At 41.6% G+C, this 288,358-nt stretch overlaps 1 protein-coding gene across 5 annotated transcripts; it reads left to right on the top strand.

Moving 5' to 3' along the window:
- The first annotated feature begins 82,805 nt into the window (after positions 1-82,805).
- On the top strand, positions 82,806-288,119 carry FOXN3 (forkhead box N3). Of its 5 annotated transcripts, none has more exons than XM_058026268.1 (8): positions 82,806-82,857; positions 157,819-158,375; positions 186,529-186,665; positions 214,642-214,706; positions 261,298-261,360; positions 270,667-270,775; positions 278,149-278,172; positions 280,728-288,119. In XM_058026268.1, exons 2-8 carry the CDS (start codon positions 157,833-157,835, stop codon positions 281,275-281,277), a joined length of 1,491 nt encoding a protein of 496 aa, XP_057882251.1. In that variant the 5' UTR covers positions 82,806-82,857; positions 157,819-157,832; the 3' UTR covers positions 281,278-288,119. The 5 variants fall into 5 exon arrangements, with proteins under 5 accessions (XP_057882251.1, XP_057882249.1, XP_057882252.1 ...); XM_058026266.1 differs by having other exon boundaries at positions 261,298-261,363; XM_058026267.1 differs by lacking the exon at positions 82,806-82,857 and adding an exon at positions 120,659-120,728 and having other exon boundaries at positions 261,298-261,363.
- Positions 288,120-288,358: the final 239 nt, after the last annotated feature.

Raw genomic sequence — 288,358 nt, 5'->3', positions numbered from 1 at the left:
GTAGCAGAAGGCAAGTAAATTGTTCATTTTGCTTTTAGAAACACTTGTCATTGGTCAGATTACCATATTAATCTCTGTGGTAACCCTCAGACAGCCTATATAGCTGTGTGTCATGGTGTACCCAGCTACCAAGCACATCCATAGGCATGGCTCACCATTCCCAGAGAATGTCTTCAGGATACTCCTCAGGCCCTTGTTGGCTCACAGGATGATGTAGACATGTAGCCAAGACCTCTCCTAGCAGCAGCACTGTAAGTGATCCTAGTGAGACAGTTCAGTGAGATGCAAATGTCTCATTTCCAGATCTGGGTCAAAACCAACCATCTGCTTTAAATTCAAGGTCACATATCAGCAATGAAGCATAAGTGCCCTTGAGGGTTCCCATCTCATGTACCTTGGACAAAAGGAATGACATTTAATTATAGTTTTAATAATGCTTTTTGGTTAACAAGTTTCTGAAGTGTCTGATATTCATCTTTGGCTCAAAACTGAGCTTTCTGGACCATTATAAGGTACCACTAGTATTTTTTATAAGTTACAGGAAAGACCATGCTTTTTACTGCTACCATTCAGAGGTAGTATGAACTATGACAGTGTATCCAGGTTCTTTACATTGTTATAGTCTCAAATGGAATTATACCAGAGCTGAGGGAAATGAGAAGGAAAATAAATATGGGGTTTAATTCTCATTTGACAGATCAAAACCTGAGTCAAAGAAATGAGACATACAGAAGATAACACATAAAATTTGTAGGTGAAACGTAAGCTGAACACAGAATTTATGAGAGTTGACAGATATAGGGACCCCAAAGTCATTCTCTTTTCCTTGGACAGGTCTTTTTCCCCCTGTTTAACCAACCATTACAACATCCATTTTCAAAGACATTCAGCATCATAGTTCTGTTACTCAGTGTGCATGGGTCCATGTCCTTTAGCAAAAGGAAACAAATTCAGAACTACTGCATGGTTCCTGCCATCTTTTTGAAATAATTACATGGGGGTTTGTGTTTTGCCTCAGGTTCTGTGTGTGCCTCACCTTCATTAACTCTACTGAGAAAGCAAAGTAAAGTACAAAGTGAGATTACTGCACCATAGCTGCTGAAATGAGTCAGTTGCAGCTTTGTCATTGAAGACCTGGTACTAACCTGAAGTTAGTCTTGCTTCACAGTTACATAAAGATGGGCACTGAAAAAACCTAGAAACACTGAAGACCAGCAGAAAAGGAAATAATTACCTGTTTTTTATCCTAACATTGAAGAAGTAGAGATAAAGCCAGCTACCTTCTCCTTCCATCTTCTTCTCTCTACAGCAATTAGTAATAAAACACAGTTTTCTCCAGAGAGTCCTGAGTCTTAAAACATGTGTTGGCAGGGTTATAGGTGATATGGTAATTATTTAAAGATGAATCAATTATGGACACTGAAGCTGTAGGCAACATGTTACTTTGACTCATATTTCAGAATTTCCCCAATTTTCATTATAACAATTGGTCATATAATGCCCATGATATGAATAGATTCCAGAGTTTTTTAACAAGAAGTAAAACTGTGATAACTTGATCTTTGAGCTCTGGAGGTCAAAAATGTAACCTTTTTGTAGAGCTCATTAAAATGAACATGATAGATATGTGCAACCATATAGAAAAGTTCAGAAGACTGTCAGTAAAAAGACTTTCTTTAACTAGAATCCCCTACCTGCCCTATGTGTGTATTTTTTCATGATTTCCTGACAATACTAATTATCCTACCCACATCTTCTCTTTCATAAAGATATGTAATCAGTAACAGGAGTTCTGCAAGATACTTAAGAAAAATATTGAGCCTGAACCAGTTTCTTTTACATGTACTGGGTATGGCTGAGGATCTTAAGTTTAATATGTTAAATTTTTTGTCCACATAAACCCATTAATATATTGTATTTATGCTTTTTTCTTTAAAATAAGTAGTGGGAATGTTAAGAAGCATTACAATTCTTTAAGTGGTAAAACTGTAGAACTTTTGTGGACTCTGCTGATCCTGGAAATAGCTTAAAATTCTGTGCTCCAGTTTTGAAAATTAAAAACAAAATGTTATTAAAGGTCAGAAAAAGGTGTTTCAAAACCATGTTCCTGGTATACATTCCTTGGACACTAGCAATATTTTATTGTAACAATCACAGAATTATTCAGACTGGAAGGGGCCTCTGGAGATCTAATCCAACCAAGCCACTGTCACCTAGAGCAGGATCTCACCCAAGTGGGCTCTGAATGTCTCCAGAGAGGAAGACTCCATGGCCTCCTGGGCAGCTGTTCCAGTGCTCTGCCACCCTCAATGGAAGCAAGTTTTCCCTTGTCTTGAGGTGGAACTTCTTGTGTTTTAGTTTGTGGCCATTGCTCCTTGTCCTGCCACTGGGCACCACTGAAGACAGTCTGGCACCAACCTCTTGGCTCCTGCCTTTGAGATATTTGCATATATTAATCTTTTTGGCCCCTGCTGGAGCCTCTCCAGCAGCTCCTTGACTTTGCTGTACTGAGGAGCTCAGAATGGACACAGCACTGCAGATTTGGCCTCACCAGGGCTGAGAAGGAGGGGAGGATCATCTCCCTTCACCTGCTGGCCATGCTCTTCTCAATGCACCCCTGGATATCATTGGCTATCCTGGCTGCAAGGGCCCTGCTGGCTCATGGCCAGCTTATGTCATACAAATCAAGGAAAAATAAATCACAGCTCTTGTTTCTTTGTAATCAAATTAAATATTCAAAAGTAATTCCATAATCTAAAATTATCCAAGTTGGGGCATCTCTGTCTCTTAGATACTCAAGATTTTGCATGAGCATACAGAGATGCCATAAAATATATGGCCATACAGATAGACCATATCTAAAATTAGATGAAATTATGTTTTATTTAGCTGGATTATTTACTATAGGTATAGTTCCACTGTGTTCTGTTCTACACTGCCCATTGTGCTTCAGGCCTAGGCTAGTGGAGCCCATTGTAACAATAAGTAAAGAATTCCTTTTTGTGCTGATTTTATCACTTGATTTCTGTGTTTTCCTGGCTTTTACCCACAAGTTTCTTTGCTGAGACTGCACATGGAGCTATTGCAAGTGGTAGGTTTTTGACAGAGGCGTTAACTTGTAAAAAACTAGATTAACACTGTAATTGGGTAATAATTGGTTTAATGGTTTTAAGAATTTTAAAGAACATAGATAAGATCTGGTAAATTGAAGGTGGAGTCCTGTGTCCAATTACAAATCTCTTTGAACAGAGCCCAATTCCTCCAAATATACAGTTGTTCAAAGTACTTTCAAGTATGAAGAGTAAGAAAAGATGGCAGAAATTCCATACTTTGTTGGATTTTTTAGGTTTCTTTGATCAAAATTGTGTTATGCACAGCAGTGTCAGAATTTTTTGCTTTTGGAGCAGATTCTATTTTAATATGAACACATAAAAATTGTTACATGGGAAGAAACATGGCTGATTCTATCACAGTTATTAATTCCTATTGTATTTGTGGGACAGGATTTCATCCAAAGACATGGAATGGAATCACTTCTGTTCTCAAGTAACCTCTCTTTAGATAAGCTTGGGAAGCTCTTTCCAATTTGTTTTTGTTTTAATTTCTATGACAGTTTCTAGTGCTTTCAAGGTCAGCTGACAAGAAGACCTGTCATGTTGGAAATCATGATTAATGGAGGCAAAATGAGCATGTTCTCGACAGGACCTCTCAGGTTCTTAGGGTTTTTTTTACTTCATTTTACTAGAAATTAAAATCATGTTCCATAAGGTACTTCCTTTTGGTGCAAGTTCCATTTAGATATTTCATCATGTAAGTCTAGATTCATAAAAGAATCCTACATATTCTACTATGTAGTTGCAATTATTTGGTCTAGTCAATGCAACCTTTTACTCTCTTCTGTTCTTCTATTTATTTACTCACTCCCATAGATTTTGAGATTTGACAGGATTTTTTCCTTAAAATTTAATCCCAGCTGCTCTTGTATCTTCTTAGTGAGTGTTCTGTTGAAAGCTCCAAACAGCTAAGAATATATGCCTTCAAAAGTAGATTTGCTTGTCCTCCTGTTCACAGGCAAGAGGCTCCTCACCCCACTCACCATACCCCATTTGTAAAAATGCATCCACACAACAGGCCCTTTCAGCTATTGCTGCATTCTGTTTCTTCCTTGATTGGACATTTCTCTAAGCACCTGAATTTGTAAAAGATAAGATTTATGTACTGTAATGCCCAGAATAGCCTATTTAAATGCTTTTCCCAAAAAACTGTCTCAGCAATGGTTACAAAGAGGAAGCATGCAGTTCCCCAGCATTCCTAAAATCCATATTGAAAGTATTGCTTTTCTAAAATTGTTGTTTACTATAAAATCTCTGGACTCATGTTTCTGGTGAAGCACAGTTATTTAAATTTAGGAAGACTGGTTCATGATTTATATAGGTATTCTACAGTTTGATTATCTTCCTGAAGAAGCTGTCAGTATTAATATCCTCAGAATTTACATAAACAGATACAGGAGTTCTGACTCTTATCCCTACATATGTAATCTTGATTATATTTTCTGTTATTTCAGATATATATGCCAAAGTAGTATTGAAGTGTTCATTTTATTTGTACAGATGTAACTCTGGACAGCAAAGCTGGAATTCAGTTTTTGGTACCTTAGTAACTTGGAATTGTGTATGTTTACAAATCTTATGAAGATTGGAACATGTAATTCATTGTCAGTAGCTCACTGCTTTTCTTCTTATTGAAACTAATTTTTTACATATTCTGTTACACACATGAAATATATTTTTCAGAATGTGTGGTTCTTGCAACATGCTGTTTTCCATGCCTTCCTCAGATTTACATGAAAAGTTTTCCCTGACTTGGGTGTATCAGCCATTTATGACTAGGTTGGGGGATTTTTTTCACTTAGTTGAAAACGCAAGCAACCTGTTTCCCCTGGAAAACATATTTAGTGAAATTACAGTCTTGTTTGCCATATGGTGCATCATACAGATGGATGATTATTATGCAAATCTTTTGATTAGTGAGTTTCTGCCATTCTAGGAATCATTTGCTTTATGTGTGTTGGCTTTGTACACAATTAAGTTCCATTCTTAGGATGATCTGGGACTGTGCCAAATCTTTGATACAGTTTTTTATAACTTTATACTTTTTTCTTATATTTATGGTTTGTTCCATTTTCTTTGTTCATCAGGCAGAAGAAGTAACTTTTACTTCAATTTACCATATGAGAGATATAATGCAAGAAACATCATGCCATGCTGAATGAAATCAGTAGCAAAATTTGCATCTTTCCCTCATAGACTCTGCCTCTGTGGTTATAGACTGATGAGGGGAGTAGTCAAATAAAATATTTCATTCTGTTTGCAACCAGAATCTAATCTGATGATTCCTACTAGCTTTTCTCCAATAAGCAAGTTTTTGAGCTCTGGACAGTTCATATATAGTGCTAAGAGTCTGGGTGGTTTTTTTCATATCTACATGGTTGACAAAGACTCTGGGTAGGAATTGTATCTTCAGTTCTTCATCTATGACCATGGAATTGTATGTGAAAAGAAAATGTTACTTTTTGTAGCTAGGCCAGCAGCTAACCCTACTGTTAAATTTAGATTTCTTAGTTACAAGGGGCTAAGGTCTGTGAGGGATGGAATACATTCAGTATATGTTTAAGTAATGCCCTTACTAACTTAATCTGCTCTGTAGATTGCAATTTGTTAAAGCTCACAGAAAAAAATCAGAGTTTTTTCTGCTGTCTCAAGCAGGTATAATATTAATAAAAATTAAAAAGCATTCCTATATAATGTTTCTGTCAATGGACAGGAGTATCTGATTTCTTATTTCTTATGAGAGGTAAAAATTAGCCCTTAGTACAGCTGAGACCCAGGGAGGTATCAGTGGTCATCTGGGCCCTCCCACAGAGTGGTAAACTACTCATCACAGGATGTGTTCCAGGAGTGGATTTTTATAAATTAGACTGATCCTTTATTTTTGTCACTAAACTTTCTTATGAGTGAGTGTCCTAAACTGAAATTTAGGTTTTTAAATGTTTTACTATTTGCAATATATTGACATTGTGGAAATATCTCAGCCATAAACAATATAAAATTATACTGTTGTAACGTAACAGTATAAAATGTAGAGTGATATTCCTTAACTATATAATTCAAGGTTATAGTGAAGGAGATGGTTTCCAAGAGTAAAACAGTATTTTATGATCAAAGCCATTGCCTTTCATTCATTTATCTAAATCAGCTCATTAAAACATTTAATGAATATATAGATACCTATCCCATGGAAAACAGCTCTTATTTCTTCAAAGCTTGATGAAAATAAAACAGTTTTATCTAAGATAAAAACCAAGATTGACTAGCTGTAAAGCCAAACTGAGTAATTTACTTCATCAGAGGCATTATTGGTTGGAAATTTCGGGGCCTATATGGTTAGAGTAAGCCATTTTTGTTTTAATCTCATTCATCTATTAATAATCTCTCTTTAACCAGTTTGAATTTTAGATTTTTTTAGTCCACTGCAAGATAAAAGGCTAATTCTACTATTGTCAGACAAGGAATCGTTTGAAACACAATGTTTCTGCATTTTGAAAAAATGAGTGTAGGCCATTATATTTGTGTGAAATAATACTCTTAATTCAGTTCTGAAAATGTGTTTAAATACCTGGTAATATAAATAACGGAAGTGTTCTGGAAGTAGGTCCTATTTTGAGAGAAAATAAAACCTTCTTTGGACCTTCTTTTTCAGTCTTATTTTTTGCATCAAGAATTTTGTCACTTAAATCTGAATATTTATCACTTTTCTCTCTCTCTTGAATTTTTCACAGCCTCAAAAGGATGTATCTGCTTTAATAAGGACCTTCTAAATATCCTAGCCAAAATAAGCATATAGAGCAACAGCTGATAAACAAAAAAACCAAATCTCTTGCTAAAAGATTCAATACCAAATCACTAGAATTCAGAGAATTTCTTCAGTAGGAAAGTGTACAGGCTGGATGACTTTCTCTCTCAGCTGATGAGTGTCTCAGTTTCTTCTCAGAAGCTTTTAGATCATGATTCCTTATCCTTCCTGGCTGCAAATCTCAGTTCTGCTGTCGCTTTCCCTTGGATCCTCTTGACAGTTCTATCAGTGAGTGCTGTGACCCTCAGCTGTGGCACGACACGTGTCCTACACTCCCATGTTATAGCACTAATCTGTAGCTCCTGACAAGGCTTACCTAGAAAACTGTGTAGTGACTGTTCATGTGTAGTCAGGATTGCAAGGAATTCCATTAGTAACTGAGAAATTCCCTGGCATTAGGATCCTCAAAATAATATCTTTCATCCTCAGAATGGGGAAGGAAAGAGGGAGGGAGGGAGGGAGGGAGGGAAGGAAGGAAGGAAGTGGCGGAAGGAAGGAAGTGTCGGAAGGAAGTGGCGGAAGGAAGTGTCGGAAGGAAGGAAGGAAGTGTCGGAAGGAAGTGTTGGAAGGAAGTGTCGGAAGGAAGTGTCGGAAGGAAGGAAGGAAGGAAGGAAGGAAGGAAGGAAGGAAGGAAGGAAGGAAGGAAGGAAGGAAGGAAGGAAGGAAGGAAGGAAGGAAGTGTCGGAAGGAAGTGTCGGAAGGAAGTGTCGGAAGGAAGGAAGGAAGGAAGGAAGGAAGGAAGGAAGGAAGGAAGGAAGGAAGGAAGGAAGGAAGGAAGGAAGGAAGGAAGGAAGGAAGGAAGGAATTTAAGAGCATTGAAGATTTAAGCAATAGTCTGGAAATATGAATAATAATTTAGAGGAAGAAAGAAAATCAAGAATGGTAATGGGAATTGGGCTGCAAATGCCACTTAATGGATGGAAGTGAACCAGGTAGTGTGTATCTTCAAAGTATGATGAAACTTTAAACAGATTTCTTTTTTTATTAGTTTGCATATTAGTTTTATTTTATTAGTTTGCTTCGTGGACCATTCATACATGAGAAAGATTGTTTATCTTTCTCTAAAATAATTAATTTTAAAAATTATTATTTAAACAATGTTATCTGCACAGAAGTGCTTAATAAGTACTGGAAGTATTGGAAAATCTGGTGAACTTAGGACCTGTGAACAATCTACTAATCAGTAAGGTCAAAGTTAAGGACTAACAGTATTTTTTTTAATATCTTAATGTGTATGTGAATTTAGTTTTGCTGTTCTTTTTCATAATTATCAGGTTAAATGTGTATTGTGATGCTGTTATCACTAAAGCTTCAACAGACAGCACTTTTCCTTTGATACAAACAAATTTATTGCTTCATTGGTTTGCATAATAAAAATGTGAGGATCTACAAACTAAAAGCATGATTCGCCTCTATAAAAAAGTCATTGGGTGGAATGAAGGTAAATACCATTTACTACAAATATATAATGTTTATCTTGCATAATTACCCACCTGAATTCATAGACAGCTATATGCTTTTCAGCACTTCAATGTTTTGTTCTATTGGACTGATGATCTTTGAAGGTGTAATTTCTAAAACACTAATTGCACAATGTTCTGTAGAAATGGATAAAGCTGGTCAGAAGCAATGAACAAAATTACTTTTGTAGAATGAAGGTAAGCAAACATTTTTCCTTCAAACATTCCACCACTATTGTCATATACTAACAAAATAAAAATTCAAATGTAATTTCTTCATAAAAATTGAGAATTGGTATCTTTATTAGCTCTAGTAAGAGTTTAATAAGTCAAATATAGCTGATCTTTTAACATTTAGACCATTATTTCTCATTGTTCCTCACAACAGCTGAGCATTTTATGCACCATGGCTGTGTAGATGTGACACTTAAAGGAAGTTTCAGTAGTGGCCTCCAAATGTGCTAAAATCTAGCATGTGCTACTTTCATTTTTAAAATTCGTTTATTTTTTTTAAACTCCTTTTTATATTACTTCTACTTAAATTATTATCTTTAATTTATGGTTTTGTGTGTATGTGTGTGTGTGTGTGTGTATAAAACTGAGTTTATTTAAATAAAAGAAACAGCATCAACAACAGTTTCTTTAAATAAACGAAACAAGATTTGGAGAACTTGGATACCTGAAATCTGGCCTCATTTATCCAGTTGTCTGATGAAAGATATTATCTTTTCCCATAAAGTTTTCAGGCTTTGGACTCTCTCACTTGGGACAATATTACACTGATTTTGTCATAACTGATATCCTGAAGCTAAGAAGTTCTTTGTCTTATAGCAACTGAATGTTGGAGTTCCAAATTAAAAAACTGTATACTCATTTAGAAATGCAGGGGAAACTATTTTTCTAGAAACATGAAATTCCCTTCATAATGTGTGTAACTTTCCAGGGAGAGTTAGGCAGCCTAACCATTCTATATTTACATAGACTGCCTTTCAAGCAGCTGATCAACAATGAAGAAAAAATCAGAGTGCTCAAAAGCTGCATTAATTTTCTATAAATATCTTCTCTGTTGTCATTAAAAACTATGAGCAGTTTCTTCTGTGAGCACAAGAAATCTACCTATGGAATTCAGGAATTTAGTTTTCTTACATTTTTAATGCTAAGTTTAGGGTAATTCAGGCTATTGAATTATGAATTACCTTAGTGTTGAGTGTCATTAATTTCTCAGGAAGTTTTATGTCCTAGGCTCTGATCTGATACCTTCCAGCCACTCCTAATGTGTATAGTGAGAAGGGTTTGGAGATGGAAGGATTGTTGTCTCTCTGTGTTGTGAACAAGAAGGTTGAAACAGAAAATAGATGAAATGTCTTGGCCAGTGTCACACATGGAACAAATAGAGCACCAGTAACTGAGGACAGATCTCCAGTTCTAGACTAGACTCTCTGTTTGCCTGCGTATTTCTTCTTTATGATTCTGTCTATGATCAGTTATTAAATTCATATATCAGTTTTTTTAAATGGAATGACACAATCCACTGTTCATGCAGTGTCTTTCCAATTCTATGATTTCCTTTGAGAAACAGAAATTTAATTTATTTACAGAGCAACTACAAACCTTCATGGGAAAGAATATAGTATTTATATCTAAATAGTATAATGGACATTAATTACCACTCTGCTTTCATTTGACTTTGTCTTTTGCTTGTAGGGCTGTTGACAATTGTTAGCAGTATTTCAGCATAAAATATACAGTTGCATCTGATCAAAGAGACTTTTTGTCATTGAGAACACCAAATTCTAATAAGCAAATATAATTATAAATAAATTTACATATAAACTAATCATACAATATAGTAGAAGATTTTTAAAAATTTCTAAAACGTTGATCATTTGTTTGATCCCACCCTTAAGGGGATAGGAACACCTAAGATTCATAGATGCTCATGGTTGAAAGGAATTATAAAAGTCAGAGGGCCCACAAAAACTCACAAAGTCTTTATTAGTAAATTACACACTTAGCATAGAATTATAGTCTCTGACCTCATGTATTAGCACATGGCAGTGGGTTTTGGATAAAGGGGTAAGGAAAAAGAGAGAGAAAGAGAGAGAGAGAGAGAGAGAGAAAGAGGAAGAGGGGAGAGGAATAAGACAGGGAGAAAGAAAGAAAGAAAGAAAGAAAGAAAGAAAGAAAGAAAGAAAGAAAGAAAGAAAGAAAGAAAGAAAGAAAGAAAGAAAGAAAGAAAGAAAGAAAGAAAGAAAGAAAGAAAGAAAGAAAGAAAGAAAGAAAGAAAGAAAGAAAGAAAGAAAGAAAGAAAGAAAGAAAGAAAGAAAGAAAGAAAGAAAGAAAGAAAGAAAGAAAGAAAGAAAGAAAGAAAGAAAGAGTGGAAGAAGAAAGGGAGGAGGAGAGGAGATCACCAGTCCTGGCTCCAGTGTTAATCCAGCTGATGGGATTAACAGGGTCTGGGGTCTGGGGGCACCACCCGGGGTCTGGGGGCACCACCCAGTCTTGGTGGGAATGCCTTTTTAGAGACATCTTTTCCCTGCCCTGGAGAAAGGTTTCTTGTTTTCTCTGCAAGCTGTTATCATGTGCAGTCTGCTCTTTTAGACCTGTCTGGAAATGGGTCTGAGGGCTTCAGGGCTCTTGTGTGGTCCTTGATCCCCCCCACAGTCTGTGCCCACTTCTCAGCCTCATTCCTGTGCTTGCTTTGGACTGTGTTGTGCTGATCTCCAGGAACAAGAACAAGGATATTTGTCCTGGAGAAATGCTGCCTCCCTTCTCCAGCCACATCTTGTTCTTTCCCACAACAATCCTTGGTTATTATCAGCAATCCTTGGTTGTTATTACCAACAGTCCATGGTTGGCTTCATATCCAAATAGCTATTGGAATTTGGGACATGCACATCAGCCTCCTATCTTCTGGGCTTCTACACCATTGCAGATTGTCTGCCTCTTTTTTCACATGATCTTTTTACAGCCACACTGTTAAATAATGGGATCTCATTACTTTCCTTGGGACTTTTAGGCATGGGGAAGATAGTGTACCTTTCTTCTTTTATGTATTTAATTTAAATTGGTTTTTACCTGGCCTTGGTAGATGTAGAAGGAGAAGAAGTGCACTTACATTCAAAAAGGGGCTTGAGGGTGGAAAAAATTTGTCTTTCCAGAAAGAGGCTAGAGATCCTCTGTGGTCATTTTATTTTTTGCTCCATACGAGCTTCCATGTTGATAAGAGCTTTGGGCACCCTCAGGATTAGGACTATGTCTATGTCTGGAAAACAGAAGTGTACACACATGAGACTTGAATTGGAGGATGGCATCTTATTAAATCCTGCATTTTTAATATAAATGTATTAACTGAATGGGGGAGAATAACAAAGTTACTGCTCAGTAAAGAATGTCAGGTCATATATGCTGGTTGAGACTGTGTGAGTCTATCAAGATATCCAGTGGAAACTTCAGTGCAAAGGAAATTGTTAGCCCAGGGTGAAATGAACACTGTTGCCTACAGAATTAGGGTTTATATTTAGCCAAGGAAAAGGTTTGCAGTAGTCGTGTGCATTCTCAATTCTAAATTAATTCAGCAACTCCCAAGGAAATTACCTCCATACTATCATAGATGTTTCATTTAATATTTCTGCTTGTTTTCAGCAATATCAGGAACATATGGAGATGTTGGGAAGTAAAATGAGCAAGAAAAAAAAATGTTTGAATATTTGTAGTACAGTGTTATAAATTGTTGTTATTCCTTTCCTTTGGTTGCTCCATGGGGAAAACTGATGGTCTCATCTCTCATCTTCATTTAAGAATTATTTATGGGAAATGATTTGTCCCACCTATTGTCGATGCCTGGTGCAGAATGGGATCATTCCCTCTCGGAAAGTTCCTCTCCCTCTCTTCAGTGGCTAGATAAAAGTGAGATAACTGATTTCAGCTATATAGAGCTTTTTTGATGACAAGTTAGGCCACACAAATCCTGGCTTGGAAGGGATTTGTTTTTAATGGAACAATTACAGAAATAGACAAAAATTATTATAACTGAGGGCAAATTTGCATGTGAGAAGAACTTGGAAAGATTGGGATCAGTCATCTTAAATAAGAGATGAATTAGAGCAAGCATGGTTAAACTAAACAAAAGAGAGGATGTTAAAAGAGTCAAGGAACTCCAAAGTAGAACTTATCTTCTGTTATAATAAAACTACAAACACCTTGTGAAAAAAAATGCAATGAGGCTTGCACAAACACAAAATATGTTATATAAATTCTAAATTCAGTAGTAGTTGGAAAGGGCTCAGGTATTTTATTCCTATGATTACAAGAAGTTATATTAAGTAGATTTTTACTTAGGTGAGAAAATAGGAACACTTAGAGTATAAGGGAGCCACATACCAATGAGCATTGGGAGGAACAGTTGTCTCTAAATGCCTGTGTCCATTCTTAGAACTATTGACATGCACTAGTATATTTTCTTGAAGTAACTGCCATTGGTAACTGTCAAAGGCTGGGTACAAGCTAAACCAGTGATTTGGTGTGGCAATTTTTGTGTTTACAGTCTTTGTTTCAAATGTGAATACATAAGGTTAAAGGGAAAGCTAGTTCATTTCAGATGCCGTGCAAATGGTTAGGTTTGGCATTAAATCCTCTTATGGTGTTAGAGGGTGCAGCTGTACCCGAACATCTATCCATAAAATTTGAAGTAGCTTTCTATGGATTGCAGTAGGAATGCATGAATCTTGCAAAACTCTGAAGTGCCAGTGAAAACTTACACTGAGTCTAATCAGATTCTGGTTTTGAAAACATCATCCTGTTGTTTTTACTCTTTCCTACTACCTTTCTTATCTATTAAAATCATGGTTATTAAAATCCAAATGCATAACAAATTACAAAATCTCATATGAATGCCAATGTCTTAAAAAGAGGTCGTGTTGATATTTTACTTTTCTAATTTTGCATGTAAGAAAATGATCACATTCTTCCATTTTATATAAAGCAAAAGTTCTGTGTCTAAAACTCAAAACTGAATCTTTAAAATAGTATTACACTTAATGCATAGTTTAAGAAATTGGCTATGTAAATCTGAAGGTAGAGAATGCAGTGTGATAGGTTTACCAAGTGAAGTACTAATAGAAATCTATTATAGCTGTGTCTCTGTGCTTCAGCTAAGAGCTACATACTAATTCCAGCTGCTGTTAACACATGGCAGCATTAAGAACCTGAGCTCTGTGATGTTTCCTTAATGTAGCACAGTAACTGATATTCGTTTCTATTTTTTCCATTGGTTTTATTTTGTTATTTAAGGAAATTGTGTTATGGTTTGAAAAGTATAGCATGTGTTGAATGCTGTCCTCCCTAGATCACATACACTATTATAAAAAAGAAGTTGTATTAGTTATAAATATTTGGTAACCTGTAGCCAAAGCAGATCTTAGAAGTCAGGCTTAATCAATTCTTGCTGTGCTAGTTGCTTTAGTGGCATTTTTACAAGTTTTCTTCTTCAAACTGTTCTTTTAGACTGCAGGCAAATCTGATTAAATTGCAATGTTGGTTCTGTGTTTATTCAACCACTAAGGAGCATCTGGTTAAAACATTTTATAACAATTCACAGTAGTAGACAAGTTTCTCCAAAGTATTTCAAAATTGAAATTGAAAATGTAAAAATGATCTCAGTAAAAACTACTTGATAAGAAGTTACACAGTAATTTTCATGGTCTTTTAAACTGTAAGAAAAGGAATTCCCTGTAGTGAGTTATTTCTGAAGTGTGTTCTGCTGCTCAGCACGGAGGAAGTGGTGTTAATGCTCCATGGAGCAACGCTTACAGTTCCTGCAGACCTCAGGCCATGCCACACCTGCCTTTTCTCTTGGGCTCCCTCCCAGTCTGTGAGCAGCAGGAACTCCAGTAATAGGACAGGAAGGTTGTGCTTAGCCCAGCATCCTCAGTGGGTCCTTGAAACTTCCTCTTGAGCCTTTTCCTGCAGTCCAAGTCAGAGCTGTGTGTGTATTCCTGTGTCACCTGCTGCACCTTCAGTGTAGGAGCCACAGCTAGGATTTAATTTGAACACATCAGTGATGTGCAGTCAGTACCACTCCCATGTGTATATATCCTCAGCATCCAGGATTGGCAAATAGGTTTTAATCTCTGTGACATGAGATCAGAAGCTACAAATCCTTCCCACATCTGATGCTATGAACCTGTCACTGCCAAGGACTGCATTGACACACTCATCTAAGACTCTGTGAGTCATTAAGACTCTGGGATCTGTTCAAGTGGTCCCTTTTCCTGTGTTGCTTCTTTTGTAGGTCTTCATATGAAAGACCTGCTGCTGGAAGTGTGATTTTCCTCATCATTACACTTCTTTTCTAGCTGAATTGTAGCATTCTGGAATACTGTTGTGGACAAAGTGAAAAGCTCTTCAGAATAGCTGTTCTTAAGGGATTAAATGATTATCATCTCTGTCGCGTTTCTTTCATCTTATAATCAACCTCAAGATGGTACTGGATAACTCAGTTTGAAGTGATTACATATTTGAATTAGAAAGTATTTGATCTCCTTTTTAACTGTGTTTAAACAGGTGTATTTCTTTCCATTAATGTTAATACACTTCTAGTTCCTTATAACTATCATATTCCCTTACTCGAATATTTGAGTGACATTTAGAGCATAAATCTGTCTAACCGGAACTGATATGCTAGGGAAAAAAATATCACACTCTCTTATTTACATTGAGACTAATAAATACAAATAAGAAATTACAAAATGTTTCTGTACCTTAGTTTATAGAGAATGAAAACTTAATGTTTCAGAGAAGGTGTAATGGGAGACAGGACCTTTCAATTAAATAATCACTAGTTTTCAAAAGCTTTTATTACATTGTGGTTATTTAATTGCTACTGTTTCTAACATGAATTGATCACAGAACAGTTTTTATTGATAAAACCAATATTTTAGTTAATATTGTACAACTTCCATTTTGGTAATTTGTACAGTGTTGCTAAGATCCATATGTCCCTGAAGAAATTTTAATTTATATTCATTCTTTGCTGAACATGGTGTTTCTGGATTTTCAGCCCTTTTAAAAATTTAATCTTTGCACATGAGATGTGGCATAAGAAATTCAGTTTTTTATATAATCTTAAATATATTACTGTCTAATAAAAATTAAATGGTATTATTAAAAATGCCTAACACATGCATTACTTTCTTGGTCTGTTAGGCATTTACAATTCTGTCTCACTGAAAATAAATTACACTTTGGTTCTCAAGCCTTTTAAGTGTTTTCAGAATTTTTACTATACTTCCTAATATTTTGAGTTTTTTCCTGAGGGTTTCTAAAATACATTGCTCTGATTTGTAGGATTTTTTTTTACAATTGGATTAATCATCACTGACCTGGAATATCCAGATTCATGTAAGACAGGCAGTGCCACTACATTTGGAAGAAACAGTGAATTCTCTTATATTTGGATATTTTTATGTACTTTATTATTTTTGTAGCTGAGTCATTTCCAGAACAAATAGGGGTAACACTTAAGTGTGATTCTATTGTCCTTCAGTGGCTCCTATTACAGCAAGCAAAAACTTGCTGTATTTTTGTGAATTTGTTTCAAACTGCTGTGTTGCTATTATTACTACAAAAGAGCTAGTTACTAAGATCCAAAAAAAGTGCATCTAGTACTCAATAGCAAGAGGTCATGCTTTGGATGTTAGGCACATATTCAACATTCAACTGTTTAAACTATTCTCTCTCAAGTCTCTATCTACAGCAGAAAATAAGTTTTGTCTTTAATGGAGCTGCAGGTTCTCTGTTGATCCTTAGGTATTCTGCTCCTGGGTTATTGGACAGACAGAGACATCAAACTTGGCCCAGTATTTCATAGGAGCCAGTGCAGAAGGTGAAAGCAGATTTGAGCTGCAGAGGAAATGTGCTGCTGTGTTCTGTACTCTTTTGAGTTTCTCTAGGGCTAATGGCTCCATGCCCAAGATATTCAGCTGTAGTCCAGCTGAATGGTGACAAAAGTATGTGCTACAGAGGCCAAATCATCAACAGTAAAGATGGGATAAATTCTTGTACCTGTTTCATTGTCAGAGATGTCCAGGATCAGTTCTAAGTTGCAGACTGACTTGTCTAACTGGGGTTGTGTAATATCATCCAGTTGGTACTGTGCCAGAAGCTCTTTGAAGTGTTTCTTCCAGCTAACAAGTGTAACTTGTCTTTTCCTCAGTTTCTGCTTCCACTTTCTGCTTTTTATGCCTGAGTTCAAGTACTGAGCAGTCTACATAGTGTTTTCAGTGGAGTTCATGACATCTTTCTAGTTCTTTCAGTATTTGTGTATTTTAAATAAATTTGAAGAAAAAGGGAACCACGAGGAACGTTTTCCTACTGCTCCTCTCTGCTTATGACTCTCTTGAAATAAACTGTTTCAAAGCAGTCATCCTCTTTTACATGCTGTTCATAGTTCATTGGCTGTGTCAAATGTTATAGAGAGGCTGAACAAAAAGGAGTGGGGAGACTCCAGTGCTCTTAATGTGGATTGTCTAACAGTGACAGTAATGCCCTTTCTAGCCCATGTCCTGAAATAAATTCAGATCATGACAGGTGCTGGGTAGTACCCAGTTGAAAGTGGAGGCAACAAGAATATAATAATTGAGATCTAGCAAGAATATATTTTGAATGTGATGTTGGGTTCAGATGTGTGCTTATAGTGCTGTCTTAACTTGTGAAGCTCAAAGCATAAACTCTGCTGCAACATGGCAGCTGCACAGCAATGAGCAGATGTGCATTTGAAAGCATGAGAACCAAGCAGGCTGTTCACAAAAGATAAGCATTTAAGACAGTGAGAAAATTAGTGTTCATGAAAGAGGACATTTGCCACTTCTTTCAAGGTTTGCACCATGGGTTTGTAGCCTTGGACAAATAGGAGAACTCAACTGACCTACTCTCAGCCTATTCATGTGCCCATGACCTTCAATACTCAACTTTTGATCTTTTTATAAAAACAGGATCCTCTGTCACAGAGTATCTACTTTGTCCATTTTAGAGCATTGTCTCAAAAATGACTTAGAGGAATGAGTATTGTACCACTAGCAGGACTCTGTTCTTCTACAGAGCACACATTTTATTTGAATCTTTTCATATCTGATTCTACCTAGCTTGCAAGATCTGAGAGTGCAGCTTTAAATAGTAAGGCTAAACATGAAATATATATGTGTGTGTGGTTTTTTTTTTCCTAGAGTCTGCAAGTCAGCTAGAGAATAGTATTTTTTTTCAGTACTAGAATAAAATATATTAAGATGTAAAGGAGGCAAAAATTATACACCATCCAGCTACACTGAATTTAGTTGCTTGGTGATGTTTAACTATTTGCATTTCTCCAGGGAGCATGGGGAGATTGCAGGTGATCATCTGCTCAAACTGGAGCTTTAGGTGGGTACATGCCCTCCTCTGAATCTTCCAAAGCTGGGTGAGCAAGGTAAACAGCTGTCATACAGTGGGCCCTGGGCTCAGCAAAGTGATGTCTAATGAGCAGACTTAAAGATCTGGCAGCATGGAAAAGCAAGGTGACCATTTGCCTCTTTGAGTTTAAGGAAGTTTTAAACTAAGTTCCAATTTAGACAGCATTTCAATGTACTAATCTACACATCTATTTTTGATTAGATTTTTTCATGTCTTTTCTTATAGGTGTGTGCTCATTTCTTTCCCAAGTTTTGTCTGTTGTATTTTAATAGTTCCTTGTTAAATGTAACCTCAAGCTTGACTGGAACTTTAAGGCAACAGCAGTAGATGAATACTAATGATAAAAATAGTTAACTATGTAAACCGTGAAGTAAAACATTTCATGTTTTCAAATAAATCTATTCAGAAGAGATAAAAGGATAAAAAATATTAATAACTTTATATATATCTAAGATTTGCTTTTTAAATTCCTTTTTTTTCCCCTCATCAGGCAAGTTAGTACCACGGAACAAATAGTCAGTCTCTGAATCAGCCTCAGGGCTTTTACTGCGTAATTAAAAGCTCTGAAGTTAGTTAGGCATCTAGTTCTCAGCAAGTATGATGGTGTTAAAGCAGTTACACTTCATGAAATGGGAAGAGCTGAGGAATTATATGTTCTTTTGACCTAAGTATAGTGATTAGGATTTATTTAAAGATATTAGCTTGAATATTTGTACATTATAGGCTATATTGCTTAACTCATTTTTTCCTAAACATTTTTGGTTTATTCTTAATTTTATCTCTTCTTAACCTTTGTTTCTGGTTCTTGTTCAATAGCTCTTTGATATTAAGTAATAACTCTGTGGACCTACACTATGGTCATGTCAGAAGGGCCTGATGGGAGCAGGAATTTCTATTTACACATCATTTTTTGGCAGGTAAGGTTTCTGCATCACCTAATATTTTAAGTACTCTTTTTAAAGAACAGATACCAGGATTGAAGGCAGTATTCCAGTGTTGGTGTTACACAGGGCATTTTGCATCTGCAGCATAAATAACACTTCTCCCTTATTTGTGAAACTTAAAATGTGTTTACTCTTTATGTTAACATAAGATTCTTAAAAGCTCATTCCAGTATTTTTCCCGGTAAGATTCCAGAGCTCTGTATGGTCACCTTTCTATGATAAACCTCACATTTGGGACAGATTTCTTTTTCCCAGCCTTCTAGTTTTCACTCTACAAGAAGTATTTTGTTTGAACAGGCAAGTTTAATGCACAATTCAGCCTATTGTATCCAAGTACCATGCCTTCCATGTTACATGCTATTGCATCATTCTCTGACTAATCCATAACAAATATTTTTGTATAATATGATATACAAATGATATATGATACAACATTTTATCATTAAACAGTTATTATATTCTATATTACACATTAAATATTGCCTAGTAAGAATTATAGACTGTATTATAGATTATGTGGTACATAAAATTATATTATTAGATATTATTATACTCCATATATTATTAGTTCTACTGAATTCCAAATCAGGGATTGAAATATTTATTAATGATATTTTTCCAACAATTGCTCCTAAATAAATCCACCAGAAGCACACATTTGGTGCTGGTTCCCAATGGCAATTCTTTCTTGAGCTCTGCAACGCATTTCTTGTTTTGCCTATAAAACCTGGAGGTCCTTGTGGATTTCAGTAGATCTGATCTAAGGGTCAGAAGAGTAAGAACAAGTAGCAAACAAGGCTCACATTAGCAAGGGTCATTTATAAGGAATTCAGAAAATAGAACCAGTTACGAAAGAATTAAAATTTAATTCTTAAACTTAAAATTTGGCAGGTCTAGGATGTCCAAGGCTATTTCCATTGTTCAGAGAGAAGAAAATCAGGAAAGTACACCTCAATGGATATGGTATATTGCAAGTAGAAAATAGGACATCAAGAACAAAGTGTATTGCAGTTACTGAAAGCAGTAGACATAAAAGCACACACATAAAAAAGAAGGACAGTATTTATTACAGAGAAGAAATACCTGAAGGTAGTATATATTGTTGGTGGAGTTCTCCCCTCTGTTAGTAATTCATTTGTTGTCCACTTTTCAAAATAATTGCAAAAAATCTGAACAGCATTGAAGGTAACGGGAAGTGCATTTCTATTTTAAAAGTAATATAATTCTGTGACAATTTAAATGCTTCCTGATGCTCTCCTACCTAGCTGAAACTTCTGACTGCCATTACTCTGATAGCAGGTGCTGTTTCAGAAAGCAAAACCAAGGGGGATCTTCATAATTTTTCTGTGTTTACTAAAGATCAGAATGGATATTCTCAACATTTAGGTTTTTAAACAAGTGAAATTAATATATACATTAGTAACAAAGCAGCTGTGAAGCTCTGCAGGAATCCACCAACAGGGAAGCAAGCAGGATAAGTAGAAAGAACCAGCTGGTTAATCAGAAGAGAAAGCAGCTTGTTGAAGAAGCTGTCATATCAGAGTCTTCAGTTGGTGGGTCATTTTGTCATTGCCAGGGACTCCTTACATTAAGTGTCATTTTTGCTGTCATTGCTCAATCAGGATGACAGCTTTGGTTCTAAATGGAGTGAAAATCTTGCCCCTAATTTAAATTGTTCCCTGATAATTTATTTAGAAATATCAAATAAATGGAAAAGCAGCAAAATTTGGATGTACCAGATATAATCAATTTTTAACTCTGGATGTAAACTTTATTTTTAAACCGTCAAGATTATACATGTGGTCAATTTCTGCAGTCTCTAGCAATTGCTTTCAGGTTATTTGGTGGTGGTAGTTGTTTTCTGAATAGTTTTCATGTCATGAGTTTCTTAGAGTAATTCCAGCTGAAATACAACATTTTAGGTCTGTGTCATCCTAGTATAGTTTAATGTATATATTTAAGTGATGTTTCTGCTTACTCTCTGGAATTACATTGTAACAATATGGAATTTTTTTTTTAATCTGTTTCACAGGCTTCTGCTTTGAAAGTCTGAGAAAAGGTTCTGTTCTTTTAATTGCTGTTTCCATAAGCAGTTTGCATGTGACATTTTTTAAAATGGGGGAGGGTGACTTTTTCCAGTTAATATTATTTATTTTAATAAAAAGGCAGTAAAGCAGTAATTTCTGCCTCATGGCAGACAGACAACTTGGTATTCTACAGACCTTTTGGCATTATTCAAGTCACAAGGAATAAATTAAAAGAAGAAGCAACAGTATGGGAGCCAAATATCATATATCTGTATTACTCTGAAGCTCAGTGCATCAAGGAGAGCTGAGAGAGTGTTGTAACAAGTGGCTCTAAAATAAAATGATTATTGAAGAAAAGGATGTCAGTACAAGGGTTAAATAGAATTTTCATTGAGTAGACAAACATGATTTGGAAAATTTTATCACTGGGCCGCATACAGTGAATGATAAAGTTTTAACAGGAAAGCCGGTTCCCTTGGAAATCGAATCCAAACTTTCTGACTGAAGCACAGGAAAGATAGTGTCAGAAATTGTGGAGAAGCTGTAAAGGAAAGTTGCTGAATCAAAGGTAAGTAGCATTTCTTCAGTACTTTGACTTCCTTGAAAATACAAGTTAGACCAAAATTTAACATAATTTGAAATTAGTGAAAAAGGTAGTAGGATTCTTAGGTCCTTTCTCCCTGTGAAGTCACCATGGGTTTTCTGAGTAGGCTGCTCTCTATGACATTCAATTTAGATTGCATTGAATTATACAATGAGAAAAGGTATTTTAATTTAAAACAGGCTTTGGATTATCATGGACAGATCAGAAGAGTGAAAGGGAGACACCATTATACTTGAAATTAGGCAAAAAAGAACTATGTCCAGAATCATACAATAATAGGATAGTCAGGTTCAAAGGAACCTTGAAGATCATCTTGTTCTAACCCCTTGGACATGGACATTGACATCTTCCACTAGCCAAGACTGCTCAGTGTCCCAGCCAACCATGGCTTGAACACATCCTGAGGAGGAACATCCACAACTTCCCTGGGCAACCTGTTCCAATGTCTCACCACCCTCACTGTAAAGGATTTCTTCCATATATCTAACCCAAATTTCCCCTCTTTCAGTCTGAACACATTACTCCCTGTCCTATCACTACAGTTTGTGACACAGAGTTCACCTCTGACTTCCCTGTAGGCCCCTTCAGCCACTGGCAGGGGTTTGCTCTGGGGTCTCCACACCACTTCTCCAGGCTGAGCAACCCCAACGTTCCCAACCTGTCTTCATAGGGGAGGTGCCCCAGTCCACTTCTCCACTTCCCTGGACTTGATCCAACAGTTCCATGTCCTTCTTATTTTACAGAATCACAGAATCACAGAAATTCTAGGTTGGAAGAGACCTTTAAGATCATCGAGTCCAACCCATGTTCTAACACCTCAACTAGATCATGGCACCAAGTGCCACATCCAGTCTTTTTTTAAACTCTTCGAGGGATGGTGACTCTACCACCTCCCTGGGTAGATGATTCCAGTATTTGACCACTCTTTCTGTAAAATACTTCCTCCTTAATTCTAGCCTGTATCTCCCTTGGCGCAGCTTGAGACTGTGTCCTCTTGTTCTGTCTGTTGTTGCCCAGAGAAAGAGGCCGACCCCCAGCTCACCACAGCCACCCTTCAGGAAGCTGAAGAGAGTGATAAGGTCACCCCTGAGTCTCCTTTTCTCCAGGCTGAACAACCCCAGCTCCCTCAGTCGCTCTTCATATGGCTTGTGCTCCAAGCCCCTCACCAGCCTCGTTGCCCTCCTCTGGACACGCTCAAGCATCTCAACATCCCTCCTAAAGTGAGGGGCCCAGAACTGGATACAATACTCCAGGTGAGGCCTCACCAGTGCTGAGTACAGGGGAAGGATGACCTCCCTGGTCCTGCTGGCCACTCCATTCCTGATACTGGCCAGGATGGCATTGGCCTTCTTGGCCACCTGGGCACACTGCTGGCTCATGTTCAGCCGACGGTCAACCAGCACCCCCAGGTCCAGGACTCCAGGCCTAAATCATCCATAGCATTTGAAATGTGGAAAATATTTAGGGAGACAATAAATGTATTGTGAAAGCAACAAGGCAGTACTGCTGAATGGCTCACAGTACTCAAAAGCAGTTCAGATACAATCTAGCATGTTAATTCAGGAAACTGCACTCCTTAGTTTCCTGAAATAATTTAAAGAAAATGCACAACTTTTCTTACTGTATACACCTAAATAATGAGATAGCAGGGAACTTGATATATATAGATTTTGGAGAATTATGATAGAAATATTTATGAATGGTTAATCTCATTTGAATTGCTACAATAAATAGGGAGAAAACTCTGCTATTCATAGCATGTCCTAAAAGCAGGGAAATGTAAATTGCAGGGAAATCATGATTTGAAGACCCAGCCTGTGTGCTTGGCATGCTTCTGTCTCTAAACCAGGAGAACTAGTATATAGTATTGCTGAGCCTTTAAGTGTGGAAAAAAAATATGGACAATTAAGAAAATCACTTAGTTCATGGACTGCTGCAGGAATCATTTACTTATACATATGGTATAATATCTTGTTATACCTCCTCCGCTTAAAAATGGTTGTTAAATAGCAAAGCTTAGAAGGCCAGGTATTATGCCTTCACATGAAGGCATTTGCAAAATTGCACTGTGTGTGGAAGGTAGGGGCCTCTGTAACTTGTTGTTTCTTATAATACCTCAGTTAAACAGAAACCAAAAGTTTTTAGAAACAAGCATAGGAAATTCCTCTGATTTCAAACTCTATGAATTCTAAAGAGAAAGTAGTGTTTTTGGATTTAGTGATGGTAACTTGTAATGCTGTTTTATCCAATTTAAATGTATAATTATGGGTTTTAAGTCATACATTAGACAAGAAATTATTTGGAAAGCCAAGTAGCCATTTCTATGACTTTTAAAGCAATAGTCTTTTTGCTTGTTTGGGTTTTTTTGAGTAGTAACCAAAATGAATCATTACTCACATGGAAATGCTGTGAGAAAGAACCCTGACATTTTCATTCTCATTAGTATATCCCTTATGTTATATTTGTCTTCCTGTATGTAATTTATGTGATATATGTGACATTTTCTCCTCACAGGTCTCTATAAAAACTTCTCCCTGCATAAAAGACATTAAATGACAATTTCCTTCCCAAGGTCAGCTTCAGTTTCTTAAAAGTCAAAGTGAGGAGCATCCATCTTTAGTAGTAAAACTAATGATTGCTAAGAATGTTTGCATAGTGGTGAAATCTTAAGCTAGTTTGAAGTTACCTTCTTCACTTGTAAATATCTAGTGTATGGGCATGGCATCAGAAATCTGAGTACAGTTTAATTTATCCTGGCTCTTATTTGGCTTTAGAGATTTGTCCTACTGAGCAAAGCTGTTGAAAGCCAACTCAATGGCAGTCTCTGCTGGCTCTGCAATGCATTCACTGCTCTTCTTTTTAAGTAATAGAAAAAATTGCTTCATTCTCTGATTACCACTTAGGACAGATACTGAATTATCTAGATAAATGTAGAGTAGAATTGCAATCTCTACTGTATATTTTGGCATGTTTTACACTGATATGGATTAATGAAAATGTATTATTTATCAGATAAATACAGTATATTTCTAACTGCATGACTAAGAGATAGTGCCTATAAGAGAGTCTTTCCATACAAAAAGAAAAATATTATGGCCAAATTCTGTATTTATGCTTTTATTTCAGGAACTCGAAGATTTGACTGTATGTAAATTGTTGTGTGGTTAGCTGGAAAAAAGCTGAAGTGACTGATGAATATATGCAGCTGTTTTTAAAATAAAAGGCTAGGCTCTATTTGAATGTGCATTCCTTTCTAATAAGTACTTATTTCAGTGAACTAATAAACATAAAACTTCAAAAGGCAGCTTATATTAAGCATCAGTCTTTTAGGTTATTCATTTACTCCATTTGGATTTATGGTTAAAATATTCCTGTCAGAAATAAAGTGCCATTTATCTAATCCAGTTTCCTATGAAAATACACTTAGGTGATTTTGGAAGACTTCAATTACCTAATTGTATGAGAGAATAATTTATATCTCACAGTCAGTAACTTGAGATGCTGATTATTAATCAATTTTCAGTGTAAGATCAGACAACCTACCCGAGGCACTACATACCTTGAAATATCTCAGTATATTTTGCTAAGAGTGTCAAATGAATAGTGACCTGTGAAATAAAGATCAATATGCTGTGACATAGTATTTTCATAATCACAGGGATGAATTTATCATTTGCTTGAGCTAAATGAAAATGAAAATTTAACACTCCAAGGCCATCTCGCTTTCACATTACTTTTGGCAATATTCCAAAAATCCATGACTTTTAAATAAATGTAGCATTTCTTCAGATCACAGCAGCTAAGTACTTACCAGTTTATTTGTCATTTCCTTATCACCCAACATATTTTGCTAATCTCTCCTGAAAGGCTGTTCAGAAAGTGACTCTTAATTCAAAGAGTCAGTTAGTGGCTTTCAGGGTGTTGAACAAACACCATGTGAAGTTGAGGGCCATTTTTCAAGAGCAGTTTCCAAGCATTAAACATGTGTGTCCTGGTTTATTTATGGCTGTAGCTCAGGTATTTTGGGTGAAACCTTTGCCTTCTGAAAACGAATGGCAAAACTCCCATTAACTTCAGTTTAGCCAGGTTATTACCATTAACTTCTAGAATGCTCATGAAGTGATCTTCCAGTGCTAAATTCTGAGAATTCATTGCAATATTTATAAAACCAAACTTTGCTATGTGGTTATTATGCAATCACTCAGGTATTTAAGTCTGTAATTTTTCTTTGAATGATCTGAACTACTTGTGAATAGCATGGATTATAACAATTTTTTTGTTAAAAAGTTCTTCAGAGGTTGATCTTTAAACACAGATGCATTTTATACACTCTGACACATAGAGTCACTGAGAAGGGCACTTCAGCTATAAAGAGCATCAAATCACTTACAGGTTTAAAACAAATAAGAGGTAGTACTTAATCATAGAGCAGGTGTTCAGGCCATGGGCTTCACAACAGTTCAAAAAGCTGTTAGACAAATTAATGCAATAAATATACATCACAATGACCTACAGACATCCATGTGTGGTTTAGAGACTCCTGAATGTACCAAGGGAAGGTAAATAAAGGAATTATCACTTCCTATGCCTAAGTTACCTTAATAGCCCATCAACCTCTTTTTTAAGTTCAGAGTTTTGCTACTTTTGGCTTCAATTTGCCCCTATCTGTATGTCAGTCCTTGTAAGGATAAAAAGATATTTAGTATCCAAAATACATTTCCTAAAGAGATACTTAAAGTGTTGATTTGAATGGGTAGTCCTTCAATCTTTTCAACCTCCTTTTTACCCCCCACAGATTATTTTAACATGCTAGGCATGTTTTTTGGAAGTTGTATAGTTCCTGTTAATTTTTTTTCTCAATTCTTCTAAGTTCCTCAGTGTCCTCCTTGAAGTACAAGCATCAGAAAACAGACACAGTAATTCCTTCCTAATTTTCCTAACACTGTATTCTGAAATAAAATCACTCTTGCATTAGATTTAGATATTATCCTGCTTATATATTCAAGGATTGTATTCACAGTCTTAGGTAAAGCGTCAGAGTAGATGATCTTCATTTGATTACTTTCTATGACTCCTCAGCCTTTTCAGTTCCTGCTTCCAGGACAGCATCTCCATCTTGTAATTATGACCTGCATTCATCCTTCACTGATGAATGAACTCACATTTCTTTGTATTAGGATATATGGTATTTTAAAGGATCCTTTTCACCAAGGAACTCTCTGACTGGTCTATCTCCAGCTATCATGTTTTCTCTAAAGATTTGAATAAGGGTGGCCACATCTCAAACCTGAAAAGCAGTAGATTGTTGTCCTGTTTTAGTCTTACACCAGAGCCAACAATGAGCTGAAGGAATTTAATTTCAATATTTCTGTGATGTCAGGCTGCCATTCCATGTTCATGGCCATGTAAGGTTCATCACTGCACACTGAGGCTTGAACTTGGTCTGATCAAGTCTATTTCACAGGAGGTTAATAGTTCATTGTAGTGAAATTAAGCACTAGTACAGACTGTGTATTGCCACAATGTTAAAATTTAAAAAAAGGCGGGAAGTTGATAGTTTGGGGAATTCTGAAATAAATGAAGATTAATAATATTTACTGAAGGAGAAAATAATGAAATTTTAATCTAAGTAGGACTTCATCAGGGAAAAGGGAAGGACATAGTGGAAACTGAATTTCTGCATTTTGGGCTGTTGTGTATAGGTTATTTTCTTTAAATGTTAATAGATTTTTCTCAAGGGTGTTTTTGGGTTAAACAGAACATCCTATCCCTTTGTGTAAGGCTTTGTTGAAAACTGAATTACCAAACTACTTCATCAGTAGTTTGAATTTCTTTGAAATTTCCAGAGCATCCAAAGGATAATAGAATGTGCCTCTGCCAAAGAGCATGGGTCATTCTGGAATTTTCAGTTTTGTCTATGTAGAAGTTACATCCCATTTTGCATGCTCAAGATGGCAGGAATGCTATGATTCAATGCAAATGGTGATGGCAAAGTTTTCAGCACTGTAATTCTAGCAATGTTTGAATCATCTGTAATAGTTGACAGTAATAATAATAAATTTTGAATTAAGTTATTAATAAAACCTAATTATTAATTAAATTAATTGAATTATTATGAATTAGATTATGAATAAAGCTATGGTCTGGACATTGGTATAAACCAATGAAATATTTTTGTAAATGATGAATGAATGTTGAGATCCAACAATTAATCAGTTTTTAAAATTATTTAACTTTTCTATAAATGTATTTCTAGTAGAAAAGCTATGGAGAACTAAGACAAATACTTTACAGAATACCATTAATATCATTTTGTCAGCCTAATTTATCACTGCATCAAACAATAATGCCAGGTGTATTTAATAAAACTTAGCCCTGTGTGCTAATGTCATTAATTGAATTGCTGTCTTCTACCAGCTTCTGCCTCAGAAATAAATATTAACAGCTTTTACTCTTCAGAGACCTTTTTGACTATTGGAATATTCACTTTAGGATATAATAACATACAAATTAGCTTATTTTTCTTACAGCCACAAGGAGTAGGTCTTCTGTTAACATAATCTTTGTTTCAACATAAGCTTGCAGCATGTGGAAGGTCATGGGGCACTTGGGGAAATTTTAAATGTCAGCTTGACCTATCTTAAGGCCTAGAGGTCTTGGTTTGTTCGCTGTACTATGAAACTCTTTGGGTCTCTGCCACAGGTGATTGAATTTGGGGAATTAGGCATGAGGTGTAGGATCTAAATTAGGGCTAGAAGTGTTAAATTTGCACAGGTCATACTGTAATTAACTTTTATCTCCTGTTGAATATATGTCATGATACTTCTTTTTAAAAAACTGACTCCTCATATAGATGCGCTGCACAAAAAAACTTCTTTTACTTCATTATTTCTTTGTACAGAATTCAAATTTTAGGACTCTTGAGCTCTTCAAAAACAATATTGGTGTTGGATATCTGCAGTTAAGTATGTCTGTTTTGCATAGTCTTTTGGGTTTTAAACACCAAATCTCTTCCCTTACAGAGAAGTCGATTGGGATTCTGATGGCTGCATCAGCTTCAAAGAGTTTGACTCTGCAATGAAGTATGGACAAGATGAAGTATCACCAGTGTACTTTGCCTAAGGAATATTTTCTGGTGAAAAGACAAAGTGAAAACTTCAGATCTCAAGATATTTAAAAATCAATGAAACTTCATTTGTTTCAGCCAGCATTTTAAGAACTTTGACTGTAAGTGTAGCTCTGAAGAGCAGCCTTTGAAGATTTACTGTTGACAAGTTGGGTGTATTAATTTACATGTGTATATGTGTGTAGAATGCTTAAAATTTTTGAAATCTCAATTGATTCACAATCACACTACTTAGGAACTGGAACTCTGTACTTTTTCTTTTTGACTTAACAGACAAAAAAGGAGCAATTATATATCCAGTTACTGTGAAATTTACTTGTTCACTCTTTAGACCAAAATATCTCACATGTATAGAAACATGTAGACTGAATTTATGGTAGAAAATATCTGTTGGTTTTGGGTTTTTTAATCAGTAGTATATTTGTTCCCCCTTTACTGTTTTACATACATATATATTGTTCTTGTTTATATATTACACATTGTTTTTAATTTAACGTTTATTAGTTAATTAGCTACATTATTTAGTTCTGAAAAATGACCAAGAACTGTGCATGCTAGGAAGCAAGCATAAATATTAGCTTTTTTGTTGTTGTTGTTTTTTAATAGATTTAAAAATAATTTTTTTAAGCATGGACCTCAGTCTTGCAGGCTGAAAATTCTGTGTATTTAAACCTCCATCTGACTTTTAGGGAAGAATTTGGAGATCTATAGATGATTGGGAAATTCTGTCACTAGCAATTCCCAGTAGTTGAGGGACAGTGTAAGGTAGAAGCTTTGATTGGTTATGAAGTTGTCTTTGCCTCTCTCTCCCTCTCTCTCTCTCTCTGTCTCTCTGTCTCAGTCTCTTCTGCCCAGTAACGGGGAGATGTTCTTACCTGCTGTACCTTTATATACATCCATCCAGTCTGTGCTATAATGAGAGAAATCTTTTTTATTCTATTTACTTTATCTGTGATCACTTCCTGCTATTGTCTCGTGTTCATATTAATAGTAACAGAAAATAGAGATTTCATTATGGGCACTGTCTCTGATGATATGCCCTATGCCATGGCTTCATTTCTGTTTACCTGCCAGTTATTAAGTTGCTTATGGTAGAGATGTTTTTTTTAAACTGCCCAGAAGCAATCCTCTCCTCAAGAGAGCCCAGAGTCTGTAGCATATACTAAATACTGCTGAAAATAAACAGCAAAATAATAATAATAATGATCAGTTAGAAGAAGAGAGTACCAATTTTACCCTTAAGTCAAGAGAGTCTCCAATTTTTTTCAAATTTCAGTGAGGCATTCCAGAGTACAATTTACAGGTGAAGCATTTATACAATTATATCTATGTTTTCTGTTCCTGTTACATGTATGTTTCTCTCTAGGTACAATGAAACTGGAATCTTTCTCTTTTATAATTCCAAGGCAGGTAATATGTAAATAATGAGAGGAAGTTGGAAACACTGAGTATATCAGCAGATATACTTGATTCTGTATATAAAAACCAGGTACCTGCTAGATGAAATGAGCTGTAACTCAAACATGCTTTATGTGCTAATCAGTGGGAGCAAACTGGTGTTGCCTTTGAAAGGTGATGGTAAGACATGCTAATAGATTGGAGCTTTGCCTTAGAAATGCCATTTCCCAATAGATGAATGTTTCCATAAGAGAATCATCACCATAGATGTTAATTAGCAATATCATCACATGCTCTTCTGAGATGCAGGAGATTGAATTATTATCCCACAGGGATAGTTGCTACAGGTCTATGCACAGTCATGAGAAAATGTATGACAGTTTGCTGTGTTATTACTTAGACTGTATTTTTTTGTTCAGTAGGCCTAAGTCTTTTGGTGCCCAGACCCTGTACCCTTCCTAAACACTGAATCCATGCAGTATTATTTTATTTTGATATATTATTTTATGATTATTTATTATTTCACTTATTAAAAATAATTATTTAGTTCATAAGGAGCAGTTAAAAATGCTATGGCCTCCTGTTTATATTTCTACTATACATATGATTTGTTGTCTAAATAGCTGACAAAGTATATGGTATATTGTAATTGCATAATGTTCTGTTAAATATTTTACCAAACAGAAAGATCTTTGTATGCCTTTAATAGTGAGAAATGTATATATCTTGTATATATGGGAAGGAACTCTAGAGAGGAAAGTGCTCTTATCTCCTTTATTTCCATATGTTCTTAATCCTCATTTTCCCAAGGACTTGAAAAGTTGCTATGGACTTGTGTTGCTGAGTCAACATAAACTCCAGGAGAGGCCAATGACATTTTTTTACCATGTTGGATTTTTTTTAGAAAAGAGCAGATCTTTATGAAAGGATAAGTACTCTCATTTCTCTTCCTATGGGGACTGACAGAAAGGAACTGCTGATGACCACGGTGAAGTGGAACTGAGTAGGCCATGGTGACACTCTTCCTTTTGAAACCTAAAATGGAAATTAATTACTAGCTACTGCTTGTCTGGGTTTTGGCTAGCACACTGCAGAAACACTTCAGCCTTAGTTAAAAGCAGATAAAATTAGGAATGACATTTATTAGGTGATGGCCTATTCTTCCTAATGGTTTGGGAAAGAAACAAAAGCAATAGCTACCCAGCTGTTGGGTGAAAGAGGCTACATGCTCCTCAATTTTTGTTTTCTGTTTCTAGTTGAGAACTCAGCATCAAATGTCAACATGGAAGAATTGGCAGAGCTAAGAGCTGTGATCAACTTTAACCTACAAGCTGCAACTCTGACAACTCAGTTTAACAAGAGTGATATAAAACATGACTATTCACTCATTAGCAGGTTACATTCTTATCTGCAACATTTCCAACAGTGTCAGGACATCAATGATGAAAGTGATACGGTCTGAGATAATAATTTTTTTTTGTTTGATTGCTGCCATCTTTGCCCCTGGGAGCCATAATTGTCTGAGCCTCCAGAACTAGAAAAAAAAATGAGTTGCAGTAGCTACAGAGCCATTGCTCTCTAACAAATAGTTATTCATGTACCTTATGGAACAGGGGATGTTCAGGATTTACTTACAAGAATATTATACTGTCTTTTCAAAGTTGGGTACATTTGCTTTCTTACTACATAAACTTTTTCCTGTTTTCTGACACTTCATTTACTTAACAAACAGAATTTCCTTGTTAAAAGTATCCATTTAAAAAACATTTACTTTCCAAGTAATCATCTGTGATCATCTGTTTAAATTATTTTCAAATGTATCCTTTATATGCTTAGCCAATTGTCATCATTTTATAGCAAATAGATCATATAACCATAAAATGTTATCAAAGTATATTTGTTTTCTTCCCCTGGGGCTTCTGCAATTCCCTGTAGCTGTTGAAAGCTACTAATCTGTAATTTCCTTTCAAAGGATTTGGATGTTTAGACTTTTTACCATGGTCTGTACAGACAGCAAAAAGGGAGTCCCTTAGTTTTAAACTGAAAGAGGGTAGGTTTAGTTTGGACAAAGTATTCAGAGAAGCTGTGAACGCTCCATCAATGCCTGGAAGCATTCATGGTCAGGCTGGATGGAACTTTGAGTGACCTGATCTTGTGAAAGATGTCCCAGCTTATGGCAGGGGGATGACCTTTAAATATTCTTCCCAACCAATCCCGTTCTATGTTTCTATTATTTTATTTATTGAATGGACAATTGTAAAACTAGGGTCTTCGGGCAACATGACATTCCTGATGGCCTGGCCACTGTAATATACTGAAATCTGGGGGAGTTTTCACTGAAAAACAGTTCAGGCAATTAAGTCAAATATCAAGATTGGCCACGCTTAATTTTTATTTTTACTTTTTCCCCCTGTTAAATAATACTTCATCCATTTATTCATTAATCAGAAGAATAAAAATAAATTAATATGTGCAGTATGTCATAGAATAGGCAGTATTTCCCTATAAGGTTTCCAAAATAAACTTTGTGTAAAGATAGTACATTAAGTTTGTGGCAGTGTTACTGTGTCTTCTATCTTTAATCAGCTGTGTGGGTGGTGGCTGACTAGTCAGAGTAACTAGCTGACACACCAAATGTCACAGTTCAAAGAAAAGCTTTGGCATGACTCTCATTTACTATAATATATCAGCTTTACACTTCTCTGGCAATGAAATGCCATCTTAAAATCAGGATGAATTACAACTGCACTCTGCATTCCTGCTTTGATTCCTTAACACTATTCTTTGGCAAGGCTGCCCAAACATATAAAAAGAGTCAGGCTTGTTTGTTTAACATTTTGCATAGAGATTCCCAGTAACAATCTGAGTTGATACATTATAGTATTGTCTAAAAGAAATAGTAGTAACGATTGGGGGTTTTAATCATAGTTATTTAAGTATCCATATTTGAGCGTCTTATTTGCAAGAGGTAAATTAGTGATGACTTTTAAAAGAGCGCAGAGGTTGCACATGCATTAACATTTTATCTCAAAACAGTGCAGTTCTGAATGGAATCTCCTGATCTTTCCCACTTTCTGTGTGTTGGTTTGCAGAATCATTCTGGTCCTGCAAATCAAGATTCATTCTGGAGAATAATTAACTGGAAGACCATTCTGGGCTGACATGAAACATGCAGAAATGCCCAATGGAGACATGAGTCTGAATAATGACTACTTTGCACTACCAGGGAATTCTCCAAGCCTTCCTGCATATGTCAAGCAGTCCAGCTGACCATCAGCAACAAGGTATCCCATTCTCCATGTCTGGTTTTTCAATTGAGAGAAAAGCCAGTGTCACTGCCCTCAGTGGGTTTGTTTCCATGGCTCAAGGCCTTTCTTAGTCCTTTCAATGGAACCTTTGGATATTGAGCAAAGTCAGAGTGGGGGCAGAGTTTGCCAATCTGTTCCAGTGTCCCACCACTCTCACAGTAAAGACTTTCTTCCTAATATCTAATCTAAACCTACTTTCTTTCAATTTGAGACCATTTCCCCTTGTCTTGTCACTACATTCTCTCATAAAAAGTCCCTCTCCAGCTTTCTTGTAGGATCCCCTCAGGTTCTGGAAGGCAGCAATTAGGGCTCACAAAGCTTTTTCTTTTCCAGACTGAACAAACCTAATTCCCTCAGCCTCTCCTACTAAATTACTAGTTTTGCACTGAAGTATTTGCTAATGTAGAGTTAGTCAGGGAGTCTGCTGTTTAAACTTGCTTTGATACCCATGCTGCAGAGAACATCTTGGCCTTAGTCAAATGATGTGTCTGACTGACACCAGGGAGGAGATTTCTTTGTGTGCTCCAGTCAAGTTTGCACTTGTTTATAAAATTCTTTTAAAGGGTCATTTTAAACTACATAATTTTAATTTACCATTGGCTTTACTATATGCAGCAAGAAGTTGAATAATGTGGACAAAGATGGCTACAAACTAGCTATGAAAATTAAGACACCTACAATGGTACATCTTAGAATGAGTTGCTGTGTTAAAAGATCTGAGATATGTGTCCTGAGAAAACCCTACTAGCTGCAGAATATTCATGCTAGAAATGAGAAAACTTTTAAATACTTAGTCCTTCTTGTAGAAGAAAGCTGTGATAGATGTTAAATAATTGTGAAATATTCAGCGGCATATTGAAATGTAGCAGATGCTATGGAATCATGTTATAGTTAAACATTGTACTAATTTTGTAAGTGTCATATATTTGTTAGCATTCCTATCCTGGCTAAGGGCAACCTTGAGAGTTAGTAATATGAAATCTAGTGATAAAAGAGTACAAATAACAAGTCATTTGAAGTTCTGCTCACCCACTCTGTTGGGAAGGCAGCATACAGACATATGTTTCTGTCTCAAAAGGCCTCAGAAGTTGAATTACATGACATTCTGACTTTTGACAGTACTGTCGTGGAAGAGGAAAGCCCAATTCCAGTGCTGACATCTTGTGCCAAAAGCAAGCAGCCCTGAGGTAGGACCACAAGTGTCCTAGATTTTTCAAGTCCTCATTTGGGGGACAGGTAAGCCTGACCTGATAAACTGGCATATATATTAGGAACATGTTTTAAGATTTCTTTTTATTTTTCAGACCAAGAGAAGGTCTAGGTCTGAATCAATGCATTTAAAATGTTTTGGGAGGGAAGGTGTTATTTGGTTTTTTCATAGTTAGCTTTGTGAAATGAGCACTTTTTATTGGATATTGTAATAATACCCTGAAGTCAGACCTGCAAGGAAAATGACAGAACTGTACAAATAATGGTGCCAAAAAAACCTTTCTGAACAGAGACAAAATTTCACCACATGAAAGATCAAAAGCAGAGTCCTGAAATTTAAGATAAATGCAAGAAAATTGTAATTGTACTATGAGACAGATCTAGGATCCACCTCTTTCTAAATGCAGTCTGCTGGCAGTTGGTAGCTGTGGTGATGTAGCAATAGGGCTGTAGGAGAATGATGCCTCCCTAAAATGCCCTAAAATGTGTCCAGCAGCCAGAGGTTCACATCTCCCCTCCATCATGGACTGTACTATGGATGTGATTCTGCTCTCAATCACACTTGCTCCTCTCTATGTGGCTTTTTTCAGTCCTGCTTTTTTTTCAGTCTTTTTGAGATGATCAGAACTATGCTCACTACTGTGGCTTTATAGAGCAGCATAATATTGTTTCTCATTTTATGTTCTATAGCTTTCATATTAAGAATTTAAGATTCTTTATTGAAATGGATGTAGAGTTTATTCAGAAATGTTAGGAAGCAGTTAGATTTCTCTTTATTTTTGCCATGATCTTCATTCCTAGATGATATATAATTTTGCTACCATAAAAAATACATATATATATGATAGATATCATAAATAAGAAATAAAAATTAGAAGTCAGACTATTTATAATATTTAAGCACCTAAGCAAATATGAAGGGAGCTCTTCTAATCTGCAAAATGACTGAGGCAGCTTAGTGCTAGCTTGTACTGAAATCTAATTGTACATCACTTTGAAAAGCCTGCAGGAATCAGCCTGCAGTTTTAGGGCTATTTTAAAAATTAGACACCTCATATGAATAAATAGGAAAAGAAAGAATTTTGAAAGTGAGACCTATCATAGAAAGCCTCAGTCACAGATTCCTGAGAACACGAGGCAGATCTTCAGAGTGGTATATAACCACTGGTGGATTTATAGACTGTAGAGCAATATCATGCAGAATGCTGCCTAGAAACAAGGGTTGAGGTCTGTGCTCTGCTTGGTGACACAGCTGTGCTGCTCTGAGTGGGAGGAGTCCTCCCAGCATCTGCTGAGAACCTCTGCACTGCTGTCCTGTGCTGCACCTGCCCTGCCAGGTAAGGGGTGTTCAGATGTCTGTGCTGTGCCACAACCTGTGTGTGTTGTGATCAGACAGATTCTGATCATAGAGAGATTTGCTCTCTTCACAGAGATCCATGAGAACAGCTGCAAATTTCTAAACTTAGCAAATCACCTACAGTTACTGGGCCTTAAGAAAAGTGAGTCATACAGAAAAATCATTTAATATTGAAACTTATTAGGTGCTTTGACAAAGACTGGTCAGAAGCTATGTTAACATTGTTGCTATAATTGTAATGTTTGCTCCTAATTTTTAAAACTGTCATGATCTACAAGTTGGGATGATGTGTTTAAATTTAGATCAGGAAAAGACCAGTTTTTAGACATACAGAATGGAAAGCTGTAAGTCAGGGGTGAGAAATCATGTTGGCTCTCTACCTGAGAGCCCGTCATGGCAAAAAGAACAGTAGAATCACAAGAAAAAATGTATTTGTAACTCTCTGATTTGTACCACTTCTCCACTGCAGTGATTCATCATTGCAGTTCTTTGTTCTCTATGGCAGTTCTCTACCTATAATATGGAACAAAAAACATTTAGAGATGGTGTATACAGGGCAAGGGACATAAAGAAATTGAGGCACCTTTGTCCTTCCGAAATAATATGAACTTCAGAAATGCCCTATGGGTCAGGTCTGTGGTCCATTAAGTTCAATAGCCTGCCTCCAACAGTGCCCAGGGGAAGCACTATTTGGAAAAGGCACAGAAGCCACAGTGATGCCTGCAGTTCAGCCCCCTCCTACTCCTTCAGCATCCACAGACACCAGACTAAGAAAGATGGAGGGCACTCTGCTAGTCCTAAAGACTTATGAGGCAAAACCCCCAAACATTTACTTTTGCCAGAACTGCTAAGCACAGGCTAAGCTAAACTTGAAATGGCTGGGACCCTTCCAATCATAGTTGAAAAAGCAAAAGCTGGACTCTGTCATAACAAAATGTAAACAGTCAGAGACTTTCAAAGTATATTTATGATCTTTTATATAGATATATTGTTCAGTATTCTTTTACAGCATGCTCTTTCTCCTAGGAAGCATATAAATGAGATTATATTTTAGCTGCTAATTAATAGTGTTCCACAGCCTTCTGACAACAGAGGAGATTCTTCAGTGTCAGCTTTGCTCTCTCTTGCACCTACTTTCTTTGAAATTACTTTTGTCATGCTTTCAGCAAGACAATAGCTCTTAACAGGGGCCTTGGTATCAAAGATATAAAGATTCAAAGATGGACTTGCACACAGAAATCCTTCAGTTATATTTTACTTCAAAACTTCTATCTTTTTGGGCTAAAAATGAGAAAGTTATTTCTCTCACTGACATACCATTGTATTTCACAAAGATGTTCTCAATGCTGTTTGTTTACTGCATCAAATGTGTTCAAATGTGGTATAAATAATGAGCTGTCCACTTAATTATTTGCAGGTCTTCAGCAAATAATCTGCAAACAAACATAATAACCAAAAAGTAACATAATAATACATTTTTAAAAATATATACATCTTTTATAAAACTGGAAAAGATTCCTTATAAATTTCTAAAGGAAGGTATACTGCATTGCTTTTATATTGTAATTTCAAAATCTGATGCCACTTAGTGTGGGATCAAATCCCTCACAGAGGCTGTCATATCAGACCAAAATTCATAGTTGGACTTGGTGATCTTTTCCAAAGGTCTTTTCCAAAGTAAATGCTCCCATGATTCTATTATTAATACAGCAGACTCAAAATTCCAAGTTTGTTTAACAAGGTCTGATTTTTAAAAATGTGTTGATTGACATAAGGATAGTATACCATCCTGTGATTTCTGACTGGGTATGGTATTCTCTCTTACATTATCTGCATTTCTTATTTATATTTGGTCCTTTTTATGTCATTCTCGCACTGTAAGGGGATGTTAGAATGAGTGTTATTGTGCTTTATACTCCATCTATATTCCTAAAGTGGTATAAAATGAAAAAATAAAGAACATAAGCAAGGTTATTTTATGTAACTTTGTATGTGCTTAAAGTTGTGGGCTTCTCAGTGAGATTGTACAGAGTATCTCAGATTCCAGGAAATATTACATCTTCCCAAGTGAATGGCAATAATTGAAGTACCTATCTTCCATCTCTCACTTTAGAGGCTTTCTTCACTCCCTCTGTTACACAATCGTTATGGATGTGACATCCAGTTATTACATGAAAAAGTAGAGATTTCCAGGAGATAAAATCTCAATTAATACAAGGACCCTTTGAGCCTACATTGCTGGGAAGTCTAGCTAAAAATTCTTCTGAGGGAGAATCTGAAGCCAAGACAAATTTTCAACAGATTGCATTTCAGTGTTTTCCAGGGATAGCCTGAGTCTTCATACTCTTACATGAATGACTTCAAATTAATTGCTACTTTCTTTTCTATTTACTTTCCAATAGCATGAATTTAGTTACATTATTTTAAACAAGATTTAGACATCTGTTGGTAAAGTTATATAAAAACAGGAGGTTTAAACCTATTACTGTCTTTAACAGTCTGCTGATTGTATAGCAGAAATGCTGATAGAGACTTGCTATTCTTCTGCTTTGAAGAATAGACCTGAAAAGGACCCAGAAATAAAAGTAGACCAAGCCTGTCAGTGTCACATCAGGCAGACCAGAGCATCTCAGGACAATTGAGAGACCTTGGAATATGACACTAGAAATGTATTTCAAGTATTGAGACAGCTATACAAACAACTTAATTTGTAGGTTTCACACAAAAGAAGTTATAGTAACATAAAACTATTTTGGGTATAGACACGATTGTAACAGTAGTATGATTTGTGTCTGCTGATTTGCATTCCATTTCACCCAATGTAAATCCAACACTGACAGGATTAAATAGGCACCAGTGAAGGTAAATGTGGAATTCTTAAAAGTATGAAACTTAGAGCCATGTCTCACTGAAGTTTCATATAACACATTTCTGAAGACCTGAGGGCTTGATTGGACAAAAAGATTCACATGAACTAATTTATATCAGTGAAAAGTAGCTGAACCTAAGATGCTTTCAAATATCTGAGCTGATTAATCTCTTGCTAACTGTGAATGTCTCTGTGTTGTGATCCACAGCAGACAAATACCCCTGCAAAATTTTCAATATCCCATCCATAGGCACTGGAATCAGAGGTGTCAGAGATGTTTTTCTTTTGTCAGCATAATCTTGAATGCTGATGATATGTATGAAAACAATAATCTAGTTACATGTCAACTGTTGGAAGTTTTGTTGGAAGATTTGCAACTACACAAAACATCTTTTTACTTACAATTTATATTTCATTCAAAAACCATTTCTGCCCAATAAACAAGAAATACTGTGATGCCATTTTGTAGTCACTTTTCAGAGCATAGCAGTTAATCTAACTCTACAGTTACACTCTTACTGTATATTGGAAAATATATGTGATCTTCACTTACCTGCAATATAGGACTAGGGTTATCTGAAACTTGGCATTTTTATGCCTTTTAAAGCTGTCATGCTGTAAACTGCATGCAGTAAAAAAAAATCTGTTTTCTTTCCTTTAAATACAGTTGATCACTATTTCAGGAATATTTACCACATCAGCATCTATCCTTGCACAGGATCCTCGTAGGCAAAGTACTCTGCAACCATGCCTAAGAGGTCTCTGCCTCTCAGAATAGGGTACACAGGTTCATCTTTCCTGCTGGTGAGATAAAACACTTACTCCACTGTTTTATGACTGATTTTACTTATCTCCAGCTATGCAAATGCCACATTTTTGCATGTTTTGCAAAACCTGTTAACACCCCTTCCTGAATCAATCAACAGCAAACCTGAATATTTCACCTCTGTGAAATAGTCTCTGTTATTATCATAAAAATCACATGGGCAACAGTAGGCTGGCAATCTCTGTTTGATGTTTCTCCTCCCTGCAGCAGATAATATATGTGCATAATTGCTCAAGTGCCATCTGCTTGCAACTTAAGATGTGTTGCTCATTGATAATGAAAGCACTGATTTGGTACCCACACATAAAATGGAAGTCTGTTTAACACAAGTATGCACGATTTTGTAGGACCCTGATAAAAAAAAAGAGCAATGCCTTGTCAAAACTTTTTAAGAAATGTGTATTTAATAATAGTTTTTCTAAATAGACGGGAAAATATGGCTGAAAGAGACCTGGTTGTTTTGGAATTGAAAAGTTTAATTGTTGCTATGAGCATGGAGTGGCAGCATGAAGCTCTCAGCCCATTTAATCACACTATAGGGCTTCCCTAGCACAGAGGAAGGGAAAGAGTGAGATGAAAAGGTGGTTGTGGCTCAGGCCAGAGTGCACTGCAGTAAGTGGCAAAACTCTCTTTGACACCTGTGTGTATGCCAGTGCCCTTGTCTGCTGCAAACGTGGGGTGATGTCAGAGCAATTGGAAAACAAACTCCGGAAGTGACAACTGAGCAAAAATGTTATTCAAATGCACGAAAGACTTGCAGAAATGAGAAAAGCCCCATAATAATCCTTTTTTTCATGTCCATTGATAGTGCAAAAAGTAATGGGATTAAACTGTGGCAAGTGAGATTTACTTTAAAGCAAGGGAAACTCTTTAATGAGCAGGGAGTGAGTGGCAGGGATCTCTTGCCTGGAGCAGTTGTCAAGTGCCCATTAACAGGGAGCTCTAGAAGAGGGTGAGCACATACCTGCCAAGATAAGCTTAGCCCATTCTGCCATGGGGCAGGGAGATGAAAGAGTGACCTCTGAGATCCTTCCAACCCCTGCTGTGGTCCTCTGTGTTCTGCATGGAGACTGCTCATCTCTCAGCCTTTGTAGCAGCATTTGTGCATAACTTGTCATTTCAAGGAGCAATGCCCTTAACAGTTCTTCCCTTTGACTGGTGTTTGAGATGAGAAAAACGTGAAGCATTATGTATTTGGGTTTTTAAAATTTGCTCGTCTATTTGATAATATTCATTTTAAACACAGATTATTGCCATTTCAAATGTACACAAAAGTAATAAGGGAGGTGACTAGCAACTTATTATTAATTTGCTGCTTTTATTTTTGGGAAATTAACATTCTGGCAAGAGTTTTAATTGGACTTTTGTTAATTCTCACAGCGATGCTTTGGTTTTTCCTTTTGGGACTGGAGAGAAAAGCCAGCAGCTGGTGTTTGAGGATGCTAGGGACTTACACCATATTATGTCTAATATCTCTACTGTAAATAAACAAAATGAATAATTAAGTGAATAATGAGGTGTCCCAAATGAAGACTTCTCTGATGGTATCTGTGGAATGTTTGTACTCCTGTCATTTGTTCTCTGTTGGGCATCTTGGGCAGCACACTGCCTATATGGATATTAACAATGCAATTTTTTCAAGCAAAACCCAGAAATAATATTAACAAAGGTTTCCAGATATGCAGAGATGCTTTTGCTCTTCAGAGCTCTATCTGTCTGTATGGAAGGGGCAGACATAAGAATAGGAGAATTTGTGTCATGGCCCCAAGGACACTGACAGGCCTGACTGCCCCTGCCTGGCTTCCCCCAGGGCCACCCCCACCCTGCTTATGGCTCAGGGGCTGATCCCAGCAATGCCACAGCAGGGCTGGTCTCCAGCTGCTCACAGCCCTGCCCAGCCATGGGCCCTGACAGGCCTGGCACACCTCTGGACTCATGTTCCAGCTGGTGCCCAGCCTTATCCCCAGGGATGTGTCCCATGACCAGGGCTAGTGCAGCCCCTGGTGCCACCAGCCTGCCCTGCCATCCTGGGGCTGTCCCCAGTGTCCCCAGCCTGCCCTGCCATCCTGGGGCTGTCTCCAGTGTCCCCAGCCTGCCCTGCCATCCTGGGGCTGTCCCCAGTGTCCCCAGCCTGCCCTGCCATCCTGGGGCTGTCCCAGTGTCCCCAGCCTGCCCTGCCATCCTGGGGCTGTCCCAGTGTCCCCAGCCTGCCCTGCCATCCTGGGGCTGTCCCAGTGTCCCCCACCCTGACGTGCCATCCTGGGGCTGTCCCAGTGTCCCCAGCCTGCCCTGCCATCCTGGGGCTGTCCCAGTGTCCCCAGCCTGCCCTGCTGCCATGAGCTCCCATGGCCCATAGGGAGCCACCAGGGCCTGATGCCCCACAGCTTGTGAGGGGGTTTAAACTCAGACAAAATGCAGACAAGCTACATTAGAGGTGTTGTATAGTCTGTCCTGATTAAAAAAAAAAAAAATCTGTGAATTGTTGGGATATTTTACTGTTCTTGCTGCAGGGACAGACCTGGCATTTTGTTCACCTCCTGGATGAAGATGGTCTCACCCACTGGGTCCCCCTGTCCTGCCTGGCCACCTGAGACACCAGCAGGCCTCCTCTGGGGCTGAAAGAGGCAAGTCTCCATCTTTGTGTTTTCAGGACTCCTGAGAGAGTGCTCCATTCTCTCATCAGCTCCTCCCAAAACTCCAAGGCTTGGCAGTTTGTTGAACTTGGATGTAATACTCGATGGAACTAAGAGACCACACTCTTGTGAGCAGCAGCAGAGGGATCTGGCATTGTTCAGCCTGGAGAAAAGAAGGCTCAGTGGAGACCTTACTCCTCTCTACACCTATCTGAAAGGAGTTTATCCAGTTGGGTGTTGGTCTCTTCTCCCAGGTAACAAACAACAGGACAAGAGGAAATGGCCTCAACTTGTGCCAGGGGAGGTTAGATTGAATATTAGGAAAGCTTTCTTTATGGAGAGGGTGGTCAGGCATTGAAACAGGCTGGCCAGGGAAGCAGTGGAGTCACCATCCCTGGAAGTGTTCAAAGGGTGTGTGCATGTGCTTTAGTGGTGAAGATGGTCACATGAGGTCAAACTCAGGGATCTTAGAGGTCTTTTTCAGCCTTAATGATGCTGTGATTCATGAGTTGGATTCACTTGTTGGATGCAGATGGTATCTGCCATACATAACAATTTTGCAGTGGATGGAAATGTTCAAATCACTGGTACATCAATGGCACAAAGGACAACTCTTCTCATGGTCTGTGCAGCAGCTGAGGACAGAGCAAAGGGTAGGAGCTGCTGGCTTCAGCCACAGACCTGCTTCAGCCATTGCTGAAAATTGCTTCTTTTTTTTGTTCATTACATTTTTATAATATAAATCAGAAGTAATCTGGTTTGTTGATTTCGTTTGCTTTTACAGAAAAAAAAAAAGGTGACAACATGAATGACTACTTGATACCTCTGTAAATATGTGGTATCAGGCAAAATGAAGGTATATTTACATTTTTTCCCCTTGAATATTTTATTAACATTCCTGTGATCAGTGCTGAGCAAGGTGAGTCCTGAATTTCTGCTGAGGCAACAGAAGACACTTCCCTCAGCCAATTTCTAGTGAACTTTCTGAATACAACAATGGGCCAAGAGCCACAGAATCCCACAGGGGAACACCACCATCTCCTGACCATCCTTTAGACAAATTGCTGGGGAAGCCTGACACTGAGGCTACTGGATTCTGTGGAATTATTATTATCTCAGCTTCAGCTTTCTTGAATGTAGCTGTGTGTAAATAGAATGCAAAGTGATTTTTTTTGTATATGTGATATGATAATTAAAGTTAGCATTTTCTCCACACTTGCTATTCTGAACTGTAAAGGAAAGCTAAATGAATTGTCAAGGAGAGATAGTGGAAATTAATTATGGGGATAGAACTCAGAAGGGCTCTGGACATCTGGGCTCAGTGCTCTGCTGCACACCAGTAATTGGTTAAAATCTGTTAATATCACCTTAGGTGAATGTCCCAAGCTTTCCCTGACAACTCTGCTGGCTGCCAGCTATGCTTTTGTGCCTTCATTTCCAGCCCAGGGCCAGACATGCTCTTTTCCATCTCCTTGGGAAGAAGGCTGAGTGGAATTGGCAGATGACTTCTGCAACTGTGTCACCTCTGTGCTCTGTCCCTTGTAGCCTGTGCTCACTGCCAGTGGTCAAGTGACCTGGTCACAGGTATGTAGTCCCTCAGCTTCCTATCATCTGCTTAGGGAGGAAACTTTAACACCTGTGCTGGAAAACATGTAATATTGTAAGAAATATTGCCCCTGTCAGTGATGGAAAACTGCAGAAATCTCACTCTGAATTACAAATGTAGAAAACAAGTTAAAAGACACCAGTGCTCTCCCACAACATCACTAAGATTTGATGAAATGACAGTTCTTAAAAAAAACCAAAAAGGATTTTTATGTCTGTCTTCAATCACAATCTTGAATAACAATTCCTATTCCCAGTATCATGGCATGAAACCCTAGACATTGCAACTACACAAAGTATAGCTTGTCCAATGTTAAACCACCAGCAAGGACAAACTATTTTTAGAATTGTCATATATTATTGCACCTGAGCTTTATTGGTCTTCTGATTAAAAGAGGTTTTTCTTCAGAGAAGTTCACTTGAGTTTTACGCTCATTTACTAAGCCTTATGTTACTGTTCAATTTATTTTAAAGTAGATTCTTTGGGGAAAATTAGAAAGCTAATTTGAATTGATTCTTTGGAGATTCAGGCTTAAATGAAGTGCCATAAAATTGGCAGTCAGAGTGAAAAAATAGAATTGAATTCTATACTTCTCTACTCAATGGACACGGGCACCTTGCTCTTTGCTGCTGCTTCTGAGGGTTTTGATGCAGTATATTTTAGACAATTTAGACACACCTAAGCACGACACTTCAGTGAAATTTGTGTCACTAAGGAACCACAGAGTATTCCTTGTTCAAATGGTTTTTATCAGATAAATTTATGGCTGGCAGGTTCAAAAAATTTGGCATTCTCTCCAGGTTTTCAAAACTAATTTTGTAAATTTTTAGTGGCATTAATATTGGGTAAGCAATGGTACTTTAGCATTTAGTGGTAGACTTGTCAGGGCAATGTTCCTCACCAACTACCTCCCCTTTGTCTATTTCTAAGTGCACCAACTTACATTTGGATAAGAATGTTTTGAGTCCAGCAGTTTTAACGCCCAATTTAAAACAGGTGACAGGTTTGAGGTTTAGGTGGCAGATGTGTGTTTTCAGTTTTTTTCAAAAACAACATAACTTTTTAGATTTTACTATCCCATATTACAGGGCATCAAAAGTTGTTAAAAACATCAAAAACATTTTCAGACAATTTAGACCACCTTGGTAATTTGTTATGAAATGAGCAAACATTTTTACAGGTTTTTGATCAACAGGTCAAGCCTGTAGACAGAAACATTTTAGACATCTAGAGACATTTTTCTTTAGAAAAATGAGACCATCTGCTTAACAGAATTTATGCTTTTCTCTAACTGTTTGATGCATTTACAGCTTGGGAAATTCACAGAAATAATGGCTGAGGAGATGGTTGTTCAATTTCCAGTCACATAAATTACTGAGTAGATATTCATTACTCCATCCCAGTACTGTGCTTCCAACCTAATCAGAAGAAGTGAGGATTTAAAAAGACATGCTGGAGAAAACTCCAGTACATGCTATTATTTGCTCTGCACATATGGTTCCATATTAGAAATGACTGTTATTTGTATGAGTAAATATGTGAAGAAGTATTTAAACTGGAAATAACATATATTGCTTTTTTCATATAAACTTTATGTGAAAACGATTTTACTGCAAGAAGCCTTAATTCTCAGGATTATTTTCTGACGTGCCACACTTTCCAAACAATATTAGTCAGGAGCAGATATGTTTATTTGCTTTAGTTCCCACTGTAAGTGGACACCTGAGGTCAGACACCAAGTTGATATTTAAATGTGAAAACTAAAATCCCCCAGTCTTTCACACATTCTAAGTTTTGCTACAACCCTCAGCGATCTCAGTGGGAGCTGTGGCTGTTCAACATTTTGAAAATTTGGCAGCTTTAAGTGAGGTGCTTTGTGGAGGAGAGAGGTGTCTGTCTGCCTTGATCCAGCTCAAATGCTCCTTGGAACCAGCTGGAAATGAGGGGGGTGTGATGCTTCCCTTGTTTGTTGCACTGCTGAGCTGATGGAAACCTAGGACTGCTCTCCTCTGTGCCCCTGGCTTTCTGAAAGCAGAGCTTGCTGTTCAGAAACTTTCAGGCACATGCTAGTCAGAAACTTTCTTCTACCCCTTTTTGCTTAAGACATTAAGCAGAATTTGCCAACATGCTGGCAGCCACAAGCATGTCAAGCTCTTTGGCTCTGGGAAGTGGCATGTGGTGCATTTACTCATTGGTAGGGCAGAATTTTGACAGAGCTGATCTCTGGATCCTTGGAAATCCTTTAGCATCTGTCATACTTACATAAAGGATAACATTTGCTCAAAGCCAGAGACCTGTCCTCAGTGTATCTCAATGGCTAAGGATCTGAAATTTCCCTCTGTTGAAAATGGAATTGTTTCTGAGTGCTGCCATGCAATAATATAACAATGTGAAGGATAAAGAACAAATAAGAAAAGCCAATTTCATCCAGTTGTCTCTGCTTTGTATCTCTGTTCTTACTCCACCAGAAGCCTGAGTCTTCCCTCTCTGTGCAGAGCAGCACTTTGGGAACAAGCACTTACCCATGATGCAACCCTGAGCCAGGCATGTCTCTCTCCTTCTTCCAAGTGAGTGTGAGAAAAGACATTGGCACCATCCAGTCCTTAGATCTCTGTCTTATTTCTATATTATAATATTAAAATAAGCCAGAATAACATTTGCCATAGATAGACATAGCTTTCTGACACCAAATGAAGCACAGGGTTTGGCAACCTGCCTCTTTCCTGGTCCCATCTCCCTGCAGGGTACCTCCTTCCCTTAACCCTGGCTTTTCCACTCTGTGGTTTTCAGTGGGCTGACTAGATCCATGAAATCTTGCCATTCCTTGAAGAAATCTGCTGCTCCCTGGGTCCCCAGATCTGCTCCCTCCTGCCAGCCTCCCTGCATACCCCAAGGCCTTCCCCATGGCCCCATCCAGTGGTCCCAAGCAAAGGAGCCTCCCAGCAACTTGGATAAGGACAGCAATGATTTGTTAAGAGTCCTGGTTTGATCCTGTTGAGTTATGGGTAAACTTCAAGTTTTGTGTTTTACCTATTGATCTCATTGAGGATTTTTTTCTTGGAGAAGGAAGTTGGCTGGCAGTTTTGGTTGTTACTAACGATGTTTTGGTTGTTAATCATGATGTAAACTGTTCATTACATGATATGTGTTAATTTGCTGAAGGCTGGTAAAGGCCTTTTAAGAACCCCAGCAGATTTTTGGGGGTTATTAAATCATACGGTAAAAGGATGGATCCATACCTGATTCTAAATGGCAAGTGGATTCCAGGTAAGGTCTAGTGAAAGTATGCAAAATGAGAACAGGAAATCATTGTAAACCATTTAAATAATTTAAGCTTTTTTTTTTCTAATTAGACTTTGATAATTGCAGTTAATTATCTCTTTTTCAAAACTGTGTCTGAGTCCCTTTGCTGATCTGAGTGCTGTCCCTCAGACACGGGGTCTTGTGTCTCATTTGTATTAAGATAAAATCTCATCATTTTCTCAGGTTTATATAGAGTTTAGTTATAATGATGACTATCTTCTAATTATAGTTTTTAAAAACCCTGATTTTATTTAGGTATTTATTAGATCTTGTCACCAGAACTAGTAACATAGCAAAACCACATTTGATTATTAGCTAAACCTTTGATAATATAACTCAAACAACAGATAAGTTTTCTCTTTAGGTTAAGCAACAGAAAATGCAATTTCCATTCTTTTAGCCAGCACAATAATTTTCATTTGAAAACCTTTTGGAAATATTCTTTTACAAGATTCTGACCTTTTTTATTCTCATATCTTTTAGGGACAATGTGAAAGAAGTAAAGGAGGAAATTCAAATGCAGGAAGCAAAAAAGGAATAAAACTCAGGAGAGGGCTTTCTTTTTAGAAAAATGAAATTGGTAAAAATCTAACAAATCTTTCTATGGGAAGCTGAGTAAGTAGACATTGTTTATTTCAAAAGTACCTATAAAATAATAGTATAAATTAAAATATTTACCATCATTCCAAGCTGCCCAGAGGCAGTCTTACTGTAATTATCTTACTCCATGTCTAATGCTGAAGTGTCACACCATGGAGATAAGTGCTTTAGAGGTGCCAATAGACAGACTTTTGATATTAAATCACATAGTATTACCCCACAGTAATCCGAGTGAGAAACAGTACAATGGCAAGGGAATTACCTTTATCTGAGAGCTGGGAGCACATGCCCATAGCAGAGCTGGGGGCAAAGCAGAGCATGTGCTGCACAGTCCGTGTGTCCTTCCTGCCTGTGCTGTCCATGAGCAGAGGGCCTGGCTGGGGTGCTGCTGGCTCCCAGGGTGATACCCAGCAGCTGCAGTGCCCCACAGCTCTGTGGGTGCATCAACAGCTCCCATCCTGTGCACACAGGGCACTTCTGCTCTCTAATGCTTTCCAGGTATAATTTCAATGCGACATCAGTATCCAGTTCCAGCCACAGTTGCCTTTGCTCTGCTTTAATTACGTGATGATCATGGTAAGGCCATTAATTTCAAAATTTTTTCAAGCTATCAGAAAAGTAAAATCTAAAAGATATGTCCAAAGAACCAGAAAACGTACAACATAGACATCTTTATATTGCTGCATGTGTGAAACAGTTACAGAAAATTATCTATCACAACATTTACAAAACAAATCTTAAACCAAATAAATTAATACTGACTTTACAAGCCTCACAATAAATCTTGTTTTTCAATATTCATAGGAAACATAAAAGCATTGTCATGCCAAGTAACAAATTCCCTTTTCCTCATCACATAACAAGACCTCTGACTGGAGCTGTCCCCCAGAACAGTCTGATGTTATCTTTGGTTGTTCACATTAAATCCAGTACATAATTTTTTGACTTTTAAAATTAGGTTAATATTTTATTATTAGTGTTAGTAAGCAGAAAATATTATCAATAGAGTTTACCTTAACAGTTACTTACATTGTCCCACATGATAATGAAGACATGCATTTTTAAATATCTATGCATAAGTGTATTCCAAGAAATAGGACATTTGTAGTTCCAGAACTCTGTTCCCTTTCTTAATGAAAGATGTAGATGAACTGATCTCTAAATAAACCAAGTCACTTCAATGGTTTTACAGTATAGGTAGGTTACAGCTTCTTCTACTCTGATACATCCTCTAAAAGGCTGAGGAGATGCAAGACCTCTCACTAGACTGATGTAAGTGCTCCAAGGAATGTGAAACTCAAAAAAACTTTTCTGTGGCAAATGCTACATATTTGTATTTGCTAGATTAATAATAATTACTATTATATTGATTTTATTAGGTACACAACTATTTTTTAAAACACCATTTTTAATATGCTTCACAGAACTAAATGTAAGCTGTGCTTAGGCATGTTTCAAAACTTACCCTGTAGTTATAATATATGGAGGATGCAGGTGCCATCCCCCTTAAACTGCCTGGCCACTGCACCATGTAATTGAGGGCAGAAATGGACCAGGATCCCTCTGCTCGTGTATGTCAGCCAGGAATTATCTATAATGATTCTTTGCCCATTTATCATTTGCTAGAAGATTTTGCAATAGTTTCTTCAGCTCTCGTGCATGCCCACTCTACAGCCACATTTGCAGTGTGTTTCTGTGGCATGTGTTGAAAACAATTATTAGCACATGCTGAAGACTATCAAATGAGATGTTTGCAGCTGTCATTTCCCAGGATTATCTTTTGCCTCCCATTTGGGCTGATTATGTCTGTTGTCAACAGGCTGTTGGAGGATCATGTAGCAGGGGCCAAATGCAAAACTCCTCTCATCAGACAGCACTTAGGGGTAGGAAAGCCAAGGGAAATAAATGCAGGGGACATAAAAAGAGAAATGAGCACAGAGAAGGAATAACAGAGGTTTGTTCATAGCTGAGTGATGTTTCATAACTTCAGCATAATTTGGCTTTTTGATGAAGCTAATGCTTCATTCAATGCAATTTTATTCTTAAATTACCGACAAATTCAAAATGATCTTCTGAATACATCATCTGGTCTGACTCAGACATGGCAAATACAATACAAGAAACTTCATGTCACTAAGGCACTGGAGCCTGCAGCTGGGGAAGCCTGAGGCATTGCCTCAAATTCCCATTGAAGTTGCTAGAAGGTTTTCCCAAATAAAGAAAGTGAAGTGCCTGTGATCAGACTATGTTCCTCACAGGATGGGGATGTGCTGGGAAAAATTCCCTGTATCTAAAGGCTTGTCAAAAATACAACTCCCAGCACACTCAGCATTTCACAGCTGAGCCAGATGGATGGTGGATACCCTTCACCCAGTCCCCTTTCTCCACCTTTCCTTTTTTCATATGTTTAAGGCAGAGAGAAGGAATTAGTGATATGTGGGCTGGGAGAAGTGTAGAGTGGTTACACTCTAAGAGCTGAAATGCTCACAGGTGCTTGTTGCCTTACTGCATTGAGAGCTACTCACAAGTTGCTGCTCCCAAAGTCCAGCCATATGTGTTAGAAAAACTACTGGGAAGTTTTAATGTGCAAGTAGATAGTTAGGCAGGCACATTAATATTTCATGGAGAATTGTTAGACTCAGATAAATATGCAAGAGGCTTTTATTCAGATCCAAATTTGCCTTTACTCAGGCATTGAATTCAGTAGACAAGGAGTTCAATATTTGACACTTGAGTGTAGGTATCCATATAAATTGATACCTCTCAGTTGGACAGTGGGTGTTTTCAATCAAATAAAGGCTGAATGAAGTCACTGGCACACAGGATGTGCTGCAGGTAGGAGAGCAATAAGACAGGTATGGCTCTGCATAACATGCATTTTTTATATTGTACTCTTCAGATTGTGTCTGCAAGAGGAGTTTGATGCAATCAGTCACAGCTCTTACAAGAAAACAAGTTCATTTACACTAATTATCTGCATTAAGACAGAGCTTTGTACCACTTCTCCATCATCTCCCCCTCCTTGTCTGGCAAAATGAGAGTGAACATCAGTTCAGGTTCCTGTGGGGAGTTGTTTTGGCTGGAACCTGGCAGGCACAGATGGACAACAAGCTGCAGTCTCTGGTCTTACTTGGCTGAACAACCACGCTGGGTCATCTAATGGATACTCAGAGCCATGAGAGCACTTGTTTGCTCTGAACTGAAGCTCCCCTGGTTTCCTTGGCTTGACAACTGGCACACTGTAGTCCCTCTGTAAATTATTTCTCTTCAATGCCCAGTTTACGTCTGTGACAAGCCTTGTGGCCTACTTATTTTCTTCCTTCTCCCACACACAGAGCCATGAGAAAGCCTCTACCCTTTGTACCCAGCACTCAGGTTCAGGCACTGGTGCTCTGTACAGAACATGGTCATTAGGCTCATTCCTGGGCCTCTGGCTGATGATAGAGCCTGGCCCTGAGAAGCCCAAATTGGCAGTACAGCACATGATGTGGTCAGTGTAGGTGCCCCAGGCACTGCTGGTGCTTCCAGCCCACCAGATCTCCCTGTTAACACCTTGTTGGGTGAGGGTGGCTAGAAAGGAAAAGCCATGGGATAAGGGCAACATAGAGAAACACAGGGCTCCTGGAGAATTAGCAGGATGAGGGCAGTGTTGGCACTGGTGAGGCCTTGAGTATGGGCAGCTGAAGACAGGAAGAACAGCTGGACAGAAGGGCATCAAGGCCATTTAGAGCCTGGCACATCTGAGCCCAGGGTAGGCTCTGCTGCCCTGGCTGTATCTGCTCCTGGTGTCCTCTGCTGCTGCCCCAAGGCCACACAAGCCTGTTGGTGTCCTGCAGGCTCCAGCTGGGCCCTTTCTTACCCTCCCTCCTTGTGCTGCACCCCTGCTTTGTCCCTTCCTGTAGATAGTCCTTGAACCCTGCTAGGCCAAGCTCTTCTTCTTTTATTCATTCCTGCAATCCCACTTGTTGTATGAACTGAGACCAGTTTCCCTGCTGGCCCCCATGAAACAGCAAGGCTGCATCCATCTTTCTCTTCCTTGCAATCTCTAGTCCCCTCCAGACTGACAACATGGCTTCTGCTTATCAGAATTGCTTCTGTGTACTCTGACACCAGGGTGTTAGATGAATTTCTGAGAAGACAGGCTTCCCACTCCCAATGCCCTGAAGAAAGCTGGTCTGAGGGTACACCTTTCAAGTATGCAGTGTGGCTCCTCTAAAACCCACGATAACCATGGGTAGTCAAACCAATCACATCTAGGCAGTGGCTAGCATTGCAGATGCTTGGGCTCTTCCACAGTATTCCTTTTTTTCCTTTTTTTTTCTCCCTCTCTCTGTTTTGTACTTATCTCCCCACCATATCTGGCCCTTCAGTCTCCTTGCCCATACTAGAAAAATGAGGAATCTATTATAATAGTACAAGAGTGTCTTGTGACTATGACACAGTGGTAGATGGCTCTGACAGCACAATTATGTTGAAGCCAGTGGAACTGAGCCTTTTTTATCCCACAGCTAAGAATCTGACTCCTATTTTCAAAAGATTAATTCTTCTCAGATTTACAGAAGTCATCCAATGTCTACTTCTTGCTGCTCCTTCTTCTTGTCAAAGCACTTTACTTTTCTGTTCTCACAACAATCTATTTTTTGAAAACAATGAATGAATTTTATAAGAATAATGGTCTTGTGTGTGAAGCTCAATCAATTCAATTTTCAAGCCTTTTCGAAGTTTGCCAAGCTCTACAGCTTAAAAATCCACACTTCAGCTTCTCACAACAAGTGTGAGATGCTTCTTAAATTTCTGGGCAGTTGGAGCATTTGCTGTCCTCAGGCAACATCAATTTGTACATTACCACAATGAGCCCAAATTGCTCTCCATGGTTTGATTCAGTTCCAGAGGCAAATTATAAGATTTAGGCACAACTGGGAAAAAGCAGGTGAGAATTTCAAATGTTCCTTCCAGCACATAGAAGCTCAGCTTCCTTAAAACTGCTCGCACTTGTGCTGCAGGTCAGTCAGTATTCAACGTCTGCTCACATAACACTTTATTATAGCTCTGTTAAGGTGTGTTAGGAGAGCCCAGCAGGCACACTTCTTATTTCTGAATTGACTGCCAGCTAGTGAGCAGATGTGATTCCCTCCCTCCACCCTCCTGAAGAGCCATGTGGGTAATTTCACCTGCAGACATGCAGATTTACTCAGTGCAGGCAAACTACTTACATCTGTTGCACTGTTTCTTTTGGTTATTTTTCTGACATTGTCAGGAAGGCCTTTACATTTCTTGGCTGAAGCATCCCAAACAATAACTGTGAGTAAGCTGAGAATGGACAATGAACTCACCTGAGTGATTTGGAACCATGGCCTCAGTCAGACTAATGAGAGTGCCCATTTCTGCCATGTGGCCATTGCTCACGTATGTGTATATTCTTCAGAGGTACTCAAAACCTGGGTTTTGCAATAAAAAAACCCAAAACATTTTGGCATAAAACACATTAAAAGGAACAATTCCTTAAGGTATATGCAATGAAAATAAGAACTAAATTTAAAAAGGTACTAAAGAAAAAATAAGAGTATGTATGAAAAAAAGGATTAAAAAAAAGTTGCTACTGTTAAGCAGAGGGATGGGGTACTGAATTTTAACTTAATGAATTCTAAAATAGATATTTCTCTGTATTTCTGGGCTATGAGAAATAATCATATCAGACAACATATTTTAAAGTTCCTATTCTCTTTTTCATGTGACACTGCACCTTAGAAAACTGAGATTGGGTCTTTTACTTAATCTTTTTTTTTTTTTTTTGAGTTTTTACATTTTTGCATTTAGTAATATTGCACCTCTGTTGTATCTGTTCCTTGTCAACGTTACTTCTAGGCTTTGACATTTCAATAAAATAATGTTTTCATGTTCAATTAGAAAATGCTATCAGGGCATACTTGTGTTTAAACACATTTCAGAGGAAGGAATTATAAAAGAAAGCCCCTAAAAACATTCCTGTTCATCTCTGATTATGTGAAGCATCTTTTATCTCAATTATTTGCTAGATTTGTCTCTTTAGCCTTGCTTTTATAGGAATAGGAAAGAATACTATTCAAAACGCATTAAAGAATAGAAAAGAGCTGATATTTTCTCTTATTGTTCAAATGACATCTCAAGCATAAAACAAAATGTGAGGAGTGAGTCAATATCTTTAAAGCACAAAAACCCAGAATTAATCTTTTTATTTGAAGTGGTTCCATGTGTTGAGCTGAAGTGGGAGTCCCAGATACTTTCCACTTAGAAAAATCAGACCACAACAGTTTAACCTAAATACCCAGAAGTGGATTTGGTAGCTTGACATCTTTGAAAGCTCAGCAGTAAGGTTCAGCCACCTCCCCAGAAGGTTCCATGGAGAAGCAGCACTAATTAAGGTCTTCTTACCCCGTGCTTTTGCTTTTTCTTGTTCTCATGCATGTCTTTGCCTTAGAACAAGACTGAGATTCGGTGCATTGAGCACATTTCATCCCTTGGCCAGAAGCAGCTGGGGGTCCCTGCTCAGGGTGGGAGGAAGCAAAGCAAAGCCATGTAGAGACTGAATTGCAGGACATGCTGCATGGCCTGGGAGCCCCAGAGAAGCTCCCCTAGCACCCCAGAACTCAGGAGAGGTCTTTGTCCTTACCATGAGCTCCTCTTTCTAATCTGACTTGTAGATGTCCACTGTAGGGAAAGGTGCAGGAAAGAGGTATCCCAAGACACACCTAACACTGATGGCAGTGATGCTGAGCATGTGAGGCATGACCTGGATGCCCTGCAGAAACTTTTAGGGCTGAACAGACTGAAGCAACTGCCTTGTGATACCCAGAAGCACCAAGCTGGCTTCATCCAACTATCCACACCTTCCAAATGTGTCTTCAGAGGCACCTAGAAACACCTGCCCTGTTTGTGAGGTGTTGAGTGTTCTTGCTAATGTGCTGCCTCTTTAGCAGGGCACTCAGGATTGAGCTCCAGTTAAGGTGACTGTGAGCACCTTGTACACTTTAATTATTAATGCTCTTGCTGTTCATTTTCTTATTTCATTGCTGTTTTAGTAAATTGTTCTTATCTCATCCTGTGATCTTTGCCTTTTGTCATTCCAATTCTCCTCTCCAGCCCCAACAGGGGAGGGAGAGGGGAAGGAGGGAGTGAATGGAGTGGCACATGGATTGGAGTTTTGATGAGAACGTTAAATGGGAGAATACAGTTCCTAATCCATGATAACATAGCACTGGATTCCTCTGGGCAGAATGTAACAGGCCACTGATAAGTGCATGCTGCTGCTAATGGAGTTTGCTGTAATCAGTGTGAACACTTTGTGTCTGGCTATTGCCTACCCTGGATGGAATGGTGTGTCCCAGACTTTCAAAGGCATCTTTTGCAGTTGTGATGGGGTTCTTCTCTCCATGCTGGGTATTGCCAGGTGGAGGGTAGCTGTGTTGTCTAGGGCAATAGAGTCCTGTCTAGAGGAGACCCAGGAATGGCTTGTATGCTGAACCTTGTTCAGGAGAATTGCTCTGAGCTGACCTCTCAGTTGGGCACCTGTGTGTAACAGGTACCTGTTTGTATGGAAAGGGCCATCTGTGTAATGAGAGCCCAATATGAGCAGGATGCTTGTCAGAGGCTTTGCTGGAGATTCAGGGCATTCCACATGCTGGCTGCATGACTTCAAAGGCTCCTGCATGCAGAGACAACAGGTATGGGAGGTGGGAGCAGCCTGTCAGATTGCTGAATGCACCAGCTGCCAGGGTGTGTGGCTGCCATGGGCTTGGGCCCTGTGATCCTGAGTCTGAACTTTTATAGCCAGAAGAGATGTAACCTGTGGTGTTTCTAGGCAGAGCTATTTGCTGATTAACCTTGATGACCTTGGATTCTAATAATACAGTAATTTTAAGGCTAATGTAGCAAATTTAAGCAGTGAAGGCCTTCCAGGTGACACTTGTGTAAAGATTCCATTTTAAAAATAAAGTAGGATTACAAAGAACATATTAGCTAAAACATTTGCTGGCCATTTTGGACTTGACATCATAATTCTTGTGAATTAATGAGAATTATCTGTAATATTCCGGCAAACCTTTCCTTCTCTGTTCCGTGTTTATCAGCTCTATTATCCCTTGTCATGTTTTTAGTCTAAGCTAAGAGACTAATCAGAAGCCAGATAAAATAGCCTGAAAGATCTCTGCTGATTTCAGACATCTCTGGAGCAGACTCTAATGCTAGTAATCTCTTAGAATATGAACCCAATTTTGAAGGCATTTATACTGATAGAATAACTGCTTGCTCCAGGAAGTTACTCTGCATTTCCATCATTTTAACTCTTCTGCTTTTATTCACCTGTGCACCACCAGCCAATGCTACTGTGCTTTATAAATAACAGTGAGTAACAGACAGTGATTGTATCCTCATGCCCTCTTTCTATTAAGTTTTGAGCAGATTTGGATGGGCAAAAGCTTTATGCTTCAGATTCTCCCTTTATTTGTGCCACTTAAATTTTTCATCTGTATAAAGTTATTTTCCCTCTTCAGTCCTTCCCTGTCCTCTCCTGCCTCTGGCTGCTCCTCGGCATTTTAGTCAATAGGAGCTTCAATTGGTGCAAGCACATTAGGAATTAGCCCAAGAGCAAGTGTGTTATGAGTAAGTTTCCCATTATTTCCTAAGAAAAGATGAAAGCAAAGGAAAGAACCAAGTATGCTGAGCAAAACAAGGACAACAGGCAAGTACAGGATCAAGGAGGGATGATCTATTAAACTTGCATTCAACTCAGTGGAAAGAGAAGGGGCCAAGGCATGTAGTGTGTCTGCAATTATCATACAGAGCTTTGGGACAGTGATTACCAGTATGCTCTTTCCCATTTTGTTTAATTTTTAATTCAAATTGTGTACTAAAAATAGGGAGCATTTTAGAGCTGAAGAGATTTGAATGGCATAGGAATAAAAACCAGAAACTGCAAGAGGAATGCTGCTGTAGCTGAAACAGCCCTGCTGGGATTTTTAGCTTTGTGTCTCAGTCAGTTAGAGTTACAAAATGCAGATTTGCCTTATCTGGGTCATTTTGGCTGAGAGAACACATGGTAGTCCCTTTGTGAAATAAACAATTAGCCAGAGCAAGTGGTCATCTGTCTAATTCTCTTTCTGTAGCTACTGCTATTCCCTTCTCTTGTGTGAATTTGTTTGTACAGATGATTATTAATAGCAAGAAGCTTTCCATTTTTGCAAGTTTTATAAAGAATGCTGGAGCCTCTAGTTTTCAATTTGCATCACTGCAACATGGCTTGTTTGTCCAGAACCAGAAGGTCAAAAGACTTTTATCTAGATAAAATTATGAAACCTTATGCTTATGTATTAGCCTCCTCTCCAGAGAAGACTGGAGAATTTTTTGCCTGAAGTCCTAATTCAGCAACTGCTCTGAAGAGATCCCTTTAAAAAGCTTTTTCTAGGCTAAGAAAAAAAAAGGCTGAAAAATCAGAAAGCAGTTTCATCTAATTCTTAAGCAGCTGTGCTTTACAAGCCTCACAAGTCCTCTGCCATGACTGGATGCACATGGTGTAGGCACCACTGGGGGTGGTGCTGCCACCTCTGCCTTTGGGTGCCCATTCCATTGAGACTGGCATTGGTGACTTTTCATGAAACAGCTGATTTGGTGGGATAAAGACACAAAACAGGAAAATTTCCACAAATTCAGCTTTTGTTTTTTGTCCAGGTTACATGTTTTGTGAATTACAGTATTGGTAACATAATCTCATATCTTTGTCTAGATTTCTGTGGACTTCTGTTTGAAGGGTTAAATGCATTTGCCTAATTCATATGTTAAACCTTACACCCAGGGAGACTAAGAAAGAATAATTATCCTGAATTTCACAAAATCACATCCTTATTTCCAGAGCTTTTCTCAGGTTATCCAACCATGCCCAACTGGAAGGATTGTAACACCCTAATGAACCAGCTTCTTCTTTAGAAAATACTGATTCATCCAACTAGAGCAGAGGGCATTTTAGAAAAAAAGAATCCATATGTTTCATTTTCTGCCATTTTAAAGTCTAATAATCAATTGTGGTTTAGAGTAACCAAGGCCAGTTAAAGGGCTTTAAGTGCTTAATTCAAGGTGGGACTGGAGATTTCTGTTTGGACTTACAATGGTATTGGTAGAAATTGGCTACCAAGAGATACCACCAAATATGCCACCTGATTGATGCCTGCTTCCAGATCCTGTTTAGCTTTGTAGAATTTCCCCCTTGAATTAGGGGAATACTCGAAAACCCTCCATTGCACTGTCAGTCAAGGAATTTGCTTGCTTTTCCCAGAAAGCTTAGAAAACTGGTTTGTTTTGATTTGTTTTCCCCCTCATTTTCTTTCATCAAATGTAGCTCCCACTTTCTAATAAACTTTGGAGCTGACAGTTGTTCTAGAGTTACAACCAATGTTCAGCATACAGGGGTGAATGAGGATTAGTTTAAATTCTAAGAGGAGAATTTCAGCTCAGAAGTGAGCCAGGTCAGATTCCAAAAGCAGTGAATTGTGTCCAGCCCCAGTGGGGTGGGTGACTGGCACCTGAGCTGCAGCTTACATGTTATATAGTTAATAGTTTGTGATTATGTCTCTAGGAAAGGATACTGCAGATAGGTACCCTTATATTCTCTGAAGTTTTTTATATGTTTTTATAGATGAATTGTTTGCCAAACCTGAAAACCTCTCATTTTCTGTTGCTGTTGGAAAAAGATACTAGAGACAACTGAAAGAAAATTACTGTTGTGTGGCAAATGGCTGGACCTGAGCAGCAAACCACAAACCAACCTCATCCCCCAGAAGCTGCTTCACAGAGGTGTCTGTTTGGGCTAATACAACATGTGCTTGCTGTGAGAAAGGAAGGCAGGGCTAGATGTCCTGCGTCTGCTTTTCTTGACAACCCAGCAGTGTGATTTCTCCTGCAGTAAAGGGTGTTGGAAAGCTTAAATAAATCTTCTAGGAGCATGGCTCTTGACACAGGCTTGGGGCAGTGGGGAAATGGCCCTTGTAAGTGAGGGGAGCCTGGGGTGAGAAAGAAGGCTCTTGCATCTTTCACTGAAATAATTCCCCAAACACGTTTCAGGTTTAGAACAAGTGGGGAAAAAATAGCTTTTGTGGGATCACCTGAATGACAGTGCCTTGCAGAGCAGGATATCCTTGATTTCCTGATGACACATCAGCACAACAGTTCTTTAACACTTACAGAGTATATTTTATCTTCAAAGCTTCATTAACATTAGCTAATTAATCCTCATAAAGCCTGAAGGAGTTACATATGTATTGTTACAAGCCATGGACCAACAAAGGACTTCACAGTTATCACCGTGCCTCAAGCTGTGGCTACTGCTGGCAGCATCCAGGGCAGGAATTAAGATGATCTTACTAAAAAGCATTCCCCCTTCCCACCCCCAGCAAGTGGCAGTTCAATGAAACTGTCAACAGTGATTTAGAAGTTGTGATTCAAAATGAAGCTGGACTACTTCTATCTACCACAATGTAATGCAGCCATTCAATTCAGCTGTGAATGCTTTAACCAAGCAGGCTGTGGGGTGTAGCCTGGGCAGTGGGCATCCAGGGGTGTCCTCAGTCAAAATCCCAGCCAGCCAGTGCCAGCTCTTGCTCTGCTGGAGCTATGCTATAGCCCTGAATGTTCATCTTCACACCTCAGGGAAATGAAGAAGGAGATCCATCTCTGCATCCATGCACAGGGAAAGTGAGCAGCACTGTAACTCTGCACAAACTGTCTCTAGCTGTATAGATGGATGTGTGTGTATATACATACATGTATATGTACATTGTCCTCCTTCTCTTGCTGCTTCTTCTAATGATACCAGGGGTGAAGCAACTGTCTTGAAGCATCTTGCTGCTTGGATAAAAAACACCTGTTCCTCCTTAGCCTGGATAAGGCCATCTGTGCACAGCTGAGGTGAGATAATATTTAGGAGCCTTCCAGGGTACTAAAGTCTGCACTTTCTTTGACATCTTATGCTGTGCAAGCTCATGGCAGTGCTCCCTTTGAACTTGCTTACTTGTTATGTAGTTCTCCCCACTTGCATAAATTGAAGTAGAGTGCAATTAATGTAAATTATGTGACCCAGGGAGAGCCTATGGGACAGAATCCATGCTGGTAGGAGCCAGCTGATGTTGGACATCACAGGTCTCTGCACTATGTACCAGCATGTTTGAGATCCAGCACTCAATAAATCCCACACTGCCTGCCTTTAGAGGGTGTTACATGTGAAAAGCTGTTTACTCTGTAGTTACTAAAAAAGACCACTGGGGTTGTGGGGACCTGCATAAAAACTGCTGTGGTAGATATGCCTTACAGAACAGAGATAGATGTGGCTGCAAGGCAGCAGTTTTCTGCTTGACTGAAAGTCAGACCATGCACCCTGAAGGATGTTTGCTTTTGGCCTGTTGTTAAAGGCCCACTTTAATGGCAATTCCACTGCCATCTCAGTGAATCTCTTCTAGAAAGTCTATATCCTCTTTATATTTTCCTAATATTTAACCTAAATCTTTCAAGTTGTCACTGTTGCAATTACATTCCCATCTGTTACTTCTCCACAATTACTTCCTGTCCAGTCCATTGTGGACATGGAAATGATTTACTTTCTTTGTGTGACAGCTTGGTTGTACTTAAAGGATGCTGTTGTGTCCCAGCTGGGACTTTCCTTTGATTTAAACAACCCTGGGTCATTCAGCCTATACTTGCAGACTGTGGTTTCTAGAGAGATGATCTATTTTCATCCTTCCATCTGGTATGTCCCTGGTTGTTCCAGGTCCTCCACAGGACATACTGGGGATGTGACCTCACCAGTGCTGAACCAACAAGCAAGAATTACTTCACTTGTTTTCAACGTTACCCAGTGAGAGAGCTCTGCTTTTTGGGTGTGTCAGTGTGTACTGGGGGCCCAGGGTAGGCACAGACCCAGGTGTCACAGGGGAACAGCATTTCCCAGTGGTCTAGAAAACAGCTACATGATATATTTACCTTCCAATTTTCTCTTCTTCCCTTTTTCATTGTACCAAGAGTAGTAGTGAAGGAAACTTACCTCTGTTAAAAAATTTCTTCTCTTGTAACTTCCTCATTTAGGACTGCTAAAATGCAGCAGCACTAGTGATATCACAGCTGTACTAGAAAATTCATTCCAAAATTATACCCAAGACTCGACCAAGTGAAGCAAACTAATTGTAATGAGTGAGTCATGATAAACTGTAGAAAAAAAGTTCAGAATATTTAGCAGACATACCAAAGGTCACATGAGAAAAACACAAAGGTCAGTTTGAGAATTATTAAGTTGTAAATATCTTAAGTTTTGCTCCTTCAGAAACTAAGTCATGTAATCCCAACTGAAAGTGAAATACAACTATTCTTGTGAAGAAATACAAAAGAAGCCAACTGGAAGTACACAGAAACACATAACTTTTACCAAAATACTGAATGTGGCCTAGGGGTGTTGCACAGTAAAGTGGCTGCAACTTGACCAATGTTGATTCCCACGGGAAATGGAAGCACATTTTGACTGGAAAATGTAAAAAGAAAAATAAACATCACTGTAAGAGAGAGTGGATTGTGTTTCATCAAAAGTGAATTGGTGTTTTGGTGATCAGAAAATTTTCTACTTTGGAAACAGTAAAGGGGATGTCTTAACTGTAGGTGAATGACCTTCATGCTTCAGCTACTTCTTCCACTTCCCCAGTCTTGGCAAAGAGGCTGATGAACAGAGGCTCCTCCCTACATTTGTCACTGTGTGTTGCAGGAAAAGAATATAACAAAATTTGGTGCAGGACCCTTTGAAAAGGAAAGGTGATTTATTTTATACAATTCTATTTCCAGTTCTTCAAGTTCATTCTTGCAGATTGTTCATGTATGCACACACACACACACATTTCTCATGTGTGTTCACACTCACTCAAGAACCTTGTGCTGTCAGTGCTCAGGGAGGCAGGCACAAGAGATGCTGAGCCTTGACCCCTTACCATGTCTCAGCTTTTTCTTTTCTTTGGCTAATCCTTTCATACTCTCTAGGAACTGAGAAATTACTGTAGTGTAATAGATTGACCCCAAATCTTGCTCAGTCCTTGCTCCAAGGATGTAAAGCAGGGTTACTCCGCTTTGTATTTGTTTCTGTTCTAAGATTATAATCCTATTTCCTGTTGAGACAAAGGAGGACAGTGGCAAAAAAGCTGATGTACATCCTTGCTCCCATCTTGCTGTTACCAAAGTGCAAGATTTGTGCTGGTGAGCCATTTCCAATGGGCTTTGTTGCAGAATAGACAGCTGGTCTTTATGGGAATGCACTCCCCAGCATCTACAGCTCAATTTTTGCCATTCATATCCTTGGTAATCAGCATGGGTTATTCTTTTATACCTCACTCTCATTTCTTATAGTGCTCTGACACACAGGAATTTCCATTCATAAGTCAGCTGGGGTAATCTTAATATGTCACAAATGTCCACAGAGATGACAGTCTGCAGCCAGGACCTTGTAACTTGAGAAGTAATCTTCCAGACTCCCAGAAGCTCCTAACTCAGCAGAAGCTGCCAGATGGAGAGAGCAGGCTGATGCAGCCCAAACACACCTCTCATCCCAGTGAGGAAGGAGATTATTGCTGCCATAGTAGTCACTGTTAGCTCCTGCATAAGGTTGGATAAGAAGGGCACATGTTTATTTTATTTAGATAAAGTGAGGGCCAAAATGTAGGCTGGCAACAGTGAAAGCTTTTACTAGAGAGAGCTATAGGAGAAACCACAATTCTGTGTTATCACTGAAGACCTTCTGAAATAATTTCTTCATTCCCTGGTGCAGAAGATTTGCCCCCACAGCAGCCCACACTGCCCAAGAGCCAGAGTATCCTGGGGCTTTCTCAGGGCCACAGCTTTCCCCTCCACTGCTGAGATACCTCACCCCAGGCAGGCAGGGGAAGAGGTGTCCCTCTCTTCTCTTCCCCTCCTGTAAGTCAGGCTATTTTGTCTTTTCTCTAGACTTCCAGGCTTCTTGTGTTAAGGATACACTGGCAAAACTTTATAAATTGCAGCCCTTGAAAGAAAAGACATTTTATAATCACTTTATTAGAGTTATGCTATCCATCCTACACTGAGCCTTTCTTAAAGATCAAATATGATGTGGCTGTAGGAAAAAGCATCCATCTCTGTGTACCCATATAGTTGGTTTTAGGATGACACACTAAGGTTCATGAGGAGGAAAAGGAAAATACACTAATAAAGCTACAATTATTCTGTTAGGTCCAAAACATAAATCCATGTGCTAGTTGTTACAATCTAGCTAAAGAGGGGGTAGGAATCCATCATATTATTTTCCTGGAGTTTTATATATCTACTCATAGAGTTAAATGAAAATGTGTGTGTGTGTGTGTGTGTGTGTGTGTGTGTGTGTGTGTACTAGCTAGATTTATAGACTCTCCTTAAAATGTAAGTATTTCAGGTCCTGCAGACAGAGCACAGAAACAGAAGCCAGGATTGTTCCACCCACATAGCTGGTTTCAACTCTCATTTATTTGGATGTATTTGGCAGTAGTAGAGGGACTCATGCATACTTCACACAGCCATTTCTCAGGACACTTGTGAAAATTTGGATTTGAGCCTTGAAGCACCATGAAGCAAGAAGGAAGCTAATTCTGCAAAAAGCATTTCCTTTGGCAAGTGCCTACCCCTTCCCATGCCAGGACCCCTCAGTGAACCAGAGCCTTCAGGCCACCTCCTAGCTGCTACACAAAGCTCTGGTTAATAGCTGTGTATTTTTCATGTGTTTTCTTTCCTCTGTTAGATATTTTTTGCTAGATCTCTAGCCAGGCCAAGTTAATGTAGCTTTGCTGGTTTGGGGTACTTGAGGATGTAACCCTCAGTCAACAGAAAAGAAGTCCCTTATTCAGGTGCCAGTACATTATTCAAGCAGCAGGACAGTGTATTTCTGTAAGTATGCACAACAAGCAAAATAAATCACAAATGCACTGAACTTCATTATCTGGGGTGGCAGAGAGGGGAAGGAGAGATTTTGGCCGGTATCATGGTCCCACCAGGGTCCGCAGCAGGGCAGGTATTGCAGAAGCATTTCTGTCTCTCTGCAGGAATCCCTGGTGGGCTCTGCAGGGCTTGCAGCTCTGGCTCAGGCACCACAGCCTCTGTGCCAGGTGGCAGCTGTGCACAGGTGTGTGTGCACACCCTGTCTGGGGGCTGCCATTGTCCTGTGCACCCTCCCTGGGGGACATGAAGTCTGCTTGGGCTCAATGGGACCGGGAGCAGTGAGCCCCATCCTGAAGGGCTTTTCCTGCCTCCTTCATGCAGCCCTGCTGGCTCTGGGTGTCATTACCTCCAGCTTTCACCCATGCAGGACTGATTTACTTAAGTATAATCAGTTCTTTTAGTGCCTTCGTATTTCCTCACTGTGTTCATTCCTCCCAGCCTCGCCTTTCTCTGAGCAAAGCCATTCCTTCTCCCTGGACTCCCCGAGCAGGACAGGCAGTCCTTGGGGCCTGGCAGAAATCCCTTCCCATCTGTTCAGCTTTGAATTCCTCTGGTGTGACACCCGCTACCTGCACGGTGCAGAGCTCCACAGGGGCCCTTCTCAGTGCCTGTGATGGTATGGATGTTTCCTCGAGGATGAGTAAAATAATTTCTGAATTCATTTACCACAGTCTAGGAGTGTGTATGATCAGCTTTTAGAAGTACTCACCCTGCAGCTGAGTACCCTGTGATTTTATCTTCTTTAATTGATTTTCAGCTCTCCATCTAACTGCAACAGTTTTGTTACCAGCCTTTGCTTTTCCACATAAATTGAGCCTCTTTCTGTTTTTCAAAGTAATCTAGGTCTTCCTGCATGACATTCCAATCCTTTGCTGTGCTAGCCTACTTCCTAAATTTGTGACATCAAAACATTTATTGATGTACATATATATTTTAAAAATATGTATTGATATAACTTTCTTTTTCATTAATTGCTCTGATGAAGTTATTGTACAAGAACAGTCCATGAGCATTACTCTCAGCACTTGCCTCAGCAGAAACCTCTTTCAGCACAGTCTCTCCTTCTTCACAAGAATGTGTTATTCAGTAAGCTCAGGTGATAATTTATCTCATTTACTTTCATGTTCTCAACTTTTGTTTTATTTAGAAATTGTCCTAACAAATTGCACAGTACTGATCTCAGAAAAAAATTACATAAAATTGTCCAGATTACTTTTCATTTTCTTCCTAGAGGTGCTAGCAGTGCTGTTATCCAGGGAGACAGTGCCTCTTGACAGTGTCATTTGGTGTCATGGTTACTCAGAACTGGGGAGGGACATCACCTCCTTGTGTTCCCTCCCTCTGCACTGAACACACCTTTAGGTTTGGAACCATCCTTGAATTACCTTTAATCTTCACATCATTCCCGTTTCAGAGCAGTTCTGCTTTTTCACTGTTTTTTTTTTATTTATATAGCTGAAGATCTATCTCTTATTTCAATTTTCTTTGCAACTGCATTTCTAAACTCTGACCCTCTGTTTTCTTTGCTGATCTCTTTTTCCATTTCATCGAAGTGCTTTGATTACTTAAACTTCAGGTGATTAACTTTGCTTTATTTTAAAAGGGTCATGGGGTCTTGTGACAAGAGACATGTCCCTTGCCTTGTGTGTACTGGGGGCCCAGGGTAGGCACGTGCCTTGGGATGTGTGAGCTGGCCAGGGGCTGAAGCTGTCCCAGTCTTTCTGCTGCAGTGCTATTGTCTCTCTTGCTGCCTGGAGTGGGGAAAGTCCAGAGCTCCAGGGATTTTTTGGCAGGATACCCATAGGATGATCTCTATATTTCAGGATGGCTGTGGTAATCTGGGATGTCTGATCTCCCTATGAGAGACAGCCAGTTTGAAGTTATTATTCATCCTGTTAGATCTGAAGCATTTCATTAGAAGTTGTTTTTTTTTCCCAACTTACTACATTTCAAACTCTCTCCAAAGTCAAATCCCTAAGTTTTTTAGTCAGCTTATTTTCCACAGTTGTCTCCTGGTAGTTAGTTCAAGAAATAGTAACAGGTCTATTTTTGTCCATTATTTGATTTAATTTAACTGAGCCAGCCCATGCCCACTCACTGCAAAATTTTGTCTATGGTTAGCTCTTGTGTGATGCATTCCCCTGCTCACCACTGCATTGACTCAGTGTCTCTTTGAAGAAATCTGGGTCTCCTGATCCACAAGTACTTAGGCTGTAAAAATGATGGTGGTGTTTGTTCTGCAGTTGAGGCATGGGATGGGACATTTCTGTGAGAGCTTTATTGGGTATTAGAACCTTTCCTGATGCTGTTCCTGGGGGCTGTCAGGGATTCAGTAGAACCAATCTTTACTGTCATTCCTCAGATTTACTTTAGCCCCAGCAGATTTCCTCTCATCCATCTGCCTATTCTCTTTCCTTTATGAACTACCACATCACGTTAATCTGCCGTGATAATCTTTATTTCTGTGTTTCCTGAACAGCATGTACCTTCCAAGGACTTGTGAAATTTAAGTGATTAAATCAAGTCGTTTTTAGGATAGCTTTTCCTTAGGCTTTTCAAGTCCTTTAATCTGCACTAGTAAAGACTAAGTAGCCCTTTCACTGACTTTTCTTAGCCTTATCTTCTGCCTTAGGCTGTCAGAGAATAGAGGCACATACTTTCATCTGTGAATCATGCAGTGTTTCAGTTACACCCTTTCTTTTTCTTCTTGCACTGAAGTTTACTGGGAGATCTCAACAAAAACAACATTAATCATTCCCCCCACCCCCGCCCCTCTTTAAACTTGTTTTACAGATTAAAAAAAAATCAGTGAAGTCCTCTCTTGGAAACCTGTTTGCCTTGTGTGAGGAACAGGTATTTCTGGGTCTTTATTGAGAATATCTGAGCTGTACAAGTACGATGCTAATGATCACCACCCCTTTGGAGGAAAGGAATGTTCTTAGCACCTTTTCCACATATCATCCCTCCCTGAGGCGTGCCAGAGACACCAACCTCCTTGGTTTTTCTTTGTCCTTTATTATCTACTCTACTATCCATCTACTGTGAGTCACTCATAAACCTAACCTAATCGTGACAAACGTGGGAAGAACTAATCTTCAGTTCATAAGATGAACTGAAGTGGATTAAATAATGAAGGCATTGATGCCACTTACTTGTTTTGATTTGTATGTGTTTAGACACATTTTCAAGTCAACAGGGAAGTATACACAACTTGTTGAGTTTAAATATTTCCTGGTTATTATCTTTTCTTTTCTAATAAACAAATTCATTTCCAAGTAACCACAATCAAGCAACTCAAGAAGAAAATATTTATATCATGTTGGCAATTGAAACAGTTACTTAATTTGTGATGGGTGTCTGTTGTCAGGTAGATCCTCAACAGTGTTAGACATTTTCTGATCTACTTATTTATGTAATCTTTGTGATTTACCATGTCATAGAGAAGAATCCATTACAGCTTCTGCAAGAAAGTGAGATGCTACATTAGACAACCAAGTTCCCTGGAACTGTTAGCCATATATATTCTAAATAAATTGTTTTTCTTCTGTTGTGAAGTCAAAATAAACCTGCTAAAGCAATAGCAGTATTTGTCAATATTCTAAATTTCCTAATAAATTCTCTTTGCCTGTAGCTCCTCCAACTGGGGGGAGATTGGGTTGAATGGCTCAAGAAAGTAACATTTCTAGCACCCTAACACAAAACAGTGCAGGGCCATTTTGTGAAAACAAAGCTCGAGTGTCATGCAGAAAGTTTTATTGAATCAAGAACTTGATGTCAATTGTGCTTTTCAGTTGTGGAAGCCTGTTGTATATTGCAGCACCACATTTTGTGTAAGTTCCTTCCTGATTTACAATAATTCACATTGATAGACTTCTAGACTGACACTGCCCCCACAAACAAAAATTTACAACAGCTTCACCTCTGATCTTTCAGTGTTGGTTTTCAAGGACTAGGGCCAAAATCTGTTCACCACAAGTAAATCTGGGAGGAAGTTTACTTACTATGAATATTAATGAATGTTTACCTACTATAGGTTAATTTGTTAAGCAGAATTTTGGGGTTTTGATAACAGGTCAGTTTACATGACACCAAGTCTGCTGGCAACTGAGGGAGTACACCTGTCTCAAAGGGGCAAAAGTATAAGAAAGACATTGAGTTGCTGGAGTGAGTCCAGAGAAGGGCAACAGAGCTAGTGAAGGTTCTCCAGAACATGAGGAGTGGCTGAGGCAACTGGGGTTATTTAGCCTGGAGGAAAGGAGACTCAGGGGAGACCTTATAATTCTCTACAACTACCTGGAAAGAGGTTGTTGCCAACAACCTTGGTCTCTTTTCCCATGTAACAAGTGATAGGACAAGAGAAAATGGCCTCAAATTGTGCCAGGGGACGTTTAGATTGGACATTAGGAAGCATTTCTTTCACAGAAAGGGTGGTGAAGCATTGGAATACACTGTCCAAGGAAGTGTGGAGTCAGCACCCCTGGAAGTGTTCCAAAAAATGTGTAAATGTGGCACTTGGAGTTTTTGTGGTGAACATAGTGGCGTTCGGTTAATGGTCGTCTTTGAAAATCTTAGAGGCCTTTCCCAACCTTAAGGATTCTGTGATTCTATGACTTAATTTAGAACATTGAAAATGATGCTATATGGGTGAAATGGCAGTCATGTGCTCAATTAATTTCAGAGAAAAACTTGGTTCTTTATTAGAACCTGAAACCAAGGAAACATGGCAGAATGGAGAGTGCATAAGCCAGTGATAAGTGGTGCTTCTCTGTTGTCTCTAGTAGTGCAATAAAGAGAAGATGTTCACCTTGAAGTCCTTCTCCTGCATTGCTCTTCCTATGCAATGGAGTGAACCTCTTCAATTTGCTACTTTCTTTTTATTCAGACTAATATGGAGATACTAGTGGAAGTGATTGAGACTAAGGAGTGTAGCAGCCTCTTGTCACTGAAGAGCATTCATGGAAGCTGAGTGCATGACTCCCCAGCAGAATGAGAGAATACACAGCAGAATCATATTTTTCTTTGAGTGTAAGAAAAACAGGAATAGCCAAGGCATTACAGATTGCTGACATCTTCCAAATTATAGCATATAAACATATTCTTTAGTTTTCTGTTTTGTAAATACAAAGCCTGCACTACTCTTGCTTGTGATCCCTGAGAAATATGTGGTTTGTGAGATTGTCTCTCAAAAGCACTCACATAAATTCATGATATGAGCAACAGCACCATTGGTGGAGTGGTAGCCCCAACAAGTCTCTTTTCTGGCACCAGCTTTTCCCTCCCTGAAAGTATAACCTTAAAGGCCAGTACCCTCCTTGAAGAGAGCTGAGTGTGAGTGGGGGATGCTGCTGCCCCCTGCACCAGCTGCCTGTGCTGCCTTTGCAGCTGGGTTGCACTCCCCAGGCAGCACAGCTGCTGCTTCCCTAGCATTCATGATGGAGAGGTGTGGCAATGCTGCAGGAGAGCCTCCCTCTGTGATGTGACCCCAGGTGTGGCTGGCTCTCCCTTTCCTCAGGCTGCTCCACAGAGTCACCTCCTTGCTGGACCAGCACAAAAATTCTGTGCTCACACAATGCAAAGAGGCTTTCAGTCTAGCCCCTGTCCTCCTTCACAAGGCAGCCCCAAGGTCAGAGTCTGTACCAGACAGTTCCCAAGGCAGGCAAGTCAATAGAGCCTGTTGTGCTCAGGCCTTCTGCACCAGAGGGTGAAGAAGATGCCATCCCCAAGAGGTGAGGACTGTTGTGCTGGGATGCTTCTCTTCCCTCCAGCCCATGTGCAGGGCACAGCCCCTCCTCAGCCAGCCCTTCACAACTGTTTCTTCAAAGGACTCTTGCTTGCTGCTGCTCTCACCCAGCAGGCACAGCAGCCTAGTGAGACCTTTCCCTGCAATTTCCATGCAATGGTGTATGTTAGAAAAGCCTTAAATAGACTGCACCTACTTCGGTAAGTAGCTCAAACTGTAGCATACCACAGAAAAGAAAAGCCTTTTTCCCATTAAATTATATGTGAGGCATAATGCAAGCAGCTTTCTTCTTCATCTACACACAGATTTCATCATGGAAGTCAATTGGAGCTGCACCTTAATGATTAAGAAAATAATTTGACCCAGTTAGGTGTTACAGAACAGACTTCAGTGGATTGCACAGACTGAAGAGAGAGCAGAATGCTACCCATTGAATTTACTATCATGTTTGTTTTGGGAGCTAAATTATTCTTCCTAATTCTGCTAGCAGTGTAATATGCTGTCTCAGTAATGGAAAGCATATGAAAGCAAGCAGATGGTGAAAGCAGAAAAAAATCCCAGCATGTCCTGATAATGTAGTAAGCAAGTTCATTTTTTTGGCATTAGGCTTTCATAACCAAGGCATGGTGATAACAAGTACAGACACATTTTTAGAGCACAGTTCATCAAAAAATACAGCCAGTTTCATTGCAGGGCAATGGAAGATTACTTTTTGAGACTCCTATATAGATAAAACCTAGATGTGAATGTTGTTGAATTAGACCCATCATCTATTATTGCTAGAAGATGAGTGACAGAACAGATACTGGTCAGAGTGATTCCATCACATCTCATGTGTTCTCTCATATCATTGCAAATGTAGATCTTTTGCCCATTGATTTGCAAATATGCAGCCATCCTGCATTACAAAAATACCACAGACCCTTCAATATAGGTTGTGATCACAGAAGGCACTATTAGAAATTAAAAATACTTTGTTTTCCTTTAAAATTTCAACCTTCCTATGTCGAAATTTTGAAGTATGAGGATGTTGCTTCTTGGATATTTGTGTGTATCTGCAGTACATGAAGCTCCCAGTCTGACTCCAGCAGCCTCTTGCTTCTCCTACCCACATGTCCCATTCTTTCAGAACAGAAGGCAGAACAGCCTCAGTGGGAAAACCACCCATTTGTTTGGCAAGTCTGGGAAAATTGAGACAACCTTGACTCACTGGCTGAGCAAAAGGCCCTGAATGTGCTTTCTGGGAAGGACACTACCCAGCCTGATGACCTTCAGACTGCATTTTTAAGTCTCAGGACAAAACATGGACAGAAACAACACCAGATTCACCACTTATCATTTTAAGATTTGTCAAAGAAGGGATAAATTAATCTTTGTTATTATTTCTGTTTGAAGCAATGAGGCCACATCTTCATATAGCTGCAACCTGGACCAACCTTCAGCTTCCAGGAATTTGTTTTAAACAGAACAAGCAAGGAGGAGACATGAAAACCACTGCTGCAGTGCTGAGTTCAAATGCCAGTGTACAGATTTATCTGGGGATAAATCCAGATCTGACCTCACAGATCTCTTCTGTTGGGAAAAGGGGTGAAGAGAGACAGCCTCATTTTTGATTAAAGTATCTGGTTGGTTACGATCCTTTTTTTTCCCCACCTTGTACTAGTACAGCACATTGAGTAATGTGAAGATTTCATTTTTAAAAAATATTTCATATGCACTGGTTCATTCTTGAGTTGAAGAAAAAAAGACAAGTATGTGGTTTTGATTTTTTCATCCATCTGAGGACCCTGTGTTTTCTGCTTCCTGAGGAAAGTTTTCTCCCATTATAATTCTAGTAATGGCTTGCTGATTTAATCTCCCAGGAGGTTTCTTCCAGATTGCTTTAGTATCTTCGGGATGTGGTGGTGACAAAATTCAGATTTCTTTGATGTCCCTATGTCTCCTTCATTTCATTACTTGGGCAGGACATGGAGCAGGGAAGAAATTGAAATGACAATCTTGTCCTCAGGTCACAGCTGTTTTCCTGCTCCCTTGCCTGTGGCACCATTTTTCCTGATGTCATGTCCCCTTTCCAGGTCTTGGAGGCACGGAAGAGCAGGCAGGTGACCTTTGCTGCCAGGGTCAAGTGGCTTTGACAGCCTGAGCTGTCAAGCTGAGTGTTTCTCCTGGCAGAGCCTTGGGCAGGGACTGGCCTGGGATGGGCCCAAAGCACCCACTCAGAGCCCCATGCCAGGGCAGGGATGGGCTGGGCAGAGCCCCTGGCTGAAATGGCAGCAGGTCATGTCAGAGTATCACCTTCCTCTGCTGTGCTGCCACTCTGTAATCCTGCATCTCTTACAGGACAAGAGCCTGAGGTCCCTCCTGCAGAGAATTGAGACCTTGATCCCAAATTGCTTAGGCTGAGCTCAGCAAGCCTGTTTTCAAAGGAAAGCCTGCTCTCCGTGAGTAAATTTCCCTTTCAATTTTTCCTCAAAAATCCTGCAGCAAACGGCTTTAAATGCAGTGTCTGTGTGGAACTGCTCTTTTTGGTGCGTTTCCCGTAATGAGCCATAACATATGTGTGTGTCTTTACACACCTCGGAACAATGCTATGCAAGCATTAGGGGATTTTTCTAACAACTACTGAATGTGCTGCTTTTCACAGCTCACCCAAACACTCCTGCCTGATAAGCCTGCCTGCAGAGGGACCTTATCTGTATTTCTAGGATCAGCGGAAAAGAGAAAAAAAAAAAGTGGGAGGCATATTTGAATATTTTAAACTGCTAATTCTGATGCAAGCAAGTCACATAGAGGGCACTTCTTGGATGGGGAAGCCTGAGGAGGTTTGTTTGCAGCTGTAACAGTGTCCAGAGAAGGAAGTTCAGTGAGAAGTACAGAACCTAAATCTCTGCTGTTTCCTATCTCTGTGCATCCTTGAGTGAACTGTTCTGTTTCTCCCTCTGGCAAGCACAATGCCAGTATATCCCCCAGTGTAGCCATCCCCAGACACTGTAATGCACAGTAAGTGAATTTAAACCACAGCAGCACCAGATGTACCTTGCACATGAGTATAACAGTGCAGGAGCAGTGCTTGCCCCAGTGATGTCCTGCCTTCATTAGCACAGGGAAGTGCAGCATGTGGATGGTCAAGAGCCATCACTCACCACGGCACGAGCAGCACCTCCAGGGCTGTGCAGGCAGGGTGCTTTCCCTGAGCCTGACTTCCCTGAGCCCCTGACTCCTGAGATATCCCAGTCAGAAATGTTCTAGCCCTGGGGCTCAGAAAACATCTTTCTCAAGAGTAAGAATTTTGCTGTGTTTCTGATTTTTACCTGAAGCAACCCAGCCTGTGCTAGCTAACAGGCATTTTTCAGATAGATCTTTAGGCCAAGTCCTTCATATTTCAGTATAGAGCTGCACTGTTATTCAACACATTGCATTTTCCAGAAACAGACATTTCCAGGAAAATATAGCTGGATGTTTTTGCCCAGCGGTGGTTCTTCCATCTTTGATTACTGTCAAAAGCAAAAGATCTTGCTGTAATCCACCTTCCCGGTGAGGCTGAGCCTCTGAGACAACAGTGTTCCTGCAGGAGAAGTGAGGCAGGAAGCAACACTTGAGAACAGAGGATTGCATGGCTGGAAGGCATACTTGCTGGGCAAAATATCATGTGCATCTTTTTTTTTGAAAAATCATCTAAGTCCAATTCTAGCTTCAGCAGGCACACAGCACCAACCTCCTGTCCATGCCCAGTGCTAGCACCAACTCCACAGCCCTGCCCCACTCTCACCCAGACCATGTTACTCTCTGCAGTGTCTGCACTGAAGTCAGGAAATTCAGTTATAGTTCCCACAACAACCATAACAGATATTCTGAACAAGGACTGTAAAACAAGCAGTTAGTTGCACAAGTGTTTCTCAGTAGATGCATGAGGGATCCAGTGGTACAGCAGGCTTGGAGATGCTGTCTGCAACCCCCACACCTGCCCCTGCTCAACCTGAGCACAGCTGAAAGAGGGGCTTGGGGGTAAAACCTTTTGACAGCTGATGCCAGGCACCAGATGTTCTGGGGTAGTGGTGAAGTTTCTGGTGACTTGAGGAGATAATCCTGGTATTGGAGAAGGTGGCAACCACACTGTGTGTCAGAGCCAGTGAGCAGCAGGTGTCTGCTGAACTCCACAGCAATGCAGGCTCACCAGCATCCTCACACAACATGGTGTCTTCTGCTCTATTTACTGCCTTTGAGTGGACTTCATTTTGGTAGCTGAGGGCTTCACACTTGTTAACATTTATCTCTGCAGAGGCTCTGTGAAGTAAGGAAGAGCTGTTATCCCATTTCACTGAACCAGAGAAGACAGAACCAGCAGGAGCCATACATCCACCCCAGGGTCTCAGAGAGTCTGCAGCAGAGTCTGTGCCTCCCAAGTCTGAGGGTCATAACCTCATTTTCCATTAGTGACAGAAAAAAAACAGAACCAAAATTTCACAAGTTAATAAGTGCCAGGACCTGCTGGCTGGAGTCCACAGGATGTGGCCTCCTGTCTCCAGCAGAATTCATATTCTGCTCTGTTATTTTAAATATTTTATTGTAGCATTATCTTGTCTAGTCTAAACAACGGTCCCACTTGCTCTTGAGAGTTGTAATCTGAGAGGGAAAATGTTGAAATTTGTTATTATCCCCAGTGTTTGGACACAGACACAGAGAGGTGGATGCTCCACAGTCAGGACCCTACCATTCCTTTGATACTCCATCCTCCCCTCTGCAGTTGCACAGTGCAAGAACCACCAGCAGCCCCCCAGTCCCTCCCCACCTGTTCCAAGGCTGTGCTCCTTTCCCAAGCACAGGGACACTCATATCTCTCGAGTGACAAGGACGTGTGTGGCGTCAGTGGCATCAGTCCAGATATATATTAATGGCAGAAGACAGAAAAAACTGTGTCCCACATTCTGAGATGACCCACCATAGAGAAAGATCTGAGCTGTGATGTTCCTGCCTCTGGATATGCTGGCTCTTAAAGCAGGCAGGAGTTCAAATCTCCAACTCTGTTTCAGTCTTATTCACTAATAAAAACCTCAGGTGTTACTGGAAATACTATTGATGTCTGCTTTGGCAAGTGAAGTGTGCATCACTTGCCTCATTGCCTTAAAAACAGTAAATCTCTATTTATCTTGCTGGTTACTTAGTAATGAAAAGCAGTGGCCAAATCAGTTATCTGAAAGGGGCTAAATGACAATTTTCTCCCTATGCAAGTGAGGCAGATAGATTCAAAGCCCTTCTTGGTTCCAATGACTGGGTCTGTCCAGAGTGCTTGAAACAGGCCAGCACACAGTGCTCTGCCATCCTGGCATGTCCAAGCAATCCTGCTGCTGACCAGCCAAGGACACATGGGTATTTCTTAAGTTCCCACTGTGATGAGACACAGCATCCTGAGACAGTTTATGAACAAACAGCAATTGTATTTAGTCATGCCTTAAAATTTGGTAAATGTTCTACCCAGCTATCTCAAAGCATTTCCAAACCTGGTCCCTCTCTTGACTCAGGAATTCATTGTAGTGGGTAAGATGTCTTCATAGGAATTTGTTTGTGTTTTCCATTTTCCACCTGCAAATTGGGGAGAAGGCTATTCAGCCATTTTTGTGAAGGGATTTGGGAACTCTGCAAGGAGAGTGCTATTTAGGTATCAGATATCAGTAGCAGCCTGTCACATTGAATTCAGCAAGGGAATGGCTGGCTCTGTTTTTGCAGCACTCATGGAGGACTCAACTCCCAGATGAATTAAGACTCTCTGTGTGACTGAATCTTTTTGCATATTCCTGCCTCACCTGTAAAATGGAGACAATAATGTTTCCCTGATTGAATAAATTTTGAGAGATAGTACATTAATGCTACTGAGACCATCACCATGCAACACCATGCAACAAATAATTCTGCAATAGCCACACATCCAGCATTCACCTGCATTTGTATTTAACAGCCTATGGAAGGAACTGGACTATTAAAACCTCTAGTCTAAGGCAAAATGCTTGGAGACCACATCCAGACATCCAGGTATCTGCTGAACTTCACGGGGTTTGGTGTCCAAGTTTGAGCTTGAATATAGATTGCACAGCTAATTCCTACTTAATTTATAATAGCCTGAACCTCAGTGTGAATGCCAACCCCTGACTTATTAGGAACCTGAATCAGGTGCCCATTTTGTGCCTTGGGTCTACGTCTTGAAATTACTCTATTGTCTGCTGCAATCTACTCTAAAGCTGGAGATTTGTTTCTACAGGAGGCAGGGAAACATTATGTTGCCAAACTACTTCCAGTCTTTTCCAGGATTACAAGTCAGGGAATGGTGGATAGATCTTGTGATTTCCATCCTACAATTTAAACCAGATGGGCTAGCCTTGCAGCATAAACATTCAAGCAAGAAAAGCAAAAAATTGGCAGAAGTTGTTCTGTTTCCTGAATAACTGTGTTATTATCACTTATATTTTTTAACGAGATGCATATAAAGCTCGTTTACAAGATTGCTTGATCACTGTCTTTGATTAATCCCAATAAAATGTGGAGGTTTTGTTTTTGCTGTACAATATTCCAGCCCTACTGCTTGTAACAGGTACGGAGGCTAATACATGTCAGCTTTCCCTCTTGAGAAAAAACAAGGTGAAGACACAAAGTGCAACAGCTGTTGCATAGCCAGAGCCATTGGGATGTGAGTAGGACAGGAATTATTGCAGGCAATGAGAGAGAGGAAGGATTTAACCTGAATCAAACCTCAAGACAAAGATTATGAACCCACAAGTCCACAGTATTTTATTGTTTGTTGCCACCATGTTTACTTGCAGTTCCTTCATTTTGATACAGGTATCAATACCTGAAAAGTATTGAATGTGTGGCTGGCATACTGAACTATTAGAATAGTGGTGAAAATCTCTCTCCTGTTCATTTACCCTTTACATACATGAAAGACAAGACAGTATCAGAAGCAGAGGCAAAAAAAAAAGACCCAGATAATTAGATGCCACTCATCTCAGAACTTGAAAGCCAGCAAAATAACTTAGATGCTGTGAAAAAATATCTGTCATAATTAAAATGGCTGATTGGTGAGAGCTGCAGTGAAGGCCAGTGTATGGGGACATGCTAAAAACATTGCTGGAAGGAGCCAGATCTACATACCTGGGGAAACTCAAAGCCAGATGAAGTTACGTGGGAATTTCAAATCACAGGCTTGCAGGGTGAATGCTTAGCTTCAATGGCACACAGCAAATCAGCACAACACCAGAGCAGACTTGAAGCTCCTCCTCCACAGCCCTGGGCACCAGCAGAGCTAAAATTTACATCATTTGCCCAAGCCATGTCTTGGGAAGCTGTCAGGAACAGCCATCATGGCAGGTAAAGCCCCAGGTTTTGACAAATCCCAAAGTAATAGAGATTAAGATGTTGATGGTCAGATTTTCACTCTTTTGACTTTAATGCATGTGCTGTTCTACCCAGGGCTGAGGCACTGTGGCGACCCATAGCCTCTGAAGCAGATTTGGGGATGGAGTGGCTGAATTTGCTGAGCTCTGGGAGACCTGTCAGGACAGTTGCAGAAGCCACTTGGAGCAGCATCATAGCATTTTCTGTCTGTTCCTCAGCCACAGCAAACTGGGATGCTCTGTGTTTTTAATCCATCTCTGTGTTAGATATTTGCTTGAAGCACCTGAGGAAGCAGTCTGTGCTGAGCAGGGTTACCTTCTGCTGAAGGAGACTGGTGCTGTCACACAGGCCATGGTGGGGATTCAGCAGCGTGGCCTCAGAGGCAGAGCTACACCAGGGAGCAAAATCCTGAACCCTGCCCAAGTCAGAGGCAGGAAAGTGCAGCTGCCTGTGCTCAGCAGCACGGGGAGAGGGCAGCATGGAGGGAGCCACACTGAGAAGGGTGGCAGAACCACAGGAGGAGTGGGAGAACCACAGAGAAGGGAAAAGGCCTGGGAAGCAGATGCTGATGTGAATGAGGAGGTACAATGAGCATCCCTATGTCTCATTATACCTCCTCATTCTGGCTAGATCTAGAACAGCCAGAAACACTGACTGAATTTTTGTGGTTGCAACAAAAGTAATAACTTGTAACTGTTGAGTAAATTCCAGGATGACTGATCAAAGAATTGAAAAGAAAAAGTAATTTTACAAACGCTGGAGCCTACCATGCTTCTTATTGATTCCTTCAGAAAGACAGCTAGGATTAACTTTGGAAGTAGCATAACAACTTCATAAATGTTTTCTGGTGGTTTTATGTTATTCTAAATTCTGATTCTCAATACTTATCAGTTTGTTTTTTTTTTCCCACTAACCATAAAGCATATGCTATCTTGTATCCTGGTTACATGAGATAAACAGATAACCTTATTTTTCACAGTCAGTTTTTCAGCATTTCTGCCATTGAAGATCCTCTTCTACAGCTTCAAGCTGAAAAAATCTTTGTGGCATATTTGGCATTGCCTGTAATAATTTATGATTGTGATGTGTTGACATGTTTATTGTGTGCATACATTGAGCTACTTCAATAGCTGGATTGTCAAGATATGTACCCAGGAGAGAGAAGATGGATCCAGGCATACATTTTTGAGGAAACTCTTGGGAAACAAAGCAAGTGCTCCTCACTGTGATGTTTTGGCTGGGCCCCTGTTAGGCTCACTGGAGAGATTTCCCTGGGAGAAATGTGGGTGCCTGCAAAGGAAGACATGAAAGACCCTGGAGAATTTACAGAGGACCATTTAAACAGACATTTTTGTAAGCAAGATTCCAAAAGGGGTTGAAAGTGCTCAGATCTGTAGATGTTTAATTTAGTAGACATTGGCAAGACTACAAGAAAAAGTGCATGTGAAATGTTTTTTAACCAACATACTTTATTTCATGGGTTAAAGTGCTCTTCTGTTTTAAAAATGTTTCAGTCATGCAGGAAGGCTGAAAGTCTCTCTCCTCATGTATGTGTGTGAGCTTGGAAAATGCATGGGGTACATAGGCTGGAGCTTGTGTTTGGTATGGTACAGGGGAATCAGATTATCCCAGGCATGGAAAGATAAAAGCTCAAGGCCTGCTATAAGCAGAAGGCAAGCCAGAAAGATCACTGCCAGCTGGGGATATAGCAGTAACCATAAGAAGATCATCACCTTTCATACAAGTCCTTACATATAGTTCTACTAATGGCTTTTATTAAACATTTAAGCCTTAACATTCAAGAGACTGATATTTGTTACAGAAAAGCTGTCCTATTAACACAAAGTACAAGCTGAAACAAAGCTAATGAGCCTTAATACTTGCAGGATAATTCAAAGTTTAAAGATGGTATTAACAAAAATAAAATAAGGAAGAGTGGAAAACTCCAGTTTCATTGTCCACTAGAGAACCTGAGTTTTTTCCTTTTGGATCATAAAATTAAATCTATGGCTCAACCCTTACACTGTTACTAAAGTAGTGCAAAAACACATATATGTGCATAATTAAGTACCCCTCTGTGACCATAAAAGGTCTCACTGGCTGTTCAAGGGGAAGGTGAGTGGGATTTGATTCAGCAGCATGAAAGAGGGAATGGCATTACTGTAATCCCCCTGTATTTCTTTACTTTGCTGGGGCCAGCCTTATGTGGTAGAGTGATGGGCTGTACAGCAGTGGCAACTGTGTTCCAGTGCAGAGTCTGGGCTGTGTGCCCTGTGCATCTGAGACACAACAGCAAACTGTCCTGGAGCTGCACAGGTATTTATCCTATGGAAATCATACCTCAAATCAGACACACAAACAACCTGAGGCACTGGGTATATTAGATATACCTGAAAAGTTAGGTGAATTTTTTATTTATTTGTCTTCTGGTTTTGCAATGTCAGATATGAACGGTAAATGGGTAAGTGGAAAAAAGTCACTGAGTCCTGCCCTTGAAAACACGATCTATCTTAAAGCACTGGCACTTCAATCTTTGTGTTCAAATGAAGAGACCAAACAAGTTCAAGAAACAAACAGGGTAAAGAGCACAGCTATAAAATGACATTTTGGAAGTGACAAGTGAGCAGTTGTATAGTGACCAATCTCCTACAACATTTATGCTCAATTTCATGTGGCCCCCATTAGCTACACCACCTGTCCCAGGAGCTCCCCATACATCCCAGTCTTGGTAAAAAAATTTGGAAATATAAAAAGGGAATGGGTCTCAACATAACACAATGGAGTTGTGGGGCAGGGCACATACAAGAGCACTGTTCACATCTCAGGCAACACCTAGCTCCACTCCTTGATAAATATTCACATCTTGCTACAGCAAGACCTTGAAGAGGCTCAAGGGGTTTTTAGAGCTACTCAGTAGATGCAGTCAGGCTCCTTTTGAGCTGCCTCCCCTGTGAGACTGGAGCCTTTCCCAGGAGGGATCCCTGTGGCAAAGGGCCTCTCATCTGTTTGACCATGGAGCAAGCACCACATTGTGCTGGCAGCAGAGAGAAGGCAGCAGAGAGATTTTTTTCCTGAGGTAGGAGAAGAGTCACCTGTGCCCTGGGGCTGCTCTGGGGGCTGCAAACTCGGCCAAGAGACAGAAATAACCCAGGAGTTGTTAGCTGGAGAGCTTGGATTTACAGACTCTCCAGGAGAACAAGGCTTAATGAAAATCTCCAAGGACAATGAGATAAAATGGACTGATGTGGACATCAGAAAACTTCTACAACATAAATCATAAATTCTCCCCAGTTTGGAGAGAGGTAAGAATTTCATCTCCATTAATTTAATCCGGCAGATAGAGATAACAAAGCAGCCTCTACATGGGAGAGTTAACATGGCTTGGATTGATACAGAGAGACATGATGCACTTGCAGGCATAGGAAAAATGCATCTCTGAGAAAATTTCCACTATTAATATTTTTCCCTTGCAAATGTGGGTCTTCTAAAACACTCTTTTCTTTTGGAAGGGTCTAAATGAGGAGGAGGTGGGAAGTAGAGCTACAAAGCATGTAAGAAAGCCTCAAATACATGAGTGGGAGGAAGGAGGAAGAAATTAAAGAATAATGAATCTTGCATCACTGAGAGCAAACAACAGAAGAAGGGAAATGCACGGCACTTGTGGCTCAGTTTTGAAGGAACTTAGGCTGAGGTTAGCATAGATGCAGGCACAGAGTAATTCAGATGATCTGATCAAAGAACAAAGAAATGTTAAAACTGATTTCATTAGGAAAAATACCTGCCTTAGAGTTAATGGGTAAGCACAGGAGAAGCAGTTGTTTGTATTGTTGATATGAAGTAGTCCTAAGAGGATTATCAGCACCTGTAGTGTCCAGGTTCATTACAAGGCTTGGGCATTGCTTCAGTGGGGCCAGGATTTTACCCTTCATGGAGTCTCTGTTGACATGTGTGAGATTGCCTTATGGGATGGTGTTGCAAACAGGTATCTATATTTTTAAAAACAAGTAATATCTTGTTAGCAACATGGTGCCTGGGGTCCACAGCTCTAGCTGCATCAATAGTTGAGCCCAAATGTTCAGCTACTCTTGGAGTGTTGTCACTAAAAGAAAATCAGGCACTTCTACTTTGAGAGCCTCTCCAGTGACCATCACTCCAATGGTTATCCATCTGAACCAGGAAACAAGCCTGGAAGAGGAGCCTGGGATTGAGTTCATTCCACATCTTCCAATTTTTGTCAGTGCTTTGCTGTAAGGGCATTCAACAAGCCTAGCTGATCTATCCCAACACAATCTTTGAAAATTTTGCAGAGCTTTTGCAGAGCAGTCAGTAGAAAACTTTCAACTGAACTGAACGAGGAACCTGTGTGTCTTACACAGGAATCATGTGGGATGGGATTGTCTGTGTCACCAAAACCACCTACAAAATGAAAACTGTAACTCTTCTCAGGAAACCCCAAGGTTTTATATTCACTTCTAAATAAATTGAGCCCATCCATCCATTGAAGAGGCAAGCATCGGGGAATCAACAGGAGGTTTTGCCATCTGCACAGGTGAGCAATGCTCAGGGACATAACCAGGACCAAGATGGGGGCAGGGAGAAGTTTTATGCCAGAAAGTTTTACAAATGGAAAGGCTACGCTGCTCCTACAACCTATAGCAGCTTTTAAAATCAACTTGGAGACAGCAAGAAAAAAGGGCAGAGGAACAATTTTCTATTTCCTAGTAGAGCTGTATTTGATACAGATAGAAAACCCTATTCCTTCTCTTTTTTCAAATCTTGGCATTAAAATTCAGAGTTGATACTTTTTGTGCATTGTTGTGCAATGTGGTGGTGCAAAATCTGAGTCTCCTTGTATCATGCACACAGCAAAGCACGTTGATCTAAAGTTGGCAATCCTGTAGAGTAGCGGAGTTTGGGTAGGCAGGAAAAAGAATTGGGAGGGGATAACAGCTGTCATTTTTTCCATGTCCAAGCTTGTGTCCAAGAAAGAATGTATCCCTTAGGGGAAAAGAAAAAATCTCATCCCATCTTGAACCAGCCATTCCCACATTATGATAAAATAAATCTAAAAGGATAAGCTAGGCTTTTCCTGAAATCGCTACAGCAATCACATACACCTCCAGTTGTCCTTCTACAGGGCTGGTTAAAGAAAGCTCACTTAAAATTAATAATTAAATGTCCATTACAGGCTTGACAGTCTCCAGGTGTGTGGCAGTGCTGATGGCACCAGCTCCCTCTGAGATCCTGCCAGCCTTTGCACTTGCAGCCAGGCCTCCGTTCAGCCCAAGGCTCCCCCTCACCTGCCTTCATGGCAGCAAGGCAGGACACGCAGAAGGAGGAGGAGGAGGCTGGAGGAGGCTGCAAAGGGCCCGAGGAGCGGGCAGGAGGAGGCAGGTGCACCCTTGGCATTGCAGCCTCTTCTGGCATGGGGAGGTTTCTCTGTTTCAGCCCTAAATACGATGCAAGGAGGTGTCAGGCCTCAGTGAGGCTCCCGGCGGGTAAGACGGTAAAAAATAACAGTTTCAGTTCTGCATGTGTCGTTTACCAACGTGTAAAAGACGGCTCCGGCGGCACGAAGGCCGTTCCCAGTCGCAACGCGACGGCCCAGGAAGGCGGCCGAGCCGTGTGGGCACCCGCCGGGGGCTGTGCCGCGACGGGCAGGCCCGGCCCCGGGGGGACAGCGGGCCCGAGAGGAGTCCCCTGAAGGCAATGGGACAGAACACGTGGGACCTGCATCCTCTGCTCGAGCCTGCTGCATCCCCGCACAGCGGCAGGAAAACACCCCCGAGGGAGCAGCGCCTCTCAACCCGCCCCCGCCAGCTTCCCGCTCCCGAAGTTTTTCCTTCGGGGCAGCCCGGCGCGGGCACCAGCCACCGGCTCCGGGAGCCGGCTCGGCGGGGCGGGGCGGGGCGGGGCGGGGCGGGGCGGGCGGGCGGCGCTAGGGCCCGGCGGGGCGCGGCGCCGCCGCCGGGGGCGGGCTGGGGGCGGCAGCGGCGGCGCGGGCTGCGGCTGCCTCCGGCTGCTCCCGCCGCGGGGCGCGGAGCGGGGCGGCCGCGGGGAGCGCCCACCACCCCGCGGCGGCGCGGGAGCCAGGACGCGGACTGAGGTAACGGCGGGGGCGTTTCGCGGTGTCATCGGGAGCGGGTGCCCGCCCGCCCGGGCTCGCCGCTGTCGCCGCGCCCCGTCCCTCCCGGGCCAGGGAGCCGCGGCCAAACTTTTGGGGCCTCTGGGCCGGCGGCTGCCGCGGGCGGGCAGCGGCGCCGCCCCGGGGCGTTTGTGAGGGCTGCCCCGCGCGGCTGCCGCCGTCCCGCCGCCCCGCCGCCGAGGAGCCCCGCCGGCCACGGGCGGCGGGGAAGGAAAGGGAAAGGCGCCCTGGGACGAGCCGGTGAGGCGTGCGGGGCGGCTGCCGGGTCGGAACTCGGGCGGGCTGTGCCCCCGACAGGGCGGCCCGAGGGCTCCGGCCCCGGCTCGGCGGGCGCTGCTGGGGCAGCGGCGCAGCCGGCGGCGGGCAGCCCCCCCACCGCTCCCTTTTGTTCCTGCGTGCCGCCGGCGCTTGGATCCCCGCCCGGGAAGAAGCCGCTCGGTGCTTCCCGGGCTCCGTCTGTGCCTGCACACCCGCCTGAAGGGCATCCTCCTCCGGTAGTGTTGGCCTGTCAGAGCCGCCGGGAAAGGGATTTTCCCCTTCTCACAACAGCTGCCCGTTGCTTGTCGGTCTTCAGCGCCGGCTCTTCACTTAACTGGACTTACCGTGTGTTAATTCCTTCACAATATATGCGAGTGTCCCTGCGCCCTGGAGAAGGATTTCCTTATTGACTTGCCGACTGTGATGCGGCCAGGTATTATTCACATCATCAGAAATATGCCTGTGTAAATCTGCTCGCACGGTTACAGTGCGGCTGCTCTTAGAGCCCAGTTTGCCGAAACTTTAATTGCAGCAGGCGATGTTGTGCCGTGAATCCAATTCCGTCAGGGCGGGCCGGTACTCCGGTGGGATAACGGCCTCGCCGAGGCGATCGCGTGTCACGCAGGGACAGATCCTGCTGTTTCATGGGATGAATCAGAAACAGAAATCAGCCAACAATGACAATGAGTTTGTGTGGTTTCTAAAACAATTTGACGTGGTAACGTCTGTTAAGGGTACAGTAAATGGGGCAGCAAACCCCCAGTTTTCTCTGGCACAGCCCATGGATGAGCCGGCAAACAGCGTAAACTGTGATCACTTTGCAGCCGAAAATATAAGGCCTTGCAGCCCTGGCTGCCGGAGCGTTACGTGTCATTAAAGTGGCTCTCTTGGAGGAGAGGGACTGTCCCAGGAGCTACAAAATCTATAAACACTTTTCTGATTGGTTTAAAAATTTAGACACAGGAAGTGGATGGTATCTAATAACAGACAAGTGGAGACACTGTTGTCATGGAAACTGAGAAGACTCCCCCCGCCCCCCCCCCCCATGTATTTAAAAAAAAAAAAAATGCAGAAGAAAAAAGTCTGCATATCATCAGAAATGCCTGCAGACCGCCTTGGCTGCTGTTGCCTTTCCCACAGCATCTGTTGAAACCTGAGAACATGCCTGTCAAATCAAGGTCATTTTACAATAAAACCCTGCACCGCCGCCTCCCTCTCTCCTCCCTGGACCTTGTCCCACACTTGCCATCCAAGGAGGAGTTGAGGAGGTGCAGCCACCTGTCCCATGCCCGCTGGTGTCCTGCCCCAGCCTGGCCTGCTGCTGAGAAAAGGCTCAAAGCAGAGGGATCATGGGGCTTAAAAGGCAAAAGTAACAAGGGTTGAGTTTTTTGTAATTGGATGATCAGGCCATGTTTCTTTCCATGGGCATCTATGGACCTGGGAAATAAAGTTGGGATTGATTTCCCTCTGTTCCTTTGTATTATGAAGCTATATTAAGATATAATGATTTGGAGTTGCCTATTAAGTCTGTTTCACAGATCTGCATCACCTATTAAAAAAAAAAAAAAAAGCAGTGAATGACTTTTGGAAGCCCTTTGCAATGCTTTTAAGAAAAGAAGAAAACACATTTCTGTTACAGCATGCTATGAGGAGAAAAGCAGAGATATGAGAATAAAATATACTTCATTGCTGCTGAATGCAGCATGAGAAAATCAGACTATTATTGTCGTAAATTGAAGTTTTACTTTGCTGGACTATTGAAAGTTTATTGTGTGTGAAAGGAGAGGCTATTTTGCTTTTGAAGCAGCAGAGAGCTATTTCACAGCAAACTCACAAGAAAGGTGTTAATGTTTTTGCTTATTTTCTTGGGCAGCACCCGTTGATTTCAGATGTTTGTGATAGAGAGAGATGCCTTTGAGTATTCACTGCATTTTGTCTAAAACATTTCCTTTTGTTCCTCTCTTTAATCTTCATTTTGTAGTGACCAAGCTGAGAAATAGCACTTTAGTGCTTCACCCGCTGTATAAATCATTATCATTTTGAAACCTTAAATGACTGGTTTGCTTGCATATTACACTTTTTGTATTATTATTTCTTAAGAGAACCAGAGGCTGATGATCAAACCTTGCAGATCAGGAGGAAATCTTGCAGGGGACTGAGGTGAAGATGATCAGTAACCTCTTTACCCACACCCTTGGATCTTGCTGTCCAAAAAACCCAAGCAAGGCCTGACTTTAAAACTTGGTTGCAGGCAGAGCAGGCTGAAGGGATGGTAGGGGCAGAGGGAGCAATGCCTGCTTCTGGTTGAGGAGTCCCTGTTGGCAGCTGGGCTGGCACCAGGGTGCAAGAGGTGGTGGGCAGAGGCTTAGGGAGCCAGGCAGTTGTTTAATCCAGCTCACTTCTGGTGAGACAAATGCTGCTTTTAATTGCTGTGGAGTTGAGATGGAGAAAGTTTGGCTTGGTAGCAAAAGTGTGCTGCTGCTTCTAGAGGCGAATTTCCTGTTGTTGGGAGCAGCCTTATCGGCAGGAAGGTGCAGGGGCAGGAAACGTGTCGGTTACTTGTTTTTACACACTGAAGGAAATGAGCTGGATTAGGTATCTCCAAGGTTGACCCTTCATCACCCTCCATGTCTGTGCTACTTTATTTATCTCTAATGATTTTAGCTTGTGAAAGTTTTATGATGTCAGGCATTCCCAAGGGAAATGCAAGAAGTTAAATGCTTGTGTTGTCCTGTCATTTTTTTGCTGTTATAAGAAACCACCCCACCAGCCTCTCTGGGCTATGTTTTCAGATGTGTCCAATTTGCAATTTTTACCTTTTGAGCCTCATTGCTGATAATCAGCTGGGCTTTTCTTTTTCTTCCCCCATTAAAATGAAAGATCAAAAAATGCACCAGTTATTTTACTAATAGGAGCAGTTCTTACAGTTCTGAACTGCCTTTCATCATGGATCATAAATCACTTTACAGAAATTAATGTTCTAATATCCACAGAAGTTGTGGGAGCATAGGAAGCTGAAACTTAGCATTTCACATGGACTGCACAAAGTTGCAAGGCAAATTAGGAGCAGAGCTGGGAGTCAAATTAATTGCCCCTTAATTAGCAATTGCTAATGGATTAAAACTTAGAAAATATGTTCACGTTTCTCAAGTGTACTCATGCTAATGCACCAGTGTGGTGTGTGTGTTTGGGGTGTGGGGCTGGGGGTGAGAATAAGTAGTGGTTCCAGAAAATGCCAGTTGTTTTCTGGTCTCTGCCCAGCATGGCTGGGATGCCAGGTTGGAGGCTTGTAAGGTTAGACACGGCTTTGGATGAAGGTCCAGAGCAAAGGTGAGGGCTGCAGTTTAGCTCTGTGTGTTCTCATAAGCAGGGAGGCTCAGGGAAATAAACATTTCTCTGATGTCAGCTCACAACGGGGTTTTTATGGTGTTAAGCTTTGCAGAGGGTTTTGAGGGGGAAACATGGAAAAGTTACATAAATTTGTGAGAAGCTGCCTGGCATGCTGAGTAGATTCAAGTGGTGGGTTTTTGTTGTAGGAGATGTCTTGGTGTGAGGAGCTGTTTCTGGCAGGAGAAGCTGCCAGGGCTGTCTGGAAGCCTAGACTGGAGTGGAATGGGACTGTTGTGGTTGATGCTGGAATTTGCCATTTCATGACTTTAGATGTAACACAATGCAGTGTGACTTTGGCCACAATTTTGACATATTTGTAATGAAACTGCATTTGCCTTGTTACCTTCAGTCATGACCAAGCCAAAGTAAAATTGTAACAAAACGATGAAAAAAAAAAAAAGTAGTGCAACAGAGCAGTGTTTCAGTTAAGTATAAAATTACAGCTGTGTATTTTCAGAAGTGATCAGCTGATTCTGGGAAACCAGCCTGAAGTTCTGCAAGGCAGGGCATTTTTTGGGAAGTGATTCTGTCCTAGAGTTTGGGAAATTCTTCCCCATTTGAAATGCCTCAAGTTGAGCTGCGAAGCGTAAGAGCAACTCAAGCCCTCCCTAAACTCACTGTAAGACTTTAGATTCCTTTGACACCTGTGGGACTTACAGCTGTTCTGAGCTGAAGCTGGCTGTCTAGCCAGGAGTTTGTACCTTGGGTGTCAGTGTGGCCCAGGAAGGAGTGAGGCTCCCTGTGTTCCATTTGTTCCCCCTGGGGATGGGTGCAGGGCAGGGATAGCCCTGCTCTGGAGGTGGCTGGTGAGGGGGCCTGGGCAGTGGCTGGAACTCACCACAGCTTCAGGTGGGCTCTGTAGGGCCACCTGCACCTTAGCCCAGCCTCTGGTGGCCCCTTGCTGGCTGGGGATCAGTGTCTCCCCACTACTCTCAGGGAGGTACATAGGGGACACATTATGCTCTTACAAAATTCTCCATAAAATGCATCTATTCCATAATGTCTGGGAAAATTGGACAGGCTAAGTCTACTGGAGGCAAAGCTTCTACTTATTATGTTGGACAGTATTTTGTTGCTCTTTTATTTCTTTTGTCTGTAGTCTAAGAGTCTCTGCTGGAGATGGTTTTCTCTGTGTCCACACTGACTGCAGGACAGACAGATGGCAAGGCTGTGACCTCTGATCAGGCTTGGTAGGTGCCACTGAATGGAAAGATCTCCCTAGATGGTTAACACTGGGATTTTTTTTGCAACATTAGCAGGAATTTGTATCAATGTTAGCTGATACAATGAAATTTCCAGTGCTGAATGTTTTACATTTTACTGGAAATAGATTAAAGGGCAATAAAGACAAGTATTCCAGCAGTGGGATGCATTTGGCCTACACCAGTTTCTTCCTTTGCCTGCCTCCCATGTTCTGAGTTGTGCTGGGACCCTGCACTGAGCTGTTTGCTCAGGCAAAGTGTGGGATTCCCTGGTGGGATGCTAATGGCAAAGTGCTTACCTGCCACCAGCTTGCTGATAGAGCCTGCTCACCATGTCTGGGCACATTTACTTTTGTTGCAAGGAGAGCACTCCAGATGTCCTAACAGACGGGACTTTATGTACAAGGCAATCCAAGTTAGACCCTGGAAAGCATTTTACAGAATGGCAGCTTTGTTGGAAATTGCTTTTTAATACTACATGGCAAAGCCCTTGTTCTTTTCAGCTCAGTTCCCTGCCAGACCTTTGCCTGCCCCACTGAAAGCAGTGGCCTCGTGTCTCCTGTGGCCCTGCTCTGCTCCCAGGCTCATCAAACCTCCCCTGTCCAACCCTGGCACCCCTGCAGACCCTGCTGCAGAGCTGCTTTCTGGTTTAGCTCTTGGGCTTTGTAGTGAGGCTGAACTTTTCCCTGGACACAACTTCTGGCACAGCACACAGACATGAACTCCCCAGCCCATCCATAGAGAGCCTGCTCACTCTTACTTCCCTCAGTGAGATCTTCCTGTGGACAATTTAATTGCTGGCTGGGCTTGCTGTGGAGAGGAGCAGAGGCATTAGGAGGGGTTATGAGAGGTTATTAGAGATGGGAGGAAGCTGTAGGTCTGACCCATCTAGATTTAACTGATTTATGTCTCATTTTATCCTCAACTCCAACTTGTTTTGAACTGGGTTTTACAGTAGATCATTTGTAGAAGCTACTCAATTAATATGTTAATTTTAACACCAGATTTTGTAAAGCTTTTATGTTGGAGGTGGTGAAAGGATCCAAATGTTTTGATCCTATTTCTATCATTATCTTCACTGTGTTTTTCTTACTCTGTGCTTTGCAGAGAGGAGTGAAATTTTAATAATTCACTAATATACTTTCACTTCATTAACATTTTATCATTTTGGCATGGTGCATATGGTGAAGTCCTTAGTACTCTTGTTAAAGACCTGATCTTGCCTCCACGTTCTTGCAGCCCTCCAGGTGTGGAAAACCCTAAATGCAGATGTTATTCTAGTTTTTTGAAAAGTGCTTTTCTTTTTTTTAAAATAGATACTAATCTGAAAAAAAGCATATAAGGTGTTTTTGGTGGGGTTTTTTTCCTCTATTTTGATTTTTTTTTTAAATAAACTGGAAACATTTATACAAAGATAGCTACAGTGGCTAGGTCAGATCCACTAAGTGCCAAGTCTCCAAACATTACAAAACTTCACTGTGTGGTCCAGAGAGTGTGAAGATGCAGGGTGTTATTGTGGTATCCATTGCATCATTTTATACTGTGGCATGTTTAGCTTAAGCAGAGATTTATACTGGTGTTACAATGGTTATGGAACTTTCAGCTCACCTGGAATAGCACAGTGCTTGGTGTTAGGGGGCACAAATAGCAAGTAATGCTTCATGGAATCTTGGTGATTCAGTACATACATTTGCAGATGTGCCCACCTTGTGTTAAACATGTGCTTTTTAATTGTGCCTGAATTTGAAATTGGTGTTCAGCTTTCATGGTGGCTCTCCTTCCTTTTTTAAATTCTTTTTTTTCTCTATCTTATTGTAACATAAATCTGCAAATTAGTGAATGATTTGTTACTGTCAGTTAAATATTGTTAGCATACCAGATTATTTCAGGTATATTCAGAAGGCTTAAGGAGCCAAGCACTGGCTTAGGAGTGGTCAGTGGATGGATACACAAGGCTGGAGAGTGGAAGGGAACATACTGAGTTGGGAACAGTGGAGAGCTAAGGCATGTGTAAGAATTTCAGGAGTCATGTTTTGAAAAGAATGTGGCTGTTGGGAGTCCAGAGGGCAAGAGATCACAGTAATAAATACGGGAGATGTTGAGGGAAGTGGCTGAAGGTTTTTACTTGTCAAATAGAATATATTTGCTTTTAGAGGCACCAGGACAGAAACTCATCTCTTGTAAATTGGTGTAATGCCATTTGAGTTAGTGTAATTACACTGACTTACACCACCTGAAGGTGTGTCAGGTGGTATTACAAGAAGAGTGAGGCTGTGAAGAATGGTGGAACTGGAAGAGGTTATAGGCCTGGGCAACAGGGAGCGTGGAAGTTTGTTCAGAAGGGATAGAGAGGCTGGGCAAGCAAAGGAAGTTCACAAGGTTCATTACAGCTGTATTGGGTTTGATTTGATGGTGAGATGCCCAGCAAGAGATGTCACAAGGCAGGCTGGGACATGGGCTTGGCTGGAGAGGAGAGGCAGTGACAGAAAGTACATTTCACATTGGCACAGTAGGAACTGGTGTCACACTGAATAAGATCATGCCCAGGGTGTGGAGGGCATTCGGAATGGACCAAGACTGAGGCCACAGCAGGAGCTGGGGGAGAGGATCTGGAGGTGCAGAACCATTGCCAGACAAGGATGAAGAGGGCCAGAGGACAACATCTCACAAAGCCAAGATTGGACAAATGTCTTTCTGTCTGAAAGGAGGAATAGCAGAACCATAAAATATTACTTAGGGTTAAGAATAGAAAGGGAATGACACTGACTTCTCTAAAGACATGAGCCATGAGTAATCTGTACTAGTTAGTAAACTTTGAAAAGCGGAACCATAAACAAGCTACATCTTCACTGGTATGTCTAATTTTCTCCTCCTCACTTCTGTTCCTGCCAAGTAGTCTCCTGTGAGGGTGCAGCAGACCTGCATGTCCTGGGGGTGGTGACAGCAGCGTCCCCAATGGCGCTGCCGCAGCTGCGCTGTGCCGAGCTCTCCTGGGCTGATGTGGCCCTGTCAGCCCCACTCACCCTGGGCACCCCCAGCTGGGCACTGTGCCTGCTGCCCCTGCCATCCCAGGCAGGCTGCAGACACCTTCTCAGGAAATTCAGAGAGGTGCTGGGAAGTCACAGTGTCCTGATTAAATGCACCAGCATTGTAGCTGCAGTTGCTGCACCCCAGATATTGGACCCCAGGTCAGGGAGTGGTGCAGTGCTGAACCACCTGTGGGTGCAGGGGAGGCAGGAGATGGGTTCCTGCTGGTCTGCTGTGTCTGGCAAGAGCAGGGCTGGGTTGTGATGAGGAAGGTCTGAGAGAAACATTGCAGCTTCAGTTTGTGTTGTGGCTGAACAGGAGATCTCGCTCGGGATATAGTAGCTTTATGCAAGGAGGAAGAAAACACAGACTGGAAGAAATGAGGTAAAATGTGGGGAAAATGAGATTAAAATATAGGAAAAATGTAGAAATTAGGCATATGTATTAGTATGGTCACCCTTGTTCACGAGCCCATCTCATTACTGCAGCAACTGTAAGCCATTCATGGTCCTGGGGCCCAGTGCAACAACTGCAACCAGCCTGACTGGAAATGGGACTGACTTAATTGTACCAAAACAAGAAAAAAAGACCCAAAACAATCCAGCACGAATTGTGAAAAGTTAAGTGTTTTAAAAATCCTTTGTTTTTGCTAAGCCAGGATACCATTTCTGACAGGTGAGGAAATCCCCATTTTCTCTTGGTGACTCTGGTGATCTCCTAGACCAGCACCTCAGAAGCAGCCAGCCTGGGTGGAAAAGTCAGTGTCTTCAGAAACAGAAGTCAGTGTCTTTAGAAACAGAAAGCATTTTGGCTTTCCAAGCGGACTGGTTTGTTTCCTAGTTGTATGGAAAGCTGCCATTGCAGCAGTTTGAGAAAATAGGCTGAGCATCTTGAAGCCAAAATGGTTGAGAGTGTTTCCTGGGGAAGGCAAGGAAAGATGTGGTGGGCTTGGAGGCACAGTAACAGATGTGAAGCCTTTCACTGTGGGTCACTCTGGGTTCTCCCCAGAAAGCAGCAGTTCCCCTGTTGCAGTGCTGGGGCTGGCAATCCGAGGGCCTGCTCCTGTTGCAGTGCAGTTTGCAGGAGGCAGAGGACTGGTGTGTGCTCCTGCAGCAGCCTTGCTCCCGTTCCTAGAGGGCTGACAAGGAGGCCATGTGCCTTCAGCTGTCACCCAGGCTGATTAGAGACTGTGGCTGTGGGATCAGCTTGTCTGGTGCTTTGTGCCTGTTCCATTGAAGGAATGGAGCAGATGAGAGGGCTGGACATGAATATGTCGCCCTCGAGCCCCTTTTTAAGGGTATAATTTTACAATGCTAGTGGCAAAGACTTTTTTTTTTACCAGAAAAGCAGTGTTATCTTTCCTCAAAGAGCTGCAGGAAACAGCCTTTGCTATGCTGATGTTGGGAATAGTATTAGTGTTGCCCACTTGCCCTTTCTCCCTTTGAGGGTTGTGTCCCAAGCTCTGGTGGACTCTACCCACTCCCCATATGGTCTGCACTTGGTTTATTTGATCCAGGCTTCCTCCCATCTTGCCTTTTGTGCTCTCTCTCAGATGAGGATGCTCGATCATGGTGTGATGTGCACAGTTCAGGAAGTGCTTTGAAATCTGGAGCAGAATTTTTTGGTAGTAATTTTTATTCTGAGTTTGTGTTCAATCTTGCTTGCTGCTGTTAGCTACTGCTAGTTCTGTGGGGATAGCAGGTGGGACCACAGAGCAGCAGGGATTCCAGGCATCCCTCAAAGACACAGTATGGAAAAACAATTTTCTTTCTGACCCCAAAAACTTACAGTCTATGTGAGGTATTTGGAGCAAAAAATCTCTCCAGTACAGAAGTCTCTCTACCAATATAATTATTTGTCCTGCTTTCATGTTTCACATGCTTTATTTAAGCTCCTGTCACCCGCTAATAACTTAGGGACATTGGGGAAATTTGGAAGGTATGCACAGTACTATTGGCATTACTCAAGCAGCTGCTACTGGCCTGCTTATATTCAGTGGATTTCCTACTGTCAAAAACACTTTTAGCACATGAATGAATGGGCAGGGAACCACCTAAACATTGATTAATGTTGACAGAAACTTCCCTCCCACCTTTCACTCATTCAAAACAACGATGATGAAGGCAGCAGAATTCAGCTCTTGGGCTATTGGAAAGAGATGGGTTTATTTCAGAAATAGAGCTCTCCTTTGATGGGGTCTCTGGAGTGCTAGTGCTGGGAATCATAGAACAGTCTGAGTCAGAAGTGAGCCACAAGGATCTTTGGAGTCCAGCCCCTGACACTGCACAGAATTAGCCCCAAGAGTTACACCATGTGCTTGAGTGTGTTGTCCAAACACTTCTTGTACTCTGTCAGGCTTGGGGTTGTGACCACTGCCCTGGGGAGCCTGTTCCAATTCTCAATCACCTCTGGGTGAAGAACCTTTTTTATATCCAACCTAAACCTCCCCTGACACGACTTTGGGCCATTCCCTCAGTCCTGTCACTGTCATGACAGAGCAGAGGTCAGTGCCAGCCCCTCCTCTTGCCTGCAAGGAAGTTGTAACTGCAGTGGGGTCTCCCCTCAGTCTCCTCTTCTCCAGGCTGAACAGACCAAGTGACCTCTACTACTCCTTGTATGGCTTCCCCTCAAGGCCCTTCACCATTTTGTGCCCCTCCTTTGAAGGCTCTCTAACAGCTTGATGGCTTTTTTACATTGTCACACAGAACTTGAGGTGAGGCTGCCCCAGTGCAGAGCAGAGGGGGACAATCCCCTCCCTTGCCTGGCTGGCAGTGCTGTGTCTGGTGTCCCCCAGGACACTCCTGGCCCTCCTTGCTCCAGGACACTGCAAACTCAGGCTCAGCCTGACCCTCAAGGGACCCCCAGGTCCCTTGTCACAGCACTGCTCTCCAGCCTCTCATTCCCCAGTCTGCCCATGCATCCAGGGTAGCCCCACCCCAGGTGCAGAATCTGACATGGATTGATTGTTTCCAAATGCAAGGGGCAAGAGCTTCAGCCTAGGTGGGACATCTGTGGGTGAGGAAGTAAGCAGCATTGCACTTTGGAAAAGCTTCCATTCTGGTGCCAGTATGGGCATGAACACTGGCAAGAATTGAAGCTTGTCCCTTCTCATGCCAAAATCTATTGATTGTGGTAGTCCTAGCTGATTTCAGTGAAGATTTTGCCTCAGCAAATAGCTTGGCATTTGATCATGTAAATAGTTTGTATTTCAATTCCACCTTTGCATATTCAGGGGGAGCTCCCTAGGGATACAGTGGCAGTGGTGTTATGGATGCAGAATTTGGTGCTCCATTGCTGTCACTGATATAGTGATGGTGATAATGATTATCACTAACTTGTATCCCAGTGGTAGGTAAAGTGTTAGAATTTGGCTGATCCTCAGAAATTTTTGCTCTGTCCAAGTGCATCTTCCATTGATACCAAAGGTGATTTATGTGACTGTTCCCATTCTGGCAGTGTGAGTGATGCACATATGGCTCTTTGGAGCCAGTGAGTGAGAAGATCTTGTAATACACAGGTGTGCTGCAACCCAGATTTTTGTTGTTGTAACTGTGATATCTTTATTTTGTTCTGAACAACACAGAAACCATTGCTTGTTTGCACAAAATTCAGCATTTTACTGGCCGATGAAGGGAGGAGCACAGGGCCAGACTCGGGCCCCTGGGAGCATTGTATTTGTCTTTATTGACTTGCAGTCTCTTCAGCCCATGGACTGATCTCAGTGTCCTGTGACACTACAGGAGCCAGTGAAGATGGGCTGTCAACACACTTGTTTTGTGGTGGAGAGCTCTAATGTGCAATGACTGAACCCAGGTAGCAGCCTTTCCCCGAGTTACTGTCATCGAGTTTCTGTCTTGGCCACCATGCTGTACAGAACTGCAAGAACAGAGTTGTTGTCTTTATATTTGCTTGGCTGAACTTCTTAAGAAGGAAACAGACAGATGTGGGCAGCAGGATCACTGAAGACTTTTTTTAACAGCTAGTAAAGCTAGCTAAGCCTAGCTAGCTAGCCTAAAAATGCCTAAGTATCAGTCTACAGAACTGCTTTGTCTGCGAGCTTCAGAAGAAGGAAACATGGTTAGGCTATAGAAATGCATCTACTGAGTTTATTACAATATGTTAATTACCACTGCCTTTAGTTATCCATCATTAATAAAGTGATTTACTTCAAGATAAGAAATATGCATTTTCATGTATCTTTGTCAGTGAGAAGCACAAGAAGATATTCCTGTTCTACTTCTATCTTGTGGTATAAAATAATGCAACTCCATTGAAGTCAAAGGTGGATAGCTGGGGAGAAGGCAGCTTCCTTTTTTGCTAGAGAGCTTTAATACAACATTGTTTTATTTCTGCACATTAAAGTTAATAATACAGCCAGTGTATTTTGGAGTTTAGTCTTTCTAGGATCTCTATATGTTAAATATCTGTGAACAAACTTTATAGTTGCTCTGTAGGCCCTCACGATATATCATTTTGAGCCACCTTCTATCTATTACATTTTATCTGCCTGCAAAATCCATTTCTAATTCTGGCCATATCTCCTTTGCGATCACTTGCCAGAAATCTATTCCCAGGATTCTCCTTATTTTAGTGAAATATCTCTGCTTCAGCACCTTTCCCAAGGTGGCTGATCTAATCAGGGCACTATCAGTTATCATTTCTCATTTCCTTTGCTAGCTCTGTCAAATGCAATGCACAGTCTAACAGAGTGACATTCAAATACTCTCAGTAACCAAGGCTATTTCCCTTTCTTCTGCCCTGCAAAACTTGGTTTGTATTAGGCTTCTTAAGCATATGCCCTTTGCTCTCTGCATGTGACTTATAAAATGCACTCTGGGAAGAGTTAATGTTAAGCAGATGAAATAGCTGCCTCTTTATTCATCACAGTTAAGTTCCATTGATGGTGACCATCTGGATTTAAAATCCCATATCCACAACTTCGCCTTTTCAGGTATGGAAGAGCAGTGCTTCATTCCTGCCAGCTGTGTAAGAGAGCCCTGCTTTGCCATCAGAGAAATGAAATTTTTTACCTTCCTGTTGCAGAAATTTGTTACCTTCCTGTTTCTGCCAGCCTCTCTTGTCTTTTTCCATATTCATGTTTCTCTTTTAAATGGGAGTGTGACTGTATGCAAAGGTCAGCATACACCAAACAGGGTGTTTGTGTTTCTCAAATAAAGAGTCACCTGTGTAGCTGGATCCTCTGCTAAGGTTAAATGTGGTTTCTATAGACACAGGTCCAGCAGTAGCATCCAGTTTTGGCCTCTGTTTTTTTTTTTTTTACCTTGGGTGACAAACCTCTTAGTGTTATCTTAGATTGCTATCACAGACTAAGGCTTGTTTTAATTAGTGTGTGTCTGACTATTCCATCTGCCCTGGAAGATGGAATTATCCATGTGTGTCCTCACAGCCCTTCCTCCTTTGCACCATTTAACATTGCTGTCACAGCTCTGCTTTGCTGCAGACTCATTTCTCCAATGGTTTTTGTGAGGGCCAAAGCCTCAATCCCGCTTTTCAGGAGGAGAGCAGGCATTCACCAGACTGGCTGGGAGTGGGAAGGGAACTCTCCATGCACTTGTCCTGTCTGCAAAACACCATGCAGTGCAACACTTACATGATGCTGGGAGCTTACCATGAGCTCAGCTCTTGATTTCTTTTGAATTTCATAGAACCAGGTTTTTTGGGTCATTTTTCCCCATGCTGTATGAATGAAACAAACCCATCTTGAAGTCTGCATCAGTCCAACACATGTGTTTCTCCTGTAGCCTGTTGTGGGCTACAATTAATTTATTAATTTCAGTCAGGGAGAGGAAAAATTAGGAAAATGAGTTTTAAGCTGACAAAAAGAAACAGTGTGATTTGTTATTTATGGTTCAAGATACAACACCAACCAGGTGCTCTGTGTTCCAGCTCTTGGGCACATCTTTTGGTGAGCCTTATCCCAGATTATTGAGTTTCTGGGGTAGGGTATTTGCAGTCCCTCCAGGATGTCCCTTGGTCACTGTCCCTCAGGTTGGCTGTGGAGCTGCAGACTGGGGAGCATCTGCCCTAGCAGGGGATGGCAGAGCGAGCATCTGGATGTCCTTGAATGGTAATTTCCAGTGTGGCTAAATAACAAGGATGGTGTCTAATGGCTTAAAAAACTGCTCATAGTGGCATTTTTTTCCAGCTATTTCTTCACTGTAGGAAGGTAGAGAAATCTGCGTTAAAATAATAATTAAATGCTGACAGTACTAAATTTCTACCCAGCGTGAGTTGGCAGCAGATGCAAACCAAAACATTAGGTCATTAAAGAGAAAAGAAAAACCTGATTAAATACCTCTGAATGTTTTTCTGATTAGGTATTCTTAAACAGAACATGTGGCTGTAAGAGAGGGGGGTGTACTTGACAGCAGCAATTGCTTTTGAGGGGAAAGGTAAAACACTCAAGTTTTAATGTGTATATACGTGTATTTCAAAGGATTTCTTGCTGATCTTAGCTATGAGCCACCACAAAATCTCCCTGCCAGTAAATAGGCTTCAATGTTATGTTTCTGGAAAGAGCAGTTAACAGTGACTAATGTGTTCAGGGTTTTGTTTGGGTCTCTTTTTCCTCTTCTCTGGCTAGACAGAGTTGATTTTGCACTTGAGAGTCCAGCAGCCATGGTGTACCTTGCTGTTGCAGTGGTGGTGTTGAAGCACTGTGAGGCTGCAGTGTGCATTCTGCAGGCACAGAGAGAAGGGTTTCTGCTCCAAGGAGCTTGCTACCATGGGGGAGTGGCATGTGAAATCACGGGAGGATCCAGAGGGGAGAAAGAGTGATACTGGGTACAGAAACCCCCCTTTACTTCATGGCCACATCATGGCCAAAGGTCCACTGCTCTTAGAGGTGAGCTGAAGGCCTTTTTGTCAAAACACACTTTTTAAAGCACCTCTAGCTGAGGAAACTGAAAAGTAAAACTTGTCCAAAGGTACATTTATAGGCTGCCACTTTTTACCTCCTGTTTCTTCCTTCGATGCTGTCTATTATATATTTGCTCCCATGTACTCTGTAGAGATGTTTTAGGGGCTGATACCAACAGCACATGTCTGGTGCTCCTTCCAGGTCCTCTTTAAGGAATGTTGATGGAGATAGCAAGGAGGGGAGTAAGCAGAGTTGCTGGGGAGCTTTGTCACTGTAGCAGAATTGTGGCTGCTGGCTCTGTGGAAAGCCCTGGAGCTTGGAGGAGTGGGTGGGATGCTGCACATCCCCTCTCCAAGTGCCAGGAGCACCTCTGAAAGCTTTATGACCTCTGTGGCCAAAACACACTTCCCAGGCATGTGCTGAGTGTGGAGGATGTTCTGGCTCTTGTGGCTCCTGCTCCAATTGTATCACAGCAACTCTTTGGTGTGTGTCTTAAGGGGCCAGCCCTGTGAGACACCACAGGGTCATCCTGCCCTCTCCCTGCCTTCCCCCTTTCTCTGCATATTTATATTTGAGAAACTGAGGAATATGGGTAAGAGAGAGGATTCACAAGTTATTTCAAACTGTTCTGTTGTTCAGAGATTTAGCACAGGGTAATGCACCTTCTTCCTGTATTATTATACTCTTGCCTGCACCCAGAATATGCATATGAGCAATGATCTCACAAACATAATTTCTGCTACCTCCAGGAGGTAGGGCAAAGGTTCCTCTGAAGGAGTTTGAAGAAGGCACAGCATATTGTGCTTTAAAATTTTGCTCAGCACTTCTACTGGACTTTTCAAAGATCAGCCGGCATATTCATTTTTCCCTTGGGAGCTGTATAAATTACAGTTTTTGTTTTTCTTCACTATGCATTCCAGAAAACAATTTCTCAGGAAGAGTGGTTCTAGTTTAATCTCCAGATTATCTGTGGTTTACTTTTTACTCCTAGATAAAGGGGCTAAATAATCTAACTGTAACTAAGGCACAGCTGGGGTCTCTGTATGGGCATACGTGTGTCCAGATTTGAGAACTACCACTTTTAGTTGCAGTGTTGCAGCTGTATGGCCTCAGCACATCAGTTATTTGGAGGCGGGCAGAGGTGCTCCAGTGAGCCTGGCCTCTGCTCAGGGGTCAGCTCCTCAGCCCCCTGGAAATACCTTGGATTTGGAAAGCAGAGCAATGGGCATATTTCTGCAAATGTTAGAGCAGTGATTTTTTTTGCAGTTAAATGCAGTGACCAAGGACAGCGGAAGATTTTGGCTGTATTTCTGTTCTGTATGAAAATACGCCAAGCAAAGAACAGATGAGGTCAGGGGACTGCCTGGGGTTGTCTGGGTCTTGGGCTGCCTCCATCCCAGCCCTGGTGGCAGCAGTGACCTGCTCTCATGTCTGCTGCCTTTGCTGCCCCTTGGTTCCTGCCTCAGCCACAGCCCTGCAGAGTGGCACATGCCAGGGTATCCATCCACAGTGTGCTCTGGGGGACTTAAACCCCCTGCACGAGGACTTTTCCTCATGAGAATTGGCCACCAACAGACCTTAGTGACAGAAAGTGGCTCTGACAGCTTGGCCCTCGTATCTCCAAGTTCATGGGTCTTTGTAGTGCTAGCACTGGGTTGAGACAAGCTGTTTCTCTGCTGACATTAATGTACTTGACCCTACAGAGTGCAAGGTAGCCAGGCAGTTACAGGCCATTAATCTCCAATTGCTCTTGTCAAGTATTATATTCATTAATCTGGGCCAAACAGTGGTTTAGTTGTTGGCATGGACCATGATAAGATATTTTGTCTCCTGGTTGGTGCTGAGTTAGTATCTAGCTAGCAGCTTTTGCAACCCTTTGTACAGGTGCCCTCAAATTTCACCAGTGGCTGCACCAAAGCTAAAGCTCAGCATTGGTTCTTCTACTGAATGTGCCTTCAGACCCAGCTCCTTTTCCTGTGCTTGGAGGGCTGGCTCAGGGAAAGCTGGCTGATGCACAGGTGCCTGTGGCCAGGGGCTGCCTGCTTTTACTTCTCCAAGACAGCCAAGAGGCAGCTCCCAGATGGGCTGCTTTTTCACCCTGTGACCTCTTTAGGCCCACCTGGAAGACAGGTGGGTTGTGTTGTTTCTGTACACATTCACACACTGATTTTATTGCTTCACTTAGCAGAGGAGGAGCACTCCAGGCATCCCACAGCAGAAATTCCCCTTATTCTTGGACACTGCCCAAGGGTTACTTGTCAGAACAATAATTGCTGAAAAATAAGGATGCTGAGCAGCAAGACTTGTGAAGTGCTTTGATAAGGCAGGCTGTGATGATTGTGTGTGGAGGGGTGTCCTTTTGTTGCTTGAATGGCTCTAAAAGGATTCAATAGCCTTTCTCTGGCAAACTGCTGGCGCGTAGTCGGGAGTTTGTGTGAACAAGTTGTGCAAGTTCAGTGCCACCATACACATACTGATCTGCGCTGCTACTGAGGTGAAAACTGTTTATGTTTTAATGTATTAGGTTCTGCCTGCACCCTTCTGTATAGAAGTCTTGTTTTGAAAGTATAAGAAAAACAAGAAGGAAGAATGTGGAGATGTTTTAACATAGCTAAAAGCATTTGCTTCCTACACAGTGCCATTTCAGAGAGGGAACAGCTTCTCCTGCAGTTCTGTTTTGGTCTAGGTCTCTCTCTGCAGAGATTTAAACATATGCTTATATCAGTTCCTCAGCTGGTGTGTATCTGTTGACATAGTGTATATACTGACATAAAGCGTGGTCTGCATTTACACCACCTGATGTGTTTGCCATGCATCTTCCAACTTAGCAGAGTCCTCAGGTTTTAAACATGGTCCTTTAACAAAGCTGTAGCTGAGGGCTTTGGGTTTTTTTGTTTTTGTGAGAAGAACATTGACATTAATTTCAATAGTAAAGGAAAAAGACCGGGAAGTTACTTTTTATCTTGACATCTATAGGATTGTTTTGGGTCTCACAAAGCAATTGCCCTTTTGCAGCAGATGGGGAGTCATAATGCTCCAGGTTGAACAGGCTGTGACACACCTGGGGCAAAATCCAGATGTGCTGCTTGTTAGTGAAGAGTTGTCAGTGCAAGACTTGTCCTTCTCTCGGGAAGCTGCTTGCAGCTGGATGCAGGTCCATGCTGGTGGGGCACATAACATGCTCTGTTTTTTCAGCTAGTGCTGCTTCAGGTCTGGGTCACAGCAGGGATTTCCAGAAGTCCATGAGTAAAGCTGGAGCACAAACCCATGGAAAATCCATGTGTGTCCAGGTAAGTGGCTGTGATCACTCCAGGCCATCGCTCTACTCAGAAGAAATGGAAATCTGTGAAACTGTTGGGGCTGCTGTGCCTGGCCATGGGAGGTTTTGCTTTCAGGTTTTATTTGTCTGTGGAATTTTTTTCTAGCTGAAGTAGCATTTTAGGAGATAGGGTAACAACTTTAACCTCTGATCAGGACATCTGTAAAGAAGATAGTAATCATCAGTGACTAGGATAAAATCCCAGTCCTAATGAAGGATGTCAATGATTTTTGAAGATACTGAGATCATCTGTAGTAGGTTGACCTCATCAGCTCTGTTAGATAGTCTGTAAAAGGCTCTGTCAGGCCACAGGAATGCAGTTCTCTAATTTTTGTTCTCTTGATTGCTCTTGTTTTTGTTTCTTGTTTTCTCCCTAAATCTAAGCATTTTAATGTTTTCCTCCTATGTCCATGCATGCATTCTTTTGCTAATGAAAGAAAGGAAATTATCATCCTCAGATTTCAGTCTTTAAAAAACAAGAGCATCAGTTTGATTCTATTTTATTTTTGTTCAGGTTACAAGGGATAAAGTTGACCTTGTCTGAAGATAAAGAATACTATTATTCTTAAAGTTTACCAAGTGCAAAGTGATTTGGAAATAAGCTTGGGTTTTTTTCCAGTAAAATTTAAAGGCATCAAATAAGCTGAAGTGATTTTGAATGTGGTGCTTGGGACTTTTTTTCCCCTTCAATTCTTCAAATTTGTGCTACAGAAGAGCAGGTTTTTGAGACTGTTTAGTGGAAATAAGTAATGCCTAAACTGTGATGTTTGGGTGCAAGACTTCAAGCTAGTTCAGCTGTTAGTAGGACCACTCTTAATAAGTTCTTTAGGCTGATGTAGGTGACTTCCTGCCATAAATAACATGAAGTTTCTATTTTATGTAGTTTGATTTCATTACAAAATTTCCACTCATTCATCTGCTCTGCTATGATTTATTTGTGTATTGTGGAAGCAGTATCCATCACAGAGTTTTTGTGGGCTGCGTTACCAACTTGCTCCTCAGGACCTGCCCTCATGCCACAGTTGTTCCCAGTCACAGGATAAGGCAGTCACAGAGCATTCCCATCCATGCCAAGGATGCATCCTCTGCTCCTCCAGCCTGGAGACTGCACTCAGACAAGGTGATTTTGCCTGCCTGGCTCCATAAGAGTCAATGCATTTCGGCTGCAGCACTGAGGACTCTGTAACTGGCACTTGTGGTGATGAGGCTGAGAGTTCTGCCTAATCTGACAGGGAATTGCCTGCTTGCTTCTTGTTTGGCAATTCATTGGAAAACCACAGCTACAAGAGGATCTTCCTTTTCCTTTTTTTTTTTTTAATTCTTTTGCCTCTTCCAGGCAACCTAGGCAGAACTTGTTAGAGTGTGCTCCTGTCTGTGGCTCATATCTGTCATCATGCTGGAGACAGACATCCTCTCTTTTACCAAAGTATGGAAGATTTCCAGTTAGTTTTGTGGGAACTGGGGAGGGGGCAGTATTTTTTCCTAGAGTCTTGTTAGTCTCTCACATAAGTTGTTAATTGTTTTATGTTCACTGTTCATGCTTGAAGATTTTTAAAAGGAGGATTGATACTTTGAACCCTCAGAGAACAAAATAGGCAAAGTGGAAATGGCTTTGATTGCCAATTTGGTCTATGATGCTGTGCTCTTTTCACTGCACCACAGATGAAAGCAATGTTTATTCCTAAAAAAAAATAATCTGATGTTCACCTGAGTTCAGTTATTTACTTGGAGGAAAAAAGTTTCCTTAGACATGAGAAGGCTATTTAAAAATCTGTGTTGGACATTTTAATTGCAGCGAGTGATGAATCCTTTGAAGTTTTATTACCTATTATATACTTGATTCAAAAGTTACCTTTTGCAATAGCTTAAGGTTTTTTATTTGCCTGAGATTATTAACATTTCTGTTTCAAGCTTTCAAAGAGAAACTTTCTGAGCATGATTATGAACATTAGGTTAATGCATAATCCCCACTCAAAGGTTCTCCTAGATTTTCATGTGCTTGTTTAGAGGCCATTCAAAGGTGCTTAGCTTTAATTGCCATTATGTGAGCACACAGCAATAAGGACCCAAGAGTCTTATCAATTATTCTGTTCACAAATTCATTTTTAGATTGTCTCACAGCTGTTCTAAGTTAAATTTGCATTGAAGTTACTGGGACTTTTAAAGGTATTTATCCTATTGGGTGAAGATTCTATTGTCTCCTTATTTTAAATGCCTAGTGATTATACCTTTCTTGGTCTTCATGTAATTGCTGAGGATTTATTTTTGTGACATCGTTTTTGGAGGTATTTTATCTGCTGACATAGAAACAATACAAGCCTGTTTAGAAATGGCACAACTGTTTAAGTTTTTGTGGCTTTCAATGAGCTGCAAGATCTTAAATACTTGAGTTGGAAAGGAAAAATAAACCTTGCCTTTTAGAAACCTTCTCAAATATTACTTGGAGGACTATAAATGGCAAATTAAACTGAAAGGTAGCTGGACCTACATCTTCCACCATCCAGGAGAAGCCTTTTCTGTAGTAACAACTCCTATTTTAGTGTCTTATCTAAAGATCTGTGAAGTTCACAGGGGAATTGAGAGTGAGTTATTGTCAAGTAAAAAACTGGAAATGCATTTCTAGAATGCAGGAAAGGACTGGTGTGTGGGGAAGTCTCTTTGGGGCAGCCTGCCCAATGCCAGAAGGTCACAGTGAGGCTGAGAGGAAAAAAACCACAACCATTCATTACACTACAAAACAGAGTAGAAAAAATATTTTTATGTGCTTTTACTGTAAAATTGAGAATAGGCTTGTAGAAATCATACAGAAGTACCCTGTACTTCATACAGTGTGCTGCCCAAATTATGAACAGCTTTCCAGCACTGCACATGCTAACACCAGTGCCAGTAGCAGTTAAACACAACAGGCTGAATTCTGTCTCATGAGAAGATTTCAAGCTGCCCCTGACCTTGCTTGTCCCAACCAGGTGCATCACTGAGCATGGGGCACTCCAGAAGTTGGGCTCTGTAGGTTTGTGGTCTCTGAGCTATCCATCTTCTCACATGTATAGTGCAACCAATAACGTGGGCTGGTGAGGAGGACAGAAATGCTGGTTTGAGCCCTGTCTCAGCCAGATGTTAGGAGCACAGGAAACATCCCAGTTAATTGGAATTGGTTAGTTGAGCTCAGCACCGTGCTGGCAGGCCGGCAGTGGGAGATGCCACCCAGCAGCCTCCATCCCTGTCCCACTGGTGGTCCCAGCCTGGCTGGGGGAGTTGGTGTCCCCCCAGCACAGTCACTGCAGTGCTGCCCCTGCTGCTGCCTGGGGGGAGCCTGCACTGCAAGGGATGCTGATCTTGGAGGAGTAAATAATGCATGAGTGCAGGGGTATCTTCATCAGCTTCCTTCACTGGCCTTGCAGGTCTTAAAGCTACTGTGTTGTGCCCAGCTCTTTATTTGTACCTGCCCAAAACCTTGTATGTCACGGTGTCCTCAGCACTGCATTCACCCAATGGCATGGCCTGACACCTTAACCTCTGATTCCCATTCAGCTCATCAGCTGTTTTCCATTTTGCCTTTTCATATTTTTAAAAGAACATTTTAAAACTCATAACTTACTAAAACATTTAATGTTCTGTCTTTTTAATAGTAATAATTTTTGTTTAGTTAAAATTCTCCTCTTTCTGACCCAACACCCTATATGTGTTTGGTGAAAGAAAGTTGATCAGTTTTACAATAAAAATATTCTCCTATAATAAAGCTTCTCATTTGCAAAAAATACTGAGGTTATGATTTGTTGGATCTCAAGCCCAGTACACATTTCCAGGTTTTCATGGAAAGCAGTCTCCCCCAAATTTTCTCCGGGAAAAGCAAATGCAGTTTGTCATGAATCCCAGCTAATTTATTCCTTGTTCCATAAATGTTATCCCCTACCAGTCCAAAGGCTGTCATTACGCTGCTGTCATTAACCATCTGTTTAGCATGTAAAACTCCTCGGGGCAGGGATCACATCTTTGCTTTGTACTGTGTAAAGCTGAGCCTGTGGCTAACACTTGAGAAACAATTAATGATAATGCAGCTCAGTAGGGTACTGGGATACCAAGCTAATAAGAGTGGTATAAATGCTTGGCTGGATGGGATTAGAGGGAACTTCTGTGTCCCAGTGGTGTCTCTCCAGCAGGTGAAGGGAAATAATCTTAAAATATCATATGACAAGGAGCAGTGGAAAAATAAACAGCATTTCTGAAGGATGTAAAAGAGAAAACAATGCAAGAGAATCACAGTTTGGGTGTGTGTTATGCTTTATAATAATTATTATTATTATTTTAATGAGATTTTTACTAAATAAATACATTTTTCTCTACCATAAAATAAGGGACCACTTCAGAACATTTGGTATCATTAGTGTCTGCGTTGTCTTTTGCATGCATTGTAAGTCGATGCTTTATTGTATTTTCCTTTGTATCTTAATGAACCCTGTGTGTCGGGGAGAGAGAGAGAAGCTCGGTAGATTTTCATCTTATGTTAATCCATCAAAATCAAGTTAGCTTCAGGAGCTGGAGGAGGTGCGTGTGCGCGCAGACGTCAGCGCCCAGCCAAAAGCTTGCCGGTTGCCCAGCAACCTTCCCGGAGGAAGATGGATGTCCTGCCACGGCTCCCTTTTACAGCTACAGTGTATTCACCTATTCACCGTGCTGCACACGGAGGGGGTGGCACCGGCTCGGTGCTGGGGGATCTGGCTCTCGTGCTGGGGCCGCAGAAAATGCATTTCGTGCCATCCTCCTTCAAACGATTCATTTGGTTGGCTACATCACGTTGGTTTGGGAGCAGGTGCTGTGAGATCGTTCACGTTGATGGCATTGCTCTTCCCCTCCATCAGGGTCTTAAAGCCATGTTGCCAGCAGAATCTCTCCCTCCTTTCCAGAAAGGTCCTCATCTGTAGTAACAAATAAAACCATGGGCTGTAGGAGCTCAGCAAGTGCTCTATGTGTCACTGACCTCTCTCTCTTTGGTAATTTCTTTTGTTCCTGAATTGGGCTCAGCTGGCATGGCCAGCTATGACCTCCCCATTGGCTGTGCTTCCCTGTCCTGTGGTTGACCAGCATTAGGACACTTGGGCACACACCCAGTGCACCAGGCGCTGTTGGGTTGAAGGCTAAGAAGCCTTTGGAGGAATCAGAGGGCTCTTGTTGTTGAAGAGTGTTGTGCAAAGCCAACATTTTAATGCCAAAATCGACTTGATGATGTCTCCTTAATTTTATGGAATATTTAGTTATTATAGGATGCATTTGTTCACTATTTGGTTTCCTTTAGAAGATGTGTCGATCTTGTTCTCAAGGATGAATTTAAAATCCTTGCACATTTACAACGGTTGGACTAAATCCTGCTGAAAACCTCGCACAAAATCCTACCTGTGTAATCGCAGATATCTTTCATGGTCTGCCTCTGGTGCCTTTATTTATGTTGACAAGCTTTTTACTTAGGGTTTGATTCAGGAAAGCAGTTACGAATGTACTTGACTTTAAATCTTTTTATAGGCCTATTGAAAGTAATGAACTTCTCGGCAGTTGAAGCCTGAACGTGTGCTCTGCTGCATCTGGACGTGTGTGAGTGATGGTGAGGAAGCAGGACCTGGGAGCCTGAGGAAGGCAAAAGGGCTGTGCTGGTGTAAGTGCTGTTGTGTTCAGGCTCTTTGACCACTGCAAATTAGGGTATAGAAACATTTTACAGCCCCCTAAACTGAGAAAAATCTGCCCCAACCCAAGAAACATGGTTCTGTTTGTGGGCATGCAGCTGCTGTGAAGCTGTGTCTTGCACCTGTGTGCTGGGGTGACAGGGTCCATGTGTTTGTGACCTTAGGGGAGCAGGGAGTGCCCTGGAAATGGTGTTTGTGTGGGCAGGCAGGGAAAACTCTCAGCAGCACTGAGCTGCATGTGGGAGGGCAGCGTGGCTCTTGCTTACTCTGGGCTTGTGTGTGTGGCAGTTATGTGTCATTTCAAATGCACTTTCTGGTGGCAAGTTATTTATCAATTGGCAATTGAACTTGTTATTTCCTAAAGCATATAGTGTGTGGCTCTTGATTGAAAAGCTGCTGTTCTGTCTCTTTGTTCTTCCACCTTGCAAGGATTCTTTCTTATTCATTTTGTTAAAGTCCTTCAACTCTAGATTGATAACTTCCATCTTCTGGATGGTGGAGCTTTGTTCAGTGACAGCTGTTGGTTTTCTCTGTGCTGTATTTAAAATGGATGTGTACAGGATGGCAGAGGAAAGTACCTGGAAGTGGGACACTGGATGGCTGAAGTTCAAAAGAACGAATGTTTTCCAAACGCTGGTGTGCTAATTTCTTGGGAAATGAATAGGGAGTATGAAAAACAAATATTGTGTTTACCAGACAGGAGCCTGTGTAACAGTAAAATGCTATATATTAAGATTTAATTGAGTGATTTGTGGGTTGTTGGGGAGAAACATTTCTTGCAGTTGAAAGTGTGATCGAGGAACAAGTGGTTCATGTCCCAGTCTGAGCACAACTCTTGTCATATTCATTCCTAATTTGTGTCTTGTCATCTCTTTAGCCAAATTCAGCAGGTGTGGGTCCCACTCCTTCTGACAGAGATAACGGTTTGCTGCTTATGGGTTCCCATTTCAGGACAGGTCAAGGAAAGACTTTCCTTCTCATGGTTAAATCAACTTTCTTTTTCTGCCTTCACTGAGGAGTCAAATGGGAATGTGCTGTAAGCTGCCTACTGACAAGAACGGCAGCTGGGGTCTGGGCAGGGAAGTATGCTCACCCTTGCCAGTGCTTGTCCTAAGGAGCACATCATTAATCTGTACTCTGGAGACTCCTGGTGAACCTGATTATCACCTGTGATCCTGTCTTTACTCCATGTTCTATAAACACAAACCAGAAAGGACTGTTTCCAGTCTTAAATAGATTTATATTATAAGAAATTACCTTGTAGTAGGTGCAAGATAAACTGTTAGCTTAGAGCCTATGTTACAGATGTTGGAAGTGTTCCAGCCAGGCTGTCTGTCCTGTGCAGTGGGACTCACCTGGCTGGTGGCTCTGGGTGCACACACCCAGGCAGGCAGGGAGGCAGCACCCCTTCACAGTCCCCAGAAAGAAATGAGCACTCGGGGCTCAGACTGGCTCAGCCAAAGGAGTGCTGCTGGGGAGATGATTGTCTCTAGGAATGCTGCTCTGCCTCTCCCCTGGAGCCCAGGTGACCAGTGCAGTGATAGGCAGAGGTCAGCACTTTGCAGCTTCTTGGATTACGTGATGCAGATCACAAGTGTCACACCACAGCAGGCTCACAGTGTCATTTTACTTAGCTTGGATGTGTTCAGAGCTCAGTTCTGCTCTATGCTGGGTATTTCTACTGTCCCTTAGGATGGAAAGAAGTTGAGAGTACCCAGTACAATCCATTATGTCCTAGAGAAGTGTAAGGGAAGGGCCGAGAAGTGTAAGGGAAGGGTAGAGAAGCAAGGTAGCCAATCACAAAGAGCCACTAAAGCAGCAACAAGAATATCTTCTCTTTTTTGAGACCATTTAATCTTTTCGAATGAGTAATACAATATTTATAATATTATAGTAGCTCTAATAACTTGCTTAAAAATTAAAAATAGTTAATGGGTGAAGTGGAATAAGCGTGGTTAGTGCTTCTCACTGATGTGCTGCTGTACCTCCTGCTAGAACAGTTTTATTTAAATCTGTAATTTTCTCCCATTGTAACAACACTGACTGGAGCAAACACACTGGCTCTGTATTGCCTTGGATGGGATGGTATTTTAAAGCTCCCTCTCAGGTGTGTGTCCCAGCTGTCTGGAGCACCACATCCTTATGTCAGATGAATTATCCTTTAGCAGAGGAGGGCTTTTCAGCAAAATGCATTGATCTGTCAGGTCCTTTTTCAAGATGCAATAGTAGGATCTCCTGTGATAGGTGAGTTTTGTGTATTATTTTATGTGCCATTAGATAAGATTCCCTTAATTCCTGGAGATCAGCCCCAGACTCAGTACAGCTCTCAGGGAAGTGCTGTTTTCTGCACTGCTTCCCAACTCAATAGAAAGCTCTGCTGTGCTTGAAGACTCAAATGCTGATCCCAGTCCTCAGGTGGACACTGCTGGAGATGTTGTCGACAGCTTGGACCTGTTGTGAGTGGACTTGGTGACTTGAAGACAGAGGTCTGGATTTCATGCAGTTGGGTGGTACAAAGCTTATAGGAGAGCTGTGTCTCATGTTGCTGAAGCTGTGCACCAGGGCATTTTGTGGCAATCTCCATAGCACTGAAGGCTTCATGCCTGGTACATTGCATGGCTCTTGCTAAATGAGAAGTGATAAAACACAAAAAGTTTCAGTAAGATCACCATCTGTTAGAACAGGGTGGAGATTCCTGCCCAAAGTTGGTGGCAATATTTTCTTTCTCAGAAAGAATTCAGAAGGATTTCTGTGGGATAGTTTAGTGTTGATGTGAAATGTAAGCCTGGCTGCAGACTGGGTTGATGGACAGGGAAGGGTTGGGAGCAAGACAGAGCATCCCTTAAAATTCCTTAAAATCCTCAGTGTGAGCAGACTCCTTGGAGCACTGTCCATGTTCTACCAACTGATCTTGGGTTCTGCTCAGTCTCTGTCCATGGTCTGCCCCTGCTGTGCATGGAGAAGTCCAGGGAGAGCTACGTGTTGTGTCACAGCACCTGTAGTTCAGTCTGTGCAAAACAATGAGGTGAGGTAGTGCTTGAACATTTTCTGGTGAGTGACTATAGATATGGTCAAAAATTCTAAAAGAAGTTGATACAGAAGGTCGCTGGTCTGTTTCTGTTAACTTCTTAAGCCTCTTGGAAATTCACAAAAGAGCAAATGTGTGCAAGAGGAAGATCCCGGGTAACTGCCAGCAGCTTAGCCTGACATCAATCCCAGGCAAAAGAATAGAACTGAGAGAGGATTTAGAGAATTAAAGGTAGGGAATATAATTAATGCCATTCAACATTCTTTTTTGGAGAATATGTCTTGTCAAACAAACCTGATTTATCTGATAAGATTGCAAGTTTGGGGGATAAGATAACTGCGTAGATATAATATACTTTAACTTCTGTAAGGCGTTTGATTTTATTCCACATGACATTATTACTAAAATATTAGTACTATATACTTTTACTAAAGCATATCTTAAATGTATTAAGAACAAGGTAACTGACAGAGCTCAAAAAGTAGTTGTCAATAGGGAATCTTTACTGAATGTGAACATTTTTTTAATGTAACTCTGCAGGGATCAGTCAAAACCCTCATGCTATTCATCATTTTTGGCAGTGATACGGAAGTAAATATAAAATTATTTCTGATAAAATTTCTGGGTGACACAAAGATTGATGAAGTGGGAATGAGGGCAGTAGGATACAGTGCTCTTGGTTATTTGTCCCAGCTGAAACAAAATTCCAAAATTCCTTTCAATCTAATTAAATAAGGAAGTTTTTGTGCATCCAGAGAGGAATGTAGCCCAGAGCTGTTGCCCAGCCTGGAGAGCAGAAGGTTTATGGGAAATGTTTCCCTGTGCTGGCCTCTGGAGAAATGGGGCTTTCCTAGGGAAGAGTTTGCCTGCAGGATCCCATGGTCCGTCTGCTGATGGTGGGTCCATGGCTTGGCAGAGCTGCTGTTAGAGGAACCTCTCTGAGGAGGCTGCTGGCAGGAAATGACTCTTCATCCTCGGTGCTGTGGAAGGCCTAAGAGAAATGTGGATTGGACACTGGTTGCATTTCTGGTTTTGGTTGTGTGTCTGTGAGATCTCCAGTATGTTTTCTCATTAACCTTTGTCCATTGGGAGTTTTTGAAGGTGCCCTGCATTTGTATCACAGGAACCAGACTTGGCAGTGGAGTTTAGCCTGAATATAGAGCAGGGTCCATACTAGTGAGACTGGCTTGCAATTCTCTGTTAGCACCTCCAGACATAAAGTAGGCTGCAGCAGCAAAGGGCATACAGCACTGAAATGAGAACATAGAGGTGTTGCATACTCATATTATGGCCACATCACTTTAGAGGCTCTTCTTGACTGTACAAGCTCCTTGTACTCACATTGCTTGCTCACCATAGGTGCATATTGGTGCAATCTGTGTCATGCCAAGGCTTTTCCTGCTGGCAAGATGAGAAGTTGTGTACCCAGGTGTCATGCAGTCATTGGCAAGCCCAAGGGCATAAGGTGCCCCATTGGGAAGGCCTTACCAGTGCCAAGAGCCTTCAGCAGTGGCCAGGTGTAAGTTCACAGGAAAATACTCTGTAAACATCTTCATGTTTGTTGTGTTTTGAAGGGAGAGACTTTGAAAAGGCAGAGGAGGTAACTACTCTTTGGCTACTGTTTTTAGCTTTGACTCAGCCAGATCTGCTTGTGCATGCAGTGTCAAAACCTGACCACAGCATCACAGTGTAATCATTTACACTGGAAAGGACTGCTGGTAGTTGTCTGGTCCAAGGGCCTGCTAAAGGCCAACAAAAGCCAGCTGCTCCCAGATGGAGATTTCACAGCCTCTCTGGCTCATCTGCTCAAACACTTCGCTACTCTCATTGTAGTTTTTGTGGATTTTTTTTTGTTCATCAACCAACTGGAACTTTTTATGCTCAGCCTGTGTCTATTGTCTCTTGCCCTGTTCCTGTGGTCCTCCAAAGGAAATCTACTCAGTCTCTTACCCCCTCCCATACCCCTGTGGTTGTAAACAGCTCTCCCTGGAGCCTTGTCTTATTTTGGCTGAAGAAGCCCTGCTCTCTCAGCCTCTCCATACCTGTCCTGTCCTGCAGCTCCCTGACCATAGCAACCCACCACAGGTCTGGCTCCAGTACTTCACTGTCTCTGCTCCCAGTGCTCTGAGATTGTTCCACCAGCACTGAGCAGAGGCGAATGGCCATTTCTGTCAGCCTGCTGCCATGCTTTGAAAGGGGAGAAATGAAGGGAAAAAATTGGTTTTATTGCTGTAAAGCTTAGCTTTTCTCAGCAAGATCCCGACATGTGACTGTTTTACCACCCATACAGGGAAAGTGGGGGGCCAGTCAGACCAGGAGAAGGTGCCCTTGAGGCAACCAAACCAGCAGTGAAGTGTCTGCTGGAAACGTCCACCTCAGAGCTAGCTGTTGCTCAGCCGCCCTGTGGGATCCTCAGCTGTGTGACTGCCTGGTGCCAGAGGTGCAGGGAAGATGGAAAACCCTGTGATGAGACTGACAGCAACTTCAGGCCCAGACAGCAAAGTGCACCAGGCCGTGGTGTGTCCTTCCCTGTGCTGCTTGATGTCCAGGGCACGCACACAGCTTCTCCATCACTGCGTGCAGGACCGGGGCCATTCGCTAACAGACCAACTTTCAGCATAGCTTTCCAGCCACAAGTTTGCCTAAGCTAAAGAAAACAGTGTATCTTACTAAATAAATGATTAGACCTCAATGATTTTCTGCCTTCTAGAGCAGACTTATTTGGAAGCATGAAAGGAAATAGCTGCAGCAGTATAAAACCGCTGCCCTTTGCACTTGCATCTTTCCCACAGAGTAATCCTTCATTCATTGTTTACTTAATGAGAAAAGAAAGAGGTTAATTTATAAACCAAATAAAAAACAGACAGAGGACTTTATTTGTGGAACAAAAAACTGAATTAAATGAACAGTCTGTCCATTAATGCTGCTAATTGTGCCGTGCTCACAGTGGAAAATACACAGGTCTGCTAGGATTCTGCTCTTGCTGGTGGAGCCCAGTCTGTCTCCAGTGAGGGTTCAAGCAAGAACTCTGTGGCAAGATTTTCCTAAAAGCTTTTCTTACTTGGTGAATTAATGTCATCTCCCAGTCTGTGAAAGGCTCAGCTTCTCAGGGGTTTCTTAAATTTAGTAGATAAGTATGGGAATAATTGGCTGAGCTGATCTTGTTGGTGAATGCTGCTGTCTGAATCATTTGCAGATTCTCATGAGCATCCATAGAGAGCTGTGGCAAGGCAGAGAAAGAGGCACTGCCTAATTCATTTCCCCTGCCTCAGAGAAGTCTGTAGTACCCATGCTAGAATTTAGCAGTTTCTGGGTTATTTCTCTTGGCTGTAGGATGTTGCAGAGGTTGGAATTAAACCCAGGTAGGGGGAAGTTTTGCATTTCATCTGTGTGTTTCCTGGTAGCCATCCCTCTTTGCTAGTCAGTGCATGTCTGAAATCTCCACCATCCTGCTGGGGGTGGATGGAAGGAGCTGTGTCCTGATGTAGATGGGAGAGTGTTAGATCTGCATGGATGGGGATCTAGATGCTGAGACTGGCTGGAGGCTGAAGCTGCTCTGTCCCTCTCTTTCCTCACTCAGCCTCCAGAGGAGAGAGGGAACAGGGAGAACTGGGACAGAGTGGGTCTGTGATGGAAAGAGGGATCAGAACGTGAAGACTCCTAAGAATAACATTTGATTCTCTTTGGGAAACTGAGGATTACTGTGAAGTGTGGATGAGGAAAAGCATGTCTAGTAAAAAAAAAAAAAAAAAAAAAGTTGTTTTGCTGGAATTCCCTCTGGTGATTTAGAAGATTTTGTGTTGGAAAAGACACTTTATTCTGGGCTGTAACTGAAATGAAAGGAAATACATAAAGAAGGGTAATGTATCAACTGAACTATACCAGCTGCCCTGTGAATGTTGAGGCTTCATGGAGCTTTGCAGTCTCCACCACCACCCTGCTGAAAGAAGTTTGGGACAGCTCTTCTATAACTTCTCATCACCTTTGTCAGCCAGCTTGATCTTCAGATTGTGATAGCAAGAGTGAAATGCTATTTATGAAAACAATTAGTGAAAATTTAAACCAAACTGATACCACAGACCATGTGCAGATTTTAATGCAAAAGAAAGGCCTGGAGCAGAAGTATTTCCCATTCTTACATCAGGCAGATTAATGACTTTTAAACTTCATCTGCAGTTTGTTTTATTTCTGACATTATAGAATTCTGCTTCTTAATTTTAAGTAAGACTTGTTTCTATATCTGTGTATTTTATGTGTATATAAAATACATGTATAAAGTATATGTATTTATGAATATAAATTAATACATACTTATTGTAAGTGTATGTATATGGAAAAATATGTAGTTGTTGCTCCAACATATCTTACTGGCACACAGAATTATATGAAGTCTTTGGAAAGTGGGTTATTTGAAATGCCGCCATCTCTTTGTTGAGTATTCAAAGAACATTGTAATTATTGCTGTCAATATATTTTAACTGCTCAGTGGAAAAAGTTGCAAACATTTTTGTTAGAACATGTATTTGTTTGTAACCTGTTCAATACATCACCTATTTCTACGCCAGCTGGCTTCTTTTCAAAAATGTACTATTGAGAAGATACATATGGGTTTTTTATCATATTTTTATGCTGTTGTCGCACATTAATAGAGATTCAACCCCTCCATAATATCTTGTGGAAATATTTGGGAGACATAAGACTATCCCTGTTCTGGATATATTGGCAAAATTGCTCTTGGCTTCAGTTTGGGAATGCAAGTAATTTTTTCAGTTCAAAGTAAGTGTAGTTGTGCTTGCCAATGGTTACATCAACATGGCAGTGTTCATTTTGTCTGGAAGGTGCTAAGCTGTGATGTCTTCATGTCTGAAACTGTGGCTCTGGAACGGATCTGGCTCCTGAGGATGGGCAGATGGAGTCTGTGGCTGAGGGCAGCTCATGCAGGAGCTTTGGGTCGAGGAGGTGCCTCTGGGTGCCAGGTGCTTGCTGGCTTCTTCTTGTCTTCCAGTGGAGCAACCTGTGGTCATGGTTCTTCATCTGATGATGCTGAAGGCTGCTGGTGCCTTGCTTGAGGTTTTGAGCGTTTCAGAGTGTTATTTTCAATATTTGTGTTTCAACACAGGGCTGCAAGTTGGGAGGGAAGAGTAATTTCACAGTATAACCAATCTCTGTGTGTGAACATCACCTCAGAGGAAGTCAAAGGTTGTGTTGCTGAAGCTGAGTCTTCCTCCTGGTTGGTGTCAGCTGCAGCTCCTTTAGGCTGCCTTCTGGCTGTGCACAGCCTCTTCCTGCTGGGGCATGAGCCACCACCAGGGCTGGGTGAGTCCTTCTTCTGGTGAAGCCCCAATTGAAGTTAGGATCTGTAAGAAATCTCTTCTGGTTCCCCAGACTGTGGGTGCAAGCAATCAGTGAGTTTGTCCGCTCAGTTTTGTGGGGTTTTTTCTGCTTCCTTTCTGAGACCAAAGGTGGTACATTTTTTTATTGGAAGTGGGGGCAATCCAGCACCAGAGGTCATTTGGCTTGTAGATTTTCCCTGCTCACTTAAAAAGTGAAGCTGGCACCTCTTGGAAAGCATCTTTCCTATGCTGAAAATATTATCTGTGCTTTCGTGCTTTTGTCCTTCACAGTTCTTCAGAGCCATGTCTGAACAGGGATGAGACACCCATCTCTGTGGTGGGCTCTTTCTCTCCTAAACTCTCCATGAACTCTCTTGTGGTCTCAAGGGGGAGGCTGTGGTGTTTTATGGATGCATTAAAAAAGGTTAATTTTTGGTTAGCTGTTCTGCATAAATGTGGGAGCGAACTGTTGTAGGCTGAGATGGCTAAAACTGGCTGTCTGTAGTGAGCATGGCGAGGGCTCTGGGCTGGGTATCTCCGGCCAGGCTGCGTCATCCTAGCACAGCAAGCAGCCATGGGGAGAACAGAAACCTGAGATGCACAACGTGTAAATACTCCAGAAATACGAGGAATTTGGCAGGAAGGCCAGCAGTGGCTTCCTCTCTCCCTGAAGATACCGCCATATGCCGAGAGATGAATCCAGTTATTTCAGCAGTGCTGGCAAAAGTAGATTTTGGCTCCCCGCTGCTCCCAGGCTGGCACGAGCACTGCCCTGTCTTCTCGGGGCCCGGGGGCTGCAGCGGGAGGAGGAGACGTGGGACACCAGGGGAAAGCAGTGCCATGGGAGTAGCAGGGCCTGCAGGGTGTGAGGCAGCTGCCTTGGGCAGAGGGCCTCCCTTGGGCCGTGCATCTTCATGCATGCCATCCCCCTGACCTGGGTTTGGGGGCAGCATTGAGGCTGGCACGGCGGGGGGGAGTGCTGGAGGCAGGACACACCTCCTGCTTGTGCCCTGTGCTGTCTCCTTTGTGTTTTGAGATCTGATGGGATTGTGCCACAATATGGAATAGCTGCAGGCAGATCACTTTTATGATATATTACTGCAATAAAATTACAAATTTTATTGCAGTCAGAGATCTAGGCATGTGCCCATAATTTTTCCTTGCTGCTGTGTGTTGTCTGGTTAGTTGGCACATGAACTCAGCTGATCCCTGGAGAAAGAGATGATGCTGGGTGAGGTGCCCCTCCCTGCTCAGTGCCTTGGGACCTGGCATTCCTCCCTGGAGCCTGGCACCGCCAGGGGTGCAGGGCTGGCAGAACACAGCGGGGCCTTTTGGGTGGGTTTGGGCAGTAGGAAACAAAGTACCACAGCAGCACCTCTTCTGAGATCTCCTTTATCAGCTGTGGCAAACCTTGGGCTCCTGCTCGTCAGTGCTACCACTTTTCTGGCCTTGTTACTGCTGCAGAATGGAAGGTGCATGGTGGGTTTTGGGCTTCTTTGTGGGTTTGTTTGTTTGTTTGGGTTTTTATGTTTTTGGGGTGTTTTGGTGGGTTGTAGGGTTTGGGTTGTTTTTTTTTTTTTTCATTTGTTTGTTATCTTGGCGTTTTTGTGTTGGTTTTAAAATTTTACTATTTATTTATTTATTTATTCTTCATTTTTAATGAGGGGGGGAGATACTTTACTGTATAGAAATGCCAGGGTCAATAATTCGCATCAGGCTTCTGGTTCCACTCTTCTGTACATAGCCCTTCTCCCTCCATGCCATCTGTCAGTTGAAATTAATGCTTTAATACTCTCTGCAGGGCTGCATTGCTATTTATTTATTCCAATGTTTAAGTTTCTCTTTGACCTTTGGGATTAAGCTGGAGTGCCCAGACATCATCGTGGACTGTGAAAATCCCAAGATAGCATGTCACAGGCTCTTGAAAAGGGGGGAAATATGTGAAATGTTGGTTTTAGCTGTGTTTTCTTTGGCTTGCTTTCCTAGCTGTGGCTCCTGGGGCAGGGCAGGGGACCAAGGCCCTAGTTCCTGTGGTGTGACCCAAAGCAGAGAACATTTGGTGTGCAATGCCCCAGAATCCTGATGGATACCACCTTGCTGCTCCTCTGCTCCTGGAGCCCTTCCCTGCTGGCTGGACCCTGGAATTCAAGCAGTCTCCTCTGTACAGCCTTGGAACTGCAAGACTTCTGACTTGCATGGCTTTTTTTCCTTCAGAGGTAGCCAGAGCCTGAGACCATCCCACAACAGTATTTCTTTAATAGAAGAAAGATTAGATGTATCATAATCTAATTAGCAATCCTGCATTTCTTGTCTTTATCTGCCACCAGGAGCATCTCTCAGGGTGGGCTTAGGGTTGTTTGCATCCCTGAACCTGCAGCACATCCTGGGAACCCTGTTCCTTTCTATTGCCTTTCTTTGTTATATTCTATTTTCTGTCTGTGCTGGGGGGGTGTTGTTTGGGTTCTGTTTGACTCCAATTTAGTGTGTGACTCAGCATTGCTGTGTGTTTTGTTCTGCTGGTGGCTACAGCATTCCCCAAAACCTCCTGGTGCTTTCACCAAAGTGTCATACCCTAAATCTGTGGCTGTGATCTCCTTGCCAGCCACCACCCTCCTTTGCCTGCTGAGGTCTTCCCTTGGCCATGCCATCCTATGATGGAGACCAGGTTTACCTGGAGATAGCGTGCACATTAGCCAGTAATTGTCACATTAATTGCTTTGTGATAACTGCATGGTATCAAGCAGGGTCCTGCAGACAGATTCCCCTGCTTACCCCACTGGCCTGGCTGCCCTGGCCCTCTGTGGGTGCCCCCTCAGCTGCTGGGGAGCTCACCTCCTGCCACCAGCATCTGGAGATGGTGCTTTCTTTCCCCTGTGTCTGGATAGGATATGTCCTTTTTATTTTGCATCCTGGAGCCTTTAATTACTCCCAACAAGTCCCTTTCACACTTCAAAAATCCTGTAGCAATTTCAGTTTGAATTGCTTTCTCTGAGGCTTTGGTTTAGATGAGTGCACCTGCTCTGGGGCTCCAGTGGTAATTGGGCTGTAATAGTTATGGTCCTTTAAATGCACTTAAGGTACCGTGAGCTTTAAGAACTGATAATGGTGCAATCTGGCATCTCAGCACCAGTTTTGTCTTGAGCATTTTGGTTTAAATTGTATTGTTCTGCCATTTGTGAAGATTACAAATATTCACAGGTTTTGGAATTTGGATGAATTTAATGAAATGCTGCCCTGTGCTCATGTACCCATCCCACAGATCTGGGTCCTGGACTGCTCCTCATTTCCCACTCTGCCAAACCCCTGCTGAGCTCAGTGGGAGTTTTGCCAGAACAAGGCCCTAAAAAAGAAGTATGACTCATTTGAGCAGTTGTGCTCATTTATGCACCAGTCCAGGCTCACGTTAAAAGGATATTAAACAAAAAATACTGAAGAACCTACTTGTCTTGTCCTTGCCTAGAGCAAACATTTATCCTGGGACTGGTCTAGCAGGTTAAAGATGGCTTTTCCTCTGGTTTGTGTGTTACTTAGGATATTGTGGTGTGGATAGCATCAGGGCTTTTTACAGTTCTCTGCTGCCTTAATTCCCTTCTAAGGAGGCAGAACAGGGAGGGGGGTGAAGAAAAGAGAAATACATCTCTCTCAGGCACATACCATAGCAAGAGGTGTGCAGCCTGTAGCCTGCTGCTGAACCCAGAATATAACATTTCCAAAATTACCAGTTGTGAGTGTGATAATGAACTGAAAGTAAATATGGTTCAGTTTGCTGTGAATCATTCTTGGGGGGTTTAATTGGACTTGGATGAGCTGGCATTGTTGCAGTGCAAGAATAGAGTTGTTTCAGAATTAGACAGACATATCTGCTTAGCAGTGCAGACCTGCTGCATCCCAGTAGTACTGGGGAGACTTTGTCCCCAAAGAGGCTTCCTAGGATGGCTTGAGGAAGTTCTCTGTGTGGGGAAGGAGCCAACTGCTCCCACAAGGCCCCAGGACCTGGGAATTCACCTGCTGGTACCAAATGCCCTCAGATGAACACTTGGAGTTAAGCTAGTCACTGTGAGATGGAAGATTTTCCCTCACCAGAAAAGGCCTCTAAGCTCTCCTGGCAGGGAATAGGGGCCATGAAATTATGATAATAGTAGCTGCTATTATGAGATGTTACTGTAAACAAAAACAAGCATTTTTGTGCTTTTCCTTCCAGAAGAAATTTAAATTCCCAAAGCAGAACAACCTGTTCAGAACGGCTCAGACAATGTTGAACATCCAGGCAAGGAAAATACTTTACTTTCCTTAGGAAAGTGATTGCAGATTAGCTCCATGAGAGGTACAGGTGTGGGGTAATGCCCTAACTTGGTGTTTGACTGGAGTAGCTTGACTAACCTGTGAAATTCAGAGAACTTGAAAATGGTAACTACCCTGTCCTGTAGTGGGGAGACCCAGGAATTGCATATTGCCCTCTTTAAAGCCATGATCATGATTATGGGATGAGGCAAAGAGATTTATATAAGCCATTCTCATTAATGCCAGTGGGAATTACCCAGAGCTATACAAGTACATCACAGTAAGAAATGTGCCTTGGCAGTTCACTATTAATATTTGAAGATAGTGCAAGCAAAGTCTCCTTCTCTGAGTCAAGTGGGCAAAAATTAGAGATGTGGGGAGGCGGGGAAGGGAGGGGGAATTTTGTTATTTTGGTCTTTGGAGAGGTTACAGAAAGGTGAACCATTCATACATACAGATCCTCAGATACAAGGAGTTGCAGGTGTATGTGTCATGTTAGCTGTCCCCAAGGCTGTAACTGCAGGTATTTAGCTCCTGTTGGCTGCTTACTGATGGGCAAGAGCCCATCTCTGTTTTTAGGAGCTGCTGACCATCTTTGCTGACCCACTCAGTGCTGGTGCTCACCATAGGGCAAGAAAGGTTGTTGCCATTCTGCTTGTAGTTCCATGCTGTATTTAAGGAAGATGGGGAAACTCTAGGCAGCAGAAGTAGCACATAAGCAAAATCAGAATTTGTGATTTTAGCCTAGTGAAGTGTCTCAAAGAGCTTGAGTTGTTTGAAGCGGCCATCGAAGCGAGTAGAAGGGACTGTGTATTTATGTGAGGCACAGTGGAAGGCAGACATTGACCTCTGCTTGATGTTTCTGAGTTAGTCATTATTCCTCTGTTTGGTTTGTATCAGTAACAAGCTTTCAAGTTGGTTTCTTCATATTTTGCCTTTTTTTTTTGGCTTGAGTTGGTATGCAGTCTCAGTCATAGAATGTGAGTTCTAGTAGGAAGTGTTATTGTATTTATGGGTCCTGTCCTGCTGTTTACTCAGTACAGCCATGCCTTCAGTTTACTCAGTACAGCCAGCCTTCTCCCATTCACCCTCCTTCCATGGATGGCAGAGCTGGGGCTGCAGCTGGTGGCAGTGTGGTGCTGGGTTTGGTTTAGATGAGTGCATCTGCTTGTCCAGTCCCTGCAAGAACTGTGGCTAATTGCTGCCATGCTGTTTAAACTAATTTTCTTTATTATTCTTAGCATTATTTACATATTTTTTATGGAAACCCATTCCACTCAAACACGATAAAATAAAATTTACTATTCCTGACAGATGTTGACATCTTTGGAGCAATGCAGGACACGCTGATTGCATCTGTGCAGTGCCACTGCCTTGGAAGAAGGTTCACCAAAGCAGACGAGTCCTGCCTCTCACCCTGCGGATGATAAATGCCAGAGGTAAACCTTTATAGCTGCACCTTTCAGTGACAGTCCAGCCCAAAGCCCAGGGTTCCCTGCTGACAGCTCCTTGCTCACAAGGCTAGGCTGCACAAGTTGAAATTCATCCGTTTTCACATTCCCAACAAATGAACCGGGGAGGTAGAAGTTGGTGCTGTGGATGCTTGGTGCAAACCACCTTCAGGACTTTTAGTAAAAAGTCCAGGGTCTTGGACATCATCAGCTGCTGCACATAACACTGAGGATGGTTGTGTGTACCCTCAAGCTGAAAGCAGAGGATTTAACTAGAGGACAGCCAAGAGAAAGCACATTTCTCTCCTTCAGCTGAGCAGTGACCTAGTGTCTATACCTCTTATCACCCCTATATGGCAGGAACTCTGATAGGGTTTAGCAGCACAATGGTATGTGCTGTTTTGATACTTCAACAGAGATAACAGAATGCCTAAATAAATCCTGTTTGATGCTTAAATAAGGATTTCATCCTGCCATGTCTGTAGGCAGATTCCAAACAGAGTTTATAATTCATTATCCAAGAATTTGATCCTTTCATTCATTTTTTTTTTTTGCAGTCCAACTTGGGGTACTTTTACTAGGTAGTAATTATGGAAAGGAAAGAAAGAACTCACATAATACTCACATGGAATAAAGTTAGCAGATAATTAGATGTTGGAAACTGTGGACCTAGGAAGCTCCAGTTTCTTCCTTAATACTGATACTTAATTGGACATTAACAAGTAGAAATTCTTGAATGTTCACTTCTTTCCTGTTATTAAAAACCAGTCAGACATGTGAGGATGCATGTCTCCCGTGCCTTGCCATGTGGCAACAGTTACAGGGTAAAACTAAGTGAACACCCTGCCGCTGCTACCATATCTGGTGCTTAGCAGCTGTTAGTGTGCCCAGCCAGGAGCACCACACTTCTAAGGCCAGAGCAGCTTTCAGACTGCAGCTAAAGCTTCTGCTGCTGTTACTGTGCCTCCTCCTCGCAGTCTGAGTGACTGAAGCTGAGCCTAGCTGCAGGATGGGTAAGCCTGAAGTGTGGTTCCCTCCCGAGTGCAGGCATGGGCCAGTGGTGGGAGCTGGGGACAGCTGTGAGCACCAGGGAGAGAACCCAAGTGAGGGCAGCTTGGTGATTGCTGGAAAGGGAAAATGATATTTTTATTCCAGCAGCTAAAACCCTTTTGTATTTTGGTTTCCTTTAGCAGCTATTTATCCAAAACATTTGGGAGAAAAGCTGTCTCTTTATTAAATATTTAACACCCTTGCCTTCAGCTGTGGGCTGAGAAAGCTCCCAATCCACATGTGAGTCACCAAGAACTCCTCCGACAGAAGCAGAGGAATTCCAGACTGGAGATTGCTAGAGGAAAAAAAAGCTCGCTGCTTTGGAAAAAGTCCAAAATGGTTCACATCTCTCATATATCATAAAACGAGCACTGCAGTCAGTCTGCTGGGTGTGTGGACAAGGAGTCACAGAGTCCCAGATCTGAAGTGGAGAAGCTCTCAAAATGCTAGGGAGCATCACACCCTATATAATACAGATGAGAAGTACACCCAGTAACTGGTCTTTTATTAAATGCTGTCTGCATTTGGATCCTGACATATCAGAGATGACAAGGTGTAGATCACTGCTTCCTGTAGTAGTTTGTTCCTTTGCTGAATTAGTGCTAGTTTTAATCCATTCAGCTTTCACCTCCAGCCATCCGTTAGCAGGCATCTCTTGGCAAATCCAGGACATCCATGATTTGGAGGTGCCCTGCTCACTCAGGATGGCAGTCTGGGATTCATGTTCAGAGAGCATGAGTGCAAGCTCCTGCAAAAAGAGCATATGGTAACAAATGGTGCAATAAGAATGAATTGTGATAACAAAAAAAGTCATGGCTGTCCCTAGCACTGCTGGTGGTGAGCACTGTGCTTACATGTGCTGTGCAGGCGTGGAGCGTGTGATCAACTCTTTTTATTTCTATTCAAGTGACAGGAACTGAAGGAATAAAATAAGATGAAACTTTTTTGGCATGTTTCTCCCTTTGGCCAAATTATTTTATCAACATCCCAAAGAATTTTTCAGCTGCAGATGTTGTGTCAGTCTCTGTCCCATAGCCAATTAGAGACATCTCCAGCAGTGGTTTTTCACCTCTTTCCTCTGCGGACCACTTAATAATTTTTACTGGTGATGAGGGTTCCTTGTATAGCAAACTTATGCCTCCTGACAAGAGGTTTACTCCTCCCATTACTATTTGTGGATACTTAAATGGGGTTCACAGTATATAATAGTATTTTCACTGGTTGAAAACCATTGGTCATTGACACAGGTGGTTTCTGTGCACTCCGAGATCACTCCTACAGGGAAAATATGGCCATTAAACATTTTTTAGGCCATGTGCTCTGAGTACTTTAAAGGAACTTCTTGTAGCTAATGTGCCTGATTCTGATTTCAAAGCAATGTTTCTATATTGCCTTGTTTTGAGCTTATTCCTGATTTAAAATTATGAAAGAATTTTTTCTTCTGGCTCTTGAGCTTAGAAGTGCAAGCCTTACAGCCTCACCACCTAGCCCTACATGGTGCCTGTTGGAAGGTGAGGGGTGACACCAGTAGCATGTGTTAATAACACATCCTCTGTGGGGCAGCACTGACTGGCCAGCATATTCTGGTACAAGTCACTTGGCTCCCTTGGCCAGGACCTCTGCCTTGTGCAGGTGGGACTTGCACAGCTGCCTTTTGTATGTGCCTGCCTTTTGGGTGGAAAGCGTTAACAAAGATGACTCTTTCTGGCCTGTGCTGTGTTGCCTTATATGGGAGGAGTGAATGAGGCTGTCAAAAGTCAGTTTGAACATTAAAGACTGAGAGTGGTCAGATCTGATGGGCATTCTGCAAAAAACAGGAGACAAGATGACCAGGAGATGGTTTGTCCCAGCACTATGAAAATATTAGGATCCTTTATAAAACTCACTGACCAGATGTGCTGCATCGTGTAGCTGGATGAACGTGTGTGTAAGGACTCCTTACCAGCAGGAGCTGGTGTGGCCAGCCACCTGTGCCTGAGCTGGCCAACACAGCTGGCAACCCCATCCCCTAGCCATTGCTCAGATTGCCCAATACTGCAATCACCAGCTCTTTGATGAAAGGCAGGTTCATGTATCAGATTGTTGAGCATTAGGGATAGGGGATTAGATTTGCAGTGTAATCTTTCTGTAACATGCCTCTTGATCCAGAGACTGTGCCTTATAAAAGAGCTCTTTTCTCTCTGACATTGGGGAGGCCTCCTCAGGGACAACTGTCTTCTACCTTCATTTGGAGATAGTGAGGCTACTGCTGACCTGATGTTTGTCAAGGTCACAGCTGCACCAGGCAAAATTAGTTCTGTGCAGGACAGTTAAGTAGATTGGATTTTCTCAGTTGTAGCTGATTTGCTTTCATCTGGCTTCCTCTTGCAAAACCATTTAAAGTCCATTCCCCTTTGCCCCCCACTGCCTATTTATGGGAAAAGACTGGAAGGGGGATATTCCTGCCTGAGGTCTAATTCTGCTTCAAGCCCTAGTCTTATATCTTTCCAGGAAAGTGTCTACAGAGGCTGGGGCAGGCTGTGTAATCACTCTGGAGCCTTGGGTTGTATTTCATCCCATCATGAATGTTGTAGGGCCAGTTGGACTGGTCCTTCCCTGTGCCAGCTGACTGCAGCTTTGCACTGTCTGCTTTGGATCCAAAACCCTTCTGGGACCCTTCTGCAGATTCCTGCTAGTGTTGCTGCAATTTTAACTGAGCCCCTTTCCAGTCCAGCTTTGTTTCTGGAACCTGATGAAGCCAGTTAATCTGGGTCAAAATGCATCAAAGCCCATGTCGTCTAATCAAGGAAAAAACTTCTGATTTGAGTAGCAGCTTTGGCTGGTTATGTTCTGGCCACTAGGAAGGCTGTCAGCTCCCTGGCTGTGCTGGCAAACCGTGCCATATGGTTGTGCGTGGGAAGCCAGTTCCTTGGGAGCACGGGGCGCTGCCAGAGGGAGAGTGATTTTCACCCGGCTCCCTTTCCCTGCAATGGCTTTGCCAACGGGATATAATTATGGTGGATCTTTGCCTGCTTCCTCAGGTTGCAAAGCAACCACCAATGGAAAAGACCTCTTGTTTCTAGGCATCCTCCTGTTTTCAATCCCTTTTTATTTTAAGGTGTAGTGAAACCTGCAGTCTGCAGAAATTGTTGCCTGGTGCATTTGGGAAGAGTCGGCTGGAATTTGTGGCAGACAGCTGACAGAGTGTGGGCTCTGTGACACTGATGATAGACTGTATGATCCCTGTTCATCTCTGTGGTGTGAAGGGGGAAAATTCATAGGGAGGTTTGCTTGTGGGCCTAGCAGGGGCAATGTGGTGTGTGAAGGGGATGTTTCCTTCTTTGCATAGTCACCTTCAGCCTATCAAAAATCTTTGCTAACTGGGACTATATGGAAAAAGAGAGTATAGAGATAATTGAAGCAAAGGGGATCTATTCTATGGTATGTCCCCACCTCCCCAAAACTGTAGCTGATCAGAGTTTAAAGGAGATGAGCTTTAATTTCTCCCAGAGCTTCATGTCTCTCCTCCCTGGGTACCAGAACAGTGCTGGCAGCACTTCTAGGTCCTGAGGAGTAGGGTACAGCCAGCCTGAGGGAACCAAAAGGGCCACAGAGAACATGTTTGTACCCCAGTCCAGGTATGCCAAGCAAGTCCCCTTGACCTGGTTGCTCTGGTCAGCTGTATTAACAGAGAACCTGTGTGATTCTGGGACTATGGCATTCTGCAGGCTGGCCTGGAACTGATGCTGGAATGTCCTTGTGTAGAAACTGTTGGAAAAGAGAAGCACTAAAACAAGATTTTTATATTTCATTTTCTTTTCTAAAAGCTTTGCTTACTACCCTTGTCTGTACTGCACTGAAAACATGCAATAATTCCCATTTGTCTTTGGCATTTTCTCTTGCTTTTTATTGGTATCTCCTCTGATGTTGTGACAGTATGTCCTGTGCTGGATTACAGGTATAAATACTGCTTTGGGGTTGGGCTTTTTAGTCAGCATGCATTTGGGAAAGGTGTTAGCAGCTGTCAAGGGGACAGTGCGCAGCCTGTGAACGTGCAGTAGTGGAAACATCAGCATCCTTTGTGTCTGTATTTCAGAATAAGTCTGAGGCGTGAGGATTTTAGGTTTTCTATTCAGAGAGTATTACATTAGGAATGTGAAGTATTTGACAGTTCTCTTATATTTACTCTTTTAATGTCAAAATGTGTCACATCTGGTATTAATTGGTGGAAAATTATGGCTCTAATTTACCAATTTGATTGTCTGGGAAAACTGAAGAGAGTGTAACATAATAAATGAATGCCTATTAATCTTTAAAATTTGTCTGTTTACTGTCTGCTGAAGCACCCTGTTGTGTGGAGCTGTGAGCAGCTTTCTGGAAATACTGTTATTCCTGGAGAGGAGTCACTGCCTGGGGGGGCCATGGCCAAAGTGGTTCAAGGTCACTGAGGGGAGGCTGTGGCCTGCAGAAGTCCTGGGCCAGTGGTGGCTCAGACACTGGGTGAGGAAGGGTTTCCTGCAGGGAGGAAGGAGGCTGCCATTTGATAATAGCCCTGAGGGGGTGCAGGCACAGTGTCCCCATTCCCTTGTGCCTGGCAGCCTGTTCCACACTGTCCTGGCTGTGGGGCAGGAGGAGCAGCACGTGGACATGGCCTTTGCTCTTCTGTGTCCCTTCCCCTGCGGCTCTTACCTCCCTGTGGGTTTTTTAGTCCAGGGCACACGCTACTGCTTCATTGATGCCCAACACAATGAACATATTTGTCCACACTAATTGTTTTAATCATTATTAATGAACATTAATTTCCAACCAGAGCTCTCCAAAAGCCCAGATTTTTTCAAACTTGCCGACACGGGCGCGTAGGCAAGAGAAGTCGGGTTGTTCTTCCTGGGCTGCCAGTGGAGCAGTTTGTCTCGCTGGCAGTGTGTGGATCAAGCCCAGAGCACGGATACACTTTGGCAAGGCACTGTCACTCTGTCCTGACAAGCCCAGCTCTGAGGAAACAGGCCTCCACTGCCTCTGCAGCCGACAGGCAGGCAGAGCAGAGGAAGCTGATGGCAGCACACTGTTACTTGGGTACTGTGTGTGGATGGTGACAGGCTCAATAGCTTTTCTATCAAAAGACACCCATGTGTTTGTGAAAATACATTTTTGGAGGATCAAATACCAGGTGCTTATTTTAGTAGCAGAAAGCCCTGAAACATGCCAGCTCTGGAATAAGCTGATTCTGAAAGCTGACATATTCTGTATGATTATTCCAGTATACGCCATCTGTCACTAGCATATCCAAATATTTATGTATTTTGATTATTATAACTGTTACGAGGGTACTGAAGCTCATAAATAATTTCATTTTCAGCAATCATTTTATTACTCTTCCATGGTTTGATAATGACATTTTACATGTGCCTACTCAGACTCCGACACAAGGAAGAGTCACAGCAGGGCTATGCAAGTGACAGCCTTCTCACAAAAACCCTGTGGCCAGGGGATGCCTGAGCCCATGTCCTGCCTGGGTCTGTGCCAGTTCCCACTCCCTTCATCTCCTTGGGCTTCAGGCTGTGCTGTGCCTTCATTCAGCTCCATCTTGCCTCATCAAGTGACTGCACTTAGATTGGCAAATGATATAATATGACTAATTATGTTTAATGCAGATAATGTCTTATAATCAAAATAAAGAGTGGATTGCAAACAGATCCTTAAAGGGCACCAGGCGTAGAATTGACGCTGTATTTATTACCAATAACATCGCTGAAGTGCTAACAGCTGCTCGGCTCCAGCAAGTGCGGCCCCTTTGTGGAGTTTTCCAGAAGAAGAGCTAAGTGTATCAGAAGCACATTACTGCTGATAATAGTAATTAGTTCAGTAGAGCTCAAAATGTTTTGTAAAATATTATTATCTTGATTTTGCTACTCTGCAAACCGTGGCAGAGAAACAGCCTCCTTGGCTCAGAGGAGTCACTGCTGTCTGTGGGATGGCCCTGGCTCTAGTGCAGGGCTGCTGCCCTCTCCTTGGGCAATATTGCTGTCTCCAGCTGAGTCTAGAGATCTAAGGGATGTGCCTTCTCTGTCTCGGCCTTCATTTTCACCAGCGTTAGCAAAGAGGCTTCTCTAGATGGAGGAGTGCACTGATGTGGAAGTAGATTTGGGTGTTAGATTTTTGAAAAGCCATTGTTAAGCTGAAAAAGGAAACCACAAGCTGTAAAGGTTGACAAAGCTCCTCTGTAAGGGACTCTTATTTTGCTGTGTACATTCGTTTTCTCTTGCTTACTAAAGGGATAAAGTGCAATCTAGGTTTCAGAGAGAGATGGCTGATTAATCTGTCTGCCAGGTACATATGGAAATAAATTAGCAAATGGTGCATCTGGGATTAGACTACAGCAGAGATGATAAATTATTGCCATCTTCCATGGCTGTATTACTGAAGCTTCACTGGGTTCCCGGTACTCAGTTACTTGCTATTCACACGGTATTACCATGGCTGTGGGATGGGAAGCCTCTGTATTTGATGCAATTTTCTGTGATATGCTAGTTTGAGAACTGATCTGGTCAGACCCATAAGGATATGCTGTACACTTAGATTAAGTAAAAGCAAAGAGATTTGATTTGGTTCTTCTGCTCTGCATGAAATTCTGCTGGTTTCTGAGTACAGGAATGCTCAGGAAGGAGAAAGGCAAGGACCTGAAAGAGGTTTTTCCATTAAAAAAACCTCTGTGGTCACCCTCCACCCTTTATCCCAAATAGCAGAGTTATTTATCTATGCTAACACCAAGTTATGCTCTCTGAAGGAGAGCATTCTCTGGCCTAAACCTCTCCCACACTCCCAGCTTGACCCAGATGTAGTTCTACAACAACTTGCACAACTCCTTCTTATCTCTGAGATCAAGAGTGAAACACCACGAGGGCAGGTGGTATTTGCATTGAATGCTGATACCGACTTCTCAGCTGTGTCTCTGCTTCTGCTGCATTTTTCATGTCTGTTTAAACTGATGTGTAGCTGATGGGCTGGCAGCTGAGACATACCAGCAATGCCTACAACAGGACATGCAGGTGGAGTAAATGTGACAGCAGACCTGTGGTGTACTGCCTTTCTGGACGAAGAAAGGGTCATGCAGAAGTTCTCATCAAGTCTGTGGCACAAAACAGCTGTGGTGCAGAGGTGTCAGATCCTGTGGCACACCAGGGAGTTGTGGGAGTGGTGGCAGCATTGCTGGAAAAGCTGCAGCTGGGCTTTTAACAGGAGCTTGCAGCCTGGTGTGGAGACCTAGTATCTCTAGGCTGACCTGCATGGGCCTTCCAGATCTCTCAAAACCAGTGCTTGTGCAGGGGGCTGCTCCTGCAGGCTGACTCTGGGGCACAGGGTGGAGATGAGCAGGACAGGATTCTTACAGAGCTGCTGGTTGCTGTTCAGCTCCCACTGTGGCACTGGTGAGTGGACGTGAGCCTGTGGCACAGGGCACAGACAGCCTGTGGTGCACTGGTCTGCTGCACCTTCAGACTGGGCAAGGTGAAGTGCTGGGCTTGAGGGGCACTTACTGGATGACTGTGGCCACTGGTTTTCTGTTCCAGCCATCCTTGTGGTCCGTGAGTCCAGCACAATTATGGTGTGTGTGTTTGTAATTGGGTAAGGCTAACGAGAACGGTGCCTTTCGGTACAAGATGCATGGGTGGGTGCTGTGCTGTAAATCTGAGCTAGCAAGGACTCTGAGAGCTCTGTTCAATTAATCCAAACACAGAAATGTTTACTAGAAATAGATTTATTTTCCAGTGACTTCATTTGCAAATTTTGGTTAACAACAACAGTTTACTCCTAATACGATCATGTCAAGCAGCAAGTGGGACTTACTGTTGTTCCTGGCCTTTCCCACCAAGTGTTTTGAGCAGAATGTGGAGTGAGTCAAAGGAAGCACTGGCTGATGGATGAACAGATTGCAGCACAGCCATCTATTCTATTGCGCACTTCCAGGGAAACCCCAGCAAATTAGATGTGCAGTTTTTAACTATACAGAGAAAACTAAAGAAATTACATTATGAATGAAAAATTAGGTGGAAATGTCTACTGTCTCATAAACAATTCAGGAATAACTCCCTCTAAAATATTCTGGTTTATGCATGCATTTAATTCGTGCTCTGAGAGCAAAATAAAGTTCCTAAGATAAAACAGTCTAATAAGGATTTATGTAAATTTATTTGAACAAAGCAATGATGTAGTTGCCTATAGTAAATAGTTTGGAATGTGAAATTATATTTACGAACCGCTTCTCTCTATATGAATACAATAGATGATAGGGGAAGCTACATAAAGAAAACATAATTTTACATTTAAAAGGGACTCTGATGCTGTGTCTAGTGAGCAGGACAGGCAGTCAAACAGATTGCTGAGTGTCTGATAAAAATCTCTAGCTTGATTCTTCCCAGGCTATTTATAGCGCATGTTTAATTTAAAATTTAGGTATGTGCTGCAGATGACCCTAACAATCATACCAGGCCCATGTATGATAATACAAATTGTTTGCCTCATATTGCACATATGCCAAAATTCAAGTTGCTTTGCATGCAGAAAATCAGGCTCTGTATCCTCAAAATATGGCTGAAAATAGGAAAACAATTGTAGTCCCCAGCTGCTATGGGCATATGGGGCCAAATTTATCCCATCTGTTGAAGGTTATGGAGTTCTGCCAGGGATGACTTTGATCCTGTATGTCTAGCAAAGTGGAACCAATATGTCAATATAAGATGTCTTGCTACTTCTGATGTTCTCCCAATAAAACATCATCATTCAAAGTGGCGTGAATTTCCCAAGTGCCCAAGTCACAAACACTATCGTGGGGGATGTTTCAGAAGTGCTCTGATTCTTGCTGTGTTGATGTTAAAGCAGTGAACAGCAAATTGGCTTTTTCCTCAATCAGGGCTCGAGCCTAGGGGCTGCTGGTGGAAGTGAGTGTGTATCAGCCCCAGGCACAGAAACTAGGGGCCCTTTGAAACATTTTTAGCAAAATACTGCAGAACAGAAAGCTGTTTCTGCATTCAGGTATTGCAAAGCACATTTCACTTGAAAAGCTTTTTTGGAATCAGGAATGATAGTGCCATGTAGAAATAATAGGGTTATTTACTGTATTTGCTTTGGCATACCAGGGCATCTCTATATGCCTGGTGCTGGGCAGACCCACAAAGTCTGCATTTGGCTTCAGCCACTTACAAGTTTAGGAGGCATTTGAATCCCTTGATTTGGACAGGGCTAGTTTCCTAGTCCCCAGCAGGGCTTACTCTCTCGGGGGCTAGAAAGATTCAAGTAAAATGATGCTTGTCATCTGACTGGGGTTCTGGTGACATTTTTCTGTAGTTAAGTTCCTCCTGGTTTATTCTGGACAAGTTCTAAGAGTCACGTGTAGGAAAGGTATGTCTTGTGTTTAGGACTTCACTGGTGGCAACTGAATGGTCTTTCCAGCATGAGGCTCATGTATTAAAGGCAGTAATGAACAGAAAGTGGCTCTCTTTGGTCTCATGCTTACAGTAAGGCTGTGCTTTTGGACCCTCCATGCATATCTGAGCAAGGCTGGGAAAATCTTACAAGTGCTGGCATAAGATGCCTGCAAATTAGGAATCTCAAACTAGGCTGGTGTTTATTTTCAGCAATGCTCCATTGGACTCTGTGAATGGCAGATTTTGATAAACACTGTTCCATAGCATAGCTGACAAAATTTTACATATAGTTATCATGGAAGATGATTGTGGAGTTTGAAATGTGACTGCAGACATTTATAATTAAATTACTTTTCCCCCATTCAGGATATAGTACCTTATAAAGAGGACTTTGAATGGCTGTGGACAGAACCACTTCAGTCTCTGTTCAGAAAGCACATAGGCACAGTTATGCTGCACTGAAGAGGTATGGAAGTACAATGGACTTGCCCCAAAAGCAGCAAATGGAAGATCATCTATTTTGCTCTATTTATTCCTTTGTGATCACTCTCTTCTCCCTGGGGCTTTCTCATCTGCACACTCTGCATTACTTATGGAATGCTAAGCCAAATCTCCGAAGACATCTGAGAAAACCTGACAGGTTCAGTTTCGAATCTCAATCAATGCTTCATTTCCCTCCAAACCAGAATTAGCCCCTGGAAACTGGGGTGAAGGCATATCTGCCTTTTGTTTGGCTCTATGGGAAGCCATTCCTTTGCTGCAGCAGATGAAAATCAGGGAGATCACCAGATCATTTGCTGAGGTGGCACATCTTCCTCCAGAAATATGTGGTTAATTTTAATAGCTCAACTATTTAATGTGCCAGGTTATAGTTAACACTGTCTATTGCTTGTAATGAGCTAAACTGGGACACCTCTGTCACTTGAGGGTGCTACAGCAGAAAGGAGGGTTTCATAAGAAGCCCTTGATCTGTCAGTGGCGACCACAGCTCTCGCATCTTCAGCTGAGATAAAAGCACTGTTTGCTTAACAGGATTGAATTTTCCTCAAAGAAATAATTGAAACAATAGAAGAATCACCCAAACCTGTGCTGAGCATTAGCAGATGAGCTGGTTTAAAATCGATCCATTTGGAAAGGAAGTAATGTGCAGATTGGTCAAGGTAATGATGGTATCAGATGATAAAATGGACGCAAGGCTGGAGAAAGCTTGTGAGGGATATAGTGTCACCTAAAAGCTTTGCAGAAGTGCTTTTATTACCCTGAATCAGCTTGGTTTTGCACTGACACTTAGCTGTTTGCAAAGAATTATACCTGCTTCTGAGATAAATACATCTGACAGTGAACTCTTAACCCCTCTTTTTCAGGCCCCTTCTGGGCAGTGGCCATGGAGAAAGAGATGCCTTCAATTTTTCCAAATACAGAGTTAGAGAAAATGGGGTGCAAAACTATGGTACATAATTTACTAGTGAGCAGAACACTTCAGGAAAATTAGAGTCATTATTGAATGTAATGAAACCTGACAAATTAGAGTTTCATAGGCCCTCCCTGAGATTAGCGTGATCCATTAAACATGCTCTCTGACTGCTAAATGGCGTTGTCCCATTTCCCCATAAGAAGTTGAGAAATTCTGAGGTAACTCTGGCTAACAGCTGATTGAAAGCACCCAATCAAGAGCTCCTTAAAGTAAGAGGAGAAATTATCCTGATTAACATTATTTCCAAGAAGGTAGTCTCTAAGTAGGCTGTAAATTGTGTTAGAAGCATTTGGGTATTGCAGGGAAGGCTGAATTTGACACTGAAGTGGCCACAAAGTAATGTACGAAGTGGAGTGATCAAGGGAAGAACATTTTGTTGATTGTGGTGGGAAAATTGAATTACTCTCAGTTGCACAGCTATTCAGAATATGTACATTAAAGTGAGTGATACACAGTTTAGAAGAAGAGCGAGCAAATACAAAGAGCAGAAAAAGCCCCTTTCACAAATCCTTCTTGCCTCATTATTTATATCTTAAGATTGTTTTCACAGGGCTGGTCATGAATGCCTTATCCATTATGCAAAGACATCCCAGCAATGCAAACTAAATCAATACAATAGTATTCCTTAAAATAATTGCTTTTTCCTTCACTGATTCTACATTAAAAGCAACGTTTAAACGACAGCCATTAGCACATGAGGCCTGGTCACTGGTACTGACTGGGCTTCATGAGATAAATGGTGAAGGGTTTGTGTGATAGAACTGGTACTGAATTTCACAACAAAGCCTTGAGACTGGGAGTTAGTGAGAGAGTGCATAAGCTGCCAGTTTGAGATAAAGGGTCTTTATCTTGTGGAAGAGGTAGCACACGGATGTTCTCTAGTGCCAGGTACTTCAGAGACCACCTTAAGAGGAGATGTGTGGCTGTAGTTGAGCACAGTAATATTCCAGCCCAGATTAGCCTCTCTGTTGGTAAAATGTCTCAAAATCCAAATCTCCCATCTAAAAATGTTTGTATAGCATATGTGTGCTGGAGTGATGCATCTGCAGTTTAGTTTTGCTTGTTCCATGTCTTGGCCAAACCCATCACCCATCCCACGTCCCAGTTTGGGGGGTCCTGCATACTGCCAGGCACAGTCCATAGTGTCTTTCAGAAGCTTCCAGTGTAATGATGCCTGACACTGAAATGCAATAAAAATCAAAACCTAGAATAATGGCAGGCATTAATAGATATTTCTGATATTTGTTCAAATCTTTAAGTGAAATGCTAAATGACAAGTTAAAAGAGCCACATGACTAAAATTTAATGCTAAGAGCTGTCTAGTGTGATGATGTCATCTTGGTTCATAACATCCTCAAAGATGACCAAAACTCATCTAGAAGACTGATTGAAGGTTTTTTTCCAGGATCACCTATTAAAAATGGCTCAGCTAGTGGTGCTTTGGGTGGTGTTTCAATCAGAGCAATGGGTACCAGTACAATGTTAAAGTGCCATCATGGCATGTAAAGAAGAATTGAAGGAAGAAGCTTTGAAAGGTTGGAAAGGAAAACAATCACTTGAAATACAAATAAGATTTCTGTAGTCTTACCTCAGCCTAGAAGGAGTCTGTCAGCGTGGCTCATGTGGTGCAGAGGAAAACATGATGAATGTGAACATAGTCTTTGAGAAGTTAAGTTTATTCCCCCCTAATCTAACTGTTTACAAACATTTATCGTGCCCATCCCTGTAATATCTGACCTCTGGTTGACATTGTTGTTCAGGACTGGCAGTTCAAGCCTGCAGTCAAGAGGAGATCTTTAGGGAAGATCTCTTTTCGTTATGGTGTAGCTTATACATAAAACTATTTAGGGTAGCTGCTTACATGTATCCTCTTCTAAGAGATAAAGCACTTGAGTGCAGGCTGAATGCCTGCTACCTTCTCATCTCCCTGATGTTCATTATAAACCAAGAAGACAAGTTTTTTAAAACCTATTCAGATGTTCTGTGCCGTAACTTTCTCTAGTAGATATATTCCTATTGATTGCAATGAAACACACAGGGTAGAAGAGAACAGATCAATTGAAAAGTAAAGTTAAGACAGCAAGCACACTTCTTTTCCACTTACAGTAATGGAGGCAGTTAGGGCTGGATCTATCCCAGGTGTAATGCTGCTGAAGTCAATGAAGTAGTACCAGCTATGAGTTTGGCTCCCAGTGTTCTGTTTTGACCTTTTCAGAAGGTTGCTCTGCAGGAGTGAAGCTATTAAATACAGCCAGCGATACTGCAAGTTGAAATATAGAAAAGGCAAAGCTAGTGTGCATAGCACCTTTTTCATTAAGGAAGAGGCCTGACTTTTATGGAGTAAGGGGAAAAGAATTGATTCCAGATAAGTGCTGAAGTTAGTCTCAGGTTTCCCTGGTGAATAACAATCCCAAGTTGGCCTGACACTGACACTTGAATATCTCTGCATTTGTGCATGGCTGTCTGGAAGGGGCTGCATTGTCTTTCTGTACACCTGGGCATCAGAGTGGGTTTGAGTTGCATATCAGAGCCTGCAGAGACACTATTCATCTACTCACCAATGATCCATGTAAACCAGCTGAACATTCTTCTTCATTCAAGTTCAAGGGTGCTGAAGTTGCCTGGCAGTGCTCAGTGTGACAATCTTTATTAGCTGGTACGCTTGGATTTCAGTAGACAGCGCAGCATCTTCACACACTGCAGTTGTCTCAAGAAGGCAGGGACTGTGAGTTTGGAGTACCTGCAGTTTCAAACCATTGTTTTGCATCTTTGGGTGCACTAATCTTGGCCAAGAGAGAGCAGCATGTTCTGTGGCAGCTGACAGGCAGCAGTGCAACTGAGAATGGGCTCTCCTACTGCATTGCTCTCCACTAAAATTTGCAGTGGTCTCTGAGAGCAGTGACAGTGAGCACTGTCCACAGGACAGAGGTTTTGCTAACAAGGATGGAGATGGAAAAGCTCTGGGTCGTCCTCAGATAGCTGAATTAGCAAGGATGGCAGAAGTCCGCAGAGGGCTACCAGAGGTGTGCTGCAGGAGATCCCTTTGCCTGCAGTGGGATCAGGGCAGCTGGAGCAAACACTGGTGCTGCTGCTGTGGAAGGGAGAGGCCAGAGATGTGTCACACTGTCACACTGCCTTGGCCCAGAGGTGATGCTCAACAGGCACTCCTGGGGTGGCTGGCTGTGTGCTCCTACCCCTCTTCTCATAGCTCCTTCTCTTTCTCTCTTCTCATGTCCAGACCTCCCCTGCCCTTTCCTTTTATGGCCCCTTCCCTCCTCCTGTCCTTCCCAGAGCTCCTCCCCAGCTTTGCTTGGGAGTGATGGCCCTAAACTGCCATGTGCAGCATGTCAGCATGGGCTGTGGGCTTTTTGGGGGCAGGGTCTAATCCCACATTGCCTGGCTCAAATGGACCAAGGTGTCCCTTTCTCCTCAGCTACTTGTACAGTAAATGCACTGATTTGCAACAAGTTCTAATTTTGCTGGTGGGACAGGGAGGAGGAGTGAGTAGGTCTAAAGATTCCTTGAGCCACTTGGACCTACCCATCCTGCAGGTGCATGGGAGGTGAGAGGATTTCAACACAGACAACTCTGAATAAGACCATTCATGCTGATGGAAAGTTTTTAGTCAAATACAATCTCAGTATTCTCATTTGCCCCATTTCTTGCACCTTGTAATTCCTCTTCTAGGTGAGGTTTGAGTCCCTGTCCCAGCAAAGGTTCCCAAGCAGGAGACCATGAAGTTGTCTCCTGCAGCAAGGGCTTTTTTACTTTTATAGAGTCTACAGCACTGTGTTTACTAGTTTCTTTTAAAGTGTTATCATAAATAATTAAAGCTAAACTGTGCTTGTTAAATAAATGAGGAATGCACATGTTCAGATGCATTATCTATGTTTTAATTGCACTCATTTGTTGATGCTGTCCTTGGGTAAGGAGGCAGGAGACTTCTGCCTGAATGAAGGGCTTGGGAGCTGCAGGATCTGGGCTGAAGGACTGGACCCTCATTTGTTTGCCCAGGAATTTCTAAAATTAGCATGGTGGTGAACATCATCCTGTGCATGAGATGATATTCTTGGAGACAGGTGCCATCCTTCTGCTATGGGCTTTAAAAGTGTGGAGGAACTACTTCCTGGGGTGAAATCTTTAGAGATGTGGTTTCTTACATCCAGGCTGCTGTTCAGGATGTGCAGGACATCCTGGTGAATCCCAATGTCTGTCATGTTTGCAACCATGTCTGTTCATGTTTAGGGTTCTGCAGTGGGCACTGCCCCCCATGCCTGCCTGGGGCTGGGCTGCCCCCAGGGCTCCCCTAGGTGCTCCCTGTGCTGCTTCCTGCATGGGGGGCTCTGTTGTTTTATATAATCTACATTTCCTCCTCTGATATTGATAACATAACATCCTGTGATGTTCTCACGTGCTCTTTGTCCTGTGTGAGAGCCAGCAGGCCCCAGTCAGCAGACACTGAGCCCCACAGGGGTCACTCACCCCTGGGCTTGCAGCATCCCTCCCTCCCTTTCAGAAAGCCAGCCAGCTTCATCTTAGAACTGGTTTAAAACTAATTGCTGCACAGAGTCTCACAGCTGTCCTGATTAGTGATTTGAAACTTCTGGACTTAGTAACTCCATCTTCATTAGGAAGATCTGTTTTTATAATAATTGTCTCTAAAGAGGGCCTGGGGGATTATTAAGAGATGGCATTCATTATCAGTAAAAATACCATGAAGAAATTTCATAGACAAATGTTGACGTTCTGGATGATGTAGATTCTCTTCCGCAAGGAAACAATTTTATCTGAAAAGCATCATTATCTTAATAATTATCTTGAAAACTAAATGGGATTTTGAGGCTTGGTCAGGGTTGTCTAGGTGGTTGACACCTGCAGTGCTGAGCAGCTGGGAAAGGTAGGGCTGGTTGTGTGGGGAGAAGGCCTGAACACAAACCAACAGAAAAAAGGCTGTGGAGGAAGAGTAAGGAAGGGTTTGGCAGAATCTGACATTTAGAAAGCAGGCTAAGTTGGAGAGGAATGAACTCAGGCTGCAGGCACCAACTTTGGAGCTTGAGGGCTAAATGCTAATAGAATATGGCAGGTGTTTTATTTATTTATTTGTTTGTTTGTTTGTTTATCAAATTTATTTAACACGGAGGTTACAAGAAGGATTTTTAAAATTTATTTATTTTTCAAATTTATTTAACTAGGAGGTTACAAGGAGGGCTAGTAGCTACAAGATCTGCTGGACAGTGTGATGGGTCAAGAGGGCTTGCTAGGGGGAGGTGAAGGTGCAGCAAGGCTGCCCTGGATTAGGAAGAGATGGTCAGAGCAAGGTGATGAGCAAAAGGAGTGGGTTGCTTGCTGAATTTCTGGAGGTTTTTAACTACAGAAAGTAAAATGAATATCAAAAGCATTTGGTGCATATCAGAAGCAAGAACAATACAGTGATAAAAGGCAGCTGTAGGATCAGTCAGATGTCTGTATCTATGGTCACTGAAGGAATTTAGGTATTCTTAAGATACTTCTCCACAGCATCTCTATGGCGTTTTATTAAAAGACTTTTGTCTTTAGAGAGTGATAATAGAGCAAGAGGGAACAAATTGATCTGCTCTTTTTTTCTGTACCTCAGCTTTGCCTTCTTGATGTTTATTTTGGTTATTGTGGCTTCTGAGGCATTTTTAATTAGTATTTCTTTCTTAAACAGAGTGGCTGTGAATGGTTCAGAATCTCATGTCCGAGGCTGCAGAAAATATAATTTTCCTGAAAATGAATGGGAAAGTGAATTTTCTCTGAGGAGATATGTTTTTGAATGATTGTTTGCATCTGCATCTAGAAGAAAGGAAATTATTATTTCGTATGGCAGCTGAGAGATGGTCATGAGGAAAAGGAAGCCATTATTAATTAATCATCAATTATTATTTTAATATTTATGTAGCACTGTGTGAGTGGTGCCCCACAGGGATGGCGGATCATCTCTCTGCCTGAGGAGCCTACATTCTAAATTTAGCCATGGTGATGGCTGCTCATGGCAGATGATGTGTTTTCATCATTCCCTGCTCTGCCTCAGCGTTTCAGTTGAATCCCATTTTAATTCACCATCCCCAATAGAGGGGAGCCTGCACTAAGCAGGAATGGCGAGATCAGAGTCTAAAAGAGTACAATCAATGCAGTAAACAGAGAGGCAGGATTAGAGGTCTGATCTCAGAGTTACATCTTGCAATCCTTACCCAGAATTGCAATAATGTAAACAAAATTTTTCCAAGAATAAAGAGTGCAGGGTTTGGTGCCAATTTGGAAAGACCTGCCCTTTCTGGGTGCTCAGACTGATATCCAAGTAAAGTTTTGGGTTTTTTTTCAAAGTCCTTAAATTGACACACTTAATGGTGAGACCTGGCCTCCATGGAATTGCTGGCAGCCGTACTGGGATGTTTCTCTTACTGGTGTTTTCCCTGACCTTACCTCTTGCTGAGGTCCATTCCTATTTCTGTGCTTTGAAGCAGGTGTTTGTGGATGCTGTGCCTGTGCCTGATACTGCACTTTGCTGGCAGCAGTCAGTAGGGTAATAAACTCTGATAGATGCATTCCAAAATACATCTAGATAAAATCCATCTCTAGATAAACCCCATATATTTAGACCCTAAGGATTAAATTCATCACAAGGGTTGTATCATGTAAGGTGGCAGCTCTGCAAAGTGTCAAATTGGACCCTGGTTCAAAGAATGCATTTCTGTGGCAGCCACTTGGAGTGGAGTAGATTTGAAAAAGCAATTGAAAATATGTAGTACTGAGAGAAACCAGCATTTATGTAAAGTACCTATTGTCAAAGTGTGGTGTAGTGGCTAGAACAGAAAATGGGAGTCAAACAGTCTAGGGTTTATTTTTGGCTCAAGCATAACTGTACTGAAGTCAAGTTAATTGGAGCTAAATTCAGAAGTCTCTCCTAATATAGGATTTTTGATCCACTTTCAGAACTCTGTTAGAGATACATGCTGTTTTGTTTTTCTAGAGGATGATCTAAAAGCATTGGAGGAAGTTGCTACATTTTGTATTAATGTATGCAAGGTTTTTTCCATAAGCATGTAAGTTAGTATGAGATGTATGACTTCTGTGCTGGGAGGGATAAATGTGTGGAAATCTATAGCTATTGCCAGGTGCCAGTCTTAATCAGAAATCTGTTGGCTTCACTGAAATTTTGCATAGATATTTTCCCTTGTCAGGTGACCTACTTAAATAGAAGAATACTGTATAACAGTCTTACAGACATTTCTTGGCAGAGTCCCTGTTCTGCAGAGTAGAAGTCCAGGACAAAAAGACAAGTTTTCATTTACTGGTACATTTTCATTCATTTAAATAAATAAATAAAGAAAGAATAAATGAGGTTTAAATATTTAGATGTGACTTTTGCTTGTTAAAAAAGACTCTTTAAAGAACAAAAACCAAAACAATCTGATGTCTCCCAGGGAATGTCTGCATAGTCCTGTGCCAAAGGTATCCCAGTGAACTCCAGGGGAGGTCTCTTGAAGAAGTTCAGCCTCCTGGACAGTGAGTTTATGTTTGGATGTTGTTTACAGGACGTGTCATGGTTTGGCTGTCCCTACACTGTGCTGTGCAGGGGGTAGCAGATATGTCCTTAGAGATTAACATGAGAGGATGTTGTGGTTCCCTTGTGTTTCAACTTGCTTCCAAGTCAAGACGGTTGCTCAAATGAACTCCCAAGAGTGAGGCAAGAGACAGCCTAAGCCCATGGGCAGTGGATTCTGCAGAGACATGATTTGACAGTGGTTTCATCCCTCTGGGCTGGCCCAGGCCTCTGTGACACTGTGTGCTCTGCCTGCACAGAGCTGGGCATGTTCCCTTTGGGGATCAGTACCTCACAGAGTAGGACCTATTCACCTAACTCAGTACTTGCAATGCACAGTCCTGAAATAATTCACAGAAAGAAGTGTATAACAGGGTGTGTTACTATCTTGTTCATTTGATTGGAAATAAAAAGCAGAGCTGTCAGAGGAGAGGGAGACACCAGTTTGGTTGCCTGTGTTGCCATCTCCTGCTGGCAGCAGAGCAGGATGGGCACAGCACTAAGAGCAGCCACAGCTGGTTTGGCCATTCTGGTTAGTGTGATGGCTGAGGGCCAGGTACACCCAGGGCCATGTTCATTTCTGGGCAGGATGGTGCCCCTAGGCAAGACAAACATCTTGTAAGATGAACATTCTGCTGTAACTGCCCTCCCTTCTCACAAGCATTGTGTCAGCAGGGAGAGAAGCAAACCTTCAGGCAGGGCTATAAAATAGCACTTTGGAAAGTACCTGAAGCAATACTAACTTCACCGAAAGTCATTTAAAAGTCAGTGAGATTTGGGCTTTTAAATCTTTCTAGTGCTTTTCTTACAAGTTACCATCAGTATTTGAAAATCTAATCTATCAGCTGTGCCTCCATTGCACCATCCATCTGAGGATCTCTAATCAAAGCTGTAAATATCTATAAATCTGTAATACCTTATGAATTCTCTATATTGACTTGAATTTTGGGATGTTTACTGTATGATTGTATTGATTTAGGTTAATAGGAAAAATAACCCAGTCAGTAATAAAAGCTGATGGTAGATCAGCCCGGTTCAGGTGGGTGACAGGCCAGGATGGAGAGATCCAGCAGGCAAAAGGCCAGCAAGTCAGCATGGGCAGCTTGTGTGGCCAGTCCATCTTTTCCTCAGTGGAACAAGGGAGAGTGCAAGGAGACCTGCTGAGGAGAGAGCCGTGTGTCCTGATGCAGGAATCAGCTGTAATCATGGTGACACAAGGTGTATCTGTCTGCCTTTCTTTAACTCGCTGTTAAGCAGCGCCTCGGGATTTAAAGGCACTGACAGGAGTCCAGCAGCCCTCACAGTGTGTTGGGTAAATAGGGTTCATTCTCAGGGTCCTGCTTCCCCTCTCAGGGCTGCCTGCCCCGGTAGGAGCAGCTGCAGGATTGTGCCCTGGGGAGGAGAGGGATGCCTCCCAGCCCAGGGAGGTGCAGTCAGAGCAGCAGAGGTGTCACTCAGCACAGCACACTTCAGCGGGAGAACAACCATTGGTTATCCAGTTCAACAGCTCATACGGACCTGTACCATTTTGCCTGAAGCCATGCTGTAGACTGCAGACAAAAATATTAGTGATCTACAGGAAAAGCCAGACTCCCTGGCATGGATGTAGCATTAGGCTCAGCTGCAGAAGCAGTAGAATTTGTATCCCAAGTATCTTTTTTTCTGGTTCAAGCTCCTTGGGATATTAACTCGCGTTGTTCTAACTCGGTCTTTTATCCTTGTGGTTTATAAAGCAAACGAGCTTTTTTTCTCTGTTGATTTCCAGTGTATTGCTTTCTTGTTTTAAATAAAGCTCCTGCTCTATTTTTGAATAACATAATGAGTGAAAAATGACTTTATTCTTCCTGGTGGCAGGACAGCAATTTGTTACACTGCCAGCTAGAGGACCTGGATCAGAAACAAATTTGGGTTCCCAGGCTCTATTCCAGAAGAGCTGAGACATATTTTTGAGGTGATGTACTTGGACTCTAGGGGAAGATTGTTGACTGAACTGAGCTGCTTTCACAAACATCCTGCCAGCTGAGCCTTGACACACTGCTGGTCTTTGCCTCAAATGGGCAGGTCTGGTGGCTGGGAACTGCTCCCAGGAGCTGGAAGCACAGGTGAAGAATTGAGGATGCTTGGTGGAAATTAAGTTCATGCATTCACACTTATCCCTTACTATTCCATTGATCCAACCTCAAGGATCATGTATAGTGATGGCTGTGGGTTGTTGGAGGGGGGGTTGTTGCCCTTTTCACGTGGGGCCAGAGCTGAAACTTGAGCAGAAGATGACGCAAGGCCATTGCTTCCCATGTGACCACCCCGACTTGACCTAGTTCCACATCACCCTTTAAAAGCACTCTCTCTCTCTCTGTTGCTTCCCTGTAACCCTTCCCACCATGCTCCATGGTGCTTCCTCGTCTCCCAGACCATTTCCACCCTGGCCATGCTCCTGCTGTCTTAGGCAGATGCAAGGTGGAAGCCAGAGGCACAGACTTCTAGTGGAGCAGCCCTGAGAAGTTTGGTAGCTCTGAAGCTGCAGCTTTTTCAAAGGACTGAACCTGCACAGGGCCTGATCTGTTACAGTTATTATTCTTGTGAGGCAGCATCTTCCAGCTGCTGTTCTCTTCATGGATAAAGATATAATCAGCTGGAATGATCTGCTTCCATATTTTGTATAGACATATTAAGTGCTTGGAAAAGCTCCAGGTAATTCAATGAGTCTGTAAAGGGAAAAGCTACAGGCTAAGACTACAAGGGAGAACATGTTGTTAGGACTGTTTTATCAAAAAGTAACTCCCTTTTCTTTTATCTGGGTAGATGCAATACTCATAATTATGACTGTATGATTAGATGGTCATGGATAGGTATGTTTATATATTATTTTCTGATGTTTATGTATACCTGTAGTTATTTCAGAGGGTGAAATGCAGGTTATTAGTAGCACTGTTGGAGCAGTAGGAAGGTACTATAAAATCAAGAACAGTCTGCATAGACCTGAGTCATGTGTCCTAGATATACAATAATTACCATAATAGACAAAAAATAGGGTTTTCAAGCAAAACTATGAGGTGACACATTTAAAGCAAAGGAAGAATTTTTTTCACACAGTCAATAGTTAAAGCATGGAACTTCTTGCTACAGGCTGTTGTTGTAAGCTGAAGCTTACAGTAACCTTTTTGAAAGTTGATAGGAAAAAAATATCTTTGGGTTTACAGAACACCATAACATCTGATTGCATCTTTAGCTTCAGCTTTTAAGCAGCAGGTCTCTGGAAGTACAGGAGAATGCTGCAGTATCACTGTGCATTTGCCCTGTTCTTCCTTAGGACTTGGCTGGAATGAGGACGTGGGCAAGAGAAGCTTTGCTCTGACTGGCTTCTTCAACTCTTACTGTAAACATTAAATGGAGCTGTGTGACAGGGAGGTAAGGAAGAAATAAAGGTAGAGGGTTGGATATTGATTAGCACTGGCATAAACCTGAGGATGCAATCAAATAGCTCCCAGAGCCACAGAGCACTGGGGTACCTGAGGACAGCTTCAGCCCTGCTCTCTAAGGACTCTGCCGCGCCGGCATCACACTTCCTGCTCAGTAAGGCAAGCACTGGCATAAATTTCCACCTGGCCAATTTCAAGATCTTATTCCATCTGCCCAGTCTATGAGAGAAGAAATGGCTCAAGGAGAACCTATTAACTTCAGTAAGGATCCCCTTTGGGTACTTGATGACTAAAATCCTACTCTTGAACAGAGTTGAGCACTCACTTGCCATGGTGTGTATTCGCACACACAAATGCATGTATCACCAAGGGCCCAGCTGCAGACCCACACTTCACACGTGAGTGCAGCATGTCTCTGGCTCCCTAAATATGATGTGTGTGTATGGGAATTCTGAGGCAACCCTGGCTCTGTACAAGAAGTGTGCAAGACCAGAGCTGTAGCAGAAAAATGGGTGGAAAGTTACTGATGGCAGTGCTTGTTTCAGCCCATTTGTTTTGCCTTCTCCATTTTTGTAGAGGTTGTGACAATGGACAGAAATACATAAAAGTAAGGGAGATGTGTGTACTCTCTGGCCTCATCTGGTCAGCACTTACAGATTTCTCACTCGGCAAAGTGACTGCTCTGTAATCACTGGAGCATATAAATCTTGGCTTTATTTTTGACTGGGACCTGTGCATGGTTATGGATGAGCAGAGAGGCAATTTCTTTCATAAGGAGGTATTATGCAATTTAAAGGGGTCACAGTTTTTCCTATTTGTTGAATCTATGGGTTTTTTTGCTTTGTGAACATCTGAATTTTCTACATGCAGGTAAGAAAGACCTACAGTTTGTTGTAATGATATGATCAAAGTATAGAGTAGCCCAGTATTCCCCACTGATTGACATCCACTGGGATCTTGAGAGCTGTGAGATTATGTTGTTTGGAGAGACAAGAGGAAGGAGGACTAGCAGGACCGGTGTTCCAGTAGAGGTGACTGCCACAGAGTGCCTTTGGATTGAGCTGCACTTGCCCTGGTGCCCAGCATAATCCAGCTGGCCCCGAAGTGTCAGTGCTGGCTGTGCTCCCTACCCATGGCATGGCAGTCTTGCAGGAGTTTGCAGAGACCAGTATCTCATGAACCCTCCCAGGTGACCTCTTAGGTCAAAGCCATCCAGGGCATTCTCAGTAACTGACTGGCATTGACCAGTCAAGAGATTTACTGGCATTTGTAGCCAAGTTTAGACTTTGTTGCTCACAGTTAAAAGCTGTCCTGCCAGTTTGTTTGCTGATACTCCCCCAGATCTGGCATTCCTCTGATCATGTAGCCAACTGATGTTTGTTATTATTTAGACCAAATAGTGCCTCGGGCAAAACTGACATCACTGCTGGGCCTCATTAGGGAAATGAGGAGCAGGGTGTGGGGAGCTGGCTGCAGGAAGTGCCACTGTTTCCCACCACTGAGCTGGGAGTGAACGCCCCTCGCCAGGCAGGTTAGTGGGGTCTGTGGTTTCAGTGTAGCCCTTTGCCAACGCCCTTCAAGCTACAGGAGGGGTAGAAGTCTCACTAGATGGAGAGCTTTTGTCCTGGTTTCAGCTGGGATGGAGTTAATTTCTTCCTAGCAGCTGGTAGAGGTCTGTGTTTTGGATTTAATATGAGAGTAATATTGATAACACACTGATGATTTAGGTATTGCAGGGCAGTGCTTACCCTAAGTCAAGGACTTTTCAGTTTCTTGTGCTCTGACAGTGAGCAGGTCCCGAAATCAACTGGAAGGGGGCACAGCCAGGACAGGTGACCCAAACTGGCCAAAGGGATATTCCATGTCCTTGAACATCAGGAGATGACTGCCAGGGGCTGATCACTGCAGGGCTATGGGCTGGGCGTCAGTCAGAAGGTGTGAGCAATTGTATTGTGCATCACTTGGTCATCTATTGTTATTACTGTTTTTGATATTGATATTATGATTACTATATTATTACCTTTATTTCAGTCATTAAGTTGTATTTAACTCTTGAGCTTTACCTTTTTCAGTTTTCCTTCCCATTCCAACTAGGGCTGGGGTTGATGAGCAAGTGGCTGTGTGGGACTTATCTGCTGGCTGGGGTTAAAACACAGCAGCTTTTGAGAAGTTGGCATGCATGCCATATGATGCAGGCTGTTCCATTGCTGTCTTGTGTTTGCTTTTTTCTAGTCAGTGTTTTAAAGAGCAGTACTAACGGGGCAACATGGTTTCTGTTCATCTCTGGTAATTTCAGAATCATGGATTTAGATAAATGAAGACTAATCACATAGTTGTTGCTAGGTGGGAAAGTCTTTGTCTTCAAGTAGTGCAGAATTTCTTAGTCTGCTTAGTTACATTGACAGTTTGGAAGAAAGACAGTGATTAGTGAAATCTGGAAAAATTATTTCATTTTCAAACTTCTTTTGCTAGCCATTTTTCTTTTCTTGTGTTAAATATCACCTTGATGTCGCCTTATGTCTCTTGTACCTTACCTTACTTTATACCCTACTGGACTTTAGCTGTGTAATTCCTGTCTTTCCCTTTTATCTCGTTGTTCCCGACCTTTGGAGTTGATTGTGTAACCAGAGGAGCAAGTAATGTTTTCCCACTGAAGATCAGACATGTCACACAAGACATTGTTTTTAATGTCAGTCTGCTAGTTCAACCTGCAACGAGTTACTAAAATTAACTTATAAATGGTGTGTGTAATTTATCTTATGAAGAAAAGTACTGTTTGAAGAGAATAAATGCCTGTTCCAACCACCACAGCAGCAAACTTCATCACTTGTACTGCTAACATCCAACCATTATCTGCCTCTTATTTCACACTAAAAAGAATAACAAAAGCATTCTTACAAATTGACTGTTTCTAAACATATCAGAAGCTTTTTTGGACCAGTATCTAAGAAATTAAACTGTGTGTTTTTAAAACCTCAGTTTTTATTTTGGTACAAATTACAGATGTTCACAGAAGTATCAGTAAGTGCAGGCTCTGGAGATGGGCTGCTTCTCATTAAACATGCATGTGCTATTTTCTTCTTACTTCTTTAGACCTAGCCTTCATTTTAAAGTCAGACTTTAATTTCTGAAGAATGTAATTTAAAGTTATGTCTAGTGCTTTGTGATTACCTGGAACTACTAAAGAAAAAGACTTGGCAGTGGCAAAATAAATATGTAGGAGCTGTAGCTACCTTAACTCTGCTAGAGGTAGTAAAAAAGAAGGTCTAAACATTTGAGTGATTTTAACGAGGGGGCAGAAGCCAGTGAAGTGTCTGTTGCATTGCAAAAAGTTTTACAGGCAGAAGTTGACAACACAGGAGGCTCCTGCTCTCTGTATTTAAAGTTTACTTTGCCATTTGTCTTCAGTGGGTTCAGTGTTGTAGTGAATAATTTATAGGCAGTATGAATGAGCTCATTAGTCACCTTTTCAGAGCTTAAGTGAGGTTTGTGGTTGTCATTACATGGGCCTTCTGTTGGCAGGCACGACAAAGGACGGCTCAGGGCTGCCTGGCACAGCCCCGACTGGCCTGTGTGCTGCTGACACCCAGCCCTGCTGCCAGCAGTGCTCCAATAACCTGCAGGGCTTTTTTTTTATTCCTACATGTGGTATTTGGTTTGTTATTGTGTTGTTTTCATGTTGGGGGTGGTGTTTTTTTTGTGAAAAAGAATATTGAAGATTATGTGACAGGTGATATGGAATAAGTAAAATAAGCTCTACTTGTATACAAGCAATAAAAGTGACTTTTCTCCTCAGATATTCTTACAAATTTTGTTACAGTGTGTCTTGATTTTGGCTGTGATGGAGCTAATTTTCTTCCTGGTACCTGATACAATGCTGTGGTTTGGATTTATTATGAGAATGACATTGGTAACATGCTGCTGGTTTACTTGTTGCTGTGCAGTGCTCAGCCTGAGTCAAGGGCTTTTCAGTTTCCCATGCTCTGCCAGCCAGCAGGTGCACAAGGAGCTGGGAGAGAGCACGGCCAGGACAGCTGACTGCAACTGGCCAAAGGGATATTCCATATCAAAGAGCATCGTGCCCAGTAGATAAACTGGGGGAGTTGGCTGGGAAGGGCTGATCACTGCAGGGGTATGGGCTGGGCATCACTCAGCAGGTGGTGAGCAATTGTATTGTGTATCATTTTTGGGTCCATCTGGGGATTTATTTCTCTCTCTCTCCCCCTCTCATATCTTCCTTTTCACTACTACTATTAATGTAATATTGCACATTATTTATTAAGCTGTTCTTAACTCACAGGTTTTACCTTTTTGTGATTCTCCTTCCCATCCCACCAGGGGTGGGAGGAATAAGTGCATGCATAGTACTTAGTTGCTGGCTGAGATTAAACCACAACATAGCCATAACATTTTTTTGTCCTTGAAATGCTTATGGAAGTGCTAAACTGTGCTGGAACTGGCTGAACCTAAGAAAAGGGATTAACTATCAATGTTTACAAGACTGCAGATATACAGAGAAAAATATTCCCAAGATTATTTCATAGTGCTTCAGCAGCTGAGACCTACCCCATCCTTGTGACATCCCTGTGAGAAACCTGTGGAACGTGAAATTTGCCTGCAAAAAGTCTGTGAGGTGCCAGATGCACCATACCTCCCAGATCACTGCAGCTACTCACTGAAGTTACCTGTTGTCAGAAAGACTGGGGCAGTGCCAAAAGGCCTGGCAGAAATTAATGTCCCAGGGAATAAGTCAGTCCATTATAATAATACACTCTTGTCACTACAGAGAAGCCAAAAGCTGCTTGCAGGGAAACCCACCTCATGTAGCAGCCAGGGGGGTGGTTCTCTGGCCACAGAAGTTGTTGGTGGGATGTGGTACTTGAGCTGTGCTTTTTTTGCTATGCCACGTTTCCTCCTTCCTCCTTTCCTCCCAAAATCTGCTCTGCCTGATGGCTGCTCTCTGGTTCAGCCTTGGAGTCTGCCTCACTTGTGGCTGTGGAGGGGAGCACAGGACAAAACAGAACCTTTCTGCAGATGGTACTGACTCTTTTTAGTCCTTCCACTGCAGTTTCTCATTGCTTTCCATTCCTTGCTCCCTGGCACTTTCGGTGAGCTGCTCTGTAGCACTAAAAACACACCAAGGACAGAAGTCTGCTTGTTCATTTTATGGCACTTTGTGTGTTTCTCACAACCTGCACCCTCTCAGCATCTCTTTGCAGACACAGCTGTAGGTGAGCACAGCCCTGCTTGTGCTTCATCCCTGCACCACCTCATGCAGGCTCTCATAGTTGTCTCTGTGTTGTTGCAATACGGGAATCTGCATATCACAGGATTTCCTCTGGGAACAGTGGTCAAGAACCGTACAGGAAGAGTAGAGCCAAGTAGTGAGTAGAGGAAAGAACCCTGGAATATCCTGTGCTACAAAATGCTGGAAATCAAGCTGGGACTCACACAAGTCTAGTTGTGGCTAGGAAATGCACCTGGCACGAGCAAATGGTCAGAGGAGAATAATTGCCTTCTTACAGCAGTAGTGATGGTAAACTGTGTTTAGTGTCAGTTGCTGAGAACTTCAGCTGATGAGATGTGAACACGAACTTCACTACCTGTGAAGTCTTGTTGCAAACTTAATTTTGCATGCATAGATACACAAAAAAGGGGGAAATTATGCCCTTTGATGAAGTGAACAGTTTGTATTCAGGAAAGCTGAGGCAGAATTTGAGAAGTTAACTTAAAATACTTTTGTCTTAGTTTTAGAAATTCCACTTGGCAATGCAGTTTGGGAGTTTTATAAAAATTACATGATTTTCAACTGTAGTTTTCCCCAAAACTTCTGATCTTTACTTGTCTGCAGTGTTGGCTGCTGCTTTTCCTCCACACTGCTTTTGAGAACAAAAATACAGTTGATTTCTGGTTCTGCTGATTACTTGTAAGTTTGACTTCAGCTGCCAAGTGTGAATACTGATGTTGAGATAATGCCAGGCCACATCTTGTGGCATTACACTTTTACAACAGATAGCAGAGTTTAAGCACCAAACTCCAGAACACAGTTCCTTCATTTTTCAGCCTCTTTAAACGCTGCACCTGTACTAAAAATACTGGCTTGCATTACAGTTAATAAACCAACTGAGTTACTTAGGTGAGTTCAGACCTTTATAGCAGGAGACTCCAGTAAAGATATGTTTATCCCAGCAACATTTTGCTTTCCACTGACTAGGCTGGACAATAAGCTGCACTTGCAGCTTCCCTTTCCTAGTACAAGCTAGGTTTGTGCTTGGGTCCTTGTATGTTGGGTAATTACGCTGTGAAAGCATCTCTCATATGGACCCATTTGAACAAATATATGTAGAAAAATGAGCATGCATGATGCTGTCCTCCCACCACACTCATGCACAGAAACACAATTGCTGGTAGCTTCTCAGCTGCATATAATTTTAGCACTAAGTATACTCATTTTCCTAGAAACTGCAAGCAAGTGTTACTACAATAACATCACAAATGTGCATACATTAATTTATAAAGGAGCTACTTAATAAAAACTGTGGATTTTATTGGAAGAAATTAATTTTATTTTAGCCTGTGAAACAGATATACCATAGATAGTTTTGTTTGCTCAGACTTCTGGCAAAGCTTTGTATTGGTGCTCCTTTTCTCACAGATTCAGTTCTGTTTCTGTTGGGTTTTTCCTGCTGGGGAAAATGAGAACTTAAAGACTAATTAAATGTAAGGTTGGGAAAATGCTTTGTAAATCTGATTCCATGTTCTCGATTGAATGAGCAAAAGATAGATCTGTTGGTAAGCTGGGCCTTCCCTGCATGTGCAGCTTATAGCTTAGTGCTTGCTGAGTGAAGAAATGGGAAGGCATGCTTGCAAAAGCCATGGGACGGGCAGGCAGGGTACAACTGCACTCAGAGCAGCTGTGAAGCCAGAGTTGCTCTCTTTCAGGGCAGCAGGGCACTGTTTGTCAGCCCATTAGGTGTGTTACCTCTGCACAGGGCAGAGACTCTGGCTGTTCTGGAGCTGTGCCAGGAATTCAGACACTGCTGTGTCTCTGCCCCAAAAGCAGGCATAGTGCAGAAAACAAAACCAGGCTGGTCTGCTGTGGTTAAAAATAAAGAAGTGTTGATACTGCAGGAGAAGAATGCTGAGAACAGGAGTTGTGAAAGCGGAAATGAATAAACACCGTATTCGTGATTTCGTTTTTCTAAGTTCCTGAAGGTGTCCAGTGTGCTTGTGCTCTGTTCAAGATTAAATCCAGTGCCTCAGAGAAAACAGAAGATTAGAAATATCAAGACTGATGGGGACACAAGCCCCATCAGTCATTCTGCATGGAGGAAGAACTGACACAAAATGAGATGGTCAGTGTACAGGTGCCGGGGCCTGAGCTGTGTCCCACACTGAGGGTCTGATCACAAGAGTCAGCAGCCCTGTCCACATTGCTCTTTGAAAAGTACATTATGACCCTTAAGAATTAGGAGGAGTTTTTTTACAGCTGTGTAATTCTAAATCCTAATAAGCAAGCTTTGCTGGCAAACTTGCAGCAGACTTCAGGGAAGAAATCTGACTCTGTAGAGAGAATAAACATTGACAAGGACACCAGTCAATAAAGACATGGTAATTGGAGGCCAAGTTAGGAAGAGGGGCTTAAAGGTGAGGATAAATAGTGCAGGACTGTTGAAGTGTGGCAGGTGAGGCCAGAAGGCAGAAAGTAGAAGTATTTAATAAGGTTATGTGACATGGTGTCCTGCTTTTGGCCGAGACAGTGGTGCTGTATTTTTGGATTCAGTATGAGAATTAAGTTGATATCACACTGTTGTTTCAGTTGTTGCTGTGCAGTGCTTGCCCTAAGTCAAGGACTTTTCAGTTTCCTGTGCTCTGACAGTGAGCAGTGCACAAGAAGCCAGGAGGGAGCATGGCCAGGACAGAGGACCTGAACTGGCCAAAGGAATTTTCCATACCACAGAGCATCATGCCCAGTATATAAACTGTGGGGGAATTGATCAGGAGGGGCCAGTTACTTCTTAGGTATGAACAGGCATCTGTCAGCAGGTGGTGAGCAATTGTAGTGTGCATTATTTGTTCCTCTTGGATGTTATTCCTCTTTCTGTCTCTTACTACTACTATCATCATCTTATATTTTTTTTTAAATATGAAAAAAATTATGAAACTATTCATGTCTTAACCCCTGAGTTAAGGGTTCGTGGTTTTTTTTTTGTTTTTTTTTTTTAAATTCTGAATCCTCTCCTCACTGTGTGTGTGGCAGGGGGAGCAAGCGACTGTGTGGTATTTAGTTTCTGTCTGGGGTTAAACCATGACACATGGTCATAATACTAGCAAAGAGAGATGTTCCCAGCAGAAGGAGATTGAGGGGGGAAGATGAGCCTGTGAGCCCATGACCCTTGCTGTGCCTGTGTGCTTGATGGCTTGTGGGAAATTTTCAGGGATTCCAATCTAGAGGAGGATAAGAGATAAAGGAGTATAGAGAGATGGCTGGAAATCCTCATTAAATAAGATACTGCAACATCTGCAGTTGGTATTCTGAAATCTGAGTGGAAAGATTAGACTGTTGTGTATTAGCCCACAAGGCTAAAGTGCAGCTCTGCACTGTTGGAACTTCTAATCAGCCTTCAGTACGGCAAGTACTTTGGTCTTGATGTACAAACAGTTTCATCTGTCAGTGTTGCAAATCTTATGCTGAATGAATTAGTATTATTGCTGTCTCAGAAATGGGGAAATCAACACCCTAATAAATGTGGGGGGTTGCCTGAGATTACAGTGAGTATTTAGTTACTTGATGGCCATACATTAGTAGTTCTGCTGCTGCTCTGGTCTCTAAGCCAGCAGTTAATGTTCTTTCATTGGAGCCGCATGAGACTGTGTGCTCCTTTCTTAAGTTAGTAGCATTAGGTATTCCAGCAAAGAGTCAGAAACTGGGGAGCAGTCATCCTAAGAGGCAAGCTAGTAGTGTTTACATTGTTGCTGGTATTCTTGCGCTGTGCAAGTCGCAGCTGCACTTGCCGTGGAGCTCAGGGGTGAGTGGGAGCAGCGAGAGGCTGCCCCACGCTGCTGCCTCTGACGGGCACTCGGCGGGAGCAGCGTCTGGCAGCCCTCCCACCCAGCCTGCCCCTGCTCTCCCAGCCTCCTCTGCCACCTGCTGCTGGCCCCTGGGCTGGATCATGCCGCCTTTGCTGTCCCCACAGCAAGTGTCTCACAGGGCCCTTCAGTGCAATCTCTAGGGTGCACTCTGGGGAAATTCCTACCTACCGTGGAAAAACCAGAAAACTGAAACTGATCATATTCCACCAATATTCATGGGGAATTTGGCCACTAATTCTGAACAGAACTGAGCTGAATAGGATGCATACGTAATGTATTCAGGGTATAATTTTCTTTCCATACTACCCTGCATCTCATGAGGCTTCCCCCTTCTCACTTCAGAAATACTTCTCATTAGCTGAATTCTTCTTGGTAGTCTTTCAAGACACTTGACTTTTGCAAGTGATAATAAATGCAATAAATCTCCTTGCTTGCCAATAAAGAGGCATGTTGATTCACTCAGAAAAATGTCTGAAGCATTTGGAGTAAGTTCAGGTGGGTGGAGTTATGACTTGATAATTTAGTTTGGGTTTGAAACCAAACGGCCATGAGATAAGAGCGGTGTAAACTAATGGTCTTGCTGGCTCCTGGAGCGTTAGGGCTGTTGGAGTCACAGGGCAGGATTGCCAGTGGGTAATGATGATACTCCGCTGCCTGATAGGTATTCTTCCCATTCTGCAATTCAGCTGCTGGTGTGTCTTCTTGGAAATATGCAAGAATGTGAAATAGCAGTTCACTGGGTAGGGGAGGGAAAGCTATCGGCAAAAGAAGTCTTAGCTAGTTATGATAGGAATTTCTAGTTCCAGAGAATCAATGAAATGCTTCTTATCCCTGCACTTTGAGAATGAGGTGCTTGCCACTCTTATCTAAAACTGGGAATTTTGTGAGTGTTAAATAGATTAAAGGAGGTAATCCATCCATTGGGAAACAATGCAGAATTCCCTAAAGGTCTTGAGGCAGCTGTTCCAACTTTTCTAAATAAAACAGCTAAAATGTTTTCCTTCCTAGCTTAGTGACAATTTCTGTGTCCGGGGGGACTGCACTGGGAAGGATACCTGTATTTCTGACTTAAGTTTATGTTGTGTATACATTTCTGCAGCAGGCATTTTCTATAGTGAAAGGAGAATTTATTCTATAGTATGCTAAATCTTCAAGCGTTGTTTACCCAGAGTGGAAAATGTTTGATTTTGGACCGGCTATGAAACAGTTCCATGTATTTGTTTTGCTGGTAGACAGCCATACTTTAATTTTGTGCTGCAAATCACTGAAGCTACTTGAGATCTGGCATATAATGTATAGTAGACTGTACGTTCAGCTAGTGCTGTCTAGACTGGACAACTTCTTTATTTTTAAATCAAGTTAGCTCCCTTCAATTAATTCAACTGATGGCAAGGAGTTTTTTACTCAAGTTAATACTAGTTATGTCAGGGTATGATAGCAAAGGAGAAAATGCACCATATTTCCTAATCGAGTCAAGCCTTCTTTTAAAGCAGATTTCCTTCAGGAAATATCCCCCCCCTTCCGTCGGCAGTAACTGCAGATTCCCGCAGCACGGTTCTGTACGGTGCACCGCACAGCACGGCAGTGGCCGGAGCCAGCAGCAGAGCGGCCGGGCGGGATCCGCGCCGGTCGCTGCCCGCGCACCCCGCAGGGCCCGGCTCCGGCTGGCACGGCGGGGCAGGTGCCTGGCTCCGGCCGGGCTCGTGTGCGCCGCCGGGCCGCAGCTTCGCCCGTTCGGCAGGAATTGCCTGCCCACCGGGAGGGTGTTCAGAGATGCCTCCCCGGTTCCTCTTGCGGGAGAGGCAGAAGCAGGGCTCCGCTATGCTAAGCCGTGGGCTCCTGGGGCTCGTCGGTGCCTCCGATGTACACCGCGTTTCAGTCGGGGTCGGCCTGGCCGGGCGGGGGGAAAGGAGACTCGCACAAGTGGGAGCGCCGCGGCTGCCGGTTCTCGGCGCACCGGGACTCCCGAGCGCCTCCCGCCCGACCTCGGACACCCGCCCGCCGCCGGCCAGCGCCGCCGGCCCGGCACGACCCGGACGCCGGGCGGGGGCCGGGGTGGGCGAGCGGCCTGCGGGGGACACGGCCGGGTCCCCGCCGCCGGCCGGCAGCAACCGCCGCCCTCCCCCACCGCCGGCGGCCCTCCCTTCCGCGGCTTCTCCCGTCGCGGCTGGCCCAGCCCACGTTTTCCCTCTCTCCCCTCCCTCCGTGGTCATGTGTCGCCTTTTTTGTTTGCAGTGGAAACAATTTCTCGCTCTCGGGCTCGCACCGAGGCGGACCGCTGCCCGTCGGGAGCGCGGGGCGGGCGCGGGGCAGTCGGGCCCCATGCAGGCGGCGGAGCCCCGTGCGCCGGGACCCCCGCGGCACCCCCGGGGCTCGGGCTGAGGCGGGGGCGCGCCATGCCCGGCTCCGTCAGATGAAACTTTGTGCCACTGCCATGAAGGGACCGCGGTGAAACCGCCGCCCCCCGCCAGGTAAGTTGCCGCTGCTGTTGTTGTTGTTGGCGGGGGTTGCGCGGGGCGGCGCGGGCCGGCCGCGGACAGCGGCGCGGTGCAGTCCCGCCCGGCTCGGCCCGGCCCCGCGCCACAACTTGGTCGGGAGTTGGTGCGCGGCCCGGCGTGCGCGCCGCCGTGACCCCGCCGAGCCCGGCCGTGCCCGCGCCGCGGGGCCGCGCCCGGCCCGAGCTCGTCCCGCCGGGTCTCGGCGGCGCCCGGGCCGGGACCTCGGGGCACGCGCGCGCACGTGCGGCGGGGCGCGCGGGGCCGCGCGGGCCGGTGACACCTGGCCGGCATTGGCGGGGTGCGCGGCGCGCGCCGCCCGGCCCGAGCAGCCCCGGTCGCCTGGCAACGGCATTGATTGGCTGCGGCCCCGGCCAATGGGCGGCCGCCCCCCCTCGCGGCGGGCGCGGTGGGAGCGCGGGCGGGGGACCCGCCCCGGTGCGCCCCCCTCCGGCCGCGGCGCGCGCGCGTGCGGGGCGCGTCCGCCGGAACCGCCGCGGGTTAAACGCGTTCGTCCGCCTGAAACGGGGGCTCGCCCTGACCGCCGCTCTTTTGTCTGCCGGCGGGGCGCCGCTGCAGCTGCCACGGCCCTCGCTGGCAGGCCCCCCCACCCCCCCCGTTGTGGCCCCAGTCGGGCCCCGCCGCCGCGGGGACTGCCCCGGGCACCCCGCCCGCCCGCCCGCTGCGGCCCCGCTGCGAGCCGCTCTTGGGCCGGGCGCCGCCGGACTTCCCTGCCGGCGCTCCGTGCCGGCCCGAGGGGACTCCGCGGGGCCGCGGCCGCCCGGTCACCCCCGCTGCCTGAAGCGGGGAGAGGAGAGAGAGAGAGACGGGAAAAAAAATCATGAAGTGATACGGCCCTTTGGGAGGATACTGGCAAATAAGGAAATTAAACAGAAAGAGAGCAGCGTGTTGTCATAGCAACAGTGCAATTAAATTACTTTACTGTCAGCCATCATATAATTTTCCTGTTTAGAAGCTCCTGGGACGGAACTTCCATTTGGAGTCAAAGTTAAGCGTGCGGCTTAGGTAGGCAATGCCCGTGCCCCTGGACGCTGGCGATTCCCTTGTTTACCTCTGGTTGCGCTGGATGCAGATTTGAAAACTAGGAAGTGGGGCCGACGCAAGTTCGGCCTCCTGGTGTTTACATCTGCATCGGTATTTTTTCCTTTTCCACATACTTACTCAAGTAAAACTGCACATTTTCACTGAAGATGTTGAGTGTATTGATGTGCTTCCCTGCAGAAAAGTTCTGTGTGTTTCATTTTTAATAACTATCTGCTTTGGTGTAACTTCATGATAGAAAGACAAAAAGAACTTCAAAGTTTTCGGTTTTGCCCATTTATGACAGCTAAATTAAAGTCCATTATTTCTCTTTCCCATAATGGCTGCATTGCTCTGTTTGTCCCTGCAGACAGCCAGTTCATTCTGTTGTTACCTGTAGCTTTTTTTAGCTTTCATTTACGGTATTGACTCCGTGACTGCATGGCTTCAGGTAACTGCTGGGTTTATGTTTTAGGTACAGGGAATCATTTTGTTCTTGTTCAGTGTTTGTGCAGAACGTTTTGTCCATTTAAATTCTGTTTTTAACTCTGTCCAGTTTTTGTTCCACTTCTGTTCACATGTCCAAGAGCTAATTCCTGGCAGTTTGACTGTTTGTAGAAGCTAAGGGAGCCTGTCTCCTGCTTCTGCAGTAGAATTGTTGGGCTTGTCTGCTTCTCTGGAATTGGGCAAGGGCCCAGCTTCGCTTTGCATGGGAAGTGCTCGGGACATTCCAAGTATTGGTGTCACAGGTGTCCCCCCAGGGCCTGCTGGTGCAGCACCCTGAGCAGCCCACCCCGCCTCTCACAGGCCACTGCTGACCATCAGGGGGGTCTTTCTGACTCTTGTTTTTTTCTATTGTGTTTGAAATAGGTTCAGCTTATGTTAAAATCTTCTCTGTTTACATACATTTTTAAAGTGCTCTATTGCTCTGGCACTTGCTTCCCCGTTTTTTGGCCCTGGGCCCAAAAATACCGGGTGTTGCTTTCCCTCCTACTTTCTCCCGACCTTGCTGGTTTTTAAGTTACACTCTGATTTCTGAGTTTTGGTGCAGCCAAGTCAGTATGGATGTTTGTCTGCCTATGCTTTTAGCCAGCATGATTTTAATCATGGTGCTGTTGTATTGTCCTCAAATGTGAAACAGCTGAAATTAATCTGAAGCAACTGGCCATAAGTCACTCTTATTATTTTTTAATTCACATCATTATTAAAGTGATACAGTTGGGGTATTCAATGGTTTGAAAACGCTCCTTCCTCTTTAAAGAGACACGGTTTGGAATTTCCTCTGTGGGGCTTCAAGTGAATGCAGAACTGAGGTGTATCTGGATTATCATCTCATAACATCAACTGAAAATTCTTCCGTGTACTGACTTTCAATAATTTTATTCAACAGTTGTGGATGAGTGTTATGGGAAACTGTCACGTTTAACACAGATGGCAAAAGGCCAAGTGACCAGTTAGGGAAAAGCTGTCAAATTGTTACACAGGAACTTTTCATGAGCTAACTTTTCTCTCTTTCTCTCTTTTCTTTGGATTCACTCTCCCAGGAGCTGCTGTCTAAATGGGTCCAGTCATGCCTCCCAGTAAGAAGCCAGAGGGCTCAGGAATTAGTGTTCCCAGTGGACTGAGCCAGCGTTATCAAGATAGTGATTTATCAAAGGCACTTCATGATGACGAGGACCTAGATTTCTCTTTGCCTGCCATCAGATTAGATAAAGGGGCCATGGAAGATGAAGAACTAACTAATTTGAACTGGTTACATGAGAGCAAGAACTTGCTGAAAAGCTTTGGGGACTCGGTGTTAAGGAGTGTTAGCCCTGTGCAGGACATCGGTGATGACACGCCGCCGTCTCCTGCCCACTCTGACATGCCCTACGATGCCAAGCAGAACCCCAACTGCAAACCTCCCTATTCCTTTAGCTGCCTCATATTTATGGCCATTGAGGATTCGCCAACCAAAAGACTGCCTGTAAAGGATATATACAACTGGATTTTGGAACACTTTCCGTATTTTGCAAATGCACCCACTGGATGGAAAAATTCTGTGCGACATAATCTGTCCTTGAATAAGTGTTTTAAGAAAGTGGACAAAGACCGAAGTCAGGTGAGTTTGGAACTATGGGAATCTCTCTGGCTCTGAAAATATTCACCTGCTAATCCCCCAATATGTCCTTAACAACAGAGTATAGAATGTGATACCCTGTGTCTGGTAATGTGGTTGATTAAGTTCAGAGGGCCAGCATTTCTTTTGCATTGCTCATTCTGATTTTATTAAATTCATTGTCTAGACATCTGTAAGGAAGTGTTCAGTGTGTGTGTGTGTGTGTTTTTCCCCCCAGCTGGTGTCTTCATGCATAGTGGTTAAATATTGTTTTTAGTTATCATGCTGTGGTAATGGTTTCCAGCTATACTAGATGAATGTAATCATGTTATAAATAGGCTGCTTGCTGTTCTTGGCTTATACAAATGTATAGTGGAAGGGTATGCCTTATGTAAGAGTCTATTGCTATTGCCCTGGTCTGTGTTGTAATCCAAAAAACCATTTCTTTCTTTATACGAGGAGGGTAATGGTGATGAGGCTTTGTTCCATTTCAGGAGAGTTTTAGAGAAACTCTTCAAAGAGCAGAGGCAGGTCTGGCATCAGAGGTGAAGGTTGCCATTCACCAAAATCCCTTGGTGTTCTTTGGGCTGATGTAACTTCTGCAGCTGGTGCAGAGCAGAAGCCCTGGAGCACATCTTTGCCTTTGGATCTCGGTTGTTGTCTCCCGGCTTCGCTGCTGATTCCCCATCAGCATCTGCAGGAAGAGGCTGTGTGCAAGGGAGTGGGAAAGTGAGCAGAGCAGTGTGGGCAGTCCCTTGCATCGCCTTCTACTCTGTCAGTCTGCCTGGGAGCAGGAATCAGTTTCCAAAGGGGACCTTCTCAAGAAGCAGTGGACTGGATGAATCTTTGGCAAAGCATGAGTATCCTGATAAAAATACCGGCTTGCAGATTAATTTCAGAGGCCTTCTCACAGGTTAGGGAAATAAGTAGCAGGTAAAATCATATGACTCATGGTCTGTCTCTAAAATTGGCTGAAGATCAGAAAGTGAACGCTTCACCCTGGCAGAGACAATAGATGCACTCAGCTTTTGTATTTCAGTGAGTTAAATGCTGTGATTGTCATGTAACTTGTTACCCTGAAACTCGACTTCTCTTGGTGGTGCTGTTCTCCCTATTTTGTGTGCAATTTAACTTGAAAAGGTCTGGAATAGAAGCTCAAGTAACTCTAGAGGAAGAGTCATGCACTATCCCAAACTAGCAACTTTTCATTTTAGATGAGTTAACTTTCTTTTCTACAGAGCTTTCGTTTTTAAAGGATTGACATGTCTATCTTTTTTTCTTTCTTTTTAAAAAGTATTGTTACCTAGAATCCACTGTTCCCATATTACTGATCACACACTGTATATTTGTATTCTTTATCAATTAACTGCTGTGAAGGCTCGTGTGTGAGATAAAAAAAAATCTATTCCTGAACTGGACCTTTTTTGGTGTAAGCCAAAGTCTTGAATTCTGGTTGGGACGTGAGACGGTAATAACAATGCCACAACAGACTTTTACAGCCCTGTTGCAGACTGTATGAAATCTTCATACAATGCATTTAAAAAAACACCAAAATAAGGTAACTAGCAAGGCATGTGTTTAACTCAGCCATTTGTGTTTTGTTCTGACCCTCTTCCTCTGTTTACAAGTTGACTATTTAGATTTCAGCTTCCTTCCTATGCGGAACTTGTCTTCATGTGTATCTGTCAAATATCCGGCCATTCACTGAGCTCATCTGAGCAATACCGCACTGCACTGCTGCCCCATGGGGACATGCTGCAGCACAATGCATGACTGGTCACCTGCCTCTCAAATTCCTCATTACAGCCATGCTTACAGTGCCAGACAGCAAGGTGGGGTGGGAGGCCTTGCCTGTATGAATCACAAGGTGGAGTTTTATTGATTCCAGGAAAGTCACAGATTTTGAGAAAGAATTTCTTCTACTTCCTGAAGATGCTAATAACTGCAGGTAGCCAGCTTTGAGGTGAATGAAAAGGGAATCTCAAACGTAAAATGCACCACAGCAGATCATTCAAGTCTCCTGCTGAGTTTTTCTTGGTGTCCTGGCCAAGGGATGTGGCAGACAGAGTCCTGAGTGCAGAATTGGCCCTGGGTCAGAGTCTGAATCAGGTGCTTGACAGCTAATTGCGGACTTGGAAAGCAGTAAATGTCAGCTGATGGCTTTGAAAATTCCTTCGTGTGTGTGCACACACACTTGGGCTTGGTTTGGTACCCTGCAGCAAATATCTCTGCTGTTCAGAAGAAAGGTGTCCATCTAGGGGGTTCTCTGGTTTTGGTGTGGGGCAGGGGAAAGGGGGGCTTTCACCTGTAAGGAATAATTTTATGCTACTTCTTGCAGACAGCTTTTGCAAATTGCATGGTTGGGGTCTGCCTGTTTTACTGGTTTTACATGGAAAAAAACAATATTTAGGAAATGGCATGTTATGAAATGCTAACAAGATGGGCTCTGAAACATATACAGTATGGGGAAAAGGAGTTAGTGCTGGGAATTGCAGGCATTTGCTGGTTGATGTGCGTTGACACATTGTGAAAAGCTAGAAGCTTTTCCTCTCATAGTTGTGCTTTCCAGTGTTTGTTTATGTAGCCTTTCAGTAATCATTTTTCTAAAAAAAGTTCTGCTGAACACTTAATTCTTTTTTGAACTCCCTCCGTATAGTAGTTTTCTCAGTCTTGAGTTTCACTAGTTTATATTCATGGGGCTAAATATGAATCTAGTAGTCTGCAGCTTTTTCTGCCTGCATGTGAATGCTTGAATTTCCTGATGTGAGATCATTGTAATGGAGAGGGGAAAAAGAAAGGACAGGATTAATCACTTTTTTTTGACTTGTCCTGTCCTGGTGGTGCTTTTAGGTCGGGTGTGGAATGTGGAAGAGAGGATTTGTTTTTACATTGCTGCTATTCCACATCAGCTGCAGTGCCATCAGGCTTACCTGGCAAACCAAAAGCCTGCCTGTTCATGGGACTGCAATGAGGCTGATCTGGATTGAGGCAGAGAGCTGGGCTGAAGAAGGGAAAATGCTGAGCCCTTGATTGTACAAACCCCTTTGCATTGAGCTCAGCAGTTTAATAATAGTTGGCCAGAGTATGAAGTTAGCACATGATGGGGAGTTGATGTGGAGTTCCCTGGCTTTGTTTATACTGCCAGACCTGTGAATTCGCTTGTTCAGATTAATCCTGTTGTGAACGTACAGATCTAAATGTCCTGTAGTCCGTGTCCCACTTAGTAGAGCCCGTTAGTCCATGACTTCCCTACCATCTGGTCCTTGGCTATAGAGAGGAATTTTTCTTGTATATGTGTCTCCATGGCAACGAGTTTGCAGTTGATATGGAAAGTAAGCAGTTGCCCTAGCAACGGAGTTACTGATGTGGCAGCTTCTCTGCTTGCAGGGAAAGGGCTAAGCTAGTTCAGCCCCATTATGTAGGTTTGCTGTGATTATAGCTATGCCCACTAGTGCTGCTCGAGCTAAGGGAAGGCTGAAAAATTTTGTTACAAGCCCTATTTCTGCCTCCCTTGAAAATCTGATTTATTCGTACAGGGATTCCTGCTTTGAACAAAGGCTGGTAGGATTGTCTTTCCAGGGTGTGTGATGTGTATGTGCCTTTTATGAATTCAAACTTCCTCAGTCATCGTTATCACATAAGGGGAAATGATGTTTGACCTCGCTGGTTTTGCTGCAGTATTTTTGTCTCAGTGAACAGCCCACGGTTATAAAGGTTGGAGCTTTTGTCCCCATGTTTCTCTCTGCTATTCTGCTGGTTTTTCCCTGGTCTCTGCTTCTTTGGGCACCAATCCTATCCTCTTTGTGTCTGCTCTGCATTGTCTGAGATAGGGAAGCATACACATGCTGTGTGCATGCTGAAGAAATTCAAGTATCTGAAAGGTTTATTTGGCACTTATGCTGAGGGATGTCTTAATAAAAATGTAATGAGGGTAAAGGATATGTTTATGGGGATGGGAGAAGAAAATTCTCCTGGCTTGATGTGGAAGTTATTCTTAGAAGTATGTGGTCCATAACTGGGTCACGGAGATCCAGCCAGGCTCCTCCTCCGTCTGGAGCCGGCTCTGGGATCTGACGACTCCTGAGTGGTCCTTGAGCTTTGCAGGAGCTGATGTCCAACCTGTCCCTGTCTAGTGCACTGTCTCTCATAAGTGCTCTGCCAGGGCATCTTGAGAGGGGCCGTGGGAAACCCTTTGGGCACGGGAGACTTTTCAGGAGTGCCTCCTGCAAATGTCTTTCCTCTGATGTGATGATGTCTGGGCTTTTGACAGTTAAAATCCTGTGCAAAGATCAGTGCTAGCTGGAGTGAGAGGAAAAGGATCCTGCTTGTTCTTTGTTAGAATCTCCTGATCCAATCTGCATATGCACAAAGGTGAGGGAGACAGGACCCTGTCCTGCCTTTTTTAATGTTGCTGAGGTTTCCTGAGAAAGTTCAGTTTCACACTGGGGATAGGAAATAATGTCCTCTGTTTTTAATGTTATCGCCTAGACTGATCCAAATAACAGATTTGTCAGAATTTCACTGCATTTATAACATCTGGGGAAGCTAAAGGGAAAAAATACCAAAAATCAAACCAAACAAAATGACCCCTTAGATTCATGTTAAAGGCTTTATGTGACATGGACTCCATCAAAAAAATTAATTTCCTAAATAAACTGGTGCAACTGTTAATTTAATTATTAAAAGGGTGTTTTGTGGTTTTAAACTAGTTTAACTTAAAATGCATTTTCTTATACTGTTGTCTGTCCTATGAAAAAGCTCTCAAATATCAGAAATTTTCTCCTCAAATTTATGTGCAGAGAAACAAGGGTCATCTCTTTCTGGAAAAATCATAAAAATCCCTAAAACCATAATGTAAATGGAGTTGCATTAGATATTAGACAATTTATGGAGAACTTTTCTTGAACCCTTTTGGTTTTATTTTTGAATTGCAAACCCGAGAATTATACAGAATATTTAAATAATAGATTTCCTAAAGTTGTGCACGGAAGTAACACTCTTCATTTCACTGGCTTCCAGCTGCTTGACTTAAGATCAGAGCTCTTTCCACAGGAATCTGCCTGAATTAACTGTTTTAGAGCTGTACAAAGCGCAAGCAGTTGTGCTCAAGTGATGACAGGAGAGCTGGCAATACCCAGGGAATCCTGAACCTTATACCTGAGGTGTTTGTGTTATCTTGCTCTCAGTTAGGAGAGCCTACGGGCAGGTGCCCTGCTGTGTAACTGAGGTGTTGGCTGCACAGTGACAGGCCATTGACCCACCAGAGGGATTGGCCACTCAGGTTAAATAAACTGGAGTAAGGGGCCCCTTCTGTGCCCCTCACCCACAGCCAAGATGATGCAGAGTGTGTTAAGCAGCACTGAAAGAGTGTAGAAAATCAGGAGTGAGCTGCTCTTTACCCATTGGGCTTGGGCTGTGGTGAGGTTGGTGAGGCCATTTCCCAACTTTGACTGTTTGCTCCATCACCTTCCTGGCACGTGAACTTCTGTGTTTCTCTGACACACAGCTGATCTGGCTGGATTTGTGTTTCACTCTTCTTTTAATTCTTGTGTTGCTTTTCAGCTTAAGTCCCCAATTCAGGTTACAATGCAGTCCAGGTGACAGTTGTGCTGACATGACAAAGGGAATAGAGGAGGCTGGGCATTGCCAGCTGGGATTGCTGAGACAAACCATTCCTTACAGAAGGGCTGGCAGCTGCATGCTGCTTGGTGGGGTAATGGATGTACTCCCTGCCCCAAGGTAAAGGTAAAACATGCACACAAGTTTAAATGCAATTGGACACTTCTGCTGGAAGTGTTTGTTTTGGTTTCCTCTCAAGAGCAGGACTGTGCTGTTTGCTGTTCAAGTGGCCTGGGTTAGTGACTCTTCTTGGTGTTTTACGGCAGATTTGAAGTGATCAGAGTCTGGGCTGCTGTTCTCATGCAGGAACCCTGCTGAACCTGACTGCCTGTTCCCTTTCCTGGGAGGTGAAGGTGATTTAGGGCTGTATTGCAAGCCTCCCTTCAGCTCAGACTTGGCACATCTATCACTATGTAATGAGCAGGCTGAAGACTCTTTGCATGATTTTTGTTTATGTTGTTTTTCATTGGGCTAGTTTATCTGGATTCATTTTCAGCTCCCTGTTTAGTTCATGGTTACTGTGGTCAGAGGAGCACCAGTGTCAGCACAGGCCGTAGGCTCAGCTCTGTTTAATCTGGCATGAAACTGTGCCTGTGGCTTCCAGCCAGCTCAGAGCTGACCTGGTGACAGCAGGAGAAGATGGGGAAGGGAAGGGGTGAAGGATGCTCTCCCCTTTGAGAGCACAGGCTGCACTTAAACCTCTGGGGCTGCTTGTATGTTCAGTTGGATACGTGCTTGGTGCTGGATTGGGAACGTAAGACACGGGTGAAACGGTCAAACAAAAACTGCACCAGGATGTGTGCATGTGTGTGTTTTTTCAAGATTTGTTTCTGTTGCCCAAGGTTCTTCATTTTGGCAGTAGAGGTGGCTCTGTGTGGACCTGTGCTGTGCATCCTCTGAAAAGCTGTTATGGAAGAGGAAAGGATGTCTATAAAATCAATTGTCAGGCTTTTCCCATGCTGCTGTCATTATGTTCTCATCACCTCCTGTGTTTCTTTCCAATTGTCAGAGAGATAATGAAGTGCCCTTGTCACTGCCAGCAAAGGAAGCACAGATCTTGCAGCTTTACTCGGGTTTGAGCACAGGAGGCCTCGCTGATGATGGGCTGAAGGGCGTGGGCACACAGGAGCACTTTGACGAGTTCATTAGTGGCAAGGCATGCCCCCGAGCACCACGCCCACCATGGTGGCTGCACTAACTCCAGCTGTACTCAACATCGGAGATGAACTGGGCTTGCTGGTGTGGCTGAGTGTATGCACTTCTGTCTTGCACTTCAGTTCTTCAGGAAAACATCAAAGGATCCATCTTAATTACTAAATAAGTGTCCCTTGGACTTCCCCCTTCCTTTTCTAAAAGAGAAGTGAAGTGTTTTACATTGTCTGAAAGTGTCCAGCAAATTGTGCTCTGTGGCTCCTTTTCCTTGGTGAAGACTTTGAGAAAAAACATTTGAAAGTCTTAGTCATAACAGTTGAAGCAGTTGAAAATAATTGAGGAGTTGAGGATACTGTTCAGGCAGCCTGAAGCAGCCTTTGAGTTGCTGGAGAAGCCACCTTTCTTTGCTCTGGATTCAGGCAGCTACCGTGTCCCCACTGAACCTTAATTCAGTCCTGCAGCATGATGATATTTCTGCTAGAGTCATTCACACAACTGGCCTGGCAGGGTCTGGGCAGCAGTCTGAGAGTTGCTTATACCTGCTCCTTCTGTGTTATTTTCAGCTAATTGCTGTATCTTCATAAGTCTAGTTAATACAAATGAATGGTATAGAATAACAAAAGTCAAAAACCTTATGAAGAACGGGCTGTGTGTGAGTGTTTTTAATTTAGCTGCTTGTCATTTGTATGTTGAGCAGTGGTGGGTTAATATAAAAGTTAGTTGACTTGTGTCATTGCAAGACTGGGCTGGCCTGCTAGATGAGGTCACGGTGCAAGCACTGCATGGAGCTATAACAAAGCTCATGAAGCTCAAAAAGTCCAAGTGCAAGGTGCTCCATCTGGGTAGGGGCAATCCCAGTTATGTGCACAGACTGGGAGATGAGGTCATTGGGAGCAGCCCTGTGGAGAAGGACGTGGAGGTTCTCATGGCTGAAGAGCTGGACATGCACCAGCAGTGAGTGTTTGCAGGCCAGACAGCCAACTCTCTGCTGGGCTGCATCCAAAGCAGCCAGGGCAGCAGGACAAGGAGGGAATTCTGCCCCTCTCCTCTGCTTTTGTGGGACCCCACCTTCAGTGCTGCATCCAGCTCTGGGGCCCCCAGCATAGGAAGGACATGCACCTGTTGAGGAGGGCCAGAGATGATCAGAGGGCAGAAGCATGTCCCATGAAGACTGGCTGAGAGAGCTGGGGTTGTTCAGCCTGGAGAAGAGAAGGCTACAGGAGGATCTCACTGCAGCCTTCCATTACTTCAAGGGGACTTAAAAAAAAGAGGGAGAGGGATTTTTATACAGGCAGAGAATGACAAGACAAGGGGGAGCAGTTTTACAGGAAGAGATTTAGATGAGATGTTTGGAAGAAATTCTTTGCTGTGAGGATGGTGAGGCACTGGTGCAGGTTGCCCAGAGAAGCTGTGGGGTACCAACATCCCTGGAAGTGTTCAAGGCCAGGCTGGATGCAGCTGGAGGCAGCCTGGTCTGGTGGATGGCATTGCTGCACATGGTGGCTGAGTTGGAACTAGATGGTCTTTGAGGTCTCTTCCAAACCTAACTCTTCTATGATTCAATTCAGTTACTCATGTGAACACAGATTTGTTTAAGCAAAAGCCCCATGTGGCTGCCTCTGGTTAAGTTTTGTTTAGCAAGCATCTAGGGAAAGATGTGGCCCATGCTTATATGTATTTTTAAGCTAATACAGCTTTTTATCTCTAAGCAATTTGCTTTTATCTTTTGATACGTAGTCTGATGTTTTTAATCAGTACAAGTCTGGTGGAGGTCTTCTAGGTAAAGGAAGATACTGAGGAAAGTTCATTTTTGTGAGATATATAACAATCTTGCTGGTTTTGTGATACTTTTAGTTTGTCAGTATTTAAGTAGTTTAGAAACAATGAGATTTTGCTTTCTTTAGTGGCAACAACTGGCATGTGATGATTCAGTAGTTAAATTTTTATTTCAAGGAAAAAGCTATTTAGCTTCCTAACATCTGTCATTCAGTCTAACTCCCAGTTAAAGTCCCTTCCCCAACCATTCCTCACCTCCAGTATCTCAGAGCTGGCTTAAAGCAGGATACCCTCTCAGCTCCAGAGATGAGAAATTATTATGGGTGGGCTGGGGAAGAGAGGAATTGCCAAAATTGAGTGTCTGGCAGTGCTTCATTGACAAGCAGCAGAGGAACATGGGTAGTTGGTTCAGGTGCAATTATGAGTCCCTGTCCTTGACACCTGAGCTCTGACATCCTTAAAGTGGATCCCAAATATGTGCTTGGATGACTTTTTCAGTCTTGTAGCTTAGGTTTTTTTTTCTTAATTCCTCTGTGTCTTTTCTCTGGCTTGGAGGACTTAATTCCTGTGTGTCTTTTCCCTGGCTTGGAAGAATTCATGCAGAGAAGTAACACCATATGCTTCCTTTGATGGTGTGGGCAAAGGCAAATATTCTGGAGGACCAGGCATGTTGCTGTTGGAGAGTGGCCCTGTGGATGGTTTCAGCAGTCTGGCTGCCCTGGGACTAAGTGGCCTCATAGATGGGGGCAAGGAGCGCCTTTCTCAGGTGTGCTGCTTTTAGCAAGAGCCTCCTGAGATGTTTTCACCTGGGGCAAAATCAGTGTCCAGGACTGAAGCTCACAGCAGTTCTTACCTTTAATTACACAAGAGAGCATAGAACACTTTGGCTCTGCCATGCAGTTGTGTATCCATGATTCCTCTTAGGCTGCAGCCTTTGGATCTCAGTGATCAGGTGGCTGGAGCTGCTGAGTTCTTTGGTAGCTGGGGTAGTGCACCCACACATGCTCATCATCACTGCTGTGTCTGGCCATTTATTGCAATGGCAATAAAACACTGGTTATCATTTCTGGAGAATAAGCACGTCTGTAAGAGTCTTGATGCTGACAAAGTTTATCTACATGCTGGCAGCAAAACTGGCTTTTAAAGACTCCTGAATTTCTTGTAGCTGTAAGTGGTGTCAAACTCATCACTGATAGAGGTCATGGAAGATAAGCAACAGGGGAGGGAAAGAAAGGGAGTGACCTTCCTGCTTTGGCATACAGCTTTTTTTCCTCCTGGACTTTTTTTTTTTTGGGTCATTGTTGGCCCTTCTTAGCCTGAAACGTTACTTGCTTTTTTTTCTGTTCTCCCACCAATTTGGGCTCCTGAATTCAGAAAAGTTGCTTTTGATTTACTCTTTTGAGTATGGACAACAGAATTGGGACTGAGAGCTGTGGAAAGTAGCTGTTGTGGCCATAAATGAGGCCTCTGGACCCTGCTTAGTTATCCATAATAATAATTTTGGAGATAGTATGTTTTAATTAATTTAGTTAAACTACTTTATTTCTGTTTAGCTGTTCACATTCCATTCAGACTCTTATGGAAAATTTGGGAACTAGTGTAGGAATTTGTGAGAGGACTCATTCTAAGGAGCTTAAAAGTGGTGGGTTTTTCCTTGTTGCAGTAGAAAAGAAGCCAAATTGCTGCCCTTAGCCAGTGACTTAAGATACCAAAACACTATCTGGGGCATGCTGAATTGCTATATTTCATTGCAGCACTGAAGAGTAGCAATTTACCACTAGCTGAGAGCTCTCAGGATCTTGGAGCACCGGTGTAACTTGCTGAAAGATGACTGTTGGTAAGCAGAGGAATGAACAGGCTTCTGTACGGGGAAGTCTCAATGGCATGGAGAATTGTCTGTGGCAGCACGTGGAGCAGAAACTTACTGATGGAATTTTGCATAAGAGAATCCAGTTGAATGGTGCATTCACACCCATTCAAGCTTTGAGCAGAAAATTAGCCTGTGTTCCAGAGCTGTGTTTATAAGATCCCACAGCTGCCTGCTTGTGGGAAGGTACTCACTGAGATGAAGCAACTATTATGAATATATTTCTGAGTTTACAGTTGGAAAAAAGTGTCAGCAGTGCAACCTGCAGGGGCTGTGGGGGTTAATGCAAGACTCTAGGGTTAATTGCTGGCATACCTTATCTCAAGCTTTCATTTACATATTTTTATCTCTTTTCCTCACCCCTTAGTGTGGAGAGTGGGAACACACAGTCTGGAAGGTTCTGCATGCTTCAGTAAAAATAGGGAAATCATTCATGAAATGTTTTGGTTTTACATTAGCAGGAGGGATGTTAAACATCACTGTTAAGGTTTCGTGGTTCAGAATGTAATAAATGTAGCACTTTTGCAATTAATTGTTGAAACAGTTGAGAAGAACTAAATAGACCTTGCAAGGACAAAATCTTCATCTTTAGGACTAGAGTCCTTGCCATGCAGGAAAAGCTGTATTTGAAAGATTCTCCTGTGTACCATTGCTTTGCAGTACCTGGTTGCAGCCTTCTCAAGCCCCAGAAAAACACAGAATCACTGCACTTCCAGAGATCATCACTGCTCCTGGGAGCACTTGGAAGGCTTTTGGAGAGAATGTTTGACAGGTTTAAGAACTGCCTGTTGCTGGTATATATGGAGCTACAATTATACCTAGGCTTTGGGAGAATAGTGTGGGTCAAAAGATACTAAGTTCTGCAGGAATTCCTTTCAAACATATATAAATACTTATAAATAAATTTAACTGGAAATAATGGTATGATTCTTACATAATTTCACCCTTCCTGAAGTACTTGAGGACTAAGGGGCTGCACATTAATAGAATCATGGAACATCCTGAGGTAGAAGGGATCATTGAGCCCAGCTCCTGGCCCTGCACAGGACACCCCAAGAGTCACACCATGTGCCTGAGAGTATTGTCCAGACACTTCTTGAACTCTTCAGGTTGGTGCTGTGACCACTGCCCTGGGGAGCCTGTTCAGTGCCCAGCCATCCTCTGGGTGAAAAATCTTTTTCTGCCATAATGATGTGAGTAGTTTGCTGGCTTTCCTGCATAGCTGAAGTAAGAAGGAATGCTTGGTGTGCATGGAAAGTGCCAGTTTTCAGTCTTCAGTTGGGAGGGATGGGAAGTTGGAGAGTCAGGATGTGGCAGAGATGGCTGAGAATTAGACAAATGCTGGCATTTGTACTGTTGCATGGTTTGCTTTGAAGGAGTAGGATGAACTTGTCCAGAGTGCTTTTTCCTGTTTTGGCAATTAATGTAATGCATTTATTTTTATGTAATTGCTCATTACACTAATTTATTTGTGTTTTCTCTCTCGTACCCTTCTTCTATACGGATGAAGGTTTTCCCCTTCAATGCTCAGGGTTAAATATACAGACCTTACTTTTGTAAAAGAGTGTAGGTTTGGTTTACAATTTTATATTGATATGTAATATCTTCTAGACTTGTGGCTGCATGGCAGAGAGAGAGGAAAGACGCTTTCACAGAGACAAATTGCACAGAAGATTTAGTCTGGCGCTGCTCCCAGCTCTTGAGGCAAACACAATTTTATTGTTTGTGCCTTCCTTTTCTGCTTAAATTATTTTTTAAATCTATCTGTATATGTGTGCATAAATACTATTTATACATAAAAAGCATTACAGAATCACACTTTTTTTTAGATCATCCAAACACTTTTAAGGTAAAATGGGAGCAAAAAATGGGTTGTCAGATAGAGCTTTCTCTCTGCTTGTGTCTCTGTGCCAGGAAAACAAGATGCTGTCATAGTGGTACATCTTAAATCATAGAATATTCTGTGCTGGAAGGAACACACAAGTACCTTCAAGCCCAGCTCTTAGGTGGATCGCCCAGGCAGGGATCAAACCTGCAGCCTGGCATTATTAGTGGGACCATGTTCTAACCACCTGAGCTAATCCCTGCAATGTTTCCTTGGGAAAGGTGTGTTGCCACAACTGCTTACCAGTTAGTCTAAACAGATGACTCTAAATTAAGAGTCTTAACTAACCTGAACCATCTCTCTTGTTTTTTACAAAGCAAATCAGCATTTAAAATTCAGTAAAACATCTCCACTTTGTCAGATTTTTTGTTGTTTCATGTTTTGCTAAAACACCTGTAATATTTCACTGCCTCTTGGGCAGTGCTGCATTTGTTTGGAGGAATAAAGTTCCTTGTTCTTGGCTTTGCAAGTGTGCTTTGATGTATCATTTGTTGTTAGATTTTAGAGCTGACTAATTTTGAATTTGGGAAAGCAGAAATGTAATTATGACCCTTTCCATTAAGAGACAAGGTTTTCAGTCATTCTTGTTTAAAAAAAAAAGTTTTCATTTAGAAAGCTTTGATTTTAATTTGTAGCAATGAATTTGTAGGAAAGGTTTTGCTTTTTCATCCTTTTCTTCTGTGACTAGGAAAATGTCTTTCTCCCGTCAGTTAAAATACTTGCATTATTTTAGTTTCAAAGCTTATGATCTAAGCACTGTTTTGATTACCTTCTGCTCTTTCACCAGCATTCAAGTTGCACTCACCCTCCAGTGAGTATCTAGTGTGCTGAAAATGCATTTGGCTGGGTTGATGGGACAAGAGTCCGTGCCTTAATTATGGTAGAGTTATCCACTTGTGTGCCACATCATCTTATATTTATTCCATTTGCTATTTATAAAACAAGGTTTGCAAAGCTGTTGGATTGGCACTTTGAATTTTTAATTTAGACACACATTTAAAAGGAGAAGAATTTGCCTCTTTGGTGAACTTGGCTTTTTTTTGTTTTGACTATATGTTGATTCCTCTTGAATCAGGTGAAAAATTGAAACAGTTTTAGAGTGGTTTAAACAGCTTTTCAGTCAATGCCACGTGTATCTTCGGACTTCGTGCAGTGTGTACCAAGACATGCTTTTGTTTTGAAAGGAAGGGAATTTTGCAATTGCTCAAATAAATTTTCTGTTTGTGTTATCTGGTTTTTTAGTTAGACCAAGTAATGTTATCATCTAAGGGTGTGTTTGTGTAATAATATGAATAGATATGATAAGAGTGGTGTGGGAGGCTATTTATACAGAGATTTGTATCTTAAAAATTATGAAATTGGTTTAAAAATCACGTTGTCATTTAAAACAATGAAGGGAGGAGCTGTGTGCTTTATTTTAGAGCCTTTAAGAACTTTTATAAGCTCTTATAAAAGCAAAGGGAGCTGGAAAGGTTTTTTCATTTGCCCCCCTCATGCCTCCATTATTTTGCACGATCTCATGACTTTCTAATGGAAACATCTAGAATACCAACATGCTGAAATGCTATGAATCAGCAACATTAAAGCCAGATTCTGGAGGTTGCAATAAAGCTATAATCTGTCAAGTTTCCTTCAAACTCTTCTGTTAGTGGTATGTTTAGTATTGCCTGAGAAAGTCTTTTGCAAGAAAAACACAGTAATTACAGAAGTCCTTCACCATCCAGTGCAGATGTCAGCACAGTTGGTCATTGGGTGCAGCTATAGGAGAGAAGGACCCTTTGGGGCAGCCAGCCCTTTCTATGGGCTGGTGCTTTGGAGCTGGTAACTGGCTTCCTCTTGCAGGGGCAAGCAGTGGTGAGATTTTACAGCACCAGCATCCTCAGAGGCTGGTCACTGGTTTTCAGCAGGGTTTGGTACCTGATGCAGCTCTGGAAGGTAAGATGACTGCTGTTTAGGTGTTTCAGTATTGGTAGGATGAATGGAGGCAATATAAGGCATCCATTCCTTTTTGTTCAGCCTTCAGGTGGGGCCTTCAGCAGTTTGGGCTTCATTTTCTAGCTATGCATTTTTATCTGTAGGGGTATTTGTATGTTATTTTTGGTTGCTTTTCACCTTCAGCTATTCAATTCCAATTGCTGTTTTTGTGGTTTCCCCCCTGACACACACACACACACACCTTAGTTCTCTTTTTTTCCTACCCGTATCATCTGTAAATGTAACTGATCATAAATGTCTGTCTGAGGAATGCAGGGACAAGTGCTTTCAGTGTCATTGCACTGTACTGAAAGCACATTTGCATTTTGAAAAAGAAAAAAAGTTGCAGCCCTTTTTTGAAGCAGGATTTTCATTTGTACACCGTATGCTATTTTTGGTGTGTCAGATATGAAGGCTTCCTGTGTGAAACTGATCAAGAAAAAGATCACAGGAGACCTGGAGCAGTGACTCAGGTCACAGCAGGCCTGGTTGCATGACACCTGTGTCATCAAAACAGCCTTGCCTTGGCATCCCTAAATGAGATCTTCTTTTCCCTTAGATGGTAGATCTGTTCAAAGGCATATTTGATCATGAATAATTTGGAGGAAAAGAGCTTTTTAACCTTCTGAGAATATCGTATGTCTTTCTTGTTACTTCTGAACTCCTCACATCATCATCTGATGTTGGGCAAGTTGTCGATTTTCATCACTGAAGTCTGCTCAGAAATTGTTTCTCCCTGTTTCCTTCCACTCCAGGCATGTTAAGTCAAATAAATTCATACACTGATGTTTAATCACTGATCACTTACCACTCTTGTGCAATATTGATCAGCAGCCTTTTTGTATGCAATGATCAGAATGAGTAATAGCTTCCTAGTAAACACTGAGGAGTTGGAGCTTGAAGATGGTGATTTTGCCCCATGTAGAAGTCACACAACTTTTTTCTAGAAGCTTCTAGACTCCATCCAATTTCTTTTCCCCTCCCCTACTCCAGACTCTGTTTCTTCCCTTGTTCTGTTCAAGCCAGGCATCAGTCCTTCTTTCTGTAGATGTTGTGTCTTTCAGCAGGTGTCCCAGTGCTCTTCTCAGGGCTGCTGGTGCTTCTGAGGTTGTCCAGTGTCTCATTTTTCTGAGGAGCCTGTCATTTCTTCTCCAGTGCACTACAAACACTCACAGGCTTCCTGTTTCATGGGGGCGTCCTGTGAACATCGCACCTGAAAATGAGAAATGACGGCTTGGGAGGTAATTCAGTTAAAAGGAAGCCAGGGAAAACCCAAATAGGCAGGGCTGTGGTGTGTAGGTTGAGAGCTGTTTTTTACCCCCTGCTTCCTCCCACTCTTTCCTTACTGGGTAAAAGACCCAGTCTGTGCCTGAACTTGCTATTCTGAATAACCTCTTATCTGCACACAGTGACTGATGCTCACATCCTGTTTGCTACCAGCTCAGAACGCCCTGAAGAGGGACATTTCTATTTCTGCTGGGTCTGTTTCAGCGAGTTTGTGGGCTGGCTCTCTGCTGCTGCCTCTGTCATAGGCCTTTTGATTCTCTCCTGAGAATTTGAGGAAACTCACTTTCTCTTTACTGTTTCTATGAAATAGCAAAATTATTGTGGGATTTGGAATGGCATCTGGAAAAATGAGGTAGACTTTTAAACAGAGGAATAATTTATATTGAGCCAGGATTTGGTTAAGTATTTAGACTTTGATTAAAGCTCTGCTAATGTAGAACTAGTATGCCCAGGAAATAACATGAATAAACCTGCAAATTCTATTCTTGCCAAGATGTAGGTTTTGATTAGGGACTTGCTAACTTCCTTGGAAAAATTGTAGATTTAAATACTCCTTGTTTTGCACACCAATGAGTTCAGATATTATTTCACGAATGTAATCACTTTACTGTGTTTAATAATAAACTATCTGCGCAATTTCAAATCTGTTTTACTGATGGAGTTGCTCAGGGAAGCTGATTATCCACTCTAAAATATACTTGATTCAGTGGCTCATGCTACACCAAGTTTTTCATGACAAGCCTTGTTGTGTCTGCCACTTGTAGTATTTTACCAGTTGCAACCTCTGTGTAGCCATGCTTGCAAAAATGTGGTCACCTAAAAAACCCAAGACAAAAAAATCCTATAGCTGTCTATTTTTGAGATTGCTGTGTGGAGATAAATATTATAGGGAGTGTTCTTACAGTTTTAATGAAGCTTACTGTGAATTAAACTTTGAAGACTAAGCAAGTCCATCTTGTTCTTTTTACAAGCCTTTACCTCTGCAGCAGACTTAAAGTGGGAGAAAATATATCTAAATGGCTTCCACAATGAAAAGTTCCTGCATTGTTCTTTTTAGCTTACTTCACCTTGAGGATGATTTGGATGAGACCTGACAATGTAGCTTTCTTTCTTACCTGTTCCTCCCTGGCTTGGTGGTAGGCTGCTCATCTCCTGGGGCTGGGTGCAGGTTCCCCAGCTGTGGCACAGCGGGGGCTGGCGCCCTGCACTTCCAGGGAGGGTGAGGGGACTGTGCTTGCTGCCAGGGTGGAAATGCTGTTTAACCCACATGCCACAGAGGTCTCCTGTTTGTGCTTGTGGGGATGCCATGGCCCTGGCTATCCCCAGCCATCCACGGGCTGGAGCTGCTGTGGGAAGAAGCTTTGTGCACTCACACTCTGCTGCCAGAGGAGACCAAAGGTACAGCTGGGACTGGGAGAGGGTGCCTGTAGTGACCTGTGACATGGCAGTCAGTGGTGACAGCGTGGTGACTTAGCAGCCCACTCCCTGTCTCTGCTTGCATGTGTAATTTCCTTGCCATCTTGAGATTGGAGCCTCCCTATGTTGGAAGGCTCCCGTGCACCTGAAGTGTGTTTTGACTCTCCCTGGAAGACTTTTATGGCCGGCACTCCAGAAGATGCAGGAAGAGGTTACTGCCATTGGTGGTAGTGCTCTGACTCTGCACATGGTCCCAGTCAGGGCTTGCTGCTCTCTGGCAGTGTGTAGGTTTCAGTGGTGTGCCTCTCAGGTGAGATTTCTTGCTCAGTTTGCGTTACAGTAGAAATGAGATGCCAAATCCCAGTAGGTGAGGAAAGCCCTTTCCCACAGGCACTGCAGTTCTAGTCCCACCAGGGTGCCCAGTGTCTAAGAGGGAGTGTGTGTACTGTAGCTGCTGGGTTTTGACCTCCCCACAGGAGGCTCCTAGACCTAAACTGGTCTTCCCCTGATTTGTCTTCATTGCAGAGCCATGGATCTTGCTGTTTAATTTAGGAGGTGTTTCTCCAGAGGCTTGTGGTGGTACCTGGTGTTTGGGTGGAAGGGGGATTTGTGTAGGCTGCTTGCAAAAATGCCAAGTCATGTGAAGTCCCAGGTTTTTTTGGGTCCATGAGGTTTCGGGTTATAACATTTGGGCTGTTGAGGCTCCTGAAGCCAGGCCCTGCCCTGTTTAGTTAATGCTGATTTGGGCTGTGAGAATGAGATGAAAACTTCACTGCAGTCATGAGTTGCTTCATTTGCAGCATGGGGAGTTGTTTTGTTTTGCTTTCTGGGGTTTCATTCAGCCACGAGAGAGAGTAGGAGGAAAGAGGAAGATAGTAAAAAATAGGTATCTCTGCATCTAGCATAGAAATGGGACACAAGCAGAGTGGAATGTGTATGTAAGTAGCCCAAGTAATGTGTGTGTTGATGGATGTGGGTAGCACTGAGGTCTCTGTTGCAGGAGGTGGTTATTCCTCAGCATGTGGAGGAATAACCTGCTGGAGGTGACAGGGATCTGTTGAGGCATCTGAGTGGGGCTTGGGATGGAGCACAGCTTTGTTTCTGTAAATAACCCAGGAACACTTGGAAACCCCACATCCAGGGAACCTCTCAGATGATTTATCAAAATGCCTGGTTTTTCTCCTCAATACATCGTGCAAACCAATATTAAAGAGTAAGCAAGGAAAAATCGTATATTAAATAAACAGTTATGAGGGAAATGGTACAAATCCATTAGCTTTTGTCAGGTCTTCCTTATTTCTATTTTTATTTGTCATGGATAATGGATTTAGTACAACCTACTCCCTCTCACACATTTCTGCTAGCTGTTAACCCCTTCCCCTGGAAATTCACTGACTGGCTTATTTCGTCATTAAAACAGCAGTAGGCAAAAAGTGACCTGTAAACCTTTAGCACAGATATAAGTGTTGAATAATTTTTTTAATATCTGTTCTGTGAAGGGTTGTGTTTTAAAATTGTCCCTAGGTTTTCATGTATGATGTAACTATACATTTGTAAGAAAAGACAGTTTCCAGTTGTAGATAATATGAAGGGCATGGATAACCAGTGGGTATTTAAATGAGTGTACCTCTGATACAAAATTAGCACACCCCACTAAATGGATTATTGTTCTGGAGTCTGGGGAGTTTTTTTCCTTTCTTACCATGTTTTTTATAGGTGACCTTGAGGACTTCTTTTTGTATTCTTTTGTTTCTGCGTCTTCTCAATTTTCTTTTCGATAGTGTAGGGTTAATTACACTTTCCATGTATACACAGAAATTCTATAGGCTGAAACAGCATTATTAATGCTACTTGCTGCTCAATCTCCCTCAAGTATGCCTGTGATGGCCAGTCATGATGACAGGCTTGTCTTGTGGGCTCTCCTGCTTTCCCAGCCCACTTTCCCTGCTTCTGTTTGATCTTGCACTTAGTTCCTCCCTTGCAGTGTCTCAGCCTGTCTTCTTCAGCTCCTGGGCTTTGCCTAGCCTGGGGAGGCTTTGGGCAACATCTGGGGTTGCTAGGTACTGGCATGAAACAAGATCAACTCTGTGTAGGAGGCTGGCATTGTTAAGGGGCAGCTAATGACACTGCTGGCTTCAGCTGCTTGCAGGGTTACTGTGTGGCAGCCTAATGGCTTTATAGGGTGGTTCACATATAGACTCAGCAAGGAGATATCTAACAGGCTGAATACGACTCTTGGGGTTGGGTGACATAGTGCAACACCTCCTGAGCCTGTTGGAGGAATTGTTTTATGATGAGAGCAGTGGGATCCACTGCTGACTGTTAGCAGGCATTTTGTGTGAGCTTACCTGTACTAATGGACCCATGCTGGTGTGCTGGAGGAGCAGTGCACCAGCTGTGCCCATGGGCAGTGGGTTACTGTGACTGGAATAATGGTAGAGAATCATTCCAGACCTGGTGTTGAAGTGCCCCTTGCAGGATCAGGAACCTGGACTCTGGAGACATGCTTTGGGTTGGCAGTCTTGGCTGCAGCTCAGACTTGCTGGGTGTCTAGGTGATGCACTAGAAGACATTCCTAACTTCTCTGTTCACAGGAGGGAAAGTGCTGAGGAAAAAAAACAGCTTAAAAGCCCATGAATGCCTTCAATTGTGTAAAACCCAAAAGCAGTCAGTCCCGTGCTGCTGTTTCTTTGCTCTGCCTGTGGCAGATAGACAAGGCCACAGGCTCTGTGCCTGTGATGCTGTAATGGGGCTCCCTGCAGGTTTGGGGGAGTGGGCAGCCTCAGAGGGCACTGCTGCAGAGGGCAGGGCCTTTCACTCTGATAACACATACAAGCCCAGAGGTACAGAGAAAACTTCTGATATGTCTTGTGCTGGTGAGACTTGAGCTCCTTTAATATTGGAAGACCACTGGACAGTGTGTGTTTTGGTAGACACTTTCTTGTGTTGCAGGATGTTGTGCTGTATCCTGCCTCTCAAATATGTTGAGTATTTTTGACTATGGAATACCACAGCCTTTCTTTTCTCAGCTGTTACTTCTCGGTGCTGATCTGGCCTCTTTATTCCTTTATCATTGTTTATTTATATGCTTGGCTTACTTTTTGTTTTATTTCATTTTGAGACAAAATAGTCCTTTTCCTCTCTAACCATACTTCCATTGTTAGGGAAGGAATATACCCACCCAGCCTCTCCAGTCAGAAAGACAGTGCCCATTTTGTGACTGGAAGAACAGCAGAGATGTGGAGGTGGTTCATGTGGCTGCATCACTTGGGGAAGAACCAGACCACTTTCATAAAGTCAAATCAGAATAAAAGGCTGATGGCTGGGTTGGTGTCTGGGGTAGCTCACTGAGCTAGTGAGCTACAATACCAGGAGTTGAGTGTGAAAACGAAGACTTGGACATGCATGATTTGGAGTAATGGATGTTTTTACTTGGAGCAAAATAAGATTTTAAAAGCCCCAATCTTTTGTTTTCTTAAGAAATGCTGATGATTTTTTGATGCAACTGGCTTACTTGGGTTGAACACTCTACTCCAGCAAGCTTTCAAATCAAAACTTTAATTTCATGCATTAGATGAGCATATGTTTATGATCATGTAGTTGTGTTTTAGCTAGTCTTTTCTCGTCACGCTTCTTCACCTTTGTGCTTGAGCTGAGCTGTGACTGCTGCTTTGCTGGGGAAGGGTTGAAAACGTGCAGAAGTGTTTGTGAGGGTTTTGTTATGCTGCATGCAGATACTACTTCAGATTTACTTCAGCTTGGTGTTAAGCTCTCACCTAACATTGCCAAACTTTCCTTGGAAGAGCAGGGGAAATTTCTACTTCTCTTAAGTTTGTAGGTCAGGGGATTTTTATGAAAATTAAAAGCTTAGTAAGCAGTTGTCACTGTCATTAAAATGCAGTCAAGGTCTATAGTGCAGTTCTTTAAAGCCGGACATAGATGATTTCACTGGTCTGTGCTAGAAATGTTAAAAGAGAATGAAGAAAATCTGCCCTTAAACTGCATGAATAGTTATTTGTAATTTTTATGTAAGATTGAAGTGAATCTGAGGAATGCATTTTGTAATAATAGGAATTGCTGGCAGTGGCTTTGTTTTTCTTTCTTTCAGAATTCCTTCACTGTTGTACTTCTTAATTTAAAAAAAAAAAAACAACCAAAAAAACCCCAACAAAACCCAAGCAAACAAAAAACCAAACAAAAACCAAACCAAACAAAAAGCCAAACAAAACCCCCAAAAAATCCCAGAAAAAAACCTAGCTGACCTCAAATGAGTGAATGCTTTGTTTGTGTGTTTCTGCAAATAAGTTCAATTGTTTATAAAAAGGAGTAACTACAGAACCCCCAGACTCATATGCAAGGTGTAGGCAAGCTGTTAGAGATGGTAAAGTTTTAGTATTGTCTGTGACCACCCATGGAAAACCACTTAAAATGGGAGAATCTGTGTAGGAGAGCAGAGCAAGCAACATTATGACTTTCTTGATAACTTGAAATACCAATGAGTAAAGCTAAGCAATAGAGTTTTAAACAGACCAGCAGACCAACTTTGGCATCTGATCTTAAATCTTCCTGAGTGCTTGCCAGGCAAATAGTTTAAAATTTGTTATGTAATATATTTTCCAAGTTTTGATACTAGTATGCTAATTCTGCCTCATGTAAATGAAGGGACTAGTTCTGAGTTGGTTTTGTTTTAGTAGTGATAGCCTTCATTTGGAGGAGCATGATACTAACATGAGGGCTGAGTAGCTGAACTAAAAAAGTAAGGTGTGTTCTTGTCAGCACTGTGTGCAAGTGACCGGCATAGGGCTGGCTTTGAGCAGTGTTCCTGGTTGCACAGCTTCTCTCTCCTTGGATACTGAAAGCCATCTCTTGCCATCATAGTGCTGATTCAACACAGCATCAGGGGTCACAACAGGCTGGCATTGTTTAGTCTTGGTGAATTTTGCAGTCATGAACCACTTTCCCATAGTGCCAGCACAACGTTTGCAAACCTTCAAGGGTAGAGGTATATTTAATGAAGTATGTGTAATCTGTGTTGTATTGTGGGATGGCTTTGAAGTCACTTGGCAGGTTTCTTTGCTTAGTACAAGAAAGTTATTTAAGCAAGTCATTCTCTCCTGAGGTAGATTTTGGAGTGATTATTGTGTTCCTCTCAGTGCACTTCAGAGCTGAAGACAGGGTGTCATAAGGTGCAGCTTGAAAAGTATTTTACTTGCCTTCTATCTTCTCAATTGCTTCTCAATTTCCTCATGAAAATACCTCACTTTTCTTGTTAAATATATTTTTTCATAGGACGAGAAAAGGGGAATTTGTATTTAGGAGGAATTCCTGATGATAGTTTGCTGTTCCTGGGAACCAGCCAGAAACTTGTTTTAGTCAGGGTTTCCAGAATTGCTCTGCCTTCTGTGTCACTGCAGTGTCAGGTGGCGAGTGAAGTACCCTGCTCTTTTTATGGATAGGCTCTTCCATCATGCCTTGTTCTCTTAGGTGCTTTTGCAGATCCTTGCTTCCTGACAGCCTTGGCTGTGCTTTCACCACCCCCAGAGGCTTCCTGCACAGGTGTGAGCAGTCAGCAGTGACAACAGTGTCAGCAAGGTGGCTGATGGCTTTGTGCGGCTACATTAGATGTGGTGCAGTCATAGAAGATGAGAAATATGCTTCTGCAATTCTGATCTAAAACAATTATCTTTTTCAGATTCTGGTTTTGGATGTAGTTACTCAAACTGTTTTTTTAAATTCTGTGGTGAGATGTATAGTTCTATCCTACCATTCTTTTTGCTCCTGTAGAAACCCTTCTGTGATCATACTGAACAGTTGGACCTGTAGAAGCTGTTGAGCATTCCCATGGATAAACATGGTGGCAAATCTGTGTGAAAGGTTTGCTTCAAGCCTGCTGTTGCAGCATATCTGGACACAATGAGCTCAGGATAAATATTTCTTTAAAGTAAGAACCTTTAATACCCAGTAATCTCTCCACTCTTACTTGCAAAGAGATCACCTGTTGTAACAACGACAACAAAAGTTTCCTAATCACTGAAGAAGGTGATATTAATGATATTCACAGGTCCTGTGTTAACAACTGTGGCAACCTCCACTGGGTTAGGCAGGGACAGATGTCCCAGTGATGTGACTTCAGAATTTGATAGCTTGGGGCTGCAGATGTTTGTTGGTAATGCCCTTTTTTGAGTAATAGGAAATTTCTGCTTTTTCTCTTTGCTTTTATGGTTACTGAAGCCAATGTGACATACTTTTCAGGTGGTGTATATCTGCACCCCTTCAGCCTGTGTAGCTGCCTGGTTCATAGTGCTGATCATTTTGGTTCAAGAAAGCCTAGCCTTGGCCACTCATCCCCTCCTGATCTGATAGTGGAGAAGTAAAGTACAGATCTGCTCAGTGGGCAGCTGTTGTTTGGGAGTAGCAAGGTCCTTAACTCAGAGCTGTGTTAAAATTCTCAGCCTGCTGGCATAGTTTAGGTGTGTGAGCAGAGCTCTGGAGTCACTTGTGGGTGTCTTGTTTTGGTTCCTCTCCTCCCAGCCTCCAGGCACCTGTGTTGGTGCCCAGGCTCTCGGTGTCCCTGCTTTCCCATGCACAGCCTTTTCCCTCAGGGCTGTCTGCCAGCCTTGCTGCCCAGCTCACCCCAGCCCCTGCACCCCTGCTCTGTGTCATACTGCTTTTGCCATTTGTCTTACAAGCTGCTTTCTGTCCAGCCAGAGTCCTGCTTTTCCTTTTTCAGTGTGCTGTTTCACAAGGTGCATCAGGATGTCACCAGGGCTCCTGCTGCAGAAGGGAGCAGTTCCCATTCCCCTCCCTGTGTCCCCACATCCCTCCTCTGCTTTGCCACAGCTCTCTGGATGCTTGTCACACCTTTCATGTGAGCCAGCTTAATGAATGTAACTTACATCAAATTGTGTGAGAAAAAGAGTTTTCTTTGAGGAAAATGACTGAAATGGGCTTATGGAAGAAGGCCCAGGCACATGCGAGGCATCACAGAGGAAAAAAAAAAAATCTCCCTTTTGGCAGGTTTCCCTTAAGGTTCTGTTCCCTTGGGGACCATCTTGGTGGTGATGCAAGAGACATGGGTACCTGGAGCTGCTCCTCCAGGCAGATTCAAAGTGAAGATGTTACCAGAGCTTCAGAAGGGAAAATTTGGAAATGCCAACATCTCCCTGAGCCCGTATTTTGTGGTTTCTGTATCTACTCTCTTCCCAAAACTTTGTTTTGGCCAGACTTGTTTTTATGGCAGTGAAAAGAACAGCTCTGTGGTAAAGGTTGTGTTCCTCACACATTTCAACTCTGTGCTAAAATAATCAGGGAACAAAATTCTTCAAATGAACACTATCTGGAATTTTTATATAGATGGATGTAGCCCCTGCAGTACCAAAATCTGACCAAGCAAAACCAATACAATGGGTTGTGTACTTTTTCCCAGCCACTGGTCTCAGAAAGAGCTCAACACACAAGTCTTTTCGTTGAGCTTTGGGCAGGCAGTAGCTGATGTGTGAGGACAGGTAGTTGTGAGGTATATGCTGGCAAAATCTTTACAATGAGGAGTTTTACTAGTGCATAATGCTATTAATTCCCAACTATAGCTACTGAAAGAGCTGACAAGCAGCATTTTAATTATTTTAAAATTTCAATCTTTTTTCAATGCTACTAAAAAATGACCAAACATAATAACAATAATAGGTTGTGTAAAGTAGTATTTAAAAACTTCTATGTGCAGTCCATTGGAAGAAAAAACAAGTGAACATTGAGCGTATCGTGTACCTTTTCATGGCAATACACTGACTTTAGTTGCTGGGAGGGAATCAGAATAGGATATTTGAGGTATGAGAGAGCAAATTTGTTAATAAGTTGCGAGTTAGTACACAGTATTGTGCACAATCTACATATATATGTTAAGTGATGTAAAAAGGAGTAGCAATTTCTCCATATAAAAGATAATCAGGTTTTTTTTTTAAATATTCAGTCAGGATATTTCATTGGGTAACTCTGTATGTTTCTCTCTCTCCCTATTAGCACCTCTGAAGTAGTTTACCCTCAAGTATAGTTTACTCTTGGACATGAAGAGGAATTGTAATAACATTCCCCAGTTTTTGATCACGTTAACCAGGAATCAGTGCAGAAGCTGTAACCTGTGTTTGGCAGGAAGGAGGTAGCTCTGCCTGGCCCTGGGAGGAGGTGGCATGTGGGGAGGTCTGAAAGCACTCCAAGTGTTGAGGATATCAGGGGGCTGTTATCCACTCCTCAGTCACTTGTTGCCTGGGAGACAAATGTAATCCAGAGATTTTTTTTTGACCCTTCCTTGCTGGTTTTTGATTGGAGTCACTATTGACTTTTGGCTTGGAGGAGGTAGTGAAGCAGCACGCCAAGTGTCATAAGATGGAAATTAATCACTACCGACGGGGCTGAGCTCCAGTGATTTCCTTTCCCGTGATTGCTCTGTACATGGGAAGACTAATGACACATCTGAACAGACAGTTAACAAAGCTCTTCACACCTCCCAACAGTCAAGAAGGTTTCTTAACCACATGTCACTTCAGTTTTCCTTTTTATTCATGCTCTGTTATGTGATTGTGGAAAAACAAAAGTAACTGTCTTAAAAGAGAACGTTGCAAAGTTGGCAAGCTTTGCCTTAAATTACATTTGTTTTTGCTGGTAAATTATAAGTCAGTTCAGTTGCAGTGAAAATATAGCAAATCTGCCTTCCCAGTGGTTTTTTTAACGAGGAGTGTACTTCTCAATATTTTTTGTCAGAGTTCCTGTTTTTCAGTGAGATTATTTTTGGCTTTTGCAAGAATATGGGCAAACCACACAAACTTATCTTAACAGTAATGAAATGTTTTGAAGTCACTCTTCAGTAGTGACTTCATGTTGTAAGGCCCTCAGCTTAAACTGACTGATGGGTTTTGGGGAGTAATATCTTCCAGGTAGATGACAAGGCTGTCTTGGAAGTAAATGAAAAAACAGAGAAGTTTGGAAACAATATGTTGTGTTCCAGTAAGTACAAATAAGGTAGTTGGTATTTAAGTGTAGCTTTTTTTATAAGCTTATCCCATGCTGTAAGAAGTAAGGAATCCAGCAAAGGTTTTCTCCTGAAAAATTCTCCTAGTTTTGCTCATTGCTTGCTTAAAAGGAAATTTTATGTTCTTAGTCTGGGTCTTGGACAGAGCATGGAAGTGGAATTTGGGATGTTTGAATTCTATTTTTGACTCTGTCCTTTGCCTAAGAATCATTTACTGGCCTTGTCATGTGTCTGGCTCATTGTCCCATATTTTAGAAGGGCTAAGCATAACAACCTCCTCCTTGCGGAGTGGTGTGAGGACTGTGGTGCACAGCTTCCTCAGCTGACAGCAGCCCTGGATCTCTCAGCTGTTGACTGTAGTGCTTGGCTGAGATCAGAGCCACAGAGCCTTGCTTGCTTCTCTCTAGCCCTTTAGTCTTGGCCTTTTGTGGCCATATTAGAACCTTGCTTCATTTCAAGTGCTGGAAGATGTCTCCCCTTAGACGTCTTCTAGCTCCTGGTGTGGCCTCTGTGGCCTGCTAGTAGGTCACCTGTGGGCAGTAAAATGATGGATATGCTTGGACCCTGCAAGCCATCCTGAAGAGTCTTGACCCCATGCTCCTGTTCCACCAGAGCAGCATGCAGCCCTGCTTCTTTCTGACAGAAGATTGTCACAGCTCCTGCTGGCTGTTCTCCTTTTCTTTCAAGACAAGTTTCACATGGTGCTGGAAACTTTCTAGGTGCACACACAGCCATCCAGGGACATTGGGGAAGACTTTTGTTTTTCATTTATTTTTCATTTATTTTTGGGGAGGAGAATTTAGTGCACATTTGCTCTCTGTAAGCACTTTGCACGTTGCATTGTGTATCCTAAAGCTGTCCGTGGGGCAGAGGAGCACTTAGGAAGTCGTAGGGCAAAGATACAAGTTTTCAAAAGGAAACAGGTGTCTGGTTTTGGTCTGCCATAGGGTTTAAGAAAATAATGTCCTTCTTCTGATGTGATTCTGTGTGTGTCTGTGTCTGTGTGTGCTTGTTCTGTAACATGTTAACTGAGAGCTTTGTTTCACTGACAGAAGTTGAAGCAGAGGAAAAGGATGGTCCTGAGTTGAAAAGCAGATAGAGGCAGTAACACAGCCTCTCCCACCTGTTCCAGAAACCATCAACATTTACCAAAAAATCGTAGCATAATGCCTTGAATGCCTGTCAGTTGAGTTCAATCAACAGTTAAGATTTGTGTTTGTGTTTATGTATGATCAAGCAGAGCAAGACTGCTCCTGAACTATCATTCCATATGCTTTCATAGTGAAGCTGAGGCAGTTTTCATGCTTGTTTAAGAACTCACGCAAAACAAACCAAAATCCTCAGCTTGACCTCTGATGGGATTGAGACAAGAAATGAAATTGCACTGCTTGTAACTGCAGAATAAACACTGAATTTTAGTGTAATCTTTACTTAACAGATTAACTGCTGGTGTTGTTCCTTGGGTCCAGAAAGGGTAATTACAGTAACTGTTGTTTTAGCTGATCACAATTTCACAACACACTTAAATGATTATACTCTGATTATACTGTGGGCTTTTTTTTGGTTTTTTTTTTAAGTTTTGGTTCGTTGGTTTGTTTTGGGTTTTTTTGTTTTTTTTTTCCCCCTCTGGGGAGAAAAGATGATTAATTTCCTCTTGTAGTATAATGGTATTGATGTCATGTGGGTTGGAGGATTAAGTCCTTATATTTTTAAAACAGTTGCTAAGGTGTTTAACCCTCTCCTTTTTAGCCTTGTTTCTGTTTGTATAACAGCAAAAGGAAAAGAAAACTACTTCAAAAACCAAGATACTTCTTTTCAAAGTTTCTGTTTAATGGTTAACTGTAGCTTCTTATTTTTCCAATATGAGGTGATTGGAAAATTGCCAGATATTATTAAATCCTATTAACTAGCAACAAGAGAGAGGGGGAGAAAGAGCGACCAAACATTCATTCTTTTTTTCCCTCAGAATTGTGATTTAAATCATACAGTCATAATACATTTTTAATGCAGCAATAATCTCTGGCAAGCAAGTTATATTCACTTCTGTCAGACAAAAAACCTAAAGTCACTGCTTTTCCTGACAAAAACTGCTAAATAAATATGGCTGTGCCATTAGATCAAATATTTGATTTTTTTTTTAATTCTTTTCTCTTTGCAGAGTATTGGAAAGGGGTCCTTGTGGTGTATAGACCCAGAATACAGACAAAATCTTATTCAGGCTTTGAAAAAGACACCCTATCACCCATATTCGCATGTGTTCAATACACCTCCCACATCTCCTCAGGCATATCAAAGGTAAGAACTAGATGCATTTTACAATTCTAAATGTTTTTCTGCGATGTTGAATATGATTCTTGGGTAAGACACTAATGTAATCAAGGGATACAGTTTGGAATGTGCGAGTGCGGGATGCCCGGGAGCGCCGGTCCGGCCTGGCCTCTTCAGCGTGTCCAGGGCACCTTTTACCGGCTCATGGCCCTGCTGGCATCAGCGTTCCTGAGCAGAGCCTGCGGGCTGCCTGCAACGGCCCTTTGGCAGAGGAGCGCCTGAAATGAAAATGCAGATGAGCAAATGGAGAGCTCTGAAGTGCCCACTTATCCCCTCTGGTGAAAGCCCGATTCCCTCCCTCTCTCAGAGGAGATGGGCTCATTCTTCTCCTGGGAGAGCCGAGGCTGATGTTGCCTGTGCAGCCCCAGGATGTCCACCAGGTTGAGCTGGTGCCCAGGTGCCTTGACCAGCGCTTGGTGGTGGATGGGCGCTTGTGGTGGCCTTTAGGATTAGCCTAGATTTTCTCCTTTGCTTCAGTGAAACAGACATGGGGTGGTGTTTTTCTGTTCATTTTGCGGTTTTTTTTGATCTGGCATTCATTTACGACCAGTGTTAGCAAAGAGACATGATCTATGGCTGCCATCCGCAAAGCAGGAAAGCAGGTGCTGAGGCTGGCAAAGTGCGTTTTCCTCGATGCCGGGAAGGGCCGGGATTGCGGTTCATGGCCCGTGCTTCCCCCTCAGGACGGGGAAGGTGTGCTGAGCCGGCCGCAGCAGGGCCCGCAGCAGCGCCGGACTGCGCGGTGGCGCTGACGGCTCCCTCGGCGGCTCGGGTGCTCCTTGTTATTTTTGCGCGTTGGTGTTGGGGCTGGCGGGTGGAGGGCAGCGCCGGGAGGGCAGCGTGATGGTCGCCGTGGTGACGGCGCGTCTCCCGGCAACGCGCGGGCCGGGCCGGGCCGGCGCTGCCGCCTCACGGGGCCGCGGGCTCGGCCGCGCCGTTGCCGCGGTAACGGCGATCCCGGCACGGCGCTGGCAATGGAGACCCTGCGCCCGCTGCGGTGTCGGGGGATCGCCCCTGTGGCCGGGGATGCCCCTGGAATTTATTCTGGAAATCAGAGCGGGACCAGGGGTGCGGGGTGCCGAGGCGGTGCAGCTCGGCTGTCCTGGTGCTCCGGGGCGTGCTGGGCAAACACTGTCCCTAGCACCACCTGTGGAAGTACCCCTTACTACTGTACTTGGCAGAAGGACAGATAAATAATTTAGGTAATGGATTAAAACTGTAATTTGTGCATTTGAACAAAGCATGTTTTCTGGCCCTTGCTTTATTGTTACTGCTGCCTTTTAAAGGGTATTTTAATTACGCTTATCCAGATTTATTGATAAATTCTCATATTGAGTAGAAGTATAATGCACATCTGACATAGAAATTGAGAGATTTTGATCCCTTCTAATCCCCACAAACAAAAAAATCTAGCATACACATGCAGTTGAAAGCCAGAGGACTCCCATTTTTTTATGGGTGAAGTGACTGTTGACTCAATGGGCTGGGTTTGCCAGAACCACTGTGTAATTTGGTGGCAGATGTTGGCAGCAGGAGCAATGACATGGGCAGCTCTTCTAGGCTAGGCTGAGGGAAGCAATGCAGCAGCACTGCTGTGGGCAGTCCTTGCAGGGATGAACCCTTACAGACGCCCTGTCTGGGTGTCAGAGAGCTCACAGGGGCAAAGCTACACTGTGTCCTGCACAGCCCTGTGCCCACTGCTCCTCTGTCCTCATCCTGCACAGCCCTGTGCCCGCTGCTGCTCCTCTGTCCTCATCCTGCACAGCCCTGTGCCCGCTGCTGCTCCCCTGCCCTCATCCTGCACAGCCCTGTGCCCGCTGCTGCTCCTCTGTCCTCATCCTGCACAGCCCTGTGCCTGCTGCTCCTCTGTCCTCATCCTGCACAGCCCTGTGCCCAGTGCTGCTCCCCTGTCCTCATCCTGCACAGCCCTGTGCCCAGTGCTCCCCCGTCCTCATCCTGCACAGCCCTGTGCCCAGTGCTCCCCTGCCCTCATCCTGCACAGCCCTGTGCCCGCTGCTGCTCCCCTGCCCTCATCCTGCACAGCCCTGTGCCCGCTGCTGCTCCCCTGCCCTCATCCTGCACAGCTCTGTGCCCGCTGCTCCTCTGTCCTCATCCTGCACAGCTCTGTGCCCGCTGCTCCTCTGTCCTCATCCTGCACAGCCCTGTGCCCAGTGCTCCCCTGTCCTCATCCTGCACAGCCCTGTGCCCGCTGCTCCTCTGTCCTCATCCTGCACAGCCGTGTGCCCACTGCTCCCCTGCCCTCATCCTGCACAGCTCTGTGCCCACTGCTGCTCCTTGCTTCCTGTGTGTGGCAAAGGATGCCTGCAGAGTCACAGACCTTGGGCAGAGGTTGTGCTGCCCTCTTCCAATGGGGGTGTGTGTCCAGAACCTCACAGCCTGTTTCCATGCGTGGGAGAAGAGAGGGCTACTGGCAGGTGCCAGACAGTATGGGATTTAAGAAGCAGGTTTCAGTCACTACCTGCTTTCAGCACTGCCCAGTGTAGCTGGGCAAGGGAGAAGGAGGAGTCTACTGAAACACTGACAAGTGAGTCCCAAAACTGAAAGGGAAGGTTTTTCTCCTTGGAGCCCATGGGATGTCTGAGCTGCTGCTGCACTGCTTGTGCTGCCAAGTGCTTTGGAGTCTTCCTTGTAATGACTGCATCATAAAACAAAGAGCTTGTGTGGTTGAAGGAGCAAATGCCTTGCAAATACAGCAAAGGCCAGATTTTATATGAAGAAATTGTGGTCTCACTGTTACTTCTACTTGGCTATCTTTCAGCATTTCCACTGTTAAATAAAACTTAATATCCCCATAGTATTCTAAAATATTTATTCATTCTGCTGCTAATGACTGGTGAAACATCAACATGAAGCTGGTCTAGCCTATCAGTGACTTTTGAATTAATTCTGGATTGGCACTTACATGGTAATTTTCTGAATAAATTTCCAATATATTCTCAACGAGTTGAATATTCCCTGTGCATTTGGAAGAAACCAGTAATCCCATGTGTAAGTGATTGCTTTCTCATGTGTACAAAGACTTCAGTAGGGGTAGAAAATGTAAATCCATTCCACCATAGTCAGATCTCCAGAGCAATACATCGTCATAGTAACAAATTTCAGGGGGAATTTTTCTTATGGTGAAGACAGTACATCTAGAAAAAAATGCTTGGATGGCAGAGGTTTTGCTGTCTGGCCATCTTATGTAATGGAAGTCCACAACTAAGAGAAGCTATGTCACTCAATAAAATATATCTGGAACCAGATAATTTGCCAATATTATTCGTGGCTCTAGGAATAAGGGTCAGTTGGTGAAATTCCACAGGGGCAAATTGACCTATTCCTTGTCTTTATCAGATGTTTTAAAAGAATAAAGATGCACAAGTGAATCACATGTTCTGTTTAATATCTGCATAAGCAGCTTAGGGTAGAATTGAGCACAGAATGGAGGAATGCATTGTAAAAATATCCCAAGCATGATGATTACTGAATACACAAATTCCCCTTTTCCTGAACAGAGTTAAATTAATTGCATCAGATAATTCAGTTTCATGACTTCAGTAGAGCATCCTGCATAAATGTGACAGGAGTGGACCTTTTATGAAGGAGTTTCATGATGTGAACCCATTCATTTGGATGGCTGAGTGAGTGTTATGCCAGTATCATGTGAGATAAAAATGGCTCAAGCCATGACATTTGGACTACACGGGGTTCCATGTATAGGAGACATTCTGGGGGAAAAGACAACCTTGCTGTGTTTGTACATAAGAATGAACTTCAGACCGCAGTTGCCTGAATTTGCTGCTTCAATTCAGGGCAAAGATTACCTGTAAGCTGTTAGAAGAGAAATATCACAAGGTGAATTATTTCATTTTAATTGGCTTGGATGTGTGTTCTTAAAAAACAATACTCACAACAAATAAAACTCCTTGGGTTTTTATCTGGTTCTTCTAATTCAAGCATGTGTCATAAAGCATTCATTTATGATGAATTTCAAGAGCAGACTAACACTGATACACATCATTACAAAGGAAGAGCTCTCCTTGGTTTCAAAATATAGCTGTGTTAGACTAATGTGTTTCTTCTTAAATTTTACAATTATTTTGGCAACAGCAACTTTGAAATATATTTATAGATACACACTTGGTTAAGTGAAAGTACAAGCCATGAGCTCCTTAAACATTCATCACTTCTCCATTGTCTTGTCTTTTGATACCTCCTTCTGATAAAAATATTCTTTATCCCAAGGTTGAGATTAGAAAAAGGGACTTTGTGGTTATGAACCCTTATCTAACTTCTGAAATTTATTTGCAGAGACACAGAGAAAGATTTGTGAAACCTGGTGGCTAAAGCTTTGTTCCTGAAAATCCAAGTTTTACAAATCACTGTGAGAAAGTGATGGCCATCACTGTGGGCTCTGTGGTAAATGGCAGGGGAGGTGACCTGGGCATGCTTTCATTTGCATTTGTCTATTTTAAGGCTGAAAGCACACAGTCTTATCACTGAGTCCTGCCCTCCTGCTCCCACCTCACCAGTCAGAGCCCAGTGCAGCCCTGCAATGGGAGCTCCCTGGCAGTGCAGCCCTGCTGGAGGAGCACCTTCAAATATTTACATGTTTTGACTTTACCATCACAGCTTCCACCTTTTGCAGTTGTTTATTGAAGCTACATGGAAGTTGTAGGTTATCACATTAGACAAATTATAAGCACCCTCCTGTCTGTACACTGCATTGAGATCAGATGTGATCTGTGACCATTTGGGGAAGCTGGTGAAACAACCTTTTCCTTTTCAATAAAAGACTTCCAGGGTGTCTCTTGTAGAAAAGACATGATTTGGTTGTCCTTTGCAGTCTGAAAGTGTGGATTTAATTCTGTGTTACTGTTTGTGCTTTTGATAGGAAATGAAGCTGATCATAGGCAAGTCTGATATTAATTTCTGTGCATGTTACAACCACTTTATCAAGAATGATCTAACTATTTTACTTCCTATATGGAGTCACAATGAGTTTTCTTCTCTTGATGTGGTGTTAAGGTGGAGTCTTCAGGGAATTTTTGTTTTCATAGTTTTGTAGTTTGTGAGATCATAGAGAATGCAAATTCTTCTGAAGTGTGCCCTCTGCCCCTATCACATGCCTTAATTTGAAGACCATCTATACATTGGGATTATGTTGCTTTATTTCTGTTTTCTGGCAAGTTAAATAATATTGGTTTAGTTTGGTGTCAGGTATGAACAGCAAAGTGAACTTCTGGTGGAGTGAATGCACTGAGAAGTGTATAAATATTTGAGGATCTCTCAATCTAGGGCTTGGTTTCTATCATATTCTTATCAGTTCTCTAACCATTAGACTTCTGTGATCCCACTGAATATAGTTTCAGGAAACAAAACAGATCAACTCTTCTTACTTTTAAAAAGGCTTTTTTCTTTTTCTTTTTCTTTTTTTTCTTTTTTTTTTCTTTTCTTTTTTACACCTTACAGCCTGAAGGATGTGTAGGGAGGAAAGATAAATTCAGAAAGGTGACCATAGATCCTGGACAGAAAAAGAGGAGGAGATAGTCTGAATCTGATCTCTCTAACATAGTTTCATGCAGGAATGGCTGGTAGAAATACAAATGACCCTCTAATCACATCTTCATTCCTCTCAAAATTAGTCACATGCTTCTGAGCCTTCTCAACTGAAATGTTTTCAATTCTTTCCCATTCATACCTCCAGAAAGAAGAAATATCATTTTTTCCATTTACATGTCAAATACATGAAGATTTAGTTGAGTCTTTGTTTTGTTTGCATGTATTTAGACTTTTGGTAAAGTACTGTAAAACAGAGTCCTTAGTCTGTCATCTTTCTCTAGATGTCAGGCAAACACCAGCTCATTGCTTTATGTTGTTATTTTTCATGGTTCCATTTGTGAACAGTCTTTCCAGTTACTTGGCTTCTTAGGCTCTTTTCCCCTCCTCTGTGCCTTCTGTAGATAAATATAGCCTTATTCCAAAGATAACTTGGAATGGTACCGTAGATATTTCCACTAAGTTCATGGGAAAAAGAAAGTGTAGGGATGTGTTTTGAAATTTTTGTTACTTTGTTTGTAAAACCCTCTGTGGGCCTGGGTGTTTCCTTATGGAAGTTTTTAGAGTGGCCTCCTTGGCAGAGCTGTGAGTTGCTGGCTGCAGGAACTTGAAGCGTGTGGGTGCTGCGCTTGTGTTTCTCTGCAGCTCCTCATCCCTCTTCCTTGCTGCCCCTGGAGTGTGTGCTGGTGCAGGTGGGGCAGAGCAAAAAGCACAGGGTGTGAGGGTGGAGCAAAAAGCACAGGGTGTGAGGGACATGTCACCTTTGGTCCCTGGGCAGTGCAGGATCTGTCACCCTTCATGCCATTAACAGCCCTTGCGTCCCTGTGACACTGCCGCAGTTGTGTGGATGGGGAAGCCTGTGCAGTGTTCAGGAACAGTTCACTGAAGTTTTAGGAGTTGAAAATGCAGACTCAGGAAAGGAGCATTATGAAAGTGCAATGAACAGTGGTCACCGTGAGCATCACCTTTGTTAATCATATAATATTACAGCCATGTAAATTATCTGAATTCTGAATTTGAAAACAGACTCGTGAAGCTCGGGAAGCCACAAATAGTATCACAGTGTGTCACATCTTGCTGCTCTTGGATTATTAAAAGGTTTTTTTGTATTTCAATAACTCAAGTTAATTTTTTTCATTTAGTTTTAATCATGCTCTTGTATTTTCTTTTAGATTTTCTTCACTTCTCTATTAGCTATTGGGCTTTCCTTTGATGCTTGTATAAAAAAATTGACAGGAAAAGTCACATTGTTTGTAGTTCTGTTGTAAAAGTGATGTTCATAGAACAATTCTTAATGTTATGCTAATAGTGATGAACTACTAGTAAAAAATATTCAAATAACTTGAATCTTTCCAACAATGGGTAAGGGATGGCTTTATGTGTAATGGTTATGATTTTAAGGCATGCTGCAATTTAACTCTTTATTGTATATTTAATAATTGTTTAAACTCAAAGTTAAGGGGCATTGACTATTTCCAAGAATTGCGGCTCTGTCTTAAACAAAAGCCTGTGTGGACCTTTCAACATTTCACCTAGCATTTTAATATATTTTAAGGAATAGAAAACATGTTTAAAATGTGAGGCAGCTGTTATAGTTTATGCAAAATTCTGAATATTTGTGTAACCAATTTGTTCCATATGCAGTCTTTCTTTGATAATATCAGTTTTGCACACAGGTTCAAAGGCCATGGCAGACTTGCAGTAGGACACTTGAGTCCAAGAGCTGTAGGAACTGATTGCAGGTGACCATCTTCTCCCCAGGTCATAAAAAAAGGTGACAGATGTACTGAAAATCCTGGTTGTCCATAGAGGAATGTCCCAGGAGGGGAGCATGGCCAGTGAGGATAATTTCCTCTTTTCTCTGCATGGTGTTAGTGGGAAGCAGAGCATAAGAGGGACACATTTCATTGCTGCTCACAGTATGACTGTGGAGAATGTTAACAAGGTGGTGTCCAGGTGATCAAGGTGGCCCATCAGGCCTTGTGTTAGCCAGCAGAGGTGCACAGCTGAGCTGCATGGTGCACCATCAGCTTGGGCCCTGCGCCACTGGACCTTGCAGAAGCTGGTCCTTGTTCTGAACAAAATCCTCTGATTCCCTCTTCTCCCATTTATAAGGGTCACCCATCTGCTCCAATAGTGCTTCCAGTTATCTTATGGTACAGTTAAAAGAAGGTGCAGTTGCATTTCATACCTGTGTGTATTAAACCCAGTATTTCTCAAAGTATCAATCAGTCTTTCTGTGAATTATTTCTTTTAAAGCACAGATCTCCTATTTCTTCCGTATCTATATGTTTTTTAGATAAAAAGCTCAAAAGATGTTTTAGTGGGTTAGTTCTTTTGAACTTTTATTGACCAATTCACTTTTTCTGGGATGTGTGTTGTATGCATATGAGTATATACAGGGTGCTGTACAGTGGTGGTGTCGTATCTCTGTATCATTTGATACCCTTTCTGGAGAAGACAGGTTTATTAATTTGTTTAAAGAAAGTACATTTTGTCATAATTTCTTTTGTTATAGTATTATTATAGTATTTGAATGATTGAATCATAATTTTTGTCATTGTCAGGTATGACTTAACTTCTGATGTCAGAAAGCCTCAGCTCAAGACTGGAGTTGTCTCATGCAGATTGTGATTACTGACCATGTTTTTTCTGGGTTTTATAACTCTGTCACCTGGGTTCCTGTTGTGTATCCAGTTTTCAGTGTGTGTGAATCTGCCCTCTGTATGATCATTAGTAAAAATGATACTCCTGCTATTTTGATCGAACTGGCTTTTGTAGGAATAAAACTTGCAAGTTTTGCTAGAGTTTTGTTTCTCAGGAGCCTCCAGGATTCAGATGAGTAAAACCAGAAAGGGCTTAAATGGTGTTAAAACACCTTTTTCTGAACTTCTGGAATAAAAAGCGTAGAGTCTTTCTAAATGCAAAAACTTCTTTACACTTGGGTTTTGAATTTTGACTTGGAAAAATCAAGCTGCTTGTTTTATCAGAATAAGGTACTTATATAAAAACTGGGTTTTGGAGGTGTTGGAGGGTCCTTAGCAGAGAAATTTCTATTCTTCTCAAAGTTCTCTGTGCCTGGGAACTGAGATTGTTTTCCTTACCACCTCATTGTCCTGGAGTAAAAGAATGGAGGGTGAGAGATATGTCTCTTTGTATGTCCACTGCAAGTGACTTGATAAAATGGTTGTTCCTCCTTGCTAAACAGAAGTACTCAGCACTTGCACTTCTTATTCTTTTTCAGTAAAGCTCTGTTGAAACTCTGGAGGTTGTATTTGATTTTCTGTAGTGTGTTTTTTCACAGATGTTTTGACTTTACTATGGAGACCCCATAGTTCTGTCAGACAGTTTTGTTACAGCAATAAACAAGTGAGAATTCAGGGGCCATGTTTTAGATAGATTTGAAGAAATTGAATTGAACGGGGTTTTTTTGTTGGCTTTCTTTCCATTCCAGGTATCCCTGAGATGAGTCTGTAGGTGTTTGGTACTCATTGGTGGTATTTGTGATATTTCTGAATTGTGAACCTGTTTGTAAAATGCAGCATTTTCCTCCTTGGTTCTTGAGGAGATTTTCTTGTTGTTGTTTGTTTGTTTGTGTTTGTTTTGCTACTGGTTGAAAGAGTGGGGATGGGAGGCTTAGGGGCAGGCTGTAAATTACTTAGTGGAACCTTAGTGGCTACCACAGGAGAATGTTGAGGCTAATGATTAAGTGATAATCCCACAAAAGTTGGAATTTTGTTTAATTACTATGTCCACAGCTAATGCAAATGCATTTGGGAGAATATTCTAGTTCTTTTGGGATTTTTGCATTTAAATCAATCTCTCCAGTACTTCAAGTCCACAAGGGCTGTAGAAGTGAGCACAAATTTACTGTGCTATGTTATATTGCTCTTCCACTTTGTGTGAAAAATTCATGTTTGGCATTAGGTCATATAAATGGACTAAACAGACTGTGGGTTTCATCCAGTTTGGTGGGTTTTGTGTTGTTCTACTTTTGATAAGATTCCCCCTTTTGTCTGAGGCATTTTTCCCTATGACTGCATATGGTTTTAGTAATAAATGTGCAGATCTCTGGGGTTTCAGTGCACAGATATGTGTATATACTGCAGTGTACTTTTTATGTCAAAAGACAGCCTGGCTGCCAGGGAAGCTGTTCTCTCTTGCACTTAAAACAAATATGTACTGGTTTAGGGCAGGTGACCTGTTTTCATTACAAAAGAGCAAATACTCAGAGAACAGTGGTGGGAGAATTGTTTGAGACAACTGGTCTGCAGAGGGTTTGTGCCAGCGGTGTGACTGGCAAACTCGTGTTGTTGATGAGTAACTTGAGGATACCAGAAGAGGAGCGTGGGTGAGGCTGCTGCCCAGCTCTCCCTGGGGTGAAGTTGTCTGGATTGTCACATACACCTGTGTATCTGTTTACAGGGAAACGTGGTTTCCACCTCCATGCATTCAGATCCTTTATTCCATTGTGAAAGGCAAATTGGTGAAGAGGTTGGCCAGCTCAGATGAGAATGTGGATCAGTGCTTTACAAAAGATCTTTCCTTTCTTTACATCCTGACTCATTCCTGCTTTGTTGACAGTCCCCTCCTGTTAATTGCCAGTACTCACTCTGGCAGCTCATATGAACGGTGCAGTTGTGTATGGTAATTTTTTTTTGCTCTGCCCTTAAAGCATCCAAGATAGCACAGCCAGTGGATCTTGCTAATACAATTGTAAATGTATTTCTTTCCTGGCTGGCTGCAGCATGCGTGCACTTGTTCAATTTTTCTTTCATTAGCTTGTATGACATATTTTTGGTATAAGAATCAGGACTACATGGACTTTATTTGTAAAAGTAGAATAACTGTAATTTATTATTCTGCTCACTTTTAAAGGTAGTAGTCAGTGTCCAATTTTATGCAGCTAGAGGGGTTTTGCATTTGTTTCTTATGGCCCCTTATACCTGACTGCTGTTGTCGGTTGTTCTGTGTGCTGCAGTTTTTAACCTCACTGATGGGTTCTCTGTGTTGTCTGCCTGGGTGGTATAAATATTGCAGAGCTCTACGCCTCTCACTGCTTTTTTTTCTGTAACTATTTTTATCACAATTCCATTATATATGCTTCCAAAAGAAATTCTGTTGAAACAGTGGTTACAGGCTTGGTGGAGACTTTCCTAAGGTTAGTTTGAAAAGCTAAAGATGCTTAGAACAGACTCTCTTTTTGGCACTTCCACTTAGTTTGGAAGTGTGTTGAATCCTGTGGTTTATTCTATTGTGATGGTGGTGAGGGTGATGTTTTTTAAGACAGAATATATGGAATTTGGGAAAATAAATTGCATAGTAATGCAGATACTGAAGGTTGGGTTATTAAAAATGTAACAGTGCTTTCAAATGTCCATGGAGCATTGGAAATTCATAACTGAGGGAAGCGCAGGATGCAGGTCCACTAAAAGTATATGAAAGAGAAATGTAAATTTAGCAAATTTGACATCATTTGGGTTTCATTAATTTTTATGTTTAATCTAGATAAGCAGATGGAGAAAAAAACACAAACAAAAAGGAATTGGGTTACTTCTAATTATGTCACTTTCCTGAAAAGGCACTTTTTTTTCAGGCAGCTGTCTGATCAATGGCAAAATTCATAACAGCTCCCCACATATTTAAGATCTCTATTAATTGGAGTTCCTTCTCTGTATAAAAAATTGTTCTCTCTTTAGCTGTTTTGCATATGAAAGATGAAGAAGACCATTTTTCTCATGAGATTAAAAAAATAAATAAAACAATTAATTAGAATGAAATAATTTTCTAAACTTAAGGGAATTAATAACAAACAAAGCTTCTGGAGTAGCCAGCTTTTATTTTGCAACTTGCAAGTGTAATAAAATGTAAAAGGAAGGCTTTATACAAACACATTTATTCCATGATAGTTTAAGAGCCACAGTCAGCTATATTGCTAAAGCAGTGTAGATATTTTGATTATTAAGTACATTTTGCTGCTTTTGACTTCATGTGTAGAAGTAGACTTGGTCAGATTTGGGGGGAAAATGAAACTGGAAATTCCTCCTGGAAGTGTTAGAGCTGGTCCTTTTCTGTCACCCTGGGGATATCACTATCAAAGCTCTACTTTGAAAATAGGGCAGTTTGTATTGATGAGCCCTCTATTTTGTAGTTACATGGAACAAGAGCTTTAGGATTTTGGTTTGTGTGAAGCTTTGAAGACCCTTGGAGCAGAATCACCTGGTTGTTCAGCAGAGTGTTGCTTTTGGGCTTTTGGAGGTTTGTTGGGGGATTTTTGGTGTGTTTTCTTGTTTCTTCTTGGCAAAGTAATTTTAAGATGCTTTTGCCGCCCTTGTAGAATAGCAAACTGTCCTCTTAGTTGTGCTGGGGAAGACACTTGTGTAGTTGTGCTTTAAGTGTGATCCTGGTGATTTGTTGTGGGATTTTTTTGAGGTATTGGGGCTTGTCAAGGATGAGGGCTATCTTAAAATATTTTTACCAGTGAGAACCCATCACTGAGCCATAATCTTACTGAGATGGCACGGCACTGTGCTAGTAAGTTTATGGTGTGCTTGGGTCCCAGAGGACATTCTTTCCAGAAGAGCATGGAGGCATCATTGTGTTTAGTATTGACTGTTACAGTCTGGTGGGTGTGTGCTACAAACCTGCCTTAAAGGTTTCTTGGCTTGCAAACCTGATTTTTCGAGTCACTTCAGTGCTATTGAAAAGTCTTCCAGTGCCAGGAAAAAGAGGGGAAAAAGTGCTTTACCTCAGCTTCCTGATTCCTTGGAGTTCACAAGCTGGGAGAAAAAGGGTCATTTGCAAGGCACAACTTAGCATTCTGCTGCATCTTTCAGCCTGGTGTTCTAATGCAGCTGCAGTGCAGCAGCCTGGGCTGGCACAGGCATTGGGAGTGCTTTGAGACAGGCAAACACTACCCAGGTATGACTCTGACCTGAGGGGAGGGGACTGGCAATAAGAACTGGTCTTCACTTGCTGTCTTCTGATTACCAGGTTTCAAACTGCAGTGTAGAAAAGGGAGGTTGCTTTGATGCCATAAACAAGTTAATAATATCTCTCTGTAGACACAATTACTTGATTTTCAGGGGGATGTCTCTCTGCTGCTGTTGTATTGCTGCTGTGAACAGATTTTGACAGTAGGATGGAAAACTTCCCATTTTAATAGCATATGAGAAGGAGCCAAGTACACAGACCCTGGATTATCTTCCCTTGGTCATTGACCAGGTGCAAATAATGAACTTACTAGACTGAATTAGTTCCTTAAGGGAGATTGTCTGAAATCCATCTCATAGAGTGCTGAAAAGCAGACTCAATAAAATTCTAGAAAATTGCCTGTAGGAAAGAGTTTTCTGCTGGCAGGAAGCTGAATTGGATGACCTGAGGAGAGCTCTTAGTCTGAAATTGGTCACACGAAGGCAAACAGAAATCAGTGGTGGATCCCGAGCACATTTGCAAACTGCATTTTCAAGACATGGAAAATTTAAATGCCTTTATTCCAGCTGATCTATAATATGAATTCCCCAGCAAAGTCTTGCATTGTGGATGGCTTTAGTGTGGTGAGAAAATCTAGCATTCCAAGGATGGCAATATGTGCAGAATTTACTTATTACCCATCTTAACTGAGCCGCTGAGACACCACCTGATCTCAAGCTATGGTGCAAATGAAGAAAAATCATCACTAAGTTTAGGTCTGTGTTCGTACTTGCTATCAATTTCTATGACCAGAGATAAATGCTGTGTTCTTACTGTGTAAAAGTTACATACCCACACCATTCCAGAAGGTTCTTGCAGTGACAGACTGCGTTCTTCTCCAGTGGTAGAGAGATGCTGGCTGAGCATTCCTTTCTGCACACGTATATTTGTTGCTGTCACTTTGCAGTAATGGTAGATTCCCTAAATCTAGTGAGACTTGAGTGTCTTGTGTGTTGACTTCTGCAGGAGTCTCAGCATCTGACAGCTTGTCTCTCACTGATGCTCCACAAGAAGTGTTCATCTTTCAGGAGAGTGAAGCAGGTTGTATCATTTTCCTGTTTTGATGCTAATCTGCTCTTCATGACATGTCTAAAGACAGCAGTGAACAGGAGTGTGGATTTAGTCCCAGTGGTGGTTAAACTGCAGAGCACTGCTGGGGGGCACGATGGAAGCAGTGTGTATCTCAGGTGGAGTTTCTTGTGTTGACCTTCAGCTTCAGGACAGCAGAATGCACTATACAATATCAAAATGTCAAAACTTAATGTGTACACTTGGTGATGTAAAAAGCAAAGAAATTTTGCATGAATCAAAACTCAGGGTTAGCCTTAGGTTTGCTGGAAATGAGTGTCCATTGGAAACAGCTTTTCTATGGTTTTGTTTTAATGCACTTTCTAGATTGAAGTTTCCAAATACAGAAAAACTAATTTTGCTTCCAAGTCTGAGAAAATTTCAGAAAATGGAAAACGGTCAACACTGCTATTCCCTTGGTAAGAGAAGTAATTGTTCCTTTTTGGCACTACCTGCAAATACAGTCATGAGCTGAAGAGTAGCAGACTTCCTTAAATCTCCTCTTTACTTGTTGTTCTTCAGGGAATTGTGTTCTGGAATATTTCTTAAACTCAGACTGTCCTTTCACCACACCAACTCAGTCCCATCACGCTGATGCTATCCTTGGCAGCTGCTTTGGGTGATGTGTGCAGTTTGCTCCTCGTTTCCCTCCTTCCTGCCCCGGGTAGCTCTGAAGGGGCTGGCACTGCCTGTGCCACCCTGTGTGCCCAGCTGGGAGGCTTGGCCCCCTGCACGCTGCCCTCCAGCCTGCCCGTCACCCACAAACTTGGGGAGCTTCATCAGCCACAGTGAAGCAATGAAGCAATTCTCTGGCTCACTGAAATTGTGCTGCTCATGCTGTGCAATTTAAAGACAAAATGCTTCCTGCTAATTATTAACAGTTAGTCTGTAGGAGCAGACTCATTACAAGGGCGCTGAACCCTGGCCTGCTGTCCTTTTGGGCACCTGAACAATGCGGTAGGGAGGGGACAGAATGGCAAGAGAAACTGGAGTGCTGGCACCAATTAGTCCCGAGATTAGTCCTGAAAGAGGATTGCAATTTCAAGGCCAAAAAGAGAAGGGAGTGGGTAAAAGGATTTGAAATGAGATTATAGGACCTAAAAGCGCCTTTCTTTTGTTAGGGAAATAATTTAGCAGTTTTGCTCGAGCCAGTGAGACAATCCAGTTTAGTGGCTGAGGCAAGAGATGTGTGTCCTGTTGATTTTTAAAGTTCTTTAACGAAGTTGATCCCCGGTTGTGTTTGTTACTTCTTCCTGTGAAATCCAAGTGTTTTCAACAAACAAACAAAAACATGGAGGAAAACTGTTACCTCATCAAAAGGCCTGTTGTTTTTCAGGAAGCTTATTTGTATTCTTTAAAAGGGAAGCCAAGAAAAGGAGGCAGATTGAACTCCCTCTTTTCCTTTGGGGAAACTTTTTTCCCTGGTGGTTACTATGAAACTGGCACTGAAGTCACCCTTTCACGACCCATCCTACAGATGAATTTCAGTGCCAGTTTTTGTTTGTTGGCTACTCAAAGATGCAGATCAGGCAGTTCCTACTTCAATTAGAAGCACCGTCTCCGGTCAGTGTCATAGTGGTGAACATCGTTCTCTTCCTTGGAGAGGGAAGCAGGCACTAAGCCTTGCTGCCCTGATGAAGAGACCACAGCACACACTCATGTATAACACCAGAATGGTCTGGGACTGAAGACTGGAGCTTGCTTGGAGACAGCAGAAAGAGAGGTCTTCCCTCCTCCTCTCCCTCAGAAGGAGAATTACAAAAGGGGGAATTACCAAAAAGAATTGCAGATGTTGTGAACTGAAGAGGAAATGTTTTGATGCAGTCTGTTCATGCAAGACTGTGTGAAATAGTGACACTTCTGCCATTCCCAAGAAGCTTTTCTCTCGGGGTGGCTTAGAGTCAACAGTTGCGTAGGCATCACTTGGCTGTTATGCATTACCAGCTTTTTTCTTTCTTTACTTTTTGAGTGGAACTTAGTGTGAAATACCTATGCAGGCAGGTTTGAGACCTTTGCTTTCAGTTCACTGTGCCTGCAAGTACAGGGAAATTTCTCATCATGAGGGTGTAGTGAGTTCTGCCATGTTCTTGATTTCCCTTCTGTATTTCACATAAACCTTTGTTAAAACTACTTTCATAGGCAAGTAATAGAATCATTAAGGTTTGAAAAGACCTCTAAGTTCAGTGCTTAAAGCTGTTTTCCAGTGTGGCACTGAGAGGTTAGCAAGCATCATCTTCCCACTCAGGCTACTGTAGCCTGAATAATGGGAAACACATAGAGAATAACTTTTCCTTCAAAAGAAGGGGCCCTTTATCTCTAGACAAAGCCATTAAAATAGTGCATTCTGCATATCTTTCTTTGAGCTGACTTGTCATCTTTGGACTTGTTTATACCCATTATCTTAGTTCCCATCAAGAGCCCTTGTTAAATGCTAAATTTTCTGTCCATTTCGTTCTTATTCCATTTTACTTCTCTCACATAACCTAGTGAATCTCACTTGCTGCTTTCTAGTCTTCAAAAGTCTAGCTAGAGTCCCTCCAAGAAAAAAGGGGGAGACTTGAGAGACAAATCTATCAGCTGAGTTTCCACACAAGTTAATGAAGAAACACAGGTCCTTGTCCTGTCCATAGGAATTGTGTGAATAGCTTTAATAAGATTTAGTTGTGAAGTTATCCCATGCTGAGATGCTAAGAGCTGTACAAATGAGCTGTAAAATTTCTGAAATAGAATGAAGACAATAATAAAACCCCAAAAAAGATTCATCAGAGGAGCTAATGTGGAGGAAGAAATGGTTTATGAACAGGGATTGACAATGACAACAGAGTGGCAGGTCCTCTTAGGAATAGGACAGAAAAATGGTTTCAAAAGAGTTAAGAATGGAATGAGATGACAGCAATTTCTGCTTCAGGTATCCAAGGCTGCTTTGCTTCAAGTCATGTCTGTGACCTGAAATTTAGGTGCAGGGATTTCTAAAAAGGAGCTGTTGCTTGAGCATGTTCCAGTTGACCTGAGAATTGCAGGTGTGTTGGCCACTTCCAGCGCAGGCAGCTCTCTGGGTGGTTCAGCCCTGCAAATGGCTGAGCTTGCTGCTTTCCAGGTCATGAGTATTTACTATCAACCCTTTGTGTGTTGCCTGGAAAATTCAGTGATGTTCTGTGCATGACATTATAAAAAAGACTTAACTATCAATGAAACCACCAACATGAGAATTAACAGGAGTGATTTGGCAAAGTAATTTGTTCCGTTTCTCCTTCCCTGATTTTCAGAATTTACAATTGACACATGAAGAAAATATTTCTGCTTAATTGGTTGTAGTAAACAGATACTTTATAAATTATTGCCTCTTGAATGTTTAAAAGATTGTGTCCCATTCATTTTATGACTGATCAGCATCATTTCACTAGAATGAGCAAGCTTGCATCATCTGATGTTTGAAAAGCATAGTTTGATACTTTCTGTGATCTGCAGCTTTAGAGGGCTCAAATGCTGTCTGGGGATGTCAGGGTGTCACTGTCTCTTTCTTAACACCAGTGTACCATAAGTAATTGTTTCCTGTAATCTAGCTCACTGATTTTCTATACTTGAAATAATCCAAGGAACAGCTTTACTCCAGAGATTAATTACACAGAGAGAGAGTGCATATGCATTCTTGAACATATTTTTTCTAGTTAATATTAATAAGGGTATTTTGCAACTGCGTGGCAGTTACCAATTCAACTGAAAGGAGAATTGCACAGTGTCTGATAGGTAACCAAGCCCATCTTAGCAGCTCCTTTTGGTGCCTCCAAAGATTGTGCTCTTCATTAGTGAAATACTTCTGGTTTTGGGGTTGCCCACCAGCTGATGGACCTCCCAGGACCTCTTGGTTTGTTGAGGACTCATGGTCTCCTCCACTGGCTGCTAAACCAGAGCTGTTCAGGGAGGGCACTGAGGATTGCTGAATTGAAATATTTGGGTATGTATTTTTTGTGTAACTTTCCTGGGCTTTGTCAGGAAAGAGTGTATGGTCTAGACTCTCCCTCTGTGATTTTGTGTTTTGGCACAAAGTTGCTAACAAACTGCCGTAAAGATACACTATGCAGAAAAAAGAAACTGATATTTGTGACTTTCTGTGACTTTTTTTCACGTTTGTAATGATTTTTTTTCAACCTTCACCACATGGAGTCGCAGCAGATAAAACAGAAATGTAGAAACAAGTATCTCATTGCACAAGCAATTGTAAAACTTCACCTTCTTCACATATCCTTTATTCCTACACCTCTGTTTCTACTGCAAATCCCTAAGTGAAGAGCCACGTTAAAGCCTTGTCTTACCAAGTCCATTCAACTTCTGTACAAACAGCTGAGAAAAAGCAGGAGAGAGAAACAGACCACATCATAGATTCCACTGGGGAAGCTGAGATTTGTTGAAATGACAGTGTTTTAAGACAATTTTGGGAAAAGTAGTCTCCTTTTTAGCAATACAGCTTCATCAGTCATATGAGAAATCACTGGCCTAAAGGTAGAAGAGAGACATCTCACTATAAATGCTGTGCAGGTCAGCTTTTCTTTTCCTCACTGAGTTCCTTCATTCATGTAGATAATACTGTAACTGGAGAGAATTATTAGAATATTATTAAGTACAATGTTGGTATTCTCAGCAGGCTGAATAGCTGTTGATAGAGGTAAGGATTAGGGATAAAGATGCACATTGAATTTTATTTCCCATTACCAGTGGGAGGTTTATTTTTCTGTTAAATGAAAGTGGCTAAAATGAGTCAAAATTAAGTCCTCTGAGTATTTGTCTCCAGTTAGGTGTGCAGAATGTATGAAATTCTTTATTTCATACCTCTGCTTTGAAAATTTTAAGTAGAAAATACTGGAAGTTGGGCGCTGTGGTTATTGCTCCTGTAAAATTAGCTAGGAGTGCTCTTGTTTCAGAGACCAGGGAAGTCCAAATCACACACACTCCCCAGCCATAGTTCAGTGGGATTCTTCATTTTGGCAGAGGCTGTAGAGAGGGAAGGGACTTCTGTAGTGTAGATATCCATGAGATCTCATCTGTTCTGCCCCTTGAATTTGAGGCCTTGTTGAGTTGAAGAGTTATCAAGAATAAGTGGGAAAATTTCACCTTCTCCTGACTGGACTGAGCTGATAGGATAGAATTTGGTCAAGCTTGTGCCATTTGCTTTAAATTTATTGTAAAGTGGAGGGCATATTAGACTTTGGCTTTTAATTTCCTCTGCAGCCAGCTGGAAATGTTTGGGATAACTTTAGGAGAAAAGCTGAGCTGCTGTTCGGTGCAGCTGATGTCAGTCAGTGATTTGGAGCCCTGGCAACAGCAGTGTGAGTTGAGGGTTGTCAGGAGGGGCCCAGACCTGAGGGGAATGTCTGGGGGCTGGTCCTGCTCTCCCACTGTTTACTGGGTGTTTTTGGAGGTACCTTTTTACCTCTGTGTGTATGTTTTCCTTTCTCTGAATGGAAATTATTTCTCTATAGCTCTGTGGGTGGGAGAATTGATATAGATGGTGTCTCTACAATGCTGCTGAGTACAAAAAATGCTATATTTTGTTGAGTCTGTAGACCCAGACCCTGAGGTGAAACAGTCCGTTGTTGGATGCTGTAGGATTTTTTGTGTATGTTTTGGGATGTCTCTCCCCATCCCTAAAATACAGCTCTCAGTTCTTCAAAAGGAATAATCTTGGGAGTGTGAATGAGTGAAAACTGACATATTTGGATACTAAATTTTTTATGCCGTAGCAGTTTATTTCTAAAAATGTATCTCTAAGGATAACACATTATTTATGCATTAAACTTTTGTGTTGATGATAGCACCCACAAACTATCTGTCATTTGTCTTTTGAGCACCTTGCATACTGTGCAGTATGGTCCTCAGCTCAGGTCTTCTGGGGCTTACCGTGAATGCTAGACTCATGTAGTAGATATGCATGAAGAGTTAGAATTGAGATGATGAAATATGTAATTGGGGCTTTTCAAATATGGGAGTACTTCTGGTTTTATGCTCTTGTTTTATCATCATCATCATCATTGTATTTTCTTTTACATAAATTTCTGACATGTGCATCAAACACTTTTGTGTATGGCCCAGTGAGTACAAATCTGTGCAACCTCCTCTGCAGCAGTGTTGCAGATCCTATAAGCACATTAAGCTTCCCAAGGAAAAGTACCCTTAGCATCTGGGAGAGGTTAAATGTTCCAGGGGAGAGGTTAAACATTCGCTTGTTCTCTGCTGCTCTAATTCCAGAAGCCAGATTAGTTCTGAATCATCTGAACCACATTCATTGAAGATTAATGAGAAAGACCAAGTGTGGAAAATTTCAGCTGGTAAGCGCCTTGGCTTTGAGCAAGTGGTGGAGGGGGAGTTCATACTGGCAGCAGCCTGCGGGTCATGCTTAGTTTTAGGTTCCCCTTAGTTCTACAATTGGTGAAATGGGGAATCACCATTCCAGATAAGAATTTCAGCAAGCAACATGAAGCAGTTGGCAGAGCACACACACACCCCACACACCACTTTAAAGCCTCACCTCCTGTTTCCCATCTATTTCTGTTTCATTGGACAGCAGATTTGCCCTTCTGCACGTTTATAACTTCATGCATGTTCAAGGTACGCTGGTGTCATTAAAGTGGACAAGTTCTCGGGAGCGGGTGACACGCCATCCAGCAGAGGTGTGCCTCTTGTCACTCTCCAGTCCAGTTAACTGACAGGCCATGGTTAAGCCATGGTTAGGGATGTGACTGGGAGCCTCATGTAGGAAATATTTCTGAAATCCAGGCAGGTCTATCAGCAAAACTGTTGGAAATTCTGCAAGATAATAAATGGAAAATTCAGGACTGGAGTAACAGAAGTCAATTGTGTGACCCTGGGCTTTAAAAAAAATTATCAGTTTTGATTCGGGAGAGTCCTTCTTTTAGGAGAACATCACAGTATTGTGCCTGGTTAATAGCTCTGCAGTTTCACTGCAGTTCAGTTCTTCAGGTGGTCAGTGTGGAGTCTAGAGCCTGTGCTATAGCATTAACTGTCCAACCAGACTCTTACACATTAAGTTTAAAGTGAAGGTAGGCCTTAGGTATAGACAGTGTCTAGGACTCATTTGTTTTCCAGAACCTGAGATTCAGGAATTTTTTCCAGTGCAATTTTAAGGAAGTTAAACCAAAGCAGAAATGAAGCTCTTCTTTCCCACTTGTTTTGCAGCAAATGGAAGCAGAAAACTGAAGTGCTCTATTTCTGATTTTGTAGAATAGAGGAGAATCAAACTCTTCTCCCTGTTGGCCAGGTCAGTGTTTGATGCTGGTGTAGCCCAGAAGAGGCCACAGTCCTCTGTAGTCTCAGAGGCCAGTGGCTGTCTGAAAAAGGAATATTCTATTCATCTGGGCTTCAGGGCACTGACTTGTGCTTCCTGCTTGAGCTGGCACAGACATGCTCTGTAGCTCAGGAGACAGTTTAGGTAACTCCAAAGTTTGCCCTGCATGACAACTACCAGTTATTCATCCAGTGGTAGTCTAGGAACCATTTAATAGCAGTTGTGAGAAAAACAGCACTTCAGCAAGTGAAGTAACCTTGTATTTTTCCTTACTTCGAAATAAGGGAAATAAGTGGGAACAAATAACAGCTGTGCTCTAGAAGTGAGCTGTGTTGGTCCTTCCTTAACTACATGCACTTCAGAAGACTATTCCCTCACCTATTGTGTTGTTAACAATTCTTTATTCCTTCCAGAGATATATAGTCTTGTGTCAGTAAGCCTGTTTTTAGTACAAAAGAAGAAAAATAAAACTCAGACAGAAAGGATGAAATTACTTGCCTGGAGTCACTGTGTGATTTCAGTGGTAGAGGCAGAATTAGAACTGGAGGCTCATAGGCAGCCTCTCCCAATTCCCAATGGAGACAAATCTTTTTTAATTAAAACTAACATGGGACAGTTGCCTCACCATGAATTTTCAAATATATCTGGACTTTCTCCTGTTTTAGTATTCAGCCTAGAATTATCTCGTGTTCACAGGTGCATCTTAAAATATTTAAACACAGATTAATGAAAGATTTTCATTTTGCACTATGAGGCTGGTGTACCTCAAATAGCCATCTCTCTTGAAACAAGTACTCTGTAGAAATTATGATAGTTTCATTTATTTAAACAAATCCTGTGTTGTTGTCCATAAATATATATTGTTTGTCTCTCAGCAGAGACCAACATTCTGGCCAAAGACTAGAGAGTCTCACAGAGGGGAGAAGGCTTCATGTATCACACCAGCAGTGACAGGAGCCTTTTGAGCACCTTAGCAGAGCTGTTGGTGGGCTTCAAAGGACACATGACCGTGTTTTTCTTGAAATTAGGAATTACCATTTTTATCCCTGATTCTGGAAATTTGAGTTTTCTTTTAACTTTTTTTTAATCTGCCCCACCCCCTACTTCCCCTGCCTTGTTCTTGCTTAATTACTTAAATGAAGACGTGAAGACCATGGCAGGACAATGGCCTTGGCTATTTGGAGAACATAAAGAATTTGACCCACTTTTCCCTTCATCCTTCAAAAAGCATTAAATTTTATTTTCAGGCATTTTGTTCATGAGTAGCTTTCATGAGCAACTTTTCTTTAGTCTTTAATGAAATTTAGATTTAGAAAATCCCTCTGGCAGTTGTGTCATATAGAAAACTCATTTAGAGTTCACAAGGGATCAAAATGTTATTGTTCACTTGAAAATGTGTTAGACACCCTAGAGAAACCAGGAAAGACTCCAGCTAGGAGCTTAAAGTCTCGATCTCACATGTTGCAGTAAGTGAGAGATACTGAGAGACAGTAAAAGAGGGAATTGCAGAGAAAAGAGAAGCATTGCCAGAATATTAGATTAGCAGTCATAAATTAAAAATCTGTATTGTGAATTCATAAATCTCTTTAACAGTAATGTTTTGTCAGTTATGGAAAATTTGAGAAGATGGAGTAATGGGTTTGTATGTTTAAAATCTCTAAAGCATTAATCAGTTTTCATTGAAGTGAAGAAATACCTTATCACCAGCCTTTGAGGGTTTTTTTTATGTATTGGCCCAGGTTAGTAGAGGGATTTTTGCTTTGCTTGGAGAGGAAGCTTGTTTTGTTGCTGGGTGATGGCTAGTTGTGGTATTAATTGCCAGCAAACTGCTGGCAAGGATTAGACTTTTTCTTTTCTTCATTAGCAAAACACAAGTATTACAGGTCCAGCAGTATAGGAACACTTCTGTATTGCTCAACAGGTAAAATGGCAGTGATCAGTTCACTGAAACAACTATGGTTATGTGCCCAGATGGACAGTGCAGTAGTATTGTTTGCACCCATGCAGCAATGGCATTAAAGTTGACTGTAGAAAAGGAAGCTGGTACAACAGTGAAAGGATGTGAGGTCTCCAGTGCAAGCAGTGAAGAGCTGGCAGGTGTTAGAAGAGTCATCAATCAGAAGGAGCTGTTGTCTGTCTTGTGTTCACTCTACAAGCTCATGGCAGTGTGGTTTGGACCAAGTGACCTCCTCCTGTGCCATTCAACACCGCTCTGCAGACCATGTTTGTTCAGCACAGGAGCCAAGGAGGCTGCTCACCACTGTAGCTGGGAACATTTCCCATGCCTTACACAGGGTGATTGCCATAAGGAAATACTGTTTATCTTCCAGCATCAAGGAATGCTGTATTCCCACAAAAACATACTTAACCTTTTTTCCTCAGTTACAGCAGCATCCTAAATTAATTCTCAAGTAATGGTAAAAGCCATTCCAGCTTAGTTGGGCAACCATTTATATACCTTAGTGTCACAGTCTGCACCCTGCTGGCATTGGGAGCTGGTTGGGCTTGTCAAGAGCATCATTCCCTGCTGCCTCCTGATACAGGGTTTAATGGGCTCCATCCAGATAAGGCATCTACAACTATTGTTATCAGCAACTTGAACATAAGACACTGACTAACTGATTTAGTTGCTTCTCAGAAACTTTTGGAGGTTAGTTTCTAAGCCTGCAAGATGCTTCATTGGCTGCTCTTTGACAAAATGATTTATTGCTTCTAGGTTTGGTGTTCTTGACATTTCCTTCAGTTCACTCTTCGTCAGAGGTGTTGGTCAGACTTGGAAGAAAAGCATTTTGCACTGTGGATGGTTGGTAATGGAATACTTACAGCATGGGTACAGCAGTGCCTTCTTTCCCTTCAGCTGGTAGTGGCAGCTTCTGTTCCCAGAACTTTTCAATTATATAGCTGTCCTCAGAGCTGGTATTGCCCTCAGGGCAAAGAGGGGTAGTTGCAGTGTATTGTGTTGAGCTGTAGAGGCAGTTCAATCATCTTTTCTTGTTCCCGTCGTTTTTGCAACTAGTGAGGGCTGGAGAGGACCTCCTCTGTTTCCTTGCTGCCTGTTCGTGGTCTAGCAGCTGTTTGCTTACTGCAGCTGTGTTGGGTATTTTGTGTGCCACAGCTTGTTAGCTTACAGCTGACACTGTTTATATTTCTGTCCTCTACTGAGCTGTCCTGCCCTGTAGTCCAGGCTTTCCTGAAAGCTAGGAATTAGCTAATTCCACCCCCCCTTGGCCATGGTGGGCTAAGGTGTGTGTGCAGCATTTTCCCTTCCTCTCCAATGAGCTGTCCTTCATTGGGCTAAAAAGTATGAGCTTCAAAGGCCTTTGAAATGTGTGTTCAGGGGCTGGTGTTGGCCTGTGTGTTTGCTTTCCCCTCTTTCTGTGTCTTCCTGCTTTACCATCACTCAGTAGATGTATTTGGTAACACAGTCATTGGCCTGTATTTATTGCTTGGCTTCTGTGTTTTTATAATCCCTTAATTGTGGTGTGTCGTGCCACACAATTGAATTTGGTTTGAATTTTTAGTTGTTTGGGTTCTTTAAATCTATTAATCAAGCCTCTCAGACAAAGAGGCCTGTGAGAGCTTTTGGCATAGTTGGGAAAAACTGCAACTGTGCAAGAGAATTCTTACTCTTGCTTTTTTTAGTGCTTGGCTTCAAGACCGTAGTCTCCTTGCTCTAATGTGAATTCCAGAAGACAAAGGATTTATGTTTCCTTTTTTAAAGTTTCTTGAAGCCTAGGCACCTTTAAAGATTTTTATCAAAGTCCATCATACATTTTGATAGAAATAACTAATCTGGGTGCTCACACACATTATTGCTTCTGTATGCCCTGGGAGCTCTGGGTTGGGCTGGCCACCTGCCATGAACCCTTACTGGCTGGACAGTCTTCATATTGGCCTGGTTTCCAGCAGAAACAGTATTCAAATCGACACATTCCAGTAGGATGTTTTAGATTTCAGCAAAGCAACATTTTCCTATGGAAAGCCTTTCCTCAGAAAAATCCCTGAAGTCAGGAAGCTTCCCATGCCTGGGGCCCAGTGGCCCAAAAAAGTTTCCTGCTGATTGTGTCTTCAGAGAAAGAACAGTTCATTGCTTGCCTGGAGTGGAAATCAAGTCCCATTTGCCATTAAAAATTGCTGGCACATCCATGGGAATGGGGACTTTGATCAGAGGTGGCTCCCAATTCTTCAGGGGTTGAACACCATCCTCCATCAGTTCTCTCAGATACAGGTTCAGCAGGCTGAATACTGGAGTGAGTGCTTCATTTGCTCCCTGTGGTGGTGCACAGATGCCACAGTGCCAGTGACGGTGCTGTGGAGGGAGGTGGATTGTGCACTGGATGCCTCTGGACTTGTGCCCCTGGATCCTGTTTTATGCATTTACTGCAAATACTGTTGCAGCCTGGATATCCTGTTGGCTTCAAACAATAATATTTTCTGAAAATCAAACCTGTGGTCCTTGGCAGGTAACTGTTCATGTTTCACATGTTGTCTGAATTGTTCTTTCAAGATGTTTGCTTGAAATCTCAGCTTACTATGGTTAATCAAGGTCCATCTTCCACCCACTTCTGAAAGTGCCCTATGCTCATCTGCTTCTCAGAGTTAGGCCAGTCCAAACATGTCCAAAACAAAAATGTATTAGACCCCAAGTTTCTTCATAGTGAGATAAGAGTTCAGACTACTTACTGCTTTTCTTCCAAGAGATATTACTTTTGTCAGTGTGTTTAGTGGTGGAAGGGAAAACCCCTTCCACCAATAATGCTAATGGAATAAATATTAATTTTATATCAGGTATTGATTACGAAAGAAAATCAGAGACCCAGATTTTGCATTTTTATTTTGCCTAAATGCAGAATATGCTGTTACTTCTATAGGAGAAATGGCCATTCTTCTCTTGTAGCTTACAGGCTACACTGAAGAAACAACTTGTTTGAAAAAAAGCCCGAGATGGACCAAGTTATTTGGGTTTTTATTGATTGGTTCTTTAGAAGAGTGAACTTCTTCAAATGGTTTCTTAATATGGAACAGAGAGGAAGCAGCTTTTGAACACTTTAAAGTGATAGTTCAGCTCTATCATTTGTCAACTTGAAATATGTTTTAATTATTAATACCCTCTGAGACTTCACATACAAAAGTTTGGGAATAAAAAAAATTTACCCAATGCAGTTCAGACATAGGTAAACTTCTACAAAGCCATGCAAACACAAAAGTTTGTTGTTTCAAAAGGCTTGACAGTTGCTGCAGTACATTATGTACGTGCTTTAACTCTTTAGCTTCCTTCCCTGGGAAGACTCAGTTAATTTTCTTAGCTCATGTGGGTTTGTGCTCAATCAGATGGAGATTTTTATGAGAACCCTGGGCCTTTTTTCAAATTGGAAAAAAAAAAATCACTGGCTTTGTTTCTCTAGTGGAGACATTTTGTCTATTCAAAAACATACACTTTTCCCACTCCTTTCTTTAACCCTCTTCCAACCCACTTACGACAGCCTGGGAGTGAATTTCTTTTGCAGTGTCATTTCAGAATTTCACTCTTTTTTTTTCTCTTGGGCTTTTGAAAGGCATATAATTGCCATACCGTGATTTCTGATTGGTAAATCTTTACAGTATCAAGACAATGCTATGGCTTTCTATTTGTAGCCTGATGGGTCCTGTTCCAGAGATTATGCAGGAGTCTGATACACCGTAACATATGTGATGGGAGTGAATCCTGCAGGAGTGTGAATGCCCTCAACAGCTCTTGACCTTCCTATGAGTTGAGGAGCTACCCTGAAGAGCGGGCGCTTACTACAAGGAATGCAAACAATGGTTGCTTAAGCACTATGAAGTGAGCGTGTGTTCAGACAAGTGTGTGCCCCGTGCTCTCCAGCACTTAAAATGTAGACCTACTTAACTTCTTTTTGGTCATTTTGTTTTCTTTCTCTCTCTCAATTCCCCCTTTTGTTAAGGAGTATTGAAGGTTTTCATTACTCATGTAATTGGTTTGGATGTATAAACAGTCCTTATTTTAACACAGTGAATTTTTTATATATATGCACAAGACTATCTGCAGAATAGTTGTACTTATATTCACAGAGCAGTGTTAAATACAATTTCCATTGTATGGACAATATATACAGAAGCTATATGACTGCAGTTGTGATAGCTGAAATTTTTCAGTCTACTTTACCAGACTTCTTTAAAGTAATTTTTCACTGCTGTGTCTGCCTATATGTCAGCCATTGAGTACATCACTCTTAAAAGAGTTGTCTTAGGAGCACAGAAGGCTGTATCCCCAGACTGTGAGTGTTTGTCTATGGTGCAAAGTAACTTACACCACAGAGGATGATTTTATGGTCTCTGCAAGGATTTGTCCATGAGTTGTCTCAGAAGCAGAAGAGGGGCTGGCCCTGTGTGAGTTCAGGGCAGGGCCTTGGTTCAGGCAGGCAGTGACACTGCCAGGCACCCGGTGGCCCCTGTGGCCACTGCCCTGGCAGGGTCTCACAGGAGCCACCGTGGTCACCAAGCACAGGACAAGGGCTGAGATGTGTCACTGGTGCTGGGGACAATATGTCAGCTGTTCCTGCTGCTGTGAGGGGCTGTGCCTGCGGCGGCTCCGTGGGTGAGGCACAGGAGCTGCCTGGGCTCCGTCCTGCGCAGACAAACAGCCGGGGCAGCAGATTGCCACAGCTGAGTGAAACGTTTGAATTATTAGCAGGTATCTCTGGAGAAGGGCATGTATTTTTCTGTACCGAGAATTCAGTAAATAATTTTGACATTGATTTGAGGTTTTCTATTATTTATTCAAAATTGCTTTTTTCTCTTTTCCTCCAAGAGGTTGTGGGTGTGTGCTCTGCTGAGGAGATTTTTCCTCATGAAGAAAATGTCGATCTTGAATCAAATTAACCTATTTTTAACATTAAATATTAGATCCTCTCTTGAAGGCAAAAGTGTCATGATGTTACATTAGCTTTAAGAGCAAAACAGAATTCATGCAAATAGTAACTTATAATTGCAACTTCTAATGCAAATGTGATTTTCTTTACACTTGTTTCTTATTCCCTTTAGCACATCAGGTCCACCCATTTGGCCAGGAAGCACCTTTTTCAAGAGAAACGGAGCCCTTCTACAAGGTAGGTGATAGATACTGCATCTTGGAGTAACTGTTCTACTTGAGAAATAACTTCTGCAAATTGCACAGCTTTTTTGATACTTACCTGGCAAGAAATAACCAAATGTTTTTTTGTTTCCTTTACCCTTTCTCCTTTATTGCGCATCTGGTGCCTTGAAAATGACGGTTTACCACGTACAGTGAGTGTAGTCTGTGAAAGTTGCTGCTTGTTTTCTTTCCTCAGATCATTAAATTGCTTGCTGTAATATATGGTGAAGGGTGGCTTTTTGGTTTTTTCCCGTTGTGTGGATAAAGAGTACCCAGAAGGAAATGTTCCAGGAACATCACTTTTAGCTCTGTGGATGAAACAAGGTTGTTCTTTGAGAGAGATCCTTTTTTTTACTCCTTAATTGTGCTGATAGCAAAAGGTACCAGAAGGTAGGTAGCCAAGATGTGATGGGGAAAAGAGTGTCAGAGTGTTTGTCTCAAGAAAGCTACTGTGGTTAACAGTGCTTATATTCACAGAACATTGTTAAATACAATTTCCATTGTATGGACAATATATTCAGAAGCTGTATGACTGCAGTTTTGATAGCTGAAAATTTTCAATCTACTTTACCAGACTTCTTAAAGTAGTTTTTCACTGCTGTGTCTGCTTATATTTCTGTCATTGAGTACATCACTCTTAAAAGAGTTGTCTTAGGAACACAGAAGGCTGTATCTCCAGACTGCGAGTGTTTGTCTATGGTGCAAAGTAACTTACACCACTGAGGATGATTTTATGGTCTTTGCAAGGATTTGTCCATGAGTTGTCTCAGTTTCCTTTTCATTCTCCTGGTGCCAAGACTTTTCTGGTCTTTCTTCTGACAGAAAATGCTATATAATGTTCTCAGGAGCATTTATCCAAATCACCTATGATGGAGCTTTACTCACAATGAGACACACAAGCAAATAATTCATTGTCAGGCAGTATTACCTTTTACAGACCAAAGGAATCCAGCATCTGAGGTTTACCTGAGAATATTTTTCAAGTTAATTCCTTGCACATATCTAAGAATTTTCATAACTCTATTTACTATCTGTGCTGAGATTTGTTCAAGTGAATTTTAAATACATTAAAACATTCAGATTATTTCTTACCACTAGGAGATGGTATAAATTGTAGAGTTTAGCTGCTTTTGGCTTTAGTCTGATCAGATGGCTCTGCTACCTTTACAGTCCTTCCTAATGAGAAGAACTAGATTTTTTTTTTTTTTTTTTTTTTTGTAAGGAGAAAGAAATAGCTTGATTTGTTTCACTTTTTCAACAATTCAATTTTTAAATGGGTATCTGCACATACGTAGTCTTCGTAATCTGAGTTGATAAAATGTAACTTGCTCTGTCGAGTCTGTACGGCAGAAATGTTTTACTTTTTCTTAAGATGCAAGATGCCAGGAATTAATAACAGCTGTTTTTGTAGTCCTCCCCATCTCAGTTGTTGCTTAAAGCCTTCTCACAACAAAGAATACACTGTTCTCTATCCTTTTCTCCTCTGCCCTCTTCTGCCTTCCATGTTGAGGTGGAAAATCTAAAAGCCCAAAACTTCTAAAGAAATAGAGAAAAGAGATGACTGTCTTTTCAAGCAACTGGCAAAGCCTAACAGACCTTTAACTAAGTTGGCATTCTGTGTTGCCATTTCAAGTGGAAAATCCAGCCAAGTTGCACTATAATATGCATGATACAACTGAGGTTGGAAGGATGAGAGAGTGTGAAGGAAAACCTCATTAAAGTAATCTTTTAACACTTCCTGGTTATAAATTTAAAGCAAGAACATAAATCAATGAAGCCTTCCTTTCTGTCTTTTTTCTGTTTTTGGACTTTTCCCTGCAATAGGCTCTTCACTATGTGGGCTTTAGCAGGTTGCACAGAAATAGTGCATCCACCTCTTTGCTGCTTCTCTGAGCACCTTTTTCCAGAAGATCCATGCAAGAAAAGGTGGCACTGCAGGGAGATGTGAAATGAGGTGTAGGTATTTGTCATGATGCCTTGAGAGGCTCTCTGGAACAGAGGCTAGACCATGTTAAAGGAATAAAGTAGATATTTGTTGAAAGGCCTTCAAAGGATACACCTTGGGCAGTACAAGAGCCTGGCCATGGCTCCACCCAAGATGGATGATGCATCACAAGTTTTCACAGTTTGATAAGTTTTGGTCCCTTTAATATTGGGGTTAATTGTCTAACTACAGCTTCAGGTTATGAAGTCCCATCTTCCCAGATTGCTCTCCTCAATTCACCATTGTTTATACTTTTTGGACCTGCAATGGTATCCTTGGTTCTTGGGCTGGAAAAGGATTGTTTTGTCTAACTGAACTGTGAGAACTTGCTAACACTTTATATGAAATTCAGAGTTATATACAAATGCAATACAAAATCTGGAAAATACGAAAGCTGAAACTTTAGGCATCAGTCAGTAGCTATGTTACATGACCATCTGAAGTATTTTTCCAGTGCTTATATTCAGCTTAATGCAGTAAGGAGAGTGAAAAATTGACTCAGTTATTGGTTTCAAGTTATTGTCCTACCTTTGGATTGGCAAAAATTGAGGTAACAAAGGGATTTTAAACTATTTTTACTTGATAATTGTTCTACTGTGTTTGAAAAGAATGTTCACTGTGTTATAGACAATAATACAGAATACTTCTGTAATTATAGTAAATGTGATATTCATGTGCACTTGTCACACCTCATTTCTTCTGAATTCTTAAGAAAAATGTTCTTTTTCTGGTCTGAGGAATGAAGAGAAAATATTCCACAATGTAAGTAGTGCTTTCTTTAGCCAAGAAGACTTGTAGATGCTCCTGGTTTCCATTCATTTTATATCTGAACTATTTGGCAAAATAATCTTAACCATTGTAAAGAGTTTAACATATTTCTTCTGAGAAAGTAGCTGAGAAAACAGTTATCTGTGTACCTCAAAATAGCAAAGGAAGAGAAAGGGAAGCTAAAATTCATTTTAGCTATTCTCTGTCCTTAGTATTTTTGACATGAGCAGGAGTAATTATCTGTTACTTTCTGGCTTTGTATTTTTTTAAGAATTTTGAAATATATTTACGCTGTTCTCTTTTTGCGTGTGTTTTTATTAGATACGAGATGGCTGCCTTAGGTTTTTGGGGGGGTTTTGTTGGTTTTGTTTGTTTGTTTGTTTGGGTTTTTTATTTGTTGGTTGGGGTTTTTTTGTGGTTTGGTGGTTTTTTTTGGTGTTTTTTTTTTTTTTTTGGTGAGGATCATGGTTCTGTTGTTCTTGGCATTAACTCTAACCAGTTACTCTGTATTGAGTCAGTCACCTGCCTAGGTACTTTTTTGTAGTCTTGAACTCCTTCTGGTGGGTGATGGTTGCTCCCAAATCCTTGTGCTACTTGGTCTTCTTGAGAAAGGTCCCATGCAGAGCTTAATTTAGGTAGGACCTTCAGTCCTCCCAGACTCTAATGTCTTCTCTCAAAACTTACCTGTGTGTCCATGGCAGTTGCTGTATTCTAGCTTTTGGGATTCCCATATAAACAGGTCTTTGCTCTTGCTGATTTTTTATTCTATTGTTTTGTTTGTAACTTGTTATTGTACATATAGTGTGTTTGTTTCAAATCACAGATTTTTTTTTTAATCTGCTGTATTGAGAGCCTTTGTTCCCACTGTCTTTTTTTGTTCTGATCTGTCATAACACATTCATTTTTATGTAATAAAATATATGTGAGGAAAGAGTCCTTGTGGTGGAAAATACCTAGACATATTCTAAACTCTTAAGGAACTTATACTGTGGAAGATATGTGGGGCCATAGTCACATTAACTTGAAGACCTTAAAACTAATATATGGTGTCCTGAAAAGGGCAGTTTTGTTGCCTCTGCTCTGATCTTGGGTGTTAAGCTTGCGTTACAGACTTCAGCATGCAGTTGCTCATAGATCAGTGGTAATAATAAAACTTTTTTGCTGTTAATATATCTGATATTCTTCTTGAATCAACTAAAAATACATCTTCAAATTACCATTTAGCAGCAGTCATATAAATTCCAGTGGCTATGTGCCACCTGTAAGATGTAACTGGACTGTGGAGGGGTTTGGTTTATTTTCTTAAAGATGTAACTTATCTTTCAAGGGAGAGAAACCCGAAACAACAAAGTTACTACTCTTTTTTAATCTTACTTGCCCTCACACTTTAATAAATTAAATGCAGCATATTACAGTGCCTTTTTGTATCAAATCTGTTCTGTGTTGATTTGTCTTCATTGTCTGGGGAGGGAAAGTAAACCTGGGTCATCCAGTCCCTATTGCTGTTGAAAAAAAAATGTAGATGGGCCTCCTCACTAAGACTTGATGGTCCACCTTCCAGTTGTGCCTGACCTACTGTAAGTAGAGCCACAATCCTTGCCAAGTTTTTCTGTGTTCTGGTGGAGCAAGGTCCTCACTTCCACTTCTGACAGTCAGCACAATTTAAATCTGCTGCCTGTGGATGTTACATCAAAGATATGAACTAAGATCCTGCTGACCTGGATTCACACCTGCAAACTGGATTGCAGTAGTCAGTGAACTGAATTCAGACAGCATGGCTTTCCTTGGAAGGCATAATTCTCTTTTAATGAGGATGGAAAGAAAGATTGGAAAAATCCATCCCCTTGAGAATGCAGAAGGGGAGCAGTGAGGAGCTGCATGTGGCCTCTAGTCCATCTTGGCTGAGGGAGCCTGAGAAAGGAGGCTCAGATCTCCCCAGATCTCATGGTCTGCTCGTTCTTTCTGTACCAGCAGCTGCAGAGAACAGGCATCCTCGTGCTCCAGAGCAGAGCAAGGGATAAGATGTTTACCTGGGGATGACTTGCCCTCTTCTCCTATCTGCCTTGGTCCTGCTGCCATGGCTGTGGCTGGCACTACCTGTGAGAAGCTTTGATGGGAAAGAATTGGAAGACACTGTCTTCACAGGGTCAGGTGTCACCAAAATCAGTGTGAGATGGAGACTCCATAGTTTGTTGCAGAGTAGAAATGGAAACTCTGGGCACTGCTACTCCAGTGACCCTTACTGCCCTCAGTCCAGGTTGGTGGCTTCTATGTTTTATTGTGCTGACACCTGGCCATAATGTGAGACTTTAAGGAAGGTACCAAAGCCCATGGATTGCTTTATTCTTAGTTGAGAATGGTGAGTTATTCAAACCAGAAAATTGCATTCCTAATAAGAAAGTTTGTTTTGTATGAGCAGACCAGAAATGACATGTCCTTCATAAAAAGATGAGGAACCAGTTTGTTTTAAACATGTGCATACAATTGTACAGAGATCTTTTTCTTCTCTAATAAGCTTGAGAATCCTTGAAATATCCAAATAAGCCATTTAATCTCTTTCCCATTAAGTATTTTTAAGAAATATGAGAGGAGATTTGGGACTTCACCTTTCCAAGCATTAGCTATTAGTAGAAGCAGTTGCTGAGGTGGAAATAAACCAGCAGGGAGGAGGCAAAAAGGAAGCATTTGTTGCTTATTTCCCTTGAAAACACTAAATTAGAAACTTTCACTCTTATAAATGAAGACATCCAGCCTATGTTTTTATGTTAATAGTGGCATTAGGACAAGAATGTAACAATACCAGGGCCTGGTTCCTTTGAACACGTACTGCCCACACCAACTACTGAGCCTGCTCTAGAGAAGCTGGAAGGAGGTGGTTTTTTACTTTCAAGAGTAAAGCCTTTCAAAATGGAGCTTGACAACAAAATCACCAAGAGAAGATGCCTGTGTGCATGCAGCCACATGTATTTTCTGTCTAATAATGGGGAAAATTTGAATGTTTTGTCAACACCACCAACAAATACCCAGGACCCCCTGCCAGCACAGTGGGCTTCTTTCTCCTGGTGGAAATTCGGTTCATCTGCTCTTTCCACTGGGCAAGCAGAGCAGGTGCAATCCTGAGCATGCAGGGGAGAGGTACTGCCCATCCTGGAGCACAGGGTGCCTGTACCTTCTGTGCTAATGGGGCTGAGGAGAAGGAGGAACAGGGGAGAGCTGAAAGACAAGAAACTTCAGCAAGTCTGATGTGCTTTTAACCTTCAGAGCTGCGTGTCACACCTCAAAAGAGAACTAACCTTGGAGAGAAATGCTCTCATTTCTTCTACTGCCTAGAGGTGCAAACAAAAAGAACGTGGCAAGGTACTGTATATATTACAGATAATATTATATAATACTTAAATGTCATGGTGACCATAAGAAAAAGGCCAAAAGCAATACAAAATAACCCAGCCTTAGAATTGGTAGATTTAGGTGCTGTGATCTATAACACGCTGTTGTGCAAAACTCTAAGGCCCAAATCCAACTAAACCTTTATTTCTTAATGGATATTTAGGCATCTCCTGTTCCCAAGAATCTAAATACATTTTCTTGCTTTGGGCTTATAATTTCTTGATTTTGTGCTCTGTGAGATGAGTATAATAATGGTGCTTTTCACTGCCCAGACCTGTCAGTCTGCAAAATATTGGATCTGCATCATATTCTGATGCTTCACAAATGGAAGAACTTTAAACAGGAGGAACATAACTGTAAAAATCAACAGAGCTGTCCATTAGCTTTTGCAGGGAAGTGAATTTTGGTTTATTTTTCTTTCCCCCCAGTTGAACTCTGTACTCTGAGAGATATACTTGGAAAATTACTGTTTTCTGAGAGACCTGAAGGGGGGTTGAGAGTCTAGTTCCAATGTAGTTACTTTCATCAGCAGAGCTTTAAACCTTTTGACTTCATCATGTTTTCTCTTCAGCTTTTGCTTCTCTGAGCTGCCATTCCACTGTCTTTAAAAAAATGGTGACAGTCATGCTTTGCTGGTGAGTTGGTTTAGGTCAACATACTGAATTAACAGCAAAGCTGCTATCTGTCCATGTTAAAATAAATCACTTTTCATTCACATAGCATAATTATTTGAATCAGCTTTTTTTTTCTTGTTTTTTCCTCTTTTTTTTTTTCCCGTTCAGTTTTTTTTCTTTTTCCCCCACACACATGAAGGATAGCTGACAATCTCTTCAGGAGTTTCTTTTCAGGAAGATGATTCACATGGTGCTTCCGTAGAGACTGAATATTTGAATAATTTATTTATTATTAGCATTCAGTGTGTTTGCAGTGGTATTATTGAAGAAGTAAAATTAAGTCAGAGGGCTTGTGCAGTGTGTCCCTAAGGGAGTAATTTGAACAGCAGAGCTCTCCTTTGTTTGGGAAAGTGGTTAAACTCCTAGAGGGGCTTCTAGGGTCCTGAGGGTGCTGGTAAGGGCTCCTGTTTGTGAGAGGATTTTGCAATGGCCTTAGCACTGTACAGTCAATTAAAAAAATCCCAATGAGTGACTGAATTTTGCAGTGATTCCTACAGAAATGGTGACTTTGGGGTGATGTTTTGAGCTCTGCATTCTGTGTGTAGGGTGTGTATGTAGCTGTGCAGTTTGTGTAATCTTTTTATTCCTATTTTTCTAGTTGAGTGTGTAAAATATGGCAAAAGCTGTTATTTGTTAAGTGCCTGAAGTGTGGTCCTGCTAACATTGGTGTTAGAGCCATTAGTATGGAAATGGGACCTCTGGCTGTTCATATTCCCTGTGACCAAAAGGTGTGAGCTACCTTTGGCCTCTGAAGCTGAGAAGGAAGAAAACTGAACTCCATCAGCCAGGTCTTGGTAATGGTAGATCACCTTGCAGAGTACACAAAGATAAGTTGAACTCCTGATGTGTTTAAACTCAGTGACTTATGTTTCATATCTGCATGGGTGTCTTTACTATCTTTACAGATAACTTTGCTTGTTTTGTAACAGACCTGTGTAGTGACTTTTGAAATTATTACAAATGAGCGACTCAAGATGAAGTTTACTGACTCTGTTTACTTCCCTTGACAACTGGGGAGTGTGGATGAGTGCTGCAAGGCAAGTTCTACCACAGTATTAGGCTTGGGTGGAGGTTGTGGCCACAGGTCTGCTCACCTGTTCTGCCTTCAGTCAGGTGCTGTGTGAGTGGTGGCAGTAAAACAGCACTTTGCAGAACACACCAGAGAGAGAAATAACTGCTTGGCCTGGCTGCCTCAGTAACTGCTGTAGTGTAGGAAGGAAAATATACAGGAGTTACCCTCAAAGCATGAAGGAGGTAAGGAGCTGAATGGTCCTTGCCCTGGCAGGTCAGTGATGAGGTAACCTACAGGTACTGTTTTTCCAAGGATGCTGTTAAATGGCTTCATGTCTGTTCTTAGTTAATTTTCAGGTTGGTCCTGCAGGTGATGTGACTATGACTTTCTGAACACTGGAATCTACTTCCTTTAAACTGGCAGTAGCTGATCTCAGCTTTTTTAGGAAAGGTATTTTCTGTGGCTGACCCTTCTTTTGGCATCAGCACAGGTGGTTTTGTCTAGAGGCATGTTCCAATGTTCCTCCCACAGACACACATACAGGACTGACTTAAAAATGGAAAACTGACCCTGGTGCTCTTGGATTTCAGTTGGGTAAAGGAAGATGGAGATCAGATAGAGCAAAAGAAACTACAAGTTCCTGTTCAGTTGCTTTTTCCTTTTCTAGGACTGGCAAACATCTCCAGTGTTTTCCTTTCCATGCCAGGAGTTGCAGTCTGCTCAAAGAGTGAGGGCTGTTTGCCTGTTGGGATTGCTTGCATCCAGGATTACTGGTACCTGCTGGCACAGTGAGAGCATCTCCTAAGGTGCTGTGGTGTGGCTGGGAAGTAGACTGGCTGTGATCACTGCAGATATGGAGACAAGTCTGGCAGCATTTGGTGTCAAACCTTTCCTCTGGGTGAAGTTTGGGGCTAGGCTACTTCTGCCTAGGATAGAGCAGTAAATTTCAGTGGCCTGTGACAGGAGTACAGCACACTACCAGTTAGATCCCAGATTACAGGAGGCGTTCTCTGAAAAAGTCACAGTTAAAAATTAGTGGTGAAATTTGTATAGTATCTTGGAAAATGGTAGAGTTATGGAAAGATTTATTTTCTGTAACTGTGAAATTATTGTGACTATTGCCATCAAAATCTCTGGGCTGATGAGCTGGAGCATATGCTCCGTGCTGAGAGCTTGTGAATGTTTGGCATTCCTAAAATGTGAAGGTGGCTGATATTAGAAGCAATCTTGGCTTTCATAATTCTAGAGTCTGAGAGCACAGCTAGAAGAGAGGCATATGCCTGTGCTTTACATGGAGATTACTAAAATAAGAATGTTATTGCAGTTGTGTTGCTATGAGCAGTTTTGGTGATGTGCAGATTGCAATGAGCAAGGGAATGCTGTTGTCAAGTCAGGCTGTTCCTTGACTATTCCAGATTTTTTGAGCCAGACCTGTAAGAAGATTATAACAGAAAGACTAGGAATTTTTAAGATGCTCTCTTGCTATGACCTGCTTGTGTGGTGGGCGCTCACCTTTTTTGGATCTCCGGGGAAGCCAAAGCTTCCTAACTAGTAAAAAGAGGAAAATTATGGGACAGGCAGTGATGGTGATCAAGTCTTAGCAAAGTTTGTGTCTCGTGAGTTTCCTTGTATTCTGTGTTAATGATGCTCATGGTTAACATTGGCAATAATTTTTCCCCTCTAAGATGCTAGAAATTTCTTCTTGTCAGAGCAGATCTCTTTTCTGCTGGTAAGTTCTTGATTATATAGAAGGCATTTCTTAAACATCCAAAAAATGGCAGATTAACAGAAATGGAATATTACTAGGAGAGCTTAATTTTGTTTGAAATGTTGAGAAAAATAGAAGCTATCTTAAATTGATTGGCTGGTCAGTGGCTTGCATATTTCACTGCTATGCCTTAGTTAAGCTAAATGTGAAAAAATCCATTGGTTTCAGATATTGGAATAAATCTTGCTGCTAGAAATGCTTGAGCTGCACACTTGAGAGTATGAAGAGCTCTGGGATGGCACAGTTTGTTCTTACAACTGTGAATTCATAATTTGATTTTCCTGAAATTGATAACAGACTAGTGAATGAATTGGGGATGCAAGAGGAAAGGAGGCAGGATTTTTTTTCTTTTTCAGGAGAATTACAGAGTGTTCAGAAAACCAAAGCCAGGGCATCTTTTGGGGTAAGTAGTGCTTTACATTACAGGTTTCGAATATTAGAAGTACACCTGCCAAGATAGTAGCCTGTGAACCTGAACCCACTGTACACGGCACTTCTTCCTCACATCCTTTGTAAAAAAAAACAAAGTTGCACCTGGATCTTGACAGACAAACTTTTACAAAACAGTCATCTCCAATCAGCAGAATGGGATAAACTCGTTTTCTTAAAAGTGTAAGAGTCTGTAAGACTTCTAGACTGTAAAAGATTTTATCCTCTATTGAATACATTTAATACCGACCACAAGTTGGCATAGAAAATGTTACTTTTCTTTAAATTGTTTTAGGACAATTTTTGTCAACCTGGATATAAGATTATAGGATATTTGGCTTCATCTACAGGTTATTTCTCTTAGTTTCCTTTTTTTTCAGGTCAGAATGTCATAGTGCTTGGGATTGGATACAATAAAAATAATAAATTCTGTTTCTTTCTGATAATATTTATTTCTGTGTCTAGCCCGTCATTTTGCTCTCTAGTGCACAAGAAGGATAAGGTGAAATTGAAATTAAAATTGCACATATAGTGATGGGTAATTCCGGTCCTGATTTTTACATACACTCATATTTTGAATCCAGATACTAACAACAGTTCCTGCAAATCTTATATTTCAATATTTCATTTATTTTGCATGAATACATGCATTGTTTTTCATTACAATAAAATAGGAAATCTGCTTTGGGTACCAGAAATTGAGTTTAAGTGTTAATTAACTTGTTTCTCTTGTTTCTTGAAACAAGAACAATGCATGATTTTTCTTGGAGATGAAAAAGTAGCTAAGGCCAGACCCACTTGATCAGCTTGGTGTGTACAAATACTTCTGTGCCTCTGTGTATATTTAAATGCATTTGAACATCAGTATAGGTAGTTATCTAATGTATTGAACATGTACAAAGAAATACACAGTTATGTAGAAAATATTCCCTTTTTGTGCTAAAGATTTGGTGCATCTGCCCCGTTCTGATTGTCGTAAATGAGTGGTTTGGCTGCTTAAAGAAACATCACCAAAGGTATTGGGAAAAGTAGTGTTTAACATGAATTTGTGAAAATACAGCTTTACAGAGCTGGATGGGAACATTCACTCCATTACCTTCTACACAGGTTAAAGCAAACAAAGGAGGCTCAAATTAGAAGCAACTTAGAATGATTTACATGGAAGCCAGGAATGCAAAAGGGGGTAAGGGTGCAAAAGATACAGATGCAAAGATAAAGATGCAAAGGGGTTTGGCACCATTTAATGATTGACTGAGTACTTCAGCATGAACAAAGTGATTCAGTAGGGTTCACTACAATTATAACAATGACTTAACTGTAGGTTTGGGTTGGTAATATTCATACCATAATCAATTCACACACACAGAGGTAAAATGATTGGTGCACCTATTTCTGTGTGTGTAAAGGTGCCTATCAAAGATTCCTCTCAAATACATCAAATCCCTTTGAGTTTCCTAGCAGGCAAGGATTGCACTTTGGGGAGCACTGACATGTCAGTGGGGAGTGACTTTCAGCCTAGGCCTCATCAGCCATAAGGGTGCTTCAAGTTTCTCAAGCTTAAGGTTTGTGAGCTCTATAAACATTTTATTCTCCTTATTATTTGTGTTTCTGTCAGTTCTTCCTTTCAGTCCTGTGGAGCAAAAACAAAGTTGTTCCCCTCATGATTTTTCTTCCCCCTCCCCTTCAAACAGTTAAGCTTTTGATTACTGCAGTTGGCATTGCTAATGCTTGAGACAGTTTGGAATTAAATAAACAAGGTTTATTATAAAATCGTTTGTTTTTGAAGAAAATTGTTTAATCTTACATGACCATGAATTTGTGTTTACATTCTGCCCGTAAAAACTTGTTTCATTACCAAAGACAGGTTTCTATCTGTGTCTCAGGTAGCAGACACCTTATTTGCTACATTCAATCTCTATAGGGAAGTCAAGATATACTTCTGGATTTGAGTCTTGCAAATTTGTTAAGAGTTATTTTGTTTTGGGTTTTTTTTTAATAATGGCACAACTTGCCTTAGTCACTGAAAACCACAAGATAGATGTGCGTTTTCACACTTCTTATAGAAATGAGTTAGTGGCTTAAAAACAGAAATTAGCAAATGCTGGCCAAGATGCACGATTGATTAAGAAACTGAAGAATTTAATATATTTATTGGTTTTATTGGGTTGTAGTCAGTCTGTGAAGTGTTCTGGCTATTTGGGTTTGCTTTTTGGCTTTCCAAGATAGTTCTTTTTACTGTGTCTGTAACTTAGCTGCTGCTTTAAATGGTTTACAATGTCTTGCACAAATACAGCTCTTTCTACTCTTCCTGTGCAAATGAAGCTGCTGTATTATTTGTAAAAAGATGAGGCTTTAAACATGTGAGTTGTTGTCTGAGTAAAGGCTTTGATACAACTGGTGCAGAATAAGCACTGACACTTTAGTACTTTGGACAGTATTAATCACTGACAAGGCAACCTGTGTACAACACGAGTGCTCAGCAGACAATTTCATACAGAAACACACTTCTACTCAAATTGATTCTCAAAATACCCAGCAAACCCTTTAATTTCCCCATACCATCTGTTGAGCAGCTTAATGCTTGGAGGCAGAAATGAGACAGGGCAGAACTGGATGGGGGCAGAGCTGAGTGAACACACAGTACTGCAAGGTCACGACTCCCTGGCTTTTCGGGTCAGTCACGATGGGGCTAGCAGGGCTCCAATTACTTCTGAAGGATAGGATCCAAATTTACTGGAAGATTTCTGAAATTAATCCTTCTGAAATTTTGTTCCTAGGATCAGCAGTTACTCTTTTGCCAGACTTGCAAGTGCATATAGGTCCATGGCATCATGATTTATTTTGTAAACATTCCATGATTTGACTGCTATCTTTAGAGATGCCCCTCTGTCTACATGGAGATGTTTTTCTTGAAGAGTGACACATACTAAACTCCTCCAGGTAGCTCTTAGTTTTCACTCTTAGAGGATGACCAGGAAAGATTACAAAACAAACATTCCCGATTTTTTTGCTGATATTTTACTTTCCTGTGATTAACTGGACCAAGAAATCTTTTTATTTAGCAGAGGAGGAAAATGAAATATAGAGGTCCAGAAAGAGACTTGCTAGTACACAGAACCACTGAACAGCTGTTCAGCAATCTACAGATTGAGTAAAATAGCTTAAGATGATGCTAGTGAACTACTAGTCTACTAAATGCATCTGTCATTTTTTTTCTCAGGCTTTTGTTTTCTGGGGGTTTTGGGGGGTTGGTTTTTTTGTAGTTTATCTAAATAAAAAAAAAAAGTAGGCAGTACTTTGGAATAATAATCTTTACCACTGAAAATTAGGTAAAAATAATTACAAGAAAAAAGGTATAACTTAGATCTTCACAGTTACATAAAAAGAGTTTACAGTTCCTCTAGATGTTTTATTCAGCTGGTAACCCTGTTTATAAGCTGAAATTCTTTTCCACATTATATCCTATGGGAGTGTACTCTGTAAGCCTGACTGGAGGAGAGACAGCTTTATAGACACAAGACAATACACAAAGAATCTTAAAACTGCTTTTTTTGAGCAGCCCATGTCTTGCAGTTCAGGCCACACCCAAGCATTGCAGCCCATGGTCAAGGGTCCTGAGAGGAGAGTAGAGCTTCAGCAGTGCTGCCTGCCTGCTGCCTTGGAAAACTCTTGTTTGAAGCACCTACCTCTGGTTTCATCTTGTACTCTGAACTCATGTGAGCACCCATGTCTGTACATGTGTAATTCCTCCACCATGCTTTCCACATGTATTTATTATACATTTATTGCTTTACAAGTAACTTGATGAAGGCTGGACTATTGTTAATGAAGGCTGTGAAGGGCTTGAATCACTTGCTGTGGCTGCTATAGTTGGCATTGTGAGCCTCCACTTCTGTGTGTGTGCTGGTTAAACAGCCATCTACACTGCTTTTAGGGGCTACCTGATGTGCTCAAGTGCAGCACCCTACAGACCTGAGGCATTGTTGTATTACAGGTATCTGCATCTCTTTCAACCTCAGCTCATATGGATTCTTCATTTAGATTCTTTCTTCAGTATTTATTAACAAGAAATCAGGAAGGGAAATGCTGTTGACTTTACATAGGAAGCCTGCAAGCTGAAGCCTGTAGTTCTTCCCTGCAGGCATGACATTTGGTCATTCAGAAGCCAATATAAAGCCTGTATCATAAGTACCCTCAGGTATGCAGACCACATGCAAAATAACAAACATGAGTTTCCTGCTGCCCTTGCTGGCTGGAAGGCAGCAGTTGCCTTTGGCCAGAGACTGTCTGCCTAGGGAAGTCAGTCCTTGGGGAAGGTGGTGATCCTCAGCTGGCCAGTGCCAGGAGGCCCCTTTGAGGGGCAGAGCAAGGTGGCCTCTCTAAAAGGAAACTGTCTGTCAGTGTGATCTCACAGTTCCTGTCAGCAGCTACTGTTTTGAAAAGAGGCAATTTAAAAAGCAGCGTTGGAGACCTGTGAAAGGAGAAAATAGGCTGATTGCTAGTTGGAGTAAACCATGGATGTCTTTACAAATGCATCTGAGACACCTTTCTGAGAATATGGATGTACTTTTTCTTCTGTGCTTGGATTCCCTGAACTGACTGGCAGGGAACAGTTTTACATCAAGTGCTGAGTTTCTTAAATGACTCAAGATTTAGTTAATGCTCACGAATCCAGTGCAAATGCTGAAGTTTGTGAAGATTTTGACATGCTGTTCTTGTTATACCAACACAAAGATTCATCCCAGCTTTCACTGCAACTGCTTTGTGATGGTGGTTTCACAAGTCATAATTCTTCTCCACTTGCTGAACCCTGCCAGGCTGCTGTTCTGCCATAATGCATTCTCCTGACAAAGCTGACTGTCAGCTGCGTTAATTGGCTATTGGTAGTGATTTGTCTCCTACGAGTCAAATATAGGCTGGAAAAAAATAAGCTTAAATCTTTCCATACAATTTTAATTCAGCTCTCCTGTTATGTGTACTTTAGGATACAGATCCTCTTATTATATAATTGCTTAACCTGTGGGGGTTTTTTTCCATTAGTCTCCTGCTTTTTTCAGTGCATTAACTGTGGAAATGGTGATTTGGAGGACTACTTCAATCTGCTGAAATGCAGCATTTTCTAGCTTTTAAGTGTATCACCTTTTGATGGGTGGAGTTGACCTGGGGTTTTTTGGTTCTGCCACCCTCATGACTTCCATTTAGGTTTGTTACTTGTATATGGATGGAATTCTGGACCCAATTCTATTGCACTTCTGCATCCTGCTTGTCAGTTCTGTATGAGATGGAATGATATACTGGATTATCCGAGGGGCTCAAAAATAATAAAAATTGAACTCTTGAGTGCCCATTCTGAAAGTTTAAAGCTACTCAAATTGTACTGAGGTATTCATTTAACAAAAAAGAATTCTTAGTTGTTTAGTTGGGTGTTGTTTCCTTTGCCTTTGCCTTTGTCCATGCAAGTGTTACTACTCAGTATTTCATTCACTAAAATTGAAGCTCTGGGTCAGTTATCAAAGAAAACCATTTCCATTTTTTAGGACTTCATAAGCTTGTTACTATAATAGAAATACATATCTAAGTTTATTCATGCAGGGCTTTTCTGCAGTTGATATGGCACATGACAGCCAGAATGAACAACTTTAGCCCTATGATACCCAGTGTAAATTTGATTATTTTTGATTATTACTTTTGATTATATTTGATTATTTTTTTCTAATTTTCATAAACTCTGAAATGTTTTCAAGAATGATAAATTGCTTGGATTGTGATAATAACTCAGAGCCACATACAGCACCTCTCACTCTCAAAATACTTCCAAGCAGTGTCTAATGTCTAATTAAATCACAAAGCATCCCTTCTGGTGGGTTTGGGTGAGCACCAGTACCCATGGCTTAAATGGAGAGTTTGAGCAACTTCTTCAGAGTGAGCTTTTATGCCTGTCAGGTGTGGCAGGAGCCACAGGATTGCAGAGCTCTCCTTGGTTCCTGCATACCTTTTTAAATTCACCTTGAGAAAGATTCCCATCATAGTCTAGAAATGTGCCCCAAAATTGTTAATTGCTAATTATCTGCTTGTACAATTTGGACGTGGAGCCTCCAATGAATGAAGAATTGCATGGTCTCTCAGTTGGATAGGAAACTTGCCATAGGTTTTCTCTGCTGGACACTTACTGCAGGATTGCTTTACAAAAGGCCAGAAATAGGCAGGTGTTAGAGGGGCTGAGGGACCTTCTGCACTTGTCCAAATGAGAAGATGCCTATCATGGCCAAGGAGAATAACAGGGGAATCACAGGTTATCTGTGAGAAGTGGTTGTAAATCTCATTAGCACTTCCATGGGTAGAGAGTGTATCTTTTTATCTCCAATAATCTGTATGAGTGTTTACTGCAGCCATGGCTACTGTGTAAGAGCTGGGCTATTTCATATTTCAAACCCCAGTGACACCTTCTGCTGTGGGTTCCCAAACTTTGGCATGTGAACTCTGAAATTTCTGCCAGGACACGAGGAATATCTCAGGTGTCGTCCCTCGGGTGCCTGTACTGGCAGCTGGGGCTGCCCATACGTGTGCAGATCCCCGTCTGTACAGCTGCTGGAGCAGTCATGTAAGCAAGTATGAGGTCTGTAATTTCCTGCAGTCTTTTCTCTATTTAAAGTACTTGAATCACAGAGCACTCAAATTAAGTAGTTCATGCACTTTGGAATTGAAGAGACTGCCTTGGAGAAACTCTCCAACTGCAGCTGAATTAATGCTAACCAGGCCTGAGGATTGCTAGAAATAAATAATGAGTGGATGAGGGGCTGAGAAACCTGGCAGAGTTTCAGAATGCAAAGGTGGGGTGGCTGGGGAGCATTATCTTATCTAAATGGTAATTTCTATTCTGTACGTTAATTAAAACACATAGTGTACAAAGTAGCATTTAGGAAGTCTTTTGGAGGATCTTTTCCTAAGGGGATGTTTTGCAAGTAAATTGTGAGCAGTACATGCCTGCTCAGTGCAGCCTGTAAGAACTGCACTGAAGCAAAAAGTCCAAATTATATGCCTTCTTTAAGCAATGGCATCTTATGTGTGTTGTTATTTTGGGAGAATTGCTTTTATTTTGTTCATAATAATACATTGTGATATCATTATGTCAGAGAAAGAGCAAAGCCATGTTCATGAATCAGTAGAGATAAACAGTGTGATATTGAGGAATATGGTTCAAGAATACAGAAAGGAGTCATCAGTTTCAAAAGAACATTTTCTGTAGGAATTAAGACATTTTATATATTTCTTTATTTATATCTTAATGATTTTTTCTCATGAAGACTGCTTAAACAAACTGATTCATGGACCAATTTGGATTAATTGACCTTAAATATTACAGTCTGTTTATTGTAGGTGTAGAAACAAGGTTCCCATCTAGTAATCAGAAATTATTTACATGGCAGGCATGTTTTTTGTTATTTTGTCAGTTGTGTTTTCTTTGCTGTCTTACTGTACATTGGTGACTGATTTGTATTCATTCTTGCTTCTGTGTATTATCCCTTTTTCTGCATCTTTGGTGGAATGATCTCCTGCCCTGGAAGAAATAACTACTACTTATACTTTATTGGTTGCTCTGCCTTGTTATGGAACATAGGCACATACCACATCAAAAAAACTCTCAAAAAAGCAACCAAACAAATGCAACAAATCCCCCTTTAAAATGTTTCTCACTTGAAAAATGGTAGAATTTCTCAGCTTTGTAGTAATTGCAATGACCTCAGGTGCAGCAAGTGAATAACAGCAAGAGCCAAACAGTCTTCCACTAGGTTTAGAGGCAAGGATTTAGGTTCTTAAACTTTTGCAAAAGGACAAAATTTCCTGTCATGGGAAGAAGAAGTTACAAATGCCTGTGTGGAATTAAAAGGGATTTGGAAATGAAATGCAACCCTGTGCCCCAAATATGAAATTGCGTGTGGCTTGCCTGGGCATTTCAGGAAAATCCACTGATCCACTGTCCTAATATAATCCAAATAATTAGATTTTGGATTAAGGTAGGTATAGTCATCAAAACCAGAACAGGTAGAGATAATTTTTGTCCAGTCTGAGCCCTCTCTTATTATGCGTAGAGGTTTTTTCCTACTTATAAACCTCTATATCTTTCACTTCAATGATTAATCTACAGGCAGAGAGCAAAAGTTATTAAGGCTAGAAACAGACAAAAAGATAAATGCTGACCTTTCTAATTGGCTCTTGAAACCTGAAATATTTACTGCTCAAAGGATTTATAATGTTTGTGGAATGATTTGTCATCCAAACCAAGTATTTCCTGCTTCTTCATGAAGCCATGCTGACCTCAGATAAATAAATATCTGTTGGTGCCTCCACATAATGGATTTTTTTGGCATCATAGTAGAAAGAAATCTAACTTCCAACCAATTCACAATAAACTTCAGCAGCCAAGTATACTTTACTGTTGGTTCCCTCACTTTCTTTGCTGAGTGCAGTCGTGGCTGGAAATGAATGGTTTGCTTCTTTATCTGAAGTCTTTGGCACCAGGAGTCAAGACTTAATCATTCTCTGCATTGATGGGTAGCAGAGCATAATGGATCTCTCAAAGCTGACAGGGTGATATTTTGCATGTGTTCTCTGGAGTTACTGGAGAGGGCTATGAAACCTGTGATTCTGTGCTCCACTGTGGGTTTGGGATTTTCAGGTCTGCATCCGAGGTGGGTGGAGGTTGTTCCCTGCTGGTACTGAAGCTGAGATGTCTGATAGATGTTGATAGTACACTAGAAAGCATGACTGTCACCACTGAGAACCACTGCTTGTTTTAGCTGTGTTCTGCAGAGGAGCTGGGATTAACTATATGCATTGCACTGTATTGCAGCACATTTTATTAACAGAGAATAGTAACTTCAGCATTTCACTGCCAAATCTGTTGTCTCTCCTCACAATAAGGACTCAGTAAATGTGATGGAATGGATTGCCTTTGTTGGAGTGTTGGTCTGTGAAAAGTGGCTGTGAAAAGAATGCCAGAAAGTACTGTACTTTTACAAAGAGGAGGAAAATAGACAAGCATAAAAAAACCAAAAAAGACCTTTCCTGTGGCTTTGTTGCTGTGATAAATGCAGTGCTTTCCAGGGACTCAGGAAAGTGAGTCTTTAAAACTGGCCTAACACACAAAAGTGCAAATGCACTGAGCTAATCTTGAAAAGTAAGTAAAATCACTTTGACTTTAAAAGAGAGTGGTAGGCTATCCTGCTGGGCCCCTGATGGATAAATCAACATTGGTGTTTCAGGATCAAAGTATCTCATGTAAACTCATTCTTAAGTATTATGTAACAGCCAAGGATTTTAGGAGAATTATGACGTAAAAGCCTGATGCCTATTTAATAAACTCATCATTAATTACACTATAAACTCATCATTAATTACACTTAATTTACTTCTGGGGTGAAATGAAGAGTAGCTTTGCAACTCTTTTCATTTTAATTGCAGCATCTGTGGCATGCCTGGGTTTCTCTTCCCTGCTGCATTGATGATGTATGTATATTTTTGGCAGTACTTTTTGGCATGGCTGGATTGTATTTTGGAGGGGTGATGTATGCCCACACCATGTGACACTGACTGGTTTGCTCAGGAGAAAGACCATGAGTAAATTCTTGAGCCACTCCAGCTGTTTTGGTCATGATTTCCTAGCTATGCTTTCCCCTTTTTCCCTATCTCTTCTGGCACTTCCAATTAAATCATGTAGGGGAAGGCTCTAGTCATTGTACCAGCCTTATAAAAAGATGTGTTTCTTGGTAAATTATGATTAAATTTGCTTAGAACCTCTGCTATGGCTCATGAAGGAATACATCAGTATCTAGCAAGTTCTGCAAAAAGGTGCCAGCTACTTAAAGTTTGGGACCAGCTGTCAGCTGTGTATTTGAATCCTCCATGTTCTGTGACAGCACATTCAACTTTTAACTTGTTGCTCTGAAGTGAGAAGTAGGCTCACACTCAAAATATTTGAACTTCAGCATTGCCTCAATTTCCATAGCAACTGCTGTCTGAATCAGAAGAAGAATGGGCATTTTCTAGTTATGCTCTCCAAGGCATGGATGTCCCTGACCTCGAAGGACAATGGCTGCAAGTGTTGGTAGAGAAGGAAGAGTTAGTAGCTTACCTGCTGTCAGGTCAGCAGTTACCCAAAGCACTGCATGGACATTCAATTAAAAAGGAAAGAAAGTCAGTATCATCTTGTTGAACTAAAACCAGAACATCTTACCACCTCATTTCTTCCCGAAAAATCTGTTTTTCCAGGAAAAATTAACCCCAAACTTTGCAGTGAAGACCTGAGTTTTTTGTTATTCAGAGGTAAGTAGAAAATTTCCTGAGAAAGTAAACAGTTTCAAGATAATGATACTCCAGGTTTGATCGTAATTCCTGCAGTTTTTTCTCCTGTGGCAATTAGTGGAACAAAAACAAATATGTTGCTCTTACTTGAGCCAGTGGTGTGAGGCAGTGTGCTCAGCAAACGTTGCTGGATGTTGGTAAAAGCAGTTTGGGAGAAATTTTGATTAGTTCTTTTTAGGTGGAAAACATTGTATTTCCTCCCCCAGCAACCCTTTGAATAGTGTTGGTTTGCTTATTATTTTTTTGAGAAGTCCTGATTTCACACAAAGAAAAACTGCATGCACAGGTTCTGCACTGTGTCTGTTGGGTACAGAGAACAGTGCACAGGTGTTGCCTTGTCTAAATTCAAGTTTTAATTGTTTTCTTTCTTATGTAATGGGCCTTCAGGATGGATACATCAGCTGAGAGAGCAGAATGAACACTTCATGTACACAGTGTGTGAATCTGGTACTGAAGCCACTTGTTTGTTACCTGCGGGCTGAGTCCGATACCAGCCTGCATGTCTGGTACCCACAGAGCAGTGAGCACCTGTGGGCTGATCCATGGGAATCCAGCAGTGATGGTGCTCTGTGTCACATGAGGATCTAGCTGTTCTGCCCCTGGATGTCTGTGCAGTTACAGGAGCTTTCACCAAAGCATTTAAGACTGTGTGTGTTCTCAGTGAAAGAAATATTAAGAAAACTTTCTCATAAGGACCGAGGGTTTGCTGTGGTAGTGATGACACATGTCCTTCATGTAGCTGTAGTTTCAACAGGCAAAAACGAGCTTGTTTCATAATACTGGCATTACCTGGGGGCTTTAAGCTTAATTAGGGCATGAATGTTGTGGTATGAATTGCAGGAGGGGAAAAGTTTCCAATATTTAATCATATTTGTACAACTTTTAATACAATAATTATGTGTTTTACTCTGAACATCAAGTTATATTGGGAAGTAAATGGTATAGGCTGTCTGAATTTTAAGTGTGAGCCATGTTTAAAAAGCAATTAACGCAGAGAGGTGTACTGAGTGATAAATGGGGGAGGAGGCAAGCAATTGAAAATGAAATTATCTTGCTGTAACAGTTTCATGTTCAAGAGATGCAATAGGCAAGCAACTCATGCATTGCCTGAATTTCTGCTGGGCTTTTGCACAAGACAAATCTTGGGGCAGCACAGTGTATGCAGGGCTTCAGCTGGCAGCTTTGGTTTTTCCTGGTGGCTTTCCTCTGCCCACAGTAAGGATGAGTGTTTAATTACATAAACATCATTTACTGAATATAACATAATCAATTATAAAAAGTTCAGGTGTTACTGTGACTTTGGAAGACATTAAAGAAGTGAGATTCTTATGGGTCTAACTTTTTCTCCCCAGAGACCTATGGATCTGTATGCAGCACTCTGACAGTTGTCCAATTTACAGCTGAAAATAAATAGTGTGAAACTCAGAAGAGGTGGCAGCAATACAGTCAGGTTATCTAAGGGACCTTTTGATTACTAATCAACTGAAATATTTTCTTTGTATGCAGTTCTGTCGCTGGTGCAGGTGTGTCTGCCTGCCAGTCAAGTTACAGGGGGCAACACGTGTACAGGAGCAGAACAGCCCCCTGTGGTTTTTGTTTAGTTGGATCTTTAAATCAAGCATTTCCCTTCCCTCCAGAACTGACAGAGCTTGACGTAATAGAACTTGTGAAATAAATTTAGAGAGATGCAGTGGGTGATGAGTCACTACTTCAGTTAATTCAGTAAATCCTTTCTATATTTTAAAATGTTTATTTTGTCTCTAACCTAAAAACTCTTCCAAAATGTTGGGCTGGTTTTAATCCTTTATGGTGTTCAGGAACGAGAATGATTTACTGAAGATAGGGAGAGTAAATTATGATTCAGTTTGCCAAAAGAAAGAAAACTAAGTTTCTGTACTGTATCGAAAACTAAGTACTTTAAAGACCTTCCAGATTTTAGGGCTTCTAATTCTTGCAAGTGCTATTGAAATGATTTAGTATGTGAAGCACCAGTGTTTTGAAATATGAGTCACTTTTAAAAGCATTGCTGCAATTACTATATTTAAAAGTACTTATTTGGAAATAATTCAGAGCTTTTTTATTTTGCTTTATGGGTTTTGCTGGGTTTTATTCTGCAAGAAATGCAGAACTGTAGCTGTACCTCCTGAGCACTAGGCTTGGGCAAATTTTGCCTTGGTTTTTATTAATGTGGTTTTACAGGTAAATTCACCTTGCAGATACCAAAAAGCATTTTGCTGGCACAGCTGCATTTACTAAATAGAGTAACTTACTTTGCAAGCATCATCAGATACAAATTGGCATGTGGTAACTCTGTGTTGCACTGTTCCTCACCAAGCCTTGGTAGTTGCTGTGATATGGTTTCTTGGGAGTGTGAGACTGTGCCTGCCAGGATCATGCCCAGCCCTGGCTGTGTTCTGGCTTGGCCTTTTGGCTTCATCCAGAGGTGACATGGATGTGTCCCTGTGACATGGGTGTGTCCCTGTGACATGGATGTGTCTCTGCCTGGCAGTGGGGCAGGATTCTGGTGACCTTGGGAGCCCATCAGCAATATGCCAGCTATAATTGAGGAAGTTGGAATTGGCAAGTATATTAATGTCTTATTTATCCTTATTAGAACTGGAAAATATTTTAATGTTGTTACTGCTGAACAGCTTCTTGACTGTGCAGGTAAGACTGCCTTTTGGTGAAGAACTGCCACAATTTACAGCATTTGAGAGCAAAGTGGTATGTATATGCAGAAGGCAAAACTCCTCTAACACAGTCCTGCGCACCTTGGGTTCGTTTGTGTGGTTTGTTGGCTCTTTGCTGTGTTGCTCCAGACCACTGTTACTGTTGCTGAAAATGGAGCACAAGTTTGAATCCAGGAGCCTTTCTGAACTTGAAGTTCCAGCAGTCACCGAGGAGGGCAGAAAATCAATGCTACTTGTGGCAATGTAACAGGAAACAGAGGGAATAAATTGGACTTAAAGTGTCAGAAAAGGAGGTTACAAGGGTTGCCTATGCCTTTAGTTGTGGTGGGGATTATTTAGGACCAAAAACGCCATACACGTTTGCAATCCATTGCTTATATTGTTGAGAAGTACATTTTAAGTTGGCATTTCTTTGCCATAATTAGTTTAGAATACAGGTGTAAAAAGATAGGGCTTGGATAGTTTTTTCAAGGCTTTGTTTATTAATATGTTTTTAAATGTTTTTTTTTTTTTGTATTTCCAGTCTGAAGTGCAGATCAAGTTAACATTGCAGCAGCTACCCTGTATGGGTATATGATGATTTCCCATTTTGTAAATACCAGTCAGGGATCTTTAAGTGTTTTATGGAACATAACGTAAAAGATACATTCCTTGCCAAAACTTCCTTTGTGCTGGGCTTCTCTCTAATGCAATTTCCATCAGTAAAAGAATAAAGAGTGCATGGTTTTGGGTCCATTTTGCTTGTCAATACACAAAGGAAAAGAAGGTTGGGATGGGGGCTTGAGAGTATTATTTCTCAGCTACTTCACACAAAGAAATACTGTAGTGCTTTCAGAAATCTCTTGGTAAAAATGCCTGCTGTCACAGGCAATCAGTGTTATGCCATTTAGACACAGCTGTATGGAGTACTGTGGTATGTTATGAGATTGTCCTGGACTTAGTACAGGAGGTCTGGAACTGGGCAAGAGACCTGAATCTGATTTTTCATACTCCCATGGTTGCTAATTGTGTAGTGAGAATGGTTTCAGTGAGCAGCTCTTTGGAAACAATATTGTCTAACACAGTACACTTAACTCACCTAGTGCAGAGCTTCTTGGCGATAGGCTGGCTTAGAAGGACTGACAGTGTCTGTCTGTCTTTGGGTCTGTGCAGTCATGGTGTGCTGTCGTACAGGAGAGGGTAAGAGGCAACCTCTGCCACTTGCCACTTGCAGAGCACCCAGCTTGGCCTGGCCTTCTGATTTTATCAGTGTGTCTTATCATACTTCTGATAGTTTAAAATTGGGTTGGTTGGTCTTTCCCTAGTTTGAATTTAAACAGAGCACCTTGGTTGAATGCTCCATCTTAAAAGGGATGCAAACAGTGTAGGAGAGCTGGACATTTTGGGAGCTTGTTATTCCCAGCCTTTCTGTCCATAACAGTAGATGTGTGTCCTACCTGTGTGTCATCCCAAAGCAGTAAGATTGACTGTAGAGCATGGAGTGCATGGCTCTGTGTGGTGCTGGCAGACGTGTTTTCTGCCAGTTCTCTTAGCAGTAGTCAAGGTTTTACTGTGTAGAAGGGCTGAACCCTCACCTTGGCGGGGCGGGGAGGGAAGAAGCCAGAGAGCCAGAAGCTCTGCCTAGAGCAGGCAGTGCTGCTGCCAAAGCGAGAACAGCCATGACCAGGAGCAATTATCCTGGTTCAGCAGCTGCATAAAGAGGTTGGGAGGAGAGACTGAGCTGTGTGCTTGGCATGCACTGAAGCTGTTCTGCTGTTGTAGCCCCACACAGGGAAAAAGCAGAAGGTAAAGAGCTGAAGTTCCCCATGGCTGTTAGCATAAACATATGCACATGGACATGCTTCATGCTTGGTGACTTACATCCCTGTTGCCCTCTTTCAAATGATCTGTGTAATACTGAAAATGAGATAACAGTAAATAAAATGCTCAGTCTATTTTGCAACTGTCAATAAACAAATGTCTCCATTTTATGTTATCTGCACACGTTTGGTAATCAGATGTTTCCTGCAGTCCCGCTGCTTGATGCTTTGTACACCTCTCCTTTTGGGATGAGCACATATGAATTTTCTTTCCTAATTAAAAAATGCATTGCTTAACCTAGTTTAGTCCTTGTAAGAGTGGCCATTACTTCATTTATGTGTGAAAAGAAAGAAAGATTCAACTCACTGTACTGCTGGTCACAAGTATGTCAAGGGCAGGTGACTGTATTCCCATACATAAAATTGGAATGTACTGTCTTCTTTATGCTCAAAACATAACACTTCTTCTTTAGTTGACTTACTGTGAGAACAACCTCTAGATCTGTCTCTTTGACATAAAAGAGAAACTGAAAATTTTATCCAACTTATTTGTGTTCTATTGAATTCCATCAGATTTTATTGGCGTTCTTTCATTTTTCATTTTTCAGAAAAGTGGTTCATTTAAAATTTAATTTTAAGATATGTTTTCTTGATGTTGGTTCAGTATTGCAGCCTGTTCTATTTGAAGTATGCCTCTGGTACATGGCCCAATACATCATGCTGTCAGTCTGAGAGGGGAGAGGATGTTTGGAAATTCAAGAGGAGGTACAGGCCCGTCTGTACATTTTCATATTTGTTGGGGCTTTTGTTCTTATCAGCCATTCAATTTCCAATGCCAGTTTTGTTTTTCCATTCTTGAAGTTGAGCAAACACATCAATATGTGTGATTCTAACGTATTTTGAAACAGAATTGGCGTATTTGTTTGCTAGTATATTCTAGGAAAATTGCATAGGCATTGCGTGATGAAAACAACTGATTTTGCCTCTGGGCATCTCATTTTATTTACAGGAAGAAGGGGAATTGTGATGTGTGAATGAAGGGCACTCTATTTGTGTGAACTGTTTCCTTTTATAGTCTTTCAGTCTGGTGTTTCCCTATTTTCTTTCTCTCAGGCATTTATGTATGGTCAGTTTAACAGTTTCCTTCAATAGTGTGTGAGGTTTTGCATGTTCTTTTTTGAGCTTGCTCTGGTATTTCCCATTAAAAGAAGCTTCTCTCTGTTTATAGATAGTTTTGCAGCTTTGCTGGAGCTGTGAGATCACAAATTCTGTACATTGAGGTGAACTGTAACTTTGTGTTTAATCTGGGTCTGGGCTTTACTTTGTTTGCTTTTAAACATGGTTCGTGCTTTACTTTCATAGTAAAGTCTTGCTGGCTGTTTCTCTGCAAGTACACCATGTTCCTTTGTGTTTGCTGTTGGTGTGGATGTAGGCTACAACTAACACAGTAAGAAGAAAGGTTTTTATCAATATTTATGTAAAGTATGTGGTTTATTTTTCCACACCGGATGTATTGTTAAATAATAACTGCTAGAGCTCAGTGCTGCTTCTACGTACGTTCATAAGAGAACACACATCACTTGAAGGACCAGGTGGGGTTTTTTCCCTAAACTGTTGCAAGGAGAGTATTGTTCAGTGTTTCATGTGTTAGACTGCAGTGTGTTCTCTAGATGGAAAGAGGGATATGTATGATACTCTGGTGACATGTATATAATTAGTTCTGGAGATGCAAAAGTGAATTATGGTTTGTGGTAATCTGTGCATTAAAATATGTTTGTGTTACTTTCTTAAACGGATGTAGAATGGTTTAACCAAATTGAAATAGTTCTGGAAGCACATTTTTCCTCCTCTTGGGTAGAATAGCCTGCACTTGAGGGCATAAGGGAGCTGGTGCAAGTTACCTTAGCATGGCACAGGAAACATTGATTGCTCCTGCATATTATCTATAGCTTAGGTTTTGTTTTGCCTCATACTTGCCTTGATGTGGGGGGCTTTGGGACTGCCTTCCTGCTTTGGTGACTAGCTCCTCCACAGAGGATGGATCTGCTTTGCTACCAGCTGGAAATTCAGTGAGGAGGAGGGATGTGCAATTCCAAGTTGGTTCACAACTGCTTAAAAGGAGAGATAAATGCTGAAAAAAACAGGGCTGCCTCCTGTCTGGCTGAGCAAAACGAGGCCAGATGGGTATTTCAGGCAAATAGAACACGTCCCTGGGAGTGATTTAAAGCACAGTCTGAAGCTGAATGTGCGGGGTAGAGAAGAGGTTTGTGATGAGCAGATTATTTCATCCAGCATCTGCGAGAGTCAGTGTCTCTCTCTCTTCTGTGTCATTTTGTTTTGTCTTTGAGGAAGGTGGCTTTAAAGTGTGGCACTGTGCTTGCTGCCCTGCCGGGGTGAGGGCCGCTGTCCTCTGTGCTGGGGGAGGCTGCTGTTGCCATGGTAATGAGAGGCCTGCCCGGCCAGGCACGGCTCCATTGCTCCATTGCTCCATGGCCGTGCCTGCCCTGGGAATCGCCTTTCCCTGCTGGGGAGCTGGGCTGCCTTTGCCTTTCTCTCTGTACTGGCCCTACCTGACGGGATTGGGGATTATAGGATGAGGGTGTTTATTTTTAGCCTGAAAGGGTATCATGGCATATTGAAATGCATCTCTGCTCTCTTGTGGAAAAACATACATTCCTGGAGTAGTGTGTTTCTTCTGCTTATCAGGGTTGCTTTCCCCTCGCCTGTTCCCATGTCAGAGCACAAGTACCACACTGGACTTTCTTAGCTGGATCAATCAAATCCTGTATTTATCATTCTCATGCTTTGTAAGTTACATCCATGAGCAAGTATAAAGACAATTCCTACATAAACCACTTTAATTGAGCTTATCCACTTCAATATTCCTTTCTGAACTCATCTGCTGCTCTTCAGCACCAGTGACTTCAGCAGCATTTCTGATGCACAGCCTGGTGAGGGAGGTTCACATCTGAATGCCCAAGTTCTGCAGTGAGGGGTGGCAGCCAGGAGCACTCCCTTGCATGTTGCTGTTTTTGTGATGTGGCCTTTCCATCAGAGGATAATCTTGGTTGGCGCATGATTCACACATCCATTGGTTAGAAGGGAAACTGATAGCTCCTTCTGTCTGCTTTCTCTTACTCTCTGTGCACCTAGGAATGTTATACCATGAAGTTTGTAGACCATGGCCCATATTTTTATAACTTTTTTACCTCATTTCATCTGCTCTGGGGGTTACCACAATATATAAATCAAACCATGAACAGAATCTTCAATAAGGTGTGTTTGAAAAGCCTTTATAATAGTTTATTAAAAATCTTTGTGTGGATAAAATGTAACTAAAGCAAGAGATACATAGTAAATGACACTAATTCAGAAAATACATTAGGTATATATCATCAAAGTTTTTATTTCTAAAAGTTCTAATTCTGTAAAAATATGGGAAAGCAATGGAACTAGAAGCCTGGTTGCATTGTTAAGTAGTGCAGAAATATTTTAGTAACTCTAGTACTAATGAGCAGAACATATTTTTTTCTTTTTATTTTTTTTTCAAATGGCATTAGTATTCCAAACAGCAAAATCCCTGGCTGGAGAATTGTAGAAATGATGATTGCTCATTAGCAAATAGAATACAGATGTTCTGTTCAGTTTGCCTGAGTGCTTCACATAAACACCTTGGGGAGTGACTGGCACAGAGTACAAAACTTGATAGCTTAACAGTGTGCTAAACACTTTGGGGCTGGCAATAGAAGCAGAAGCATACCATGTAATTTTGTAAAATTTCATGTAATTTTTAATTATTTGTGGTGCTTGTGTAACGCAACAACCTTCGTGTGGGAAGTGCAGGGGGAGAGGTGTTTCTACAGGCCTGTGGTGAACACCAGAAACTGGAGTTGGGTCAGCTCTTTGGAGGGCTGTTCATGGGTTTTTGGTTGGCTCTCTACCTTCAGCTTACAGAGAAGCAAATTTCTATCCTCCCTTGATGTCTGTGAATCTCGTGTCAGTTGAACATTTTTGTATTTGACTGACCGGTTGCTCAGAATTTCTTGGCCCTCTGAGACAGCATTGTTTTGGTTTTTTCTCATACTCTCCATGTCTCCACTCTCTTTCTTTTGTTCCTCCATTCTCACCCCCACAACAATAATCCCTTGATCTTGGACTCTCCTCCTTGCAGGATTTTCTAAGAGACAGTTCCCCTTGAGTGAAGATGCAGGAAATGTTTGGGGTTTAAAGCCCATTTTAGGAATTACAAATCTTATTCATGCAGTTGGGTGGACTTCTAAAGAAAAGGAATTCCTAGCTGTGATGTTACTTTGGCCTCTTGGCATAATGTGCATTTCTGTTGCACTTATTTAGTTGCCAGAGCCAGCCTGGAAGGAAGCTGAATGAATTTTGAAAGTTTCAAAATGCATTTATTTTATTAAAGAACATGTTCATTCCAGTGGGTTCTTTTGGATTGTTTTGGTTGGTTGGTTGGTTGGTTGGTTGGTTGGTTTGGGTCGGGTTTGTTTTTCTGGTTTTGTTGGGAATTTTTTGTGTTAGTTTTGTTTGGTTTTTTTGCACTGGGTACAAAGTCTTCAAATTGCTGTCATGAAGGTGTGGAGCAGCAAAATTAGCTTGGAAGCATTACCTATTTCAGACTGGAGCTGAACTACCATAAGCCAGATTGCCTGCTGCAGCTATGCTGCAAAGTTATTATGCATTAGTACATCCTTGGCAAGCAGTTATTAAATAATTATTTTGTGGGGGCTTATTAGACCATTTAAAGTAGCTTTTCCACCTTAGTGGAAAAGTCCTCAAAGTATTGATCAATGTCAGCATTGGGAATTGATCACATGATACAAATGAGAAGATGGCATTGGGTACCCACAGAGCTGGTTACAGCCTCAGGGTTTGTTCTTGAGAGCTTCCATCTCTCCTTTTAAGAAAATACTCTAAAGTAAATGGAACTTCCTTTTGTTGGATTGTCCTGCTGAGTTGAAAACAATCTGTGTCAATATGGAAAAACCATGGTAGATATCAAAGTTATACCAATTCTAGAGGCAGAATCAAATTAAAGTGACTTGAGACAAGTGGCATCAGCATGAAGTTATGCTGTCTGTAAAGAGTACTTTGCATTTCTATATCTTTTTACAGCCATAATTGAGAGAAGAACATTGGGCAACTTCACTTACAAAGCTCTTGTTTCCTTCCTCCTCTTGCCTTAAAGCAAACAAAATAGTCAGGCTCATAGTTTGGAGTTTATTGAATGAACCCAAATCACTTATGTGCTGTTTACTTGTAGCGGCAACAAGGCAAATAATAGATGTAAAAATATTAGCCAGACAAAAAGACAAAAACCTTGGCCCAGTGGTAAGCATTTGGAAACTCAGTTAAAAAGTTCATCAGTGATTTGGGCTGCAGGATAAAGGCACATAGGAAGAAGCAAGCTGAAAGTAAAATTCCTCAGCAGGGAGGTGTGTAAGAATACTTGTGATAAAAATTTCAATTCTAGTGTTATCTCTTCCTTTCTGTTTCTGTTTCAGTGCACCTTCAATAAGTATTGAAAATCACATTAACAAACAGCAAGGGTGTGAAGGAAAGCATGTTAAAGAAGGAAATTAATGATTGTGTTAGCTTGATGACCGAGGCACTTCTTTGTCCTGTGTTGCAAAGAAGATCTATCCAAGGCAGATGTAAGTGGGGACATAAGGTTTCATATTAAATCACATTTTAAAACATCTGAGAAATTGTAGACTGCAGGCCAGCTATAGCAGTTGTTGTCAACCAAGGCACATGTAGTAAGAAGCAGTCTTTACCTTGCAGAGTGAGTACACCAGCCAGGCAGCCTGTTCAAAGGAGGAGAATTAAGCTTCATCCATTGGGAAGAGAGGATGAAACACATTACCTGAAACCACAGTGTCTGCTTGGAAAAAGGATGTGAATTTGAAGCTGTACTGCTCCCAGGTTTTTTTCTGGCACAGCTTTACATCTAATCCCATTGGTCTTTGATAGACCTAGATACTGGTGAAGAATAATTGTTCCCATATATCTTCCTATAGGGTTCATCCTTCAGTAGGGATACAGGGTTTAACAGAGTGTCCAGATGGATTGAGCCTTCCCATTGCTGCTTGGAGGTCTGATGTGTCTTACTTTGAAATTGATAAATGGAGTGGTAGAGAATTGTTGCTGTGATATGAATTATTCCCACTGTTATTAAATAATAAACATGACCACAGCGACCTGCTCACTCTCTAAACTGGATTCCTTCTGTGCTTTAATCTTTGTAATGGCTTCGTTTTTGAGCTACAAAATGTCATGGGTGAGCTGTGGGCTTCTGAAGACAGGGGCAGCAGAAGGAGGTTGGTAGATTGATACCATATCATGTGTATCATAAAATAAGGTAGTAAAAAGCCTCAGGAAATTATATTTCTTAAGTAATGCAATCAGAATTGCTCTTAGACAGAGAAGATTGTTTTGTATTTACTAACTGTGTTTACTGCATTTTCTAATGTGCCTAAGGAAACTTCAGGAAGTGGAAAATGGAGTTCTAGACCTGAATCTGTATAGTTACTTTTGGGAATAACAGCAAAAATGAGTGAGCTTGATTTGCTACACAGCAGATGCCAGGATTATATGATGTGGAAGGAATGTTTTACTTTTAAACCCTTTCAGTGTGATGACATGCAGGGGAGAGGAAGGAGGGGCTGACATAAGTGCCCTTATGTATTTTTAACCTCTTTAGTGCTCTGAATCCAGAGATAGCAGTTTGATTCATGTAAGCCTGTCTGCATAGGTGGACTCTACCAAAACAATAATTAAATATAGTGTATGTTTATGGATTAGAGCTAAATGGGAACAGAAAATAATACTAATTATTCTGTGGTTTAAAGCTACACTTCTATAAACAGAAAATGCAACTAGCAGAGAAAAATGAGTTTGAAAATAGATGAAAAGTACAGTGTGTCTTTTTTGGTATTTATATATTATTTAAAACTAGTTTAGCAGACTATAAAGCTTTTGATTATAGTCAGCTTGTAAGTGTGTTCTGCTACATTGTGCAGCATCTCAAAATAAAATGGACCAGCAGTTGTTTACAAAAGCTAAAGACTTTCCAAGACAAAGCTCATGGGAGGAGCAGATGGTATTTGGGCATTGTGTTGTGGTCTTGCAATCCACTCAGTGCCATGTTGGGCTGATTCATAGGGTTCCATTTGCAGAGGCATCCTAGTGAGCAGCTTCACCAAGAGAAGAAACATTTGAATGAACTTTTTTTGTGCTGTCTTCAGTAAATGCCATTGACTGCTGCTGTATTTAAAGAAAGTGACAAGAGTGTTATCATAGCCTTGATTGAAATGGTGTCCTTTGCAAGCAGTGATCCTGCTGTTCAGGAGAGCTTTCCCATGTTGGCTGTGGTAAGGTGAGCAAGCCATGCAGGTGAGGTTCAGCCCCAGGTGTTTGGGGTGGGATCACTCACAGAGGAGTGCCAGTGGCCTGTGGAGTGCAGACAGCCCAGGTGTGCTCCTCAAGGGCACCCCATCACTCTGGGATTTGCTTTAGTGTGCAGCTGAAACTCCTGCAGAGGGAGAAGGGCTCCTACTGCCCTGTGGCAGGCTGCTGCCCCCCACCTCCCCTTCCCACACGGTGCGTTCCGGAGCGTGACAGTTTCACTTGGACAGGAGGGGAATGTGTTCTTCACTAATTAAAAGGGGGTGAAAATACATTCTAGCCAAGGGGAGAGAAAGGGGAGGAGAGTGGTGGGATGCAGGAAAGTGGGGGGACGATGTGAAACCTCAGGTGACAAGATCTTTGTGGCATTTCCCTTTTAGGCACTAATAAATCTAAGGATGACTTAATATGCAAAACCTGTTGAACCTGTTGGCAAGAACAGAGCCCCAGATCCTCATTGCAGAGGGTTTGTTTGTTGCTACCAACTGCATTTCAATTGCCTAGTGATAGTGTTTGCTTTCTTGGAATTTGCTTTCTGGTGCAATGTTCCAGCAGTCCTGAGAGCAGCCCTGCAGAGGTGGAGCTGCTGTGGGCCAAGGTACAGTGGGGCTGCAGGCACCCCAAGAGCCCAGCCCTGCTGCCAGGAGGGTAACAGCAGAGGAGTGCCATGGCTTCAGAGGGGCTGAATATGAGACCTGGGGGAAACTGCAGTCTCTTCCTACTCGCACTGGCAGGCACGGTTGGCGTTAAACCCATTGCTTTTATAGAAACAGGCTGACCTACTTATTAAGGCATTGTGTTTCAGTGTTCAGCTATGGCTGTCTGCCCCAGAAGGGTTGTGTTTCCAGCCCTGCTGAAACTCAGCCCCCAGCCATGGCAAGTCTTGGATAAGGCATGTAGATGTGTCTGTCCGGTGTGAGGAGCTCTGGTACCATAGCAAGGGGCACCACATCTTATCCCTGTGGGAAAAGGGAAAAAACCTGCTGAAGGAACTGATATGTGCCCAAGAGGAACAGGAAAATAGAAAGAAAATTGGAGAGGCTGATTTTTAAATGTTATGAAAGATTTTGACCAGAAACGTGTTTTTGATTGCATTCTGTGGGGTAGAATAATGGCAAGCCTCTTGTGGCAATAGCTGTGGGTGTGCTTGGGGTATCTTAAAGGAACCCTGCTTTGCCAGCTTGTGAAATTCAGAGGTGATGGTAATCAGCTGCCCTTCCCTAGCCACATCGGGAAAGCACAGGGAAGGGTTGGTTTGAGAAGAACAGATAGAAATGAGCAAGGTGAGAGACCACCAAACATCTCTGTGGAGTCAGGGAGGAGCTCCCTCTGCATTTGGTCAGCTGGTGGCTCTGTGCTGATGTCAGATTTGTGCATCTCATGTCAAGGAGATGATGGCATCAGCCATCATGGGAAGCAGTCCTGCAGCTCTTTCCAGCCACGGGCTTTGGACTATTATAGCAAATCCAGATTTCTGTGAGCAGGTGTCAAAATGTGGTGGTGGATAAGTTGAGACAGAGTTAAGAAATGTCCTTTCTGTGTCAGGCCATTCCTTCTGCCTCTGCTCTGGGGGCTTTTCATTTTTTTCAGAGCTGCTGGGTGTCATGTTGCTACAACAGCAAGAAGTATCTGCTCCATCCATCTGTAACAGTGAACTTAGACTGTGTCTGCTGCTCTGACTGGAATATATACACTTACATGGCTTTAAAATGAAAAACAGATTTGTCGCTCTGACAGGACGTCCCCAGCTGATTTAAAAGAAAATTTTCTGCTGTCTTTATAGAGGCTCTTATGAATATATCTGTTAAATTGCCCTCCTGGAAAATTGAAAGAGTTGTCCAAATAGTCAGAGCTTTCTGAGAGATTTCTTCCAGTTGTGCCCCTGAAAAGCTATGTCCTTCAGTATTTGCCATGTAGGCTTGGCTTTAAGGACCAGGAAGGAGTTCATGTAGACATGCTCAGCCAGAGTGTTATCACAGATTTTGCAAAATTCACTTTTCTGCCTTTTGTGGTTTTCCTCCAGTACCTTGTACTTGCATGCATTCTCTTTTTCTTTGATGTACACATATACCCTTGTCAAACTACTTAATATAAAAGTTGGGGGGGGGGGGAAGAGAATTTCTGTGTTTAAATTCTTGAGACGCAGTCTGCTATCATAATGATAGAGCTGTAGGATTATTACCCAGAGATACAAAATGACAGACATCATAGTTAATACTCATCAGCATCCTTTCTAGAAATCTCAAACCAGTCCCATCAGTAAAAAGCCTAAGCAAGCTGTGCTGCATTATCCTGATTGAGGGCCAGATCATATTTGATGTTGCTAGCTGACATAAGTAGAAAATAAAGTTTTCCCACTTCTAAAACCAACTTTATAAATAAGCTCTTTGTTACATTCAAATACATGCTCACACTTCTGTTAGAATACCCAGTAGTGACAGGAAAACCAACCTCAAATGTGTTCCCAGATACTTTGTCTTGAAACTAAAAGGATCTCTGGTAAAGGAAGATGTAGCTAAGTGCACACAGCACTAAGGAGTTTGTGGGTTTGTGAATTCCAGGTCTTTTCGAACCAGTATCAGGTCTAGCAACATTGATTTTTAATCAGACATAATTACCACTCTTAGTCTTCTTTGAAACAAGTGACTAATGACTTCTCCCCAGCCATTTTAAGGCTTTTCACTATTTTCCATAACTGTATTATAGTTGTACAATGTACCACTTGTTTTTTTTACTCTAAGGAGTCCTGTAACTATCAGATCTGTAACTCTGCTAATATTTCACTGACAATTTTGCATAAAAAAAGAAACATCTTCTGTGATATATTCCCAAAGAAATTATATTTGTGGCTTTTATAACAAAAGCCTTACAATTCTATAGAATATGCCATGTTTGTTATACTGGATGAGATATTATTCCAGAGTTATGAATAATTGTCTTGAAATCAGGGCATCAGGTATTTTTAAGGGGAAGAGAATCACTATGATGTTTTCAATTCTGTTCCTGATTATGTGCAGGCAGCTGTTTGCTGTAAAGGATGGCACTAAAATGAAAAATAAATCAAAGGTTTTTTCTTTTTGTATTTGGTTTTTTGGAGGTTTGCAACCATTACCCTTCGAGATGTCCCTGCACTCTGCTGGAGACAGGAAGGAGAGAAGCAGGGAGATAAGGACTAGGGAGGGAACTCTTCAACAGGCACACTGGGAAGCTTAACAACTGCTCACCTTGTGGCCATGCCAGGGAGGAGATGTGTGCACTGGGAGAGCCTCTGTACAGAGGGTGGTGGGGTACTGCGTCCATTGGCACGCCCAGGAGAGGGCAGGCACTCATTAAAGATGAGTGTGCAGAGATGGGAAAGGAGCAAGGCAAACATGTTCTCTCTGGGTTGGTTTGTTGTAATTGATCCAGTTAACCAACATTATTAAGATGCATTTGCCCAGACAGCCCGTGTTTTGCTCTCAACAGACACTCAGATCTGATGCACAGATCATGGTAGTAAATTGATTTTGCACTAGCAGAGGTAGTACAAACTGTGTGCTATGTGTATATGAAGTAGAACCTCTGAAAGGCCGGAGAGGTGCCTTTGTGTTGCACTGAAAAAGTTTGCAGAAACTGCTGCTTAAAATCAGTAAAACAGCTCTCTCTAGAGTTTGTTGAAATTTTGGAGTACAAAAGGAAATGTGGGGCTTTTTCTCTGTTTGGTTGTAAGCACAAAGTTGACAAGATGACTAAATACTTAATAAAGGTCCATGTTTCTTCATGGCAGCTTTTGCCTTGCCACCCACTTGGCGGGAGCAAGGATGTTCCTTCCCACCAGAGCCATGGCTGCCTGGGGTCGGGAGCTGCCTTTGGTGGGCTGCAAAGAGATGAGATCTAGCACCATTTGGAAGGGATTTTCTTCTGCAGCCTCACTGTATGCCCATGAGAATTGTGCGGAACATGCTTATGATTGTTGTTAATGAAAGCACTAGTCCTTTGTGAAACTGTCCTGAACTATAGCTGAGTTGCCCAGCTGTTTTAGCCTGGGGCTGAGCCCTGCAGGATGCTGGCACCCTGATCCTCTTCCATGGATGCTGCTCATCCTCTCACATGTGTACATATAAGTGTTTTCCTGGATTACAGAGCCAGCTCTCACTGTTTTCTGGATAAAGCTTCATTTCATTTATTTTTTAAATTTTTTGGTGCCCAAGTGCCGTAGTTGAGACCAAGACAATACAAAACAACACACTCCATTTTCAGCAGGCTTCAAAACCATTTTTATTATAGCATGCACACTTTTATACATTCTTACAAAACTCCTAAGTTTACACTTTGCTCATTGGTCACAAGAGACAAACAAAGTGCTTATTGGAATAGGCAGTTGCAGGTTTCTCTTATTTATCCTTCTTTCTTTTCTGGTTTCTCTGTCAACAACATTGGTAGAGAATTCTTTCAGGGGTAGATATGGATCCTCTTGTCAAACTTCTCTCTCTGGCTCACAGAAATTGCCGTAAAACCTCTTCCACATCCCACAGCTTATTTTAGGCGCGGCCTGTATGTGTGATCAGTGCTTGTTCAGCATAAAAAGAAGGGGATGAGAGCTTCTTAGCTTACCCACTCTGTTTTGTGGAGTAAATACACTTTACACCTTTCAGCTGATGAGCTGAAAGAGTCTGCAAAAGAGTTCTGATTGTGTGCTGCCCATTTCTTACTCCTTTGGTAACTTCACCTGTCAGCTAGTGGCCATTCAGAATTCAGGGCGTTGGAACAGGATCATTCATAGCAAATCAGAGGTTGGCAGAAGTGGAATCCTATGTGTCTCCTTCATTTTAATTAAATTAATTTTAATTAAATTAATCAAAATATAATAGATAATAGTAAAAAGTTGTTTCAACCATTTTAGCTAGAAAGGACCTGCATGATAGCAGTTGGGCAAGTTAGAAGCATCAAAGGGGGCCTGTAAATGTGACTTAACAGCAAAATCTTGTCTTAGTGCTTGCTCTTTAGACTCTCAAATGAATTACTCTCTTGCCACATTTTAGTTCATAACATTTCATGTTTCCTCTGCTTTTGAAATATGTAAGTAAAAATGCCAGTGATGTCAATATTGAATTTACATGTTTGCTAGTATATAGTGTAGATGGTGCCAAATTAGCAAAATGCTTAGTGGAATTCAGCTGAATTCAAGGAAATGAAAACAAAGGAAGTTTTGAGAAGTTTTTTCAGGTTTGCAGCATATCTTCCACAAAATCTCTTTTGTGAAGTATGGAAGTAAGAAACAAAAAAACTTTGATAATTAGGAAGCAGTGTTTAATCTAAACAAATGGTGTTGCAGTTCTTTTAAATAATTCCTGTTCTTATGTGTGCTGTTTAAGCTAAGTTAAAGCCCCAGCCTAAGGCTGACTAGTTTCACTGTAAGGTCTCTTCAGTGTTCAGCCTGTGTTCACATTGTTGCTTTAACCAGAAGTTTTCACCAGAACTGGCCAGTGTGGTTTCACAATATTGACTGTTGTAATTTGAAAGTAATTCTGCTACTCCATGGGTTATCTTGAAGACATCTGCAGTGAGACTTCCAAGATCTTCAAAGCCTATTTTTGTTTTCATACTTACTGATAACAATCCTTCAAAAATGGCATTGGTATTTTTTGCACTGCCTTACCATTGGCTTGAGCCTCATTCCTCAGGCTGCTTGAGAACCCTCTGGCAAAAAAAGTCAAAAGGCCCTAAATACTAGATTCCTGCCCTTCTGTCATTTCCTTTATTTGAAAATGAAAGAAGTTTAAAAGGAGTATTGCAGTAAGAGTGGAACGAGTTTTTTTCAGATGATGGCAGTGTTACTGTCTTCCTCCATTGATTTCCTTCAGAGAAGCAGAAGAGCACCTTGTTCCAGCCATGCTGAGCATCACTCCCTGTGCTCAGTCATCATCCACAGAGCTGGAGAAGTCCTCAGCATCTCCACGTACTTGTCAGACACCATCCTGGTGCTTCTGCAGGTTTATGTAGTTAAGCCTTTGTGCAAACAGGCTTTCACTGCCATAGTTTCTTCATGACTGTGTTTTGTGCTCTTTCCCTCTTTGTCATAGCTTTGCAGAGAGCTTACCTGCCCTAGAGAGGCAGTTTGGAAGGCAGCTTCCAAAGGGTCCCTTCCCTTGGGTCACATTGTGGGCAGCAGCACACTGTAGATACTTCTGAAACTTCACATGCAGACTTCTTGCTTTGTTTCAGCTCCTGTTAGAAGAGTTTACTAGAAGTGTTCTGATTGCCAGTCTTGTCTTCAGCCAATGCTGCTTTACTGAAATTATCTTTCAACTTAGTAGTCCTTCTACCTTGCTTTTTACCCCTGCATCCCCTGATTACCTCATATTGATAGTCTTAGTTCCTCTGCGTTCGTTTTGCTTAGCTGAGCAAGCCAAGCTCTCTGCTTTCTGTCATAAAGTCAGTTTCCATGTTGGTTTGGTGGTCTAGCTGGTTTTTTTTAGGGTTTTGTGGTTTTATTTTCAAAGAGTGCATCTTCCCTGCTTTTTTCTAGGTTTCCTCTAGGTCTTGGTGCAGTGACTTGCAGAAACTGCAGCTTTCCCCAGGCTGAGGTATAGAGTTCCTCAGTCCAGTCTGTTTTCTGTTTTCCACAAGAAGCATTTAGTTCATCAGAACTTGCTCTTTCAAAATAATAGATCTTAAACAAAATTAGGCTTCCTGTTATCCTTCCCAGTTAATCTAAACTGAATTGCTTCATGGTCCCCTGTTCCAAAGTCATCCTCATTATTTAACATAAAGAGCAGAATAGAATCTATTCTTGATCATTCAGCAACATGGATAAAGAAACTTGTCAGCTGTCACATCCAGGAATAACTGGTCTTACCATGATTAATAGCATTTGTTCTCCAATCTGCACTGTGAAGTTAGTCTCCCTTGTTGACGTAATTCCCATTTCTTTAATGATGCAGAGCTCTATCCAGATCTATATCTAGTGTAAGAAGTCAAGAGCAGACCCAGAGTCTCTTTCTTAGAAATCTTCTTTGACCATCTGTCCGCAGCATTGCCAAACATTTTCTTTTTTATTCTATTTCCGAAGTCTGCTCTTTCTTTATTGCATAACAGTATCCTACCATATAAAATCTGTATTTTCTTTGAAAAGCACAGACCTTTTGACACCTGTTTCACTAATAATTCTGTTCCAACCTGTTTGTGAATTTTCCTGTAATAGCACTAGTGCTTTGAGTTCCTCTTCCATTATGGCAGTCTGCCTGTGTTATTAGCACACAGCTATTTTAGCTGCTGGATTTTTTGTTCATCCTTTCTGCTCTTATGTTGGTTTTAGACTGCATTTGGCTCTTATGCTATATACACCGCTCTCATTGGCAGTGTCACATGCCTGACCTTTTTCTCATCATTAGCAGCAACTTTTTTTTCTTCAAATCCTTGAAATACCTCTCTCAGTTTTGTTTTCATGTTTATCTGACATTTGCCCCTTTGCTGTCTGGATCCTGAAACCAGTAGGGAATTTATGTTCCCCTCCCCAGGCCTTTGCTCTCTTTGTTCTTGGTGTGGATTATGGCGTGGTCATTCCAAGAGCTGGGGCATTTGAGTGAAGCCCTCCCGAAGACTCATCTTGTGGTGGAAGTACCCAGAAGCCACCTTTTCCTGCAGAACTTCAGGAAACTGTAGTGGTTGAGGGAGGCAGGGGGACTGAAGACATTTCCTCAAGGGTCACTCAGGCTAAGGGAAATGCATTGGGTCTTTTCCAGCTGGCACGTCCTGTGCCTGCTGGACTCAAAGAGCTACTTGGTTCTCAAGGCCTGGTGCACACAAATATATTTTGAAATAGCAGTGAGAGGGAAATGAGTGCTTAGAAAAACACTGGTATGGGACAATATAGGGTATGGTTTATTTGGTCTTAAATGGTCAGAGTTTTATAGAGGACTGCTTCCTGGTCACAGTTTTATAGAGGACTTCCTCTGCTGGCCATCCTCCCACTTTGCTGAAAGAGAAGCCTATTGTTAGCAGCAGGGACATGATGAAAGCTTGAGCAATGGTGACCTCGATGTCCCAGAGATAACACACATCTGCATAACTGGGTACAAAGAGCATGTGTGTTTATGTGTATGTGTATTCTTCAGTCAAAAAAAAAAAATGTTTGCAACCTGTAAGGCTGCAAGGAGTTACAGCCCTCATAATCACATCTTCCACTGTAGAAGCTGAGGCTGCAGCAATCAGTCAAGAAGATGGTTGAAATTCCTGATCAAAAATCAGGTAAGTACATGATGGAACAGCAAATTGTTTCTCTCTTCTGTGCTAGCTCACTGGCCAGCGTTTTCTCTAGCTGATGTTCTGTGTTCAGTACTCCAAGCCACACAGGCTGGATGGAGTCAAAAAACTTTACTGTTGCCTTTGTGATTGGTAGATTTTTTTTCTCCACGTCCCTCTGCACTGAAAGTTAGCCTTGCCAGTAATGTGCATCAAAATGAAAAAAAATTAAGGAACAAAACCAAAGCAAAAATCTCCAACCTGCATTTAAGCTATATATGCTATAATGCATCATCTTTATGTGTAAGATGTTGTCTCATCTCTCTTTAGTCAGGTGTCTCTTAAAATATTTTTTATTTTGCACTGGTAAAATGACTATCAGTATTCTGAGTCTGTCTTTTAACAGTTAAATGATCTCAATCTTTACTCCTGAGATGAAAAGTTAGGATGCTTTGTTTTCCCACAGCTTTCTGAATGATAAATGAACCTCTTTGAGTTAGTGCATGCATAAGACCTACTGTAACTCTTTCTACTATCATTCTTTTTATTAAAGCTAGCATTCTTAACAAGAATACATTGCAACTGTATGTTTAGTTTACAGGTTTTCAGCTGATAAAATGGTATTGTTAGAGAATAGAAATTGTATGTGTTGCTTCATGACAATACAAATGTAACAAAATATAGAAGCAGGAAGAAGGTTTCTGGGAGAAATGTTCTGTATTTTTTAAAATTAGACCTCTTATGATACTTGTGCCATAGCTTACTTGGCAGTGCCAGAAATGAACCTAAATAGGAAAAATTATTAGTTCATTTAGACCTGTGCCTTTCTTCTTCTGTGTCTCATACTAGATCTATTTAAGGAGTGTGAGATGCTCCACTGTGACTTGGCATTACTAATGAAGTTGCTTCCTCCTGACCTCTATTGTGTAGCTTCCAGAATTCTCATACTTGGTCTTTCGTGCACTGTTGTTGAGATACGAATATAACTTCTTGTTTCTTCCCAAGATCTTGGTTCTGAATCCTACTGGTTTACTGTACTCTTCCACAAGTGTTCTGTTTATTTTAAGAGAACTTCTTAACCTTATTTAAATATTTCAGAAGTGGACTCAGTGGCATCCCACATGAAGGAGTTTGACAGAGTTACAGTACTTACAGTTCTCTTCAGGTATTTCTTTCTGTCTTGCACATTGCAACTTTATTTTAACAGCTATATTCTTATTCTGTCATTAGGCAAAATAAATTAAAAATAGAAAGGAAAAAAAAGCAAATGGGGGAAAAAAGCCTTCATTCTGTTCATTATTCTCTGTGGTTTTGACCTGACTTATACCAAGGTTAACCATCATGATATGGGAAGGGAAAAGGCACATCTGTTAACAGAGAAGTTAAACAGGGGCAAGCTGCTCTTTGCTCCGTTGCAGTTTAATAAGCCTGAAGGTAAAGATGGAAGACAGTGTTGCTTTTGCACCATTTTACTGATGAAAATTGAAAATATCAAAGAATCAAATAACAAAAAAAAAAGTGTAGGAATGGGCTGTGCTAGAAAGTGAGGCAGGAAAGGGGTTAAAAGACTGATTTGTAGACAAGGAATAATCTGAACTTCTGCCTTTTGAATACATTGGCACTAGGTGTTAGGCATTCCATCTACACTGGGAACATTTAAATGGGAAAAAGTAGTGGAGGATGCTGAGGCAGAAGTAGAATGGGCCAAAAACTAGCATACTGAATGGTAAAGTGAAGTACTTCACACAAATAGTTCTATTTTAGATGTAATAACTTTAAATTAAAAGAAGATCTTATAAATTCCTTCCTGATGAGGTACCACAGCAATGGTTGTAGTGTGCAGATGGTGCAGTTTATTTACTAACTACATTCTTTACGTCAGTTGGCTGTAACATTTTCTTAATACCTAAATATGCATCTTAAGTGCCTCTCTCTAGGCATCTGTGCTGGAAAATTCAGGCCATGGTTGCTTTGAACTGCTTTAGCTGCTATTTTCTTTAAAACCTTATGGTATGGCTGTAAAGATAAATTTCCCTTTGCACAGCCAAAAAGGCACTATGTTACCCTAATTTTTATTTAATTGGAAGGGGATGGATTTGAAGGGTTTGATCAAAGTTTAAAATAGTATCAAAATAATATGAATTACTGTAAATCACTTTCTCTCTGTATAAAATGAACTCTGATCAGAGATCACAACATAAAAAAGAACAGCTGTCACATCTGGCTTTCTCAGCTACATGACTGATTTTAATTATTTTTTGTGAATTCTAGAATAAAGAGTCTTCTACCTGAGGGCTATCCTCTGCATTGCTTGTATATAATCTCATGCTAAATATTTCATGCCTACCATTTTGCCACTTCACATGTCTGTGCAAGACAGATTCTGATTTATACAGGTAACATGCAAAGCAAAGTTTGGCTCCAAGTACATCTTGACAATATCATAGAAGATGTAATTCCAGAGTGATACTGTAGAACTAGGTGCTGTTTAGAGATTTGGTGTTCACTGTTGAAGACTCTGCTGACAAGAATCTAAACTGCAGCAAACAGAACTGCCATGAGGTTCATACCACCACCGGTATCATCTTTGTGAAAACAAGTGTTGTGTTTAAGAGCAATGCTGGCCAGAGCAGTGCAAGGGGAGGTACTGCAGCTGTAGTAGAAATCCAGCTCCTTGATGCCTTTCATGCCTTACAAGATCTTCTAAGTGCTTAAGGCTTCTTCCAGGTCCTTTCTGGTACCTTGTGATGGATCCTTGGTGTGTGAGGGACCAAGCGCTGAAACTTCAGACTGCAGCATGAAGTACCAAATGTGCAGCTGGACTGCAGTTGTTTGTTAGGGAGGACTGTGACTGCTGGCAATTTTTGTCATTATTTTCTTAACACTCTCCAGTGTTGCCTGTTTGAGACTTTGACACACTCTTACTTCTTTGTACAACACCTGCAATCCTTCCTTTTCTTCATTGCTCCTTACTTCCCTCTTTCACAGGGAAGACTGGACATCTGCTTTCCACTGACCAAAAATTAACAGTTCATGTATGCAGTCAGTTCACCATTTTTACTTGAATTAGCAAAAAAAGAAGCCAGAATGCATTAATTTAAATACCTAATTTTTTATATTCCAAAACTTTATATGTAGTTATTTTTAACCTGGTTTCCTAGGGAAAGATGTTCCTGCAATCATGTTTCACTAACCACCCACTGTTAATAACTTCAGGAGCCTTTGTGTTGATCACAGACTTCAGGCAGGGCAGAGATCTCAGTTCTGAAATCCACAGCTGCACGAACACAGGCCAGGTAGAAGGGACAGGATCCAGTTACCAGCTGGTGGGGATGCAGCAGTAAGCAAGGTCAGGCCTTACAGCTACAAATGGGAGCATCCACGTGGAAGAGACTTCAATGGGGAAGGGGCCATCAGCATGGGGGCACTGGTGGGGACCAGCAGCAAAGCCAGAAGTGCCAGTCTCAGCAAAGGTGCCTTTCAATCCCATGCCTTTGATGCTGCTCCTCATGGCTACTTCTTGGCTCTTCTTGACACACTGGTCATGAGAATGCCTCCAGATTGTGGACAAAAATGCTGCAAAAGAATGTGCCAGTTTTTCAATCTGCCTCTTTTTGCAGGCTCAGACAGCTGGCCCTTGGCCCTTGTCTCACTTGTGCACCAGTCCCTCCTTTTTCTTTGTTCCTTGCAGTAGGAAAACCAAAAGCACATTTTCCTGGATGCTACTGACACCACCATTCATGCATGCCTCTGAGCTCTCTTACCTCTGCCAAGGCATTATGGATTAGCTGTCTAGTTTCTTCAAGAGTATACCAGCAGAAACAGAAACATAGCAGGCGTGGATGGGCTTGAGATGTGGCTATGCTTTGGGAGACAGCTGATAGCAGGTGTGGATGGGCTTTGAGACATGGCTGTGCAGTGGGAGACAGCTGCTGCAGATGCAGTCCCTGTTGTGAGCAGCTCATGTTCATGTCTCATGTCATTGCAGAAACACTGTGGTGCTGTTAGTGGTCCAAAGGCTAAGAATGCACCTTTCAACAGAAACTGGTTGCATCAATTTTATCTCAGATTACAGAGTTTATTACACAAACAAAACCCAAAGTCATCAGGAAATGTGTTTTTCCTGGTAGTGTCCTTTTATTCTTTCAGCAGCAAAATTCACATTATGTTACAGTGTCATCCACTGAACTAAAACAAAGCAAAATTTAGGAACAGCCAATAAATAAACGCTGAAGTTGGCTGTAGGAATTATGATATGCTAAATTCAACTTTTAAGAATCTCTTAATTTTATGGTATGAAAAAGAGAGAAGAATTCTGGTGAATTTGGTTTGTCTTTCTCAGGCTTCTTTTGTCTTGCTTTTTAACATTAGATGGATTATTCCTCTTTAATTGGAAAGCACAGACTTGCTGTGTAGTGTGTGGATCCAGTCTTGCAACATGGCACATATTTGGGAATGATGCTGTTGGGAAATGGCACTTTCAGCATAGATAATTGCAGCAGGAATTCTGCTTTTGAGGTGACTTGAACATAAGTTGATAATGCTGCTTTTTCTTTGGAAAATGTTGACCTGTCCAGAAGACACAGGCACCTTTTATACTAAGCCTGCTGCTGCTGCTGCTTCAGCTTCAGTTTGACACCCACTACACTGTTTCCTTGTTTAGTGTTTTAGCAATTAAATAATAGAGCAGTCACCTTTAGAAGAGTGCTTGCAGCTATTCACAGAAAAGTAGTACATACTTAAACAAATAAAAAGTCCCTTTTTTAAATTCTGCAGTCAAGTGAATTTCTGTTTGGCTTAAGCAGATTTTGAAATCCTGTCTACGTCATTTGTATTGTTAATGTATTACAGGGCTTTATACCACATCACATTACTGGGAATAGATTTGAAATATATAAAGATCAAAAATACAGATATTTTTAACAGTGGTAAGTAATTTTCTATCATAATAGCAGAAAGAAAGTGCCATGAAGCTATTAGTAGTAAATTAATTTTTTTTTGTATGTAATTTGGTATAAATACTGACAAGCTGAAAAAAACCCCAACCCCAACCAACAAATGCATAGTCATTAGTCATTCAGTTTAGCAGCACAGAGGCAGCAGTCAGCTAGGGTGTGCGTTTTTATGTCTGCTTCAATTGCACACTTCATTTATTTGGACATGGCATAGGCGGCTTTCTCTGTCACACGGCATCACTGCACGATTAGCAAGTTGTGCCCCAGGGCAGCTGGGACGCTTTGCTGGGGCAGATGTTCTTTTCAGCTTATTCAGTGGCCGTTGTGGGGTTGTTTACTGTTGTCATAGATACCTGCATTTCCATAGCAGCCGAGCTGTTGTGTGTGAAGCAAGTGAATATAGTTATAAAAGGATCATATTTTGTTCTGTCTCTATAACTTACCATCTGTCAGCTGACTTTTCATGATGGATTCAGAAACCAATTTAAGAATAACAGCAGCCAGCTGATTATTTTTGCTTATATTAAAGTGACAGTGGGCAGGAATGCAAATAAATTGATGCTTCGATGAAATGCTAGTTGTTTTTTTTTTTTTTCTTAATTGCAGCAGTTTGTCTTCCAACACTTTCTCAAACTTTGCTGAAATCTTTCTTGACAAATAGAAATGACCAAGTGTCATCTTTTGTACTTGCTCAGGTATTCCTTGTGCTTTTCCACTCCTCAGCTGTCAGCTCATCCCTCTCTGTGGCTTCCAAATTGTGATGTTGCTCCTGCTTTCTCAGATCCTTTGTAATGAAATCTAAATACTCTTCACAGAATTAAACAGGGAATTGGTGAGGCTAACAGCAAAGATATCATGCACACACAAGCATAAGTATGGCTCAGTGACATAGATCACCACTCTGTTTAATAGTAACAAGGGGATCACATGCAAGTTTGGGGATAAATTTAATGTGTAGCCAATGAGCCCTCTGAGTGCTGAACTCTCCTACCTTTTCACTCGGAGACGTGGTCAAACCTGTAGTTTAGCAATGGGGGTAAGAAGATTAGCCCAGTTGTAAATAATGTATTTATTGGTTGATTTTTCCAGATCCTGACATTGATGCTGCCACTGCCATGATGCTTTTGAATACTCCCCCTGAGATACAAGCAGGTTGTGAGTAGATATTTCTATAGCATATAGCAACATAGACGTATAAAATTAATATTCTCTTTTATAAGTATACAGCATACCAGATAAAAAGGATGTAATAAAGAAATATAACTTCCCTTGTAGACCCTTGCACTTCCTTGACCCTTACATGAGTATAATTTTGTGGTTCTTATTACATTTGTTACATGAATAATATTAATACGTGATCTCTTATGTAAAAGAGAGGTTATTGTTATTCATGACATACACTTAAATGAGTAACATACTATTATCCATAGTGATAGAAAGACCTGGGGCAACAGCCAGGAGAAAGGCAGGGAGAGAGAGAAAGAGCAAGAGAGTGCAGGATACATGGCATATGGTTCTGTTTTCATTTTGTTTTGATTTGACTCCTATCGTGTAAGCTACCACAGCCATCTGGATACTTTCCATTCACTTGGGCACTGTTTCAGCTCCTTCCTTGCACACATCCTGCCTGTTGTGGGTTTTTTTCTCTGCCTGATGCAAGGCAGTAAGCAGGTGACAAGGAGCAAAGAGAGGTCTCACGTGCTGCCAATACTCCCCTCCCTGTTCTGTGACCAGACCTGAGGTTTTAATGCTGTGCATTAACAGAGCCTGGACCCCCACTGGACTGGGCTGTGCAAATACTGCAGGAACCATCCTGCCCCACAGAGCTTGCAGTGAAGGTATTACAGGAATCCATAGTGAAATACAGCTGCACAAAAACAGAGAATACAAGAAAACAAACGTATCACTAGCCAGCAAGCATGGTAGTAATGCCAAGTGACAGGCAGCTCTAAAAAATAAAGGCAGAAGTTAAAATAGAAACCATTACCAAGACTGTCTGGCATCACTGCTATTGTTCTAGCCTGGGCAACCAACTCCAGATTCCCGGGGAAGCCTTGATTTGCACTTTGATACTCTGCCTGGGGAAGAGAGTCAATTACCATCAAAGCATTTCCCATGCAGCTGAGGAAAGCTATTGTCAGGCTGCTTTGTGACCCTGCCAGAGGAATGCTTCTTGAGAAGCTGCTCTCAGGAGAGCAGGGTGTACCAAGAAACTGCTCTGGAAAGAGAAGAGTGGTCCTTGTCCTCCTCTCCTAAGCAGCTTTCAGGAACTGTGCATGGTAAAAGGGCAAGCAATACCTGCTGTGTGTAGGAAGGAAAAAGGAAAGCTTTTGTTGGGAAGAGGAGGTTACACTTTGTAACTGATTAATTAGCTTTATGGTTTTAAATGACCATTTAAAATTCCACAGCTATGTGTGAAACACTGCTAACAATCACAAATGAATTCTAAAATCAGCTTCTGCTTTTATATGAAATCTTGAAATGGTATCTGACAAACATTGGTTACTATTTACTCCAATTCCACCATCCCTTAGTTTTCATTTAGAAAAACATAAGGCATAGTAAAAGAGTAAAATACTGTTATTAGGATTATTTTGTGTTTGTGTAGGTTTTACTGTATAGACTTATAAAACTGATTGTTCACATTGCTACTAAAGGTTAGGATATGCAATTATAGTTAGAGTATTAATGTCAGAAATCAGTTTCTCAATTATTAACAGCTTGCAGTATATTCACAGACCAAATAAAGGCAGAAGTTCAAAGTAGCCAGCTGTGTACAAGTTTCTACTGAAACCTGCAATCCAGCTGGCACCAGGAGTTAAAGCGTGAAAGATACTGTGATATGCTAAGAGAGGGCATGTAGGAACATAGATTTAATACTTTTTGCTTCAGTTTATTGAAGTCGTGTTTCATCAGGTTTTGTAGGTTTGTGTTTGAAAAGAAACAGCAATTAAAACACCTGCTTCCTTTAGAAGCAGCTACCACAAGTTACAAATACTTGGGATTTTTATTAGTTCATGAATATTAATTCCAAAATATTTGACTTGCACTGAAAACTGTATCTTGACCTGCAAGGCACTGAGTACTGTCTGGGCCATCTTGGGCAAGTTGCATCAAATTTATGGGCCTGTTTCCCTCTTGTGAATCTAATTTGGAGAGACGACAGAAGAAAACAGGATAGTGAACAAATGGTAGAGCTCCATTTAGAACTCATGGGTACTAAACCAGTGAACTTTAGAACTCATGGGTACTAAATCAGTGAAGTCCCTGAGTTAGTTTTGTACAGTTGCTTTTTTGTACAAAAGATTTTCAGCACGCCAACATCTTGAAAGTGAATATTGCTAGCTGTCATTCTAAGAGTGTGGCATCCTGGGCATGTCATTGAGTCTTGCCAAACCATGATTAAAAGGGGGGATAGGTTTTGGTGCTTTTGCAGTGTGTTGGAATTCTGGAGATTCAAGTCACTGGAAGCATGTAGGTAGCAACACCTTCTTAATTGGTGAGGTAATTTTGAACTTTGAGCCACTTGCTTTTCTGGAGGGATGAGTAAAGAAAGGGGCAGTGTTAGTGTATGGCTGTGGCTGCTAGTGAGCAGTGCTGTGGTCAGAGGGATTGGAAATAGAGATTTAATCCAAGAAGCTTCTCAGTGCTGTTACACATAGCTCCAAGTTCATGCATAGTCCTTTGCCCGTTGCTATATAATTTGTGAATTGCACACAAATGCAAGTACATTGCTAAACCTAAAGTGTAATGCTGCAAACAGCTATTAAACAGTGCTCACAGAAAGGATTTGGGTGGAAACCAGGAAACTGAGAATCTTCCCAGCTCTGACATCCACCTTCTGGTTTCAGTACTCTCATCACTGCTCGGTTGGGTTGACTAGAAACTGGTAGCCTTCAGAAAACTTAGCAACACTGGTTTTGTGAGTGGTTCCTTATAGGAGACTGAAGTGCTGTGGTGAAGGTATTTTAAAAATAGGTTTTCTATGGTTTAAACCAGTGTCTCTCTGATTTGGAAGTCTTTATTAATCTTCCTCTCAAAACATAAAACCCAGACTAGATACGTATATTGTAAGTTTGGTGGGGGGAAAAGTAATTCCTTAAGGAGATCTACTTCACCTCTACACTTCTAATATTGTACCCCAATGAAATTTGCTTTTTAAAGTAATGCAAGTGGATTGTATATGAGCAAGATACATATACAGGAATGAAGACCAAAAAAATTGCCTTAATGACAGTCAGAAATTCTCCAAATAGGATAAAATAGAACGTGCTGTTTTGTTTGGACATTTTTATTGTACATGAAACTTGATAGATGTAATGTTCTATTTCTACTGCTTATGGACAAGTCACTTAGTATAACTGAGAGAGCTTCCAGCCTAACTTTGAGTACCAGAAAATGATAAATCATTGAGAGTAAAATGTTTCCTAAAACTATTTTTACTGACAATTTTGTATTAAAGCAAAAACTAGGAAAATACATTTTCATAATGTTCAAACTTTCTGTTGCTAGATTTTGGTTGAGATTTTGTTTTGGTTTGTTTTACTTTGGTGTTTATTATTAAGCCATTAAAGGGATGAAATAAATTTGGAAAGAAAGCTTACTTTTATCAAGTACTTGCTACTTCTTCCTCCATACTCCTCATACTATTTTTAGAAAAAGTACGAGTGATAGGATTATCAGGATACATTTGTCTCCCTAAACAAAAATCTCAACTTTTGTTTAGAATAAATGTCTTGTTGGATGCATCCTAGATTCACAGTTTGTAAGGACTACAGAGTATGGAATTTAAAAGCTATGAAATGGTCCTTGAGCTGTAAAATACAAGTTGGGCAGATGTCATCAAATTTGTGCCTGGGATAAGATAGCTGAATAAAGTTACACATCTGGCAGAAAACATTTGCTTTTGGCAACTTCTGATGTCCCATCCACTATAGATCATCAGCAATTTCCTACTTTCAGTTCTTGTAGCCTGATCTAAAGAATTCTACTAAATACTGTACTGAAAGAAAGCTTGTCAGAAAAGAGCTGAAGCTGACAGATATTAGCCAAAACTCAGTACCTCTTGTCTATAGTGATTTCTTCTATGCTACAGAAGCTGGGTCAGGGCAGAGTGCCCTGAGATCAATGCATGTGCTGTATGATGACAGAAGAGGCAAAGAACCAGTCTGTCCCTACAGGATACTCTCGCACATTCCAGTTCTTTAAAATTCATTTCTCAGTAAATACTATTCATTCTTCCTTGCTAAGTGTTGGCTACCTTGAGCTAGACAGTTTGATGAAGTGTGTGTTTGTTTCCTAGATCACACAAAGAACAGGTTTTTTTACCAGTTCATTGTCTTGATTGACAACAAGTCTCACTCCTTGCCTATGCGTCATTTAACTTCCACGTGCCAACATTTACCCAAGAAGTTAGTTTCCTTTTCTAGTGAGCTTTTGGGGTGTCAGTGTGTCTGGGGACTATCCATTACTTCCTCCTCCTTTTGCATTTCAATTTGAACCAAATTGCTGCATTGTTTGTTTGACAATCAGATCTTCAGGGAAGGACTCAGTCTGACATGGTTTTTCTGACACTGCTGTGAAGATCTCGGGTGAGGTGGTTATCTCAGCCAGAACTGGGCTTGCTTCACCTGCACAGCCCTGCAAGTTAGAGATCAGGGATGCAGTCTGTTGAGAGATGTGATAAAAAAAGTCCATAGTTGGACTAATCTACTCAGCTAATGTGCACACAAGAGCATGCTCTGGATTAAAGTAGTCCTGCACTGGCTGTGGAGTGATCATGTAGCCCTCTACTTAATTTCCACCTACAGACCCTGAGTACAGGCTACAAAACAACACTGGATTTTAGAAGGGCTTCTGCTGGATCCTTTTAACACTGTGAACATAGTGCCTTGATGGATTCAGATTATGGTATGTTCTCCCACATGTCAGTCACTTTATTGTCTGTTAAACTATAGCATGAAAGTTCTCTACAAAAGGGAGATTTTTTTCCCCTTGGAGAATTTCAGGGGTGTAGTCTTGATTTATGACATTGGATGCATTGCTTCACTCCAGAGTTAGCCAGTGGAGACTCAGCTGGCTGAGTCTACTCAGGTTGTGAAATTCCAGCAGAGCAGCATAAGATCCAAAAATAATTTCCCCATTTATGCAGCAGATGAGGGGCAGATTCTCGGTACACACTTTGACTCTACTCCAGTGAAAGTGTTTCCTGGGCTTAAGTTTCCTGAGAGCAGAGTAGACCCTTGAAAACATAGCAGTGATGAAAGTTGAAAGGTGAATAATGATTTTGTCATTTCAGACTCTTTGTGTTTCACTGGGAACATTTTGTGAAAAAGGAAACCTTCATCAAAGAGATGCACAGGTCTTGTTGCATTGTTTTCTTGAGCTGAGTTTCTCAGACATAAACGGCTTTGGGCACTTGCTGAGAAAAGGTGTAAATTACATTTCACACTTCTGCCTAGGAATTGGGAACCTGGAACCTGCCTGTGCTGTTGGTTAAAGAAGCATTACAAGAGAGGGGTCAGGACTGAAAGGTGTTCATCCAGATTGGCACTGATTGATGATATGGCTTGGAGTAAATTATCTTACCTCCACACCTTGAATCTTCAATCTCTAAAATATAAATATCTCACCTCAAAGTATGGGTTTGAAACGTAATTAAAGCTTGTAAGACGTAAATGTATCTTTGGAATAAAAGTACCACGTAATTTCAGTAAATAATCCACAACCCTTCAAAAGCACCAAGATGTAGGAATAATTCCTTGAATATAAGTAGCTGTCATACAGCCTGCACGAAGGCTGGAAGACTCTGTGGGTACCAGAGACAGTGTAATAGCAGTTTATCCATAATCTTTTTAAAATTAAGTAATTAATGTTATTTTCTGCAAGGATCAATTTTGATGCTTTAAATGTTGTAAGTAGAGATGAATGAGCAAGAAAGATCAGTCTTATGGTGGCACATTGGTAATGTGGATAGCTAGAAATTAATACCTTTTACTAGTTAAATATTTTAATCCTGCTTTTCATTTTAGGTTTAGAGTGCTACAGAAGCTGATTAACCAGAAAGTTGAGATGTTGTGGGTTTTTTTGTTTATGGTTCCATATATTTCCTGAAAGGATACACTGCATAGTCCAGTGTCCTTCTCCAGTGATCCCTTGCATACAACATTTCTGTTTGTCTGAGTGATGTAGTGGTTGTGCTGAATCATAATTCAGAGAGTCTGAAGAAACAAACCCAAAAATCAGTAGCAATAACACTGCTGTTGCAAGCTGAAATAGTTATTGAATTGTGAGTGATGATTTCATTATCCAGAGCTGTGATGTACTTCAGAGAAAAGTTAGAATCACAGAGTCATGGTTAAGACGTCTTCTGGACTGAATAGTCTTATTAGAGCCTTTCAGTGAGTGGTGGCATGAGGCACAGACTGGCCATGATTGAAGAGAATTTCATAGGAGGACAAGAGACCAAGTTGTCTCTGAGGAGATATTTTCATAAGACAGCAAACTTCTGTGTGTTTTTTTTTTTTTTTACAAACATTTGTTCATTTGTTACTTCTTGAAGGGAATATGGGGAGAGAGAGAGAAGAGAGTGTGTCTGTGTGTCTGTGTCTGTGTGTCTGTGTGTGTGTGTGTGTGTGTTGATGAGAGAATGTTTTACATATGAAGCTTTTGAAGAGACTGTCTCCTGGATCGCTCTCCATGACTTGGAAACCTGCAAAGGGTCGAGGAAAATGAATGATGGATTTCAGTGAGAGTGTCAAGGTATAAAAATCTAAAGTTGTGAGACTTGGCAGTGTATTTGATGTAGATATAGGTATAGATACATACATAGGAGTGCAGGGGGAAAAGGAAACTCAGAGGAGATAAAGAAGGAAAGACAGGAAGATAATTTTTGAAAATTGTGAGGAAGCAAACAGGATGTTCTAAAGAAGCAATGGGAGTTGTCAATAAAGGATAGAGGAGAAGAAAAATCGTAGAATAAGCATCAGTTAACTCTACCAGCAACCAGGATAATTAGGTAATCTGGACAAAAAAGAGTTTGGGCATCAAGGAGCCCGTTGCTCTCTTTTTGTAGTAGCTCTTTCAGTATGTTTACTTTGAAGTTTTACAGTGTATATTTAGACAGTATCCATAGCTAACTGACATTCTGGGCATATGCATAAATGTTTCATTTCAGTATAAAACTATGGTTTATATCATAGTGAAGAGAAAATTCCCAGATCTTTCTCAGTCAAAACTTCTGGTTCCTTTCTTTTGATGGGACTTTGTAAACATAGAGAAACCATACCATGTAGCGCAGTATAAAATCTGTCCTTCTTAAAAGTTTGTTGGAATAATTATGTCCATTTGAAATTACGTCTTTTTATTGATCTTTCAGTGTTCAGCACATTTATCTGTGGCTTTGAATTCACCTGTTACCGTCATGTTTTAGGCTGGCCATGTCTTTGAGCAGACTGCTTTTCTTTCATGATAGTGGTGTTTTGACCATCACAAGGTTACGCTGTTGGAACAAATATAATAACAAATTCAGCCTTTTGAGTTTTAACATGATAATATTGCTCTACAGTATCTAAAACTCAGAACATTGGGGCAGAGAAGGCCTTACATTGTCCCCTGTGTGAAAGAGGTTAGATGGATTCCTCATAAACTAGCAGTGAAGGGAAAAGTATACAGAGTAGGGAGGTATAAATAGCAAAATGCTATTTAAAATTATTCTGGTCATTGAAAGCTGACCCAAGTTGTTATAAACTAAGTTCTGTAATTTTAGCCATTTGAGGTTGTACTTAAGTACCTAAATATAACTGACCTGTTCTTCAAAGGTGTTCAAAAGCAAGAGTGGGTGTTACACAGTGACAGGATTTGATCGGGAGAGTGGTGTGCTCTCACAAGCAGGAGAAAGAAGATTATTTTCCCAGAACTAATCTGTGTGGTCTGGAGTGAAACAAGGTGAGCACCAGGACAGCAGGAGGGGAGGTGTCGATCTGGCTTGATGTTTATGGGAAGTTGAAGTGTACCTCAGCAGCTTAGAACTAACATACTTCTGAGCATATGCTCCTGTGCTTCAGAATACACTAGTATTTTGGGGTGTGAGTATTTGAAGTTGGGCATGTGAAGTGTATGTCTTGATTCTGAATAATTTCTCTAGTCTCCGTGTAATTTGTTTAAAAATAAATTCTGTGGGTGTATATAAAGTAATACAGTTTACATTTATCTTACAAGTGTTTATTTAATATCCATATATTTTAAAATAATATAAAAAGAGTAATGATCATCATTCTCTTTTTGGACATTCCCCATGGGGGGAAGTTGTGGTGTGAGTGATGACTTCTAGTAAATAGAATGTGTGTCAGCTGGCTGCCTGTGGGTGTTAAAGAAGCGAGTTCGGCTGGGGGCTGAGGTGAGGTGACCGTCCCAGCCTGAAGGGACATAACAGCAGTGCCAGCAAATGCCAGTACATGCAGGTAGGGCCCTGGTGAGAGCCTAGAGTAAGAACTCTGCTTGGGAGTCTTGCATCTCGCAGTGGAGGGGGAAAACCCTGGGACTTGCTAAGGACACTCTCGCAGTGGTGGTGCCTGACTGGTGCTTCTCTGCTCCTTGTTCAGCTGTCTGCCCTGGGCTGAGCAGTGTACAGAAACGTGCCTGGGTAGAGAGCAAGTACTCGGGTGTAACCTAAAATCCTGTTGGCCAGAGCTGCAGTTTTTGATATAGAGCCAAGTTGAAGAGCCCAGTGAAATGTCTTGTCTGTAGTGGTCAGTTCCTGGGAGCCTGTGTCAGTGGCACCAGCCCGTGTTGGGTGAGGGAGGCCGGGCTGTGCCCCGGCCGTGTGCAGGGGGCACGGGACTGCTGCCAGGCTGCATGGCAGGGTCACCCATGGCCAGGGGCAGGGCCTAATCACTGCTGTGGACATAATGGCCTCTAAGCCTCTTCTCTTTCTCTTCCTGCTAAATACATATTTGTAGTTTATATTTGGTTTTGCAGGGATGGGGGCCCAAGATGTTGCTGCTCAGAAAGTAAACTGGGATGATAAAAAGCTGTCAACTGTGATCTTGCAGTGAAATACTTGTGTTCAATTTATCTGTAAGGGGTCATTGTTTCTTTTTGTAGACAAAATAGTTACATCTGTGCTCATAGCTGGTTTTGACTCTAAGCACATTCATTCACAGTAGAACAGCAATTGCAAAAGAGAAGTGATTCATTTGTACAAGGAATGATCTGCAGCAACTAGGTCAGGCAGTGGCTTTGGCAAGCCATGTTATCATTGTTTGCCATGAAAATAGCATTGGAAATAGAATGGCTCAGAAGACTCAAGGCTGAGATGTCCAAGGTAAGCAGTGTACTGCACGAGCTCTCTAATGGTTTTCCAGTACATTGAAAAGCCTGAGTTCCACATTTTGCTCCTGTACTTTTCTAACTTTTCCTTTAGAAGAAAAAACATTGTATGTTTTGTTTTGTTTTTAGTTCCTTCGGGAGTGATACAAAATGGAGCTCGAGTACTGAGTAGAGGAATATTTCCTGGAGCCAGGCCGTTGCCAATCAACCCTATAGGGAGCATGGCTGTCGCAGTGAGGTAAGAGTGCATCATTGTGAGATCTGCATGAAATAAATCAGCATTTTTAAAAAGTGTAAAAGTATAGGTAAGCTCTGGGTATTTTGCTGCTTGCCAATGCTTCTGAGGTTCTAAATGAAATAAAATTCTGCCACCTAAAATTCTTGGGATATCATCCTTAGCAGGATAGTCATGGCATATCTGTCTGTTGCATGGTGGTTGGTGAAAACACTTGTATTTTCACTAGCAAATTGCAGGTAGTTTGTGGTGAGAACCTCCTGTAGTGGCCTGTTTTAGTAAGTGCAAATGTTTTCTCCTCCCCTCTCTCCCTTTTCTTAAAGACTTTTTCCTGGATTAAATACCAGAGAGAAGAGTATCAATAACATTAAAGCAATTCCTGAAAGCTATTTGAACATATAGCTGTCATTTTGTTACTAACTTAGATCTTTGTGAGGCAGTTTCTTTCACTATGGTTTTATTTCAAGGTTATACTGAAACATTCAAGGGTAAAATGTTGTTTAAGATACTCAACTATCAGGAAGCAGGGCAGTAAGAGACATCTAGTGATGGCAGTAGGAACTGTGGTTCAGTGGTTTGTTTTGCTTAAAGCAGTGCTGGTTTATTGGTGGAAGAACAGTTTGCCCCGGGTGTAGCTCCATTTTCAGTCAGTCACAACAGAGATTAATTTGGTCAAGTGCACTGCCAGTGCCCTCCTCTTCCAGAACTCTCAGTATCTGCAAAAGCTATTTCAGCTCAGGCAGTTGGGTATTCTGGGTGGGGTTTCATAATTAGTGCTGACCTCACTTCACGGTGCTGTTGCAATTACACTCTCTTTTCTCAGGAAAGGGCTGCAAGGCATTGAAATAAAGTATCTAGGTAGGCCTAATTCTATCACTATATACATGGGGGTTTTATTTTTTATCCCTTTTCAGAATCAGGGTCTAGTCCCTTGGGTGCAGTGTTTCCATCCAGTAAATGGAGAGAAAGACAGAGAGAGAGCCTATGACGTTCATGTGGTCTTGATGCTTAAAATGCATAGAGGAGAAGACACTAATTGGAATAAAATCCATAATTTTTGATGAGCCAGTTCTTCAGCTGTTTTTCCCATTTGCTACACTGAAGGGATGCAACCTCAAGGGTCATCCTCCAGAATTCTGCAGAGTTCCTCTCCATCTCTCTTTACCACAGCTTGGCCTTGCTAGCAGCAGGGGTCAGCTCTCTTCATCAGCTTTGCCACTGGCTTCACCCAGGACTTGTATTCTGCTCCAGTGGGGATTGCAGAGCCATAGGACTACTGGATCATTAATTATATATAATTTTTATGAGGTTTTCAAGCTAAATGGAGGACACAGTGGTCTCAGTATTCTCTCTGGAGTTTATCTGTATTTCCTGCTTAGACTCTGTTTCATAATCAGGATTGACTCATGGAGGAGATAGAACTGTTTTACTTCCAGGCCACTTGAAAACTTCTGTGTAGGCATCCTCAAATTGCTGTGCTGTAAAGCTGTATCTAGTTACATTTTATACATTTTCAAAGGACTGTTTCTCATGGGTTTTTTCCCAGCAGTAGAGAATGGGATCTCTACCACCTACCTGTTAATGTAGAGATGGGAAATTAGGGATTTTACCTTCCCTTGCTTATGTTCTTTTTGCTCTGTGTCACAGAAAAGCATTTATCATTAGTTAATGCAGACATTTCTAATTCTTTTTGTTCTCTTCTCCAGCCTTAGGCAGTATTAGAAATAGCTTGCTATGAATATATTCCTGGTGTGCATAATGTCTGCTCATATTTAAAATCTCCTGCAATATCCCCTCTTTTAATTCTTGGAAGGCAGAGGGAGACACAGACAAGAGGCTTTGAAAGCCTTTGAGAAGTTAGGGGACTCTTCAACAGAGCGAGTTCAGCAGGCAGTTTTGTCTTGTTTCCCTCAGGGATAATACTGTTCAGGATTTCTTTGGGAAGAACATCAATCTGGATTCACAATGCCTCTTGGAACATCATCTGGTCCTCTCAAAACTGGACACCTCTGTTATCAGTTCTGTGAAAAGTACACTGTTTCTTGGTGCCAGCCCCTCTCCTCAGATACATCAGACTAAATAGGAGCTGTCATGTTCAGCTTTCATGGTGTCTCCTGAGAATAACTTCTGCTTAGAATGTGCAGCAGGGGAAATTTACCACAGCATCCATACAGCCTTCTTTTGCAATTTAAGAGTAGGTGGACTGCTCAGATTGAGCTGTCATTCCTGCACAGAGGACAATGGTCCAGTCAGGCTGGCCGGGGATGTTTTCAGACATGTTCAGGTGCAGGAAGGTTGATTTTCCCCACTAGCTTTTACCAGGAGGGAGGTCTGGGCAGCCTTGGTAGGTGTTGCAGTCTCCTGTTAATTTTTCTGCTGAAATTGTGTGCCTCTGCCTGTGTATTGAGAAGTCAGACAACTTCTTTCTAAGATTTTTTAAATCAAATGTCTTCTTTTGAGAAGTGTTCCTTTGGTGCTACAAATGAAAGGCCTGAAGCCACCTGAAGAAGGTAGTTTTCATCATTCTCATGGGGGACCATTAGCATTTTCTTTATTATGCAGACAGTTGCATAATAAATTAAACCTCATAACTGTTTTTCTTTAGTTACCATATGTAGGAATCACAGGTTCCTCTGTAAGATGCTGGTCTTGGCACTTCCTTGCTGACTGAGCTGTTTATTTCATTCTGTGTTTTATTTCCTCAATATCTTAATGGTCTTTGGTTTAGTTGTCCCCCAAGCTGGTACAAATAGCTTGCTGTATGTTGTCCTGTTGTGCAGTGCCATTAGTGCCAAAACAGAGTAAGAAAAAGTTTGGTCTTGGGTTAAATCTGCAGTTATGTGGGTGTTTTGACTAATCTGTTGCTCAGAAAGGAAGCCAAAACTATAGCATTGGACTGAGAAGCTGAAGTCTGTGATTTCTGATGTGTTAACTGCCATGAATAGAAAAGTTTACTGTGCTGTTCATCTTTGACAGCGTGACTGAATGCATTGGCATATTTTGTTCCTGTAGAAGGTATCAATGTGTTGCTCTTCCCTTGTAATTACATATAATTACTTTATATTTTATATATAAAATAAGGTACAATTGAATTAAGTCCTTTGGGTTAAAAAACCCTCCTGAGGTTTATTTAACAAAGATGACTTTCCATGAATAAAGAATTACAGTTGCAATCATCATTATTTTGTAGTGCATTTGGCTTAAATTGCACAAATAGGCCTTTCATTCCAAACTCATCTACAAATGGAAAGGCATCCCACACTATTTTTACTTTGAAAATCATCCTCTGGTGTTAAATCTCCACAGCAGAGCATAATTGGATGTGTTTTGACAGTAGCTTTTTATTTACTTTATTCACACCACTTTTAGCTTGTTTACCATCCATATTTTCCATGTTGTGGCTGACAAGTGTAAGACCCACCCAAAAACAGCAGGGAAAATAACGCTTCAGAGCTGCACAGCGTGTAGCATGGCTCTAGCATGAGATCCATCGTATTCTGGGGATATTTTTGGCAGACCATATCCCTATATAGTTCCCTCAGAGAATCTAAAAGCAAATGCAGTGACAGTCTGGATATGTAGAAGATACTGACTGACAGAGGTATTCACTGAAAGCTGGCAAAGCCAGTAGTTCCTTACATACAGCAAGGAGTTGGTTGGGAAAGTGAGCTCTTGCTCTTCCTATCATCATCCATTGGAAAATACCTTTTAAATGTTTTTCTAGGTGGACTTCTGTGTTGCTTTGGTAGGGATGGTGTCTGTCAAAGTGGCCAGTGCATATGACATTCACATGTCTTGGCAAGGTGCACAAAGCTCTTACCATATGTAATCACCTTCCACAGGAGTCAGGTGTGACCTGTTACATCAACCCTTGGGAAGAGCACAAGCTTGGAAGTTGATCTGACATTTGAGATTGTGTAGCATCAATTTCACCACAATATTTGTAATTTTCTGCAGTTATCCATAGTGGGTGGGTGGTTAATGACTGTGTCCAAGTCCTGCTGCTGTGCAGTAGAACTACTGAGCCTAAGCCTCTCACATGCCTGATGTGGACAGATCCACTGAGGTGAGGTTGATGGAAATTCACCCCACAGAGAATCTTAGCAGCTGTTTAGCATAGACCTTGTAATTTGGTTCAGGCTATTTTGCAGAAGATGTTTTACAAAATATCCTTGGTAATTTTTTTTTAAACTTACTTATATGCTACATATGCCTAGGTAATAGGTTAGATTACTTTTGGTACTATTTGTTAGAAATACCTTGGGTTTTAAATTACTGCAGGTTAAAAATAAAAATTAATAGGAAATTACATGGGGTTTTCCCCATTTTATCCAATTCTTCTTCACCAAATTCTTCTCTGTCCTGGTTTTGGCTTGCATGCAGTTCATTTTCTTCCTAGTAGGCAGTGCAGAGCTGTGTGTTGGCTTTAGCAGGAGAACAATGTTGATAATATGCTAATGGTTTAGTTACTGAGCAGAACTTGTCCCAAGTCAAGGACTTTTCAGTTCCCCATGCTCTGCCAGTGAGCAGGTGCACAAGAAGGGAGCAGGGGCAGGGCAGGTGACCTGAACTGGCCAAAGGGATATTCCATACCATAGAGCATAAACTGGGAGAGTTGGCAGGGAGGAGCTGATCACTCCTGAGGGATGGGTTGAGTTGGAAACTATTGTGTTGTGCATCCCTTATCTTTCTTGTGTTTTATTCCCCTTTTTGTTATCTCTCTCTTTTTATCACCTTCATCATCATTGCTGTTACTGGTTTTGTTGTTATTTACTTTATTTCAAAGTGTTTGTGTCTCAACTCATGTTTACCTTTTTCCAATTCTTCTCCCAGTCCCACCTGGAACAGGGAAGAGCAAGCAGCTGCATGTGACACAGTTGCTGGCTGGGATTAAACACAGACGTTCTCAAGGAATTTCACAGTTACCTGGAAATTGCAAACAGGTTTCCCAAAGAACTTCCTTCAGTAAAAAAAATATTTCCATTCAAGTTTCCAAGATAAAATTTTTCTTATTCATAGGCAAAACAAGTGCACCTGCACTGGCAGAGCTACAGGTCTTTCTTGATTTTGAGGAATTTAAAGAAAAAAACAAAAACAACAACAACAAAACAAAAACCAAAAAACCAAACCAAGCAGAAAGACAACAAAAAGTAGGTAAGGTCTGCTAGTGTTGCATTTTGGCACCCCAAAATTTTGGCAACCTTACCTACTTCATCATGAGTAGATTTTAAAATGCCTGTTCTTCTGCTATTAATGCCACAGTTCCTTATGCAGCTCCTGATCACTTGCGCATGACAAGAGCGAGTTTTGTGCTTAACCTTATCTGAAGATGGAAAATGGTTATTTAGGATTATTTGCACTTCAAAATTATAGGGCAATTACTACATTATTCCTTGGGCATAGCTTTTATTATTGTGACTTTATTTCTCATGCTGTCTTTATTTTTGCTTCTGTTTTCCTCCCTTGAAGCAGCCATTCAAGCAGTGATTAAATAAAACAAACATTGCATGTGCAGAGTAGATGCCAAAGCATAAATAGAATTATTATCATTCACTTACATTATCTGTGAATTACTATTTTTGCTTAGATAAAGGAATTGGTAGATATTTCCTTTCATAAATTCTTAATTGTATCTTCTTAGTGCTTACCACTGGTGCGATCAGCTTAACAAACCCCAGATCATCCCAGATGCACTGCATTCCCCTCCCCACCTGTAAGAGGCAGGATGAGTTATCCTTGGGAGCCAAAGGGATCCTTCAGTAACTAAAGGACAGCAATGCTGACTGACTTGATTCTTCTTTCTTTGCAAAATGCACAGGGCTCCATTTGGTTTCATTTCAGATCTGCTGCTGATACTGCTGGCAGTTCATGAAGTGTATTTACTGTGGTCCTTTGCATACAATTTTTCTCTGAAGTGCCTTTGTAAGAGCTTCTGTCACTATTGTGAGCAGCTCACTGTTGACTTTTAACTCAGTAACCCCTGACAGAATCTCATTGTAGAGCAAGTGAGCACCACTTACTTTTCATACACTTGCTCATCCTTCTGTCTGCTGGTTTGTAGTGGTTTTAAGAAGCAGTTCAACTAGCTGTAGCCAAAAGTTCTGACTGTTCTGAATTTCCCTTTGAAATAAAAAAAGTGATTTTTCTTTTTCTTTTTTTTTTTCTTGCGAACCGGGAATGTGTGAAAATCTACAAACCCAGCTTACCTTTACTGTTTTCATTGTGTCTTCTGACTGTGTGCTTCCAGTTACATCCAAAAACTGTCATCTATGGGTATACAGTATCTGTCATCCAGAAGGATCAGAGGTAGATTAAGGTGATATTTAAACTCCACATAGGTTTTCTTTGTTCATCAAAGGAATATACCTGTCTCCAGTGTGAAATGCAGTAAGTTTTTTTTCAGCAAAACCTTTGCCATTTTGCAAACAGAATGTGATTACCTATCTTTCTTTCAAGCTAGCAGAAAAATATAAGGAAGATATGCCTGTACTTGGTGAAATGACAGACTCACTTTTGTCTCCTCCTGAGGAAGACCTCTCTGAAAGGCAGAGGCGCTAGCACTGTGCAAAGGACATTATTTCCTCTAACTTGAGACCCAGCTGCCATGAGTCCTGTCTGGCTTCTGGTGACATTGGTAGTAGAATTCATATCCATTAACAATGGTAATGAAGTCAGATTTTCAGAAGTCCAGACTTACATCTGCACTGCTTGAGGATTGTGTCATTGTGCTACAAACAAATGGAAATGTTCTAAAAAGAATGTGTGCACATTGCTTTAGGCTGAGATCCCTCAAGCAAATAAGATAGTCCATTTGAGTAGGATGAAAAGCTCTGGAGATTGTCCCAGCAACTTTCCTGAAAGAGCAAGCCACTACTTTAAAACATGAAAATATATCAGTTTCTGGAAATTTTGAAATGAAGTTCTGAACAAAAAAGGGGGGAAACAAAGTGAGAGTTACAACCCGAACTGTGAGCAAAAACAGATGGAGCTAGCCAAAATCTGTGTCCTGAAACCCAAGGGAGTTCTGTCTGATGATCTAGATTGAACTATATAAATCACAAATTCATTTCATAGTGAATATATGATTGTCTAAGAGCAGTGTAGAGCTTAAGAATGTCTCAGAAGCATATCTGGTGTATTAATTGTTTAGATATTTGTTCATTCAGCTCTTACTAATATCAGTTATAAGTAATTTATCTAATGTTTGAGCTATTGCATATTAAGATACAGATCAGATTTACTTTCAGGGTACATGACTTTTGCTGTTGTGAATATCCTAAACACTCTTCCTGTATAACTTTTTACTTTTCTGCAAATGTCCTTTGCTAATCCTCTCCTTCACCTGCTTTCTCTTCCTTTTGTATTTCCTCAAGCAGAACTGGTTGGAAATCTTTCAAAATGTAAGTGAAACCCAAAGATTTTTCTGAGATCCAAATGCTGTTCATTTCTTACCAGTTCCACTTTCTTCTGAAGTGTTATTGTTCTGTTCTCCCATTTTTTTTAAAGCAATTCTTTTTTTGCACCTCCTTGTAAACTTGTATTTTTCTTTACCAGCGCTCCCTGTGGGATGCCAGCCTCACAGTACCCCCTCCCCTGGGACATCCCTCTGTACTCCCTGGGCATTTCATTCTGTTTTTCTGCTGATTTGGAGGAATTGGGATTTGGAGTAAGTCCCATGGGCACAGCTTTTGAATCCAAATTACAGCCCCTTTATGTAAAGGCAACACTAGAGACTCCAGAGCAGGGTAAATCAGAGATGTCTGTGGCACGTGGTTGCTGTGCTGCTCCATGGAGCAGTGGCTTTCCTTTTATTGACAATCTCTTGGTACAAACCCACAAGAGTAGATCTAAATGGGTGTCTTGGTTTAAATCACATCCATTAGAAGCCTTGTTCACTTGCAGTCAGTAGGAATTTCATTTGAGTTCCCACCTATTCTGTCCTGTATTTGTTCCCTTGGAGCAAGAATTGGTTGTTATTTTTTAATGAAAAATTAGTAGTGTGTGATTTTTAGTAAGCCATATTGCTCTGACTTTTAGCTGCCTTGTAAAATCAAGTAAGTTTAATTTTATGCTAATTTATGATAATTTTTAACATCTTTAAATGTAAATTTACCCTAAAAATGAAGAATCTGTCACTTAAAATGCATCACATGCTTCCTTGTAATGGCTGATCTTAAGGAGTTGGTTATAAATTCACCTTATAACTAGCTTAGTATGGATGATTTCTTATTCTAAGCATTTGGCATCCTCTAATGACAACCCCTGCAGTTGCAAGCCATCACAGAGTAAATGCAGCTGGCTTGCTGCACAATCATGAATGACATTGCACTTAGTTATTAATAATTGAAGGAGCTTTGTGTATTCCTTCTGGGTTCTGTATGGAATTTATGGATCATACATCTACTCAGAAAGCTAGGCAAAAGTAATTTTGTTGAGCAAAAGAGGTTGGCAAGAGGCTTTCTTTGCTAATAAGTGTACCTTCTATTCTATACATTTCTTTGAAAGCACTGTAAATAACATTTGGAATGACTGATGAATTTGCTGCCTCCTAGCATTGTCCTGTCACTGGTTCATAAATGCAAGGGGCTTTCTTATCTCAGTGAGCTCTTGCAGACAAGGCCATTTAGATGAACAGGAACTGTGGAATTACATACCACTCTTCTTTTACCCACCTTTCAACCTTACCTTTCAGAAATGGCTTATACTCTGCTGTTTCTTGTGTAAGGAAACCATACATGAGGTCCATGGCCTGAAACCTAAAGTACTTTCCTATTTTTAAAAGTAGAAGAGCAGTAATACTCTGGACTTGCCACTGTGCCATTCCTCTTAAGATACATCTATGTTCAGTGTGTGCATTTAAGGAAGGGTTTTAATCCAACACTGCCAAAGCACTCCAATGGTAACACAAAGATGGCAAGTTTAAATCAGTTTATCATGTGAGGGTTTAAACAGCCTTGCTTTTTGGCTGGATTTTTTTTAACTGACAGAGAGGTTCAAGGCTGGTAAACTGGCAGGTGGCAGTGATGATGGCTTGACTCAATGAGGAGCATCCTGCTCTCCTCCTTTTCAGCAGGAGTTAAGCATGGCACAGAGTCAGTGCCTTCTTTAATAGTATTGTAAGTATTGTATTCTGTTTTTTAAAGTCAGTGGCAATGCTCTAATACTTTTCACTACAGAAAAAAAAAATCAGTTCATTTTTAAACATGTCATGCTGCAGTAGTTCCCACTGCACAGGGTGCCATAAAACCAAAGGAGAAAATGACAGCTTCTAGAGCAAATCCAGATTTATTTTTTCTACTGCTTGTTTTTGAACACGTTCTAATATTTCCTTGGCAGCTAGTGGCTTAAGATTGTATTGCTTTTAAGGTTATTTATTAACTGATCAGAATCAGAACTGTGACTGGACATAGTTGTTCATTCTCTTGCAAAGAGTCCTAAATAGAAGTTGTGCTACTTCCGAGGTGAACCATGGAATACAAGTTGGAATTAGAGCTGGAAAGTGTCTTTCAGAGCAGGCAAGGAATTGCCCCAGAAAGCTAGTGTCTCTTCCCCACATTTTTGGTAGTATCACTTTATATGCAAAAGATGAGGGGCTATTTACGCAATTTATCAGTTTATTTACCCAGTAGATAAAATAATATTGGGGAGTTTTCTTTCTAATTTTTGAAAATGTAAACTATTAATTGAAATTTAAATCAATACTGTTTACACATCATTTATTTGTAACCATCCCCTACTTGTTCCTGCTTCTCGTGCTATTTTGCATCTTTGGGTTATTTTGTATGTTTAAGTCCAATCCACAAGGCTTTGAAACGAGCTTGCATGGACATTACTTTGATAGTCATCATTTCAGATTGTAATTTCAATTTACCTGTCAGTTGGCTTTATCATCTTTTGCTTTGAAGCAGGATCTCATCTCTGTGGCTTCTAAGAGTGCTTGGATTTGTTTTTACAGGAATGGAATAACAAACTGCCGGATGCGGACGGAAAGCGAACAGTCCTGCGGCTCTCCAGTTGTTAGTGGTGACCCAAAGGAGGATCACAACTACAGCAGTGCCAAATCTTCCAACCACAGGAGCACATCGCCTGCCAGTGACTCCGTTTCCTCTTCCTCTGCTGATGACCAGTATGAATTTGCAACTAAAGGTAGCCAAGACAGCAGTGAAGGAAGTGAGGTGAGCTTCCAGAGCCACGAGAGCCATAGCGAAACAGAAGAGGAGGACAAAAAGCAAAGTCGGAAGGAGACCAAGGATTCTTTAGCTGACAGTGGATATGCATCCCAGCACAAGAAAAGGCAACATTTAATGAAGGCGAAAAAAGTACCAAGTGACACACTGCCTCTTAAAAAGAGACGTACAGAAAAGCCCCCTGAGAGTGACGATGAGGAGATGAAAGAAGCAGCAGGATCACTCCTGCATTTAGCAGGAATTCGATCCTGTTTGAACAACATCACCAATCGGACGGCAAAGGGGCAGAAAGAGCAAAAGGAAACCACAAAAAATTAGAACAAATCAATGATTTGTTTGAACTTACAAAGTTTTGTTTCAGCACGTCAGGTGAATTCTAATGATTTGTGGCAATATCAGCAATTTTTTCCTTTTTTGTTTTTCTTCTATTTCTTTTTGTTTTGTTTATTTGGGTTTTTTGTTCGTTTTTTTTTTTGACCCTTAAGATTTTTATTTTTAAAGGAGATTGAAGCCATAGAACTCATACTGACACTCAGCTAATTTACAAAAGCTTTTCATTACCTGAAGACAAAAAGTTAACAAAAAAAGAAAGCCAAAATCACCATTTTTTGCTTTCTCCAGCTTGTCAAAAATGCATGGTTGAATACGCAGTGATATCAACATTAATGTGATGGGAGTAAAATTGGGCACTTGGAAATCCCTCTTAGAGTAGAAGAGCTGTGCATAATTTAGGATTCATTCAGGCCTGGCCCTTAAGAATTTTTTTAATGGCCTTACAATTGGGTTAGAAGTGAATGTGAATAAAGAGATTTGTGGGAAAGAGGAGGCACGTACTTCTCAAGCCAGAACTGTTTAGTGGCACTTGGAGATGTGCCACACAAGTCTTCGGACAGCCACTGGTGGCAACTGTGCAAGCAGCAATGCACTCCTAGTGTGTCACGTATCCTGTGTGGCTCATAGTGTGAAGACTGATAACTCTAAGTTAGAGGAAATTTAAATTATGTATGCAATGGGTTTCAGTGAAATAATGAAATGGGAGGGGTGTGACTGTTAGTAGCATCGTTAACCATTGAATTCTGTCTTCTATATTAAATTGAAAGAATGTTCAAAAAGCCATAAGCCTGAAGATTGGCACTGCGTGCAAAAAATAATAGTAATAGGGAAAAACAAACTATGTCTTCTAAACTGCTTGAGTGGAAAGTAATCAAGTCTAAGAAATTACAGTAGCTACAATGTACATCAGAATCTTTTTCTGTGGATCACATCCTTGATCTAACAGGGGAAACAAAGCTACAAAACCTGCCATTAGTAGTATTCTGTATTTAAAACTAGAAGGAAAGCATATTGGTGAACAGTAAAATTCAGAAATTCAACAAAAGAGCTCCTACACTGCCCTCAGAAGTGAGTGTGCAGTGACCATCAGTCAGGATTCATCTGTGCAAAAATGACAACAAATTTCCAGATTCAACCAGCATAGCCAGCAGAAGAAATTTGATCCACATTGCATGGATTCTTTAGGGAAAGGGGGAAAACAAAAAGCAAACAATTTTTTTTATTCAAAGATGACAAAGTTCTTGTAAGGTAAATAATGTATTTAGCATGAAGCATGAATTATTTTCATATAAATATAGAAAATAGAGAAAAAGGCTATGCCTCTAATTTTTAAGCCCTTAGGCTTAGAGTTTGTTTTTTGGGGGTTTTATTTTTTTGTTTTGTTTTGTTTTTGTTTTGGTTCTTTTTTGTTGTCGTTGGGGTTTTTTTGAAGCAGGTGTTTAAGGTTTAACCTTCTTCAGGGACAAACACTGACTGTTGGGGAACTTACTCTGCAATATTAAAAAATAAAATCTTCATGCTCTGGTAGGGCTTGGATGGTTGAATTATACTGCCTTGTCTGCACATTCAGCCCCCTCTCCCTACTTCTGATAAAAAAAGAAAAAAAAAAGAAAAAAGTAAAAGTGTGTCTTTTCTTTGTCTGTACATGTGTAACATGACGCAATAATCTGAGGGCAAATTTAGTAGTGAGTGTGTATGACAGAATCAAGAAAATAATGGGAGGTTAATTGAGGAAAACTCTCTGATTTGATTCAGGAATAAGTAGACAAGAAAATAGCTTTGCTAATTTGCCATGAAAAATGAAGTTAGTTAAGAGCCTTATGGAGGTGTCTGAATAAAAACCAGTGTTACAGAGAGTGTGATTCAGGTACAGTGCTACTCTGGTAAGGATGGCTATGAGACTGAAAATCACTACAGCACAGAGAAACTGTGAAATAAACTAAACAGTCTCTCTCACCTGGATTCTTGCATTTGGCATGAAAAATTCTACACTTAGAATATCCTAGAGGCAAAAAGAAAATCCCAGAAACCAACCACTTAAGAGAACAAAATGGTTGGTTTCTTAAAGAGTATAGGTTTAGATTTATCACTAACAGCTGTTTCAGGCAGCAGTTTAACCAAGATGGATCTAGTTTATGAAGAGTGAGTTAGAGAAGGGTTTGACTTCCTATTCAGTGCAGTGAGCTAAAAGTTGTATTTGGAGATGCCTGTGGTGTGTGCTCAGTTAGGAGGTGGAAGGACTGAAGGACGGGCTGGTCTGGACCTGATTCTGTACCCCACAAGCATTTTGTAAAGAACAGGGCAGCACAGCAAAAGTGTGCCTCTCCTCCCATCTCAGCCAGCATGTCCTGGGATCCAGGTGCAGCTTGATAGCTGCCAGAGCCCAGCACAACTGCCAGCTTAGAAGATAAGGAAGGAGAGAGCCATGGATAGTGCAAGAAACACCTTGTTCCTCTCAGTTTGCAGGGGCCAATGCATGCAGCATTGATTCCAGCATTAGTTAAGTCAGGAGTACATAGAGACTAACTTCTGTTGGCTGCCTGCAGCCCTTTAGATAACGTTGGGGAAAACAGGAAGGACCAGTCCCTTGGCCAGGTAGCACAGAGATGAATGAGCCATAACATTTCCCTTGTCTGATCAGACTGGGATAATCTGCTTCTTCCCAGGTCCATGCTCTCTACAGCCAAAGTCTGCAGGTGGTGAAGCACACAGCCCTGTACAAGAGAACTTGGTGTTCATCTTTTACAGACTTTTGGGAGAGTCATTTGAAATACAAGATACTACAGTATCACTTTGCCACCACCTTTGCTCATTGATGCACAGTTGTATCAACTTGGGAGTGGCTTAATATTTACCAAAAACAGCACTGAAAAATCTAGTGGCAGAAAATACAAACCATGGCTCAGCCATCTCTGTCCTCCAGGGAAAGCTACATGCTTGTGTGCCAGTGGCCAGATTCTGTCCACAGCACTAATTCCAGAGCAACTTCTCTGATTGCAGTGTGTCAGTGCAAATGAGATCAGTATCTGCTGAAAAACAAGTACCATTCATTAATGTGGACTCTTGGTGGCTAAATATATAATTACCACTAGTATTACTCATCTTAGAAAACAGTCATTTTGCATAAATATCTAATTAGGCAGGTTAACTTTATACAGATATATATATAGATACATATGTATAACACCTATCTAAGACTTCAACAAGATCTCTATATACTTCCTGGTAAACCTAAAATGTTGGCAAGCATCTATTTTCATATAAAATTTGTTTCTCCTAGTCTGATCTGCCTGGAAGGTATTCTTTGGTAGGATTTTACAAAGTTATGTTTGGGCTGCCATCAATGGGTTATTTCTGGTGTTTAAAAACAACTTGTCCTTATTGATGCTTATTCTGACTGTTGATGAGAAGTACATAATTTGGATTGTATAAAGTATTTAGGAGTCACCTTTTAAACCATATTTGTGCCTGGCTGACAATGGCAACTTTGTCAGAACTGGTTCTACTCCATCAGAGAAGTTCTCTTTTTTTTGTGTAAGAACTGAAATTGATTTGTTTTCCAAAAAATCTGATGTCAGCTTTTAATCGAATTGTCTTTACTTCAATTGAATGATGTCAAAACGGACTGGTAATTGCACTGTATTACAAACTCTCTCACTTGCCAGATAGGAGGTGGTGTGGTTTTGCTTGTTTGCTTTCCTTCTAAGCCATTTTGGGGTGAGAAGTTGTCAAATCTCTAACTTCCCCTTCTTCTCACTCTGAGTATTGCCAAATTAGCGTTTCTCCAAGACAGGTGGGGGCAAGGTCAGCAGGTGCTCAGTGGTGAGTTTCACATGAATTGTAAGGGTTGCTGGACTTCATGGCGAGTTCCTTTGGAATATGCCTTCTGCAGCAAGAAGCTCTTGCAGGCCAGAGCTAATGCCATAAGCAGATTTCACCAGCATCTCCAGGGAGGTGAAATCTGCTGATCGTGCTTGCATTCTGCAAGCAGTTGGATGTCCTACTGCATTTTGGTGCAGATTCTGCTTGCATTTAAAAATGCAAGCACAGGTCTTGAACAGCTTAAATGTATCACCCCATAGCTGTTTCTGAAAGCAGTCTGCTTCTGATCTTCTCCTGGCAAAATTGGCAGTAGTTCTACAGAGATCACAGGGCTTTACAACTGAAGAGCCAGATGTGGGAGTGAGGTGAGCCCTGTAGGACTGGAGAACTGTCCTGAGACTCTTCTCTCCAGCAATTGAGGTTCATCTTCTGGTTCCTCTCCTACCTTAATGGGAGAAGGGAATCCCAAAGGAGATGCATTGGCTCCGAGTGTTGAGCTGAATTACTGTCGACTTGTGGAAAAGATACAGAAAAAAGCTGGAGGCTGCATTCTTCACTGGAGTGAGGTAGAGATACATCGACATACTTTACCAGACAATGAAATTCTAAATTGTACACCAAATGGCACCACAGATAAAATTACCAAAACAACACTTTGTCCTGGTTTCTTAGTAGTGGTAATTTATTTTCACTGAGATTTTGGCTCCCATCCCAATCCATCTAAAGATGTAGATCATAGAATCATAAAATATGTTGAGTTGGAAGGGACCCATCCTTCCTTCTCGGCCCTGCACAGGACACACCAAGAATCACACTGTGGGTCTGAGAGTGCACAATCTGAGGTCTTCTAGAACTTGAAGGTGTCTGGTCTCCTTTGCAGTTAGTGGAGCTATGGACACCCAAGTGCTCCTGGAAGCCTTTACCATTTCACTGTTATTGTTACTACAATTTTTGCTTTAATCCGGCCCTAGGCATTTTTTGAAACATTACTCTCCTGTGCTCCAGGATCAGAATAAAACTACTGAGAAAATGCATTTCCAATGCAATTTACTTCACTTCCTGGAGAATGCAAACCCAGCTCCTTCAGGCACATCACTACTGCCTGAATAGCTCATTGGCATATTTTTTAGGAAATACTTTGAAACATTTTCTTAACTTTGCCACCAAAAGAGCATTTGAACCATACATCCTCCTGATTGTAACAGAGTATCAGTGTTGACCGTCTGACCAGTTAAGTTTTAGTAGTGTTCTTCACAGCCCTCCAGTAATATATCAAACACTGTTATGCACATAATGCAGCACTGTGATCTAATTTAAATAATACTTTTTTATTATTTATACTACTCTATGTAATATACATCAACACTTTGCTATATAACCTAAGTGATAACCCTCTTAGTTACCTGCCAAACTCTGAATTTCTGTCTGATTTATATTGCAATTAGCACAGTTACCAAGTTGTAATGATGTCTCTTTTCCTTTGAAATGGGATGTGTAAGTCAAACTATACATTTTGTGTGTTTCTGTTTTAAGATGAAGTTTATAAGGATTTACACACAACATTCAGTGTTCTGTATAAATCTGCATACATTTGTAAATTCATCTGTTAATCCCCTTTTCTTTAGAAAGTATTAATTGATGGTGGTTTATTAGGGATTTTTATTTTTGCATTTTTATTTTTAGTACTGGTTATTCTTGAATTAAGCAGAGACTTGTCAGCTGGGTTGCTTTATCTTTGATCATGTACATGACCTTATAATTCTTCCACAGTTCAGCAAACAAGTACTAGCTTCACTGACCAAAAAACAGTCTCAACCTAATGTGTCTATGGTGCTGTATTTTGCTGGTATACATTTAAACCAGAAATGATTTAAAGGTCACTTTTGAGTTGTTCTAATAAGTAGCCTTTCCTGGTTTGGGAAGTTTGGGTTTTGTTTTAGCATTGAAAACAAGATATATTTATCTGAAACTATATAATGGTTTTTCTACTGTATTGCATTTCCTTTTGCAAAGAGGGGAATATCAGCCTGATGCAACATCCTTTCACAATCAGTGGGAGGGGGTTTTTTGTTTCACTTTTTTATTTTCAGTGGATTTCGTGAGGCTTTGGATCAGGCCAGCAGTTACAGGAGCTCATCATCCGAGGGTTTAAGGGATAAATGACAACTTGTGCTGGCCTTTAGTGCTAGAAGGGATTTCACCGAATACTAAAACTACATGCTGGACTCTGGAATGGCTGACAATCTAAAATGGGAATCTTTTTCATTTGTTTACTCTGGCCTGAAATCCCAAGACCTTTTTTTGTTTGGATGACATTGAACTTGAGTACATTTTTAAGTTACTAGAGCATTGTACATTTCCTGAGTATGTGTGTGGGACAGTAATTGAAAGTCATACCTGTTATCTGATAACCAGTTCCATGCCTGCATCATTCACACTCACTACTTAAAACTGCCATGATGTAAAATGTTGGGGGGAATGATTTGTGTGTGTATGAAAAGCATTATGAACTTGTACATTTTTTTATACTCTGATCTGTAATTTCTGAAGTATTTTGTTTTACAGAAAAAGTGATAAAGCAATCAAAAGACCAAGAGATTTAGTATCAATGCTTAAGGGTCACAGGACCTTAACTGGCCAATAAGTTAATTTAGTACAGTGATAAGCCAATTTTTTTTTCCTGTACTTGGCGTCTGAAACTGCCAATTTCATCAATATTAAAATATGAACTGTGACGGGGAATGAACAGTGATGTTAAGTTGTATTTGTGTTTACCTAAATGAGCAGTCCGAAGGCAAGTGCAATCAGCTGATCTTTAGGAAATATGAAATTGTTGATTTAGAGGCATACTTGCATTTTACATTTTCTTGATGTGTAATCATATTGCCAAAGACAAACTATTTCATCAATTATTATTGTAAATAACACTTTCCCAAAACCTACCATAAAGTTTCTGTGATGTATTGTCTTCCAGTTGCAATAAAAATTACTGAGTTGCATCAATTGAACAATTTCATTTGTGTGAATATTAGTTTTAGAATATGCTCACATATTAACACAGAACAACAGTGGTTATTTTGTTTGGGGTTTTTTTAACAAATTAATTCTTTCATTATTAAGTAGTTCTGGCCCTTGTGGGATGTTACCTGGATCTTTACTGCTTTAGATACCAGCTCATGTTAATTTCCTGTACATGGCTGGACATACTAAACTGAAATTAAGTTAGGATCTAATTCTCCTCTTT

This window comes from Melospiza georgiana, chromosome 6, assembly GCF_028018845.1.
Source record: "Melospiza georgiana isolate bMelGeo1 chromosome 6, bMelGeo1.pri, whole genome shotgun sequence".
In the NCBI taxonomy this organism is placed as follows: Eukaryota; Metazoa; Chordata; class Aves; order Passeriformes; family Passerellidae; genus Melospiza; species Melospiza georgiana.
This window is presented reverse-complemented; position numbering and strand designations above follow the sequence as displayed.

Coding starts and splice junctions, on each gene's coding strand:
- FOXN3 (XM_058026266.1), top strand. CDS start 157,833: ATGGGTCCAGTCATGCCTCCCAGTAAGAAGCCAGAGGGCTCAGGAATT. Junction 158,376..186,528: donor TGGACAAAGACCGAAGTCAG/GTGAGTTTGGAA, acceptor TTCTCTTTGCAG/AGTATTGGAAAGGGGTCCTT. Junction 278,173..280,727: donor GGTTGGAAATCTTTCAAAAT/GTAAGTGAAACC, acceptor TTGTTTTTACAG/GAATGGAATAACAAACTGCC.